Here is a 241,622-nt window from a genome sequence, read left to right as displayed (position 1 = left end):
CCAAAGAGGTAGGCCAGAGCCGGGGGTCCTGCCCCCCGCGTCACCACGTGGAGCCACCAGGACCCGCCTCCGCACCGTGCAAAGCTGTGGGAGCCCTGGCATTGCCAGGCGGAGCCGCAGGACCCACCTCCGTGCTGCGCACACAGCATCAAATCCTCACCCACCCTTGTGCGCCCACTGTGCAGACAGCCTCCTGGTGATGGACTGTTATGGCGTGAGGGCGTGAAGGCATGACGACCACTAGGCTTTTATTAGTATAGATACATAAAGCATTCGTTGCATCTCATATATCCTATTCCTCTAGAGATCCTTTCACTTGGCTCTCAAAGGGAACACCTAGAACTTTATTCTCTAATTTGGAGAACTGAGGTGTCTCCTTGGGTATTTCTGCTGCACATGAAAGAAAAAGCTATTTCACTTAAGCCAACAACATAACTAGGGACTATATTTAAAAGGAAACTTTTTTTAACAGAGAAAAATGTTACTTAATAACATTATATAGGGTACTTATTTTGTACTTGAGATAGAATTAAAATATAACATCCTATACTAATAAAAGACAAACATGCAAATTGACCATACTTTCACTATGCCTTAAGCCACGCCCACCAGCCAATCAGAGTGACTATACGCAAATTAGCCCAACCAAGATGGGGGCCGGCAGCCACTGAGCTGGAGCGAGCAGAAGGCTTGCTTGCTCCAGTGATGGAGGAAGCCAAGGTTCCCCGCCTGCCTCAGCCCGGCTCTGAGCTCCACTGAAAGCAACAAAGTTTCAATTATAGAAGCTAAACAAACCCCAGATACCTGCTTTCAACCAGCCGTGGCCATGGAGCTGGAGCGAGCAGTAGTGGGTTGCCCCTGGCAATGGAGGAAGCCAAGCTTTCCACAGGCCTCTGCTAAAGGCAACAAAGTTTCAATTATAGAAGGTAAATAAGTCCCAGAATTAAAAAAAAAGAAAAAAGAAAAAAAGGAGAGGCTGGGAGCTTACGTCGCCAGGGTGCTTGGCCAGGCAAGCCCCTCACCCAGACTGGCCAGACACCCCAGTGGGGACCCCCCACCCTAATGGGGGTGTGGCCAGCCTGAAAATAGCCATCAGCCCCTCACCCAGGCTGGCCAAAAATCCATGGGGTGAGGGTCCCCACTGGGTTGGACATCCTCCGAGGGGTCCCACACTGCAAGAGGGCATAGGCCGGGCTGAGGGACCCCTTGAGTGCACAAATGTTTGTGCACTGGGCCTCTAGTTATGTATATTTAAGGTATGCAATGTATTGATTTGATAAATTTATATACTGCAATATGATTACCACCATAGTGTTAGCTAACAACTCCCTCCCTCACAGTTATAATTTCTTCATCCTGATGAAGACATTTGAAATGTAGTCTTTTAGCAACTTTCTTTTTTTTAATTAATTAAATCTTTATTGTTCAGATTATTACATGTGTTCCTCTTTTTTCCTCCCATAACTCCCCTCCACCCAGTTCCCACCCCACCCTCCTCCCTCACTGCTCATCCACTGTCCTCATCCATAGGTGCACGATTTTTGTCCAGTCTCTTCCCGCATCCCTCTCTCCACTTTCCCATACAAGAATAGCCAGTCCATTCCCTTTCTATGCCCCTGATTCTATTATAATTACCAGTTCATTCTGTTCATCAGATTATTCACTTGATTTTCATATTCTCTTGTTGATAGATGTGTATTTGTTGTTCATAATTTGTATCTTTACCTTTTTCTTCTTCTTCCTCTTCTTAAAGGATACCTTTCAGCATTTCATATAATACTGGTTTGGTGGTGATGAACTCCTTTAGCTTTTCCTTATCTGTGAAGCTCTTTATCTGACCTTCAATTCTGAATGATAGCTTTGCTGGATAAAGTAATCTTGGTTGTAGGTTCTTGACATTCATCACTTTGAATATTTTTTGCCATTCCCTTCTGGCCTGCAAAGTTTCTGTTGAGAAATCAGCTGACAGTCATATGGGAACTCCATGGTAGGTAACTGACTTTCTTTCTCTTGCTACTTTTAAGATTCTCTCTTTGTCTTTTGCTCTTGGCATTTTAATGATGATGTGTCTTGGTGTGGTCCTCTTTGGATTCCTTTTGTTTGGGGTTCTCTGTGCTTCCTGGACTTGTAAGTCTATTTCTTTCACCAGGTAGGGGAAGTTTTCTGTCACTATTTCTTCAAATAGGTTTTCAATATCTTGCTCTCTCTCTTCTTCTGGCACCCCTATAATTCTGATGTTGGTACGCTTGAAGCTGTCCCAGAGGCTCCTTACACTATCTTCATACTTTTGGATTCTTTTTTCACTTTTCTTTTCTGGTTGGGTGTTTTTTGCTTCTTCGTATTTCAAATCATTGACTTGATTCTTTCAATCCTCTAGTCTGCTGTTGGGTGTCTGAATAATATTCTTTATTTCAGTCAGTTTATGCTTAATTTCTAGTTGGTCCTTTATCACAACCTCAAGGGTCCCATTAGATTTCTTGTAGATCTCATTAAGTTTATCGTCAGTTTCTAGAAAATTCTTGAAAAACCTTAAAAGTGTGGTTTTGAACTCTATATCCAGTAGTTTGCTTTCCTCCATTTCTGTCATTTGTGTCCTTTTTCTTTGTCTCCCCATTTTTTATGCTTCCCTGTGTTGATAAAGTGGTTTTCTGTGCTGAGTGTCCTCTAGGGCCCAGTGGTTCAGCCTCCCCATTTACCTGAGGAGGGCACTCTTGGTGCACCCCCTTGTGGGCTTTGTGCACAGTCTTGTTGTAGTTAAGCCTTGATTGTTGTAGGTATCACTGGGAGGAATTGACCTCCAGGCCAATTGGCTGTGAGAATCAGCTGTGTCTACAGTCGGAGAACTTCTGTGCTGGAGACACCCCTCTGGGGCAAGACTTGCCTCAATGGGGCTTTGGTGCTCACTGAGTCTGCCCCCTGAGTGTGTCCTTTATGGTTCCACGGAGCTGCAAACTGGATGGTCCCACTCTGACCACTGGGTTTCCTGGCTCCTGGATCTCTAGGGAGGTGCTAATGTAGCCTTTGCCTGAGGCTATCCAGCAAAAGTCTCCCTGCAGGGCTTGTGCGGGGCGGGTCCCACGGGATCAACGGGGTGGGGCTAGCAAGTTATGGCTGCTCTCAGTCTTGCCCTCAGAGGCTCTGCTTCTCAGTGTCCTGGCAATTGCTGCAAGCCCCTCGGAGAGAAAGCTGCTCTCGAGTTCCAACTGATGCCAGACAGTCCCGCTTCTCCCGTATGAGTCTGGGTCCCCAGAGACTCGCCCAGAACTGGAGCTCAGAGCCTGAGACTCCCTCCCGATTGAAAACAACACCGCGCCCTCAGCCACCAGCCCGCTCCGCATGCACCTCCACACCTTAGTATTTTACTTCCGTACTGTGCCTCCTCTGAGTCTCGGCATGCTTTTCTGTTTCATTCTAGTTGTAGAATTTCCACTCAGCCAGCCTTTCTGTGGTTCTGGATGATGTCTGTTCCATCTTTTAGTTGTATTTTTGAAGTGGTTGTTCGAGGCAGCAAACTCCGGTGTTTACCTATGCTGCCATCTTGGTTTTCCCCCTTTAGCAACTTTCAAGTATATTATCCATTTGACCCTTGAACCACATGGATTTGAATTGTGCAGGTTCACTTATGCATGGATTTTTTTCAATATTATAAATGTATTTTCTCTTCCTTATTATTTTCTTAATATTTTTCTACCTTAATCTATTATAAAAATACAGTATATAATACATATTATATACAAAATATGTGTTAGTTGATTATTTATGTTATTGGTAAGGCTTCTGGTCAACAGTAGGCTAGTAGTAGTTAAGTTTTAGGGGAGTTAAGTTATATGTGGACTTTCAACTGCATGGTGGGTCAGTGCCCCAAGCCCTGCATTATTCAAGAGTCAACTGTACAATAATGTTAACTATAATCACTGTTAGGGTTTGGCCAGTGACTGGGCTATGAAAGAACTCACAACTAAAAGAAGAGATGCAGAGAGGAAGTTTATTTTATTTACCAAAGGAGGAAAGGGCTGGTGTATTACTAGTCAATACAGAGCAGGGAAGAAAGAGTGGCTTCTGTTTTTAAAGAGCAAGCAATTGCAGATGCTAAGGAAGGAAGGGAGGAGGATTGTGTTGAAAATGAGCAGATATCAGGGGGTTGTCTTGAAAAGTTACAGTTTGTTTGCTTTCCAGGATACAGTCCAGCAGATGTCCTAAGGAGGTGTCTTATCAGTATTTTCCCAAGCCTGTAAAACATGCTTAGAGCAAAAGTTATAGAGTTCAAAGGAGGCTTGTTTGAAAGGGAGGGAGTAGGGAATTTTCTATTAACTAGAGACTCCTTGGTGTGAATTATCCTTGAGGTAAAAAAACATCAGGAAGGAGGGGATACAAGAATGCAACCTTGAGAGTAGTTTATCTTGTCCCTCAGTTTGAACAGTAGAGCCAACAATCTCAGGGTTTATTTACCAGGTGCTTCTCATAAATTGTGAAAGAAAAAGAGAGGCCTTTTTATGTCCATACAATTACCATGCTGTGCATTAGATACTCAGAACTTATTTATCTTCCAACTGCAGGTTTGTACCCTTTGACCAACATCTTTGCAATTTCCCCACCTGCCAGGGTACATATTTTTTGGTAAGCCACTTCCTTTGCTCAAAAAATTATTATCAAGACTCAATTTCCAGTTTAGTGTAGTTATTACTATTATTTTGTTACCTATTACACCTGTAATAGATGTGGACAAGGCTGACCAATAGTAGTCAAGCCCTGCAAGCCCATGGTGAACATGTTACTAAATCTATTTTCTTCCTTTCTGCTCTCTGTACAGGATCAGTAAATCTCTGGATTTCTAATGGGCTACTCTTTATAGGATAAATTACTGACTCCAAACCACTTCCTAGATCAGCAGTTCTCAACCTGTGGGTTGCAACCCCTTTGGGAGTTGAACAACCCTTTCACAGGGGTCGCCTAAGACCATCGGAAAACACATATATAATTACATATTGTTTTTGTGATTAATCACTATGCTTTAATTATGTTCAATTTGTAACAATGAAATTGGGGGTCACCACAACATGAGGAACTGTATTAAAGGGTTGCGGCATTAGGAAGGTTGAGAACCACTGTCCTAGATCCTTTGTGACCTTTGGTTAACTCACTTGATCCCTGCTCATTGGCTGAAGCTTGGGAAGGAAAGAAAAATTATGAATAGGTAATAACAGCAAAGAGTGAAAACATGGGTTCTGGCTACTTTTTTTCATCTCATTGATCTTTCCTCAGTAGCAACATTATGTTCAACTGACCCGATGGTCCATTATCATTCCTCCTCTAATAGAAATCATTTGCTCAATTTTTATTCTAGACCACTTCTGACTCTTTTCTCTAGTCTTCACTTAATCACTGAGCACAACAGGTACAAAAGGCTGAAAGACAAGCTTTCCTATATTCAAAGTCATTTTCTTAGGGTTGGCATTAGTGTTAACTCTTTTTTAAAATCATTTTTAATCTTTCAATTATAGTTGACATACAATATATATTAGTTTCAAGTGTACACTTCAGTGATTAGACATTATAAAACATATTAAGTGATCATCCCCAAAAAATCTCATACCCATCTGACACTATACATTGTTATTAAAGTATTATTTACTATATTCCTTATGCTGTACTTTACACTGCTGTGACTATACTATAACTACTAATTTGTACTTCTAAATCCCTTCACCTTTTTTACCCATACCTCCAAACCCTTCCCATCTGGCAACCGTCAAAATGCTCTCCGTATCTATGAGTCTGTTTCTGTTCTGCTTATTCATCTATTTTGACTTTTAGATTAAATTTTTGATAGATATGTATTTATTGCCATTTTATTGTTCATATTTTTATCTTTTTTCCCCTTCTTCTTAAAGAAGACCCTTTAACATTTCATAAAATACTAGTGTGGTGGTGATAAACACTTTTAGCTTTTTCTTGCCTGGGAAGCTCTTTTCCTGACTGTCAATTCTAAATTAAAGCTTTGCTGGGTTGGAGCAGGGGGTCCCTCAGGGGTGAGGACGACGGAGCCCCAACGTGCTAGGGCGTCTGCATGCACGACTCTGGAGACCAGGTTTCAGTAACGCAGATCTGTTTTATTGTGGAACTACAGGGGTATATATAGCATGAGGGGACCAATCAGAGAGAGACACGTTGCTACAGGTGACCAATGGCTGAAAGGCTGGGGTACTGTGCACGTGGCTCTAGGAGTTCGTTAAGGTGGGTGTTCTACTTCCTTGTGTGCTGAGGAAGCATGTCATGGTGGAGTATGCTACACCATTGCATCAGCCACAGCGCTGAGACATACTTCCCGAGCTCTACATACATCTCCCCCTTCCTTTCTAATTAGCGCCAAAGCAAAGGAGTTGTCACTACTCAGAAGGAGATAGAAGGGTGGCCTTATAGACGGGTAAAAGGAGTAGCAGAGGCATGTGCCACTGGAAACTGGGTACTGTCTACACCAACTGGCATGAGAACGCCAGGGTGAGGTATCACAGTCCATAGTTCTTATCTGTGTGCCCCCGTGCTATTAGCTGTGATGATAGCACACATTAATAAGAATAACGTTCCTGCCGACGGGTTCCCCTCTGGCGCCATGCACGCGGCTTGGTCTTGTAGAACCTTGATGTCACCCCAGGTGATGGGGTGGGCTCGTCGCTGTCTAGGTTGTCTCCGCCGTCGGGGCTGGTTCTCTTCTATGGTCAGGTCTTCCATTTCCTCCACGGGGGGCGATGGTGGCGATCTACAGCTCATCGCTGGTGGTATAGGGTTTGACGTCACGAGCAGGGATCCACGCGGGACTTTTGTCGCCTTCTGGAAAAATACAAGCAAACCCTCTCCTCTGGGTTAAGAGCGGGTTGGGACCTTTCCAGGCTCCGGTGAGTGGGTCTCTCCACCGGACCAAAGGAAGAGGTGTTGGTATGTCCCGGAGTCCTCCCCAATGTTTACACATAGGGGTTAATCCATGCTCATCAAAATGAAAATAATTGAGGGTAGTTAAGGCTTGGGTTAGCAGTGTATGAGGATTTCTCCCTATCACTCCCCCTTTTTCTTTAATCAGTTGGGCCTTGAGTTCCCTGTGTTTTCTTTCTTTTTTTTTTTTTTTAATTTTAGGTTTGTTTTTTTTTAATATATTTTATTGATTTTTTACAGAGAGGAAGGGAGAGAGATAGAGAGTTAGAAACATCGATGAGAGAGAAACATCGATCAGCTGCCTCCTGCACATCTCCTACTGGGGATATGCCCGCAACCCAGGTACATGCCCTTGACCAGAATCGAACCTGGGACCTTTCAGTCCGCAGGCCGACGCTCTATCCACTGAGCCAAACCGGTTTCAGCTCCCTGTGTAGTCTTTCAATAATTGCCTGTCCCTGGGGATTATAGGGGATGCCCATGGTATGCTTGATGTCGTGTGATTTTAAGAAGTCTTGAAATAGAGTGCTGGTGTAGCATGGTCCATTGTCAGTTTTTACCTCCCACGGGAATCCAAGGATGAGAAAGGCAGCCTTGAAGGTGGCAATGCTATGTTTGGCTTTTTCCCCCATTTGGGCCTGGGCGAACGTAGCTCCTGAGCAAGTATCTATGACTGTGTGGACATATTTCAATTTGCCAAATGCTGGGACATGCGTGACATCCGCTTGCCATATGGCATTGGGCTGTAGTCCTCAGGGATTGGCCCCTCTGGGTTGTAAAGGCCCGAGGGGTAGTAGAGGGCTACAAGGATTGGCAAGCACGTATGAGGTGCTTGCACTGAGCTAGGGGCAGGTGGGGGAAGAGCTTATGGAGAGAGGAGGCTGACATATGAAATTTGGTGTGTAGGAGTCTGGCCTCTTCTATGGGTTGTAGGGTAAGAACTAGCTTGCCCGCTTCTGCGTTGCCTAGGGAAAGTGGGCCTGGTAGGCCAGTATGAGACCGTAAGTGTTGGATATACCAGGGCTGTTTACGGTTCTCTAGGATGTCCTTTAGGAGTTGGAGGCTCTGATCTAGTGGGGTATCTTTAACTCTTAAGGTGGAATACCCTATATTTTTTGCCGTATGCACCGCGTAAGCACTATCTGAGAATAAATTGACTGGACTATTTTGACAGTAGAGAAGGGCGTATATTATAGCTCTGAGTTCTCCTACTTGTGCTGAGCCTTGATAAGTATATCTTAGATAAGTGGGGTTGGTGGAAGTTTTAGGGGACTTTATTATTGCTGCACAGTAATGCTTCCCCGCGTCAGTGAAGACGCAGGGTGCCCCAGGGATAGATTTACTAGAGGGGCGTACCAGACCTAGTGTCTCTAACGGTACCTTTTGGAGGGTTTGGAGGAGCCTATGATTGGGTAGGTGATTATCTACCTGCCCTGGGTAGTTTAGGAGAAGTAACTGCGTTTCTAGATCTGTGATTAATAGATGAGAGATTTGTTCCTGCGTATAAGGAAGTATGGGAGTGTCAGGTTCTTTTCCATATAGGGTAAGCAAAGCCTGCCTGAGCTTCCATCCTATGAAGGCATAGGCCACTTTTGGGGGCGTTACTTTAGCAAGCTGGCTGTAGGCCAAGTGTACCCAATAAAGAGGACCCTCCTGAAATAGTACTCCTGTAGGAGTCCCAATGGTGGCCAGTACTATCGCTTGGATTGCCTGGGTCAAGTCTATTCTGTGTAGCTCTAGCTCCCTTAGAGCCTGGTTGACAGCTTTTAAGACCTCTTTGGCCTTGAGGGTTAGAGAGTGGGTACTAAGGGGGTCTGTGCCTCCTTCAAGCAATTGGAAGAGGGGGCCTAGGGCCCCGGTGGAGATTGATAAGCTATTCCTAACCCAATTAATCTGGTCACATAGTTCCTGTAGCGCATGTAGGGAGATGGTATCAGGAATTGCAAGCTGAGGAGCTATGGGTACTATTTGTTTATGTATTTTATATCCTAAAAAGGAGTATGGAGGAATGGTCTGGACCTTTTCGGGAGCTATTTGGAGGTTAAGAGCTCGTAGGTTGCTAATAAGTGTTTGGTAGCATGCCTCTAGCCATATAGGGTCCCTATGGGCAATAAGGATATCATCCATGTAATGAGTGATAAAGCATTGTTTGGCTAGAGGTTTGGTTGTCACTCCAACGTAAGCCTGGCACATGGTAGGGCTGTTCTTCATGCCCTGGGGGAGTACCTTCCATTGGTATCTATCTGCCGGTAGTTGATGGTCGGTAGAGGGCACTGAAAAGGCAAAGTAGGTCCTGTCCTCAGGGTGCAATGGGATAGAGAAAATAATATCTATGATTTTTATATGTGCTCCCCTTGCGATAGCCAAGGGGTGAGGCAGTCCCGGTTGTAGAGGGCCTAGTTTTTTCATGTGTCTATTTACAGCTCTGAGGTCCTGTAGGAATCTCCATTTTACTTTATCCTTCTTTTGTATGACAAAGATTGGTGTATTGTGAGGGCTGAGAGAGGGTTCAACATGTCCAGCAACTAGTTGTTCCTGTACTAATTGCTTAAGGGCAAGTAATTTCTCTTGTGGTAAAGGCCACTGTTCTACCCATATGGGGTCAGTGGTGTCCCATGATAACTTTCTCAGCTGTGGTGCTGGTGGGTGAACAGTGGCCCCTAGGATTTGGGGGGCGGTGCAGTGTATATGATTGCATTGACCGCCTCAAGGATGTCTCAGCCCCACAAAGTGTGGGGGATGTCAGTCATGAAGAGTGGGAAGAAAGTCCCGGTATTCCCGTCTGAGTCTGCCCAGGAGAGTCCCCTGGCAGCTTGGGCAGCCCTCTTGTAGCCGCTGACTCCCTGAACTAGCGGACCGGAAGTGGTCGGCCATTTGGAACTCCACTTCTCCTCTTGAATAACCAACACATCTGCCCCAGTATCTGCTAGCCCTTCTATTCTCTCTCCCTCGACCGTTAAAGTAAGGAACACCTTGCTCTGTGTAAGATGTAGTGTCCAATATACCTCTTGGGTCAGCTGCTCTCTTACTGGCGGGGCTGAGAGCTGCCCCTCTTCTCGTTTAAAGGGGGCAGTGGATTGCCATCTTTATCCTTATTGGATCTGCAGTCCCTGCGCCAGTGTAGTCCCTTTCTACAGCGGGGGCGAATGGAGGGGGGGTGGGGGGTTCCCTTCCCCTCCCTGTTTTCTCTTCCTGTTAGGGCAATCCTTCGCAAAATGGCCGATCCCTTTACACTCATAGCATGCTCCTTTCTGTCCTCCTGATTGTCCTCCTAGATTGATATGAGCGGCCAGTGCTGCCGCAAGGGTGGCGGCCAACTTACTGCCTACATCTCGACAGGTAAGCACCCAGTCATCTATACTGCCTGCTTTAACCGGAGCGATTGCCTGGCGGCACTCAGTGTTAGCCCCCTCCCAGACGAGCTCTCTGGTAAGGGCTTCCGCTGCCTGGGCGTGAGTAACCTAACGGTCCACAGCTTCCCTGACTCTATGTAAAAATTCTGAAAACCCTTCATTGGAACCCTGTATGAGCTTGGAGGGATTATCGTTCGTGTCCCCAAAAAGGGGGGCCGGAGCAGTCTGCTATGGGGGACCTGCGCTTGGCTTCCTGCCCTGCGCTGTTTCGGCCGAGGTAGCAGCTTCCCCCATTTTCGTTTTGTTTTCTTCCACTTCCTTCTGAGCTCTGTTGGTGGTAGATACTTCCCAAGGGTCTGCCTCTGGGGGACCCTCAGATGCTGAGGGAGTGGTGATAGTGACCGGGGGATTGTAAGGTGGCAAGGGAAGCTTTGGGGGGGGCTCGTCCTTCACTGTGGCTGAAAAGGCTGTGGGTACTGGGAGTGGCGGTCCAGGCGGAGCGCCGGACAGGCAAGCCAGGACAGCCAAGATGGCCAGCGTCAGAGAAGGGGGCAACGATCCCCCCTCGTGGACCTCAGCGGATCGAATCCTTTTCAAGACCTTCTCCCACGTGGAGGGGTCCCAAATAGGGGCCTCAATTAACCACGGATTGGACTGTAATAGATATTCCCAATGAGTTTGGAGTTCCTTTTCAGAGACCTTAACTCGCCTGCTCTGCAGGAAGGCATGGAGCGTGCGCGCTTGTGGCGCTCTCACCGAAGGGGATAGGTTTCCCATTTTACTGTAGAGGTTGCTCACCCGTCCAGCCGTTCCGGGGACCTCATGTTGGGCGCCAGATGAAGCAGGGGGTCCCTCGGGGGTGAGGACGATGGAGCCCCAACGCGCTAGGGTATCTGCATGCACAACTCCGGAGACCAGGTTCAGTGACGCAGATCTGTTTTATTGTGGAACTACAGGGGTATGTATATACAGCATGAGGGGACCAATCAGAGGGAGACACGTTGCTACAGGCGACCAATGGCTGAAAGGCTGGGGTACTGTGCACGTGGCTTTAGGAGTTCGTTCAGGCGGGCGTTGCTACTTCCTGGTGTGCCGAGGAAGCACGTCATGGTGGAGTGTGCTCACACCATTGCATCAGCCACAGCGCTGAGACATACTTCCCGAGCTCTACATACACTGGGTAATCTTGCTTGTAGGTCCTTGCTTTTAATCACTTTGAATATTTCCTGGTCTGCAAAGTTTCTGTTAAGAAATCAGGTGACAGTACTATGGGAAGTCCCTTGTAGGTAACTAACTGCTTATCATTTTTCTTTTTTTAAAAAAAATATATTTTATTGACTTTTTTCAGAGAGGAAGGGAGAAGGACAGAGAGTTAGAAACATCGATGAGAGAGAAGCATCGATCAGCTGCCTCCTGCACACTCCCCACTGGGGATGTACCCACAACCAAGGTACATGCCCTTGACCAGAATCAAACCAGAATCAAACCTTGAGTCCACAGGCCAACGCTCTATCCACTGAGCCAAACCAGTCAGGGCCTTTTTTTAAACTTTTTTTTTTTAAATCTTTATTGTTCAGATTATTACAGTTGTTCCTCTTTTTCCCCCCCATGCTCCCCTCCACCAGGTTCTCACCCCACCCTCTGCCCTTCCTCCCCCCCAGCCCCCCGCCCAACGCCACTGTCCTCATCCATAGGTGTACGATCTTTGTCCAGTCTCTTCCCGCACCCCCCACACTACCACCCCCCCAAGAATTGTCAGTCCACTCCCTTTCTATGCCCCTGATTAGATTCTATTCACCAGTTTATTCTGTTCATCAGATTTTTTATTCACTTGATTTTTAGATTCACTTGTTGATAGATAGTACTTGTTGTTCATAATTTTTATCTTTACGTTTTTCTTCTTCTTCCTCTTCTTAAAGAATACCTTTCAGCATTTCATATAATACTGGTTTGGTGGTGATGGACTCATTTAGCTTTTTCTTATCTGTGAAGCTCATTATCTGACCTTCAATTCTGAATGATAGCTTTGCTAGGTAGAGTAATCTTGGTTGTAGGTTCTTGCTTTTCATCACTTGGAATATTTCTTGCCACTCCCTTCTGGCCTGCATCATTTTTTGTTGAGAAATCAGCTGACAGTCATATGAGTACTCCCTTGTAGGTAACTAACTGTTTTTCTCTTGCTGCTTTTAATATTCTCTTTGTCTTTTGCCCTTGGCATTTTAATTATGATGTGTCTTGGTGTGGTCCTCTTTGGATTCTTCTTGTTTGGGGTTCTCTGCACTTCCTGGACGTGTAAGTCTATTTCTTTCACCAGGTAGGGGAAGTTTTCTGTCATTATTGCTTCAAATAGGTTTTCAATATCTTGCTCTCTCTCTTCTTCCGCCACCCCTATAACTCAGATGTTGGTTCGCTTGAAGTTGTCCCAGAGGCTCCTTACACTATCTTTATATTTTTGGATTCTTTTTGCTTTTCCAGTTGGGTATTTTTTGCTTCTTTATATTTCAAATATTTGATTTGATTATTGGAATCCTCTAGTCTGCTGTTGGATCTCTGAATAATATTCTTTATTTCAGTCAGTGTATGCTTAATTTCTGGTTGGTACTTTTTCATATCCTCTAGGGTCTCACTAGATTTATTGAGGGTCTCACTAAATTTATCGGCGGTTTCTAGAAAATTCTTGAAAAACCTTATAACCGTGGTTTTGAACTCTATATCCAGTAGTTTGCTTTCCTCCATTTCTGTCATTTGTGACCTGTTTCTTTGTCTCTGCATTTTTTATGCTTCCCTGTGTTGATAGGGTGGCTCTCTGTGCTAGGTGTCCTATAGGGCCCAGTAGCCCAGCCTCCCCAATTACCTGAGGTGGACACTCTTGGTGCACCCCTTTGTGGGCTTTGTGCACAGTCTTGTTGCAGTTAAGCCTTGACTGTTGTTGGGTCACTGTGAGGAATTGACCTCCAGGTCAATCGGTTGTGAGAATCAGCTGTGTCTATTGTGGGAGAACTTCTGTGCTGAAGATACCCTTATGGGGCAAGACTTGCTTCAGTGGGGCTTTGGTGCTCACTGAGTCTGCCCCCTGAGTGTGTCCCTTATGGATCTGAGGAGTTGTAATCTGGATGGTCCCACTCTGGCCACTGGGTACACTGGCACTTGTATCTCTAAGGAGGTGCTAATTTAGCCTCTGCCTGAGGCTACCCAGCAGGAGCTACGGAGGGAACCTGCAGATTCCTCTTCTTTGTTTGGGATTTGGAGGTGCCCAGATGAGGCCCAGCTGTGAAGCAATGCAAGCTTCTGTGAGGCCTTGGGCCTTCTTTTGGATGTTCTAGGTCTCTCTGACCCAGCTGCAGTTTGTTAGGTAATTTTAGATTGCAAAGGGCCAGGCAATTCATATGCAAAAGCCTCTGCACACAGCTTGGGTGGGGCGGGGTCTCAGGGAATCAACAGGGTGGAGCAAACAGCTATGGCTGATCCTCAGCCCTGCCCTTAGAGGTCCCAGGTCTCAGTGTCCGTTGGTAATTGCTGCAATCACCTCTGAGAGAAAGCCACCCTCGAGTTCCGCCAACTGCCAGACAGTCCAGTTTCTCCCTGTATGAGTCTGGGTCCCCAGAGATTTGCCTGGAACTGGAGTTCAGGGCAGTTGGGAGCTTGTGTCTCCTTCCTGATTGAAAAAGACAACCGCCTTCTTAGTTGCCAGCCCTTTCCACGTGCGCCTCCATACCTCTGCACTTTACTTCTGCACCTCCTCTGAGTCTCAGTGTGCTTTTCTCTTTCCTTCTAGTTGTAGAATTTCCACTCAGCCAGCCTTCCTGTGGTTCTGGATGATGTCCGTTTTGTCTTTTAGTTGTATTTTGAAGTGGTTGTGCAAGGCAGCAATTTCAGGTGTTTACCTATGCCACCATCTTGGTTTCTCCACTAACTGATTTTTTTTTAAATTAAATCTTTATTGTTCAGATTATTACATTTGTTCCTCTTTTTTCCCCCCATAACTCCCCTCCTCCCAGTTCCTGCCCCACCCTCCGCCCTCACTCCCCACCCACTGTCCTCATCCATAGGTGCACGATTTTTGTCCAGTCTCTTTCCGCATCTCCCACACCCCTTTCCCCCCCAAGAATAGTCAGTCCATTCCCTTTCTATGTCCCTAATTCTATTATGATCACCAGATTATTTATTCACTTGATTCTTAGATTCACTTGTTGATAGATGCATGTTTGTTCTTCATAATTTGTATCTTTACCTTTTTCTTCTTCTTCCTCTTCTTAAAGGATACCTTTCAGCATTTCATATAATACTGGTTTGGTGGTGATGAACTCCTTTAGCTTTTCCTTACCTGTGAAGCTCTTTATCTGACCTTCAGTTCTGAATGATAGCTTTGCTGGATAAAGTAATCTTGGTTGTAGGTTCTTGCTATTCATCACTTTGAATATTTATTTTTTTAATATATTTTTTATTGATTAAGATATTACATATGTGTCCTTGTCCCCACGTTACCCTCTACCCCCCACCCCCCGCTCATGCCCTCACCCCCCTCCTCCCCGTTGTCCGTGTCCATTGGTTAGGCCTATATGCTTGCATATAAGTCCTTTGGTTGATCTTTCCCCCTTACCCCCACCCTCCCCTACCTTCCCTCCAAGGCCCGACAGTCCAATCAATGCCTCTCCGTCTCTGGATCAGTCCTTGTTCATCAGTTTATGTTGTTCATTATATTCCACAAATGAGTGAGATCCTGTGGTATTTATCCGCTCTCCAGTTCCATCCATGCTGTGGCAAATGGTAAGAGTTCCTTTTTCTTCTTCCTCTTCTTAAAGAATACCTTTCAGCATTTCATATAATGCTGGTTTGGTGGTGATGAACTCCTTTAGCTTTTTCTTATCCGTGAAGCTCTTTATCTGACCTTCTATTCTGAATGATAGCTTTGCTGGATAAAGTAATCTTGGTTGCAGGTTCTTGCTATTCATCACTTTGAATATTTCTTGCCAGTCTCTTCTGGCCTGCATGGTTTCTGTTGAGAAATCAGCTGACAGTCGTATGGGTACTCCCTTGTAGGTAACTGACTGTCTTTCTCTTGCTGCTTTTAAGATTCTCTCTTTATCTTTTGCTCTTGGCATTTTAATTATGATGTGTCTTGGTGTGGTCCTCTTTGGATTCCTTTTGTTTGGGGTTCTCTGCGCTTCCTGGACTTGTAAGTCCATTTCTTTCATCAGGTAGGGGAAGTTTTCTGTCATTATTTCTTCAAAAAGGTTTTCAATATCTTGCCCTCTCTCTCCTTCTGGTACCCCTATAATTCTGATGTTGGTACGCTTGAAGTTGTCCCAGAGGTTCCTTACACTATCTTCATATTTTTGGAATCTCTTTTCTTTTTTCTTTTTCGGTTGGGTATTTTTTGTTTCTTTGTATTTCAAATCTTTGACTTGATTCTTGGGATCCTCTTGTCTGCTGTTGGATCTCTGTAAATTATTCTTTATTTCAGTCAGTGTATGCTTAATTTCTAGTTGGTCCTTTTTCATGTCCTCCATGGTCTCACTATACTTATTGAGGGATTCATTAAATTTATCGGCAGTTTCCATAAAATTCTTGAAAAACCTTATAAATGTGGCCTTAAACTCTATATCCAGTCGTTTGCTTTCCTCCATTTCTGCCATTTATGACCTGTTTCTTTGTCTCCGCATTTTGGCTGCTTCCCTGTGTTGATAGAGTGGCCCTGCACTGCAGGTGTCCTGTAGGGCCCAGTGGCTTAGCCTCCCCAGTTACCTGAGGTGGACACTCTTGGTGCACTCTTGGTGCCTTGGTTGTTGTAGGATCACTGGGAAGAATTGACCTCCAGGCCAATTGGCTGTGAGAATCAGCTGTGTCTGAAGTGGGAGAACTTCTGTGCTGAAGACACCCTTCTGGGGCAAGACTTGCTTCAGTGGGGCTTTGGTGCTCACTGAATCTGCTCCCTGAGTGTGTCCCTTATGGATCTGAGGAGTTGCAATCTGGATGGTCCCCCTCTGACCACTGGGTACAGTGGCTCCTGGATCTAAGGAGGTGCTAATTCAGCCTCTGCCTGAGGCCACACAGCAGGAGCCACGAAGAGGCTCAGCTATGAAGCAATGCAAGCTGCTGCGGGGCCTTGGGCCTTCTCTTGGAAGTTCCTGGTCTGCCTGGCTCGGCTGCAGTTAGGTACATTCACATGCAAAAGCCTCTGCTGCAGCCTGGGTGGGGCGGTGTCTCAGGGAATCAAAGGGAATCAAAGCAGCTATGGCTGAATCTCTGCCCAGAGTCGCGAGTCTCAGTGTCCCGGTAACGGCTGCAAGCACCTCTGAGGGAAAGCCGCCCTCAAGTTCGCCCGCTGCCCGACAGACCAGCTTCTCCCCGTATGAGTCCTGGGTCCCCAGAGACTTGCCAGAACCGGAGTTCAGAGCAGTCGGGAGCTTGTGATTCAAAAAGACAGCCGCGTCCTCAGGTGCCACCCCCTTTCCGCAGGCGCGCGAGCCGCCGTACCTCTGCACTTCACCTCCGCAGCTCCTCTGGCTCTCAGCGTGCTTTTCTTTCCTTCTAGTTGTAGAATTTACACTCAGCCAGCCTTCTTGTTGTTCTGGATGATGTCTGCTCTGTCCTTTGCGGTATTTTTCAATTGTTGTGGGAGGCGGCAATTTCCCGGTGTTTATCTATGCCGCCATCTTAGTTTCTCTCATTCAATGTCGTCCATCCCTAGAGGCTGTGGTTCCGGGTCACTTTGAATATTTCTTGCCATTCCCTTCTGGCCTGCAAAGTTTCTGTTGAGAAATCAGCTGACAGTCATATGGGTATTCCCTTGTAGGTAACTGAGTTTCTTTCTCTTGCTGCTTTTAAGATTCTCTCTTTGTCAACGAGGAGGAAGGAGAGAAAATGGCGTCCACGGATTCCAGTACCTACAGCCAAGCTGCAGCCCAGCAGGGTTACAGTGCTTACACCGCCCAGCCCACTCAAGGATATGCACAGACCACTCAGGCATATGGGCAGCAAAGTTATGAAACCTATGGACAGCCCACTGATGTCAGCTATACCCAGGCTCAGACCACTGCTACCTATGGGCAGACAGCCTATGTGACTTCTTATGGACAGCCTCCCACAGGTTATACTACTCCAGCTGCCCCCCAGGCCTACAGTCAGCCTGTCCAGGGGTATGGCACTGGTGCTTATGACACCACCACTGCTACGGTCACCACCACCCAGGCCTCCTATGCCTCTCAGTCTGCGTATGTCACGCAGCCTGCTTACCCGGCCTATGGGCAACAGCCAGCAACCACTGCACCTGCAAGACCACAGGATGGTAACAAACCCGCTGAGACCAGTCAACCTCAATCCAGCACAGGGGGTTACAACCAGCCCAGCCTGGGATATGGACAGAGAAACTACAGTTATCTCCAGGTACCTGGGAGCTACCCCATGCAGCCAGTCACGGCACCGCCATCCTATCCTCCTACCAGCTATTCCTCTACACAGCCGACTAGTTATGATCAGAGCAGTTACTCTCAGCAGAACACCTATGGGTAGCCGAGCAGCTATGGACAGCAGAGTAGCTATGGTCAACAAAGCAGCTATGGGCAGCAGCCGCCCACTAGTTACCCCTCCCCCCCAAACTGGATCCTACAGCCAGGCTCCAAGTCAATATAGCCAACAGAGCAGCAGCTATGGGCAGCAGAATGTGACTCTTTCCTCAGGTTCATTCCGACAGGACCACCCCAGTAGCATGGGTGTTTATGGGCAGGAGTCTGGAGGATTTTCCGGACCAGGAGAGAACCCGAGCATGAGTGGCCCTGATAACCGGGGCAGGGGAAGAGGGGGATTTGATCGTGGAGGCATGAGCAGAGGTGGGCGGGGAGGAGGACGCGGTGGAATGGGCAGCGCTGGAGAGCGAGGTGGCTTCAATAAGCCTGGTGGAGCCATGGATGAAGGACCGGATCTTGATCTAGGCCCACCTGTTGATCCAGATGAAGACTCTGACAATAGTGCCATTTATGTGCAAGGTTTAAATGACAATGTGACTCTAGATGACCTGGCAGACTTCTTCAAGCAGTGTGGAGTTGTTAAGATTAACAAGAGAACGGGCCAGCCCATGATCCACATCTACTTGGACAAGGAAACAGGGAAGCCCAAAGGCAATGCTACAGTGTCCTATGAAGACCCGCCGACAGCCAAGGCGGCAGTGGACTGGTTTGATGGGAAAGATTTTCAAGGAAGCAAGCTGAAAGTGTCCCTTGCTCGGAAGAAGCCGCCAATGAACAGCAATGGGGGGGGGGGGCATGCCGCCCGAAGAGGGCAGGGGGATGCCGCCGCCGCTCCGAGGAGGTCCGGGAGGCCCAGGAGGCCCCGGGGGACCCATGGGTCGCATGGGAGGCCAAGGAGGAGACAGAGGAGGCTTTCCCCCAAGAGGGCCCCGGGGCTCCCGAGGAAACCCATCCGGAGGAGGAAACGTCCAGCACCGAGCTGGAGACTGGCAGTGCCCCAATCCGGGGTGTGGAAACCAGAATTTCGCCTGGAGAACAGAATGCAACCAGTGTAAGGCCCCGAAGCCTGAAGGCTTCCTCCCGCCACCCTTTCCACCCCCAGGCGGCGACCGTGGCAGAGGTGGACCTGGTGGCATGCGGGGAGGAAGAGGTGGCCTCATGGACCGCGGTGGTCCTGGTGGCATGTTCAGAGGTGGCCGTGGTGGAGACAGAGGTGGCTTCCGTGGCAGCCGGGGCATGGACCGTGGTGGCTTCGGTGGAGGAAGACGAGGGGGCCCTGGGGGTCCTCCTGGACCTTTGATGGAGCAGATGGGAGGAAGAAGAGGCGGGCGTGGAGGACCTGGAAAGATGGATAAAGGTGAACACCATCAGGAACGCAGAGACCGGCCCTACTAGATGCAGAGACCCTGCAAGCTGCGTTGACTACCAGATTTATTTTTTAAACCAGAAAATGTTTTAAATTTATAATTCCATATTTATAATGTTGGCCACAACATTATGATTATTCCTTGTCTGTACTTTAGTATTTTTTACCATTTGTGAAGAAACATTAAAACAAGTTCAATGGTAAATAACAAAAAACAAAAAAAAAAACAAAAAAAAAAAGATTCTCTCTTTGTCTTTTGCTCTTGGCATTTTAATTATGATGTGTCTTGGTGTGGTCCTCTTTGGATTCCTTTTGTTTGGGGTTCTCTACGTTTCCTGGACCTGTAAGTCTATTTCTTTCACCAGGTGGGGGAAGTTTTCTGTCATTATTTCTTCAAATAGGTTTTCAATATCTTGCTCTCTCTCATCTTCAGGCACCCCTATAATTCTGATGTTGGTACGCTTGAAGCTGTCCCAGAGGCTCCTTACACTATCTTCGTATTTTCGGATTCTTTTTTCATTTTGCTTTTCTGGTTGGGTGTTTTTTGCTTCTTCGCATTTCAAATCTTTGCCTTGATTCTTGCGGTCCTCTGGTCTGCTGTTGGGAGTCTGTATAATATTAGTTATTTCAGTCCGTGTATGCTTAATTTCTAGTTGGTTCTTTATCATAACATCGAGGGTCTCATTAGATTTCTTGAGGATCTCACTACATTTATCGGCGGCTTCTAGACAGTTCTTAAGAGACCTTAAAAGTGTGGTTCTGAACTCAATATCCTCCATTGACAGTTTTGTCCTGTTTCTTTGTCTCCGCATTTTTTATGCTTTCTTGGTGCACCCCCTAGTGGTCTTTGTGCGCAGTCTTGTTGTAGTTAAGCCTTGATTGTTGTCATCAATACCGGGGGTGATTTGACCTCCAGGCTAACTGGCTGAGAGTCAGCTGTGTCTGCAGTGGGAGAGCTTCTGTGCTGGATCTCTAGGGCGGTGCTAATCTAGCATTTGCCTGAGGCTATCCGGCAAATGGCTCTGCGCAGGGCTTGGGTGGGGCGGGTCCCCGGGGATCTACAGGGCGGGCCAGAGTGAGCAGTTATGGCTGCTCTCAGTTCCGTCCCTAGGGACTCTGCCTCACAGAGTCCCAGCAACTGCTGCAAACCTTGGAGAGAAAGCTGCCTTCGAGTTCCGACCAAAGTCAGACAGTCCCGCTTCTCCCGTTTGAGTCTGGGTCCCTAGAGACTCGCCCAGATCTGGAGCTCAGAGTCTGAAACTCCCTCCCGATTGAAAACAACAACCACGCCCTCCGCTGCCAGCCCGCTCCGCACGCACTCCGCACCTGAGTATTTCACTTCAGCACTGCGCCTCCTCTGAGTCTGGGTATGATATTCTCTTTCCTCCTAGTTGTAGAATTTCCACTCGGCCAGCCTTCCTGTGGTTCTGGATGATGTCCGTTCCGTCTTTTAGTTGTTTTTTGAAGTGGTTGTTCGAGGCAGCAATCTCCGGCGTTAACCTATGCCGCCATCTTGGTTTTCTCCCCTTAGAATTTTTGCAGGCCACTGAGATTTCCATCTCCACTAACTGATTTTCTATTGATGCTTTTAAAATTCCCTCTTTGTCTTTAATTTTTGGCACTTTAATTATGATTTGTCTTGGTGTGCGCCTCTTTGGGTTCCTCTTGTTTAGAACTCTATGCATTCTGGACTTGTATATTTATTTCTTCCACCAGGAAAAGGAAGTTTTCTGTCATTATTTCTTCAGATAAGTTTTGAATATCTTGCTCCCTCTCTTCTCCTTCTGGCACCCCCATGATGCAAATATGTGTATCCTTGAAGTTGTCCCAGAGGCTCCTTATACTATCTTCATATTTTTTTATTCTTTGTTTTCTTTCTTGCTCTTCTGATTGGGTGTTTTTTGGTTCCTTACATTCTAAATTCTTGATTTGATTATCAGCATCCTCTACTCTACTATTTATTCCCTGTGCACTATTCTTTATTTCAGTTAGTGTATGTTTCATTTCTGACTGGTCCTTTTTAATGTTGTTGATGTTCTCACTAAGTTCCTTGAAGTTCTCAGTAACTTCCTTGAGCATCCTTATAACCGTTGTTTTGAACTCTATACCTGGTAGTTTTCTTTTTCATTTAATTCTTTTTCTGGAGATTTCTCCTGTTCTTTCATTTGTGAAATGTTTCTTTGTCTCCACATTTTGGCTGTTCCTATGTATTAAGTAGATTTGTTATGTCTCCAGACTTGGTAGGGTGGCCTTGTGTAATAGGTGCCCTATAGGTTCACTGGCTCAGTCTCCCCAATCACCTGAGATGGGCACTCCAGGTGCACCCTTATATGAGCAGTGTGCACTGTCCTACTGGTCTTGAGCCTTGATTGATATTGGTGTCACTGAGAGAGATTGACCTCCAGGTCAAAGGTTTCAGGGATCAGCTGTGACTACATCAAAAGAACTGTGATGGAGAAGCCAACCCTATGGAGCAGGACTTGCTTCAGTGGGGCTTTGGTGCTCACTGAGTTTGCCCCTTGAGTGTGTCACTTGTGAAGGGTGGAGGGTAGAAATTCGATGTGGTTGAAGCTGACTACCAGGTGCACTCACTCTGGGGCCTCCTGGGAGGTGCAACAATAGTCACTGCCTGTGCCCTGCCCAGAGCCACCTAGCATGAGCTACAAAGCAATCTGAAGATGGCTGCTACTTGTCTTGGGCTTAGAGGTTCCCAGGACAGGCCAACCTGTGAACCAAGGTGGGCTGCTGCTATTGTCATGCCTAGCTAGTCCCACTTATTGAGAGGTATGGGGAATGTTCAGGCCAACTGCTGCTTGTTTGAGATATTTTAGGAAGCATGAGGCAAGAGAGGCCAGTTATATGGAAAAGCCACTGGAAATGGCTTGAGTGAACCTACGAGTAGGGAGGGGCGGGGTCTCAGGGAATCACCTGGGCAAAGGGAAAAGTGTGAGCCAGGTGGTTGGAGACTCAGATATGGCTCCTGCCTGCTGATCCATGGTGGGGAGGACTCAGCAAAGGAATAATGGCCTCTGTCAGCATTTCTGTCTGGGAGAAAGCCATTCCTCCAACTCTCACCCTGATACCAGATAAGTTAATTCATCCCCAAATGTCCCTGGTTCCTTTCAAGCTACTGCCCCAATACTGGAGCTCAGAGGGAGTGAGTCTGAGTAAGTCTTGTGTGGGCCCTTTAAGAAGAATTGCTTGGGGCTTCAGCAGCCTCCATGTCACTGAGCCACAATCCCCACTGGTTTCTACAGCCCAAAGTTATGGGGAGTTCTCTTCCTGGCACTGGAACACTGGACTGGGGAGCCTGGTGTGGGACTGGGACCCCTTGCTCCTCAGGGAAACTTCCACAGCCAAGATATCCCTCCTGGTTTTAAACTGTCACACATGGGTGTGTGACCAGCCAGTTCCACAATTCTGCAGAGCCTACTCCCCTCCTACCAGTCTCAGTGGCTTCATTTTTAATTCCCTAGTTGCAGGATTTCTGCTCAGCTAGATTTCAGGTGGTTCTGAATGGTGGTTGTTCTGTAGTTTAGTTGAAATATTGACGTGGTTGTGAAAGGAGGCTAGAACCGCCAGAAACTTTCTCTTTAAAAACACACACCAAAAATGTCCCCTTTGCTCCTGACTGGGTGGCTCAGTTGATTGGAGCACCATCCCATACACCAAAAGGTTGTAAGATTGATCCCCATTGCACATTCATTCCCCGGTTGGGGCACATACAGGAGGCAACCGATCAATGTTTCTATCTTGCATTGATGTTTTCCCCACCACCTTTCTTTCTCTCTCAAATCAATATGTATATGTTCAGAAGGAGATAAAAAAACAAAACAAAACCCAATTCCTCCTTTGCCCAGTCATTCGAGGCAAGTCATGAGCCTCTTCAGCAGTGAACACTTGAACAATTGATCTAACAAACACTTCCCAGTTAGAGAGCGAAAGAGTGTGCACTGTTATAGAAAATGGTTTGGAAACCATGTTAAATTAAGAATGCTTAGTTTGCAGGAAATAAGTTGTGAAAATTTACCATGCAGCAGGAGATTGCATGTATTTTCTGCTGCTCCAGAGAACCTCCTTGAACCAAGAGGTTGTCTTGGGCATGAGACATAAGGGAAACTAGGTAGGGAAGAGATCTGTGGAGAAGTGGTAGAACCAAGGAATGGAAAAAATCACATAGCTAGAGTGGCTCCTGCAAGAACTTCATGCTATCTCAAAACCTAGTGTCAGATAATGTGGTAAATTCAGCACCAGGTGAACAGTCACTGAAACCAGGTGCTCCAATGCAGTAGGTTGAACAACAGCAAGGGATTCTAGGCAACAGTTCCTAGGTCTTTCTTCAAAGGACCATAACACTAATGGCAGGGAGTATGGGGGCGAGAGACAACAGGACAAAGTACCTCATAATCACCTGAGTTCTGAAAAAGCTGTCTTTGAATAAAGCTGGGTAACTGCAAAGAAATTAAGGGAAGAGACCCGTGGTTTAAAGCCAGCCCAATGCACTTGGCCAGTGGAATGAGAAGAGAGGATAGGTAGGATAAAGCACAAGGAGCACTATAGTTTAAGGTCACTTTATGGGGCCCAGGATGCACAAGACCATGGTGTGCTGGATGTGCATGTGGGCCTAGTGAATGAAACGCCATTGTAGCATTAGGGAAGATTAGGGAAGCTGGGGTAGAGAGAGCAAAGCAGGACCTACTGGGAGCCCTTTCAGTAGGCTTAAGATGACTTAAATATCATAAAAGCTTATTCAGAGACCAGTCTGTCAGGCTCTGAAAAGGGGATCTTTCAATGTTAGTATTTTAAATATTTGCTCTTTAAGGCCCATCCAACTTGAATGCATTGATCCTACAGGGTCTGATAAAACACAAGGCCTGGGAACTACATTTCAAGTCCTCACTATATACGCATAACTGTCTGACATTCTTCTTGTTTGGAAATGGAGTATTTCAGAAACAAGTTTACTTGGTAATCCTGTTAGAATGTTGTCAGGCCAGTGTGACTTCCAATCCAGTATCTCACATATTTCCAAACCCCCTTGTGGGTGTAGCCCCATTTTGTCCTCTAGACCCAATCTGTGCAATAGAAGAGGTTTATAGTCTAGCAGTGCTAACTCAGGCTTGTCTGGTGTCCGAATTCTGATGAGTGTCTTCCTATTTCTGAGGCACTCAAGGATCCACTAGGGTTAACTGGGGATTTGTCTTGCTTCTCATACATGGATCTCTGTTCCCTAAGCCTTGGGCTTTTGCTTGAAAATTCCTTACTCAGGTGCTAGGCCCTGACATCTGCTGACTCCTTCCCTGATGGCAGCTCCTATTTGTCCATACTGCTGAGTGCCCTTGTCTCAGGTAATCCTGGTATGCTTACCTGCAGCCTATGCCTTGATACGTTTCTGCTATGCTGCTGGACTAGTGTCAACTGTCTCTGGGGTGACCCATTTGCCAGATCTGAATATGTTCTGAAAGTAGAGCTATGAGATGTGAAAGAAAGAGATGAGAAGAAAAAAAATCGAAGGGTTTTGGCCTGAGAAACTGGAAGGAAGAAATTGCCATCAACTGCAATGGGCAAGGTTGTAAGAGGAACACATAGGGTTGGGGAAAGATTAGGGGTTCAGTTTTGGATATGCTAAGTCAGAGATGTTTATTAACCATCTAAGTATGGAGGCTGATTATTATTGGACACTTCTGGAATATGGAAGAGAGGTGTGGACTGGATGTTATTATTTTGGATGTTGTTGGGACACAGACAGTAGTAAAGCCATTAAATTAGATGAAGTCACCAAAGGGTTGATGAAAAGAGAAAAAAGAAAAAGTTCATGGACTGAACCAAGAGACTCCTACATTGAAATCTGAAACAAGAGGAAGAACCAGCAGAAAAGACTGCTTATTGGAAAACTGCTTGCTTTTTTTTTTTTTTTAATATATTTTATTAATTTTTTACAAAGAGGAAGAAAGAGGAATAGAGAGTTAGAAACATTAATGGGAGAGAAACATCAATCAGCTGCCTCCTGCACACCTCCCACTGGGGATGTGCCTGCAACCAAGGTACATGCCCTTGACCGGAATCGAACCCGGGACCTTTCAGTCCACAGGCCGATGCTCTATCCACTGAGTCAAACCAGTCAGGGCAAAACTGCTTGCTTTCTTCAGCAAATAATTAGCAGCCATGACCACAGCCACATGCTAGGATCTAACTGGAGTTTTTCCACATTAAGTTTCTTTAGTGTGCCTTTCTGTATATGCAGAGGATGCTACACACTCACTATTAGCAATGACTTTTTTGAAGTTTTTACTGCAGGCTTGGGTTTGCTTCAAATCTCCCTCATTTTCTCCTAGTTTTGTACATTTGCAGAGGCAGAGCAGATTGACCGGTGAGCAGTGAAGATCATATGCACACATTGCCCTGAGTGTGCTACTGTAGGTAGCTGGTTATTAATAAGGAAAAGAGCCTGGCTGGTATGACTTAGTGGTTGAGTATTGACCCCCAATAGGGGGCATGCAGGAGGCAGCTGATCGATGATTCTCTCATCATTGATATTTCTCTCTCTCTCTCTCTCTCTCTCTCTCTCTCTCTCTCTCTCTCTCTCTTCCTCTCTGAAATCAATAAAATATGTATATTTTAAAAAAGAAAAGAGAGCCGAAACCGGTTTGGCTCAGTGGATAGAGCGTCGGCCTGCGGACTGAAAGGTCCCAGGTTCGATTCCGGTCAAGGGCATGTACCTGGGTTGCGGGCATATCCCCAGTAGGAGATGTGCAGGAGGCAGCTGATCAATGTTTCTCTCTCATCGATGTTTCTAACTCTCTGTCTCTCTCCCTTCCTCTCTGTAAAAAATCAATAAAATATATTTTTTAAAAAAAAGAAAAAAAAGATAAAAGAAAAGAGAGCAAAGGGAAATCAGACATTGTTGAGCATATTCATTTGGGAAGCAGAGGCCTGTTTGCTTCACCAGGAAGCTATAGCTTCACACTCTCCTCAGGAAACCACCAGTCTGTTCTCTCCATTAAGGTCACTGAGGGAAGGGATAGAACAAAGGGGAGGTAAGCACATGTGTAATGAAGTCAAAATGGCATAGAGGAGGTGCTGGACTATAGAGGCCTGTCAGTCAAACCTGGGAAAAAGAAAATTGGCTAGAGTGGTGGAGTCAATGCAAGCCCAGGAAAGCTAAATGGTTATTTCCAAAAACTTTCTGGCTCCTCCTAAGCCTCAGAATACATAATTCCATAATTCCAGGTGAACAAAGAATCTCTCTCTCTCTTTCTCTCTCTGACCTGCACTCACCTAGTTTGTTCACGTTCTCTCCCACTGGGGAGCACGCGACAGGTCTAGTGGCCATGTCAGACTGCATGGGCTTCCAAGGACTATGGAGCAGAAACTCTGGGCACTGGCCTTTGCCTTGGCTTTGTTTGGAAACACAGTTGTATTTTTCCATGGTGGGACAGAGGGAGATGGGACATTGGAAGCCAGGAGGTGAACTCTTGATATTACATCACAAATAAACCATGCCAGCATACCACAATCTCCCATGTGTAGTTCCCTGGAATTCTTTCCTCAGGTTCCTGTGGAAGAGTCTGTTTTCCAACCTCAGCAAATGCAAAGTTGAAGAAAAACCTTCTCTCTGCAAATACACTAACCAATCATACCTGTGGGTGGGAGTTTGGCTTTTTATTCATTCTTCATCTGGTAAGTGGTGATTGTTTGGGAATTATTTTCTCTATGTTTTGTTAAGGAAAAGCCAGAAGATTTTGTTTAGCTGGCTTTTATACCAAAGTGTAATGTCCTAAATAAAATATAAAATATTTAAAGTATAAAAGCCCACAAAATTTCTAAGCAATCCCATTTAAAAACTTTACTAAGGGAAATGTATTAGTTTTCTAAGACTGTCATTACGAAGTACCATCAATTTGGTGGCTCAAAACAACACAATTTATTCTCTCACAGAGCTGCAGGCTAGAAGTTGAAAACCAAGGTGTTGGTAGGGCTGTACTCTCCTGAGAGCTCTAGAGGAGGATCCCTTCTCATCTCTTCAGTTCCTAGAGGTTCTCAGAAAGCCCTGGCATTCCTTGGCTTGTTGCTGTATCACTCCAACCTCTGCCTCTGTCTTCACATGATCTTCTCCCCTGTGTGTCTGTGCCCAAATTTTCCTTTTCTTATAAGAACATGATTGTATAAGGGTCCACCCTAACCCACTATGACCTTGATTATATCAGCAAAAACCCTATTTCCAAATAAGGTCACATTTCCAGGTTCTGAGAGGACATGATTTGGGGGAGAGGCGGCATTATCCAACTCAATGCAGTAACTAACTTCTTTGCTTTATGGAGCAGTGAATAGGGTGGCCCCAACCAGGGTACAATCATCTAAGGCAGTGGTTCTCAACCTTGGCTGCACATTAGAATCACATGGGAATCTTTTTAAAATCCTGATTTCTGGGCCTCATCCTCCAGAAATTCTGTTTCTTTGTTACTAATGTTGTGGCCCACCCCATAACAAAGAAACAGAATTTCTGGAGGATGAGGCCCAGAAATCAGGATTTTAAAAAGATTCCCACATGATTCTAATGTGCAGCCAAGGTTGAGAACCACTGATCTAAGGTATTAGATGATTCCCATAAAAATGAACATACCCACCAACTGCAAAACAAATAAGTTAACAAACACTTCAAGGCAGAAAAGGACTTAACCTAAGTGAGTTCACATCACACTTCACTGTATTTCTGGATTATCTTCAGAAACGACAGCACTCTAACACTGTGTTCCACTGTGTCCCATGAGATTTTTCAGTTCGCCATATATTTGCTCTTTTATCAGTCATCCCTGATGGTGTAGTAGGGACAAAAATGAATTAGCTAGTTGTCTGATCCTTCTCTTCCTTTATCTACATCTCAGAGAATTCCAGATTGCTTGCTTCAAGGACTTTAAATTGGTCTCAGAGCTTTCAGATCTAATCAGATTGGATTGAGATTTGGCAGTGAGCCTGAAGGACTTTTTTAGAACAAAGGTCATTACCAGACCAAACTGGGTCCAATTACTCAGTAGTTGCCAGCCAAATGACAATTCCAAGATTTCATGAGAAGGAATATACATTATTGTCAGCTGTCGGGCAAGGAAATGGGGGTGAGGAGGTTGAGAAAGCTACTTTCCCAAAATATGTGTCTCTGAACAAAGGACTGGATTTGTGTTTATTTAGGGAAATCATGCATAAACAACAAGGTGAGCTTTATCATTGAATGTATAGGTAGCGGCATTTCTGTGCCTTCAGTTAGAAAACATGGCTTGCATGTTAAAAAATGGTGGAAAATCTCTGCCTCTGGGAGATTTTTGTATTAAAATGAAGTTACAGTGGGAAAGGTTCATGGGGAGGTCACTAAAGGGTTCTCCAGGCCACTTTGGTCAGCCTCAGGCAGTTTGAGCCAGTTTAGCCCCTGGTCTTGTAAATCATCCTGGGCTTGTCCTTGAAAAGACAGTCTGGCCATTGTCAATGTCAGGGATGGTGTACATATAAAAGGTTTAACCAATTAAGTCTCAGCCCTCTGTTAAAATCAGCAAATTATAGGTTGTGGTTACACAAATCTCATAACATCTAGGGTGATCTAAGTGTTTACAGGTTAAGCTAAACAAAGTTATGAATTCAAAATAAAAGTCTCTGCTAGGCTACCTGCTAAGCTGTATATTTGGTAGGTTACACGGTTGACCTCCTAAACATGCAGCCCGCTAAGGAATGCAAACTGGAGCCCTCTGTTTAGACACAGGCCAACGTTTGTGGGAAGACAGCAGCAAAGTGGACACCTCATCCTTACTCTGAGTGCCTCTCTTCCTTGCATTATGGAGCAGTGGAGAGGGTGGCCCCAACCAGGATCAAGCACATAGGTGACAAGTAGAGAAAGCAGGCAACTTCCGGATTCCTTACACCTTGTGGTTCCATTCCATATTCTACTTACCAAATGGCTGGAGGTCCTCATCCTTTTTGGCTGTCAATGTTTAGAGGTGGCTATTTTAAAATGTGTCATTTAAACCAGGAATCTCAGGTATTTACTTCAAAGCATAGCATTGATTTGAATATAGTCACTTCAGCTGTATATAAGCTAAAATGATAAAACAGCTTTTTTGTTCTTTTCTAGTCAGCAATCAACTTTTCCTTTAATGTCAGAGTACTTATGTTGTATCACTGACCTCCTTGGAGTAGATGTTATGCTAAACAACTTATGCTAACCCAGTTTATTTCGACTAAAAGTAGATCTTTGCTTATCATGTCTGTCCTTTCTTCCCTAGAAAACCACCCACTTTAAGGAGTTGAGGCTCTCAGCATAGGATTGCGTGCTACGCTGATACCTAAATAAAGTTGGTTATAAAAGTCACAGAAAATTTACATCTTTTTCTGCAACACCAAAACTCTGTCAAGGAAAATACCAATCTGGCAAGGAATAAATTAGCAACCCACTAACTTTCCCCTTTCCCCTGCAGTGCTAACTTTAACACTGGCTGAAATTCTCAACTACTGTAACTATAAATAGTAAGCTACTAACAACAGGGGAAAAGGAAACAATAATAAACAAAATCTTAAAAACCCTCCCTTTCTTACTGAAGTTCTTTTCCATAAATTGATTCCCAAAGGTTCCCTCCTTTTGCTGAAAAATGGTATTGTTAAACTTGTCAGGAAAATGCAAGTCACTGACCTATTTCTACCTCAAGGGCATTGCTTAACCAGTAAGTTGACAAAGATTTGCGACTATAAGAGATAATAATTGTAAATCTATGCCAAGTGATTTATAGCCCATTGACTCATGGGAATAAAATGATTTACACCTTTAAAAAAAAGGGAGATGACAGATTTCCTTTTGGTTCAATTACACAACTTTTATAAATGTTTCCTTGCCTCAAGGTGAGGTGACAAAGACACCCACTCAAGTCCTAGGAAGGCAAATTCTAGAACTTTTATAAACAACACTCAACCCTTTCATTCTTGTGTTTAAGACTTAAAATGTATGTAATATATTCATGTGGCAAATATTAGTTACTCTCTAGTCACATTTAATCTGGATATTAATCCATGGGCTAGAGTCAGAGAAATGAGATGGACTAAAATGTCTCTATGGATTGGTTTCTAAGCTCAGGATCAGAGCTTCCATGCAGTAGAGATCAGATGGGCCTGCTCCACTCACTTATCTCAAAAGCACATCAAATGCAAGGTATCTACAACCAAAACCATATATGCCTTCTCCATCCTCGTCCTGTCCAGGGTTCCTCACTCACCAAGTGGCATTAGTTGTGAAAGCCAAAAATCTAGGTGTCTTCTTTGATTCATCCATTTCCTCACTTACCCATTTCCTCATTCCAACCCATCATTAAACTGTCAATTTTATCTACTTTATCCTTCTAGAGATAGCCACTGCTTCTACTGAGGTTTAACCCTGTTATTAGCCTGTAGAGTTCATTCTTCACCCTAATTCAAATTATCCATTTCCCACTAAACTCTGAAAATATTATGAAATAGCTCACAAACACCAAAGGAAAATATGTACCCTATAAAGCATAATAAAATGAATATTCACCCATCACCCAAGTTAAGAAAACATAATATTTTTTCATGCAAATATAACTCCCCTGCTTAAAATCCACATAATTCAGTCATACAGGTCTTTCGATTCTTAGGTTCTGGCTGCTGTTTCTTACCTCAGGTTCTTTGCTGTCACTCCTGTTAGAATATGCTCTCCTGCCTTCATTGACCCTTTAACTTCTCTCATGCAACTCTCCTCAGAGTACCCAGGATTTCCCTTCACAAGTATTGACATTTGGAATAACATATTTATGACTATGATATGTCTAAAAGTTCCATATGGGCACAAACCTTATCTTTTTGGCTAATCATTGCAGCAACTATATCCACTATACCCTGACACTAGTAAATGTTTGCTAGATGATGAAAGGAAGGTGACTTCCTGAGTTATAGATGGAGGGCTGGGGAAGGAAAATACCTTAACATTCCCTATGAAGTGCAGTCACTGCATATGAAAATAATCCTACCTTTAATGAATTCTAGCCTAGAAGTTGTTTGTTTCATGTAAGGACTGCCTAATTTAATTGCTTCAGCCTTAAAAATGCTTCATAAACTATCAACCTTCAACCAGTGGGCCTATTCATATTAATTGCCATTCACTTAGCTAAAACCCATATTTAACTGCCCCAAGGATTAGGATTAGAATATTAAAAGTTAACATCTTTACTTTGACCTTGCTCAACCAAGAATTTGTCCTAGGAATCAAAAATGAAGAGCTCAATAAATTATCCATTTTAACTAAAAACAGGTTTGCATTAAGTAAATACATCTGAGATAAATGTTCTATAGTTGTACATGTGAATATAAAACATTATATTCACAAGTACCCTTTGCCTAACCATTATATTTACATCCACACTAATAAAAGACAAACATGCAAATTGACCGTACCTTTGCTACGCCCTAAGCCACGCCTGCCAGCCAATCAGAGCAACTATATGCAAATTAACCCAACCAAGATGGCGGCCGGCAGCCACGGGGCTGGAGCAGACAGGAGGCTTGGTTGCCCCAATGATGGAGGAAGCCAAGCTGCCACGGCCAGCTCTGAGCTCCACTCAAAGCAACAAAGTTTCAATTATAGAAGATAAATAAACCCCAGATACCTGCTTTCAGCTGGCTGAGGCCACAGAGCTGGAGTGAGCAGGAGGGTGGGTTGCCCCTGGCGATGGAAGAAGCCAAGCTTTCCGGCCGGCTGCTGCCTCTTCTCAAGGCAACAAAGTTTCAATTATAGAAGGTAAATAAACCCCAGATACCTGCTTCCAGTCACCATGGCCACAGAGCTGGAGCGAATAAAAAAACAAACAAAAAAAGGAAAGGCTGGGAGCTTCGGTCACCAGGGGGCTTGGTCAGTCTGAAAACAGCCATCAGCCCCTCACCCAGGCTGGCCAGGCACCCCAGTGGGGACCCCCACCCTGAAGGGGGTGTGCGCAGCCTGAAAACGGCCCTCAGCCCCTCACCCAGGCTGGCCAGGCACCCCAGCAGGGACCCCTACCCTGAAGGGGCTATGGCCAGCCTGAAAACAGCCATCAGTCTCTCACCCAGGCTGGCCAAACCCCCATGGGGTGAGGGTCCCCACTGGGGGGCCTTGACCAGCCTGCAAACACCCATCAGCCCCTCACCCAGGCTGGCCAGGCACCCCAGCGGGACCCCCACCCTGATCCAGGATACCCTTCAGGGAAAACCAGTCAGCCCCCACCCATGCACCAGGCCTCTATTCTATATAATAAAAGGGTAATATGCAAATTGACCCTAACAGCAGAACAACTGGGAATGACTGGTCACTATGACACACACTGACCACCAAGGGGCAGATGCTCAATGCAGGAGCTGCCCCCTGGTGGTCAGTGCACTCCCACAGGGAGAGCTCTGCTCAGCCACAAACCAGGCTGCTGGCTGCCAGTACAGCGGTGGTGGTGGGAGCCTTTCCCGCCTCCTCAGCAGCACTAAGAATGTTTGACTGCAGCGTAGGTCTGCTCCCTGCTGGCAATGGACATCCCCCGAGGGCTGCCGGGCTGCCAGAGGGATGTCTAACTGCCAGCTTGGGCCCAATCCCCAGGGGTCCCAGACTGCAAGAGGGCATAGGCCGGGCTGAAGGATCCCCCACCCCCACCCCACCCCGAGTACACAAATTTTTGTGCACTGGGCTTTTAGTCTTAAATAAGTATTTTAAGAACCAAAATATGAAGTGTTTATTATCACAAATTAACTAGAAATAAATTTTTCTTTAAAATTCAGGAAAAACTATTCTTAATGTATAAAATGAAGCCATTTCTATCTATAGGCAGTGCTATATTTATTAAGATCACAGCTTTGAGTGGGATTAAATTCAGGTTCTGCAGTTTCTGGCAATGACTCCTGGAAAACACTCTTTATTAGTTTCCTCATCTATGGAGGTACAGAAGGTACAGGAGAAAACCTATGTAATGACCTAACATTTGCTAAACTTGGTCATTGCTTGACTACTAACAAAGCTTGCCAGAGATGTTTTCCTTCAGGGCTAGAAGGTAAAGATAAGAAAACCACCCCAGACCAAAGGACTCTTTGACAGCATGAACTTTTAAAATTATACCCTCACTAAAGGACCGGTGCATGAAATTTGTGCGGGGGGCGGGGGGGTGTCCCTCAGCCCAACCTGCACCCTCTCCAATCTGGGACGGCAGTCAGACATCTCTCACAATCCAGGACTGCTGGCTCCCAACCACTCGCCTGCCTGCCTGCCTGGTTGCCCCTAACTGCCCTCCCCTGCAGGCTTGGTTACCCCCAACTGCCTTCCCCTGCAGGCCTGGTCTCCCCCAATTGCCCTCACCTGCCGGCCTGGTCGCCCCCAACTGCTCTCCCCTTCAGGCCTGGTCCCTCCCAACTGCCCTCCCCTGCTGGCCTGATCTCCCACAACTGCCCTCCCATGCCGGCCATCTTGGGGGGGGGGTGTGACAGTCAATTTGCATATTACCTCTTTATTATATAGGATTAGAATACTAAAATCTCTGACCAAGGTGGAGCTTACATACCGTCTTCTACACAGGCAATATATGTATAGCCATGTCTACTTCTGCTCATGTTCACCCAAAATATACCTTAAAATGTGAAGATGTAAGCAACTATCCCTGTAATACCATGTGGGTTTTTGTTCTGGGGAGGCACTGCTCAGGGAATAATCCTCAGTGCACTCCTTGTTCGCTGGCTTGCAATAAAGTTCCTACTAACACAATCAACTTGGAGTGTTCTTTTGGTGAACACCTACCAAGCGGCCTGACCTGTTTCAGTAACAAGAGGAACACTGCCTAATCAACAAGATTATCTGAAGGTCAAATAAAAGAACATATGTGGAAGCACCTGTCCCAGTCTGCAGTTAATAAAAGTTAAAAATATATCAAATTTTACAGCACTGCAGGATTTACAGGTTACAAAATGCTATAGATATACATTATACATAAAGTAAAACACAAATCTCAGCCTGCCTACTCTTTTGTTTATATTAAATCAAATTATCATAAAATACTTAACTAAATCCTATGATGAATCTGCATCTACTGTAGCAATTAAAATGGTTTCAAAGGGAAAGAATGGATTGTTGACAAGAACTGCACTGTTAAATGTATCAGACTCATGCATGTTAACTACCTCAGTATTGTTTTTTTTAAGCCTCTGAAAGTTTTTCTCACATTATTTTTGGTTTCTGAAATAAAGCACATCTTCTACACAGGCAATATATGTATAGCCATGTTCTTCCTCTTCTTTCCTTTTTTAAGCTCTAACCCTTTCTGCCCACAAGCAGGAAGCATACAACCTACTCTGGGCTATGTGCTCAGATCTCTTGCAGTAAGGATTTCAGGAGACTGTAATCCTTTCCTCATTCTCCTGAGGGGAAGATATAGCCTAAAATTCATCCTAAACACTGCTTCTTTTGGAGCTGATGTATCTGGCCTCTTTCTTACTCATGCATAAACATAACTTTAATATATTTCCTTTCAGATAAAATGGAAAAAGATGTGAAGAAAACTCTTGCCAGTCATTTCTGTAGACTTCAGCCCAATTATTTTGCCCATTTTCCAACATAATACACAGGCTTGGGCAAAAGTAGTTTATAGTTGTGAGTACACAAAACACAGAATTTACTTTTGTATTATTAATGAATTATTCTATTATTTTCCATAGGAGAACTGTAAAACTACTTTTGCCCCACCCTGTATTTTCTTGACCGATAATGGGAAAAGACTTAAGATTTATAAAATTTAAGAAAAAAGGAATCAATTTGGAACTTTATCAAAAAGTTATTAAAACGTTTTTTTGACAGTGGAATGTATATTATATGGTTTGCCATTATTTTCTCTCTAGGAAGAAAGGTAAAATGAGGTACACAGTATATAAGTTATTATAAGCTCAGGAGATTTTTTTTAAACACTTAAGAGACATGAGTTAGAAAAAGTACAATCAAACCAACTGTAAAAGTCAATTGTTTTTATTTTTTATAAAAGGCCTTATTTGTTAGAATATACACTAAAGTATTATAAGTGAAATGGTTTGTGTGGAAAATACTTTAAAAGATTCTAGCTTTAAAAAGTTGTGTGTGTGTGTTGTAGTGGTGGGGAAAATAGGGTAAATAGATAATATAACAGACCAGAGTATTCTAATACTGGCTGTTGATATATATAATAAACAAAATAATGGAATTTCATGTCTCTATATAAGTGGCACCTGGTGTAATACAATATACAAATTTTTTTGCAAGGAAAATATCTTCTGCAGAAAGAGTCTGGCAGTGTGTACACTGAGCAGGCAGTCTGCTCAAGGTTTTATGCCTGATGAACATCATCTGTTCCTCACTCTTGATTGGTCAGAACTAGGCTCACATTCTTGCACAATTGGCTAATTTAAAGGAAAAAGGGAGGAGTTGACCTTTGCTGTTTCAAAATGGGGAGCTGCCAAACTCCCCTCTTTGACAGAAAAGATTTATTCTTACAATTCCCCCCTTTTCTTATTTAACTCTTCTTCAAACTCGGCTAACACTTGCTGACTTTAATGTTTTGCAGTGTCAGGAGAAGGAGATTATTTTGCTGTTTGGTCAATGCGGTTTCAATTAACCTCTGGATATTACCTCTCATACATGGGATGATATAACATCCCATGACTGTGACTCCTAACACAATTATCAAAGAAGTGAATATGGATACCATCATTCCCTCCCACTTTCTGAACCATTGCTCTAGTAAATCGGAGAAAGGATCCTCAATTCCAGAATTCTCAGCTCACTCATCAGCTAAAGTTGTTCATCCCTGTAGGGCCTTAGTAATGGTTCCGTCTGGACCTGTGCTGTCAGGGTTGAATGTACAACACTGCCCCCCAACATTACACAAACTCCTTTTTCTGACAGAATCATATCTGAGGTCATCCTGCTGGTGGCATCTAGTTGTTCAGCTATAACTTTAACTACATCTCGAGTATAGTTAACAATCCTTTGCTGGTTAGAGTAAATGTAATTAATCCATTCCACATTCTTGTTTACTGTGGACCAGTCCTGTCCTGATTCAAACCCTACCGCAATATGATTTTTAGCTTTAAACTCATTTTGGAACCCTAATGGAATCTATGTAAATATGGAGATCAAAGGAGACCCCTGGACTCTCTCTCTCTTCTTCCTAGTCTATTGAAAAAACTTTACAATATGCCAAAGTGAAAGGGATAGCCAATTGTATCAGATCACAAGTTCCACTCCAAGTGCTGGGAAAGGTCACAAGTAATGGTCCCCCATACCACCACCAGATATCAACACAGGGTATCGCAGTGCAGAATGATTGGCTTCTGAGGATACTAGGCCATTATACATCTGGATAAGTTTCCCATAAACTCCAAGTACTGTTCTCCCACCTTGAGAGGCAGGAGGTATAGTTTATGTCACAGGACAGGGGCCAGATCGTTTTGGGTGTGGGGGCGGGGGGGGGGTCTTTGCTCTTTACCTCTGTTGGATGGGAGGAACAGGGAGAGAGTCTTACAGGAAGTGTTTCCCCCAGGTGATTTTCTCCTGATACAGGGCAAGCATACATTCCATCCTGTTACTGTCTCAGATCTATCCACTTGGGCCTCTAGCCTTCCTGCCGCGCAAGCGTATTGCGCGTAAACAGTCACTTTTATTTAGGGAGTGTACAGAATATTTAATGCACTCCACCCAGGCATTCATTTCCTTATGTCCTACTTCTATTTGCATGGTGGTGGCATTGGCCTAGGAATCTTGTCCTGTGACATCTACTCCTAAATCTAGTCCTAGCCAATCTTTTGGTCTAAAGGCTGAAATATCCAAGTCATTCAAGTTATCTACAATCAATAACTTAACTGGGTAAGCATGATCCGGATTGTACACATTTCCCCAGCCCACATTGTAAGCCCTGCAATTTGCCAGAGCCTAAAGCAAATAGACAGCTTAACAGTTTCTTTAGCATTAATTTCAAGGGGCTATGTCCTGGTATGGCCGTCCACGTTGAGGTGTTTCCACCCGGAGAAGCTGGTGGTCCGCCCTTAACCCATGTGTGATGGGTCCAACCTCATTCTGCAGTCCGAACAGCAGTCTCAGTGGTAAGCAAGATGAGGTAGGGTCCTTCCCAGGGTGGTTCCAACTTGTTTCCCTTCCAATTCTTGATTAAAATAAACGTAGTCTCCTGCTCCATGATGATGAGCTGGTAACTCAAGAGGAGGGCCTTGGGTCAGGATGCCTTCTTAACCAACAGAGTCTGGCAGCACGTACCAATATACAGATTTTTTTAAAGGTGTTTAGGCTATCCATTGCTAATCATAGCTATGACTTATGAATCTAGCATGGAAATGTTAGAGGGGTATAAGGATCTTTTGGTATGACAGGATCTCTTGCAACTCAGAGAAAGGTAGAGGGGAAGGCGATAGAGTGGTAGCATTATTCTATGTTAGAAATAATATATTATGAAAACAGGAGATGACTTTTTAATCAAAGACTCTTCCTATGCCAGACTTGAAGTCACCACATATTCCCCTCATACTCCATTTCTGTGGTATGGCACATCACCAGAAACTCTTGATGGAATTAAATCCTCAATATTCAAAATGCTCATATCCTTGTAGTTCCAATCCTTAAAAAGAAAATATTCTTTATGCTGAATGCATTTTTATGCACTCTAGAAAAATCGACATATTTCAGTAAGATTTAAGTAGAAGTACAAGTGAATTAAACCATTCAGATAAAAATGCAACTAAAGCTGCATTCGCTGCTTTGATGACTCAGGAACATTTATATATGATTTAGTGTAATACTCCATCCACATAAAAAAGGCATTCTATTTCTTTATTTTTTTATTTGACAAGCAGCAATATCATGTTTGTCATTTTAATGTAGATACAATTATTAGGTTATCTGTCATATTACGATATTTAAGTTTTTTATTTTATGTCCTTTAAGATACATTTAAAAAAAAAACACACATCAACTGCAAACGTGAAGGGGAGAAAAAGCATGGTACCCAACCAAATTTCCACATTTCAGCAATACTTCACTCATTCTTTAATAAAGGTTTAAGAAATGTCATCATGACATGAGCTTGAAATATCTCTAGGCATTTTCTCTGACGCTCATGACGTGGCACTGGTGATGTTGTAAACAGCAGAAAAACAGGGGCTGCCAAATGACCAATTATGGAGGCATAAGCCTGCTCTTTTCCCCACAGGAACACACCAAATGGTGATGGCAATGATCTTCTCACACTCACACAGAGGAGAGCAACATCATGCTACGTAACTGTATTCATCTGCTGAAGCCTGGCTGCGTTCAATGTACTGTTTGTCTATCAGCACTTCAATACACTTCTTAATCATGCTGATACTAGGGTTAAACCTAGCTCTTGACTGGCTAATCACCTGTAAGAGAGACATGGGTGTCAAACTACTGCCAATTAATCAGTCATAAATAATTACTTTTAACCAATCAGCTATAAAAGTTTCTCAATTTTATTGAGGTTCCATCAAGGATATCTAAGCCATATAGAAAAATATACTTAAAATAATTATGAAATTATATTAAACAGAATAAAATCATCTTAAATGGATACACATGATATATCAAGTAAGCGAGTGCCATAACAATATTAAAAATTTTAAACTTAGAGAGCAGTGCATAAGGAGACGGAGAATTAGATCAATTCTGACATGTCCAAAAATAATAATTTATGCAAAGTAAGGAAAAAGCCTAATGTTTATGTTGTGAAGAAATTAAAATGCAAAACATATAGATAGCAAATTCTAATATTCATACATAAATAAATTAAACTATCAACTAATTAATCTATCTAAATACCCATACCCTTAAGCTTCCCTTATTCAACTTTCAGCTCTTAGCTGAAGTAACACTTCAAGATTTTTATGTACATTCTCACAGTATTGTATAACTTTTTTCAGTGCATGTTACTGTAATTTTATATTGCATACTAGAGGCCCAGTGCATGGATTCGTGCACTGGTGGGGTCCCTCAGCCTGGCCTGTGCCCTCTCGCAATCCAGGACCCCTTGGGGGATGTCGGACTGCCAGTTTCTGCCTGATCTCCGCACGCCAGGCCGAGGGACCCCACTGGTGCACAAATCTGTGCACTAGGCCTCTAGTATGCATATAAGATCTTTGGTTAATCTCTTCCCACCCTCTCCTCTCCCCACTTTCCTCTGACATTCATCAGTCTGTTCCATGTTTCCATGCCTGTGCGTTGAGCGTCTGCCCCCTGGTGGTCAGTGCACGACATAGCTACCAGTTGAGTGGTCGGGTGGTTGCTTAGGCTTTTATATATATAGATTATTTCAATAATGTATTTCTTCCCTATTATACTGTGAACTACAAAAGGGCAGGAACCACATTTTGCTTTGCTCTGCATTAAACTCCCAACAGCAAACACAGTGCTATTGCATCATAGACACTCAATATACTTATGTAATGAGTCTTTGATGTGGTCAACTTCCTCCAATAACTGGAGAAAAGACTCAATAAACTAGTGAAGTTTATACCTCTGAACTCAAGCCAAAGCAAATTTGAACTTAATTCTGAAATTAAAAGTGGGTACTGTCCCCATTATGTAATGAAGCATATCTTTATGCTATTTGCGAATCACTGGATTTCTGTAATCATCTTTACAAAGAAACATTATTCATCTGTACACTGGTAATACTCTCTACCCCAAGAAGTTCTGAAGACTTTTCCCTCTTTTACCTCTTGAATAAGGGCATTATGCCGAAGTACTTTTCGTGCTTTCATGATACGAACTATAGCAGCTTGGAGATACATTTTCCGGTCCTCATCTACAGCACTTCTAGTTTGTTCCATTTCCTGTTTACAGGTGGGAAAAAGTAAATGAGACAGTAAATCATAATTGTTCTGAATTCATTTTATCAGTGAATTTAAATAAATTTCTAATCAATACCGAGCATTGGGTAGAGGAGGGTAACAGTGGTCGGCAAACTGTGGCTCGTGAGTCACATGCGGCTCTTTGGCCCCTTGAGTGTGGCTCTTCCACAAAATACCGACTTCTACGCATGGGCCAGAAGTTTCAATTGCACTGTACGTGCGCGCCCGCACATGGTATTTTGTGGAAGAGCCACACTCAAAGGGCCAAAGGGCCGCATGTGGCTTGCGAGCTGCAGTTTGCCGACCACTGGTATAGGAGAATAAATAATGATGAACAGAGACTTGACTTAGAACTTAAATGACACAGAACAGTAATTTTCAAGAATGCTGTCCTTTCAGTGAGTACAGACACTATACCACAACGCTTTTAGATGCTTCAGGAAATGGCTCCAAGTGCACACTGGATTGGGCTTCAAGGGGAAGAACTGTGGAGGGTTCTATTTGGCTCAAGCAGAGAAGCCAGAAAGGATGGGCTAAAAAGGGCATAAATCATACAGCTCAAGGTAACAGTAGAAGCAAGGCATAGAAGTAGGCAATGCCACATTAATAGGGATCTCATAACGGCTTTTAACAGATAAAAATATAATCCATATCTTAAAAATTATTATTCATTAGTCTGAAGGAAAATAGAACATTGAACATTTTAGGGTTCAAATTTAATAGCAATTCATTAACATTTGTTTCCCCATGGGGAAGTTCCTGAAGTGGGCCTGACATCATATATACCTTCACATCCTGCCCCAAGCCCAGCGATATAGGTAGCAATTAGGAAGCATAAGTGATGTGAACAGGCCATCCCAGAAATAAGCAATAATCACTGTTGAGTTAAAGAAATCAACAGTACACATGCAAACTGGCTTATCTGGTAGTCTGGACTCCACTCCACACCTCATAGATCACAATTTGAGTTCTGACAAGATTCCCAGGTGGTTCATTTACACATGAAACTTTGAGAAGCATTTTTAACAATTTTCCTTTGAAAGAAATTAGTTGTAAAACTTTCCCTTATTTTACAAATGAAAAATCTAAGAGATTATATTACTATTCAAGATAGGAATTTTTAGAAAGATGCAAAGCAGAGCAATACATTTAGTTTAAGAGCAATGCCGCACCCTTTTCCTTAGGTACCCATTGTACCACTGTTTTTAAAATCTAAACTACTAGCAGAGATTTTGTTTATAAGGTTAGTAAATGCAAAGAATATGCCAGAAAAGATATATCATATTATTAATTTTGATGTGCAGAGTTTTGCATCATTTCTCATTGTTACTCTACTTGCAAAGTACAATGCTTTAATATTTCCAAAAGAAATGACATAGATAAGCTCTTACCTGTGGTGTGTCTTTCTGCATTGATGTAGTAATTTTAAATTTTGTTCTTTTACTGCTGAAGTTCATATTTAATGAAAATGAAGATTCTGCATCAATATCTTCCTACAATTACAAATAATTCACTTATATTTATAAAACATAAAACCATTACATAAGAGTTGCTGCAAACAATATGCTATGAAATAACCAAGAAAAAACATCCTAAATTCTCATAATCTTTTACATTATAAAGATTATTTGAGAGAAAAATGATTGTCTTCTTTCAAACAAAGAAGTAAAAAACAATTCTTTTCTAATTTTACACTTGATAGAATTTTAATCAATTTAGATTAAATAAGTAAGCAAATTTCTGGCCTATTACATATATTACCTTTGGATAAGACAAAAGCGTCAAGCTCACAGGCTTAAACAGAACTTGACATTTTAATTTTTATGAAACGTCAACTCATAATTTTCCCATCAATCCATTTTGAAAAACTGAACAACCAAATGTTTTTTTAAGTGCTGCAATAACAAAACCAATTATAAGTTACCTGACTATAAAAGCAAGCTGTTTCCAGTGGCACACAAGTATCATTTCTCCATGACCCTGGTGTGATTCTGCCAAGAGTCTGCTTTTCAATTCATGTTTTATTCACTCTGCCAGAAGCAAGTGGCCTTTCCTCAAGTGAAAGTTTTTAAGGCAACTTTTAGAATCACAACTTTTCTATCAGGCTTAAGAAAGCCACTCATATCATATACTGAAATTTCTCTATCAGCAGGATCAAGAAGCACTTAAGTAGGCCCTGGCCGGTGTGGGTCAGTGGTTAGAGCTTTGACCTTCACACTGAAGGGTGAAGGGTTCAATTCCTGTCAAAGGCATGTGCTTGGGGTGCAGGTTCTATCCCTGGTCGGGGTACATGTGGAGGCAACCAAGTGATGTTGATGTCTCTTTCTCTCTCTCCTCCTGCCTTCCTTCCTTCCACTCTCTCTGAAAATCAATGGAGAAGATATCCTTGGATGTGGACAAACAACAACAAAAAAAGAAGCACTTGGTATGGTAGATAGACTCAGTTTCAATAATAAATTAAGAAATTCTAAGAAACCAGCAGATTCATAATTAAAATTTAATGTGCAATCTATATTTATTTTGTATATTTTTGGGCAGTGAAAATAACACATTTAAAAATATATATATAACTTCTAACTTCAGCAATTAAGCTTAAAATTTTTTAACTTAAAATAAGTTCATTGTTTTAAGTCATAATTAATTTCTGTATTTAAAATCTTAATATTAAGAATTTTAACATTTAAAGATTCTGAAGTAAAAAAATTTAATCACTTCTCAAAATTAAGAAAAGCCTTTGAAAGATTTGAATTTCAGAATATATGTAATTTAGAACTGTTCAACTATAGGATATAAAATGTTATCATAATCTTAGAGATGTCGGCAAAATGAATTAATGACAGAAGTAAGTTGTAGGCTATTAACTTTACCAAAATAAAAATGAAATACCATCTATAAGAATTTTTTTCTTATAGGTACAATAATTTGAAGTAGGAGATTTAACCCACATCAGTTGCTTTTTAAAAACCATTTAATTATCCAAGATATCTATAATAATAAAAGGGCAATATGCTAATTAGACTAGATGTCCTCCCGGACATCACTCCGGACATCCTTCCAGACGAAGCTGGGGCCAGAGTGAAGCCTGGGTCCTGGGTGCTTGCCAGTGGCCGGAGGGAAGCAACCTGGGTCCTGGGTTCCTGCTGGCAGCCAGCTGGAGTGAAGCCGGCGCTGGCCGCTGGGGGAAGGAAGGCCTACTCTTGCATGAATTTTCGTGTATCGGGCCTCTAGTATTATAATAACAAAAACTTACTACTGTAAAGAAAAGTTATAAAGAAAGAGGAATATACTATTGGCTTGCTAGTCTCATGATAAGTATTTTAAAAATATGGAGGTTATTTGAGTTCTGAAATTAAAGGATATGAAAGTGAGTGTGTTTGGGTTCTAGTTACACATGTTAAATATCATACAAATGACATCAATAGGCTGTTATTTCCTACTATAGAACCATACAGTTAAACATTAACCAAAAATACATGGGGGAAAAAATCTTGGAAAGTTTTAAGATAAGCTACAGTTTTCAAACTCAATCAAAAATTCTCAATGGCAATTTTTTTCCAATTTTTTAGTACACTGTCATAGTATAGGACAATGAAAATCAAACTGTAAAGGGCACATAGGCACCAATTTACATAGCCTTCTCTGTGACTCCTCAAATTCACAGTTGTAAGGAACCGGCAGTAATGTAGCTGATTCAAGTGCTTTCCAAAGTACCAAGGGCATTAACAATTATAACCTACTTTCAATACTGTGAACATCCCATGAAAATGCTTTAATGTTTACAACGCTTAAATTCCTTGACCTTTAAATTCCCATACCTTTTCTGAATCATGGTTAATCATTTTCACATCAAGTAATGATTTGATTGTTTTTGTCAGTTCCTTTTCATTCATCTGTGTGCTGTCTTGAAGCTCTTTATAGCTGACAGTTTCACTGTTGTTGAAGGCTAGAAGAACTGCCATTTGGTATGTTGTAACCATGGCTACATATGGTTTGCCCAAATAGTTCATTTTAACTTCACCTACAATTAAAACAAAATTGTGACAATAAACTGGTCATTCAAAGAAACATTTTGAAATTACTTGAATAATAACTGTTTATTTTGGATATTATTCTCCTTTATTAATTGTAAAGCCATTCTTGCTGGCAATGTAATTATTTTGTTTGTTTGAGGGACTGGGGGTAGGGCTCTTAGTTTTGAGTATAAATCATGGTTAAGCTATCATAACTTTACCAGCAGGGTTTAAACAATGTCTTTAGTCAATGGAAGGCTAACTAAAACTTAGGAAAAAAACAGTAAGAGGAGGTGGGGATAGGAAAAAAACCCCAAAACAAAACAGACAAAGAGGAGAGAATGTCGGCTTGCTATTAGCAATGGCTTCATGTGCTGTCTCCATCTGCTCTATTCCAGGGAAGGGTCAAGCCTACAGGGAGGTCTATGAGCACATAGGAAATGCTTATCCTACAGCTCTGATTAAACTATAACTTCTGCCAACATTTTTAAAATTACATCTTTCTTCCCAGCAATTTTCTAGGGGAAAACAAGAATGGGAGAGATAGACAGATCCTAATTTTATTTAAAAAGTTGATAGAATAACAGTGTGCTAGACTGTACCTTACCCCCTAAGAGCTATTAAATATACAGCAAGTTTAGTTGTACTGCAGTTCTGCAATATCCCAGGGAGAGAGAACACTGAAAAGCTTGCAACAAACTGTATGACCAACATGTATGCACTCTGTAAAATTCAGTAACAGTCAAAAAAGCTAAGGTAAGTCAAAGAACTACTTCCTAAATCATAAAGTTGTGGTACAGTGATTGCATGTTCTCTCTCTCTCTCTCTCTCTCTCTCTCTGTCTCTCTCTCACACACACACACACACACACACACACACACACACACACACACACACACACACCCCTTGCATTATTTGACTGTCAATGGATTATAAACTAACCCAGCATGAAAACTGGTTTCAGAACCCTATATTTTAACTCAAGGAAGCTGTATTTCACATAACTGAACCCTAGAAGCTGCATTCCCCATATTAGTAATTCTGATCAAGATTTTGTGATTTTTGGAGAGAACCAAGATGGCGGCATAGGTTAACGCCGGAGATTGCTGCCTTGAACAACCAAATCAAAACACACCTAAAAGACGGAACGGACATCATCCAGAACCACAGGAAGGCTGGCTGAGTGGAAATTCTACAACTAGGAGGAAAGAGAATATCATACCCAGACTCAGGAGGCACAGTGCTGAAGTGAAATACTCAGGTACCTAGTGCGCGCGGAGCGGGCTGGCGGCAGAGGGCATGGTTGGTGCTTTCAATCGGGAGGGAGTCTCGGATTCTGAGCTCCAGATCCGGGCGAGTCTCTGGGGACCCAGACTCAAACGGGAGAAGTGGGACTGTCTGGCTTCAGTTGGAACTTGAAGGTAGCTTTCTCTCCGAGGTTTGCAGAGGTTGCTGGGACTCTGTGAGGCAGAGTCCCTAGGGACTGAACTGAGAGCTGCCATAACTGCTTGCTCCGGCCCACCCTGTTGATCCCGAGCCGGAGCGACCCACCCGCCCCGCCCAAGCCCTGCACAGAGCCATTTGCCAGACAGCTTCAGGCAAAGGCTAGATTAGCACCTCCCTAGAGGACAGAAGTTTTCCCACTGCACACACAGCTGATTCTCACAGCCAGCTGGCCTGGAGGTCAAATCCCCCTAGTATTAACTACAACAATCAAGGCTTAACTACAGGAGGACTGCACACAAAGACCACTAGGGGGTGCACCAAGAAAGCATAAAAAATGCGGAGACAAAGAAACAGGACAAAACTGTCACTGGAGGATATTCAGTTCAGAACCACACTTTTAAGGTCTCTCAAGAACTGTCTAGAAGCCGCTGATAAACTTAATGAGATCCTCAACAAATCTAATGAGACCCTCGATGTTATGATAAAGAACCAACTAGAAATTAAACATACACGGACTGAAATAACGAATACTATACAGACTCCCAACAGCAGACCAGAGGACCGCAAGAATCAAGGCAAAGATTTGAAATGCGAAGAAGCTAAAAACACCCAACCGGAAAAGCAAAATGAAAAAAGAATCCGAAAATACGAAGATAGTGTAAGGAGCCTCTGGGACAGCTTCAAGCGTACCAACATCAGAATTATAGGGGTGCCAGAAGATGAGAGAGAGCAAGATGTTGAAAACCTATTGGAAGAAATAATGACAGAAAACTTCCCCTACCTGGTGAAAGAAATAGACTTACAAGTCCAGGAAGCATGGAGAACCCCAAACAAAAGGAATCCAAAGAGGACCACACCAAGACACATCATAATTAAAATGCCAAGAGCAAAAGACAAAGAGAGACTCTTAAGAGCAGCAAGAGAAAGAAACTCAGTTACCTACAAGGGAGTACCCATACGACTGTCAGCTGATTTCTCAACACAAACTTTGCAGGCCAGAAGGGAATGGCAAGAAATATTCAAAGTGATGAATACCAAGAACCTACAACCAAGATTACTTTATCCAGCAAAGCTATCATTCAGAACTGAAGGTCAGATAAAGAGCTTCACAGATAAGGAAAAGCTAAAGGAGTTCATCACCACCAAACCAGGATTATATGAAATGCTGAAAGGTATCCTTTAAGAAGAGGAGGAAGAAGAAAAAGGTAAAGATACAAATTATGAACAACAAACATGCATCTATCAACAAGTGAATCTAAGAATCAAGTGAATAAATAATCTGGTGATCATAATAGAATCAGGGACATAGAAAGGGAATGGACTGACTATTCTTGTGGGGGAAAGGGGTGTGGGAGATGCGGGAAGAGATTGGACAAAAATCGTGCACCTATGGATGAGGATAGTGGGTGGGGAGTGAGGGTGGATGGTGGGGCGGGAACTGGGAGGAGAGGAGTTATGGGGTAAAAAAAGAGGAACAAATGTAAGAATATGAACAATAAAGATTTAATTAAGAAAAAAAAAAGATTTTGTGATTCTTTATTCACTATTTAATTAAAGATTTTAAAGAATATAATTTTATTCTCCAATTTATTATCAGAACACACATGCCTATTTTAACTTTTATTATACCTTGACTTATTTAAAAAACAAACAAACTGATATTCAGAAATATTCTTCAAAATGATTTGGGAGGAAAAAAAAAATCCCTAATCTCTGAATTTTCATGAAAGAAAGTTTAATATATTAATTAGAATATTCTATTCACACAGAGAGTTTAAGAAATTATCACCAGGTGTGTACTACTAACAATTAGTATAAAGAGTACATTAAGGGCCCTAACCGGCTTGGCTTAGTGGATAGAACGTCGGCCTGTGGACTCAAGGGTCCCGGGTTCGATTCCCGTCAAGGGCATGTACCTTGGTTGCGGGCACATCCCCAGTAGGGGGTGTCCAAGAGGCAGCTGATTGATGTTTCTAACTCTCTATCCCTCTCCCTTCCTCTCTGTAAAAAAGTCAATAAAATATATTAAAAATTAAAAATTAAAAAAAAAAGAGTATATTAAGGGCTTTCATCTCAACATTTAAGTTTGGAAAATGTGGCAAGGAGCAAAACATCACATAAACTACATTCTATCATTTGCGTGATGACTGCTTAGTCATATACCAGAAACCAATATAAAACAACTAGAGGCCTGGTACATGATTTTGTGCACAGGTGGGGTCCGGCCAGCCCGCCTCGATCTGGGTCAATTGGGCCAGGCTGGCTGGGGGGAGGGGCCGCAGGCAGGAGGCCAGTTGGCCCGGCCCCCTGGTCGAACTCCTGGTCGAGAGGACAATTTTCATATTAGCTTTTTATTATATAGGATGCAACAAGCACTTCAATGACTAAATGAGACCATCAGCCAACATGTCCTTGATGTTGTAATATGCTGCCATGGGCTTGGAAACAGAACGAAGTCTTCTGTGACATAAACAGTCTTTTAGTATCACTAGAAACAAAACAGCATGAGGAGACAGTGCAAATAAGGAGTCAAAGTGTCACTTATTATCAAGTACAGTCTGCAACTTAAAAAGGGTTCAACTAGTAAGCTTTGTATTATACTTTTTTCTTGCTATTTTTTTTCTCTCAATAAATTATCAAGATCAGGGGAACATGGACCTCTTCCCATTTTTCTAGCATCATGCTCTTACTGGTCAGCTCATGGCTGAAAAGACTGGGACCTAAATATTGCCCTTCAAATTACCTGCTAAATGAAAAGGGGAATATATCTTTACAATGGAACTATCTGTTGGTCACCACCTTAACCAAGTGAGCAACTTTAGTGTCGCTAATAGTGGGACAATCTGATATTACATGTCCTCTGTTGTAATATTAAGATCAGAAAATCCTTAGTATTCTTGCCAACAATATTTAATCTGAATATAATGAAACTTTTAGACCTAATTTCCACTTCACAGAAAATATAGGGAGTCAGAAAACAAATAAAATACATCACAATTAAGTAATGTGACAAATCCAGAATGCGGGTCTTAAAAAAAATATGTCCAGAGGGTTAGAGTGGTGGTGGGGGTAAGATGATGGAGAAAGTGTTAGATAAGAAAAGGGTATCAAGGACTGGGCTGTTCTAAATGTTATTACTAAATGTTTTTCTTGCTGAATGTTAAAATATAAACAGGACAAGCTTCACAGGATCTCAATGGTATAAATGTAACTGAAAGGTTTAAAGAGAATAAAACTATATGAGGGGTCTGTTCTATATGAGACTCCCACTTACTGCTGACCACTGGAAAAGCTGCCTGGCCTGTCTCGACAGCAAAGCATAGTAACCACCAAAACATGTTTTGTTCAGCACTTCAGAAGGTGGTGGAGAAAGTGTTAGATAAGAAAAGGGTATCAAGGTCTGGGCAGTTCTAAATGTTATTACTAAATGTCAGCCCCGTTAGATGTGTAAATTAGTGTTTCTATTCCCATTTTGGGTACAGGGTTGTCAGAAATGTAGTTTCAGTTCTAGTGTACACTCGCTTCTGGTTGGTTGGACAGGAACGATCTTTGGGATGCCTGATTCAGGGCCCAACTTACATCTAACAATGGAGGGTTGAGGAATGCCTGAGGGGCATATCCAAGACATCCTCGGTGACAATCTCTGGTCTGGTTGCCTGGCAAGCAGGAAATGGATTTTATTCTTTATGTATATATTTGCATTTGCCTTATTTGTCTGATATGTAAATGTGCCAGTATTTTTATGGTAGTCACCCTGGAATTCTGTTACTGGCCTTCTTGGCAAGCTGGCAGTCAGTTATACTGTTACTGGTCAGTGCCAGGTTGTTTGAAAATACCTCTTAAGAAAAATGGGGCCAAAACCGGTTTGGCTCAGTGGATAGAGCGTCGGCCTGCGGACTGAAAGGTCCCAGGTTCGATTCCGGTCAAGGGCATGTACCTGGGTTGCGGGCACATCCCCAGTAGGAGATGTGCAGGAGGCAGCTGATCGATGTTTCTCTCTCATCGATGTTTCTAACTCTCTATCTCTCTCCTTTCCTCTCTGTAAAAAATCAATAAAATATATTTAAAAAAAAAACAAAAAAAAAAAAAAGAAAAATGGGAAATATATTTAAAAGAACCCAAGGACTGGAAACTGAGCCATCAGGCAAGATATTGCCAGTTCTCGAGGGCCTCTCAGAGAAGACCTCCTTGATTGCTTGCCCCCAGGTGTCCTCAAACTAGGAGAACCCTGCCTCCCTCTCAGGGAGGCCTGTTTCTTTTAGGCTCCCTTTTGCTCTCCCTCCCTGCTATCAGCCTCCCAATTCTTTTGGTCTCCCTAATCTGTTAGGAACGCCATTGAAAACGTTTCCAGAACATGAAATTAATACTCTCACCCTGTATCCCTAAGTCCACTACCTGTCAAGGTATTAGTTTTCACCCAGAGGCTAAACTGTGCCCCCTCAGACAGGTTCTGGACAGGGAAGAGGGGATGAATGGTCACTGTACATGTTCCTTTCTCAACATCAGATCTGAATATTGGAAGGGAAATACTAAAGGACTTCAAGCTGATCCAGAGAGGTTTATTAGCTTGATTAGTGGTATATTCATGACCTATAATTCCACTTGGGGAGATATTTAATCCCTCCTAACCATCTTCCTCACTATTAAGGAAAAAAATGACTGTACTGTTAAAAGCCAAGGAAGAGGCTGATAAACATACTTCTCAGTCTAATAATCAAATCTGGCAGCCAGCAGATGAGTTAATTCCCAATACTAATCTTCAGTGCGACCCCAATGACAGAATAAACTGGGCTCACCTTGAGTATTACAGGAACCTATTGCTGAAGGGTATGAAGGACACTGGTTGCTGTCATGCAAATTGGGGCAAAGTTAGAAACATCCAACAAAAGCTAAGAGATAATTCTTAGAAAATTTTAAAAAATGCTTAAGGTAATAATACACCACCCAGGAAGTGAAGCTATCCTGAATACCCACCTCCTATCTCAGAGTGCTCCGATACCTATAGAAAGTTATAAAAGATAGCGGTGGGATCTACCATTCCCACCTCCCAATTAATAGAAGCAGCCTTTAGGATTTTCAACAACAGAGATGTGACAGGAAAAAAAAAAGGAAGAAGGAAAGATGAAAAAAAAACAAGCTGCTTTTCTGGCTGTCACCCTCTAGGCTTTGGGTAATCAGGGGACAAAAGGCAGAAGACCACCTTGTGTGAGTAACCCCAGGCCCCACCGTGGGACCAACCAAAGTTGTCCAGCAAAGCTAGAGTCTAACCAATGTGTATATTGCAAACAAAAGGGTCACTTGAAGAAATAATGCCCTAATCGTCCTCAGAGAAGAAAAGGAAGCTCCTAATTCTTTGCAGTTACCCCAGATGAAGACTGACTCGGGGTCAGGGGGCTCCCCTTTAGGCCCCAAAGGATAACATTCCAATCTCCCATGAGGATACCTGGGTTACTTTGTTCTTACTAGCCAGGAAGGCCCCCTCTCCAAGAGGGAATGTAATATTAAAGGGGTGTTGAGAAACCCAGACACAAAGAAATTCTTTGAGACTCTGACATGTGAAATAGGGTCCCATTCTTTTCTCTATGTACGTGAGTGTCCAGTTCCCCTCTAAGGAAGGAACCTACTAAGTAAATTGGGGGCTACCATACACTTAACCAAGATGAAGTTAAAGCACCTGATTCCAAATGATAGCGGAAAAGGTTTCATGGTCCTACTCCATTGGGTCTAAAAAGGCCAAAGACCTATACCCACAGAGATTCTTGACCAGGTTAATCCAGCTATTCAGGCACAAGGAGAATTTGAAGGGCAAAGAATGCCCTACCTTTTAAAGTAGTAATCAAACAGTAGACCACTGGCCCTGCGTTAAACAATAACCCTTGAAACCTGAGGCAAAAATAGGAATTGCCCCTATCCTAAAAGTATTTCTAGAATAGGGATTCATTCAGCCTTGTCAGTCACCCTGTAACACCCCCATCCTTCCCCTTAAGAAATGGAACCCAGGAGAATATAGATTTGTATAAGGATTAAGGGCCATGAATGAAGTATATACACCCTACCACTGTTCCTAACCCCTCTACCCTGTTGGCCAATCCCCCAGGACCTAGCAAACACTATACAGTTCTAGATTTAAAGGATGCTTTCTTTTGCATTCTCTTGGACCATGACTCCCAGAAGATTTTTTGCATTTGAATGATAAGATCCTGACACCCATCCAAGTCCCAGCATTGCTGGACTGTGTTACCACCAGGTTTCAAAAACTCCCCAGCCCTCTTTGGAGAGGCTCTTGTAAAAGATTAAAAATATGACTCTACCACAATATGTAGATGACATTTTAACTACCACAGCTTTGATAAAGAAACTGCAGAGAGAAACACTATTCAGCAGAAAAAGGACACAAAGTATGCCAAAAAAAGGTCCAGATACCTAAATTAGAAGTACCTGGATTTTCTTAATTCCCAAGGACAGAGAAACTTACTGCAGAGTGAAAGGCAGTAAGCCAGAGAGTAAAAGGCAGTAATAGCCAGTCTAGCTCCACCATGGAACTAGAGGCAATTGAGATGTTTTCTTGGAATGACAGGATTCTGTAGGCTCTGGATCCCTTGTTCCTCAAGACTACCTTGGAAAATAGTAAAAGAACCCTTGGGGGAGAAACCAAGATGCGGCATAGGTAAACACCTGAAATTGCTGCCTCGCATAACCACTGCAAAAATACAACTAAAAGACAAAATAGATATCATCCAGAACCACAGGAAGGCTGGCTGAGTGGAAATTCTACAACTAGAAGGAAAGAGAAAAGCACACTGAGATTCAGAGGAGGTGCAGAAGTGCAGAGGTATGGAGGTGCACATGGAAAGGGCTGGCAACTGAGGACGCGGTTGTCTTTTTCAATCGGGAGGGAGACACACGCTCCCGCTCTGAACCCTAGTTCCGGGCCAGTCTCTGGGGACCCAGACTCATACGGGGAGAAACTGGATTGTCTGGCATAGGGCAGAACTCGAGGGCGGCTTTCTCTCAGAGGGGCTTGCAGCGATTACCAGGACACTGATACGTGGGGCCTCTTAGGGTAGGACTGAGGATCAGCCATAGCTGTTTGCTCCGCTCTGTTGATTCCGAGACCCCGCCCCACCCAAGCTGTGTGCAGAGGTTTTTGCAAATGAATGACCTGGCCCTATGCAATGTAAAATTCCCTAACAAATTGCAGCTGGGTCAGAGAGACCCAGAACTTCCAAAAGAAGGCCCAAGGCCCCACAGCAGCTTGCACTGCTTCACAGCTGGGCCTCATCTGGGCACCTCCAAATCCCAAATAAAGAAGAGGAATCTGCAGATCCCTCAGTAGCTCCTGCTGGGTAGCCTCAGGCAGAGGCTGAATTAGCACCTCCTTAGAGATCCAAGAGCCAGTGTACACAGTGGTCAGAGTGGGACCATCCAGATTACAACTCCTCAGATCCATAAGGGACACACTCAGGGGGAAGACTCAGTGAGCACCAAAGCCCCACTGAAGCAAGTCTTGCCCCATAAGGGTGTCTCCAGCACAGAAGTTATCCCACCATAGACACAGCTGATTCTCACAGCCAATTGGCCTGGAGGTCAATTCCTTCCAGTGATACCAACTACAATCAAGGCTTAACTACAACAAGACTGTGCACAAAGCCCACAAAGGGGTGCACCAAGAGTGTCCACCTCAGGTAATTGGGGAGGCTGGGCTACTGGGCCCTATAGGACACCTAGCACAGAAAGCCACCCTATCAACACAGGGAAGCAGACAAAATGTGGAGAAAAAGAAACAGGTCACAAATGACAGAAATGGAGCAAAGCAAACTACTGGATATAGAGTTTAAAACCGCACTTTTAAGGTTTTTCAAGAATTTTCTAGAAACCGCCAATAAATTTAGTGGGACCCTCAATAAATCTAGTGAGACCTTAGAGGATATGAAAAAGGGACCAACTAGAAATTAAGCATACACTGACTGAAATAAAGAATATTATTCAGAGATCCAACAGCAGACTAGAGGATCGCAAGAATCAAGTCAAAGATTTGAAATATGAAGAAGTAAAAACACCCAACCGGAAAAGCAAAAAGAAAAAAGAATCCAAAAATATGAAGATAGTATAAGGAGCCTCTGGGACAACTTCAAGTGAACCAACATCTGAATTATAGGGGTGCCAGAAGAAGAGAGAGAGCAAGATATTGAAAACCTATTTGAAGAAATAATGGCAGAAAACTTCCTCTACCTGGTGAAATAGACTTACAAGTCCAGGAAGCGCAGAGAACCCCAACCAAAAGGAATCCAAAGAGGACCACATCAAGACACATCATAATTAAAATGCCAAGAGCAAAAGACAAAGAGAGAATCTTAAAAGCATCAAGACAAAAACAGTTACCTACAAGGGAGACCCATAAGATTGTCAGCTGATTTCTCAACAGAAACTATGCAGGCCAGAAGGGAATGGCAAGAAATATTCAAAGTGATGAATAGCAAGAACCTACAACCAAGATTACCCAGCAAAGCTATCATTCAGAATTGAAGGTCAGATAAAGAGCTCCATAGATAAGAAAAAGCTAAATGAGTCCATCACCACCAAACCAGTATTATATGAAATGCTGAAAGGTATTCTTTAAGAAGAGGAGGAAGAAGAAAAAGGTAAAGATAAAAATTATGAACAACAAGTACATATCTATCAACAAGTGAATCTAAAAATCAAGTGAATAAAAAATCTGATGAACAGAATAAACTGGTGAATATAATAGAATCAGGGGCATAGAAAGGGAGTGGACTGACAATTCTCGGGGGGAAAGGGGTGTGGGGGGTGGAGGAAGAGACTGGACAAAAATCGTACACCTATGGATGAGGTCAGTGGGGGGGTGGGGTAAGGGCAGAGGGTGGTGTGGGAACCGGGTGGAGTGGAGCTATGGGGGAAAAAATGAGGAACTGTAATAATCTGATCAATAAAGATTTAATTTAAAGAAAGAAAAAAAGAAAAGAACCCCTGGGAAGGAAGCACTATATGGACAGTTAGTTCAGGTAATAGTTATCCCAGGCATGAGAAGAATCATTAATAGTGTTATGGCTAGCTGTGTACAATGCATATATTAGACCTGTGGTACCACTTTAAGGCAGTCCAGGCCTGAGGAATGTTACCTGGAAAAGACTGGAAGGTGGGCATTACAGTAATGTTCCTTGGTCCTGGAAGATTCAAGTACTTATTAGTGTTAGTAAACACCTTTCATGGATAGGTAGATCATTCCCATGATAAAGTGAAAGGAGCAATGAAGTTGTAAAGGTCTGCTTAAGGAAATAATACCTACGTTAGGACTCCCCTGGATCTTTCAGAGTGACAATGGGCTGGCTTTTACAGTGGCTGTAGCATTGGTCTCTCCATCTTAGGTGGAGCTTACATTCTTCATGGAGACCACAGTCCTCAGTTAAAACAGAATAATGCAATCAACTGCTCAAAAAGACCCTAGCCAAAATGTACCAAGAAACCCATAAGACCTGGCTTAATTACCGACTGTCCTAACCCAGACCAGAGCAGCACCTAAAGGAATACTTAAGTTGACTACTTCTGAACTTATGTATGGTAGGCCTTAATAGGCTCCTCTAAAACTTTAGGGTGCCAAGACCCACTTATAAAATAGGCCATTAAACATATAATCCACTTAGGAAAGGTAACTTAAAACTTAAATAAATATGCTAACCCAGTGGTCGGCAAACTGTGGCTCGCGAGCCACATGCGGCTCTTTGGCCCCTTGAGTGTGGCCATGAAATTTCAATTGTACTGTATGTGCGCGCCCGCATGTGGTATTTTGTGGAAGAGCCACACTCAAGGGGCCGCAGTTTGCCAACCACCGTGCTAACCTGATTTTACCCACACAAACAGATACTAAGGCACACCTATATGATCCAGGGAACCAGGTATATTTAACATGTTAAGCGCCAAGCCTGTTTTGTCTTCCTTTCCATTTAGTCCGCGATATCCGATTTCACCAATATGCTGGTGGCCGGAGACTGAGGAGGTCCAAATGGGAAAGTATAGTGTCAGTCACTGGCGCTTAACGTGTTAAAAACATGGAAATCAAGATTCCTGCAAGATCAACTGAACCCAATATGGACAGGTCCTCATTTTGTGTTACTAACAACTCATTTTTGCTGGATAGATCACTCTGGACTGAAGCAAGCTCTACCACCCAGTGAGAACAAGGATCCAGATCCACAGTACTCTTATGAACCTGCCTGACCTTCAAGCTGCTCTTCAAAAGAAGTGATGATTATTATGCACTCTTGTTCTTAGGAATCCCAGGACCTAGGGGACTCCATGACTGTCATAAGTCAGGCAGCCAGAGAATTTGTCCATGTTCAGCAGGAAGTAGTTACACAAGTATGACCTTCATGCCTATTCCTGCAAGAATGAGGAGTGAAAAATCTCAAGGGAATTGTTAAAACAGGAAAAGGGTCTCAAGGTCTAGGTAGTTCTAAATGTTCTTACTAAATGTTATCCTTACTAAATGTTAGAATGTAGCACAGTATTTTGTAAACCAGTTGTAAACAGGATGAGCTTGAGGGGAACACAACTGGATGACAGTAGCCAACTGCAAACAAGAAATTAACATGTAATTGATCAAATAGTGTATATAAGCAATGACTGAACCTTCCTTCCAAGACGCAGAGCTTTGAATATGAATCCCATTCTCCACTACTTGCTGCAAATAAATCAAACTACCTTGCAACAAAAACATCTCATTCTTGAATAGAGCATCCAAGTGAGAAATACCTTGAGTTTAGTAACAAAAGAGGGAAGACAGAAAAACCAAATGAATTAGTGATTTTTTTATCACATGAACTAGTGGCCCGGTGCACGAAATTGATGCACATTAAAAGGGAATTAGAGAAAATATTTTAATATTGCTATTTGTCCTTTCTTTATAATAGAAGTGTCAGAGATGAAAGAAAATTAATAAAATGTATATAAAAATCTCCCTCCTGTCAGAGTCTGGGGCACCCCATGGGACCCAGAGTCAAGTCCCTGCCCACCCGCGTGCATCTCAAAATCGTGCAAGACCCAGACCCGGCTGGACCCACCCCCATTGGGCGAGATCCAGACCCGGCCGGCCCCACCCCCATCAAGCCCTTCTGGGCGGGGGGACGCAGCCTCAGGTGCCTCGGCCCAGTGCCGGATGGGGAGGGCGCAGCCTCAGGCCCCCCCAGCCTGGCGCTGGGGAGTGCGGCCTGAGGTCCCCTGGCCCGGTGTCAGGGTATGGGGCGTGGCCTGAGATCCCCCGTCAAGCCCTGCTGGGCTGAGGACATGACCTCAGGACCCCTGGCTCGATGGCGGGGTGGGGGTGGGGCCTGAGGTTCCCCACACTGGGCTGGCGCCATGCAGCTTCAGGTCCCTGCTGATTGCTCGTTATGGCTCATTATGGGAACCCCGCCTCCACTGTGGGCACAGCCATCTTGTGACGTGAGGGTCAATTTGCATATTACATCTTTATTATATAGGACTAGAGGCCCGGTGCACAAAAATTTGTGCACTCGGGGGGGGGGGGTCCCTCAGCCCGGCCTGTGCCCTCTCGCAGTCTGGAACCCCTCGGGAGATAAGGACCTGCTGCTTAGGCCTGGTATGGGTGGCAGAGGGCAGGCCCAATCCCTAGGTGCAGCCCCTGGTCAGGCTCAGAGCAGGGCCAATTGGGGAGTTGGGGCGCCGCCCCCTGTCATGCAAAGAGCAGGGCGGATCGGGAGGTTGCGATGCCACCCTCAGTCATGCTCAGCGTAGGGCCAATTGGGGGGTTGGGGCACAGCCCCTGTCACACTCAAGGCAGGGTCAATGGGGAGGTTGTGGCGGCACCCCGTCACGCACAGAGCCGGCCAATCAGGGGGTTGGGGAGCTCCCCCGTCACGTACAGAAGAGGGCCCATAAGGGGGTTGGGGAGCTCCCCCGTCACATACAGAGCAGGGCCGATCAGGGGGTTGAGGAGCTCCCCCCTGTCACTCACAGAGTAGGGCCGATAGGGGAGTTGGGGCACCGCCCTGTCACACACGGAGCAGGGCGGATCAGGGGGTGGGACGCCGCACCCTGTCACACTCAGGGCAGGGCCGATGGGGAGGTTATGGCTCTACCCTGTCACACACAGAGCAGGTCCCGTGGGGGGTGGTTGGGCCGTTGCCCTCTATCACCCACAGAGCAGGGCCGATCAGGGGGTTGGGGTGCCGCCACTGTCACACTCAGGGCAGGGCTGATGGGGAGGTTATGGCTCTACCCTGTCACACACAGAGCAGGGCCCATGGGGGGGAGGTGGGGGGTTGGGGCGCCGCACCCTGTCACACACAGAGCAGGGTGGATCAGGGGGTTGGGGAGCCGCACCCTGTCACACACAGAGCCGGAGGGCAATCAAGGGGTTGGGGAGCTCCCCCCTATCAGGCACAGAGCAGGGCAGATCAGGGGGTTGGGGCGCCTTCCCCTGTCATGAACAGAGCAGGGCCGATAGGGAGGTTGTGGCCCCGCCCCCTGTCACACAGAGCCACAGGGTGATCAGGGGGTTTGGGCGCTGCCCCGTCATGCTGATCCCAGTGCTGGGAGGCATATTACCCTTTTACTATATAGGATAGAGGCCTGGAGCACGGGTGGGGGCCGGCTGGTTTGCCCTGAGAGGTGTCCTGGATTAGGGTGGGGGTCCCCACTGGGGTGCCTGGCCAGCCTGAATGCAGGGATGATGGGTGTTTGCAGCTGGTCACACACCCTTCAGGATAGGGGTCTCCACTGAGGTGCCTAGCCAATCTGGGTGAGGGGCTGAGGGCTGTTTTCAGGCTGGCGGGTGACTGAAGCTCCCAACCGCTCTGTTTTTCTTTTTCTTTTTAATTCTGGGCCAGCTTTAGCTCTGAGGCTTGTCTCCAGCTCTTAGGCCTCCGCTGCTGAAAGCACATTTCTGGTTTGTTTGGGTTCTATAATCGAAACACTGTTTCAACTCCTGCTCTGAGATCCTGGCTGGCTGAAAGCAGGTTTCTGGGGTTTTGTTTAGCTTCTATATTTGTAACAATGTTTCAAACTGCAAGCTCAGAGGCCGGCAAGGCAGGCGGGGAACAATGGAGTCCTCCGTCACTGACACTGAAGCAAGCAAGGCTCATGTTCGCTTTAAGCTGCCTGGCTGCCGGCCGCCATCTTGGCTGGCAGTTAATTTGCATATCGCCCTGATTAGCCAATGGGAAGGGTAGCCGAGGTACAGCTAATTACCATGTTTCTCTTTTATTAGATAGGACTAGAGGCCCGGTGCACAAAAATTTGTGCACTGGCGGGGGGGCGGTGGTTTCCTCTCACAGCCTGGGACCCCTTGGGAGATAACAACCTGCTGGCTTAGGCCCACTCCCGGGTGGCAGAGGGCAGGCCCAATCCCTAGGTGCCTGCCCCGCAGTTCCTGGTTGGGCTCAGAGCAGGGCCGATTGGGGAGTTAGGGCGCTGCCCCCTGTCATGCAGAGCAGGGCGGATCAGGAGGTTGCGATGCCACCCTCAGTCATGCTAGAGCCGATGGGGAGGTTGGGGCGCTGTCCCTTGTCACGAACAGAGCAGAGCGGATAGGGAGGTTGTGGCCCCGCCCCCTGTCACACACAGAGCCACAGGGCAATCAGGGGATTTGGGCGCTGCCCCCTGTCACGCTGCTCCAGGGGCCAGGAGGCCTCGTGGCTCTGCCGATCCCAGTGCTAGGAGGCCTCGCTGCTCTGCTGATCCCAGTGCTTGGAGGCCTCGCGGCTCCGCTTGACACAGGGGCAATGAGGCTTTGCTGCTCCACTGATTCCGGTGCTAGGAGGCCTAGCGGCTCCGCTGATCCTGGATTCGGGAGGCCTTGTGGCTCCGCTGATCCCAGGCCGGGAGGCCTTGCTGCTCCGCTTGACACAGGGGCAGTGAGGCCTCACTGCTCAGCTGATCCCAGTGCTAAGAGGCCTCACTGCTACGCTGATCCCGGATTTGGGAGGCCTTGTGGCTCTGTTGATCCCAGGCCGGGAGGCCTCACGGCTCCGCTGATCCCGGTGCTGGGAGGCCTCGCGGCTCCGCTGATCCCGGTGCTGGGAGGCCTCGCCGCTCCGCTTGACACAGGGGCAGTGAGGCCTCGTTGCTCCACTGATCCCGGTGCTGGGAGGCATATGACTATTTTACTATATAGGATAGAGGCCTGGTGCACAGGTGGGGGCTGGCTGGTTTGCCCTAAAGGGTGTCCCGGATCAGATTGGGGGTCCCGCTTGGGTGCCTGGCCAGCCTGGGTGAGGGGATGATGGCTGTTTGCAGCTGGTCACACCCCCTTCAGGGTGGGGGTCCCCACTGGGGTGCCTGGCCAGTCTGGGTGAGGGGCTGAGGGCCGTTTTCAGGCTGGCGGGTGACTGAAGCTCCCAGCCTCTCCTTTTTTCCTTTTTTTTCATTCTGGGATTTATTTACCTTCTATGGCTGTCACTGGAGCTGAGAGCCGGCTTTAGCTCAGACCTCAGCTGCTGAAAGCAGGTTTCTGGACTTTGTTTACCTTCTGTATTTGAAACTTTGTTGCAACTCCAGCTCTGAGATCCAGGCTGACTGAAAGCAAGTTTCTGGGGTTTTGTTTAGCTTCTGTATTTGTAACAATGTTTCTTAGAGAGCAGCTCAGAGCCCACCAGCGGCAGGCAGGGAACGTTGGCTTCCTCCGTCACTGGAGCAAGCAAGCCTCCTGTTCGCGTCAGTTGCCTGGCTGCCGGCTGTCATCCTGGTTGGCAGTTAATTTGCATAACTCCCTGATTAGCCAATGGGAAGGGTAGCGAAGTTACAGCTAATTACCATGTTTCTCCTTTATTAGATAGGAGGATAAGCACTTCCTATAGCCATTTTATCTTTTGTTTTCTGGTAGCTCTGGGCCTCCATTGGTTCTTTTCCTTTGTGTTTCTGTCTGTTGTTTTTGTTTGGTGGTATTCCATACTTCTTTCCTCTGTTTCCTCTTTTTGTAAGCTATGTGTCCTGGTTTGGGAATTTGTGTGTGTGGCTACCATTAGGTTTAAAAAAGATAGACTTGCATATATACCATAGTTTTTCTTTTTCTTTTGAGTGCATCTGATCTTCATTCTCTTTTGCCAACACAGACCTTTAGCCCCTCCAATTTATTGTTGCAAATTATCCCTGCTTATGCTGTAAGTTTTTTGATGATCTTACTCATAGTGTTGTGACCTTATGTTCTTTGTTTCTGGTAGAATAACTCCCTTGTGTATTTCCTGCAATGGAGGTTTCCTGGTGATAAACTCTCTCAGCTCCTGTATGTCTGGGAACGTTTTTATTTCTCCTTCATATTTAGTGAATAATTTTGCTGGATATAGTATTCGTGGCTGGTAATGTCTCTCTTTCAGATGTATGAATATTTGGTTCCACTCTCTTCTGGCTTGTAGAGGTCCTGCTGAGAAGTTGGATGAAATTCTGATGGGTTTTCCTCTGTAGGTCACTTCCTTCTTTTCCCTGGCTGCTTTGAGAATTTTTTCTTTGCCATTAATTTTTGACAGCTTTAATACCAAGTGCCTTGGAGAGGGCCTCTTTGGATTGAGGTAAGTAGATGTTGTGTATCATTCTTTCCATACGTTTGGGAAGTTCTCATCCACTATTTGTTCGAATAGACTCTCCATTCCATGCTCCCTCTCCTTCTCTTCCGCAATATCTATAATTCAAATATTGCTTTTTCTGATGGAGTCAGGTAGTTCTTTTAGAGCTCTTTTATTATTTTTCTTTATACTCAGGTCTCTCTCTTCTTCCTTCTGCATCATTTCTAGATTCCTATCTTTGATATCACTCATTCTTTCCTTTATCTGGTTGTCTCTATTTTCTATGCTCAATAGTTCACTCTTAAATACAGAGAGAGAGAGAGAGAGAGAGAGAGAGAGAGAGAGAGAGAGAGAATGAATCATCAATCAGCTGCCTCCTGTACCACCCACACTGAGGACTGAGCACATGTGCTTCATCTGGGAATCGAACTGTGACCTCCTGGTTCATAGGTCAATACTCAACCACTGAAACACACACGTCAGGCCAGTAGTTCACTCTTAATATCCTTAATTTCACATTTCATTTCTAGGATTTCTGATTTGTTCTTTTTTAAAGTTTCAATTTCTTCTGAAAAGTACTCATTTGGTACATTTGTTTTCTGAGTGCATTGTATTGCCTATCTGTATTTTCTCACACCTCTTTGAGTATTTTCAGATATGCAATCTTGAAATGTCATTTATGTCACGTATTTCCATGTGTTCCAGCTTGCCTTCTGGTGATATTTCATTTTCATTCTGGTCATCCTCATTACTGTGCTTATCCATGTTATTTGCTGTCCTCCTTTGTCTGTGCATTTATCTCTTAAGAGGTCTTTCTACTATTTTCCAGTAGATGGCACTGATTCGCAAGATTTTTTTTACCTCTGTAATCTCCCTGTTTTGAACCTCCCTGGCTTCCATAAGAGTACAGTAGCGCTTCTTGGGGGTGGAGTTTGTTTTGCTCCCCACCATAATGGCAATTTTTTTTAAATTAAATCTTTATTGTTCCGATTATTACAGTTGTTCCTCTTCCCCCCCCCCCCATAGCTCCCCTCCACCTGGTCCCCCCTCCCCCCCGCCGCCACTGTCCTCATCCATAGGTGTACGATTTTTGTCCAGTCTCTTCCCGCACCCCCCACACCCCTTTCCCCCCGAGAATTGTCAGTCCACTCCCTTTCTATGCCCTGATTCTATTATATTCACCAGTTTATTCTGTTCATCAGATTGTTTATTCACTTGATTTTTAGATTCACTTGTTGATAGATGTGTATTTGTTGTTCATAATTTGTATCTTTACCTTTTTCTTCTTCTTCCTCTTCTTAAAGGATACCTTTCGGCATTTTGTATAATACTGGTTTGGTAGTGATAAATACCTTTAGCTTTTTCTTATCTGTGAAGCTCTTTATCTGACCTTCAATTCTGAATGATAGCTTTGCTGGGTAAAGCAATCTTGGTTGTAGGTTCTTGGTGTTCATCACCATAATGGCAATTTTTGACCTCCAAGGGGTTCCACCCTAAGGTGCCTCTTGGGCAGAGGTCCTCAAACTACGGCCCCCGGGCCACATGCAAATACAAATATTGTATTTGTTCCCATTTTGTTTTTTTACTTCAAAATAAGATATGTGAGGTTGCTTTGGTGGTATAGTGGTGAGCATAGCTGCCTTCCAAAATAAGATATGTGTAGTGTGCATAGGAATTTGTTCATAGTTTTTTTTAAACTATAGTCCGGCCCTCCAACAGTCTGAGGGACAGTGAACTGGCCCCCTGTTTAAAAAGTTTGAGAACCCCTGCTCTTGGGGATCAGTCAAAGGGAAATACAGACATTCCTTGGGTTACGACGTACATCATTTCGTGGTTACGTCGCCATTTCCCATTTATAAAAAAAAAAAAGTTCTGTCATTTCGGTGTATGTACATGTGCTTTATGTTTTTTATTATTTATTTACAAGTAAAGATCAGGAATTGTTATCTTTCTTTTAAATTTTTTTTACTGTTTCACTTCATTACTGCTGTGTATGTACTCGTGAGTAACATAGGTCCTTATGTAGGTGGGTTCCAACTTACGGCGAAAATCGCATTAGGCTGCGCTGTAGAAACGGATCTCTGACGTAACCCGAGGACCTACTGTAGTGGTTCTACTGCAACAGCTCTTGATTTACAGATATGCTCAGGAACCCAACTCAAATGACAATGGGTGGTGAGTTTTGGGAGTCCTAGCGGCCAAAGGGCTCTGTGGTTCCATTTCTTTGTCTGAAATACCACGCCAGGCCTGACAGTGGAAAGCTGCAGCACAGAACACCGTGCTTTGTCAGGCATCTTGACTCAGACACTGTCTGCTCTCTCACCACTCACCTTGCTAGACTGTCCCTCTCCCCCTCCCCTAGAGCTCTCTGTTCCTCCATGCTGAAGGAGGTGCCTGCTACCACTGGCTTTTTACCCCCTCCCAGCTGCACCAGTTGCCAGTTCCCAGCTGCAGAGCTGCATCTGCACTTTCCTTCTCATCCCCTCATTTATTCCTGGTTGTCCTCCTTTAGGTATTTCAATGCATAGGTCTCTCAGGCATGCGGCTGTGTTGAGCAGGATTACTTTGTTGAGTTCTAATTGGTTAACTTGTTGAAATTTCAGAGGGAGAGGATAAGGATCTGTCTCACACTGCCATTCCTCTGATTTCACTATGTGCATATTTTTAAAACATGAAATAGCTGATTTTTTAGTCATGGGCATGAACCTCTTTTCCCTTAGATTGTCAAATGAAAAATAATGACAATAGCCAACACAATAGCCATCCAGAGCGAATGAATCAAAATTACACCTATTTTTTTTTTTTTGCCTGACTGGCTAAAACTGTATTTTTGGTGTACTGCAGAATTTTAAATTAACTTATGTGTGCCATAAGACAAACAAGACTGAAAATCACTGTTGTAAATTGCTTTTTTTAAAATTATTGGTATTAGAGAGAGAGAAGAAGGGAGAAACACTGATTTGTTGTTCCACCTATCCAAGCACTCATTGGTTGATTCCTGAATGTGCCCTGACCAGGGATCAAACCCACAACCTTGGTGTATCAGAACAATGCTCCAACCAACTGAGCTATTCGGCCTGGGCAATAGATTGCTTAATTTTTAAAATTTTTTACCTCTGTTGGTAATACACTCAATACTCCTCTATGCCTCAATTTTGGCTAAGTCATATTCATTGTTGAAAACCAAGTTTAGATCTTATCTACCCAGTAGGTGTTTGCTATCATCATTCTGTGCGATATGTAATACCCTGGGCCTGTCTCTCCATTACAACATTCAAAACATTGTACTATAGTTACTTACTTGATAATCGTTGTCAGTCCAAATTCTAAACACAAAAAACTATGTACATGGGTTTTTCTTTCTTTTTGTATACAACAAGTTGCCTAACACCAAAACAGTGCACTTCTCATTAAAATTACTTTACGAGACAGTTTGCTATTGCTAAGGTAAGGAGAATAATCAAGAGTTTAAATTCCCCAAGATAGATATGAAGGAGAATTAAAAATAAATTAAATTTAAATACATTAAGATATATTTGCTTTTTAAATTATCTAAACCACCATTTTTCCCTTAAAACCAATTATAGTTACTAAATGAGAATAGAAAATATTCACAACAGATGTAAAATTAAAGGCTAATGACTGTTACCACTTATTTAAAATATCAATAAATATCTCTATTTCACAAACTATTGAAAAATTAAAATGCCCTAGTTGTTTCATAAAGATAAACTTGATAAATATGTATTACCATGTATTATTATAACCTACTATTACTAACATAAAAAGATATCATATACTAAATGTCAATTAGTCAAATAAATGGCACTTAAGAGAAATTACTTACATGTAATTATTCTTAGGTGAATGAACAGAAAGACTTTCCTAATAAAGGTTATGGTGACTGGTCAGATTTTCTTCTACCATTTCTAAGAGATACTTTCTTGTACAGTGTCTTCTTCTTTTTTTTTCTTGTACCATTTCTAAGACATATTAACATACACACCCTTTCCTTCTTATACAAAGGAAAAGCTGATATACTGCATTTTTCAAAGCATAAGCAAATGTCAGTGTTTGCTTAGGCTAACATCTTCAGGTAACTTAGAGCAATTGCACACAGTGTACAATCATTCAGATATTACCCTTACTTAAAATAATAAATCATTATTAATTATAACTGTTAATAAATAACAAGAATAAAAAAATGAACAGTGATCCCCCTGCCCCCAATGTTCCAGAAAGCAGCAAAGGAAACGATTAGATTCTGATTAAACCATTCTAAAACTGGAAACTACTGGAAAATAACCTGGACTTTCTGGGAAAAGCATTTACTATTGAAATTCACTAATAGTACCACAAATAAAAATCAAATGGTTGCATTTCCTTATGATGCTATAAAAATTAATATGATATTTAATATAATGGTTAATATAATATGTGTTTGTGTCTGGCATATTTAGGGAGAATAGGTTTTTCTGAAGTATCTGGTTCATCAAATCTGGGTTTCTAAATAAAATGCTAATGTCTATAAAAAGTGGTTCATTACAGAAATGTAGTAAACCATAATAAAATTCAGAAATTTAAAAAATAAACAGTATTATTACAAGTAGCATAACTATAAAATACTATTAAAAAGTGCTGCACCAGCCCGGTTGGTGTGGCTTGGTGTTGAGCGTTGTCCTATGAACCAGGAGGTTGGAGTTCCATTCACAGTCAGGGCACATGCCCAGGTTATGGGCTCAATCCCCAATGTGGGGTGTGCAGGAGGCAGCCGATCAATGATTCGCTTTCATCATTAATGTTTCTATCTTTCCCTCTCCCTTCCTCTCTGAAATCAATTAAAAAAAAAAAAGTGCTGCACTTGAATTTCATTATTAGTTGCTTTAATGATAACCAGAAAGGAAGGTAGAGAAGAAAAGGTTAAAAACCATTATTAGGAGGGAAAAACAGCAATCGACAATTACGCTATAGAAAATCTCTTTCTAAATTATTACCATAATCAGAGCAGATAAATTTCATTAAATTAGATAAAAATTAAGTTCATTTTACCTGTGCAGAGGTAATGTAACCATGTAAGTTTCCTTCCACTGAAATGCTGGCTGTAAAATAATTCAAACTGTAAAAAATTAAAAAAGTCAAATTATTTTCTGCTACTGTAACAACTTACCTGGCTATTACTACATTAAAAAAAGTTTTTAAAAAGTTTGTGTTATAAAAAGACATTATACCCCATCAGGTATATCTACTTGTTTTACACATCAGAAAAACACATCTGTGCAAGTCTCTAAACAACATATGAAAATTACTCCAGCTCTTTTCTCTTACAACCTTGTCCAGGATACTTTCTACTAAAATGCAGCCCTGCAAATTTGACTTTTTCTATAAAATCAGAAATAACATAGTGATTCAATATCATTTTTTAAAGTTATCAATTCAGACTTTATAAATATTAATTACAAACCAAAAACACCATCATAAATTTCAATATGAAAATACAAGTCATACTTTTATTTCTCATCTATTTGTCAATGTATATACCTTTGCTGAAGGAGAGGTTACCTATAAAGTGACATCCAATATTTAACTTCCACATCCAGTTGAACACTAATACAAGCAAAACTTCAGAGTACTTGTCTTTGTATTTTCTCTTGTTCATATTACTATAAAAAATTAACTTTAATATTCTATTATTGTAACTTTTAAAAAATTCATTTGTTGGACTGAATGTGCAATAGTGGGACACCAGTCCAAAAAACACAGATCATATCTTTATTTATTTATTATTATTTTATATTCTTTAGAGAGGAAGAGAGGGAGAGAATGAGGGAAAGAGAGAGAAAAACATCAATTTGTTGTTCCATTTATTTATGCATTCATCTGACCAGGGAATGAATCTGCCATCTTGGCATATCAGGTCAACACTCTAACCAACTGAGCTACCCAGCCAGGACACAGGTATTATCTTTTAATGAGATATTACATAATATAGTGAGAAAATAAAACTGAAACATTAAAACTGAATACACAAATGTCACAATTCAGAATTGTGGACAGACTTTTACTAAGATTTTTTTATAGATTTTAACAGAGAGAGGGAGCAGGAGAGAGAGAAACATCAATTGGCTGCCTCTTGCACACCCCCTACCGGGGATCAAGCCCACAACTCGGGGATGTGCCCTGACTGAGAATCAAATCAGTAACCTTTCAGTGCTCTGGACAACACCCAACCAACTGAGCCACACTGGCCAGAGTGTGGACAGACATTTTAGAATGATGTGTCATTGTGTCATATGTAATATTAGAGGCCTGGTGCACAAATTCGTGCACAGGTGGGGTCCAGTTGGCCCACCCCAATAGGGGCCAACTGAGGCTGCACCAGCCAGGGGGAGGGAACGCAGGAGGTTGGCCAGCGGCCCTGCCCCTTGGTCAAACTCCCAGTCGAGGAGACAATTTGCATATTAGCCTTTTATTATCTAGGATATCTAAAGCTTTTATTTGTATATCAAACTTTACCATTTGTACTTTCAAAACGAAGTTTAAATAAAGCAGTTAATAACATCTGACTGTCAGCTACACTATGCCCACTCATTACAACAAAACTGATCACTCTCAGCCAAGGAAATTAATAAATTCTTTCAGCAGTTTATTCCAACTTGGCTTACTCCTAGGAAACTCAAACTTGTTAAGCATGTTTTCCCTTCAAGAGTGCATCATTCTCCTCTATAAGCAAATTCATCAAACACTTTGTATGATAAACAGGAAATGACTAGCACTGGAATACTTAAGATTTTCTTCCTGGTTCTAATGTAGATAAAGAGAAAATAAAAATATGTCACAAAAGGATCCCAGAAGTATGCTTTAACTAATTAATAATCTCCAAGGGTGTTGATAAAATTTAATTACTGTTATACAGCTTATAATTTAACTAGAGGCTTGGGGCACAAAATTCATACACAGGTAAGGTCCCTAGGCCTGGCCGCGATCAGAGCCAATCTGCAGGGTGACTGGCGGGGCAACCCCCGCTGGCACCCGCCTTGGCTGGCCTGGTGCTGCCCACTTGCTGGCCCTGCTCCCCGCCGCCACTGCAGGTCGGGGCCTGTGGGCTGGGGGAAGCTCCTGCGTTGAGTGTCTGCCCTCTGGTGGTCAGTGCGCATCATAGCGACCGGTCATCCTGACATCTGGTTGATTTGCATATTAGAGTTATATAGGATTATTAAACATTTATTTTTTTTTTATTTTTTTTTAAATGTATTTTATTGATTTTTTACAGAGAGGAAGGGAGAGGGACAGAGAGTCAGAAACATCGATGAGAGAGAAACATCAACCAGCCGCCTCCTGCACACCTCCTACCGGGGATGTGCCCGCAACCAAGGTACATGCCTTTGACCGGAATCGAACCTGGGACCCTTCAGTCCGCAGGCCAACGCTCCATCCACTGAGCCAAACTGGTCTGGCAGGATTATTAAACATTTATAATGAATTAGTGGACAAAAGCAAATGAAAACATTTCTGAAACTGAGAAAAGTTTAAAATCCCCTTACAAATTATTTAACTGCAAACTAGCTTTATATATTCAAAGTGTATATATTCAAAGCTCTGAAGACACGTTTTACCTCTTTTTACTTTTACCTATTTTTACTCCTAGCAACTGGTACTACCAGTAAAATTTTATTGATGATATCGTTATGCCCAAAAAAACCCATTTCTTTATACTTAAATATCTGAATAGCTAATCATAACAAAAAGATTCAGCTCTAAATGAGAATATTATGAATTTATTTGGTATTAAAAGACAAATGGCAGCTGACGGGATGGCAGGCTGCAAGATAGTGTGTGAGAGAGCAAAAGGAGAGTGCGTGGATGTGCAGGGAGTGTCTGTATTTGTGAGTGATGAACAGTTATATTCCATACAACTTTTGGGGACTGGCGGATCAGGATCCCTGGCCGGGCAGCATCTACTACTACTGAAATCTCTCCTGGAGCAGCCAGCTCTGCTGCACAGATAGCGCCATCTTGAAGGGGAGAGCAGCTGTGATTGGAAGCCCAGCCTTAGCTTCAACCAGGGAGACCTCAGATACATCCTGGGACCTACAGCCACAATGCCCAGGGACCAGCTGCCTTAGCTGATAAGTGACAAACACTGAGACTCTGGCCTCTCCGGCCATGGGCACCTAAAGTTTATCCAGAGGAGACAAGGTGGCGGCTGAATACACAGTCGGGTCCTGCGCCTTCTCACAGAGCAGATTATTTTTGTTGCTACTTCATAACTGTAATTTTGCTATTGTTATGAATTGTAATGTAAATATCTGATATGCAGGATGTATTTTCATTGTGCACGACCCACAGGTTGAGAACCGCTGAGATAGAAGGAACAGCTGAATTGAATAACACCCACTTGGAATTGGCGAATTAAACACAGCTGGTGAGGCAATCTGTGGATGAAAAGATCAGAGATCGCCTGGAGAGAGGTGAGATGTGGGATCCAGGCTGGAGGGAGAAATATGCACAGCAGGGACTAGTCTCAGAGGGAGACTGCGCCCCAACAAATCCGCAGCCCTTAGGGTCAGTGTAGCCCTCGAATGTGGAAAGGGGTCCACAGGGCTGCTGGCAGAGGGGATCTCTAGATCTAAGCCCACAGCTGTGGGAGACTGTGCCCAGAAAGGCAGCCTGAAGTTCTATACCGGCTGCGCAGTGCTGGGGGGAGAAAAACGCGAGGCGGTGTAGTTGCTTTGTCTTTTTTACTTCCTTGCTTGCTAAGCCCAGTAGATATGATCTTCTGATTAAAAACACTCACTGAGACTGCAGGGGAAGGTTGTTTTTGAGGAAACTGGGGATCAGAATAAGGAGAGATGAGCAGGAAAGCACCTCTGGATCAGTCCGTCCCTTCAACCCAGTATTAATTGCAACAGGAAAAGAAGAGTCTAACTCAGCCGTGGGCAAACTACGGCCCGTTTGAAATGAATAAAACTAAAAAAAAAAAAGACCGTACCCTTTTATGTAATGACGTTTACTTTGAATTTATATTAGTTCACACAAACACTCCATCCATGCTTTTGTTCCGGTACTCCGGTCCAGTTTAAGAACCCATTGTGGCCCTCGAGTCAAAAAGTTTGCCCACCCCACTCTAACTCTAACCACTGGGTCAAGGAGCCATTTGGTCCTGGAAACTAATCCAGAAACACCGCCACTCAGGGGATGTGTCAGAAATTGACTCTTGTGTAAATACAACTGAAGGCAGGCAGAGAAACAAAGTGAGCAGAGAGATCCTGCTTGCCTGAACACAAGGTTGTGGCTTATGACACAGAGGAGCGGTGGACTGCAGGGAACTTCAACGCTGTGCTGACTAAATGACAGGAAACAGACGTGCCAGGCAGAACAGTAGAGAGGGGTCTTAAAACAGCTTCCATGGGTCATTGAAGCTCGCTGAAGTGAACGAACTTCATTACTTTACTTTTTTATTTTTTATCTTTTACTTAATTTAACTACAATTTTTTTTCTTTCTTCTCACTTTTACTTTTTGTATTGTTATATTCTTATTTTATTATTACTATTATTTAACCTTTTTAAAGTTTCATTTCATTTATTTTATATTTGGATTAGTGTTCTACATTTTTTTAAAAATATATATTTTTATTGATTTCAGAGAGGAAGGGAGACGGAGAAAGAAATAGAAACATCAACGATGAAAGAGAATCATTGATCGACTGCCTCCTGCATGTCCCCCAGTGGGGATCGAGCCCACAACCCGGGCATGTGCCCTTGACCAGAATCAAAGCTGGGAGCCTTCAGTCCCAGGATGACACTCTACCCACTGAGTCACACCAGCTAGGACAGTGTTCTACATTCTTTTTTTTCTTTTCTTCTGGCATTATTTTACTCTATCTCAATTTTTCTTTTATGCCTACACTCTCTTCCTCACTTTTCCCTTTTTGCCCTGTTTCTCTTACCCTGTTCCTGCTTTAGTTTTTCTCTAGCCTTTCTTTTGACTTCCTGTTAAAAATTGATCTTACTCATATATCTAATTTCCTCTCCCCTGCTCCACGTCCATGCACACTTCTCTCTTCTCTTTCTTTACTAGCCAAATTTTTTTCTTACTTTTTTTTTCCTTTTTCTTATTTTGTCTTGTCGTTGTTGTTTGTTTGATTGCTTGTTAGTTTCTTTTTTTTCTTTTTATTTTCTTGCTCCTGTTTTTCCTCTCCTCGCTTGTTCTCTTCTTCTACTAATATCTTAATTAGTTTCAATCACCAACTCAGGCCTATTTACTCTCTATTCTTCTTTTCCAAAAATAGAATACACAGATAGATAAAATAAAGAAAGGGAAATTTTTCTTTTATATACATTTTTAAAAATATATATACATTTTAATATATATATTTTTCTGTTTTAAAAAAATATTTTATTACTTTTCTTCTTATACACTCATTCTCTTTCTACCTCCTCTATACTGAATCGTGGCCATTTCCCCATTCATTCAATTCCTTGACCTTATTTTCTGGAAATAAGCTCTGCCTCTTCAGATTCATCTGGGTATTTGTTATTTGGGTGTTTGTTGTTTGCATTCTACTCTGAGTGTTTGTTGTTTGCATTTTTTGAATTAGTTGTTGGTTTTTTTGGAGTTTTCTCCCCATTGACATATATATTTCCCCCTTCTTCTTTCTTCTCTTTCTTTTCTCTCTTACATTTTTTCCTTTTCTCAATATCATTTTTGCACTCTTTTCTCTCCCCTAAAACTCTTTTTCTGGTGGTCACCTTTATTTGGGGTTATTGGTATCATGAATACATTTGTGTTTGGTGCCCCGTGTATTGTGTTTTCCCATGACAGACTTGAGAGGGAAGTTCATAGCTCTGCAGGCCTACCTCAAAAAACAAGGAAAAAAATGGTAATAAATTATCTAACCCTATAACTCAAAGAGTTAAAAAGAGAGCAACAGGAAAAGCCCAGCATAAGTAGAAGGAAGGAAATAATAAAGATCAGAGCAGAAATAAACGACATAGAGACCAAAAAAAAATACAAAAGATCAACAAAACCAAGAGCTGGTTCTTTGAAAAGATAAACAAGATTGATGAACCTCTAGTCAGGTTCACCAAGAACCAAAGAGAGAAGACCCAAATAAACAAAATCAGAAAGATGTGAAGTAACAACCGATCCCACAGAAATACAAACGACTATGAAAAAATACTATGGACAATTCTTATTCCAACAAAATGGACAAAATAGACAAAATGGGCATATTTCTAGAAAAATACAAGCTTCCAAAACTCGACCAGGATAAAAAAAAAAACCTGAATAGGCCGATAACCACCAAAGAAATTAAAGGAGTAATCATAAATCTTCCAGATGGCTTTACAGGGGAGTTCTACCAAGCATTCAAAGAAGAACTAAAACCTATCCTCCTCAGACTATTCCAAAAAATTCAAGAGGAACGCATACTTCCAAGCTCTTTCTATGAAGCCAGCATTACCCTAATTCCAAAACCAGATAGAGACACCACAAAAAAAGAGATCTACAGGCCAATATCCTTGATGAACATAGATGGTAAAATGCTCAACAAGATTCTAGCAAGTTGGATCCAGCATTACATTAGAAAGATCATACACCATGACCACGTGGGATTTATTCCCACGGCTGACGGGAGACAGAACCAAGATGGCGGCATAGGTTAACGCCGGGATTGCTGCCTTGAACAACCAAATCAAAACACACCTAAAAGATGGAATGGACATCATCCAGAACCACAGGAAGGCTGGCTGAGTGGAAATTCTACAACTAGGAGGAAAGAGAATATCATACCCAGACTCAGAGGAGGCGCAGTGCTGAAGTGAAATGCTCAGGTGCGGAGTGCGCATGGAGCGGGCTGGCAGCGGAGGGTGCGGTTGGTGCTTTCAATCGGGAGGGAGTCTCGGATTCTGAGCTCCAGATCCGGGCGAGTCTCTGGGGACCCAGACTCAAACGGGAGAAGTGGGACTGTCTGGCTTCAGTTGGAACTTGAAGGCAGCTTTCTCTCCGAGGTTTGCAGAGGTTGCTGGGACTCTGTGAGGCAGAGTCCCTAGGGACTGAACTGAGAGCTGCCATAACTGCTTGCTCCGGCCCACCCTGTTGATCCCGAGCCGGAGCGACCCACCCGCCCCGCCCAAGCCCTGCGCAGAGCCATTTGCCAGACAGCTTCAGGCAAAGGCTAGATTAGCACCTCCCTAGAGGACAGAAGTTTTCCCACTGCACACACAGCTGATTCTCACAGCCAGCTGGCCTGGAGGTCAAATCCCCCTAGTATTAACTACAACAATCAAGGCTTAACTACAGGAGGACTGCACACAAAGACCACTAGGGGGTGCACCAAGAAAGCATAAAAAATGCGGAGACAAAGAAACAGGACAAAACTGTCACTGGAGGATATTCAGTTCAGAACCACACTTTTAAGGTCTCTCAAGAACTGTCTAGAAGCCGCTGATAAACTTAATGAGATCCTCAACAAATCTAATGAGACCCTCGATGTTATGATAAAGAACCAACTAGAAATTAAACATACACGGACTGAAATAACGAATACTATACAGACTCCCAACAGCAGACCAGAGGAGCGCAAGAATCAAGGCAAAGATTTGAAATGCGAAGAAGCTAAAAACACCCAACCGGAAAAGCAAAATGAAAAAAGAATCCGAAAATACGAAGATAGTGTAAGGAGCCTCTGGGACAGCTTCAAGCGTACCAACATCAGAATTATAGGGGTGCCAGAAGATGAGAGAGAGCAAGATGTTGAAAACCTATTGGAAGAAATAATGACAGAAAACTTCCCCTACCTGGTGAAAGAAATAGACTTACAAGTCCAGGAAGCATGGAGAACCCCAAACAAAAGGAATCCAAAGAGGACCACACCAAGACACATCATAATTAAAATGCCAAGAGCAAAAGACAAAGAGAGACTCTTAAGAGCAGCAAGAGAAAGAAACTCAGTTACCTACAAGGGAGTACCCATACGACTGTCAGCTGATTTCTCAACAGAAACTTTGCAGGCCAGAAGGGAATGGCAAGAAATATTCAAAGTGATGAACACCAAGAACCTACAACCAAGATTACTTTATCCAGCAAAGCTATCATTCAGAACTGAAGGTCAGATAAAGAGCTTCACAGATAAGGAAAAGCTAAAGGAGTTCTTCACCACCAAACCAGTATTATATGAAATGCTGAAAGGTATCCTTTAAGAAGAGGAGGAAGAAGAAAAAGGTAAAGATACAAATTATGAACAACAAACATGCATCTATCAACAAGTGAATCTAAGAATCAAGTGAATAAATAATCTGGTGATCGGGAGAAGGGAAAATGGCGGCCGTATAAACGGACGTGTCCTGTGCCTTGTCCTGGAGCAGATAAGGTGAGCTGCTGAAACGGGTAACATACAGCCCGAATAGGCACAGGATTTTCAGCTGAGAGACTGTCTGCAGCTAGGAAAGACCGAGAATCCCCAGGAAAAAAAGGATGGTTGGAGACTGCGGCTGAAACCTCTCATGGTGCGCCAGCTAAGCAGCGCAGACTGCGCCATCTTGGGTGGTTGTTGCCGGCATCCAGAGACCAGCTACTAACCTGGAAACAAGGGATCGCAAGCAGCGTGACTGCGTGAACTCAGACGAGCACTGCTTCTTCTCACGGAAAGCAGAGAGAGAACTACATAACCAAACACCTTGAGAAGAGAAATCATGGTGAAACAAAGAAACAACCCAAATATGAAAGAAAAACAGGCATCATCAGAAAAGGAAGTAAACAAAATGGAGGCAATGGAGGCAAGCAACCTGTCAGAGAATGAATTCAGAGAAATGGCCATAAGGTGGATGAAAAGAATGGAAGACCAATTCAACAATATGTGTAGGAACCAAGAGGAAATGAAGAAGAACCATGAGGAAATGAAGAGAAACCAAGAAGAAATGAAAAATGACATCACTGCCATAAAGAACTCAATAGAAAGCATCAACAGTAGACTAGAAGAAGCAGAGGACCGCATCAGCGAGCTAGAAGACAAGGTAGAAAAAAATACCCAAACAGAACAGCTTCTAGAAAAAAAAATTAAAAAGCAGGAGGAGAGCCTAAGAGAACTCTGGGACAATGCTAAACGAAACAACATTCGAATAATAGGGGTGCCAGAAGGAGAGGAAACTGAGCAAGGAATAGAAAACCTGTTTGAAAAAATAGTAACAGAAAATTTCCCTGATATAGGGAGGAAAAAACTCACACAAATCCAAGAAGCTCACAGAGTCCCAAACAAAATGAACCCGAAAAGACCGACACCAAGGCACATAATAATTAAATTGGCAAACACCAACGACAAAGCAAGAATCTTAAAAGCAGCCAGAGAGAGACAGAAAGTTACCTACAAAGGATCCCCCATCAGACTAGCGACCGGTTTCTCAACAGAAACACATCAGGCAAGAAGGGAATGGAATGAAATATACAAAGTCATGCAAAGGAAGGGTCTGAATCCAAGAATAATGTACCCAGCAAGGCTATCAATCAAAATTGAGGGTCAAATCAGGAGCTTCACAGACAAAAACGGTCTACAGGAGTTTATTACAACCAAACCAGCAATGCAAGAAATGCTAAAGGGTCTGCTGTAAATAGAAAAAACAGGAAACAAAGAAGGAACGCAGTGGTAAAGAACAAAAATGGCGACTAACAAGTTTCTATCAATAATAACTTTAAATGTAAATGGATTAAATTCCCCAGTCAAAAGGCATAGGGTAAATGAGTGGATAAGAAAACATGACCCATATATCTGCTGTCTACAGGAAACCCACCTCAGAAAAAAAGACGCACACAGACTGATGGTGAAGGGATGGAAAAAGGTTTTTCAGGCCAATGGAAGTGAAAAAAAAGCCGGGGTAGCAATACTTATATCTGACAAATTAGATCTCAAAGTGAAGGACATAAAAAGAGATCAAGAAGGCCACTTCATAATACTAAAGGGAGCAGTCCAACAAGAAGAAATAACTCTGGTAAATATATATGCACCCAATATAGGAGCACCCAAATATGTAAGAAATCTTCTGGAGGAGATCAAGAGAGAGATTGACAGCAATACAATCATAGTAGAGGACCTTAACACCCCATTATCTCCACTGGACAAATCCTCCAAACAGAAACTCAGCAAAGAAACATCAATCCTAAATGACTCACTAGATCAGATGGAATTAATTGACATCTTCAGAACATTTCAGCCCAAAGCCACAGAATATACATTCTTCTCAGGTACACATTTGTCATCTTCAAAGATAGACCATATATTGGGTCACAGACAAAGTCTCTTCAAATTCAAGAAAATTGAAATCATATCAAGCATCTTCTCAGACCACAAAGGCATAAAACTGGAAATCAACTACAACAAAAACAATCCAAAAAAATCAAACACATGGAGACTAAATAGCATGCTATTAAACAATAACTGGGTTACCAGTGAGATCAAAGATGAAATAAAAAGCATCATGGCAACAAATGACAATGAAAACACAACAATCCAAAACCTATGGGACACAGCAAAAGCAGTCTTGAGAGGGAAGTTCATAGCTCTACAAGCCTACTGCAAGACACAAGAAACAATGAGAATAAATGACCTAACTCTACAACTCGAAGAGTTAGAAAGAGAGCAACAAAAAAAGCCCACTGTAAGCAGAAGGAAGGAAATAACAAAGATCAGAGCGGAGATAAACGACATAGAGACCAAAAAAACAGTACAAAAGATCAACAAAACCAAGAGCTGGTTCTTTGAAAGGAGAAACAAGATTGATACACCTCTAGCCAGGCTCACCAAGAAACAAAGAGAGAGGACCCAAATAAACAAAATCAGAAATGAAAGAGGAGAAATAACAACAGACCCCCATAGAAATACAAAGGATTGTTAGAAAATACTATGAACAACTCTACTCCAACACACTAGACAACCTGGAGGAAATGGACATATTCCTAGAAAAATACAACCTTCCAAAACTTAACCAGGAAGAATCTAAAAACCTCAATAGGCCAATAACTATGGAGGAAATCGAAGCAGTAATCAAAAAGCTTCCAGCAAACAAAAGCCCGGGGCCAGATGGCTTCACAGGGGAGTTTTACCAAACATTCAAGGAAGACCTAAAACCTATCCTCCTCAGACTATGTCAAAAGATCCAAGAGGAAGGAACACTTCCCAGCTCATTCTATGAAGCCAACATCACCCTAATCCCAAAACCAGATAAAGACAATACAATGAAAGAGAATTATAGGCCAATATCCCTCATGAACATAGATGCCAAAATCCTCAACAAAATCTTAGCAAATCGGATCCAGCAGTACATCAAAAAGATCATACACCATGACCAAGTAGGATTTATCCCAGGGATGCAAGGATGGTACAATATCCGCAAATCAATAAACGTGATACATCACATAAACAAATTGAGAGAAAAAAACCACATAGTCATATCAATTGATGCGGAAAAAGCATTTGACAAAATCCAACACCCTTTCTTGATAAAAACTCTCAGCAAGATAGGAATTGAGGGATCATACCTCAACATAATAAAAGCTATATATGACAGACCCACAGCCAACATCATAATCAATGGGCAAAAACTAAAACCATTCCTCCTAAAAACAGGAACAAGACAGGGATGCCCCCTCTCACCACTCCTGTTCAACATAGTACTGGAAGTACTAGCCGTTGCGATCAGACACGAAGAAGAAATAAAAGGCATCCAGATTGGAAAAGAAGAAGTAAAACTGTCCTTATTTGCAGATGACATGATACTGTACATACAGAACTCTAAAGACTCCATCAAAAAATTATTAGACTTAAGAAATGAATTCGGCAATGTAGCAGGATACAAAATTAATGCTAAGAAATCCATGGCATTTCTTTACACAAATAGTGAACTTACAGAAAGTGAAACTACAGAAGCAATCCCATTTACCATTGCACCAAAAAAATTAAAATACCTAGGAATAAACTTAACTAAGGAGGTAAAAGACTTATATGCTGAAAACTGCAGGACACTGAAAAAAGAGATAGAGGAAGACATAAACAGATGGAAGAATATACCGTGTTCATGGATTGGTAGAATCAACATCATCAAAATGTCCATACTACCCAAAGCAATTTATAGATTCAATGCAATCCCCATTAAATTACCAATGGCATATTTCACAAATCTAGAACGAACGTTCCAAAAATTCATCTGGAATAAAAAAAGACCCCGAATAGCTGCAGCAATCCTGAGAAAGAACAAAGTAGGTGGGATCTCAATACCAGATATCAAACTGTATTACAAAGCCACTGTTCTTAAAACAGCTTGGTACTGGCACAAGAACAGACATATAGATCAATGGAATAGAATAGAGACCCCAGAAATCGACCCAAACCACTATGCCCAATTAATATTCGACAAAGGAGGCAAGAGCATACAATGGAGTCAAGACAGTCTTTTCAATAAATGGTGTTGGGAAAATTGGACAGATACATGCAAAAGGATGAAACTAGATCACCAACTCACACCATACACAAAAATAAACTCAAAATGGATAAAAGACTTAAACGTAAGATGGGAAACCATAAAAATACTAGAGGAATCCACAGGCAGCGAAATCGCAAACATATGCCGAAGAAATTTCTTCTCTGATAATGCTCCTAGGGCAATGGAAACTAAAGAGAAAATAAACAAATGGGACTACATCAAAATAAAAAGCTTTTGCACAGCAAAGGAAACCATCAACAAAACAACAAGAAGACCCACTACATGGGAGAACATATTTGCCAATGATACCACCGATAAGGGTTTAATTTCCAACATTTACAGGGATCTCATGAAACTTAACAAAAGGAAGATAAACAATCCAATAAAAAAATGGGCAACGGACCTAGATAGACACTTTTCGAAAGAGGACATACAGAAGGCCAAAAGACATATGAAAATCTGCTCAAAGTCACTAATTATACGAGAGATGCAAATCAAAACGACAATGCGTTATCATCTCACACCTGTCAGAATGGCTATCATCAACAAATCAACAAACAACAAGTGTTGGAGAGGATGTGGAGAAAAAGGAACCCTTCTGCACTGCTGGTGGGAATGCAGACTGGTGCAGCCACTATGGAGAACAGTATGGAGCTACCTCAGAAGACTAAAAATGGAACTCCCATTTGACCCAGTGATCCCACTACTAGGAATATATCCCAAGAAACCAGAAACGCCAATCAGAAAGGATATATGCGCCCCTATGTTCATAGCAGCACAATTCACCATAGCTAAGATTTGGAAACAGCCTAAGTGCCCATCAGCAGATGAGTGGATTAGAAAACTGTGGTACATATACACAATGGAATACTATGCTGTGGTAAAAAAAAGGGAACTCTTGCCTTTTGCAACAGCATGGATGGAACTGGAGAGCATTATGCTAAGTGAAATAAGCCAGTCAGAGAAAGATAAATACCACATGATCTCACTCATTTGTGGATTATAGAGAACAACATAGACTGATGAAAAGGGACAGACCCAAAGACTGAGAAACAGTGATCAGGCTATCAATCCCCAGAAGGAAAGTAGGGGAGGGCGGGGGTAAGGGGAAGAGATCAACCGAAGGACTTGTATACATGGATATAAGCCAAACCAATGGATATGGACAACAGGGGGATGGGAGTATGAGTGTGTGTGTGGGGGGGAGGTTGGGGGTTAATGGGGGGGATGAGGACACATTTGTAATACCTTAACTAATAACAATAAAATAAATAAATAAATAAAATAAAAACCAAAAAAAAAAAAAATAATCTGGTGATCATAATAGAATCAGGGACATAGAAAGGGAATGGACTGACTATTCTTGGGGGGGCGGAAAGGGGTGTGGGAGATGCGGGAAGAGACTGGACAAAAATCGTGCACCTATGGATGAGGACAGTGGGTGGGGAGTGAGGGCGGAGGGTGGGGCGGGAACTGGGAGGAGGGGAGTTATGGGGGGAAAAAAGAGGAACAAATGTAATAATCTGAACAATAAAGATTTAATTAAGAAGAAAAAAAAAAGAAAAAAAAAGAATTGGCCCCCCAACCTCAATGGGGGCGGGGCCCACCAACCAATCACCCACAGCCCCTCCCCCCAGCTGGCCGGCCCTGATGGACTCTCTCACCCTAGGCCTGCTCCGCCCCTGATCACATCCACCACCCCAATAGGGGGCAGGGCCAGCCAGCCAACCTCCTGCAGCCTCTTCCCCCAGCAGGCCCCAACCCCTATGAGTCCCTACCACCCTGATTGGCCCGTAGGCCCTCCACCAAGCTGGCCCCGACCCTGATTGCCCCCCAACCCCAATATGGGGAGGGCCTGCCAAACTTCTGCAGCCCTTCCCTCCGGCAGCGCTGCCCCTTATCACATCCCCCACCCCAATAGGGCTAGGGCTGGCCAGCCAACCTTCTGCAGCCCCTCCCCCCGGCAGACCTCCACAACCCTGATCGGCCCGCAGCCCCTCCCCCTGGCTGACCCAGCCCCTGATTGCCTTCCCCACCCCAACAGGGCTGGCTGGCTAATCACCCATGGCCCCTCCCCCAGGCTGCTGGCCCCTGATTAGCACCCCCTCCCCATTTGGGGGCAGTCCACCACCCACAGCCCCTCCCCATGGCCAGCCCTGCCACCAAATCACCCACGGCCCTGCCCCCCAGCCGACCTGGCCCTGATTGGGCCCCAATCGGGGCCGGCCAGCCAATGTCCCGTCATCTCCTCCTCCCAACAGACCCAGCCCCGATCCACCCCGATTGAGGCCAGGCTGGCGGGACCCCACCCATGCACAAATTCATGCACTGGGCCTCTAGTCTTTTATAAACCTAATGGTAACCACACACACAAATTCCCAAATCAGGACAAATAGCTTAAAAAAAAGAGGAAACAGGGAAGAAGTATGGAATACCACCAAACAAAAACAACAGACAGAAACACAAAGGGAAAGAACCAATGGAGACCCAGAGCTACCAGAAAACAAAAGATAAAATGGCTATAGGAAATGCTCATACATCAATAATTATCATAAATGTAAATGGTCAAGTTCACCAATAAAGAGGCACTGAATAGCAGAGTGGATCGAAGAAACAAAACCCAACAATATGTTGCCTACAAGAGATACAACTAGGCTGCAAAGACAAAGGTAGATTCAAAGTAGTAAGTGGAAAATGATTCTCCAAGCAAATAACATCCACAGAAAAGCAGGTGTAGGCATACTTTTATCTGAAAAAATATATTTGAAGATAACAAAGATAAGAAGAAACAAAGATGGACACTTTATAATGATAAAGGGAACACTACATCAAGAAAATATAACACTTATTAATATATATGCACAAAATCAGGGAGCACTCAGATATATAAAACTACTATTCACAGAACTAAAGAGAAAAACAGATCCAAACACAATCATAGTTGGAGACCTTAATACTCCACTGACAGTTCTAGACAGATGAACCAAACTGCAAATCAATAAATATCAGCCTTAAATGAAACACTAGACCAAATGGATATAATTGACATTTGCAGAACCTTTTATCCCAGAACATCAGATTACACATTCTTTTCCAGTGCACATGGAACATTCTCAAGGATAGACCATATGTTGGGTCACCAAACTAACAAATTCAGAAAGACTGAATTATACCAAGCATATTCTCCAGCCACGATGCCTTGAAATTAGAAATCAATTGCAAAAAGATAGTAAAGAAACTCACAAACACTTGGAGATCAAACAATATACTACTAAAAAATCTCTGTGTCAAAGAGGAAATAAAAGATGAGATCAAAAGATATATAGAGACAAATGAGAATCACAATACAACAGATCAAAACTTCTGGGATGCAGCAGAAGCAGTAATAAGAAGGAAGCTTATATCATTACAGGCCTAACTCAAGAAACAAAAGAAATCCCAAGTAAAAAATCTAACATCACATTTTAAAGAACTAGGAAAAAAAGAACAAAAGCAACCCAAAGTCAATAGAAGAAAGACAATAATAAAAATTAGAGCAGAATTGAATGAAATAGAGAAAAAAAGACTACACAAAAATTTGATACAACGAACACCTAGTTCTTTGAAAAGAATGAAAAACTACTGGCCTCACTCACAAAGGAAAAAAAAAGGAAAAGACCCATATAAACAAAATCAGAAATGAGAGAGGAGAAATTACCAGACACCACAGATATGCAAAGGATCATACTAGAACAGTGATGGTGAACCTTTTGAGCTCGGTGTGTCAGCATTTTGAAAAACCCTAACTTAACTCTGGTGCCGTGTCACATATAGAAATTTTTTGATATCTGCAACCATAGTAAAACAAAGACTTATGTTTTTTATATTTATTTTATATATTTATATGCCATTTAACAAAGAAAAATCAACCAAAAAAATGAGTTCGCGTGTCACCTCTGACATGCGTGTCATAGGTTCGCCATCACTGTACTAGAATATTATGAAACACTGTATGCCTCCAAATTCAATAATCTAGAAGAAATGTATAAGTTTCTAGAAATATATAACCATTCCGGACTAAATCACGAAGAACTGAAAAATCTAAATGGACCAATCAGTATTGAGGAAATTGAAATAACCATCAAAAACCTCCCCAAAAATAAAAGTCAAGGACCAGATGGCTTTACCAGTAAATTCTACCAAATGTTCAAAGAACACTTAAAACCTCTCCTTCTTGAACTCTTCCAAAAATTGATCAAGAGGCAATACTTCCTAACATATTCTATGAGAGCAATATAATCCTGATATCAAAACCTAGCAAAGATAATGCAAATAAAGAAAACTACAGTCCAATATCTCTGATAAATACAGATGCAAAACTCCTAAACAAAATACTAGCAAATCAAATATAATCCTATCTAATAAAAAGGGGATATGCTAATTGACCCTCAGACCATCACAAAGATGGTGGTGCCCACAGCCAATAAGGAGGGAATATGCTAATTGACAGTCCCATCCTCAAAGATGGCAGTGCTCAGTCCTCTCAGCTCTGCCAGGGTGGCAGGCGCATGGCAAGGCCTGCCCCCATGTGCCTGCCTCCGGAGACCCCTCAGCCCGCCAGCACCGGCCCGAGGCACAGGCAAGCCTTGGATGGCGGCTGCCCAGCCTCCCAGGGCCACCCGAGGCTCAGGTAACCAGGGCCAGCCAAGGCTTGCACTGCCAGCAGTGGCAGCAGCAGAGGTGTGATGGGGCATCACCTTCCCCTGATCGTCGGGTCGCCTCCCGCCCCTGAGGGCTTCTGGACTGGGGGGGTGGGGGGGGGGCTGGGCTGAGGGACTCCCCCTCCAGTGCATGAATTTTCATGCACCGAGCCTCTAGTAGTACATAAAAAATAATACATCATGACCAAGTGGGGCTCATTCCAAGGGCACAGGATGGTTCAACATATGCAAATCAATCAATGTAATATACCACATCAACAAAAGAAAGGATAAAAATCATATGATCTTATCAACTGATGCAGGAAAAGCATTTGATAAAATATAACTCCATTTATGATTAAAACACTCAATAAAAAAGGAATAGAAAGAATGTACCTCAACAGAATAAAGGTCATATATGATAAACCCTTAGCTAATATCATAGTTACTGGTGAAAAACTGAAAGCTTTGCTTCTTAAGATCAGGAACAAGACAAGGATGTTCACTCTCACCACTCTTATTCAACACAGTGCTGGCAGTCCTAGCTAGAGCAACAAGGCAAGAGAAAGAAAGAAATGGCATCCAAACAGGGAAGAAAGATGTAAAACTATCAGTTTTTGTGGGTGACATGATTCAGTATATAGAAAACTCTAAAGATCCCACCAAAAAACTATTAGAAACAATAAGCAAATACAGTCACGTTGCAGGATACAAATTCAATATGCAAAAATCCATTGTCTTCCTGTACACTAAACATAAAACTTCAGAAAAAGTGAAGAAAAAAAAAACACACAAAAAAAATTCCTTTTGCAATTGCGACCAAAAGAATAAAATACCAGCAATAAACTTAACAAAGAATGTGAAAGACCTATATACTGAAAATTACAAAGCATTATTTAAAGAGATTGAAAAAGACACAATAAAATGAAAAAATATCCCGTGTTCATGGATTGGAAGAATCAACATAGTTAAAATGGCCATATTACCCAAAGCAACATACAGATTTAATGCAATCCCCATCAAGATCCCCAATATAATTTTTCAAAGAAACAGAACAAGAAGTCAGATCTGTATGAAACCACAAAAGACCCTGAATAGCCAAAGCAATCCTGAGAAAAAAGAATGAAGCTGGAGGTATCATGCTACCTGACTTCAAATTATACTACAGAGCTACGATAATCAAAACAGCATGGTATTGGCAGAGAAAGAGACACACAGATCAATGGAACAGAGTAGAGAGCCCAGCTATTTTGACAAAAGAACCAGAAACACACAATGGAGTAAAGACAGTCTCTTCAATAAATGGTGCCAGAAAAAATGAAAAGCCACATGCAAATGAATGAAGCTGGATTACAGTTTGTCCCTTGTACAAACATTAATTCAAAATGGATCAAAGACTTAAATATAAGACCCAAAACAATAAGTTATATAAAAGAAAATATAGGTAACAAACTTATGGACCTTGTTCATAGAGAATATTTTATGAACCTGACCCCAAAGGAAAGGGAGTAAAGGCAAAAATAAATGAATGGGACTATATCAAACTAAAAAGCTCTACACAGCAAAACAAAGAGGCAGCCAACCAGATGGGAGATAATATTTGCAAACAGTAGCCCCAAGAAAGGTTTAATTCCCAAAATATATAAAGAACTCATAAAACTCAACCCCAAACAAACAACCCAATCAGAGTGGGCAGAGGACCTGAAAATACACCTTTCCCAAGAAGACACAGGAACAGCCAATAGATAAATGAAAAGATGTTCAATCTCACTGGCAATTAGGGAAATGCAAATCAAAACTATGAGACAGACACCACCTCACACCTGTTAGAGTGGCCATTATCAACAATACAAGCAATAACAAGTGTTTGAGAGGTTGTGGAAAAAAGGGAACCCTCATCCACTGCTGGTGGGAATGTAGACTGGTACAAAACTACTATGGGAAACAGTCTGGCGATTCCTCAAAGAATTAAGAGTAGAGCCCTGGCCGGTTTGGCTCAGTGGATAGTCGGCCTATGGACTGAAGGGTCTCAGGTTCGATTACGGTCGGGGGCACATGCCCGGGTTGTGGGCTCAGTCCCCAGTAGGGGGGCGTGCAGGAGGCAGCCAATCGGTGATTCTCTCTCATCATTGATGTTTCTATCTCTCTCTCCCTCTCCATTCCTCTCTGAAATAAATAAAAATATATATTAAAAAAAAAATTAAGAGTAGAGCTACCATATGACCCAGAAATCCTTCTCCTGAGTATATACCTGAAAACCTCAAAATCATGTGTTCACAAAGATATATGCACCCCTATGCTCATTGCAGCATTATTCACGGTGGCCAAGACATGGAAACAACCATATTGTCCTGCGACAGAGGACTGGATAAAGAAGATGTAGTACAAATATACAATGGAATTCTATTAAGCCATAAGAAAAGATGAAATAGTGCCATTTGCAATAATGTGGATGGGCCTTGAGAACATTATGCTAAGTGAAATAAGTCAGTCAAAAAAGGCTACGAACTGCCCTAACTGGTTTGGCTCAGTGGATAGAGCGTCGGCCTGCGGACTGAAGGGTCCCAGGTCCGATTGCGGTCAAGGGCATGTACTTGGTTGCAGGCACATCCCCAGTAGGAGGTGTGCAGGAGGCAGCTGATCGATGTTTCTCTCTCATTGATGTTTCTAACTCTCTATCCCTCTCCCTTCCTCTCTGTAAAAAAATCAATAAAATATGTTTCAAAAAAAAAGGCTACAAACCGTATGATTTCATTCATATGTAGGATATAAAACTGAAACTCATGAACAAAAACAGCAATGTGGTGGTTGCCAGAGGGAAGGGATTGTGGGTAGAAGAGAGTCCTAATATATGGTGACAGGAGAAGATCTGACCATGGGCACCAGGTGCAATATACACATCTTGTAACATAGAAACTCACACCTGAAACCTGTAGGTTCATGTTGACCAATGTCACCCCAATAAATTTAGTTAGAAAAAAATTTTTCCCAGATATAAAAATAACTACTACAAGGGATAAATGAAGTATAAAAATGGCTCTAAATTCAAATAAAAATTAGAAAATGAGTGTTTTAAGTATTAAATTCTATACTTTCTTCTAATATCAAAAGTTTTTGTAATTTAAAACTGCTTAAGAGCTGATAATAGGTTTAACTATGAGTAAGAGTCATGTTTTGACAAAGAACTCTATGACAACCTTAGCATTTGAGTTTTAATATTAGTAACTATAATAATTTACATTCTTCCTACAAAGTACATAACTATGATTTCTGAACATATTTTTATATCACAAGCAAATAAGAGTTTGGAAAATATTTAAAGTGATATAACATGGAGACAATTATTAAAATTCCTTAGGTCTTCTAATATATATCCTGCAAACTTACCATCTGTACACTTTTTTCCAATTCCTGGGGAATCGCAAATGTAGATGAAGGAGCCTGAGTAAGAGGCCATGCGCCAGCCTAGAAGAAAATAAGTAAAATAAAAAAGTTAAATAGATAAGCATCTAACTTGTTAATAAATATTTATAAAATGATTTAACCTAAGCCCCTCTTTTTTCCTTTCTCAAAATGTTGATAAAACCCATTAGCATTACTATCTTGGCATATTTCATTCCAAATCAATATAACATATAACGTTAGAAGATACAATCCATTGATTAAAGAAAATGCAATGAGGCCTCATTTGTTAATTGTTTGGATCAGGCTATTTGAAAACAGTAGTAAATGCCTACAATAAAACACATATTCATACCTGTAGAACATATATTTGAAAACTAATTCCCAAATCTATTACTGTGTCTTGATTTTTGATAAAATTGTTGAACTTATTGTTGAGATCAGCACTGACACTCATATCTGTATACATCCGATGTAGCTTGCTGGTAAACTCATAACCACATGCTTGCTGTAAAAACAGTTTAAAAAAAATGATTTAAAAAGAATAATAATAAACCATATTAATTAATGAGAACATGTTACTATTGCTAGTTCTATGGTCAAGGGTCTGCATATTATATTCAAGTCTACTCTTCAGGAAAATTATCAACAACTGAATATTTTAGCATAAATATGTCTGAGCTACTACTTACTTCATCAAGGTGTAAGCTAAAATTATGCAAAAATAAACTAAAATTCAACTGCACTACAAAACTTGTACTTAAATATTTCAGGTGCATTCATTTATAAATAATACAAATCTTTTGTTAAGTTAATACTGTTTATCTTGTGGATAAGTCTATATCAATATACAGAGTGTCCCAAAAAATGTATACACACTTTAATAGCTGACAGCTGTTAAATGAAAATCTACAATAATAAAAGACAAAGATGCTCATTGACTGTACCTTTGCTACACCCCAAGCCACGCCCACCAGCCAATCATAGTGACTATATGCAAATTAACCCAACCAACATGGTGGCCAGCAGCCACAGAGCTGGAGCAAGCAGGAGGCTTGGTTGCCCAGGCGATGGAGGAAGCCAAGCTTCCCACCTGCCCTGAGCCGGCTGTGGCCTCCGCTCATGGCAACAAAGTTTCAATTATAGAAGATAAATAAATCCCAGATACGTGCTTCCAGCAAACCTCCACTGGGAGCTTGGGTGGCTGGGGGACATGGCCAGCCTGAAAACGGCCCTCAGCCCCTCACCCAGACTGGTCAGGCACCCTAGCAGAACCCCCAACCCTGAAGGGGCTGTGGCCAGCCTGCAAATGGCCCTCAGCCCCTCATCCAGAATGGCTAGGCACCCCAGTGGGGACCCCCACATTGAAGGGGCTGTGGCCAGCCTGCAAACAGCCATCAGCCCCTCACCCAGGCTGGCCAGGCACTCCTATATAATAAAAGGGTAATATGCAAATTGACCCTAACAGCAGAATGACTGGGAATCACTAGTCCCTATGACACACACTGACCACCAGGGGGCAGATGCTCAATGCAGGAGCTGCCCCTTGGTGGTCAGTGTGCTCCCACAGGGGGAGCTCTGCTCAGCAACAAGCCAGGCTGCTGGCTGCCAGTCAGCGGTGGTGGTGGGAGCCTCTCCTGCCTCCTCAGCAGCGCTAAGGATGTCCGACTGCAGCTTAGGCCTGCTCCCCGCTGGCAAGTGGACATCCCCTGAGGGCTCCAGGGTTGCCAGAGGGATGTCTGACTGCCAGCTTAGGCCCAACCCCTGGGGAGTGGGCCTAAGCCAGCAGGTGGTCATCCCCTGAGGGGTCCCAGACTGCGAGAGGGCACAGGCCGGGCTGAGGGCCCCCGCCCCGAGTGCACAAATTTTTGTGCACTGGACCTCTAGTAAAGTATATTTTCATAAACACTGCCTTTATAATTATATTCTAAGTGTGTATACATTTTTAGGGGATACCTTGTATATAGAGAGATCTGTCCTTTAATACAGTATTTGCATATCCCATCATATAGAGATATACCATTATACATTTAACCAGTCACTGGCTGATTATTTCCTGTTGTTATATCTAATTGCTACAATGAACATCTTTTTGTGCTAGCAGAATAATTTCTATGACATTCTCAGATCAAAGGCTCACATTACCTTTAATTTGTTGATCATGGCTTCTTCAGAATCCATAGACATAGATAACCCGTGAATTAAACGTTTCGCCAGCATTCTTGCGTAGAACTATATTAAGAAATATTTCTAAAGGTTAATTCCTTTCTGATGACTTAAATTTCAAAAATAAATAAAATCTGACTAAACCAAATAAAACTTCTCTATTCACAACTTACCTTTTGAAAAACATCCTTATCATCGATATATTTGAAAACAGTAATGAAGCTGGTAAGTTTGTCTTCCACTTCATTCTCAGTCATCCCCTTTGCTGATTTCTTTAGTAAGTTGTCACAGTACTTAGCAAGCTCAAATAGAAATTGACAGTATATCTTATAAAGGGCCCTTCTATACATACATATGCCTCAAAAAAGGCAAAGGACAATAGTACAAAATATCAATGGATAAGGTCTCTGCCATCCTAAAGCTTATGTTTTTAAAATTATGAACATGCACTAAAGAATTTAAACTATGTCATAAGGCAAATTTTTAAAAAAACTATAAATAATTCAAAAATCTAATCAACACAGTGAACAATAAAACACTGACATAAACAACAGAAGTTTCAAAAGAACACCTAGGTGCGTTTTGAGTAGTTCTATAATTTTTGACATTAAACAATTACTTTTTTTATTCTTACCACAACTTTATAATTAAGTTTTCTTTAATTATCATCAAATTTCCTTTCAATTTCAGATAAAATAAAATCTCTACGAGAAGTAATGCAAATTATTTCACAGAAGACATACTTTAAAACCCAAACTGTACTGCTTGGGTTTTAGAAGCCTTACAAAAATTGGAACGACAGAGAAGATTAGCATGGACTCTGCATAAAGATGCACACAAATTAGTGAAGCATTTCATATTAAAAAAACAAACAAAAAACACCAAACTTTATTAAATAAAGTATTTTTTTTCCTTCAGTTATTTCTCAAGAAAAGGCTATAGTACATAGGTCCAACTGTATTCCTTAAATAAATGCCAAATTATATATGATGTAGATAATGTTTACTTTTAATAATTTAGTTTCATGGACCTTTTTCTGAAACATGCTACAAATACAAATTAATTTAACATTCTTCTCAGTTTTCATTTTCTAATATTGATGTCCATAAGATTTTTTTTAAGCAATCATCAAACTTACCAATTCAGGAGCTTTGCAAACAGACTTGGGTTCTCTGTAATTTACAACTGACGTAAGAGCCTAAATAGAAAACAAGCCAGTAATTAACTAGTAATAGGGTATAATCTGCACACCCATAAATTATTACCCCACACAAAACACAGCATTTTGGTCATAAACTGTTAATTTTGTTTTCATTTTGAACACAGGGTAAACTCCTCTAACTGTATGCCTCATGGTAGTTATAGACCAATTATATCTCCCATTCCTACTGAAAGCTATTCTTTATAACTCATTACTGATATCTGAACACAGATAAAATAAGACTACATTTTTTTAAAAAATCTTAAAATAACCATATCAGCAATTTTCCTTTAAAGTATACCAAAATTCAAAAATTTGTAAAATATACTTATTTCTTTGAAATATTATTTATTCAAATAAAAATCAGCACTAAAACACTAAAATTATACATGTTTTTTCAGAACATGTTATGTTTACTAACAATTCCCCTTAGAATCATTGTTCTCATAATCATGAGAAATTCAATCTCCATATAATTTGAACATTCAATTTAACCATTTGTTGTTAATTTGAAAGTTATGTTATTATTTTGATTTTCACATTTAAATTAATTAATCTCCATATCAAGATTAGAAAGCTTGTAATTAGAAGCCTCAATCCTGAAACCGCCCTAAAGAATGAATATAGAAATAGAATTCCAATTAACTGTTAAAAAACACGAGTCCACTTACACCCAGATTTTTTATACAAATACTGTAAATGTATTTTCTCTTCCATAAGATTTTCTTAATAACATTTCTTTATTCTCTAACTTACTTTATTGTGATAATGTAGTTATACTAAATATACAAAATATGCATTAATTGACTATTTATGCTATCAGTAAGGCTTCTGGTAATATCAGTAGGCCATTAGTAGTGAAGTTTTGGGGAAGTCAAAAGTTGTATGTGGATTTTCAACTAAAGGGGAGGGGTATCAGGGCCCTATCTTCTGAATTATCCCAGGGTCAACTGTATTTATACAGACATTCCCTGACTTAATATGATTTTTACGATTTTTTTTACTTTAATATGTGAGAAAGCGATATGTATTCAATAAACTGTATTTTGAATTTTGATCTTTTCCAAGATTGGTGATATGTGGTACAATATTCTCTCTTAATGCTGGGGAGTGGCAGTGAGCCACAGTTTCCAGTTAGGTGTGCCATCACAAGGATAAATAATGATACTCTACTATGTATTTAATGTGTTACATGACTTTGCCCAACTATAACTAATGAGAGTGTCCTGAGAACGTTTAAGGTAGGTTCAGCTAAGGTAAGATGTTCAGTAGGTTAGGTGTATTAAATGAATTTTGATTTAAAATATTTCTAACTTATGATGGGTTTACCAGGACATAACACCAACATAAGTTGAGAAGTATCTGTAGATATAGTTATTATTAAAGTTACCTTATCCAATGCACTCATGAAGTGCTGATCACCATTCAAAACTGTGTTGATAAGCTGAACAAATTTACCATGTACTTCCAAAACTGACTCCACAAATAGTGTTGGCATCTAGAAATATAAAATACAAAGTTCAAAATACATTTTAAGAAGTTCAAAGATATAATTAGAGTTATTAAATAGTCATTTAATTAAGAGTAAAGTTTTTCCCAAGAAAATTCATGTTATGCAAGCACACACTTTCTCAAAAAAGTATTTTTAGCTAAAACTGTCTTGCCTAGTCAGTGTGGTTCAGTGGTTGAGTACTAACCTATGGACCAGAAGGTCACGGTTCGATTCCTGGTCACGACACATGCCTGGGCTGCAGGCTCAATCCCCAGTGTGGGGCGTGTAGTAGGCAGCTGATGAGTCTCTCTCATCATTAATGTTTCTCTCTCCCTCCCTTGTTCCTTCCTCTCTAAAATAAATTTTAAAAAAATATTTTTTGGAAACTGTCTTAAAAATCTAAAACTTTAATGTTGAAATTAATTAGCTGTCACTCAACACCAGCAATGCAGGACTATAATTCCTCTGCCAGAAGAACTCACTGAAAACACACTTCTCTCCGATGTTGGAATACTGTTTCTTAAGGGTAACAAGATACAGTCTCTGAACCACTAAGCCTATCACTTTCAAAGAGGATTATATAAACAAAAACTGCCTTCAAAGCCACTGAAGGCTGAAAGAGAGAGCAGAGCTCAAAAGCAAGTATCTGTGAAAATTGAGACCCCTGGAGTTGGGCAATCCCCCACATCTCAGCATGAAGACATACTTAGCTTTCACTCTTTTTATTTTTCCTTTTGTTAATCCTTACCCTAGGATATTTTTCCATTGATTTTTAGAGAGAGTGGAAGGGAGAGGTAGAGACACAGAGAGAGAAACATCGAAGTGAGAGAGACACATTGATTGGTTGCCTCCTACTCGTGCCCTGCCTAGGGTGGTGATCGAGCCTGCAACCAGGATACGTGCCCTTGACTAGAATCGAACCCATAACCCTTCAGTCCCTGGGTCAATGCTCTAACCACTAAGCAACTGGTTAGAGTGTGAGATTTCACTCTTAATGGGGATAATTATATAGTACTTAAGACTTAACTAAGTCAGCTAAATTATGTGTCTATTACAAATTCATTCTCTTTTATTTCTATCTCCCAGTCCTTGACAGTAAACTCTATGCCTCTATGCCTAATATTATTTATGTCTAATATTATATTATGTCTAATATTATTTAATACCCTGAATCTGTAAAACTAATAAAATTAATAAACCCAATAAAAAAAACACAGATTAACAAACATAAAAATATAACAACTAATAGTTTATTTTTATTTTTTAAAATATATTTTTATTGATTTCAGAGAGGAAGGGAGTGAGAGAGAGAGCTAGAAACATCAATGATGAGAGAAAATCATTGATCAGCTGCCTCCTGCATGCCCCCTACTGGGGATCGAGCCCGCAACCTGGGCATGTGCCCTTGACCGGAATCAAACCTGGGACCCCTCAGTCCGCAGGCCAATGCTCTATCCACTGAGTCAAACCAGATAGGGCAATTAATAGTTTTTTTAAAAAATAGAAAACTTATGTATTATTGTGGTAGGACATAAAATCTAAGATTTGCCAAAGACAAATAAATCTACAACTAAAGTGATGAGCATCTGAATAATGTTGTCTATTATAGATTACTGCATTATAGATGACAAGTAAATAGCTCTACTTAGGAAAAAGAATATTTCATGTCATATCTATCTAATCATCAAACATCACTAGTAAAAACAAGATGGTCCAACAAGATTTGATGATAGGAATACAATGATAGGAAAGATGCCTTTTTGTAAATAGTCATTTGATTGTCAGAGAACTCTTAAGAAAAGTGGGTATTAGGGACATGATGGTCACCGTTGGGTAGGAAGCATATATTTAGGGAAGATCATTTTAATCTAAATTTGCTTCCTGGGCTACCAAACTCAGAGTATATATAAAGAAAGCAAATTGTGAGTTCTCCATATTACCATTGATTAATTCCATTACCACTACAACTATTAGTGCCAGTTATATAGAAATACAATTATTTAAGATTGCTAAGTGAACATATCAGTATAACTAAGAAAAAGCTTATCTCATTCAATGATTTTCTAATAATTGGATTACTCCAAAATGTGTCCAATAAACTTTACGCTTGAAACATTTTAATAAAGATGTTTAATCTATTGGCATGGTAAAACTTTTCTTTCATTGTTTAAGACAGTAAAGTAAAAACAAAAAACCTAAATGCGTGATAATCTGATTAAGAGAAAATTTTCCATTTCCTTATATAACTCACATTTTCCTGAGTAAGATTACTGGTCGCTCTAAGGCCCTCATCATGGACATGATTTTGCAGCTCCTGTATCATATGAGGTAAACCAGTGGACACAGCACGGAGTAAGACATACATATTTGCCATGTCTGAGGGGGGAAAAATTTGTATTAGATTTCCACATATTTTTTAAATATTAGGTAATATATGGCCCAAAATGCAGAATTATAAAAAGAGTATGCAGAGAAAGTCCCCCACTCCTGTCTCCCAACCACCCAGTCCTCCTTCCCATGGGAAAACAATATTGTGTTCTTTCAAAGCTCTTGCATGCACATTCAGGCAAATACATATATTCTTCCCTCTGCCCCCTTTTATAAAAGAGTGTAGTGTATTTTGTGTATTATTTGCAATTGCAGAACACATTTTCACTCAGAGATCTTTTTTGTATCAGTACACTGAGCATTTCTTCATATTTTACAACTGTACAGCACTCCATTATATATCAAATTACTTAACAATTGATGGAAATTTGGTTGTTTCCAATCTCTTCATACTACAATGTTACAAATAATAGTCCTGTATATGGACAATAACATCTATGGTATAAATCCCTAGAAGTGGTATTGCTGTGTCAAAGCTTTATCTTCTAGAAGGATCCTTCTAAACAGAGCTCCCAACAGCAGGAAGCTCCCTTGCCAACAATGTATTATCAAGCATTTTGATCTTTGCCAATGAGAGGTGAAAAATAATGTCTCAGTGTAAAGGCTTTATTTTAAACTTTTTTATTGAAGTATGTAATATACATACAGAAAAGCGTATAAACCAAAAGTGCGTATCTCAATAAATTATCACAAGTGAACACAAACACACCCCTTCAAGTAATCACTACCCAGGGTAAAAAACAGACATTACCTACACCTAGAAGTCCCCTTCACACCTCTTCCCAATCATTACTCTTCTTGCTCTTCTGCAAAGGTAATCACTATCATAAGTACTAAACCAAAGATTACTTTTGCCTGTTTTGAACTATCTATAAAAATGGAATCAATACAATTCTTTCATGTTCACTTCTTTTGTTCAACATGTTTATATGTATATTGTTTTATGTAAATGTAATTTGTTCATTTTCACTCTTCTGTTATATCCCATTGTATGAATATACTGTACTTCATCCATTCTATTATTATTGGACATTTGAGTTGTTCCATTTGGCTATTACAAAAAATACTCCTATGAACATTTTTGTATATATGTGCATACTCTTTTGCTGGGGAATTATATGTATAGGAAAGGGATAGCTTTCATATATTCAACTTTAGCAGTTAATGCCAGTTTCAAAGTGGTTGCATCAATTTATATTATCAGCCCAGTGTATAACAAGTTCCCACTATTCCACATGCTTCCCAACACTTATTACTATTTTAGATTTTTAGAAAGAGAGGAAGGGATAGGGAAAGAGAGAAACATCGATGTTAGAGTGAACACCAACTGCCTGCTCCTGCACAGCCCCTACTGGAGATCAAGCCCAAAACCCCTGCATGTGCCCTGACTGGGAATCCAACTGACAACCTTTCAGTGCATAGGATGATGCCCAACAAACTGAGCCACACGGACCAGGGTCCAACACTTATTATTTTTAATTTTTAAATTTTCTATCAAAATGTAAGTATTGATAGCTTAGTGTGGTTTTAATTTGCATTCTCCTATTTTAATGAAATTAAGTGCCTTTTTATGTTTATTGGCCATTTGGATATCCTCTACTCTCCTGTGCCTGTTCAAATTTGTTGGCCATTTTATATTTGGACATAAACCTTTTGTAGTTTCAAATAAGAAGATGTAGTACATATATACAATGGAATTATATTTATTATATAATTTATATTATATATATTTACCCTATGACTATCTTTTGATGATCCAGAGTTCTTAATTTTAAGGCAGTCCACTCGATCAATCTTTCCTTGTGGTTAGTGCTTTTTGTATTTTACTTAAAATATCTTTCCCTATTTCAAGGTCATGAAGTTATTCTCCTATGTTATCTTCTAAAATTATTACTGTTTTACATTTAGATCAAAAGCCTACAATGACCCTGGCCAGTGTGGATCAGTGGTTAAAGTGTCGGCCTGCACTCCGGAGTTTCAAGGGTTCCATTCCAGGTCAAGAGCATGTACCTGGGCTCCAGGTTCAATTCCTGACTCGTGTGGGAGGCAACCAATCAATGTGTCTCTCTTACATATTGATGTTTCTCTCTCTCTTTCTCCACTTCCCTCCTTCCTTCTACTCTTTCTAGTTATCAATGGAAAAAATATCCTCACTCCTTGGGTGAGGATTAAAAAAAGCTTACAATAACTTGATTTTGTACATGGTGTCTGGGGTAAAGATCAAATTTCACATTTTTCTAAATGAATATCCAGTGGACTCAGCATTATGGGTTGAAAAGACTATCATCTTTCACCCAATAGTCTGCAGTGCCCCTTTTGTCTTAAATCAAGTATTTTCATTTTTAATTATTTATTTAATAGAAACCACAAGAGAAAGTTCATTTAGAAAGTTAGAGAGGTAGAAGTGAGATGTAGAAGAAATGGGCTTACAAAACAAGTTACAGAAGCAAAAAAGGGCCCTTGGAGCTTAAGGAGAAAGAGAGGTGAGGAAAACGCGCCTGGGGAAAAGGTGCTGGCATGCTCCATAGAGAGAACTGCTATATTTTTATTTTGTCTACCACCTATTTTGAGTGAGATTGTGCACCTCTATATATTTGAAATTCATTTATAATTCCCTTTTATATTCTTTGCCTTTATCCTACTGTTATTAAAATTCTTAATGTATTAAGGAAATTAGCCCTTATGAAACATAAAAATGTGCAAACCTATTTTCTCAGGTTTTTCTTTTAGTTTAGAATGCCCTTTGTGAATATACTTTTCCAAAATAGTCCTTTAAAATAAATTATTAATAAGGCATATCAAATATTTTAGAGATTATAACTATAATATACTTGAAATCTAAGTTAACTTGACTATGTAAAAAGTGGTTTATAATTCTATTTTAACTTACATTTATATTTCGTGTCACTTACCATTTTTTTTCTCTTGTCGAATGATATTATGACATTCGGCATGTAAGAACTGTAAGTGGTCTGCTACCATTCGTTGCTGACATTCATGAATCACTTTAGTATATGAACTTGGGTGCAAGTATTTTCGACATCGAATTTCTTCATCTTTTAATCTACCTAGAACCTTTAGAAATATATTGTTATAGTCATAAACTACCAGGAGAAAAAAACTGTAATATCAGTAAGTAGCTTAGGTAGCCTAATTTAATGGCTCAGCTAAACATGGTCAAGTAACGAATAAGGATTACATAACCAATTTAAACCCACATGCCATAAATCATTTCAAATTTTATTTAAGCTACTAGCTGTCACCTGTATTTCACCACAGTCTTATGAAAAAGAACTAACGTTATGTAGTCTACATTTTGTCTTCATTTACTGATCCCGATCATCCTATTATATTGACAACCTAACATGCAACAGGAAAAGTGAGTAAAGATTATTAAAAACCCAAACAGGTGGCCACTTTATAAATATCTAATTATTAATCTAAAAATAAGTCACATTAACTGGATCAAGTAGATTAATTATTTTATGTTGGTTCCTCATAAATGGTATGAATATCATAGTTAACTATCACAGTAAAGATTTCATTAAAATTTTTGAAAGTCAAAATATATTTAGGCATAGTTAGATATGTCAATCAAGACTTTTATTAAAGTTTTTCCTATATAAAAAGCACTGAGCTACAAACAATACACTGGTTAACATTAACAAGAACTAATGAAGATAACAGCCAGAGAATTGGGCTAATTTCGACCTCAAAACAAAACTACATTTGCAATAAAAATCATGCCAGCACAGCATATGCATACGCAAATGTTTAAATTTGAAAATATTCTGGCCCTGACTGGCACTGTTCAATGGTTAGAGCATTGATGGTGAACCTATGACACGCGTGTCAGAGGTGACATGCGAACTCATTTTTTTTAGTTGATTTTTCTTTGTTAAATGGCATTTAAATATATAAAATAAATATCAAAAATATAAGTCTTTGTTTTACTATGGTTGCAAATATCAAAAAATTTCTGTATGTGACACGGCACAAGAGTTAAGTTAGGGTTTTTCAAAATGCTGACACGCCGAGCTCAAAAGGTTCGCCATCACTGGGTTAGAGTGTCAGCCCATGCACTGAAGGATCTTGGGTTTGATTCTCAGTCATGGACATATTACCTGGGTTGCAGGTTCTACCCCTATGTGGGAGACAACCAACTGATGTATCTTTCTCACATTGATGTTTCCCTCTCTTTCGCTCTCTCTCTCCATCTCTCCCTCTCTTATACTCTCTCTAAAAATCAATGGAAAATGCCGAAACCGGTTTGGCTCAGTGGATAGAGCGTCGGCCTGTGGATTGAAGGGTCCCAGGTTCGATTCCGGTCAAGAGCATGTACCTGGATTGCGGGCACATCCCCAGTAGGAGATGTGCAGGAGGCAGCTGATCGATGTTTCTCTCTCATCGATGTTTCTAACTCTCTATCTCTCTCCCTTCCTCTCTGTAAAAAAGCAATAATAAAAAATATATATATATATATTAAAAAAAATAAAAATAAATAAAAATCAATGGAAAAAATATCTTCAGGTGAGGATTAACAAAACAGAAAAAAGTAAAGTATTCTGTAATGTAAAGCTATGGAACTAGAGTTTCTGAACTGGTCCCAGGGAACTATGTGCATTTAAGCCTTTGGGAAGTACTGCTTGAGTTTACCTGGGCATAAGAAGGTGATGTTGAGAGAAAAAATTATGCTGAGAGGGGAAATAACACATTCCTGGATACCTCTCAGATATCTTTGATGAAAGTGAGGCTCAAGACTGAGAGACACAGTGCTATCTTTCCTACTGTGCTACCATGTTGTGTGGAGCCAGGAGTTCAGGGCAAAGTTGTAGAAACCAAAGGTGGGGTCTAGAGTATTTCATCAAGTAAGAAAGTCATTTTGGTCATCGTGTTTTTCTTTTAAAATAAAAATAGTTCTGCCCAACCGGCGTGGCTCAGTGGTTGAGCATCAACCTATGATTCCCATTCAGGGTATATGCCCAGGTTGCCAGCTTGATCCCCAGTAGGGGGTATGCAGGAGGCAGCTGATCAATGATTCTCTGATCATTGATGTTTCTATCTCTCTCTCCTTCTCCCTTCCTCTCTAATAAAAGTATATTTTAAAAAACTAAAAAATAAGCTCTTACACAGAGGGAAGATGGCCATGTGAAGACAGGCAAACACACCCAATAAGTTCAATTAAAATAAAAATTTCTTAAAAGTATTATGTGTAGTAGTCATTTATACTATACTATAAGTGACTTTGATATGTTTATGGTCTAACTAAATGCAACAGTAATTAGAGTGTGGGTCTGAGGGAGGTGAGGAAGGAGGAGAAAAAGAAAAACCATGATAACTGGGTGGGGCTAGGGCTGAGGTGCATATCAAGAGAAAACAGACAAGGTTGGAGTGTCTGGATTCAGGGCTTCAATAGCTATAAAACCACTACAGCTGGGGGGAAAGGCCAAAATTAAAAGGAAAGACACAGAAAGGGAAGTAGGAAGGCTACATTATTTAGTCTGTTAAGTGAATTACTCTTATAAATGCTATTTTCCCAACACAGTTTCCAATGGCCTTCCTTTTAACAGTTTGAGATATAATTTACATATCATATGATTCATCCATGCAAGGGTGAATTCAATAGTTTTCGTTATATTACATTATTAGTGTTTTTATAATTGTGATAAAATGTATATAACATAAAATTTGCCATTTTAACCATTTTTAAATATATAATTCAGTGGCATTAATTATATTCACAATGTACAATTTCCAAAACTCTTTCATCACACCAAACAAACTCTATAAACATTAAGCAATAACTCCCTAGCCTCATCTTCTAAAAACTTCTAATCTACTTTCTGTCTCTAAGAATTTGCCTAGTCTAGATATTTCATCTAAGTGGAACCATACAATATTTTTGCCAATTGCCTCTTTTTTGAGAGCCAGATATAATGAGGTGTATGCACCACTTAAACCTGTGAGCACTTTTCAAGATTGGATCTAGATCCTTAAACAAGAGTCTCAGATGCAAAGAAGGCTAAGAGCTGAGGACCACTGTGTAACCTGCATGTAACAGATGGAGGAAAATGTCCCAGATGACTACTTAAGGTTCCGGATGACTTAATCAAGGTCCCAGAACTAATGAGTGACAAAAGCAGGAAGAGACTAAACAGCTCAGACTTCTAGCCCTGGGCTTTGTGAAATACATAACAGCTTATCAGTAAGTAATGATATTTCTTGACCTATGTTCTATACTATAACCTATGTACATACTATAGCTATTCTACTTATATTTATCTTTCTTGCTTAAACTAACAAAAAATCATCCTATAATGAAATGCTTGAAATCCAACACTGCAGATGAAAAAAAACCCTCATTAAAATTTCTAAATATATCTTGTGTGATGAATGAATTTATACTATGACTAATTCTTTTACTGAGAAAATACACATAGAATTTTAAATATGGTCATCAGTGTGTGTTGGTTTAATGATTAAAATTTCTTGTGGAGTGTGGCTCAGTGGTTGAGTGTCAACCCATGAACCAAGAGGTCATGGTTTGATTCCCGGTTAGGGCACATACCAGGGTGTGGGCTCGATTCCCAATGGGGGACATGCAAGAGGCAGCTGATAGTGATTCTCTCTCATCAATGATAATTCTATCTCTCTCTTCCTCTCCCTTCCTTTCTGAAATCAATTTAAAAAATAAATATTTCTTGTGGAAAAATTAAATTTTTTTTCATTAAAAACTTAACAGAAGAGTGATCGATCTATCCAAGTATCTACAGAATTCTATTTTTCCTTCTATTTTAAATGAAGAAGATAAAAACCTAAATACTTAGTGTCTATACTATTCCCTAAACATATCCACTAAGCATAAAATATAGATTTTGCCAAGAACGTAAATACATGTTAATTTTAAAGACAAGTAAATCAAGCAATCAGGATTTAGCAAAAAGTATCAATCATGACAAAAATCAGAATAGCACTTTTCCTCAGGGAATACACTACAGCAAGAAAAATGACTTATCATAGGTATTGTACATTGACTATAACTCAGAGCAAAGGCCAAACAGAAACTTTTTAACCCAAAAAATATATTAACAAAAAAACTGTTACATAAAACCATGCCTGATATATAAGAAATGATGTTTTTAACATACATTTCTTTCTTACCTTTTCCATATATTGTGAGCAGTTTGATTCTTGTAATAAATTTGAAGCTTCTTGTTTGTAATACTCTCCTGTTTCAGTCAGAAAGGGAGACTCAAAGATTTCCTGATAAAACTAAATAAATCAATTAAAATCATATTGAAAAAACGAAAACAAGCAATTTAAGAAATTAAAGGTCTGATTACTCAAGTTTTTAAAGGAGACTTTTTACCTTTAAGGGGAATTTTTTCTTATACTGTTCAACATGAACAAAGGAGTTAATAACCCCATGGATTACTTTCTGGTTTGGGTCTTCTCCACCACGGTCACTAAAAGAAGGTGTATAACACAAAATATTATGAGAACACAAATTATCTATGGAAATACCAAAGTATGACAAAACATGACTGCTTATTCTATTAGTTGAATCAAATTGTAAAGCATTTTAATGGTCAATGTATGCATAATTCTTAAAATTTTAATTTTTTCATTTAACAGCTGAATTAATATTTGATATTTAGTGAACATATTAGATGTCATTTCAATAAATAAAAGCCTTGTTTGTAAAATTAAGCATATTCTGTTGATACTAAAATTATACTCTAATTTTAGAGTAGACATGAGCCCATCAATTCAAGACTTTAATATTGGTGGTCAAGAAATTTGAACGTCACTCGCCATAAACACAATTATAAGATTTGGTCTGAGAAATTAAGTCTTTGAACCATCCGTATGCCTATAGTAATTTGATAGTGCATCCCTCAGAGGTACACTCTATAGAATATATTACTCACTAACTGAAATGGCTAGTAACTATTTTCTCTCTGAGAGATCTGCAAGAGTTGCTGAGTTGATTCCCATTCAAGCACAAAGGAATTTATCTATTTAGAAGTTCAATGAGATATTTAGTAGTTCTATATTCCTTTACATTTGCATAGAGATCTAAAATCATCTCAATTACTCCTCTGACATTTGATGGGTTCCTACTTAAGGAAGTATTGCGATGGAAGTCTTAATCATGATTTTAAAAATGTAGGTGAATATTAGCCTTTCTAATACTGAAATAGGGAAATGAAATAGGAAAAATGTTTACCTAAAGCCACAGTAAAATAGTCTGGCCCTAAGAGAGGAGTTTCTAATTCTAGTACTAATGCTCAGTTTAAGTCAAAGGTTTACCTTTCTCCTGGCAATCTTCCACCTTGCTTTAAAATTTTTTTTTTTATTAATAATTAGTTTACAAAGAGAGCTGCAGAAAATATATTACTATAATTCCCTAGTAAACGCTTTTTGTTCTTTGAACTAGTATATAAAGATTTTCTAACATTTAAGAAAAGTATTAAGGCAATTACCTTTATATATTAGTGTCCCTCCCTGCCTCTGCATCCCTCTAATCCTCTTTTACCCTTCCTTTAATTATCTGGATATTCTGGGGAAAGTTTTTGTACATGAATTAATGGCTACAGTAATTCTGTCAGTCATAGAATCTTAGATACAAAGTCTACATTTTTATATTACTAATAAGAACAATAAGGTGATACAATGAGCTTATTTCCTCTGCTCACCTTCGTTAGTTCCCTCTTAAGGCCAAATGAAAAACCTGGTGAAATATGATCTAACGAACCTATCTCACTATTTAGAACACATCACTTTTATTTTCCTTTTAACTTTGCCTAGGACCAAAATGAAAATCAGCCAAGAATGAGAAATATCTGAATATTTGGAAAATCAGGTTACCTAAAATTCTTTTCATGACCAAATCCTATTGTCCCTGTTCAGCACCAGGAAAACTTCCACTGCTGCTATTCTCAGCACTCTTGACATTTGATTCTGATCCCAAAAGGCCCAGATAAGCTGGATTCAGATAAGGTAATGCCTAGAAAAAACATTGATATTCCTAGTGCTTAATAACTAAGTTGTCCTCCCTATAAGAATAATATCTGAACTCAATCATTATAAATAGTGTATACTTCATTTCTATTAGGCTGACAGATAATGAAAACAAACAGTGAAATCATGGTGACTAAATTGGTCATCTAAATAAAATCTGGTCTCATCTAAGAACAGTGGTCCCAAGAGATGAGCCTTGAAAAAAGAAAATGAAGAATTTTCTTCCCCTTTATTGATTAAGATAATACAAATGTGCCCTTATCTCCCCAATGTCCTCTCATCCCCAAACCTTAACCCTGGCTAGATAGCTCAGTTAAGAGCATCATCCGGATACACGAAGGTTGTGAGTTCAATCCCCGGTCAGGGGACATACAAGAATCAACCAATGAATGCAAAGATAAGTGAATAACAAATTGCTGTTTCTCTCTCTGAAATCAATTTTTTTAAAAAAAGAATTTTTAGAAATAAAACGTATTATTTGATCTTAAAAGGACTACTAGGTGTACCAGTTAATAATGCGGACTTTATAATCAAATAGGATAATTTCAAGAGAAACATCAAAAGTACTTTATTCAAAGTAATGTCCATCGCTAGCTACACATTTCCCCCATCTTTCAGGTAATTGTGGATACCGTCCCAAAAGAACTTTGCCTCAAACCATTCAGAGACTAATTTTCCACTTCTTCATACATTTTGAAGTGCTGCTCAGAAAGTGCGTGTGCCATAGATCGGAACAAGTGGTAATCTGAAGGAGCAAGGTCTGGTGAATACAGCAGGTGGGTTAATACTTCACAGGCAAGATCTTTTAATGTGTCTTTAACTGGTTTTGAAGTGTGTGATAGTGCACTATCATGAAGCAACTTTGCCGTTCTTCTGGCCCATTCTGGTCATTTTACGATCAAAGTGTGGTTCAAATTGACCTGGACAGTCTTTATCTTTTAATTTCACATTGAAATCATCACTTTTAAAGTGTTTAAACTAGTGTTCACAAGTATCTTGAGATGGAGCATGTTCACCATAAGCTTCCCGAAGTATACGATAACTTTCAGCAGCACTTTTCTTCAAAATAAAAAATTAAAACTTCCCACAAATGCTCTTTTTTTTTGCATGAAATTCAACACTTTTAAGCGTAAAAATATCTATGATGTTAACACCTTCAGAAAATTTGACATGAAATTTTGAAGCTTGTTGTCAATACAACAAAATAGCATACATATCAAATCGCATATATATCAACATATGTGTAACTCCATCTATTGAAAAAAATCCACATTATCGACCAGTACACCTAGTATGTGGAAAATGCCCACAATAATCATAATGAAATTCCCAAGAGAATAAAACAACCCATCTGGGATAATGGGGACTAGTAGCAAAGTTTAGACCTTAAGATCAGAATTTTGGAATCAGACTTCCTGGGTTTGAGTTCTGGCTGTAATAATATATACACTTTGGGCAGATACTTAAACTCTTAGTACTCAGATTTCCTGTTTGCAAAGTGTGGATAATATAATTCCCTACTTCATGAGGATGTGGTAAAGACTAAGTATAAGCCAAGAAAGCACATAGCAAAGTACCTGGTACATGAGTAAACAATCAATAAACATTAGTGAGTGCTGTAAATACTGACAAGAGCAAACTAAAAGCATTTTCAATATATTATAGAAGATAATAAAGCTAAGAGTTCAATAAAGCACTGATTGTGATTTTTAAAATGTTTTTATTGATTTTAGAGAGAGAGGGGAAGGAAGAGGAAAGAAGAGGAAGAGAAACATCGGCTGCCTCCTGCACACCCCCTACTGAGAATTGAGCTCACAACCTGGGCATGTGCCATGACCAGGAATCAAACTGGTGGCCTCTCAGAGCATGGAATGACACCTAACCAACTGAACCACACTGGCCAGGGATGATTGTCATTTTTAAATCTTTTTTTTCTTTCTTTCTTTGTTTATTCTTTTTTTCTAAATCAAGGCTTTTAAAACCAACTAATTGAGCATTTAACTCAAGATAGCTGGCCAGATTTGTGAGTGCCATTAAAAGTTACTAGTAAACTGGAATTCTCAAAAGTCTCAATATCAATATGTGACAAGGGGCAAATTAATCTTTTAGTAAAACCTTCATTTACACCATGTTTAAAATGAGAATAGAGTTCCAGCAAACTAAGTGCAGCCTCCTGCTCCCACCTATATCAGAGAAATGACAGGAGTTGCACTTTTAAATATTCCATTGTGGCCAGTAGTCCTTGGACCTGTAGAAAGTGAAAAAAGATAGCAAGAAGACTGGGTAGCATAGAAAAATAAAACTACAGAACCAAATGCAAAAGACAAAGAATTTCTATAAGGAGAGAGAAAGTGAAGGAAGACAGGCAAAAAGTGGCATACACTGAGTGCTGGATGCAGCACAGAGGCAGACAAAACCAACAAGGTCATCGGGAGAACAAACCAGTCTCTGGAGCCAGGCAACAAGAGCAACTCTGTGTCTGTCCCACTGGAGCAGTAAATGTCCTGCCTGAGGAGGTGAGCAAGGGAAGCCTCTATACCCAGATGACTGCTGCAGCACTCACCTGAGAACACCACCTAGGTTCTCCCCACTGCCACCTCAAAAAGGCACTAGAAAATCAAGGACACATTTTACCCTCAGATTAACAAGATCTATACTAATAAAAGGGTAATATGCTAATTAGACCAGACATATCCCGGTCATCCTTCTGGATGTCCTTCCAGACAAAGCCACGGTGGCAGGGGCCGAGGCAGAGGCGGTTAGGGGTGGCCAGGCGAGCAGGGGGGCAGTTAGGGGGCGACCAGGCCAGCAGGGGGGCAGTTAGGAGGCGACCAGGCCAGCAGGGGGGCAGTTAGGGGGTGACCAGGCCAGCAGAGCTGAAGTTAGGGGGCAACCAGGCCAGCAGAGTGGCAGTTAAGAAGCGACCAGGCCAGCAGGGGGGCAGTTAGGAGGCAACCAGGCCAGCAGGGGACCAGTTAGGGGGTGATCAGACTGGCAAGCAGAGGCAGTTAGGGGATGATCAGGCCGGCAGAGCAGCAGTTAAGGGGTAACCAGGCTGGCAGAGCATCAGTTAGGAGGCAACCAGGCCGGCAGGGGACCAGTTAGAAGGTGATCAGACTGGCAAGCAGAGGCAGTTAGGGGCGATCAGGCAGGCAGGCAGGTGAGCAGTTAGGAGCCAGAGGTCCCGAATTCAAGAGGGATGTTCTGGATTGGAGAGAGTACAGGCCTGGCTGAGGGACAACCCCCACTTGCACGAATTTCATGCACCAGGCCTCTAGTTTAAAAATATCAAGCATTGGTGAGTGGTAGAGGAAACAGATCTTCTCAGACTCTACTTTTGGAAAAACAGGTACTTTACAGGGCAAACTGGGAAAAGTCTAAATGCACAAACTCTATGATTTTAGACAAATAATTGTATATGTGCACAATAGAAACAAGAGTTGCATTAGTGAAAAAACTGGAAACAACCAAATATATATAACTAGGAGCATTTAATAACATGAGGTAGAACCATACCAAATAGTATATAGTAGTTTAAAAAGAATTATGTACAATAGACACGCTCCCAGGACCAAACTGGATTTACAACTAAAATACAAAAAAGCCATCCTAAATAATCAACTGAAGACTACCTAGAGATAACCCTGATAACCAAGGATGGAAAGTGGAGACCACATACAGACTGGTTGGAAGGGCAGAGGTGCAAAAGGGCTGGCCGAGCTCCCACAGACAGCAGCTGAAGTTCCAGAGAGATATCTCAGTTGTTGGGGATGACCACTAAGAACTCTGGGATCTAAACCCCAAGCTGGACCCCCAGCAGAGAGCATCAGAAGTGTCCACATAACATATGGTTGTGAAAGGCAGCAGGGCTACTGTCTGCCAGGGAAAGATGGCTGAAAATGCATGCACCCTCATAAAGGGCCAATGCACAAAATTTCATGTGTAGCCACTCACCTTGTGAGAAAGGGCAGAGTGGACTGGAGCTGTGTGAGCAGATGCCAGGGTTAGGGGCTCTGAGGTTAGTCCTTGCAGAACTGTCACAACATTTTCCATTGCTTAGTCAGTCGTTCCCTCACACTGCAGAAGACATCTTTCTCTCTCAGGCAGACCTTTGCTATTTAGGCCTGGAAGGGGGGGCAATTGACCCACACTATTGGAAAACTCCTGGCCTACCATCTGGGGTTTCTGTGGGCCTTTAAGAGACTGAGAATAACAATTAACTTTCAGGCAGAAGCAATTGCCCCACCCAGTTGAGAAATCACTCCCCCCACCTGTGGACAATTGCCCGAGGCTACTCAAGACTGAATCCGATCAATCTACAGACAGAGGTGAGTCTCTGGAGGCTTTGTATCTTTGTCTAATATAATTAGTCAGAAACAACATTTGACACTGTCCTGCACTAGACTGGGAGACATAGCAGATCTACCTAACACATAGGTACAAACCCAAACAGGTAGCCAAAATGGGGAGAGAGAAAAAATCCCCAAACAAAAGAAGAAGAGAATTTTCCAGAAACAGAGATAAATGAAATGGAGATAAGAAATTTATCAGATATAGAGTTCAGAATAAGAATGGCAAAGAGGCTCAACAATATGAGAAAAGATATAGTAACTATGAACAATGACATAGTACTAATAAAGAACACATTGGAAGTAATACAAAGCTGATGCAGGAAAGCCAAGGACTGGATCAGTGAATTAGAACAGTGGTCGGCAAACTGCGGCTCAAGAGCCACATGTGGCTCTTTGGCCCCTTGAGTGCGGCCACGAAGTTTCAATCACACTGTACGTGCATGCCCGCATGTGGTGTTTTGTGGAAGAGCCACACTCAAGGGGCCACAGTTTGCCGACCACTGAATTAGAAGATAGGACAGAAAACAATCACTCAAAAAGAAAAAGAAATTAAAAAACAGGAGGACAGCTTAAGGGAGCTGTGGGACATCATGAAACATAACAATAGTCGAATAGGTGTGCCAAAAGGAGAAGAACATGAGTAAGGGATAGAAAACATGTTTACAGAAACAATGGCAGAAAATTTCCCTAACCTGGTGAAGGAAAAAGTCACACGAGTCCAGGAAGCACAGAGAGTCCCAAGCATGAAGAACCCAAGTAGGTCCACACCCAGACACATCAAAATTAAAATGCCCCAAATTAAAGACAGAGAGAATCTTAGAGGCAGCAAGAGAAAAGCAATTTGTTACCTACAAAGGAGCTCCCATAAGGCTGTAGGCTGATTTCTCATCAGAAACTCTACAGGCCAGAAGGCAATGGCATGAAGTACTCAAGGTAATGGAAAGCAAGGATCTAAAACCAAGATTACAATATCCAGCAAGACTATCATTCAAAATAGATGGTCAAATAAAAAGCTTCCCAGACAAAAAAAGGCTAAAGGATTTTATTACCACCAAACCAGCACTACAATAAATGCTAAAGGGACTGCTGTAATGAGAAGAAATATAGAAAGAAACATAGGCATACAGAATAAAAATGGCAATAAGTAAGAATCTATCAATAATAACCTTTAATGGAAATGCATTAAATCCTCCAATCAAAGACATAAGGTAGCTAAATGGATACAAAAACATACTCAACTATATGCTGTCTACAAGAGACTCACCTGAAAACAAAAGATTCACACAGGATGAGAGTGAAGGGATGGAAAAAAAATTTCCATGCAAATGGAAATGAAAAACAAAGCTGGGGTAGCGATACCCATATCTGACAAAATAGATTTCAACATAAAGGCCAAAACAAGAGACCACAAAGGTCACTACATAATTCTAAAGAGATCCATCCAACAAGAGGATATAACACTGGTAAACATATATACACCCAATACAGGAACACCTAAATATATATAAAAAAAACTTCTAGAGAACAACAATACAGTCATACTAGGGGACTTTAACACCCCAGTAACTTCAATGGATAGATTTTCCAGGGGTTCGAGCCACATTTAGGGCACATAAAAGAATCAACCAATGCATGCATAAATAAGTGGAAAAACAAATCTCTTTCTCTCTCTCCTTTCTCCCTCCTTCCCTCCCTTCCTCTCTCTCCACCTTCTTCTCTCTAAAATCAATTTAAAAATGTTTTCAATCTCAATAAGCTAAAAAATATTAGTATTTACCATTAGTGGCTACTATAATTAGAAAAAAACAGTCATTATTTTTAAAAAATCTACACTTTTGCCAGAGGAAACCAACCTGAGTCTGAGTAAGCTCTGGACTGCAATTTGCAATAAATATAGAGGACAATAAAACATATTTAAAATTGTACCTCATGTGTGCAATCAGTAAAACCCAGACCATGGGAAAATCTAAAGATCCAATGGCCAGGTTTCATCAACAAATAAATTACGAGGGAAAAAAATGGAGAGGGAAACTTTGATTAAAAGATTTAAAAGACGTACATGTAAAGTTTTGTGTGTTTTTTTAATTCTCACCCAAGGTTATGGTGTTATTGATTAATTTTTATAGAGAGGAAGGGAGAGAGAGAAACAGGGAAGGAAAAACCATTGATGTGAGAGAGAAATATTGATCGGCTGCCTCCCAACAGGGGATTAAACCCACAACCTAGGTATGTACCCTGACTGGGAATTGAACCCACAACATTTTGATGTATGGGATGAAGTTCCAACCAACTGAGCCACCTGGCCAGGGATAAGTTATTTTAGAATGGACAAGACTAAACTATAGAGTCTATAAATGCACACAACAGTGATAAAACCATACAGAAATAGAGGAAAGTGATTACCCTAAAAGTCAGAATATTGGCAATTTTTGGAGAGAGGGTATGGGACACATGTGTTTTAGGAGTGGCTGGCATAATTCTATTTCTTGATTTGGGTGCTAGTAACAACAGTATTCACGTTATAATAAATTCATTAAGCTATACAACTTGTTGTAAGGTTTTCTATATCTGTATTTTATTTTACACTAGTAAAGTTAAATAACATACACCAAAAAAATCCCCAAACGTCCAACGGAAAATTTGTACAACAATATTAATATGTGACAGAATAAGGAAAGAGAGAACAAGATGGATAGTTATATATAAAATGAGAAAAATAATTAACCATGACCAAAATAATCATAATATTTATTCAACTAGCAACAGAGGCTCAAATGTATAAAACAAAAACTAAGAATTACTTAAAGAAAATCAAAAAATCTAAATATAAGCTAGAAAAGCTAGGAGATTTCAAAAAATAACTATCAGAAGCTGAGAAATACAAAAAAATAAAGACTATTAAGTTAGATTTTATTATTACCTAAGATTATATTTTCCCCAATGAAATCTAATGTCTTAATAATTAATAAATAGTAATAAATATATAAACATGTCAGAGAAAACAGAATACATCTATGAATATTGTGTCAAGAGTCTGCAATCAGTCCTGGGAAAGTAAAATTGCATAACCCTTAAGGGTATAAAAAACCTATTCCTACCAAAAAACCTGTCAAATATATTGCAGATTTGAAGAATAGTTATGTTAACTGTATCCATTAGCAACTGTCAAAACGTTGAGTTGACAAGCTTTTTAACATTGTCATTTAGTAACCTGATTTACAATGGGGACAAAATCCTTTTGGCATCAAATGAAAAATAGCTAGCAGCCATATCACAGAAGTGTGTAATGATATTCCCTGAGGAACAAATTATCCCTCTATAGTATTTTGCTTCTTACTCCTAATTGCTCTCTTTTTTTAAAAAATGTTGTGCCCTGGCGGTTTGGAAGTGGTTAGACTGTGGGCCCGTGGACCTTAGGGTGGTGGGTCAAGGAGACGACATACCTTGGTTGCAGGCTGGATCTCTAGCCCCAGTCGGGGCACCTGCAGGAGGCAACCAATCAATATACCTCTCACATCGATGTTTCTCTCTCTCTCTCCCCATCTCCTCCCTTTCCCCCACCCCCACGCTCTCTAAAAAAAAAGAAAGAAAGAAAAGAAAAAAAATCAATGGAAAAAATATCCTGGGTAAGGATTAAAAAAAAAACAAAACTTCATTACTTAGAGTGGGAAATACTGGCAGAGTTATTCAACTATTGTTTCTTATTGCTATTCTTTTTTCTTTATTTAATTTTTGTTTGACTTTTACAGAGAGCAAGGAAGGGAGAGAGAGAAACAGTGATTTGTTGTTCTACTTTATTTATGCATTCATTGGTTGATTCTTGTATGTCCCCTGACTGGGGATCAAAACTGCATGCAACCTTAATTATTGGGACGATGCTCTAACTAACTGAGCTATCCAGCTAAAGCCCTTATTGTTATTCTTAAATGTTTTTTTGTTTTTTAAAATATATTTTATTGATTTTTTACAGAGAGGAAGGGAGAGGGATAGAGAGTTAGAAACATTGGATGAGAGAAACAACAATACAGTCATACTAGGGGACTTTAACACCCCAGTAACTTCAATGGATAGATTTTCCAGGGGTTCGAGCCACATTCAGGGCACATAAAAGAATCAACCAATGCATGCATAAATAAGTGGAAAAACAAATCTCTTTCTCTCTCTCCTTTCTCCCTCCTTCCCTCCCTTCCTCTCTCTCCACCTTCTTCTCTCTAAAATCAATTTAAAAATGTTTTCAATTGATAAGCTGACTCCTGCACACCCCCTACTGGGGATGTGCCTGCAACCAAGGTACATGCCCTTGACTGGAATCGATCCTGGGACCCTTCAGTCCGCAGGCCGACGTTCTATCCACTGAGCCAAACCGGCCAGGGCTCTTAAATGTTTTTAAAAATTATTAATGGAGTTCTAACAGCCCTACAATGTACTAATTGCTAATTTCTTTATTTCCTTTAACTGAAATTATCACATAGGAAATATTTTTTAAATATCAGGATTTCTAGTCATTGTAAGAGAAAGATACAGAATCACCTTCAAAATGCTGTCTCAACCTCCACACTATATAATCATACCTTAAGTCTGAGAATAAATATGCCAGCAAAAAAGAGTAACTTGGTTAAAAATTTTAAAGTTTTTCCCTCCCCGAAGATTCTGCACCCATTCCAGCCCAATCAAAAAACATTCTTGTCTCCCAGAACAAGGAATGAAAAGAAAAATAAGAGCCAAATAATGAAAGATATAATGGGGAAGGTCAACTAAGACAAAGTTGGTTCTTTGCAAAAATCCACCAAAATACATAAACCTCTAAAAAAAAAAGTGATCTAGAAAAGAAAGATGAAAATAAGCCATATTAAGAATAAAGACATTATTCCAGATGGGGGTTAAAAAAACACACAATACATTAAGTAATCAATCTTAACATTATGAGTAAAAAGACATGTTGATAAGCTTTAGTCCTTGATATATGAGAAGGGCACATAATCTGTGGTATTCTTCCCAAAAATCCAGTATCTATGTCTAATCATAAGAAAATATCAGACAAACCAAAATTGAGAGACATTATAAAAAATACCTGGCCACTACTCTTCAAAAAGTGTCAAGGTCAGCGCTCTCCCTCAGGGAGCATGCCCATGTCATTCCCTTCCCCCTTTCCTTCTCCCACTGGTACATGTCCCCTAACCTCTAAGGGATCCCATGAGACATACAACCAGGGGAACAATGGGCAGCAGCAATTTGTTCCAGGATAACCCCCTAAACCTGTCCCCAAGGCCCTTTTACTTGTGAGCCAAACCATCCCAGCCTAGGCTCTCCTGTTGATTCTTCTATGCCCTTTCTTATTTCAATGCCCTAAGTGTGTTTTTGCTGCAATCAACAAATTCTTACTTTCTTTTCTCCAAAAAAAAGAAGTGTCAAGGTCATAAAACCAAGGAAAGACTAAAAAAGAAAAAGGCTATCTTCAAACTGGTCATAAGCACAGATATGCAAAATGGGCTGGTCCCACATCCACATATGGTAGTTGAGAATATGGTGGTTGAGAATCCAGAGGGTATCTCAGCTGCAGAGGTCCCTCCTGGAGAGCCAGCCCCACACCAAGCTCTCCAGCCCAGAGTGACAGTGTCAGGAGCCCCCACAATATCAGGCTAAGAAAATCAGCAGGGATTCCGTTCATCCAGGTGAGATGGAAGGCTACTAGAAAACCAGGCATCCTCTTAAAGAGCTCACACGAAGACTCACTCCCTCACAGGCACTTAACCCGGGGCTGTGGCAAAAGGAGGATGGGGCTCAGGAGGTGCCAGATAAAGAGGAAGACTAAATTGTGTGGCTTCAGGGTGATAGCTATAGGGACAAACATGTCATTTCTGTATTGAGCCCTCCTGCCACATGGCCAAATCAGAATCCATATTAGTCTGATGAACACCATTCGGACCATCTGGTGATTCTGAGACCAGCCTCATCTAACTCACAACCTGAGGCTACTAGGTGTACCAGTTAATAATGCGGATTTCTTTCACTAGATGGAGTTACACATATGTGGATAATATGCAATTTGATATGTATGCTATTTTGTTGTACTGGCAGCAAGCTTCAAAACTTCATATGTCAAATTTGCTGAAGGTATTAACATCATAGATATTTTTATGCTTAAAAATGTCGAATTTCGTGCCAAAAATAGAGCATTTGTGGGAATTTTTAATTCATTACTTTATTTTGAAGAAAAAGTTATCGTATACTTCAGGAAGCTTATGGTGAACATGCTCCATCTCAAGATACTTGTGAACGCTGGTTTAAATGCTTTAAAAGTGATGAATTTGATGTGAAAGACAGAATGTCCAGGTCAACCAAAAAAATTTGAAGACCAACAATTACAAGCATGATTGGATAAAGATGCGTATCAAACTCAAAAACAACTTGCAGAAAGATTAAACGTTGCTCAGCAAACAACTTCCAATTGTTTACAAGCAATGGGAAAGATTTTAAAGGAAGGAAAATGGGTACCACATCCACTGAAGGAAAGACAAATGGAAAACCGAAAAGTCATCAGTAAAATATTGCTTCAACAGCAAAAACGAGTCTTTTTTGCATCGAATTGTGACTGGCGATGAAAAGTGGATTTATTTTGAGAATCCGAAATGCACAAAATCATGGGTTGATCCAGGTCAACCATTAACATCGACTGCAAGGCCAAATCACTTTGGAAAGAAGACAATGCTCTGTGTTTGGTGGGACCAGGAAGGTGTGTTGTATTATGAGCTTCTAAAACCAGGTGAAACCGTTAATACTGATCTCTACCAACAACAAATAATCAATTTGAACCACACTTTGATTGTGAAACAACCAGAATGGGCCAGAAGACACGGCAAAGTAATTTTGCTTCATGATAATGCACCATCACACACTTCAAAACCAGTTAAAGACACATTAAAAGATATTGCCTGGGAAGTATTAACCCGCCCACCATCTTCACCAGACCTTGTCAAATTACCACTTGTTCCAATCTATGGCACACGCACTTTCTGAGCAGCACTTCAAAACATACGAAGAAGTGGAAAATCGGGTCCCTGAATGGTTTGCCTCAAAACAAGAAAAGTTCTATTGGGACGGTATCCACAAATTACCTGAAATATGGGGGAAATGTGTATGTAGCTAGTGATGGACATTAGTTTGAATAAAGCATTTTTTATCTTTCTCTTGAAATTATCATGTTTTCTTTGATAACAAAATCCACCATTATTAACCGGTACACCTAGTAGACAACCTGCAGGCAGTGGCAGGCCTCGGGTGTCCTTTACTGAATAGTCCCAAGCCCAGTACAAGTGGCACCCGGCCTTGGTTTTGTAGCACAGGCAGCTATCAACCACAGATAACTTTATAGCTTCTACCAGGTAGTGCAGGGGCAATCATAGGCAGTGGCTGACCTTGGCCTGCACCAGAGAAGCCAGAACCAACACATCAAGTGGTTGACTTCATACCACAACAGAGCACCATCTGAATAACTCCACAAGCAACACACCCAAAGAAGGGTCTTGAAAGGCACCAGAGCCTGCTGGAACAAATCCCACTCTATCGAGTAATCCCCTTAATAACAGCTCCTAGGTCAGTGATGGCAAACCTTTTGAGCTCGGCATGTCAGCATTTTGAAAAACCCTAACTTAACTCTGGTGCCGTGTCACATATAGAAATTTTTTGATATTTGCAACCATAGTAAAACAAAGATTTATATTTTTGGTATTTATTTTATATATTTAAATGCCATTTAACAAAGTAAAATCAAATGAGTTCGCATGTCACCTCTGACACGCGTGTCATAGGTTCGCCATCACTGTCCTAGGTTGTGGTCATGCACTGCCAGTACTCACAGCCAGTCAGTCAGCCTGAGGGTAAATCCCACTCACTGACATGCTGATAAGGCTCCACTACAATAGGAAGGCACACACAACCCACATAAGGGACACTCATAAAGCACCAGGTGGACTGTGCCACTGGGCCCCTCAGGACACCTACTAAATAAGGCCACTACCAAGACCAGGAAATATAGCAGATCTACTTAATTACAAAACAAACACAGAGAGGCAGCCAAAATGAAAAGACAAAAAAACGTCCTAAATGAAAGAATAGAAGAAAACTCCAGAAACAAAAAAATGAAACAGAGGCAAGCAATCTAACAGATAAGAGTTCAAAACTGTGGTTATAAAGGATGCTCAGGGAACTTGGTGTTAAATTTAACAAACAGGTAATAAGCATAAAAAGACATGGAAACTTAAAGAACACAATTACTGAAATGAATATATTAGAAGGTATCAACAGCAGATTAGATGAAGCGAAGGACTGAATCCATATTTGGAAGACGAGGTAGCAGAAAACATCCAATCAGAAGAGCAAAAAGAAAAAGTATCCAAATAAATGAGAATAGTTTAAGGGACTTCTGGGACAACATCCAGCATAAGAATATCCACATCAGAGGGGTACCAGAGGTGAAGAGAAAGCAAGGGGCTGAAAAATATGTGAGCCCTGGCTGGAGTGGCTCAGTGGTTAAAGTGTTAGCCCATATACCAAAGAGTCATGGGTTTGATTTCCAGTCAAGGGTATGTACCTAGGTTGCAGGTTCCATTCCCCGGAGGCAACCATTTGATGTGTTTCTCTCATGTCAATGTTTCTGTTTCCCTCTCTCTCTCTTTCTCTCTCTCTCTCTCTTGCCGCACTCCCTCCATACCTTCTTTCTACTCTCTCTAAAAATTAATTTGGGGGCAGGGGGCAGGGAGAAAAATATTTGAATAAATAATGACCAAAAACTTTCCTAACCTGATGAAGGAAATAGATATGCAAATCCAGAAAGCACAGAGAGTCCCAAACAAGATGAACCCAAAGAGGCCCACACCAAGACACATCACAATTAAAATGCCAAAACTTAAAGACAGAGAGAATTTTCAAAGCAGCAAGAGAAAAGCAGTTACTTGTCTACAAGGGAGCTACCATAAGATTGTCTGTCAGTTGATTTCTAAACAGAAACTTTTCACGCCAGAAGGAACTGGCAGGAAATATTCAAAGTAATGAAAGGAAAGGAACTACAACCAAGACTATTCTACCCAGCAACACTATAATTTAAAATGAAAGGGGAGACAAAGAACTTCCCAGAAGAAAAAAAAAAAGCTAAAGATGTTTATCACTACCAACCAGTATTACAGGAAATGTTAAGGATGTCTTTAAGAAATAGGGGGGTGGGGGAGAGGAGAATAAACACATAAATATCGATAATAAACTGGCAATAACTATGTACCTCCAACCAAAGACACAAGTGGCTGAATGGTTAAGAAAACAAGATGCTTACATATGCTATCTATAAGAGATTCAACTTCAGATCTAAAGACATACACAGACAAAGTAAATGGATGGAAAAGATATTTCATGCAAATGGAAGCAAAAAGGATGGGGTAGCAATACTTACATCAGACAAAACAGACTTTAAAACAATGGCTATAACAAGAGTTAAAAAAAGGACAGTTCATAATGGATATTATGGAACTTACTAGAGGCCCGGTGCACAAAAATTTGTGCACTCAGGGTGGAGGGGGGTCCCTCAGCCCGGCCTGTGCCCTCTTGCAGTCTGGGACCCCTCAGGAGATAACGACCTGCTGACTTAGGCCTGCTCCCGGGTGGCAGAGGGCAGGCCCAATCCCTAGGTGCAGGCCCTGGTCAGGCTCAGAGCAGGGCTGATTGGGGATCTGGGGCGCCGCCACGTCATGCAGAGAGCAGAGCAGATCGGGAAGTTGCGATGCCACCCTCAGTCATGTTCAGGATAGGGCCTATTGGGGGGTTGGGGAACCGCCCCCTGTCACACTCAAGGCAGGGCCCATCAGGGGGTTGGGGAGCTCCCCCCTGTGATGCACAGAGCAGGGCGGATCAGGGGGTTGGGGCGTCGCCACTGTCTCACTCAGGGCAGGGCCAATGGGGAGGTTATGGCTCTATCCCATCACACACAGAGCAGAGCCCGTGGAGGGGGGGTTGGGGCACCGCCCTCTATCACCCACAGAGCAGGGCCGATCAGGGGTCTGGGGCACCACCACTCTCACTCTCAGGGGAGGGCCGATGGGGAGGTTATGGCTCTACCCCATCACACACAGAGCAGGGCCCGTGGGGGGGGGGGGTGTTGGGGCGCCTCACCCTGTCACACACAGAGCAGGGCCGATCAGGGGGTTTGGGCGCTGCCCCCTGTCACACTGATCCCGGTGCCGGGAGGCCTCGCGGCTTCGCTGATCCTGGTGCTGGGAGGCATATTACCCTTTTACTATATAGGATAGAGGCTTGGTGCATGGGTGGGGGCTGGCTGTTTTGCGCTGAAGGGTGTCCTGGATCAGGGTGGGGGTCCCCACTGGGGTGCCTGGCCAGCCAGGGTGAGGGGATGATGGCTGTTTGCAGCTGGTCACACACCCTTCAGGGTAGGGGTCCCCACTGGGGTGCCTGGCCTGTCTGGGTGAGGGGCTCAGGGCCGTTTTCAGGCTGGCGGGTGACTGAAGCTCCCAACTGCTCCTTTTTTTCTTTTTTTTTATTCTGGGCCAGCTTTAGCTCTGAGGCTTGTCTCCAGCTCTTAGGCCTCTGCTGCTGAAACCAGGTATCTGGTTTGTTTGGGTTCTATAATCGAAACACTGTTTCAACTCCAGCTCTGAGATCCCGGTGGGCTGAAAGTAGGTTTCTGGGGTTTTGTTTAGCTTTTGTAACAATATTTCAAACTGCAAGCTCAGAGGCCGGCAAGGCAGGTGGGGAATGTTGGTTTCCTCCATCACTGAAGCAAGCAAGCCTCATGTTCCCTTCAAGCTGCCTGGCTGCCAGCCGCCATCTTGGCTGGCAGTTAATTTGCATATCGCCCTGATTAGTCAATGGGAAGGGTAGCGGACGTATGCTAATTACCATGTTTCTCTTTTATTAGATAGGATAAACATTTATGTACCCAACACAGGAGCACCTAAATATATAAAGCAAATATTGAAGTACATAAAGGGAGGGATTGACAGTACTACAGTCATAATAGGGGACTTTAACACCCTATTGTCATGACTGGATAGAATTTTCAGACATGAAATCAACAAGGAAAGAGTGCCCTTAAATGACACACTAGACAAGATTAATTTAATTGATATTTTTAAAGTACTTCATGCCAAAGCAGCACAAGATATAGCCATTGTTTTAAAGTCTATTTTTTAAAATTTTTAATGATTTTTTTTGTTATAGCCATTGTTTTAAAGTCTATTTTTTAAAATTTAAAAAAAAAATTTAATTGTATTTATTGATTTTTAGAGAGAGAGAGAGGAAGGTGGAGAAAAAGTGATTTGTTATTCCACTTATTTATGCATGCATTGGTTGATTCTTTAAGTGCCCTGACGGGGATCAAACCCAGAACCTTGGTGTATCGAGACAATGCTCTAACCAACTGAGCTACCTGGCCAGGGTAGAATATACATTCTTTTCAAGTACACATGGAATCAGATTATTTACAATAGCCAAGATATGGAAGCAACCTAACTGCCCATCAATGGATGACTGAATAAGAAGTTGTGGTAGGCCCTGACCAGTTTGGCTCAGTGGGTAGAGCATCAGCCTGCGAACTGAAGGGTCCCAGGTTCTATTCCGGTCAAGGGCATGTACCTTGGTTGCGGGCACATCCTGAGTAGGGGGTGTGCGGGAGGTAGCTGATCGATGTTTCTCTCTCATCGATGTTTCTAACTCTCTATCCCTCTCCCTTCCTCTCTGTAAAAAATCAAAATATTTTTTTTTTAAGAAGAAGTTGTGGTAGGAAATATTACTTGGCCATAAAAAAAGGAAATCTTAACATTTGAAACAATATGGATGGACCTAGAGGGTATTTATACTAAGTGAGATAAGTCAGACAAAAAAAGAAAAATACCATGTGATTCCACATATATGTGGAATTTAAAGAACAAAATAAACTAACAGAACAGAAACAGAATCATAGACACAGAGAACAAACTGATCATTGCCAGATGGAAGGGGGTTAGGGCGTAAGTGAAAAAGGGCAGGGATTCAGAGACTTGACTTGAGGTGGTGAACCTATATAATTTTGTTAACCTGTGTCACCCCAATAATAAATTCAATAAAAAGGAAAAACAGGGGAGGAAGGTATTAAGTACTACAAATTGACAATTACAAAGCAGTCATAGGTATGTAAAGTACAGTTAAAGGAAAACAGTCAATAATATTGTAATAACTATGTATGATGCCAGGTAGGTATTAGACTTATCAGAGGATCACTTTGTAAAGTATATGAAATGTCTAACTACTATGCTATATACCTAAACTAATCCTATATAATAAAAGCCTAATATGCAAATCCGACAGCGGAATGACCGGTCATTATGACACACACTGACCACCAGGGACAGACGCTCAACCCAGGAGCTGTCCCCTGGTGGTCAGTGCACTCCCATGGGGGGAGTGCCACTCAACCAGAAGCCCTGAGCCAGGCTCACAGCTGGCGAGTGCAGCAGCGGTGGCGAGAACCTCTCCCATCTCCACAGCAGTACTAAGGATGTCAGACTGATGGCCTACCATCAGTCAGACATCCCCCGAGGGCTCCTGAACTACTAGAGGGTGCAGGCTGGGCTGAGATACGCCCCCCACAAGTGCATGATTTTCATGCACTACGCCTCTAGTATAAAATAATATTGAATATCAACTATAACTTAAAAAAAGAAGAAAAAAATAAATTCTCACAGAGTAGAAGAGATAAGACACACATGACAGTTAAATGCAATGTAGTGACTTGGATTGATTCCTGGGACAAAATAATTACATCAGAGAAAAATCTGGGAAAATGCAAGTCTGTCATTTAGTTCATTGTATTACACTAATGTTCACAAACATACCTTGGGTTATAAGATGGTGATAGTAGAGAAGCTGAGTGAAGGAGTGCAGAGACTAGTTTTGCAATTCTTCTATAAATCTAAAGTTACTTCAAATAGAAAATGACTTTCCAACAATTTTGAAAAAATAATTCACAACAGATTTAAGAAGAAATATAAATTTGACTAGTCTTAACACTACTGAAAAACCTGCAGCAGTGTTAAAGATACTAATTCTTTTTTTTAACCTTCTTACAAAGAAACCCTAGGTCCAGATGGTTTGGAAGGGAATTTTACTAAACATAAAAAAATTGATCATGCCGAAACCGGTTTGGCTCAGTGGATAGAGCGTCGGCCTGCGGACTGAAGGGTCCCGGGTTCGGTTCCGGTCAGGGGCATGTGCCTTGGTTGCGGGCGCATCCCCAGTGGGGAGTGTGCAGGAGGCAGCTGGTCGATGTTTCTCTCTCATCGATGTTTCTGACTCTGTCTCTCTCCTTTCCTCTCTGTAAAAACTCAATAAAATATATTTTTTTAAAAAAACTGATCATTCAAATTTCATACAAAGTCTTTTATTTAAAAGAAAAAGAAAAAAACAGGCCCTACTACAGCCTATAACAGTGGTCAGCAAACTGGCCCCTTGAGTGTGGCTCTTCCACAAAATACCACATGTGGGCACGCACGTACAGTGTGATTGAAACTTCATGGCCCATGCCATGGGGCCAAAGAGCCACATGTGGCTCGCGAGCCGTGGTTTGCCGACCACTGGCCTATAATTATAAGCCTGATACCAAACCCAAAGACATTATGAAGAAGAATATTACAGGCTCTCCTATTCATAAATAGAGGTGCATAACTGTAAATAAAACCAGAAGCCTGGTGCATGAATTCGTGCACGGGTGGGATCTCTCTGGGTGGCCTGCAGGGAATGGGCCAAAACCCACAGTCCAACACCGCCTGCAGCTACTACCTGCCACTCCCACTCATCCCTGCCCCACTGTGCCTGCTGCAGGCTTGTGCCCAATCAATCCCGATCAGGAGAGGCTCGCACTGCCACAGCAGTGCTCTCCAGCCATAAGCCCTGCGTCTGGCACCTTCCCAAGGGGAGTGGCCTGCGGGATCGGGCTGAAACTGGTTCTCCAACATCCCTCAAAGCTTCCTGGATTGTGAGAGGGCACAGGCCAGGCTGAGGGACACCACCGGTGCACAATCGGGCCGGGGAGGGACTGCGGGAGGGCTCCAGGGCATGTCCAGCCCATCTCGCTCAATCCTGATCGGCCGGACCCCAGCAGCAGGCTAACCTACTGGTCGGAGTATCTGCCCCCTGGTGGTCAGTGCACGTCATAATGAGCGGTTGAGCAGCCTTAGCATATCATTAGCATATTATGCTTTGATTGGTTGTTCGGTTGTTCTACCGTTGGTCTATTTGCATATTACCCTTTTATTATATACGATATTTGCAAATAAAATGCAACAGTGGGTAAAAATTATAATAGACAAACACCAACCTGGCTAAGAGAAGAAGCCTGATACTAAGGAGAAGAAACCTGATACTAAGCTGAAGAAGAAGACTGATGCTGGCAGCAAGGTTAAGGCGCCTAAGAAGGGGAAGCCCCACTGCCGCTGAAACCTCATCCTCATCAGAGGAATTGGCAGATATTCCCGGTTGGCTATGTATCCCCGAAAGGCCATGTATAAGAGGAAGTATTCGGCAGCTAAATCCAGGACTGAAAAAAAAAGAAGAAAGTTCTTGCTACTGTCACAAAACCAGTTGGTGGCGACAAGAAGAGTGGTACACGAGTAGTTACACTATGGAAAATTCCTAAATATAATCCTACTGAAGATGTGTCTCGAAAGCTGTTGAGCCATGGCAAGAAACCCTTCAGTCAGCATGTGAGGAAATTGCGGGCCAGCATCACTCCTGGGATGACTGTGATCATCCTCACCAGGCACCACAGAGGCAAGAGGGTAGTTTTCCTGAAGCAGCTTAGCAGTGGCTTGCTACCTGTGACTGGACCTCTGTCCCTTAATTGAGTTCCTCTGTGTAAAACACATCAGAAATTTGTCATCGCCACCTCCACCAAAATTGATATCAGTGATGTGAAAATCCCCAAACATCTCACTGATGCTTAATTCAAGAAGAAGCTGTGCAAGCCCAGACACCAGGAGGGCGAGATCTTCGACACAGAGAAAGAGAAATATGAGGTGACAGAACAGCACAAGGTTAACCAGAAGGCTGTGGACTCATAAATTCTGCCAAAAATAAAAGCTGTTCCTCAGCTCCAGGGCTACCACCACTCTCTGTTTTCTCTCACCAATGGGCTTTATCCTCACAAACTGGTGTTCTGAATTTCTTATAAGAACCCGCGTAAATAAATTAAAAAATAGAAACCAAACTGGGTTTTATCTCAGGTATGTAAAGATAATCTAATATTACAATATCTGCAAACATAATTGACCATATTGACTAAGAGGGGAAAAAACAATCACTCAATAGCAATATAAGTCATTTTCTAAATATTCAACACCAGAACCAAGATGGCAGCATAGGTAAGCACCTGTACTTGCTGCCTCTCACAACCACATCAAAACTCCAACTAAAATACAAAACAAATTTCATACAGAACCACAGGAAAGCTGGTTGAGTGGGAGTTATACAACTAGAAGGAAAGAAAAAAGTGCACTGAAACTGGTAGGAGGTGTGGAGGTACAGAAGTACAGAGGTACAGAGTCGCGCGCATGACAGGCTGGCAACTGGATGCACTGTGGAGGGAGATACAAGCTCCCAATTGCTCTGAACTCCAGTTCCAGGCGAGACTCTGGGGACCCAGATTCATATGGGGAGAAAGTGGACTGTCTGGCATCTGGCCGGAATGCAAGGGAAGCTTTCTCTCAGAGGTGTTGCCAGTGATCATCGTTCCTGCACGTTCCTGCACAGGGCTGCGGGACACAGAGACCCTGGGACCTCTCCAGGGAAGGGCTGACTAGCAACCATTGCTGTTTGTTCTGCCCTGGTGATTCACTGAGACCCCGCACCACCCAATTTACAACCCCACCCAAGCTGTGCACAGAGGACTTTGCATATGAATGGCCTGGCCTTTTGCAACCAAAAACCTAACAAACTGTACCTGGGTCAGAGGACTACAAAGCTTCCAAAAGGCCTAAGACCTGGCAATAGCAGCCTATATTGCTTCACAGCCGGGCCTCATCTGGGCACTTCCAAACTCCAAACAAAGAGGAGAAATCTGCAGATCTCTCTGTAGCTCCTGCTGGGTGGTCTCAGGCAGTGGCTGGCTTTGCACATCCTTGGGGATCCAAGAGACAGTGTACCCAGTGGTCAGTGTGAGATGATGTAAATTACAACTCCTCACATCCATAAGAGAAACACTCAAGGGGAATACTCAGTGAGCACCAAAGCCCCACTAAAGCAAGTCCCGCCCCATAAGGGTATCTCTAGCACAGCAGTTCTCCCATTGTAGTCACAGGTGGTCCTCACAGCCAATTGGCCTAGAGGTCAATTCCTCCCAGTGATACCAACAGCAATCAAAGCTTAACTACAACAAGACTGTGCACACAGCACACAAAGGGGTGCACCAAGAGTGTCCATCTCAGGTAATTGGGGAGGCTGAGCCACTGGGCCCTATAGGACACCTAGCACACAAGGCCACTCTATCAACAAAGGAAAGCAACCAAAATGCAGAGACAAAGAAACAGGTCACAAATGACAGAAACGGAGGAAAGCAAACTACTGGATATAGAGTTCAAAACCATGGTTATAAGGTTACTCAAGAATCTTCTAGAAATCTCTGAGAAATATAATGAGACCCTCAAGGATATGAAAAAGGACCAACTAGAAATTAAGCATACACTGACTGAAATAAAGAATTATATACAACAGCAGACTAGAGAATCCCAAGAATCAAGTCAAAGATTTGAAATACACAGAAGCAAAAAACACCCACCCAGAAAAGCAAAAAGAAAAAAGAATCCAAAAATATGAAGATAGTGTAAGGAGCCTCTGGGACAACTTCAACATCTGAATTATGAGGGTGCCAGAAGAAGAAGAGAGAGCAAGATACTGAAAACCTATTTGAAGAAATAATGACAGAAAACTTCCCCCACCTGGTGAAAAAAATAGACTTACAAGTCCAGGAAGTGCAGAGAACACCAAACAAAAGGAATCCAAAGAGGACCACACCAAGACATATCATAATTAAAATGCCAAGAGCAAAAGACAAAGAGAGAATCTTAAAAGCAGCAAGAGAAAAACAGTTACCTACAAGGGAGTACCCATACGACTGTCAGCTGATTTCTCAACAGAAACTATGGAAGCCAGAAGGGTGTGGCAAGAAATATTCAAAGTGATGAATAGCATTACCTACAACCAAGATTATTCTACCAAGCAAAGCTATCATTCAGAATTGAAGATCAGATAAAGAGTTTCACAGACAAGAAAAAGCTAAAGGAGTTCATCACAACCAAACCAGTATTATATGAAATGCTGAAGGGTATCCTTTAAGAAGAGGAGGAAGAAGAAAAAGGTAAAGATAAAAATTATGAACAACAAAGTGACAATAAATACATATCTATCAATAAGTGAATCTAAAAATCAAGTGAATAAAAAATCTGATGAACAGAATAAACTGGTGAATACAACAGAATCAGGGGCATAGAAAGGGAGTGGACTGACAATTCTTCTCGGGGGAAAGGGGTGCGGGGGTTGCAAGAAGAGAGTGGACAAAAATCTTACACCTATGGATGAGGACAGTGGGGGGGGTGGTTAAGGGCGTGGGGTGGGAACCAGGGTGAGGGGAGCTATGGGGAGAAAAAAGAGGAACTGTAATAATCTGAACAATGAAGATTTATTAAAAGATATAAAATAAAAATTCAACACCAATTCCAATTAATTTCATCATTCTGATAAAGAATATCTATTTAAAAACTAGCAAAATCATCATCTTAAATGGAAAAATGTTATACATGTAAACTTTAAAATCAAAAATGACCATGCTCTTTGTCTCAGGAGTACTCCTGTGCCTTTTCCTTTCTCCTCTTCTCCCTCTAAGAAATGTTGCCTTTGGCTTTCTCTCTCCTAAGAACCACGGGCTTTTCTTTTGCCTCTGTACCTTGTTTCCTGAGCCTATGCAACCCAGCTGGCTCACTTCAACTATCTCTTTAATGTTCTAAATAAACTTTCTCTTATAATTTGAACAAAAGAAAAATAAAATAAAATCAGAATGAGACAAAGATTCTCATTATCCAACACTTCTCTTCAATATTGCTTTGGGGTCTTAGAAAATGAGATGTGTGTACAGATGTCCACGTGCACACACACAGATTATTCAAGCTTACACAGAAAGCACAAAAATGTGCATAAATTATTAGAAATTATAGAATATCACAAGGTGGCTGAATACCAGATTTATACATGAGTCAGTTGTAGTTCTAAAACTAGCAGAAAACAAATAAAAGAGATAAAACTTTTGGAATAACATCAAAGAATACCAAGTATCTCTAAACAAATCTAACAAAAGCCTTCAGGACCTTTATAGATAAAGTTATAAAAACTTTCTGAGAAATTAAAGAAGGCACAATAAACAGATAGATATACGAGGTTCCTGGATAGAAAGATTTAATACTGTGAAGATATAAATTCTCTCCAAACTAACTTAAAGATTCAATTCCATTTCAAACCCACAGGAAAAAAAATTTTTTTAAGGTAATTTACAATCACCTCTAAAAAGGTGACTATATATGTAAAAAGTGCAAAAGAACACTCAGAACACTTTTGGCTTATGGAGGGCAATCTTGTCTTACCAGATAGCAAGGCTTATTACTAGTAAGGTACTACAGCAGTGATGGCGAACCTTTTGAGCTCGGCGTGTCAGCATTTTGAAAAACCCTAACTTAACTCTGGTGCCGTGTCACATATAGAAATTTTTTGATATTTACAACCATAGTAAAACAAAGACTTATATTTATTTTATATATTTAAATGCCATTTAACAGAGAAAAATCAACCAAAACAATGAGTTCGGGTGTCACCTCTGATACGCGTGTCATATGTTTGCCATCACTGTACTAGAGGCTCAACACATGAAATTTGTGGGTGGGTACAGTCCCTAGGCCTGGCCTGCGATCAGGGCCATCTTCCCTGGCTGCCTGCAGCTGGCCCTGCTCCCCACCGCCACCCATCCCCGTTTCCCAATTCGCATTCAGGTGACTGCAGCCTGCCAGCCGGGGAAAGGAACTGAGAGGTTAGCCATTCCACCCATTCACTGGCCCCGAACCCCAGTTCCCTGTCCACCATCGGGCGATTGGAGCCTGACGGGCAGGGAAAGGGAGTGAGAGGTCAGCCATTCCCACCCGCTTGCCAGCCCCAACCCCACCATGGGTTGCCTTCTGTGCATGAGGCGACTGGTGGAGCAGGGGCCTTGGCCTGGTGCCACCTACGTTCCCTACCACCCATTCCCGGTTCCCCATTAGCCACTGGGCAATTGGAGCCTGCCGGCTGGGGAAAAGACCAAGAGGTAGTCAGTGCACTTCATAGTGACTGGTCGAGCGGTCGTTCTGGTCATTCCGCCATTAGGGTAAATTTTCATATTACCCTTTCATTATATAGGACTAGAGGCCCGGTGCACAAAAATCTGTGCACTCGGGGGGGTCCCTCAGCCAGGCCTGTACCCTCTCTCAGTCTGGGACCCCTCTGGGACCACCTGCTGGCTTAGGCCCGCTCACCGGGAGATTGGGCCTAAGGTGGCAGTCAGACATCCCTCTGGCAGCCCAGGAGCCCTCGGGGGATATCCAGTTGCCAGGCCTAAGCTGCAGTCGGACAACCTTAGCGCTGCTGAGGAGGCGGGAGAGGCTTCCACCACCACCGCTATACTGGCAGCCGTCAGCCTGGCTTGTGGCTGAGCAGAGCTCCCCCTGTGGGAGTGCACTGACCACCAGGGGGCAGCTCCTGCATTGAGCATCTGCCCCCTGGTGGTCAGTGTGTGTCATAGTGACCAATGATTCCCAGTTGCTCTGCTGTTAGGGTCAATTTGCATATTACTTTTTTATTATATAGGATAGAGGCCTGGTGCATGGGTGGGGGCCAGCTGGTTTGCCCTGAAGGGTGCCCCGGATCAGGGTAGGGGACCTGCTGGGGTGCCTCGCCAGCCTGGGTAAGGGGCTGAGGACCGTTTTCAGCCTGGCCACACCCCCTTCAGGGTGGGGGTCCCCTCTGGAGTGCCTGGCCAACCTGGGTGAGGGGCTGAGGTCCATTTTCAGGCTGGCCATACCCCCTTCAGGGAGGAGGGTCCTGGTGGGGTGCCTGGCTAGTCTGGGTGAGGGGCTGATGGCTGTTTGCAGTCTGGCCAAGCCCCCCAGCAGGGACCCTTACCCCATGAAGGTGTGGCCATCCTGGGTGAGGGGCTGATGGCTGTTTGCAGGCTGGCCAAGCCCCCAGCAAGGACCCTCACCCCATGAAGGTTTGGGCATCCTGGGTGAGGGGCTGATGGCTGTTTGCAGGCTGGCCACAGCCCCCAGCCACCCAAGCTTCCAGTGGAGGATGGCTGGAAGCAGGTATCTGGGATTTATTTATCTTCTAGAATTGAAACTTTGTTGCCTTGAGCGGAGGCCACAGCCGGCCAGGGCAGGCAGGAAGCTTGGCTTCCTCCATCACCGGGACAACCAAGCTTCCTGCTTGCTCCAGCTCCGTGGCTGCCGGCCGCCATCTTGGTTGGGGTAATTTGCATAGTCACTCTAATTGGCTGGTGGGCATGGTTTGGGGCATGGCAGAGGTGCAGTCAATTTGCATGTTTCTCTTTTATTAGATTAGATAGAGGCCTGCTTCATGGGTGGGGGCCGGTCAGCCTGTCCTGATTGGGGCCCTGGATCAGGGTGGGGGTCCCTGCTGGGGGGCAGGGCCAGCTGGGGTGAGGGGCCACGGGCGGTTTGCCAGCTGGCCACGTCCCATCATTGGGATGGGGGTCCCCGCTGGGGGCAGGGCCAGCCGGGATGAGGTGCAGTTTGCCGGCCAACCCCACCCCCGATCGTGGTGGGGGTCCCCGCTGGGGGGCGGGACAGGTTGGGGTGAGGAGCCGCGATCGTTCTGGTCTCTGGTCATTCTGGTCGTTCCACTGTTTTGGTCACAGGGCTTTTATTATATAGGATAATAATAAACATAGTGATGATTGATAAACTAACAAACTGAACAGAAAAGAGCCTGAAATGGAGCCATACTTCTAGGGAACTTTGGTATCTGTATGATATTAGATAAGCGGAGAAAGTAAAGAATTTAAAATATGGCTCTGGGAAGTTACAAATATTTTTTTCATTTGTCATTTAACTCTTGCCATTGTTTATGATGTTCACATGCAAACAAAAAGAGTATGCTTAAGTCATGAGTGTCTTGCTACTGAGTTATAGTTTAAGAATAAAAACTTTAACAAGTATTTTTATGCTCTATCATCTTCCTAAAGGAACATAGAGATCACCCCCCAAAGGATGAAAGCCACTATACTTAAATAAACAAATATTAAAGTACAACCAAACTATTATCAGTAGTTATAAGGAGAGAAAAGGAAGTCTAGGTAAAAGAATATTGAAACAGCCACATTTTATGAGTTGTTTAAACTTTTAAAAATCATTTTTATACTTTGAAATAATTACAGACTCACAGTAAAATTGCAAAAATATAGAGCAACCCTGTGTATGCTTCACGCAGTTTCTTCAATAGTAACATTTTAAAAATACATTTATTTATTTCAGAGAGAAAGGAAGAGGGAGAGAGAGAAAGAAACATCAATGATGAGAGAATCGTTGATCAGCTGCCTCCTGCATGCCCCACACTGGGGATGAAGCCTGCAATACGGGCATGTGCCCTGACCAGCAATCATGCCGTGGCCTTCTGGTTCATAGGTTGATGCTCAACCACTGAGACATGTAGGCCGCGCTCCAATGCAATGGTAACATTTTACATAAGTGTGGTACAATATAAGACCAAGACCAAAAAGAAAGAAAGAAAAAAAAACCCCAAGAAATGAACATTGGTACAATATATAGCCTTATTCAGATTTTTCCAGTTTTTTGGTTTGTTTGGTTTTTTTTGTTAATCCTCAACACAGAATATTTTTTCCACTTATTTTTAGAGAGTGGAAGGGAGGAATGGATAGAGGAAAGAAAGGAAGGGAAGAGGGAGGTAGAGAAAGAAACATCAATGGGAGAGAGACACATTGATTGGTTGCCTCCCCCACGCACCCTGACCGGGCAGGTATGAACCTGCAACCCAGGTGCATGCCCTTAACCGGGAGTGGAACTCTCAACCCGTTGGTGGATGGGCCAACGCTTTAACCATTTCACAACATCAGTCAGGGCTCACCAATTTTTATATACAATCACTTGTGTTCATTTGAGTATGCGTAGTTCTATGCAATTTTATCACAGGTCTAGATTCATGTCAACACCACCAAGATATAACACTGTTTTACCACCATAAAGGAACTACCACTTTGTCGTCTCACATCAACCACTGAACTGTAACTTTTAAGAATAAGTATGTTTTAGTCCTCACTTGAGGATATGTTTTTATTGATTTTTAGAGAGAAAGGGGGACAGAGAGAGGAAAAGAGGGGGAGAGGTAGAGAGAGAAAGAGAAACCCACATGCATACCAACCATAACCTAGGGATGTACCCTGACTGGGAATTGAATCCACAACCTTTTGGTATATGGGATGACACTCCAACCAACCGAGCCACCTTGCAAGGACAAGAATATATTTTTAAGTCTTCTTAATATTTATGTAATCAAAAAATCTAAATGTAAAACAGGAAACACTCCAATAAAAGCTTGATAGAATAAGTGCAGGGAAAATCGCTTAGCAAGTGTAGAACAGTACTTCATAATTGGTGATCTGGACTACAGGCATAAATATAATCTAGGAGCTATGTGAATATAGAGGTTCCCCTAGTAACCTAGACATCTAGGCTTTCAAAAAGATCCCCAAATGTATGTATGTATGTATGTATGCATGTATGTGTAAGAGTGTACATAATATCTCTATAGACATAAAATCTACATATATATGTATCTGTAAGAGTGTACGTAATAGCTATATACATAAAAGCCTAAGCAACTGTTACAACAGAATGACCAGAAAGACTGGTCACTATGTCACACACTGACCACCAGGGGGCAGATGCTCGATGCAGGAGCTGTCTCCATCCCGGAGGCCCCCATCACCAATGGGGTCTGCCGGCCAACCTACCTCCCAGTGTTTCCCAAGGCCGGCAGATCGCCAGATTGGGGCCAGGCCCCCAGGCTGGCACGGGGAACTGTGGGTGGGTGATGGCAGACACAGCCCCTTTCCCAGGGGGGCCGGCAGCCAACCTCTTGGGGTCCTCCCCATGTCCCACCCCCCAGCCAGCAGGCCCCAATCGCCTGATCAGGGCCTGCCAGCCAAACTCCCATTCCCTCCCTCCCGATCAGCAGGTCCTGACCACCTGATCAGGGCTGGGCCCTAGGCTGGAACAGGGAACTGGGGGTGGGTGGTGACAGACACGGGTGGCAAGAGAAGGAGGAGGGGGGAGGCGGGTAGGTGGGAAACTGCATGGTGGCAGTGCGTGGGCAATAAGGGAAGGAGGAGGCAGGGAGGCAAAGAACCATGCGGTGGCAGCGCAAAGGCGGCAAGGGAAGGAGGAAGTGCGGAGGCAGGGAACTGCGAGGTGATAGCACGTGGGCGGTGAGGGAAGGAGGAGGCAGGGAGGCAAGAGGTGGGGAACCTGATCGGCCCTGTTCGCCGGCCAGGCTTAGGGACCCCGCCCAAGCACGAATTTCGTACACCAGGCCTCTAGTATATGTATACAGATATGTGTATGTACATACATGTATGTGCAAACATACAATCTTAACACATTGTATGCGGGAAACGTGTTTACACGTTTTACGTATTTATACGTTCTACCAGTGTAGTAGAGCGCGGGACACGTACTAATACGTTTTTTATAGACTAGTGGTAGAATGCGGGTAACGTATAAATACGTAAACTGAAGTTATCATAATTTTACTGAACGTTGCCATTTGCGCAAAAAATTAGCAAAAATGGCCCGCGCCACCTGTTAGCGCGCGATAAAAACTACCCGCAAACAATGTGTTAAATGCATAGAAAATTTGTTGGAATAAACACTTAAAATCTTTAATAGTGATTTCCTTTGAACAACAGACGTGAAGGTACTGGGAGAAAAGTAAAAGACCTTTTAGTTATTTTTTTTTAAAACTTCTGTATATTTTTACTTTTCTGCAACCAGCATATATGATTTATAGAAATATAATGCTTTGAAATATTCCCCATGCAAGCTTGAGTAACAGCGGCCAGATCTGAAGGAGGAGGCACCACTAGTGCATAGTAATGTTATTTAGACACTTATAGAAAATATTTAGGAACTCAGGAATGAGTATGGGTAAATGAATTATAAATAAGTTAACAGGAAATAAAATTTGCAATAAATTCCCTCTGATAGATAGGGAAAGACTTTATTCTCTAAGTCTGGTGGAGCTTTTTCCACAAAGAAGTTATAGGTACAATTAAAAAAACAATCCTTGTTAGAAGCAACGGCATGAGATAAACTTAAGCAAACTATTTTTAATAATCCTATATAAAAAAGAGCTAATATGAAAATGGTAGTCACACCCTCGCGCCGTTGTGCCGGGGCCGGGGGACCTGAGGCTGGGCTGGGGGACCTGAGGCCATGCCTTCCGCCCCGGCACTGGGGGACCTGTGGCCAGGCCAGGGTACCTGAGGCTGCAGCCCCCGCCCCAACACCAGGCCAGGGGACCTGAGGCTGCGCCTCCTACCCAGCGGAGCGTGACAGGAGACCTGAGGCTGCACCACCTGCCTGGCGGGGCATGACAGGGGTGGGGCTGGCCAGGTCTGGGTATCACGTGATTTCAAGGTGCACTGGGTCCCGCGGTGCGTCCCAGACTCTGACAGGAGGGAGATTTTCATATATATTTTACTAATTTCCTTGCATCTCTGACACTTCTATTATAGAGAAAGGGCAAATAGCAATAATAAAATACTAGTGGACCGGTGCACGAAATTTGTGCACAGTGTGGGGGGGGGGGGCCGCGTCCCTCAGGCTGAAATAATAGCACTATCAACAGCTAGATCTGATTTACCTTAAACTAGTGGCCCGGTGCACAAAATTCATGCACATTAAAAGGGGATTAATTAGAGGAAATATTTTAATATTGCTATTTGTGAGGATTATATGGGATAATGCATGTAAAGCTCTTAGAAAAGTGCTCAAAACATAGTTCCCTGGTGTAATTTTTATTATTATTAAGCCTTAAGTTTCCTTAGCTGTAAAATGTGTAATAATGTCAATCTACTAGACTACACTAACAGAATGAGAAATAAATAGAGTATTAGTAAAGCATGTCAAACAATACTTTAATGGAAGCCAATTATAACAACACAACTAAGACAGCTTGGTCTGACATCTCTTACCATATTATCTCCGTCTTTTCCAGAATTAATCCTATCTAATAAAAGAGAAACATGGTAATTAGCGTACAACCGCTACCCTTCCCATTGGATAATCAGGGTGATATGCAAATTAACTGCCAGCCAAGATGGCGGCCGGCAGCCAGGCAGCTGGAAGCGAACATGAGGCTTGCTTGCTTCAGTGACGGAGGACTCCAACGTTCCCCGCCTGCCGCTGCCGGCCTCTGAGCTGCAACTGTAAGCAACTATGTTACAAATAGAGAAGCTAAACAAAACCCCAGAAACCTGCTTTAGTCGCCGGGCTTCAGACAGGAGGATCGCAACATTGTTTCAAATACAGAAGGTAAACAAAGGCCAGAAACCTGCTTTCAGCAGCGGAGGCCTAAGAGCTGGAGCCTCAGAGCTAAAGCTGGCCCAGAATAAAAAAAGAAAAAAAGAAAAAAAGGAGCGGTTGGGAGCTTCCATCACCTGACAGCCTGAAAACAGCCCTCAGCCCCTCACCCAGACTGGCCAGGCACCCCAGTGGGGACCCCCACCCTGAAGGGTGTGTGACCAGCTGCAAACAGCCATCATCCCCTCACCCAGACTGGCCAGGCACCCCAGTGGGGACCCCCACCCTGATCCAGGACACCCTTCAGGGCAAACAAGCCAGCCCCTACCCGTGCACCAGGCCTCTATCCTCTATAGTAAAAGGGTAATATGCCTCCCAGCACCGGGATCAGCGGAGCCGCGAGGCCTCCCAGCACCGGGATCAGTGTGACAGGGGGCAGTGCCCAAACCCCCTGATTGCCCTGCAGCTCTGTGTGTGACAGGGGGCGGGGCCACAACCTCCCTATCGGCCCTGCTCTGTGCCTGATAGGGGGAAGCTCCCCAACCCCCTGATTGCCCTGCAGCTCTGTGTGTGACAGGCTGCGGTGCCCCAACCCCCTGATCGGCCCCTGCTCTGTGTGTGACAGGGTGCAGCGCCCCAACCCCCTGATCGGCCCTGCTCTGTGTGCGACAGGATGTGGCGCCCCAACCCACCCCCCCCCACGGGCCCTGCTCTGTGTGTGACGGGGTAGAGCCATAACCTCCCCATCGGCCCTGCCCTGAGTGTGACAGGGTGCGGCACCCCAACCCCCTGATCCGCCCTGCTCTGTGTGTCACAGGGGGCGGTGCCCCAACTCCCTATTGGCCCTACTCTGTGAGTGACAGGGGGGAGCTCCCCAACCCCCTGATGGGCTCTGCTCTGTGCGTGACAGGGGGCAGTGCCCCAACCCCCTGATTGGCCCTGCTCTGTGCGTGACAGGGGGTGGCGCCACAACCTCCCCATCGACCCTGCCTTGAGTGTGACGGAGGCGGTGCCCCAACCCCCCAATCAGCCCTACCCTGAGTGTGACTGAGGGTGGCATCGCAACCTCCCGATCCGCTCTGCTCTGTGCATGACAGGGGCGGCGCCCCAACTCCCCAATCGGCCCTGCTCTGAGCCCGACCAGGGGCTGCACCTAGGGATTGGGCCTGCCCTCTGCCACCCGGGAGCAGGCCTAAGCCAGCAGGTCGTTATCTCCCGAGGGGTCCCAGACTGCGAAAGGGCACAGGCCGGGCTGAGGGACCGCCCTCCCCCCCGAGTGCACATATTTTTGTGCACCGGGCCTCTAGTGTAGTATATAGTTCTATTACTTTTCTTACACATTTTTTTCTTAATTCAGACAGGTCAGGAGAGAGATAGAAACATCTATATATATAAAAAACCAGTGTCTGTGATGATCGTGATGACCAAACAACCAGTCACCATGAGGTGCATTGAGCACCTTTCGGTCCCACTCCCCAGCCTGCAAGCAGGGTAGGGTGAGACTAGGGACTGGCAAGCGGGCAGAACAGCTGACCTATTGGTCCTTTCCCCTGGCCCGCAGGCTCCAATGGATCAGTGATGCTGAACGGGGGAATTGGGGAGGGTTGCGGGAGGACCGAGCTGGCTGTCAGGTCATTGGGATCTCCAGTTCATTCTCGGCTGCTCAGGGATTCAGGTCTGTGGGAAAGCAGGCACTGGTGAATTCACCTCTATGTGTGTGCGCCGAGCCGGCCACTGATGGAACACGCTGCCCGCTTGGAGCCACTTGGAGCTGCTCACGCCGGAGTGAGTGGGTTACGGGCACACCCCACAGCTTCTGTCAGCGCTTCAAGCCCCAGCAGCAGTGGTGACGGCGGCAGCGGCAGCCCCGAGTGAGCAGCGCATTCCATCAGCGGCCAGCCTGGTGCACACGCATTGGAGGTGAAGTCGCCTGTGCCTGCTTTCCCTTAGGCCTGAGCTCCCGAGCAGCCGGAGATGAGCTGGTGATCCCAACGGCCTGACAGCCTGGTAGCAGATGCGGCGTTTGGCCTGGGGACTGGCGTACGGGCAGAAGATGGCCCTGATTGCAAGAGGCTAGGTACTAGGGACCCTACCCGCACGATTTTGTGTGCTGTGCCTCTAGTCAATGATAAGAATCATCAATGGGCTGCCAGCTGCATGTTCCCTGCTGGGGATTGAGCCAGCAACCCAGACATGTACCCTGACCAGCAATCAACCTATGACCTCCTGGTTAATAGGTCAATACTCAACCATTGACTCACACCGGCCGAGCTAGATTTTCTTTAATTTTTCATCAAATTAATTTCTAAATGAAAAAAATGGCAGAATAAGTGGATGATGCACAGACAAGCTCCCAGAAACAACTGAAATTACTATTAAAATACAGAAAAACTTCCTGAATAATCAACGGCAGACTTGCTGGAGAGAGCACTGATACCCAAGGAATGAAAGTGGAGACCGCATAGAGACTGGTAGGAGGGGTAGAGTTACAAAAGGGCTGGCTGGGCAACCACAGACAACAACTGAAGTTCCAAAGAGATATCTTAGCTGTGGTGGGTTGCCATTGAGAACTCTGTGATCTAATCCCCACGCTGGGCCCCCCAGCAAAGCACACCAGAACTGAGGGTACCCACATAACAGCTGGCTGTGAAAAGCAGCAGGGTTTTTGTCTGCCAGGGAGAGACAGCTGGAAATTAAGGCAACCTCATAAAGGTCCAAAGCACAAAATTCCTTGTGGATCCACCTACCTTGTGCTCCGGCAGAGGGAGGACTGAGTGGACTAGAGTTATGTGAGCAGAAGACAGGATTGGGGACTTTGGGGTTAGAGCTCAAAAGGCAGACACCCCCAGTTTCCTGTGCTGAGCCATTCCCTCATGCCAGCAGTAGAGATTGAGAGGCATAGAAGATCTACCTAATATATAGTCACTAACCCAAACAGTCAGCCAAAATAAGGAGACAAAGAAACAACCCCCAACTGAAAGAGCATTCTCCAGAAGAAGAGATAAATGAAACAAACATAAGAAATTTATCTGAAACAGAGTTTAGAGTAATGATGGTAAAGATGCATAACAGCATGAGAAAAGATATAGTAATTAAGAAAACAGAAATAAAGAATGACATAGCACAAATAAAGATCACATTGGAAGGAATACACAGCAGATTAGGGAAAGTTGAGGAACAAATCACTGGATTAGAAGACAGGGTTGAGAAAAAAACATTCATTCAGAGAAACAACGACAACAAAAAAGATTAAAAAACAGGACAGCTTAAGGGAGCTGTGGGGCAATGTGAAACGTAACAATATTAGAATAGCAGGTGTGCCAGAAGAGGCAGAAAGGGAGAAAGGGATAGAGAATGTGTTTGAATAAATAATGGCAGAAAACGTCCCTAACCTAGTAAAAGAAAAAGTCACACAAGTTTATGAGGCACAGAGAACCCCAAGCAAGAAGAACCCAAATAGGACCACACCCAGAGACATCTTAATTAAAATGCCAAAAATTAAAGACAAAGAGAGAATCTTAAAAGCAGCAAGAGAAAAGCAAACTGTTACCTACAAAGGAGCTCCCATAGGCTGTAAGGCTGATTTCTCATCACAGACTCTATAGGCCAGAAGGGAATGGCATGAAATACTCAAGGTAATGGAAAGCAAGGATCTAAAACAAAGATTACTATATCCAGCAAGGCTATCATTCAAAACAGACATCCAAATAAAGAGCTTCTGGGACCAAAAAAGGCTGAAGGATTTTTATCACCACCAAACCAGCACTACAAGAAATGCTAAAGGGACTGCTGTAATGTGAAGAAGAAACAGAGAGAAACCTAGGCATATAGAAGTAAAATGGCAATAAATAAGTACCTATAATAATAACCGTAACTATAAATGGATTAAACACTACAATGAAAAGGCATAAGGTAGGTGAATAAATACAAACCATGACCCAACTATATGCTGTATACAAGAGACTCTCCTCAGAACAAAAGACACATACAGGATGAGAGTAAAAGGATGGGAAATAATTTGCCATGTAAATGGAAAAGAAAAAAAAAAAGCTAGAGTAGCAATTCTAATATCTGACAAAATAGACTTCAAAATGAAGGCCATCAGAAGAGGTACAAAGGTCACTAATACTAAAGGGATCGATCCAAAAAGAGGATATAACCTTTGTAAATATATATGCATCCAATATACAAGCAACTAAATATATTAAAAAAAACTTCTAGAGGAATTTAATGGAGAGATCAACAGCAATACAGTCATAATAGGTGACTTTAACACACTGCTAACTTCACTGGATGGATCTTCCACACAAAAATTTAGTAAGGAAAGTACATCCAAAATTCTGCTTTGAGATATAGTTCCAGAGACTTTAACAAAAGAATAGTTCACTCTATTTGTATTGTAATTCCAGTACTAAACTGACAGTTCTGTTAAGACACACACATTTCATGAATACTTGTAGTATTCCTTACTGTCAGCTATGATAGAAACACAAATGTTGTCCACTTAGATTGACACCAGCTGCAAATTTTCATTTGTACCACTGACTAAATGGGTGAAGTAAAATATGTAAACATACAAAAAAAATGAACAAGGAAACAGTGACTCTAAAGGACACACTGAATCAGATGGATTTAATTGACATTTATAGAACATTTCACCCCAAAGCTGCAGAATATAAATTCTTCTCTAGTACACATGGATCATACACAAAGATAGAACACATGTTAGGACACAAAACAAGTCTCTACAAGTTCAAGAAAACTGAAATCATATCAAGCATCTTCTCAGATCACAGTGAAATGAAATTAGAAATCAACTACAATAAAAATACCCAAAAACATTCAAACACATGGAGGCTAAATAGCATGTTATTAAACAATGAATGGGTTAGCAATGAGAACAAGAAAGAAAGAAAAAACGTCCTGGGAACAAATGAAAATAAACACACAACAACCAAAATCTCTGGAAAACAGTAAAAGCAGTCCTGAGAGGGAAGTTTATAGTGCTACAGGCATACCTCAAAAAACAAGAAAAATCAACAATAAACTATTAGACCCTACAACTTAAAAAGAACTAGAAAGAGAACAAAAAGAAAAGCCCAGAGTAAGTAGAAGGAAGGAAGTAATAAAGATTAGAGCAGAAATAAATAACACAGACACTAAAAAAAAACACAACAATACAAAAACTCAATGAAACCAAGGTCTGGTTCTTTGAAAGGATAAACAAAATTGATGAACTATTGGCCAGACTGATGAAGAAACAAAGACAGAGGACCCAAAAAAATGGCACCACAGAAATACAAAAGATTGTACAAAAATATTATGAACAACTACACGCCAATAAGTTGGACAATGTGGATGAAATGGACAAATTTCTAAGAAAATAAAATCTCCGCAAACTGAATCAGAAAGAATCAGAAAACCTGAATAGGCCAATAACAACTGATGAAATAGGAGCAGTAGTCAAAAAACTCCCAGCAAACAAAAGCCCTGGTCGGAAGGGCTTCACAGAGGAGTTTTACCAAACATTTAAAGAACTAACACCTATACTCCTCAAACTATTTCAAAAAAATCCAAGAGGAAGGAATACTTCCAAACTCTTTTTATGAGGCCAGCATTATCCTAATTCCACTATAAAGAAAGAGAATTATAGGCCAATATCCCTGATGAATATAGATAAAATCTTCAACAAAATATCAGCAAATCAGATCCAGCAATACATCAAAAAGATCATACACCATGACCAAGTGGGATTTATTCAGGGATGCAAAGCTGTTACAATATTCGCATATCAATACACGTGATACATCACATAAACAAATTGAAAGAAAAAAAATCACAGGATCATATCAATAGATGCAGAAAAAGCATTCAACAAAATCCAACAGCCATTTTTAAAAATATATATTTTATTGATTTTTCACAGAGAGAAAGAGAGAGGGATAGAGAGTTAGAAACATCGATAAAGAGAAACATCAATCAGCTGCCTCCTGTACACCCCACACTGGGAATGTGCCCGCAACGAGGTACATGCCCTTGACTGGAATAAAACCTGGGACCCTTCAATCCTCAGGCCGACGCTCTATCCATTGAGCCAAATCAGTTAGGGCCCAACAGCCATTTTTGATAAAAACTCTCAGCAAAGTGGGAATAGAGGGAGCATTATCTCGACATGATAAAGATTATAAATGACAAATCTACAGCAAACATCATATTCAACAGGCAAAAACTACAACCATTTCCCCTAAGAAAAGGAACAAGACAAGACGGATGTCTGCTTTCACCACTCTTATTCAACATAATAATGGAAGTCCTAGCCACAGCGATCAGACAAGAAGAAATAAAAGGCATCCAAATTGGAAGGAGGAAGTAAAACTCTCATTATTCGCAGATGGCATGATACTGTACACAGAAAACGCTAGAGAACCCACCAAAACACTACTAGATTTAATAAATGAATTTGGCAATGTAGCAGGATACAAAATGAACACACAAAAACCGATGGCATTTTTTATGCACCAATAATGAATTCTCAGAAAGAGAAACTAAACAAACAATCCCATTTACCATTGCAACAAAAAAATTAAGATACTTAGGAATAAACTAAACCAAGGAGGCAAAAGACTTGTACTCAGAAAACTGCAGGATGTTGAAAAAAGAGATGGAGGAAGATATAAACAAGTGAAAGAATATACCGTGTTCATGGATTGGTAGAATCAACATCAGTAAAATGTCCACAGTACCCAAGGCAATCTACGGATTCAATGCAATCCCTATTAAGATACCAAGAGCATATTTCACAGATCTAGAACAAATATTCCAAAGTTTATATGGAATCAAAGAAAGACCCTGAATAGCTGTAGCAATATTGAGAAAGAAAAACAAAGTTGGAGGAATCATAATACCACATTTCAAGTTATACTACAAAGCCACCATAATCAAAACATCCTGGTACTGGCACAAGAACAGGCATATAGATCAATGGAAAAAAACAGAGAATCCAGAAATAAACCCAAGCCATTACACTCAATAAATGGTGCTGGGAAAATTGGACAGATACATGCAAAAAAATCAAACTAGACCACCAACTTACACCATACACAAAAATAAACTCAAAATGGATAAAGGACTTAAACATAAGATGGGAAACCATAAAAATCTTAGAGCAATCCACAGGCAGCAAAATCTCAGACATATGCCAAAGCAATATCTTCAACAAAATCTCCTAGGGCAATGGAAACTAAAGAGAAAATAAACAAACGGGACTACATCAAAATAAAAAGCTTCTGCACAACAAAAGAATCCATCAACAAAACAACAAGAAAGCCAACTGCATGGGAGAACATATTTGCCAATGTTATCACCAATAAGGGTTTAATCTCCAACATTTACAGGGAACTCATACAACCTAACAAAAGGAAGATAAACAACCCAATCAAAAAATGATCTAAATAGATACTTCTTGAAAGACAACATACAGAAGACCAAGAGACATATGAAAACACGCTCAAAGTCACTAATCATCTGAAAGATGCAAATCAAAACGACAATGAGGTATCATCTCACACCTGTCAGAATGGCTATCATCAGCAAAGCAACAAATGACAAGTGCTGGAGAGGATGTGGAGAAAAATGAACCCTCCTGCACTGTTAGTGGGAATGTAGACTGGTGCAGCCACTGTGGAGAACAGTATGGAGTTTCCTCAAAAAATTAAAAATAAACTCCCATTTGACCCAGTAATCCCACTTCTAGGACTATATCCCAAGAAATCAGAAACACCAATCAGAAAGGATATATGCACCACTATGTTCATAGCAACACAATTTACAATAGCTAAGATTTGGAAACAGCCTAAGTGCCCATCAGCAGATGAGTGGATTTAAAAAATGTGGTACATCTATACAGTGGAATACTATGCTGCTGTAAAAAACAAAGAACTCACCATTTGCAATAGCATGGATGAACCTGGAGAGCATTATGCTAAGCGAAATAAGCCAGTCAGAGAAAGTTAAGTATCACATGATCTCACTCATTTGTGGAATATAATGAACAACATAAACTGATGAGCAAAAACAGAGACAGAGAAGCACTGATCAGACCATCAAACCTCAGAGGGATCGTAGGGGAGGGTGGGGGTAAGGGGGAGAGAGCAACAAAAGGACTTGTATGCATGCATATAAGCATAACCAATGGACACAAACACCAGGGGGGTGAGGGTATGAGCAGGGGAGTGGGGGCACAAGGAGATGGTAAGGACACATTTTTAATGCCTTAATAAATAAAGGGGGGGGGGGAGGAAACTAAGGAGAAAATAAACAAATGGAACTACATCAAAATAAAAAGCTTCTGCATAGCAAAAGAAACCATCCACAAAACAAAAAGGGAACCCTCTGCATGGGAGGACATATTTGGCAATGATACATCTGATAAAGGTTAATATGCAAAATATATAAGGAACTCATGCAACTTAACAAAAGGAAGACAAACAATCTAATTTAAAAATGGGAACCCGAAATACTAATCAGAAAGAATGTATGCACCCTATGTTCATAGCAGCACAATTTACAATAGCTAAGATCTTTGAGACAACATGGAGGGACCTGGAGATACCATGCTAGGTGATATAAGTCAGTCAGAGAAAGACAAATATCACATGATCTCACTCTTATGTGGAATCTAAGTAGCAAAATAAACTGATGAATGGAGTGGATCCAGAGACATGGAAGCATGAAACAGAGTGTGGAATCGGGGGAGGGTGGGTGGGTGGGAAGTAATCAACCAAGAATCTTGCATGCATATAGGCATGGACCATGCCACAGACAATGGGGTGGTGAGGGCCTGGTGCGGGGGCGGAGGCAGGCTGGAGGGGTGAATGCGGAGAATAAGGCAACATATGTAATACTTTCAACAATAAAGAATTATTTTTAAAAAAGCTTTGGACATACCTGGGGGTTAATGAAAAAAAATTAACTTCTAACAGGCTATCAATCACAACTATGAAAAATTTACTAGAGTGAAATACTATTATATTAAAAGAGACATTTCATAAAAGTACATTTAGAAAATAACAATCTTTTCATTATACTTTTTATGTAAAATAGCTGAATTCCAAGTCCAGAAAAGCATTAGTTATTTCTTAGCAAAAGAAATATTAGAACCTACAAATCTTGTTGGGAGTGTTCTTTTAATCATAGTTTAGCAGTGAAAAGAGAAGTAAAGATGTTGTTCCACTCCATTGCTTCACTGCTGCCTTTTTTCTGATTCTCGCTGTGTTCAGAAACAATGGAATCACTAAAAGGTTAAGTAACAATTTTTGAAAACCAGTTTACTAATTGCTGCCATTTACTTAGTATTTGTTATTAACATTAAATTTTAAAATATTGTCTTATTCTTTTTGTGGCTTGCTTTTTATTAATCCCTTATTTCTTACTAGGAGCCTCTCACATGAAAAACTCTACATTTGGTTCCTCTTAAAGAAAGCAGATTCACTAGAAAACAATATAAACAACAAAAAAATAGGAACAGACTCACAGACACAGAGAGCAGACTGATGGTTGCCAGAAGGGGAGGGGTTTGGGGGATGGATAAAAAAGATGAAGGGATTAACAAGTACAGACTGGCTGTTAAAAAATAGTCACAGGCATGTAAAGTACAGCATAGGGAATCCTATATAATAAAAGTAACATGCTAATGTCCAATCGTCCGTTCAACCACTCAAAGCGTAATACGCTGATATGCTAAGGCTGCTCAGCCGCTCGCTATGACGTGCACTGACTAACAGGGGGCAGTCGACCAGTAGCTATAACATGCACTGACCATCAAGGAGCAGTCAACCGGTCGACCAGTGGCTCTGACATGCACTGACCACCAGGGGGGAGACACTCTGACCGGTAGGTTAGATTGCTGCTGTGGTCTGGCTGATTGGGACCGAGCAAAACAGGCCGGACATGCCCTGGAGCCTTCCCACAGTCCCTCCCTGGCTGGCCAAACTCCCATGTCCCTCTCTAGCCCTGATCGTGCACCGTTGGGGTGCCTTGGCCTGTCCTGTGCCCTCTCGCAATCTGGGACCTCTCAGGGGATGTCGGAGAGCCAGTTTTGGCCTGATCACGCAGGCAAGGCCGAGGGATCCCACTGGTGCATGAATTCGTGCACCAGGCCTCTAGTCCTATATAATAAAAGCCTAATAGGCAAACTGACCGAACGGCGGAATGACTGGTTGCTATGACACACACTGACCACCAGGGGGCAGACGCTCTACACAGGAACTGCCCCCAGCCTGCAGGCCCCAAGCCAGCCAAGAGGGGACTGGCGGCAGCCAGAGAGCAGGCAGGCAAGAGGGACCAGCTGGAGAGCGGGCGGGGCCAGCTGGAGAGCAGGCAGGGACGGCTGGCGAGAGGGCCGGCGCTGCCCCCCAGTCACCCCCCCAGTCGCCTCCCACAGAGGGAGGTGACTGGTGGTGGTGGGGGAAGGGGGCAGGTGCCAGCAGGGGTACTCCGATCACTGGTGGCCCCACAGATTGGCCCTGATCGCCAGCCAGGCCTAGGGACCCTACTCATGCATGACTTTTGTGCAACGGGCTTCTAGTATAGTCAATAATATTGTAATAACTATGAATGGTGCCAGGTGAGTACTGGAAATATCAGGGGAACTCTGTAAAAAATATATGATTGCCTAACCATTATGCATAAACCTGAAACTAATACAAAATAATAGACTATAAACTGTAATTTAATTAAAAAAATTTAAAAATTAAATTTTTAAAAAAAGAGAGAAACAAAAAAGAAAGAAGATTCCAATAGAGTGGTCATTATCACACTGCAATTCACTGGTCCAAGTAATTCCTATAAACATTAGTTCCAGTAACCTGAAATGTATTATATACACATCTGCATAACTGACTTTTAGTGCTTTTGCTTCTCCAAAGTGGATTTAGTTTTTCTGATTTTCCAAAGATTAGTAAGAATATTTTAAGCCAGAGCTGACCCAAGGATATGCAATTCTGAACTCCATAGAAAAACTATGTCCCAAACTCAATTCACATAGCAATTAGGTAAAGAGTCAATCACTCTGGGCCATGAGAAGAATGGGAAGCTATTTTTCCCATAAATCTGCCAGATAGTAACAGGCAAGTTACAGGTTTAACACTGAGGCTAAGAGATAAGCAACTAACTAGAATAATCTGCTTTCTTGAATAGGTTATCCTCATCAGGCTTTAAACTGAAATAATACATTCAAACAACTCAGCACTCCCTGTAAAGCCCAGGAGGTTTCAGAATTGAAAAGCAGTAAGAGATTTACTTCCCTCAGGGGCTTATTTATTTTACTAAGCATGTTTACGCTATAAGTAAAGACCAAAGACTTGCCCCCAAAATTAACAACAATTGTAAGCATTGGCATTAAGATGGAAAATGAGGCTCATTACAATAAAATGAGACCTATGTCTTTTCAAGAGCCAAGCAACTATTAAAAAATATCAAACAGCAAATTAGAACTGACTCAAGAAGGTAAATGTCAGAACTCACTTTTTGATTTCTCGGAGCAGCATTCGGATAAGGATGGTCTGAAGCGGTTCAACCATTAATTTCCTCCACATATCCAATGCTAGCTGCCAGAAAAAATAAAAACCATCAAAGGCTGAATTACTTAGTATTTCTCTGTAACATTTGTGTAAGACTTATAAAAAATATCTAGCAAAAGAAGTATTTATAATTAATATTTCAAAATTCAAATGAAAATTTAATAAGCATAAGGAAAATTAATGTCTAATTTTAAATGACATATCAGACTTGTACAAAGAACAGAATAAAGGTTTTTTTTGATTAGCTGAAAATTTTACAGAAATAATTGATGTTTATAAAAGCTTATTTGATTGTTAAATGCTCAGTATTATAGAGGGGCTATAGATGCCAAGATTGTAACAACCAAAGGAGTTACACTGAATAAAATAATGTAATTTCCCATACAAACATAAAAGGATAAGTCAACTTAAAGGATAATAAAATAAAATAAACCTGTATTTACCACCCAGGTTATGAAATACGACTTCACCATTACCATTGCCCTAAATGTACTCCTACTTCCCCCTCAGACGTTTTTCCTATCCTGAATCTTGTGTTAAATCATTCCCTTGATTACAATTGGACCAAATGTGTAAGTAGCCCTATATAGTATTTTTGAAGTTGACCATTTCTGACCTTGCTAACGAAATCACACTGTATACTTTCTATGTATGGTTTTTAAAATTTTTAAGTATTACTGAAATCCATCTAAATTGAAAGATACAGCTATATAGTTCAATCATTGACATTGCTACATAGTATCCTATTGCATAAATACACCATGGTTTATTTTTCCTTTTTATTGCTCATGACATATGTTTGTGATTCCAGTTTTGCTATTTGAGAAAAATGCTGCTATTCTTGTATACTAGTGGCACGGTGCATGAAACTCATGCACATTAAAAGGGGATTAATAAGAGGAAATATTTTAATATTATTTGCCCTTTCTCTATAATAGAAGTGTCAGAGATGAAAGAAAATTAGTAAAGTGTATATAAAAATCTTCCTCCTGTCAAGAGTCTGGGACACACCATGGGACCCAGAATCAAGTCCCCGCCCACCCACATGTGCCTCAAAATCGCACGAGACCCAGCCCCGGCCGCCCCCCCCTAAACTGAGCTAGACCCAGACCCAGCCAGTTCCACCCTTATCCAGCCCCGCTGGGCGGGGAGCGCAGCCTCAGGTCCCCTGGCCTGGTGCGAGGGGGGGGGAACATGGCCTGAGGTCCCCCGGCCTGGCACCAGGGCTGGGGGCACGGCCTGAGGTCCCCGTCAACCCCTGCCAGGTGGGGGACACAGCCTGAAGTCCCCTGTCAAGCTCCATGGGGTTGGGGGTGCAGCCTCAGGTCCCTGCAGATTGCTCATCAAGGCTCGTTACAGGAACTCGGCCTCCGTTGTGGATGCAGCCATCTTGTTACGAAAACCCCGCCTCCTCTGTGGGTGAAGCCATCTTGTGTTACGGAAACCCCCACCTCCACTGTGGGCGCCACCATCTTTGTGGCAGAGTGATGGTAAATTTGCATATTCCCTCTTTATTATATAGGATATTTTCTGGTGAACATAAGCAAAAAGTTCTCGGATATACACCTATGATTGGAGATGCTGCACTATAGGGTTAGGGACATATACAGCTTTACTCAGTCAAGCCAAATGGTTTTCCAATACTCACACTAGAGGCCTGATGCACAAAATTCATGCAAGAGTAGGCCTTCCTTCCCCTGGCTGCTGGCACCTGCTTCCCTCTGGCACCTGGAGCTCGGGCTTCCCTCTGGCACCCAGGACCTGGGCTTCCCTCCAGCTGCCAGCAGGCACCCGGGACCCAGGCTTCCCTCATAGCACCGGCTTCATCGAAAAGGTCATCCGGAAGGACATCCAATATAATTAGCATATTTTGCTTTTATTATTGTAGACTAGCGGCCTGGTGCATGAAATTTGTGCACAGGCGGGGGGTCCCCTGAGCCCAGCCTACACCCTCTCCAATCTGGGACCCCTCGGGGGATGTCCGACTGCCAGTTTAGGGCCAATCCCAGGGATCGGGCGTAAACTGGCAGTCGGACACCCCTCTCACAATCTGGGATTGTGATGGCTCCTAACTGCTCACCTACCTGCCTGCCTGATCACCCTTAACTGTCCCCCCTGCCAGCCTGATCACTCCTAACCACCTCTGCCTGCCTGCCTGATCACCCTTAGCTGCCTCTCTGCCAGCCTGATCACCCCTAACTGCCTCTGCCTGCCGGCCTGATAGCCCCTAACTTCCCCCTCTGCAGGCCTGGTCACCCCCAACTGCCTCCCCCCGACAGCCTGGTTGCCCCTTACTGTCCCCATCTGCCAGCCTGGTCACCCCTAACCACCTCTGCCTTCCTGCCTGATCGCCCCTTACTGGCCCCCTTGCCGGCCTGGTTGCCCCCAACTTCGCCCCTCTGCCAGCCTGGTTGCCCCTTACTGATGCCCCCGCTGGCCTGGTCTCCCCCAACTGGCCCCCTGCTGGCGTGGTCACCCCATGCAGCCTGCTGTTCAGTTGTTTGGTTGTCCCTCACTAACCCCTGGGCCAGCCCAGTCGCCCCACGCAGCCTACTGTTCAGTCATTTGGTCGTTCCTCACTAACACCCCTGCCAGCCTGTTGCCCATTATCTCATTAATGTTTATCTCATTTTTAATGAAACCTAGGAGTTCTTTATATATTATAGAAGTTAATCCCTTGACAGTTTTACATATTGTAGTTTGTCATAGTTTGTGACTTGACTTTTTAATTTCTTTAGTTTTTTAGTAAAAACCCTATATAATAAGGAGCTAATATGCAAATGGCCATCACACCCTCACACCATAATGGCTCAGACACTCAACACTAGGGAGAGAGGAATGGGGACCAGTCAGGCACAAATGAGCTCCAGAGAGAGGAATGGGGACCAGCCAGGCTGCGGCCTGGGAGAGGGACAAGCCACCCGTCCAGTGGTCCCGGGTGTCAGCAGCTGTACCTGAGCCTGCGGCCCAGGAGAGGGACAAACTGCCCGCCCCGTGGTCCTGGGCGCCAGCACCTGCACCTGCGGGCCAGGAGAAGGACAAGCCGCCCGCCCCACAGTCCTGGGCATCTGCAGCTGCGGCCCAGGTGAAACTGCCCACCCATGGTCCCCTGAGGCTGCAGCTGGCCCGGGAAAAGCCAGTCCGGGTCCTGGGTGCCTGCCGCCCGCCAGAAGGAGGGAAGCTGGGTCCCGGGTGCCTGCAACCAGCCAGAGGACAGAATCCTGGGTCCCGGGTGCGGGGTTAGGCAGAGGCAGTTAGGGGCAATCAGGCCAGCAGAGAAGTAGTTAGGGGCAGTCAGGCAGGCAGAGGTGGTTAGGAGCAAACAGGCAGGCAGGCAGGCAGGCGAGCGGTTAGGAGCCAGTGGTCACGGATTGCAAGAGGCAGTCGGACATTCCCCAAGAGGTCCCGGATTGAAGAGGGTGCAGGCCCGGCTGAGGGACCCACCCCCATGCACAAATTTCGTGCACCGGGCCTCTAGTATATTATAATGTACTCAAAGTTATCAATCTTTTCCTTTATCATTTGTATTTTTTGTGTCTTTTAAGGACTCCTTCCCTACCCTAAAGTCACAAAGGTATGGTCTTAAGATCATAAGGTCTTCTATATTGTCTCCCAAAAGTTTTCAAGTTTTCCCTTTCACATTTAAGCCTTTAAACTCCAGATAATTTTTCCATACATAGTAAAAATTATTCCAGAATCAAAAACTAATTGCTCGTTTCTAACTGAACTGCACCCACAGAGATAAGTCTGTTTTTTGCCTCTTTATTCTGTTTCTCTGGAATAACTCTACTCAGATCCATTGGTAATTCCATTTCAAATAAATAAAAGCATCTGTCTTCTTACAAGGAACATCCTTTAAGTTTTGCCTTCTTTTTTTTTTCCTTTTTAAATAGCATGAACAAGTAAAAATAGAAGATAATACATAAGAAAATGAGATTTTTATAGCAAATGTTTTAAAGCAAACATTGTACTAGAGCATTTCTTTCACAATCAGCATAAGCATTATACCATTCTCCACACTTAAGTCTAAGCTGTGGTGGGAGGGCAAATTGGTAAAGCCCTTTGAAAGGAAAATTGGCAGAGCAAGCTTTAACCCAGAAAATCAAGTTCCAGGTACCCACTCTATGAAATTTTCTGCTTCTATATAAAGAGATACATACATAACTGTAATTCCATGAGTGTAACTATTTTGTCACTTTGTTCACTACTGTATTCCTAAAATACAGAACAGTGCCTGTCACACAGAGGGATTCAAAAAATATTTAATAAATAAACAACGATGTTTGCTATAGTATTGTTTGTAATAACAAAAAACTGAAATGATAAATTATTTAATAATTAATAAATTATTATTTGCCTAATGTAGAATATTAAGCTCTCACACAAAAATTAATTTATGTGAAAAGAACTCCTAGACATCTTAACAAAAAAGTTGGAGGACTTTAGATATGGTATGACATTGTTTAAAAAATAAAATAAAAACTATTATGCATGTATGCATGAAATTTATATGCAAATACACAGGTAAAATTCAGAAAAGATATAAATCAAATTGTGTATAGTGATTTCTTCTTGGAAAAGGAGCAGGCTTGATGGTGTTAATAAGGAATAATCATTAAGTAAAATATTCACTTATAAAACTACTAATTAAAGCAACCATTGTTAAGATTTTGGTATTTCTCACTGATGTGCTTCACAATATCCTTTTTCCCCCTTCAGTTTTATTCCTATTAAATACACCATGTTACCCTTATTAAAGGTCCTATGAACAATTTTCTACTATTATTTTATTCATTTGCCTAACTTTATAACAAAATCATATTGGATATATTCTTCCACATTGGAAATTTACACTGTCTATCCATTAGTTACCCTTATTAGCATGAGTGCAAGGAATACTTTCAAACTAATTTCCAACAAATTTCTTAAAAGGATGATTCTAATTTAAATCTCTAATAATGCTACATCTTATGTTTACTTCCTTCATTAACACTCATCACAATTTAACATTAATTTCTTTACTTCTTTGGCATCTGCTTCCCATGAGGACAGGGACCTTCTGTCTGTTCACCTCTGCATCTACAATGTCTGGCTACTGAACAAATACGTATTACTTGGAAAAGCAAACATTATACTAGAGTGTTTCTTTCACAATCAGCACATGCATTATATAATTCTCCACATTTAAATTTGAGTAAACTACTTGAGCTGCATATATAACTGTTTTACTTCGAATTTAATTACTTTTAAAATTTAAAATAAATTTGTTATATGCATAAATTTGTATTTATTCTCCTTTAGGATCCCTTTTAAATCCACGTCCTTTGTACTTTTTACTACAGGAATCTCAACATTTTCGAAACACTTTTCATGAACTTTGTCACATAATGGAACTATAAACCTATCATCAATGTAATTATTAAAATATTTATCATGTCTTTTCTGTTCTTCTCATCTATTTGAAGTTTCTTAGAAAATCATTACAGTATTTTATTTACTTAAAATTTAGGATGTTTTAAATTTTGACCTAGTTAACTCAGTGTCCTTTAAAAAAGGACAGTGAACCAAATGTTTTTAAATAAATAAAAACATTCTTATGCTTGACAATAATTTAAAGAATTTCCTACCTCTCCTATTTCCATAAGAGGTTCATTCATATCTACACCACCATAGCCATACTGAAGGTCAGCTTCTGTCAATTTATTTTTTTTAATAAACTGGGTGTTGAGATACCTGAAAAACAAATGTAATATCATTGAAAAGTATGTCAAATAGGTAGGAAAACAAATAATTTGCAACTTTGGAACAATAATTTTAGGGTTATAAATCAACTACAGAATAGTTGAGTAATATACCCAAAAGAAATTAAATAAAAATTAAAAATTATTACCCAACTTTCTATGTAAGGACTTAAGAGACAAAGGATAAGACCTTTAGAGCAGAATAAAAAAAAAGACACCTATAATCACAGTTTCAATTTAAAAATTCAAGGGGCCCTTGCCAGGTGACTCAGTTGGTTGGAGCATCATCCTGTACACCAAAAGGTTATAGTTTCAATTTCTGGTCAGGGCCTATACCTAGTTATAGGTTCAATCCCTGATCGGGGAACATATGGGAGGCATCGATGTTTCTTCCTCTCTCACATCTCTAAAATCAATAAACAAAGGAAAGAAGGAAAGGAGAGGAGGGAGGGAGGGAGGGAGGGAGGGAGGGAGGGAGGAAGGAAGGAAGGAAGGAAGGAAGGAAGGAAGGAAGGAAGGAAGGAAGGAAGGAAGGAAGGAAGGAAGGAAGAAAGGAAGGAAGGAAGGAAGGAAGAAAGGAAAATCAAGTGTTTATAAAAACTCCAAAAGCCTTATAGCCAAATAGGTCTATCCAACAGACAACCCTTCAACAATCTCATTAGATCATTTCCAGATTCTTCTCAGTAAGTCAAGATAAGATTTCAAAAAGAAGGCCATCACAAGAGACAACAAAGGTCTCTAATAATACTAAAGGCATAGATGCAACACGAGAATATAACTCTGATAAACATATATGCACCCAATATAGGAGCGCATATATATATATACACATATACATATATATACATATATATCTATCATTGTAATATATATATATATGTGTGTATACACATACACACACACACACACACACACACACATATATAACACTTCTATAGGACTTGAAGGGAGAGATCAACAATAATACAGTCATTGTAGGGGACTTTAACACCCCGCTGACCTCACTAGATAGATCTTCCAGACAAAAATTTAATAAGAAAACAGTGAATCTAAATGACACGCTGTACCAGATGGATTTAACTGACATTTAGAGAATATTTTATGCCAAGCTGCATAATATACATTCTTCTCAAGTGTACATGGATCATTCACAAAGATAGAACACATGTTAGAACACAAAACAAGTCTCTACATGTTCAGGAAGATTGAAATATCAAGCATCTTCTCAGATCACAGTGGAATGAAATTAGAAATCAACTACAGTATAAACACCAAAAAACATTTAAACACATGGAGGCTAACTAACATGTTAATAAACAATGAATGAGTTACCAAAGAGATCAAGAATACATCACATAAACAAATTGAAAGACAAAAATCACAGGATCATATCAAAAGACGCAGAAAGAGCATTCTACAAAATTAAATGGCCATTTTTGATAAAAACTCTCAGCAAAATGGGAACAGAGGGAGCATATCGGTATATAATACAGGCCATATATAGTAAAACGTACAGCCAACATCTTACTCAATAGCAAAAACTAAAACCATTTCCCCTAAGAACAGGAACAAGACAGGGATGTCTGCTTTCACCACCCTTATTCAACATAGAACTGGAAGTCCTAGCCACAGCATTCAGACAAGAAGAAATAAAAAGCATCCAAATTGGAAAGGAGCAAGTAAAACTCTCATTATTCTCAGACGACCTGATATTGTACACAGAAAACCCTAAAGACTCCACCACAAAAACTACTAGAGTTAATAAAAGAATTTGGAAATGTAGCAGGATACAAAAATCAATACCCAAATATCGATGACTTCCTCCCGCCCCTCCCCCCATGGCTTTTTTTTACACCAATAATGAATTCTCAGAAAAGGAAACTAAACAAACAATCCCATTTACCACTGCAACAAAGAAATGAAGATACTTAGGGATAGACTTAACCTAAGAGGCAAAAGACTTGTATTCGAAAAACTACAGGACGTTGAAAAAAGAGATGGAGGAAGATATAAACAAGTGGAAGAATATGCCATGGATTGGTAGAATCAACATCAGTAAAATGTCCACAGTACCCAAGGCAATATACAGATCTAATGTAATCCCTATTAAACAGCATATTTCACAGACCTAGAACAAATACTCCAAAAATTTATATGGAACCAAAGAAGATCCCAAATATCCACAGCAATCTTGAAAAATAAGAAAAAAGTTGGAAGAATCACAATACCAGATATCAAATTATAGCACCATAATCAAAACAGCCTGATACTGGCACAAGAACAGGCATATATATCTATGGAATAGAACAGAGAAGACAGAAATCAACTCAAGCCATTACATTCAATTAATATTTGACAAAGGAGGCAAGAACATACAATGGACTCAAGACAGTCTATTAAATGGTGTTGGGAAAACTGGACAGATATATGCAAAAAAATAAAACTAGACAACCAACTTACACCAAACACAAGAATAAACTCAAAATGGATAAAAGACTTAAATTCTAAGTCGGGAAACCATAAAAATCCTAGAAGAAACTATAGGCAGCAAAATCTCAGACATCTCTCGTAGCAATATGTTTATGGATACATCTCCTAGGGCAAAGGAAACTAAGGAGAAAACAAACAAAAGAGACTACATCAAACTAAAAAGCTTCTGCACAGCAAAAGAAACCATCAAGAGAATGAAAAGGGAGGCCCACTGTATGGGAGAACATATTTGGCAATGATACATCTGATGAAGGGTTAATATCCAAAATATATAAGAAACTCATGCAACTTTTTTCTAAATATATTTTTATTTATTTCAGAGACGGAGAGAGAGGCAGAAACATCAATGATGAGAGAGAACCATTGATTGGCTGCCTCCTTCACTTCTCCTACTGGGGATTGAGCTGGCCACCTGGGCATGTACCCCTGATCACAACTGAACCCAGAACCCCTTAGTCCACAGACCCATGCTCTATCCACTGACTCAAACCAGCTAGGGTAGGAACTCATACAACTGAACAAAAGGAAGCAATCCAATTAAAAAATGGACAAAGGACGAACTAAATAGGCACTTCTCCAAAGTGGACATACAGATGGCCAAGAGACAGATGAAAAAATGCTCCAAGTCACTGATCATCAGAGAGATGCAAATTAAAACAACAATGGGGTATCACCTCACACGTGTCAGAATGGCTACCATCAACAAATCAACAAATGACAATGTTGGAGAGGATGTGGAAAAAAGGGAACCCTATTATATTGCTGGTGGGAATGCAGACTGGTGACGCCACTGTGGAAAACAGCTTGGAGTTTTCTCAAAAAATAAAAAATGCAACTATGTTTTGACCCAGCAATCCCACTTCTAGGAATGTATCCTACAGATCCCGAAATACCAATTCAAAAGAATATGTTCACCTCTATGTTCACAGCAGCGTTATTTACAACTAGAGGCCCGGTGCACGAAATTCGTGCATTAGTAGGGTCCTTAGGCCTGGCCAACCATCAGGGCTGGTCAGGGCCTTCCTTCCCCCGGCTGCCAGCTGGGGCCTTCCTTCATTCCGTACCACCCCCTGGTGGTCAGCACACGTCACAGGAAGCAGTCGAACTCCCAGTTGGTCAAACTCCCGAGGGGATAATTGCATATTAGCCTTTTATTATATAGGATAGCCAAAATCTGGAAAGAGCCCAAGTGCACATCAGTAGATGAGTATATAAAAAAGCTATGGTGCCTGGCCAGCATGGCTGGGTGGTTGAGCATCGACCTATGAACCAGGAGGCCATGGTTCAATTCTCAGTCAGGGCACATGCCTGGGTTACTCGATCCCAGTAGGGGGCATGCAGGAGGCAGCTGATCAATGATTCTCTCTCATCATTGATGTTTCTATCTTTCCCTCTCCCCTCCTTGCTGAAATCAACATACATACATACATACATATATATATATATATATATATTTTTTTTTTTTTTTTTTTTTTTTTTAAAGCTGTGGTATGCCCTGGCCAATGAGGCTCAGTTAAATAGAGCATCATCCTGTATACCACAAAGTGGCGAGTTTGATTCCTAGTCAGGGCACATACCCAGGTTGCAGGTTTGATCCTCAATCAGGGTACATATAGGTGGTGTCTGATCATTATTTTCTTTCTCTCTCTCTCTTTTTCACTCCGTCCCTCCGTCCCTCCCTCCCTCCAAGAGCAATAAAAATACATAAATAAGTAAACAAATAAATAAGTAGTTGTGGTACATTTACACAAATGAATACTACTACGTCACCATTTAAAAAAAGGAAATCTTTCTTACCTTTTGTAACAGCATGAATGGACCTGGAGAGTATTATGCTAAGTGAAATAAGCCAGTCAGAGAAAGACAAATACCATATGATCTCAATAATATGTGGAATTTAATGAACAAAGTAGAAGCAGAGACAAGGATACATGGAATAGTCTGACAGCTGTCAGAGGGGACAGGGGAGGTGCGTACTGGATGAAAGACGGTGAAGGGAATAGCCAAAAAGCATTATGTGCATAACCTATAGACACAGACAACAGTGGTAAGAGCCAGAGGGAAGGGGAGTGAGAATTGTGGAGGTAGGCAAAGGGAGGGAAAATGGTGTATCTGTCAACAATAAAAATAAAGTTAAAAAATATCTTTAAAAACTCTTCAATTATAAATGCAAGCAATACTGTTGAGACTGTCAGAGTTTAAAAGAATACTTACCTATACAAGCAGTCCATATAGTCTGCACCCTTGCTATATTCCTCCCAATACCTATGATACATAACAAGTACTTGTTCTTCAGACTCCAGAACTCTCTACATAAAGAAGAAAAATTTTTCACTTGGAAAGCACTTACCATTTTCATTTGTAAGCTATAAAATTTGTCAAAAGTAAATATTTTAAAATAACGGGCATAGTTTAAGCATTATAAATTACATTTATAAGTTCCATTCTGATTTAACTACCTTTAGTATCAATGAAACAACTAGAAAAACATGTGAGTCTTAGATATGAAAGTGAAGCTTCATACTGGAGAGTAACTGTTTCATTCTCTAAGATCAAAGGACAAGATGTAATGATTTGATATTTTCTTTGAACTAGAATATATTAAGATCAGTTCATATAGAATATAATTCTATTGTCATGTCTCTATGTGTTTCCTCAAATCCGTAACATGTGACCAACCTGCTAGTATATAAGTAAATCAGACTGATATAATTATATCACTTCAAATTATTCACTTTTGTGAATAAGACTATTTATGAAAACTGACACTTTTCCACATTCCCCAAGAAAGTTTTTTTTTATTTCATTTACTTCAGAGAAACATATTATTTTTTGAAAAAATGAAAATCAAACTTAAATCTGAGGTCCAATATTTTAAAGTTATTTTTAAAGAAAATCTAGTCTAGCAATAAAAATACATTGGACTGCTTGGCCAGTGTTGCTCAATGGTTGTGCACTGACCTATGAAGTCATGATTTAATTCCTGGCCAGGGCACATGCCCAGGGTGCAGGTGGAGGCATTCGGGATGCAGCCGAACAATGATTCCCTCTCATTATTAATGTTTTTCTCTCTCTCCCTCCCTCTACCTTCCTCTCTGAAATCAGTAAAAACATACTTTAAAAAAAAGTACATTGGACTGATATTCAGGGGGTCTTAGGTTCTTCTTTTATAGTTCTTTCATTAACTGTCCATATGACCTTAACAAATCATGACCTCAACTTTCATTTAATTATCTAATGAAATGACTTTATACTTGAAATTTTAACACAAGGCTCAGAACAATAGAAATAACCTATAAATTGTACTCTTTTGCTTACCATATTGGTTAATAAATTAAAAATAGCAACTATTAATCATCCTGGTGACTAGGTATTGCTGGTTTGATAATGCTATTACTGGTTTGATGGAATATAAATCCAAGAACAATCTGTTACTAATATGTCTAAACACTAAAAAATTTTCATGACTCACGACTTAGTAATTCAAGGTCTAGAATTTATCCCACAAGAAATTTAGTTACACAAAAATTATTTAGCCACAACAACGTTCACAGAAGTATTGTGGATAACAACAAATTATATAATCTACTTATATAAAAACCATGGGTGTTCATCACGACCTGAACCACCGCAACCAAGCGGAAGGAAGTCAGTCCTGCAGGGGTTGTCTTGGCAACGGCTGCACCCTCCCCTGAGCTGTTTCCTGGAGCTGTTTCCAGTGAGGGTGGGGTTTGAGGCAGGAACCCACCATCGGAGTGTGGACCCACTGAATCCAGGGTCACTTTGCTAAGGGCTGCACTCTCCCTAGCTGTTTCCCATGTGGCCTGAGGGAAGAACCCACCCTCAGAGCACCAGGAGCGCCCAGCAGCAGTCAGTCCTGGGTTGCTGAGGTGGAGGCCACGGTGTGGTAGAACTCTGGGTCTGGCCCAACAGGGGGCGTGGCCGACCTTCAAACCAGACCCTGACAGTAGAAAGGAGGGAGCCGCATTCTTCACAGAATCTGCTGTTGGATAGCTTGCTGTCAGTGGCCTTCCAGCCAGGAACCCCATTCTCCTGCACCCCAGACCCTGACAGGAGGGAGGAGGGAGCTCCTTTCCTCACAGAATCGACAGGTGGCCAGTTTGCTAATTAATTCCCTTTTTTAAAAAAATATATTTTATTGATTTTTTACAGAGAGGAAGGGAGAGGGATAGAGAGAAACATCGATGAGAGAGAAACATCGATCAGCCGCCTCCTACACACTCCCCACTGGGGATGTGCCCGCAACCAAGGTACATGCCCTTGACCAGAATCAAACCTAGGACCCTTGAGTCCGCAGGCTGATGCTCTATCCACTAAGCCAAACTGGTTAGGGCAATTAATTCCCTTTTAATGTGCATGGATTTCGTGCACCAGGCTACTAGTTGGAAATAATCTATATGGCCAGCAATATGGAAATACTGAAACAAATCATAGTATCTCCATACCATGAAAAATTTTATCATCATTGCCAGGATTACAAAGTCTATTTAATGACAAATAAAGAGGAACTTACAATATTAAAAACAAAAAGCAGATTATAAAATGTATAACATGACTCCACTTTCTAATAAAAAACAGAAGTCTACACAAAGCAAAAATATGCATTACAGTAATTATTAAATCAAATTACATGTATATTAGTATGTACCAAAAGAGGATATATTTTAATAAAGATATATGGAAACTATTAACAATGATTAATTCTGGAGGTATGTTATGGTGGTATTTACTTTCTTCTTTTTTTAAAAAAAAATATATTTCTTTATTGATTTCAGAGAGGAAGGGAGAAGAAGAGAAAGATAGAAACATCAATGATGAGAGAGAATCATTGATCGGCTGCCTCCTGCACGCTCCCTACTGGGAATCGAGCCTGCAACCCAGGCATGTGCCCTTGGCCGGAATCGAACCTGGGACCCATTGGTCCACAAGCTGACGCTTTATCCACTGAGCCAAGCCGGCTAGGGTTTTACTTTCTTCTTGATTGCTTATCTGTATGTCCTAAATTATTTGTAATGGTAAGACTTTATTAATTTAAAAAGTTCCCTCCCCCGAATCAAATCAAATTTTTTTCTCAGAGGTGAAACTGATTTTGTTGGCTATATTAACAATTTACTTTATCATCTACACATTTGCCAACTTCTTTTTTTGTCACTGGATCTGAGAACATATAGTGTATAATTAATATAAGTATTATAAACTTTCATAAAACTACTTCAAAATACAATTTTTAATCACACAACTATACCAATGTTCACGTCTTAGTTTTAATACCATACCACTATTATGCATGACATTATCATTAAGAAGCTGGATAAAAAGTATATGAGAATAAGCTCTATTATTTTTGCAACTTTTCCATAAATTTAAAATTACTTCGTAGTTTGCCCTGGCTGGTTTGGCTCAGAGGATAAAGCATTGGCCTAAGGACTGACGGGTCCCAGGTTCGATTCCGATCAAGGGCACATGCCAGGGTTGTGGGCTCGATCCCCAGTGGGGGGGCATGCAGGAAGCAGCCGATCGATGATTCTCTCTCATCATTGATGTTTCTGTCTCTCCCTCTCCCTTCCTGTCTGAAATCAATAAAAATATATTTAAAAAAATAATAATAAAATTACTTCATAGTTTAAAGAAAATCACTTACAACCTATGCTAAAATATAAAATTACAAAATTTATAACTGCCTTAAACAGTTCTTAATTATGCTCACCCTAACAGAACTTTAATTTTAAAACTAACTTAACATAGGAAACATTTTAAGACTGATTTGAAGTACTTGTTATCAACATCGCTTTTATGAACTAGTAGATGTACATATTAAGAAAACTGTTATCTGTCATATACAAAAGAAAATAGAGCATTTCCTCTGAATGTTTTAAAGGAAACTATCATATGATCAACTGGACTCTACTTATGAGTTATGTACACTTTAAAAACGATCTGCTCCAAGCCTTGTGCAGGGTTAGACTTTAGACTGTGTTATTTTATCTCCATTTTATAAAGAAACTTAAAGTAGGTTATGTGAGTTGCCCATGGTCACACAGCTACTAAAAGGTAAGAGTCAAGTAGCTAGCTCAGGTAATAAATGACCTCACTCAGCTCCTGACAAGATCAGTAGGTAAGTCAGATACTGCAAATTCATTTTTGCACAGACCAAGTCTGTGATGTTACCCTTATATACATGACATACTAACCAAATAAATTGGTCAAAAAAAAATTCTATGATGCTTTTAAATTGACCATTTCCCTTTTTAATTTTAGGTTTTTGTAAGATTTTAAACAGGATATGAAGCGGCAGCTAACAAGTTGACAGATAATAATAAAGACAGATTTACCAAGAGGTGGGAAGCAACAGTAAGAGAAAATTTGGTTCTATCCAGAGAACATAGGAGCACATTTTAAAGGTGAACAAACTCTGCTCTTTCACTTACTACTTACATGATCTTGAGCAACTACACTAATTTCCCGTGTGGGAAAAGCACAGTTCTTGACAAATAGATCTTAAATATATATAATTAGAAAAATGCTATTTAGGAAACAAAACAAATAAACCTTAATTTGATCTTAGTTCTGCACTGCAAAACAGTGAACTAAGCAAGTAACTATGCAGCTACAAACATATTTATATCATGTATGTATCATTCCTTACCTTGTGCAAATGCCGTACGTGATTTTCCAAAAAAATCTTAGTTTCTGTATAAAGTCTTTCTCCAAGGGGTTCAGGATAGGCCACACATAAAGCATAGATATCTCTAGTTAAACTGTTAAGGTTTTCACATTCATTGGAAATATTCTTTACAACAAATGAGCTTTAACTCAAGCTTCACATTAAAAAATGAAAAATCATTTCATTTTTGTGGTTTAAGGTTATATAGACATAGATATAGAATAAAGGTATAATACATAACCATGCTTACTTTAAAAGCATTAGCAGATATGTTCACTTACTCATTCAATAAATATTTATGGAGGATTATTTGATGGTATTGTAAAGAAAACTGTTCCTCTCAGAGACATTAAAATTCAGAGGGGGATTCTGGGAAGTCAAGTTACCCAGACACCTACAAAATACGGTTTATGTAAAAAAGGACATAAACATAATACCAACAAAGGGCTACAGAATATCATAAGAGACAGATATGGACTCTAAGCAATTCTGAAAAACAAGTTACAAAAATTACTCACTTGACATATTTTCCCACATCACAGTACTCATCAGAATATTCTTCAACCTATCCACTGTCCTTTAACATTTAATCTATTAGAAGAATTATAGTATGAACAGTAATATCAATTTAAGTTTTTGAACACACTAAGTACCTTGCTATTTATCACAGGTGGTATGCTGTAGAGGTTTTTATCAGGAGTCAGAGAAAATGGTATCTGCTTGAGGCATTTACTAGCCAGTGATCTTGATCAAGTCTCTTAACCTCTCTAGGCTATTTCCTCATCTCTAAGATAAAGATAACATCCTGACATCTCTATAGGATCCTTGTAAGACCCAAGTAAGCTCATGTATGTTAAAGCACCAAATGTGGAAAAAACACACATGAAGCAATCTGAGACCAGCCTAATTAGAGATGCAGATAATATCTGAAAATAAGGTTATTTGGGATGGAGTCAAATATTTCTATTAAACATAGAATCAGGAAATATGACAAAATAAAAATATGTACTTTAAAAATATATCAGAGATAGAATGTAGGTTCTTCCCATCTATAATCCCCGTAACATTTTATATATTCTTCTTCTAGAAAACTTATTTTTATACAATAAAATTTATACCTTTGTTATCCACACTAGCCTATTCTTAATCATCTCTATATTCCCAGAACCCGGGCATAGTTCGTGGCATGTAATAGGCACTTAGTCAACTCTTGGTGATGCAAAGAAAATAGGGATCAAGTCGCACATGGTCAGCCATTAACTAGTCTCATTACTCTGGAAAGAGCAAGCAGCCCTCCTCACATGAGCCCTCTTCACATGGAAGTCTAGTAGATATCAGTCAGACTTTCCCATGGTCCTTCTAAATCCTTTTATTTTTAATATTAGTAACAAATAAGCTATCTTTATGTGTATATGTATACATTTCTTCAATATATTATTCTATTAAATAAAAAATAAAATTTTTCTTTTTTAAATGTTTTATTGATTTCAGAGACGGAGGAAGAGACATTGATTTGTTGTTCCATTTATTTATGCATTCATTAGTTGATGCTTATTGTGCCCTGACCAGTGATCGAACCTGCAACCTTGGCATATCAGGAGAATGCTCTAAGCCAGTGGTCATCAACCTTTTGGACCTCACGGACCACCAGTGGTCCACGGACCACCTGTTGGCAACTGCTGCTCTAAGCAACTGACCTTCCTGGCTAGGGCTAAAATTTTCTTTATATTAAAAGCAAACATAGTGAAGCAAGAATATCCATATAATGTAGTATCACTATGCCAGATTTTTTAATGGACTCACCTTCTTTATAAACTTTTTAAATTAATATTTCACTCACCACAGTTTGGGGTCTCAGTTAACCACTTTATAATTTCATTCAACTGCCTAAAAGATATTCCTAAATATGTTCTTTTTCTCTAACTTATTCAAATATCCAATCACCATGGAAATGTGTAGGCCTTAGGAAGAACACCCAAGAAGAGCATTTTTCAAGACACTTTGAGGCAGCCAATCCACACTGATGTTTCTCTCTCATGGATGTTTCTCCCTCCCTCTCCCTTCCTCTTTTTCTAAAAAAGAAAAAAAAAAATCAATAAAAGCATATTTTAAAAGACAAAAAATGGGAAATATCTGGAGGTCAGATTTTAACACTCTCTTCCCCAAAGTCATCTTTTCCTTAAATCTCTTCAGAAATATAAAAATTCCTGTTTATGAAATTTTCACTTAAAAATTCTCATTCAGAAACAAAACTGTTCCAGAGCAAAAGCTCTGAACTGTTACAACCAAGATAGTGTTGGCCAGGAGCAAAATTATTTATTTTAATTCATTTTCTCCATTAAAAGGTGCTTCCTATACTTGGCTTAATTTTGAGTTTTAACTCTATTAATTCTACTGTGCAGTGAGTCACAATGAGTTTTGAAATGGTGATAAAAGTAAAAATTATCTTAAAATTGAAAATGGTAAGACAATGAACAAAAAAGAATTTATTTATAATAAAAGAGATGTTTATTGACATTTCTGAAGAATAAAAATGCCACATGTAAAAATGAATATGTAAAATCATGAATTAGAATCAACATCAGATATTGGTCTGATTTAATTTAGAAGCATGAATAAAAGTGTTGCTGGTGCACCAACCAGAGATGACTACGGAGAAAACCTTTCCTAACTTCGATTGGCAGTCAAGCTTCCTTAATGCCTACTGCAAGAGTACAGAAGACTTTGGCATTTTTACCCCAGCATTCTATCATACAATATCAGCAAATCATCTTACCCATCTTGGGCCACAATATTCTTAACTGCAAAACTGAACTAATAACGCATATTTTATAAGATCATTTGTAAAAAGTACACACAAATGTTGAAAAAAATGACAAATGTATATAGTACGATTCTATTTATATAAAGTTCAAAAACAGAATTAACCAATATTGTTTAAGGTTGTGTATATAAGTAGTTATACTGTTTTTAGAAAAACAGGAAACATTAGATGCAAAAGTTGGATACTAGTACCTCCAAGAGAAAGGAAGGGCTCATGAACTGAGAGGGACATGTGGTGATGTGGGGTTGATGGATGCTGGCAGTGTTCTAGTTCTTAACCAACCTGTGTGGTGATTATACAGATGTTATAATTATTTATTGAACTCTATATGTATATCTTACAAACTTTGCCACATATGTATTATATTTCACACTCCCCCAAGTACTAATACATATGGTAGTACACAATATTCAAGGAGCATTTTTCACTTTCAAAATATAGTAAGGTTTTATGGCCTTTAAAATTCTACCTAAGATATCTGAAGATCAGAAGTCAACCATATATTTTTGGGCAAAATAACAGGGAAGTGGAGGGAATTCTACTTTGGGCAATTAGTAACACAGCCCTTTATTTTCTTAATTACAAATTAAAGTGAGAGATTACACTTTTAAATTTACTATTTTTGCAGATTTTTTTATTTTAAGGGGAAGAGAAGATCTATGATCAGGTCATGAATAACTAGACCATCTTAGATGTATCAAACAATAAACATCTTAGAAATAATAACTGACTAAAAGAGTACTTTCCAGGTAAGTCAGCTATTTCAAAGCCCTTTACAAACCAACTAATTAAATTGTATATTTTGTACAATAATAAAGAACACATCTATTCTTTTCTATCTTTTACTCATTTTCCCTTTTCTTGTAATCACCAATTTCTTCTCTTCTCTCTCTGCTCATTATTTTAGTTAAAATAGCCTTAAAAGTACCCATCCTGCCCTAACAGGTTTGGCTCCGTGGATAGAGCGTCGGCCTGCAATCTGAAAGGTCCCAGGTTCGATTCCAGTCAAGGGCATGTATCTTGGTTGGCGGGCACATCCCCAGTTGGGGGTGTGCAGAAGGCAGCTGATTGATGTTTCTCTTTCATCAATGTTTCTAACTCTCTATCCCTCTCCCTTCCTCTCTGTAAAAAATCAATAAAATATTTAAAAAAAAAAAAAAAAAGTACCCATCCTTTCGCCCCAGAAGATGGCAGCACAGAGTCTGAAAAAACTCTGAACCTCCACACACATTCTGAATACATCTCACCTTGTTTTTTTTCGGAAAGAATCTCTAATCCTACAATGTCCATCCAGTCCTCAAGTCCTCCTTCAGGGACCTAGGATACTGCCAAACTATTTGGACCCAAGATCCAGGCCTCTACCCTGACCCCTTTTTCACCCTGAGATGTGACACATGTGGTATTTCCTGTGGTAAAAGACTGAGGTGGCTCAGGAGTCTGACAGTATACATGTTTCAATGTCCCCATGCTCACCCCACCATGGACCCTGGCAGACACTAGGCAGTGTTGCTAAGATGGCTGCCCACAACTCTGTCCGTTACCTATGGCAAAGGATTCCCAGAGATCCCTTAACCTCCCAAATAGCAAGAAGCTAAAATATTTTAATATTTGGGGCTTTTTCTTGGTGCCAGAGTTTACACCCGAGGTTTGCAGTGTTTTTCTTATATACGTGATATTTTTTAAATTACATTATGCAAATAAATATACTTATTATATAAGTAATCATATACTATACACATAATATACATATATATGTGTGTGTGTGTGTGTGTATATATATATATATATACATATATATATATATATATACATTTTTTTTTTTTTTTAAAGATTGCCATCATGTAGAAATGCAGGACACCAGGTTTTAGATTGGGAAACCTCATATTTGTTTCTTCATATGCAACTCCTAATTCAGATATAGACAATGCAATAAAAAAACATGTTTCTGTATCAGTCATTGAACTTGCCATTCACTCCCTCCCCTCAGATATCTATAGGACTTGCTCCCTCACTTTGTTCCAGTCTCTAGTCCATTATCATCCTCCTCAAAGAGGCCTTCCTTGACATCCCTTCCAAAAGAGCCACTCACATAGGTACTTCAACCATTCTCCACACCCCTGTTGTGTTGTTGAGTCGGCTTTGACTCCTACCACCCCATGAATGAGTGATATCCCCCACCCAGCTCCTGTAGACTCATGCCTGTGGCTTCTTTTATGGCGTCACCCCATCTCACATTTGGTCTTTCCCTTTTCCTGCTGGCTTTCACTTTTCCCAACATTATTAGCTTTCCCAAAGAACCCTGACTTTTCATGAAATGCCTGAAGTAGGACATTTTCATTTTTGTCATTTTTACCTCCAGAGATATTTCAGGCTTAATTTGCTCTAGGACCCTCTTATCTTTCTTCTAATTCAGGGTATCCATATAGCTATCCTCCAACACCATATTTCATGTGAATCCATTTTTTTCCCATCAGCCTTCTTCATTGCCCAGCTTTTGCATCAGTACACAGTAATTGGAAATACGAGGGTGGATGATCTTAGCCTTGTCTCTAATGACACATTTTTGCTCTTGGTGATCTTTCCTAATTCTTTCATTGCTGCCCTTCTGAGTCTCAGCCTTCTCTTCATTTCTTGGCTGCAGTCTCCATTGGAATTGATGGCCCTTATCCTGCTTTACTTTCTCCACAGTATTTATCACTCCCTGTTATTAGAAGCACTGACATTAGTTTTTTAATGTTTATTGTTTCTTTCCCTTAGTAGAATGAACAGGAAGTAGTTTATTTTATTCACAAATGGATTCCCTAAAGTAATACCTGAATGAAAGGTTATCAAAGATTAATGACTGCCACATATAGGTGATGAACTTGGAAATGTATACAATAATACAAAAACACTGGAATGTTCTTCCATTTATATAGGTTTCAACCTGTTCTCACTTTTGAATAAGTGCATCAATTTTAGAACATTTATCATGTTCATTGACATATATCAATACAATATCCTTATCAATAGAAGACCATGTATCAATGCCGCTGAAAGGATACGAGAAGCGATCATTCCATGTTGCTCTTTCGACGTATTCCAACATGACAACAGCTTTGATTGTCGTTAAAAGTTTGTTCCATGTTTCATCAAAATCTACAACTCTTGGTTTCAAAGACATTGTGCAAGTTTAGTGTTGAAATCTGTTAATTATAAACAATAGTAATGCTAGCATGAGTTCTACAAGATCAGTTATTTACTTTTAAAGCATTGCATAATTAAATAGCACGATAGATTAAAGGGGTGAGAACAGAAACTGGCACATACGAAGATCTCAATAAACATTGGCTACTACCTTCTTATGACTATCCAGACAAGGAATTCCACAGAATATTTGCATTCTTTACAATGGAAAAGCTTTTAGTACAAATTATTTATAATCAGGATTTAGAAGCATCATTTAATGTGTTAAGGCAAAGAAGCTGTAACCCAGTTAGCCAAAGGCCATATGCCACCACGAGAAATATGCAAGAGACGCTTAATAAAAAGGTTTTGGCCCCAAATCCTTAAGCTGAAAAAATGAGGTGGTATGCAGGGGGCCAGGAGAACACATAAGAAAATGGAAGGAATTATCTTCTCGGAGCATCAGTTTAGGTAAAATATTAGGAAGGAAATGAAAATGTCTAGTAAAACAAACAAAGATGAATTCTAGAGTAGAATGCACAATTTACATGAGCCATTAAGGTAAAGATTTCAAAGGAAGAGCAGGGTTGCTCCTTCTCAGATTCTCAGGATATTCCAGCCCCACTACTCCAATGAACAGCACAACTCTAGCTTGGAACCCTTGGCTCAGGTGAACTTGACCAGCCTAATAGTGAACTAAAAGACTCCTTTTGCCTAGCAGACAAACTGTATTCTATGAGTTAGCTGGTTTCTGAAACAAAAAGGTCCCAAGGTTACAGGAACTTGCTTCAAAAGCTAGATTCAAATCCTTCTCACTATCACACCAGAGAACAGAATTAAAAGAGAAACCTTTTAAAGTTAAATTTAAGTGCACAAGAGAATAATTTCTGGTACTAAGGAAAACTTACTTAGTTTTCCCTTAATACTGGGGATTTTGAAACACCAAGTTAGTCTGTAGCCAGGTCAAACAAGGAAGACAACATCTGTTCTCTGGTTTCCCACTGTGGCAAAAAGAGGATAGGAAAATAATGGGGTTTGCAAGGGGGCATAAAGAGAAAAAGGAGACAAGAAAGTCAAATAGCTAAAGGTGGTCCTAGGACCTTCTTATGTTTCTGTCCTGTGAAGAAAAGAACTCAAAAGAAGTCCAAGAAATAGACTTCAAGAAAGAGAAAGAAAAGGAATCAGAGAAAAGCCAAACAAAAACCCCAAAAAGGGTGTGTCACAATTGATCAATGCTTTCCTCAACATACCAGAGACTTCACCTCCTGGCCTTAAATTTCCTGTACTAACTAGAATAAATCAGTCATCATTTAACTCTGTGTGTGTGTGCTGGGGGTTGTAGAGAAGACAGGAACCCTGGAGAGAAGAGAAAACCTAAAGCTCTAGCTTTACATCAGGGAATTAACCATAATTCCTTCTCATCCTTATTTACCACATCCTATTCAACTGTGCTCCTGAATATTTCTTAACTCCATTCCTCACTATGTAACTCTACATATGCTCTGGGATCAAGCTCTTAGCAGCTCTAGTTTGTATGAATCTTCTACACTAATAAAAGACAAAGATGCTAACTGACTGTATCTTCGCTATGCCCAAGCCACGCCCACCAGTCAATCAGAGCGACTATATGCAAATTAACCCAACCAAGATGGCGGCTGGCAGCCACGGAGCTGGAGCAAGCAGGAGGCTTGGTTGCCCTGGCAATGGAGGAAGCCAAGCTTCCTGCCTGCTCTGGCCAGCTGTGGCCTCCACAGAGGCAAAAAGTTTCAATTATAGAAGACAAATAAATCCCAGATACCTCCTTCCAGCCAGCCTCCACCGGGAGCTTGGGTGTCTGGGGGCTGTGGCCAGCCTGCAAACAGCCATCAGCCCCTCACCCAGGATGGCCACACCCTCATGGGGTGAGGGTCCCTGCTGGGGGGCTTGGCCAGCCTGAAAACAGCCATCAGCCCCTCACCCAGGCTGGCCAGGCACCCCAGCGAGACCCCCCCACCCTGATCTGGGACACCTTTCAGGGCAAACCAGCCGGTCCCCACCCATGCACCAGGCCTCTATCCTATGTAATAAAAGGGTTATATGCAAATTGACCCTAACAGCAGAGGGACTGGGAATCACTGGTCACTATGACACACACTGACCACCAGGAGGCAGACGCTCAATGCAGGAGCTGCCCCCTGGTAGTCAGTTTGCTCCCATAGGGGAAGCTCTGCTCAGACACAAGCCAGGCTGATGGCTGCCAGTACAGCGGTGGTGGTGGGAGCCTCTCCTGCCTCCTCAGCAGTGCTAAAGATGTCCGAAAGCAGCTAGGCCTGCTCGCCGCTGGCAAGTGGACATCCCCTGAGAGCTGCCGGGGTGCCAGAGGAATGTCTGACTGCAAGCTTGGGCCCAAACCCCCAGGGAGCGGGCCTAAGCCAGCAGGTGGTCATTCCCCGAGGAGTCCCCGACTGCGAAAGGGCACAGGCCGGGCTGAGGGACCCTCCCAAGTGCACAAATTTTTGTGCACCAGGCCTCTAGTTCATTCATAAAAGAAATAATAACTGTTAATATTTATATAGTGCTTACTATGAGCCAAGCACTATTCTAAGTGCTTTATATAAACTCATTTAATCTGATTAGGTAGATCCTACTCTTTACATTTCCTAGATAAGACGACTAAGTCATGCCGAAACCGGTTTGGCTCAGTGGATAGAGCATCAGCCTGCGGACTCAAGGGTCCCGGGTTCGATTCCAGTCAAGGGCATGTACCTGGGTTGCGGGCACATCCCCAGTGGGAGGTGTGCAGGAGGCAGCTGATCGATGTTTCTCTCTCATCGATGTTTCTAACTATCTCTCTCCCTTCCTCTCGGAAAAAAATCAATAAAGTATATTTTTTTAAAAAAAGGAGACTAAGTCAGAGTGGTTAAGAAACATGCTCAAGGTCACAAAGCTACTTAATGGTGGCATCAAGATTCAGACCTGTGCTGGAGCCCAAGCTCTCAAACTGCTATATGCAACTATACAGCCTTACTAACATTTTTAGGGAATACTTAAATATTTGCCAGGCACTATTCTAGGTTCTGAGGATATAGTAGTCAATAAACAAAGTTTTTTACCTTCAAAAAGATTAAAATATCAGATCAGGCACTTAAAGACAAAAATAACCTACCTAAACCAAAAAGTTGAGCATGTTACCTTTTTTTTAATACTTTCCACTATGTACAGCATTCAGTTTAATATCAACATGGCACACCAAACTTCCATGATTTGAACTTAGACTTAAGCACTTCTCCAGCTTCTTCTTATGGGACACTTCTCAACAACATAGTCCAGTAATTTGTGCTTAGATGTCAGTGAACTGATTCACACACCCTGCCTTTACCTGTTTTCTACACCTAAAATTATTTTATTTCCTACCTCCACCTTCCACCCATTCAACTAACTCTTACTGACATTAAAGCCTTGGTCCAGTGTATCTGCTTTGAAACCTAAACTGAGTCCACTCAATCTAGGTAAGGTACCGTATTTTACACATTACATGAGAACTCTATGCTTACCTCTACTGTAATTATCTAAATGTTTCTTAAGGGTAGGGACTATTTTATAACTGTATACCAAAAAGTTGGCAATGTCCCCTTCACATTACTTTTCTCACCTTATGAATATGAGATATTATACACACTGCTTAAAATTACTTTAATGGTTGCAGAGATTGTCTTTTAGCCTTATGAAGTTTTGACAGAATCATTATCACAGACTTCTCTACAGAGACCAACAGATTTATGGTAGAATGGATACAAGTGTAGTGATAATCCATTCTTAAATGAATGAAACATATGAAAGCCAAGATGAGAGAAGCATAAGCCTAGTGAAGCACATTAAAAACTAACAAACCACCCCAGACGGTTTGGCTCAGTGGATAGAGCGTCGCCTGCAGATTGAAGGGTCCTGGTTCAATTCCAGTCAAGTTGCAGGCTCATCCCCAGTAGGGGGCATGCAAGAGGCAGCTGATCAATGATTCTCTCTCATCATTGATGTTTCTATCTCTCCCTTCCACTCTGAAATCAATAAAAATATATTTTAAAAAATTAAAAAAATAATAATAAACCAGTGACAAAAAGTATGCTGAAATTGCCTGCTTGCCCAATAAGAAAACACAAATAATGAAAAAATGTAAGTTCATTTTATTTAAATTGTTTAAGTGATAACTTATTCATGGAGAATTTATGTAAGGATGTGCAAGGGAAAAGCTAAAAAAAGGACCATGACACTGCACTATTCTTCTCTGCCTCTTAAGCTATCAGACAACTCATCTACACTAATAAAAGAGAAAGATGCAAATTGACCATACCTTCACAACACCCACCAGCAATATGGCGGGTTAATTTGCATACGCAGGCACTGAGTGGCCGGGGTGGGGCAGGACACCCCAGCCACTCCGGGCCTCTGGGCAGTGTGGGAAGACAAAAAGGTGGCTCCGTGCCTGAACGAAGGCAGGAAGGCGGCTCTGGGCCGGAGCAAAGGCAGTGCTGGCAGCCAGGGGAAGGAAGGCCCATTCTTGCACGAATCTTCATGCATCGGGCCTCATATATATATATATATGTTTGTTCATTCCTGTACCTAACTAGGGACATCATGTTCCTATTCCTGATGTCTTGCCAGGACCACTTCCATCCATTTTTAGTTAAATTATGCCCCATTGAGTATCTGGCAAAGTTCAAATCTCGCATTACCACAATCTCCTCTAGCTTTCTTCTGAGTCTTCCACTAGTGCAATGTTGGGATTTTTAACTCTTTGACACATAGGTACTCTGCCTAGGGATCATGAATGTTATGGGTCCTAAAAATAAATCACAGGCTCTAAATATTTTTAAAAGGCGAAATAAAAATTCATGTTTAATTACATTTTCAGATAACATGCCAATATTAACTATAATATTTTAAACTTTTTCCTTTATTGGAAAACAATTTGTAGATTAGATTTTCTCACTAGAGCGCCATTTCTAAACAGTCAATAGTAGTAAATTAAATAATTACAAAAGTGATTTATATAAAGAGTTACCATGTGACCCAATAATTCAGCTCCTAGGTATATACTCAAGAGAAAACATGTCCACACAAAAACTTATACACAAATATTCAAAGCAGCATTACTCGTAAAGGCCAGAAAGTAGAAATAACTCAAATGTCTATCAATTGATAAATGGATAAATAAAATGTAGTATAGCCCTAACTGGTTTGGCTCAGTGGATAGAGCATCGGCCTGCAGACTGAAGGGTCCCAGGTTCGATTCTGGTCATGGGCATGTACCTTAGTTGCGGCCACATCCCCAGTAGGGGGTGTGCAGGAGGCAGCTGATCGATGTTTCTCATTGATGTTTCTAACTCTCTATCCCACTCTCTTCCTCTCTGTAAAAAATCGATAAAATATATATATTTAAAATAAAAAAAATAAATAAAATGTAGTATACCCATACAAATGATTACTATTCCACAATACAAGGTCACATCTACGACATGGATGAACCTCAAAAACATTATACTTGGAGAATGAAGTTGGTCACAAAAGAACACATACTGTTTGATTAAATTTATATGAAATATGCAGAATAGATCAATCTGTAGAGATAGAAAGGGTTTTAGTGGTTGCCAAGAGCTAGGAGACTTGGAAGACATAGAAAGTAACTGCTAAATTAGGTGATAAAAATATTCTAAAATTGATTGTCATGATGGTTGCACAATTCTGTAAATGTACTAAAAACTACTGAACTTGTACACTTCAAATGGGTACACCTGATGGTATGTGAAGTAGATCTCAATAAAGATGGGTACACATAAAAAGTGAAATCAAAATTCTATCAAAAACTTTAGTGCAATTTAATGAGGGAGAGAAGAATAGGTACATTTACATAATTGCAAATTCTGAAATTTCAGTGTCCCTTTGACTCCTATGATCTAGTCACCAGCTCCCCCCAGAGGTAATATAGATGTCTCTGGGTATAATTTACACATATATGATTTGTTATTCCCCCCTTTTATACAAATCACATACACATGATATTTTTCATCTGTTTTACATAAATGGTATTATACTACTCAATAGTATAGTCACTTAACAGTACCCTGGTTGAAGTATTCCATATTAATACATAGGATTTCTTTAATCTTAGTAGTATTTCATTTGCCTGTATCTGGATCCATTCTACTATGTTTAACATGACAAACGATGACATCCCCACAATTAAAATTTCTCATTTAATATCAGTAATTTTGAGTTAAGTGGTTTTTAAAAATGGATTAGTAAGCTTTTTTACAAGGTTTTCTTGTAAAGATTTTGACAATTAAAGTTACATTTGCTATACATATTTGCTGCTGAGAGGAAAATGCATTGTTAACTACCATTTATTAAATGCCTTCTGTATACCTTTCATTACATATATATGTATATATACACAACATATGTCCGTGTGTGTGTGTGTGTGTGTGTGTGTGTATATGTATATAAGTATTACTAATGCTCAACCTGCAAGTCAGCAAAATCCAGTCTGTAGGAAACTCCTGGATTATCAAATTCCTTCAATAAACTATGCACACACATAAGAGACAGAGAGAGGAGAAAAGTAGAGAGGAGAGACATATGAAAGGGGAACTGTCCTAAAATAGACTAAAAGGGACATGAATGAACCACACTGTGATTGATCTTATTTGGATCTAGATTTAACACTTTTATTTTTAAAATATATTTTTATTGATTTCAGAGAGGAAGGGAGAGCAAGAGAGAGATAGAAACATCAATGATAAGAGACAATCATCGATCGGCTGCCTCCTACACAGCCGCACCTGGGATAGAGCCCACAACCCAGGTATGTGCCTGATTGGGAGTTGAACTGTGTGTGACCTCCTGGTTCATAGACCAAAACTCAACCACTTAGCCATGTTGGCTGGGCAGATTTAACACTTTTAAAATGCTGGAAGGATTAAAACAAATAAAAAAATACTGGTGGGATATTTGACTTTAAAGAATTTGTAGAGGAGAGGAAACCAAGATGGCGGCACAGGTTAAAGCCAAAGTTTGCTGCCTCAAACAACCACTTCAAAAATACAACTAAAAGATGGAACGGACATCATCCAGAACCACAGGAAGGCTGGATGAGTGGAAGTTCTACAACTAGGAGGAAAGAGAATAGCACACCGAGACTCAGCGGAGGCGCAGTGCTGAAGTCAAATACTAAGGTACGGAGTGCATGCGGAGCGGGCTGGCGGCTGAGGGCGTGGTTGTCTGTTTCAATCGGGAGGGAGTCTCAGATTCTGAGCTCCAGATCTGGGCGAGTCTCTAGGGACCCAGACTCAAACGGGAGAAGCGGGACTGTCTGGCTTCAGTCGGAACTCAAAGGCAGCTTTCTCTCCGAGGTTTGCAGCGGTTGCTGGGACTCTGAGAGGCAGAGCCCCTGGGGATGTGACTGACAGCAGCCATAACTGCTCGCTCCGCTTGCCCTATTGATCCCCTGGGACCCGCCCGGCCCAAGTCCTGCACAGAGGCATTTGCAGGATAGCCTCAGGCAAAGGCTAGATTAGTACCGCCCTAGAGATCCAGCAACGAAGTTCTCCTACTGCAGACACAGCTGATTCTCATAGCCAGTTGGCCTGGAGGTCAAATCACCCCCAGTATTACCGACAACAATCAAGGCTTAACTACAACAAGACTGCGCACAAAGACCACAAGAGGGTGCACTAAGAAAGCATAAAAAATGCGGAGACAAAGAAACATGACAGAAATGGAGGATATAGAGCTAAAAACCGCACTTTTAAGGTCTTTCAATAATTTTCTAGAAACTCCCGATAAACTTAATGAGATCTACAAGAAATCTAATGAGACCCTCGATGTTGTGATAAAGAACCAACTAGAAATTAAGCATACACTGACTGAAATAAAGAATATTATACAGACACCCAACAAACGACCAGGAGTGCAAGAACCAAGTCAAAGATTTCAAATGCGAAGAAGCAAAAAACACCCAACCAGAAGCAAAAAACACCCACCCAAAAGCAAAATGAAAAAAGAATCCGAAAATACAAAGATAGTGTAAGGAGCCTCTGGGACAGCTTCAAGCATACCAACATCCGAATTATAGGGGTGCCAGAAGAAGAGAGAGAGCAAGGTATTGAAAACCTATTTGAAGAAATAATGACGGAAAACTTCCCCCACCTGGTGAAAGAAACAGACTTGCAGGTCCAGGAAGCACAGAGAACCCCAAACAAAAGGAATCCAAAGAGGACCACACCAAGACACATCATAATTAAAATGCCAAGAGCAAAAGACAAAGAGAGTATCTTAAAAGGAGCAAGAGAAAAACAGTCAGTTACCTAGAAGGGAGTACCCATACAACTGTCAGCTGATTTCTCAACAGAAACTATGCAGGCCAGAAGGGAGTGGCAAGAAATATTCAAAGTGATGAATACCAAGAACCTACAACCAAGATTACTTTATCCAGCAAAGCTATCATTCAGAATTGAAGGCCAGATAAAGAGCTTCACAGATAAGGAAAAGCTAAAGGAGTTCATCACCACCAAACCAGTATTATATGGAATGCTGAAAGGTAATCTTTAAGAAGAGGAAGAAGAAGAAAAAGGTAAAGATACAAATTATGAACAACAAATACATGTCTATCAACAAGTGAATCTGAAAATCAAGTGAATAATCTGATGAACAGAATGAACTGGTGATTATAATAGAATCAGGGGCATAGAAAGGGAGTGGACTGGCTATTTTGCGGGGGGAAAGGGGTGAGGGGGATGCGGGAATAGACTGGACAAAAATCGTGCACCTAAGGATGAGGACAGTGGGTGGGGAGTGAGGGAGGAGGGTGGGGTGGGAACTGGGTGGAGAGGAGTTATGGGGGGAAAAAAGAGGAACAAATGTAATAATCTGAACAATAAAGGTTTAATTAATAAAAAATTAAAAAAATTAAAAAAAGAATTTGTATAATAATAATTCCAAAATGAGTCCTTTTTCTTGTTAATTTTAGAGAGTGAGATGAACGGAGAGAGAGAAAAATCAATTTGTTGTTCCACTTATTTATGCATTCATTGGTTGATTCTTCTATGTGCCCTACAGGGAATTGAACCCAAACTCTTGGTGTATCCGGATGACACTCTAACCAATTGAGCTACCCGATCAGGGCACAATGAGTCTTTTTTAAAATGACAGTCCTGCCCAGCCCAGTGTGAATCAGTGGATAAGTGTCAACACATGAACCAGGGTGTCACCGGTTCAATTCCTGGTTGGAGCATATGCCCAGGATGCAGGCTCAGACCCCAGTGAGGCCACACAGGGGGCAACCAATCGATGATTCTCTCTCATGGATATTTCTGTCTCTCTATCCCTTCCTTTCTAAAAAATCAATAAAAACACATTTTTTAAAAATGAAATGCTATCTGAGATTTGCTTTAAAATTAAATAGTTTGCTTATGAATAGATAATTATTGAGGATAAGTGACAAGTACATAAGGATTTATTATACTACCCATTCTTTGTATATGTCTGCAATATTCCAAAGTAAAAAGGTAAAAAAAATCATCATCAAATTTCATAAATATGGAGGGAAGTACATAAAAGAAATTAAGAAAACTATAAAAAAGAGAGTATTAATCTAAGAGGTCTAAGATCTAATCAGTATACATCTTAAAAAATTAGAGACAATATTATTAAATATATATATTAAATATGTACTTCCAGGCCTATGAGAATTTCTATAGAAATTTATTTGAGTCAAACAGAGGATATGCCTGGAAGCAAGACCTCAACAGACTGAGAAAAATGCTTCAGAGAATAACATTTTGCAGTTCCTTTTATGCATCTGAGATTAGGAAGGGAACATAAGCAAGATTACAGGAAGGTGGGAGAAAGCAAGGCAGGTATCAGATTACACTTTAAGATTGTGTGTTCTTTAACATGTACAAAGTGCCAAGTATAAAAAGTCATGGAAATGGAAAGTACAGCATAGGGAATATAATTAATAATCCTATCTAATAAAAGAGAAACATGATAATTAGCGTACAACCGCTACCCTTCCCATTGGCTAATCAGGGTGATAAGCAAATTAACTGCCAGCCAAGATGGCGGCCGGCAGCCAGGCAGCTGGAAGCGAACATGAGGCTTGCTTCCTTCAGAAACGGAGGACTCCAACATTCCCCGCCTGCCGCTGCTGGCCTCTGAGCTGCAAAGCTAAGCAACTATGTTACAAATATAGAAGCTAAACAAAACCCCAGAAACCTGCTTTAGTTGCAGGGCTTCAGCCAGCAGGATCGCAACACTGTTTCAAATACAGAAGGTAAACAAAGGCCAGAAACCTGCTTTCAGCAGCGGAGGCCTAAGAGCTGGAGCCTCAGAGATAAAGCTGGCCCAGAATAAAAAAAAGAAAAAAGAAAAAAAGGAGCGGTTGGGAGCTTCAGTCACCCGCCAGCCTGAAAACAGCCCTCAGCCCCTCACCCAGATTGGCCAGGCACCCCAGTGAAGACCCCCACCCTGAAGGGTGTGTGACCAGCTGCAAACAGCCATCATCCCCGCATCCAGGCTGGCCAGGCACCCCAGTGGGGACCCCCACCCTGATCCAGGACACCCTTCAGGGCAAACCAGCCAGCCCCCACCAGTGCACCAGGCCTCTATATAGTAAAAGGGTAATATGCCTCCCAGCACCGGGATCAGCATGACAGGGAGCAGCGCCCAAACCCCGATCGCCCAGCGGCTCTGTGTGTGACAGGGGGCGGGGCCACAACCTCCCTATCGGCCCTGCTCTGTTCGTGACAGGGGAAGGCGCCCCAATACCCTGATCAGCCCTGCTCTGTGCCTGATGGCGGGAGCTCCCCAACCCCCTAATCAGCCCTGCTCTGTGCGTGACAGGGGGGAGCTCCCCAACCCCCTGATGGGCTCTGCTCTGTGACAGGGGGGAGCTCCCCAACCCCCTGATCGACCCTGCTCTGTGCGTGACAGGGTACGGAGCCCTAACCCCCCTAATGGGCCCTGCTCTGTGAGTGACAGGGGGCAGCGCCCCAACTCCGACTGGCCCTGCTCTGTGTGTGACAGGGGGTGGCGCCGCAACCTGCCCATCGACCCTGCCTTGAGTGTGACAGGGGGCGGTGCCCCAACCCCCCAATCAGCCCTACCCTGAGCATGACTGAGGGTGGCATGGCAACCTCCCAATCCGCCCTGCTCTGTGCATGACAGGGGCGGCGCCCCAACTCCCCAATCAGCCCTGCTCTGAGCCTGACCAGGGCCTGCACCTAGGGATTGGGTCTGCCCTCTGCCACCCGGGAGCAGGCCTAAGCCAGCAGGTCGTTATCTCCTGAGGGGTCCCAGACTGCGAGAGGGCACAGGCCAGGCTGAGGGACCCCCCCTTCCCGCCAAGTGTACAAATTTTTGTGCACCGGGCCTCTAGTACTGTAATAAAAATAATACTGTAATAACTATGTATTGTGTCAGATGGGTGCTAGACTTATAAATGTCTAATCACAATGTTGTACACCTGAAACTAATATAACATTGTATGTCAACTGTAATTGACATTTTTTAATTATTAAAAAAATTAAGTGTTGCCCTGACTGGTTTAGCTCAGTGGATAGAGCACTGGCTTGTGGACTGAAGGGTCCCGGGTTCGATTCCAGTCAAGGGCATGTACCTTGGTTGCGGGCACATCCCCAGTGGGGAGTGTGCAGGAGGCAGCTGATCAATGTTTCTCTCTCATCGATGTTTCTAACTCCCTATCCCTCTCCCTTCCTCTCTGTAAAAAATCAATAAAATATAAAAAAAAAAATTAAGTGTTCTTTTGAGGGTGGACATGCTTTAGAACAGGGGTGAGGAACCTTTTTTCTACCAAGGGCCATTTGGATATTTGTATCATTCAAAGGCCATACAAAATTACCAACTTAAAAATTAGCCTGCTATATTTGGTCAACCATTTAATTAACTCACCCTAATGCCTTGACAGGGATAAACCAAATTATTTTGATGACCTTACACTGCCTGCTGACCAACATTCCCCACCTTCACCCTGCCTGCGTTATAAGAAAGAGTATGTTAAACATGTGTGAATCTAAATGCACAGAAACAATGGTTAGGGCTTGCTTAAGGTAAAGATAAAGCTTTTTACTAAAGAAATAATATTCCTGGGGCATGTATACCCATCATGACCTCCAGTTAGGAATTTGTGATCAGATTACCCTGTGAGATTACTTCCCACAGAACTCCTTTTTCATCCACATATCCCAGAACTGAAGAACTTGACTTTGCCAATTAAAAAGGACCTACTCAGCCCTGGTTAGGGTGCCTCAGTTGGTTGAGCGTCTCCTGTACATCAGAAGGTCACGGGTTTGATTCTAAATCAGGCTCCACTTGCAGGCTCAATCCCTAGTAGGGGGCATGCAGGAGGTAGTCAACTGGTGTTTCTCTCTCTCCCTCTCCTTTCCTCTCTCTCTAAGAGAAAAAAAATAAATAAATAAAGACATGTTCTTTAAAAAGGCCTATTTGAGGTGGGGAGAGAAAATGGCAGCTGAATAGACAGGTCTTTCTTGCACCTCCTCCCAGGGCCAGACTGGAAATAAAACTAAATTGGGGAGCATTCACCTGAAATTACTTACTGAGGTCCAGTTGAGGAGATTTATATCAAGGAAGGACAGAAAATACCTGGAGACTGGTAGGAAGGGAGAGGTCATGAGAGGGGCTGACAAGCTTTCACAGGGCAGCAGGTCGAGAGTAAGGAGGGATTGCTCCGCTATTGAGAGGGTTATTTCTGAGAAGATGGAGGCCCAGAAACCAGGCTGGGCTTAGTAGACCAGAGCTCATTTGAGAGAAAGCCTTCATGGTTTTTTTGTTTGTGTTTTCTTTTTCTTAAACCCTGATGAGCACAGCAGGAGTTTCATTAACAGCTACTCATCCTAGCCTTTGCTTGAGGGATAGTGGTGCAGACTCAAGGTGCTGGGGTGGGAAGCATTAGGGGGAGATATGGAAAAGAGGCAGCTGGGAGCCCTGCATTCAGTCACATACACCCAAAACCAAAACGGCCATTTTTCTTGAGAGATGCTAGCTCCTTCCAGAAGTCACAGCTCAGAGGGAAAAAAACCACCCTAGGTGATACAGCCCACCACAACCTCAGAAGCCCTGACTGCCACACCCTGCATCACCACTTCTGCAGAGGAGATGGCAACAGAGGCCAAGTCTACAGGTTTGAAGAGTCTAAGGAAGCATCAGTAACTGGACTTGGGTTGGGGCCATCCACCCCTTTTTGGGAACCTGATTGGTGCTTCCCCCTCACAGGAGAACTGATAAGAACTCCAGGTTTCCAGCTGATTCCATTGGACTGCTGACAGGGATCTCCACTAGCCAAGGGCAGAGTAATAATACTCTGAGACACTCTGAAAGGAGTAGCTCTAGGACAGGGAAATACACACACCAGTTTCCCTGAAATCTGAGCAGTACCTCCCTCACACAGGAGACCCAGAAGTCTGTACTCCCAATTCCCCCTAAAGCCCTTTCTGAAACAGACTTGTGAGTGATTAGTATTGACAGCTGGCTAGCAGACAAAGGCAGAAGGCAGAGCCTGGAGAACCTAGGGAAGTTTGCTGACCCAGCCCTGTGTCCCATGCTGCTAACAAACCTGCTTTAAGGGCAGCTTGGCCCCTCCCGTGTGCAGTCAAGTTGTGGACACAGACAAAAACTGTGGATTGCTTGGAGCTTTACAAAGGTTGCTGAAAGCCAAAGAAGGACAGTTTCTGACAGTGGTTAAAACCTAAGTACCTTGCAGGAAGCCCAGAACTGGCAAACAGAACAGCCACCCACAGTCATCAGAAGAGGAGTAGGCACTAAACTCTACTGAGACAAACGTCACGTTCACTATTTTTCTGCCCCTTTTCTTTCCTTTTTTGTCTTTTATCTTCTGCGTCTAATTATTTATTATTTTAGTCTCTATTGTTTCTTTCATATATCTAATTTTTCTCTTCCCTTTTCCTACTCAATTTTTTTACTTTTCCTCCTGCTTTCTCATGTTTTTTTTCATTTTCTTATTTTGTGTCAATCTTATTTCTCCTCTGTATTCCTTTTTAAAACTTTTTCTTCCTTATTTCTTTTATAGTCTTCCTTCCTCTATTCTTTAGTCTTATTTATTTTTTTATATTTTTTTTAATGATTTTTTACAGAGAGGAAGGGAGAGGGATAGAGAGTTAGAAACAACGATCAGCTGCCTCCTGCACACCTCCCACTGGGGATGTGCCCGCAACCAATGTACATGCCCTTGACCAGAATCGAACCTGGGACCCTTCAGTCCACAGGCCGACGCTCTATCCACTGAGCCAAACTGGCTAGGGCTAGTCTTATTTACTTTATTACACCTCTGCCCTTTCATAATCCTTTTTCTTCCGTTTCTTTTTTCTCATTTTCTTTTTTTTCTATAATTCTTGCTCTCTCTTCTCTTTCCTAATTATTATTTTGTAGTTGCTTTTGATGCTGTTGTAGGGGTTATGTGAACATTTCTATTTTGTTTCGTGTTTTGTTTTGTTGTATTTAGTTTTGTTCTGCAAGCATCTCCACAAGAGCTTGCACTAAGTGGTAAGAGGTGAGCCTCACAGTCAGCCAAGCTGAGAACAGATTTCATCAAAAAATGGGACAACAACATCATGACCCAGTTACAACCTGAGAACCCAAATAACTCAAACAAGGGTCATTCCTAGAGCACCAAGTTCATTAGATCTAAGAGACTGCACCACTTGGTACAACAGAACATAAGACCACTGTATGAAGACTGAGGGGTATTAACAGCTGATCTAATACATAGAAACAAATATGAAGGGACAGCGAAAATGAGGAGACACAGAAACAACCCCCAAATGAAAGAAAAGGAGAAATCACCAGAAAAGGAACTAAATGAAATGGAAGCAAGCATTTTGTCAGATAAAGAATTCAAAGTAATGGTTATAAGGGTACTCAAACAACTTAATGAAAAATAAAAGCAATTTAATGAGAATATTAGGCAACTTAATGAGAACTATATCAGCATAAAAAAAGGGGGGGGGAGGTAGAAACCATGAATAAGAATCAAGCAGAAATGAAGAATGATATAGCTAAAATAAAAATACCCTGGAAGGAATCAATAGTAGGCTAGAAGAAGCAGAAAACTGAATCAGCAAATAGAAAACAGGTAGAAAAATAAACCCATTCAGAACAGCACCTGGAAAAACAATTAAAAAGCAGGAGGGGAGTTTAAGAGATCTTTGAGAAACCATGGAAGGCAACAACATCTGAATAATAGGGGTTCCAGAAGAAGAAAAATCTGAGCAAAGAATAGAGAACCTGTTTGAAAAAATAACAACAAAAAACTTTCCTAAACATGTGAAGGAAAAAGTCACTCAAATTCAGGAAACACAGAGTCCCAATCAAAATGAATTCAAAAAGACCCACACCAAAACACATTATAATTTAAATGATAAACAGAAGAGACAAAGAAAGAATCTTAAAGGCTAGAAGAGAGAAACAGAAACTTACCTACAAGGGAACTCACATTTGACTGTCAGCTTATTTATCAATAGAAACACTTCAGGCCAGAAAGGACTGGCATGAAGTATACAAGGTAATGAAAACGAAGGGATTGAATCCAAGACCACTCTATCCAGCAGTGAAATAAGAAGCTATGGAGAAAAAAAAAAGGGCTAAAAGAGATTATCACCACCAAACCAGCACTGTAAGAAATGCTAAAGGGACTGTTGTAAGAAGAAGAAACGGAGAGAGAAGGCGGGGAATACAGGCACAAAGAATAAAAATGGCAACATATAAGTATCTATTAAAAACTAGAGGCCTGGTGCATGTATTCGTGCACATTGAAAGGAAATTAGAAGGTGGCCGGCAGGGCAGGACTGGGCAAGACAGGCTGGATACACCCTTGAGCCAACCTCCTGTGGTTCCTCCCTGGCCGGCCCCACCTAGGGTGGCACCGGAGCTTGAAAGGCATCTGCGGAGTGAGCGGGTTCCCTCCAGGAGGTGGGGTCCCTTAGCCTGGCCTGCGGGGATCAGGCCAAAACCGCAGTCCGACATCCCCTGAGGGGTCCCAAAGTGCAAGAGGCAATCTGCAAAGTTGCTGTCGCTTGGCAGCTCCTGCGCTGAGCATCTGCCCCTGGTGATCAGTGCATATCATACCTACAAGCCGGTCGGCTAGTCAGCCAGGCTTAACCTTTTATATATATAGACTAGAGGTCCGGTGCACAGTCAGCTGGTCAACCAGGCGCTTAGCCTTTTATATATATATAGACTAGAGGCACTGGAGGGGGCGTCCCACAGCCCAGCCTGCCCCCTATCACATACTGGAAGCCCTCAGCGATGTCCTACTGACGGCTTAAGCCCGCTCCCTGCTCCCCTTGGGAGCGGGCCTAAGCCGCAGTCTGGCCTTCCTTTGTGGGAGGTGACCAGGCTGATCAGGGGAAGGCACCAGCCCCATCACCCGCTGTTGCAGCCACTGCCAGTAACCGCAGCCACGCAGGTGTTTTCATCAACACGGACTCCAGTCCCTTCATCATGAAAAAATGACAACTTTCTTTAGGCATTTTCAAAGATGTGTCCTTCATAGGATATGACATTTCTTTATTATATTTTTTTATCCTCACCTGAGGATATGTTTCCATTGATTTTTAGAGAATGTGGAAGAGAAAGGGAAAGACAGAGAGAAACATCAAAGTGAGAGGAACACTTTGATTGGTTGCCTCCTGCATGAGCCCTGACCTGGGCCCGGGCCAGGGAGAAGCCTGCAACTTAGGTACATGCCCTTGGTCAGAACTGAACCCAGACCCTGTGGTCCACAAGCCGAGGCATTATCCACTGTGCAAAACCAGCTAGGGCAGGATATGACATTTCTTAGCTCTCCAGCAGTGGACCTTCTTTTTTTTCTCTAGGAGTGAGGTGGAAAAACCCAAGATCAGCTTATTGGATTCTTATTACCCAAGTTACTAAGAATATTACCAGTGGCATACAGGGAGCTTAGCCAATCAGCAGTCAGAAAAGGTGTTTCCTCAGTAGTTCACACCAATTGCCAGCTCGGCCCCTGCCCAGGCCTATCGCCTCTGGCTGAGTCATTAGACCTGGGCAGGGGACCCCCAGTTCCCACAATCGCCCACTCTGTCCCTCCCCAGGCCTAACTCCTCAAGGCATTAGGCCTGGGCAGGGGATCCCTCAGCTCTGATTGCAGGCTCCAATTGCTGCTGGGTGCCTATGTATGCAAATTAACTGCCATCTTTGTTTGGTTAATTTGCATACTCATCCAATTGGCTGGTGGACGTAGCGAAGGTATGGTCAATTTGCATGTTTGTCTATTATTAGGTAAGACTAGAGGCCTGGCCTGCACCCTCTCACAATTGTCAGACTGCTGGTTTCGGTCTGATCCCCACACACCTGGCCAAGGGACCCCACCAGTACACAAATCCGTGCATCGGCCTCTAGTATGCATATAAGATCTTTGGTTATTCTCTTCCTGCCCTCCCCTCTCCCCCTTTCACTCTGAGATTCATCAGCCTGTTCCATGTTTCCATGTCTGGTTTCCGCTCCTATGTTGAGCATCTGCCCCCTGGTGGTCTGTGCGCATCATAGCTACCAGCTGGTCAGCCAGCCAGTCGGCTGGTTGCTTAGGCTTTTATATATGTAGATAGTCTTAATTGTAAATGGCTTAAAAGCTACCACCAAAACATATAGGATAGCTAAATGGATAAGAAAACATAACCCACATACTAGTATATATGCTGTCTACAAGAGATCCAGCTCAAAACAGAACATTCACAGACTGAAAGTAAAGGGATAGAAAAAAATATTTCATGCAAATGGAAATGGAATAAAAAAAAAAAAACCTGGGGTAGGAATACTCATACCTGAAAAACAGACAGCCATAACAAGAGACAATGAAGGTTACTTCATAATACTAAAGGGACCGATACAACAAGAAGATATAAACCTGGTAAACATATATGTACCCAATACAGGAGCAACCAAATATATAAAGAGGCTTCAGGAGGATTTTAAGGGAGAGATCAACTGCAATACAGTCATAGTAGGGGATTTTAACACCCCACTGACATCAATGGATAGAATTTCTAGACAAAAAAAAATCAACAAGGCAACAAGACCCTAAATGACACACTAGATAAAATGGATTTAATTGACATTTACAGACACATTTCACAACAAAGCTGGAGAATATCAATTTTTCTCAAGAACACATGGGACAGTATCAAAGACAGACCACACATAAGTCTAAGTCTCTACAAATTCAAGAAGACCGAAATCACATCAAGCATCTTCTCAGATCACAATGATGTGAAATTAGAAATAACTACAATAAAAATACTTCAAAATATTCGAACACGTGGAAGTCAAATAGCATGTTATTAAACAATGAATAGGTTACAATGAGATTAAAGAAGAAATAAAAAACTTCCTGGAAACAAATGGAAATGAATACACAACAACCCAAAATCTTTGGAACACAGTGAAAGCAGTCCCGAGACAGAGGTTCATACCACAACAAGCCTTCCTCAAGAAAAAGCTCAATTTAACAATCTAATCCTATAACTAAAACAATTAGAAACAGGACAAGAAAAGCCCAGAGTAAGAAAAAGAAGAGAAATAATAAAGATCAGAGTGGAAATAAATGACACAGAAACTAAAAAATATGTATACGATCAATGAAACCAAGAGCTGGTTCTTTGAAAAGATAAACAAAACTAATGAATCTTTAGCCAGACTCATCAAGAAAACAGAGAGAGGACCCAATTAAATAAAAATGAGCATGACTGGTTTGGCTCAGTGGATAAAGCATTGGCCAGTGGACTGAAGGGTCCCAGGTTCGATTCCGGCCAAGGGCACATGCCTGGGTTGCGGGCTCGATTCTCAGTAGGGAGTGTGCAGAATATGGCTGATTGGTGATTCTCTCTCATCACTGGTGTTTCTTTCTCTCTATCTCTCTCCCTTGCTCTCTGAAATCAACAGAAATATTTTTTTAAAAAAGAAAAGTTCTTTAGAACAGCGGTCGCCAACCTTTTGAGCCTCACGGACCACCAGTTGGTGACTGCTGATTTTGAATAGGTAAGATCTGGAAACAGCCCAAGTGCCCATCAGTAGATGAATGGGTTAAAAAACTATAGTACAGAGAGGAATCAAGATGGCAGCATAAGTAATCACCTATACTTGCTGCCTCTCACAACCACATCAAAATTACAACTAAACGGCAGAACAACTACCACCCAGAACCACGGGAAAGCTGGCTGAGTGGAAATTCCACAACTAGAGAGGTGAAGAAAGCTCACTGAGACCAGTAAGAGGTGCGGAGGTGTGGAAAGTGCTGGCACCTGGATGTGCTGTTCTTTAAACCTGGAAGGAGATACAAGCTCCTGCTTGCTCTGAACTCCAGTTCCGGGCGAGACTCTGGGGGACCCAGACACATACGGGGGAAAAACTGGATTGTCTGGCATTGGGACAGGAATGCGAGGGTGGCTTACTCTTGGAGGTGCTCACAGCGACCACTGTTCCTGCACAGGTGCGCGGGACACAGAGAACCAGGGCAGCCACTGCTGTTTGCTCCACCCTGGTGATTCCGAGAGACACCGCCCACCCAATTTACAACCCCACCCAAGCTGTGCACATTGGCTTTTGCATATGAATGGCCTGTCCTTTCCCCTAAAACAAACTGCAGCTGGGTCAGAGAGCCCCAGAGATTCCAAAAGAAGGCCCACTACCTGGCAGCAGCAGAGGCCTTGCTTCACAGCTAGGCCTCGTCTGGGCACTTCCAAACCCCATACAAAGAGAAGGAATCTGCAGATGTCTCTATAGCTCTTGCTGGGCAGCCCCAGGCAGTAGCTAACCTTGCACTTCCTTGGAGATCCAACAGCCAGTGTACCCAGTGGTCAAGGTGAGATCATAACAGATTACAACTCTGCATATCCATAAGAGACACACTCAAGGGGCAGACTCAGTGAGCACCAAAGCCCCATCGAAGCAAGTCCTGCCCCATAAGGCTGTCTCCTGCACAACAGATCTTCCAGTGTAGACACAGCTGCTCATCACAGCCAACTGGACTGGAGGTCAATTCCTCCCAGTGATACCAACAGCAATCAAGGCTTAACTACAAGATTGTGCAAACAGCCCACAAATGGGTGCACCAAGAGCGTCCACCTTAGGTGACTGGGGAGGCTGAGCCACTGGGCCCTACAGGACATCAACCACACAAGGCCACTCTATCAATTCAAAGAGACTTAACAGCTACCCAGTACATAGAAACAAAAACAGGGAAGCAGCCAAAATGCGGAGACAAAGAAACAAGTCACAAATGAAAGAAATGGAGGAAAGCAAACTACTGGATATAGAGTTCAAAACCACGGTTATAAGGTTACTCAAGAATCTTCTAGAAATCTCCGAGAAATGTAGTGAGACCCTCAAAAACATGAAAAAGGACCAATCAGAAATTAAGCATACACTGACAGAAATAAAGAATAATATACAGAAATCCAACAGCAGATGAGAGGATCCCAAGAATCAAGTCAAAGATTTGAAATACGAAGAAGCAAAAAACACTCACCCAGAAGAGCAAAAAGAATCCAAAAATATCAAGACAGTGTAAGAAGCCTCTGGGACAACTTCAAGTGTACCAACATCTGAATTATGGGGGTGCCAGGAGAAGAGAGAGAGCAAGATATTGAAAACCTATTTGAAGAAATTATGACAAAAACTTCCCCTACCTGGTGAAAGAAATAGACTTACAAGTCCAGGAAGCGCAGAGAACCCCAAACAAGAGGAATCCAAAGAGGACCACATCAAGACACATCAAAAGACAAAGAGAGAATCTTAAAAGCAGCAAGAGAAAAACAGTTACCTACAAGGGAGTACCCATACGGCTGTCAGCTGATTTCTCAACAGAAACTATGCAGGCCAGAAGGGAGTGGCAAGAAATATTCCAAGTGATGAATAGCAAGAACCTACAACCAAGATTACTCTACGAAGCAAAGCTATCATTCAGAATTGAAGGTCAGATAAAGAGCTTCACAGACAAGTAAAAACTAAAGGAGTTCATCACCACCAAACCAGTATTATATGAAATGCTGATGGATATTCTCTAAGAAGAGGAAGAAAAAAGGTAAAGATAAAAATTATGAACAACAAAGTGGCAACAAATACATATCTATCAACAAGTGAATCTAAAAATCAAGTGAATAAAAAATCTGAAAAACAGAATAAACTGGTGAATATAATAGAATCAGGGGCATAGAAAGGGAGTGGACTGACAATTCTCAGGGGGAAGGGAGCATGGGGAGTATGGGAAGAGATTAGACAAAAATCTTACACCTATGGATGAGGACAATGGGGATCGGGGGTAAGTACATGTGGTGGGGTGGGAACCGGGTGGAGGGGAGCAGTGGGGGGAAAAAAGAGGAACAACTGTAATAATCTGAAAAATAAAGATTTAAAAAAAAAACAACTATAGTACACTTACAAATGGAATACTTAAGCAGCTGTGAAAAAGAAGGAACACCCAGCCAGTGTTGCTCAGTGGTTGAGCATTAACTCTTTACCAGGAGGTCATGGTTTGATGCCCGGTCAAAGCTCACTCGCTACAGGGATGCAGTAGATCAATGATTATCCCTCATAATTGATGTTTCTATTTTCTATCTCTCCCTCCCTCTCCCTTCCTCTTTGAAATCAAATAAAAACATATTTTTTGTTAAAAAAAAAAAGAAGAAAAAAAAGAAGGATCTTACCATTTGATACAGCATGGAGGGACCTGGAAAGTATTATGCCGAGTGAAATAAGCCAGTCAGAGAAAGACAAGTACCACATGATCTTACTTATATGTGGAATCTAACAAACAAAATAAACTGATAAACAAAAATGATCCAGACATTCAAGCATGCAACAGATTGACATATTTCAGAGGGAAGGCAGGGAGGTGAGAAGAGGTTACCCAATTAACTTATGCACATATATGCATAGCCCATGGGCAGACAATAGTGCAGGCAAGGCCTGGGGATGGGATGAGCACAGGGTGGAGTGGGTCTCACCCAAGGATATTTTTCCATTGATTTTTAAGGAGAGTAGAAGAGACGGAAAGACAAAGAGAACCATTAATGTGAGAGAAGCATATCGATTGGTTGCCTCCTGCACGAGCCCCAACCAGGGCCCAGGCTGGGGAGGATCCCGCAACCAAGGTACATGCCCTTAACTGGAATCGAACCCAGGACCCTTTGATCCACAGTCTGATGCTCTATCCACTGAGCCAAACCGGCTAGGGCTATGTAATACTTTTAATAATAAAAAATTTTTAAATAAGGCGGGAAAAGCCTATTCAATACCCAAAAGTTATTATTTTTAAAATAAATAACAAGGCACTTCTCTTTGACATATTAAAACACTCGGGATACAAATTTCCAAAAGTTTCCAGAAAAGAAAAACAGGTTACAACAGACTAGAAATTATCAAGTATTTTGATTTCGCAATAGCAACACTGGAAGCTGGAAGGTAATATAAAGCAATTCCTTTAAAATTCTCAGGGATGCCCTGACCAGTTTGGCTCAGTGGATAGAGCGTCGGCCTGGGGACTGAAGGGTCCCGGGTTCGATTCTGGTTGGGGGCATTTGCCTTGGTTGCGGGCACAACCCCAGAGGAGGGTGTGCGGGAGGCAGCTGATCGATGTTTCAAACTCTCTATCCCTCTCCCTTCCCCTTTGTAAGAAATCAATAAAATATATTTTTAAGCCAAAACCAGTTTGGCTCAGTGGATGGAGCGTCAGCCTGCGGACTGAAAGGTCCCAGGTTCGATTCCGGTCAAGGGCATGTACCTGGGTTGCGGGCACATCCCCAGTAGGAGATGTGCAGGAGGCAGCTAATCGATGTTTCTCTCTCATCGATGTTTCTGACTCTCTCTCTCTCTCCCTTCCTCTCTGTAAAAAATCAATAAAATATATTTTAAAAAATATATATTTTTTTAAATAAATAAATAAAATTCTCAGGGAAAATAACTAATCACCTAGAATTCTCTACCAAGAGTGATAGCAAATAATTTTCCAATGCAGCCTTTTTTACTCTCCAGAAAATAAAACAGAATATATTCCTCTATCATATGGGAATGGAACAAACCAAGAAAGATTTGGAACCCCAGAAACAGAGAGAGCCACAGGAATTTTTCCAGAACAGCAGCTATGCAGATTTTTAAGACAACCTGTCCAGATAAACACAGAACAAAGGACTCACAGGAAGGTTATCTCCAAGTAAAGGAAGGGGGAGAAGGGAACTAACAGACTGTTTCAGAGGTCAAAAAACTTTTCCTATAAATTTAGTAAGTTCTTTATAAAAATATATTTTTATTGATTTCAGAGAGAAAGGGAGAAGGAGAGTGAGATAGAAACATCAATGAGAGAGAATCATTGATCAGCTGCCTCCTCTTCGCCTCCTACTGGGGATCAAGCCTGCAACCTGGGGATGTGCCCTGATGGGGAATCAAACTATGACTTCCTGGTTCGAGGCTCAACCACTGACCCACGCCAGCTGGGCTAGATAGTAAGTTTTTAAAAACAATTTTAATAATTTACTGGGGGAAGGGGAGCACTGGTTAACAAAATCATGTAGGTTTTAGGTGTACTATTCTATAATACATCATCTGTATATTGTATTGTGTGTTCACTACCCCAAGTCAAGTTTCCTTCTATCACCATTTATCCCCCCATATCCTCTCCTACTTCCCCCTAGATCAGCCTTGGGCAAACTACGGCCCGCCGGATCCAGCCTGTTTGAAATGAATAAAACTAAAAAAAAAAAAAGACCATACCCTTTTATGTAATGATGTTTACTTTGAATTTATATTAGTTCACACAAACACTCCATCCATGCTTTTGTTCCGGCCCTCCCTCCGGTCCAGTTTAAGAACCCATTGTGGCCCTCGAGTCAAAAAGTTTCCCCACCCCTGCCCTAGATAGTAAATATTTTAAGCTTTGAAAGCCATTCAGTCTCAGTTATAACTACCTAATTCTGCCACTGTAGCACCAAAGCAGCCAAAGACAATAAGCATGGTTGTATTCCAATGAAACTTTATTTACAAAGAGGATTTGGCCCCATGGGCCATAATTTGTCTGAACTCTTCGCACCTCACCTCGCCACTACTTGGTACGTTTGGCCAATGAAAGTAGTAGCTCTGGTGAAAAATTTGGGGATAATTTAGGTAGATTACATTACAGTCTAAACAAAGAATTAAGCAAAGATTTTCTAGCTAAAGCATAAAAAGCCTGACCCATAAAATAAAATGATAAAAAAATTGGACTTCATCAAAATTAAAAACTCTGATCTTGGAATAATACTGAGAAGAAATAATAAATATATAGTAAAAGTACTGGGTTATCACAAAGCTAACTAGTATGAAGACTAAAAGGCAAAAGTAGTAAAACTATAGCTATAATAATTTGTTAAAGGATACATAAAATGTGACATCAAAAGCATAACACATAGGGAGGGAAGGTTAAAATGTAGAGCATTAGAATGCATTGAGTCTTAAATTGTTATCAACTTAAAATAGACTGTTATAAATACAAGTTGTTATATGTAAGCCTTAAGGCAGTGATGGCGAACCTATGACATGCGTGTCAGAGGTGACATGCGAACTCATTTTTTGGGTTGATTTTTCTTTGTTAAATGGCATTTAAATATATAAAATAAATACCAAAAATATAAATCTTTGCTTTACTATGGTTGCAAATATCAAAAAATTTCTATATGTGACACGGCACCAGAGTTAAGTTAGGGTTTTTCAAAATGCTGACACGCCAAGCTCAAAAGGTTCGCCATCACTGCCTTAAGGTAACCACAAAGCAAAAACATGCAATACACAAGAGATAAAGAGAAAGTACTCTAAGCATACCACTAAAGAAAATCACCAAAACACAAAGGAAAAGAATAAGAAACAAACAAGAACTATAAAACAGCCAGAAAACAATAAACAAAATTGCAGTAACTACATACCTATCAATAATTCTTTCAATGTAAATGAACTAAATTCTCCAATCAAAAGATATAGCATGGACCCAGCTGACGTGGCTCAATGGTTGAGCATCCATCCATGAACCTAGAGGTCACTGATTCAATATCCAGTTAGTGCACATCCCTGGTGGGGGGCATGCAGAAAGCAGTCAATCGATATTTCTCTCTCCCTTTCTCTCTCTAAAAATCAATAAAAACGTATCTTAAAAAAGATATAGAATGGCTGAATGGATTAAACAAACCAACAAGATTCATCTATACACGGCCTACGAGAGACTCAGTTCAAAACTAAAGACACATACAGACTGAAAGTGAAGGGAAGAAAAAGATATTCCATACAAATAGAAACCAAAAGAAAATTGTGGCAGCGATACCTGTACCAGAAAAAAAGTAAACTTAAAACAAAGACTGTAATAAGAGACAAAGAAAGGAACTTGATGATAAAAGGGTCAATCCAGAGGGGAGAACCAAGATGGCGGCATAGGTTAACGCCGGAGTTTGCTGCTTTGAACAACTACTTCAAAAGTGAAACTAAAAGACGGAAGGGACATCACCCAGAACCACAGGAACGCTGGCTGAGTGGAAGTCCTACAACTAGGAGGAAAGAGAAACGCATACGGACACTCAGAGGAGGCGCAGTGCTAAAGTCAAATTCTGAGGTGCGGAGTGTGCGGTTGGCGTTTTCAATCGGGAGGGAGTCGCAGACTCTGAGCTCCAGATACAGGCGAGTCTTTAGGGACCCAGACTCAAACGGGAGAAGCGGGACTGTCTGGCTTCGGTCAGAGCGAGTGCAGCTTTCTCTCCAAGGTTTGCAGCGGGTGCTGGGACTCAGAGAGGCAGAGCCCCTGGGGACAGGACTGAGAGCCACCATAACTGCTCTCTCCGGCCCAACCTGTTGATCCTGTGCGACCCGCCCCGCCCAAGCCCTGCACACAGGCATTTGCCGGATAGCCTCAGGCAAAGGCTAGATTAGCACCTCCCTAGAGGACAGAAGTTCTCTCACTGCTGACACAGCTGATTCTCATAGCCACTTGGCCTGGAGGTCAAACCCTCCCTGGTATTAGCTACAACAATCAAGGTTTAACTATAAGACTGCGCACAAAGACCACTAGGGGGTGCACCAAGGAAGCATAACAAAATGCGGAGACAAAGAAACAGGACAAAATTGTCAATGGAAGATATAGAGTTCAGAACCACACTTTTAAGGTCTCTCAAGAACTGTTTGGAAGCCGCCGATAAACTTAATGAGATCTACAAGAAAACTAATGAGACCCTCGATGTTATATTGGGGAACCAACTAGAAATTAAGCATACACAGACTGAAATAACGAATATTATACAGACTCCCGACAGCAGACCAGAGGAGCGCAAGAATCAAGTCAATGATTTGAAATGCGAGGAAGCAAAAAACACCCAACCGGAAAAGCAAAATGAAAAAAGAATCCAAAAATGCGAGGATAGTGTAAGGAGCCTCTGGGACAGCTTCAAGCGTACCAACATCAGAATTATAGGGGTGCCAGAAGATGAGAGAGCGCAAGATATTGAAAACCTATTTGAAGAAATAATGACAGAAAACTTCCCCTACCTGGTGAAAGAAATGGACTTACAGGTCCAAGAAGCGCGGAGAACCCCAAACAAAAGGAATCCAAAGAGGACCACACCAAGACACATCATAATTAAAATGCCAAGAGCAAAAGATAAAGAGAGAATCTTAAAAACAGCAAGAGAAAGAAACTCAGTTACCTACAAGGGAATACCCATACGACTGTCAGCTGATTTCTCAACAGAAACTTTGCAGGCCAGAAGGGAGTGGCAAGAAATATTCAAAGTGATGAATACCAAGAACCTACAACCAAGATTACTTTATCCAGCAAAGCTATCATTCAGAATTGAAGGTCAGAGAAAGAGCTTCACAGATAAGGAAAAGCTAAAGGAGTTCATCACCACCAAACCAGTATTATATGAAATGCTGAAAGGTATCCTTTAAGAAGAGGAAGAGGAAGAAAAAGGTAAAGATACAAATTATGAACAACAAATATGCATCTATCAACAAGTGAATCTAAGAATCAAGTGAATAAATAGTCTGATGAACAGAATGAACTGGTGATTATAATAGAATCAGGGACATAGAAAGGGAATGGACTGACTATTCTTGGGGGGGAAAGGGGTGTGGGAGATGCGGGAAGAGACTGGACAAAAATTGTGCACCTATGGATGAGGACAGTGGGTGGGGAGTGAGGGCGGAGGGTGGGGCGGGAACTGGGAGGAGGGGAGTTATGGGGGGAAAAAAGAGGAACAAATGTAATAATCTGAACAATAAAGATTTAATTAAAAAAAAAAAGAAAAAAGAAAAAAAAAAGGGTCAATCCAAGAAGAGAATATCATATTTGTAATTATTTATTCATCCAGCATAGAAATGTCTAAATATATAAAACCAATTATTAACAGATCTAAAGGAAGAAATAAACAGCAATACAATAATAGGAAGGGACTCTAATACACCCTATGCATCAATGGATAGATCATCCAGACAGAAAATCATAAGGAAGCATCAGCCTTAAACAACAGGTTAGATCAGATAAACTTAACAGATATACATGGAAAATTCCACCCAAAAGCAACAAAATACATATTCTTCTCAAATGCACACAGAGCATTCTCCAGGATAGAATATATATTAGGCCACAAAACAAGTCTTAATAAAACTTGAGAAAATTGAAATCATATCAAGCATCTTCTCTAACCATTAGTACAAACGAGAAATGGATTACAAGAAGAAAACTCAGTCACAAATACAGGGTCAGCAAAAGCAGGTTTACAGTTTTGAGCATGTGAAACCAAGTTTATTCTTTTGCATTAATAAAGCTATTGTAGCCCTGGCCAGTGTGGCTCAGTGGATGAGCATCAACCCATGAACCAAGAGATGACGGATTTGATTCCAGGTCAGGGCACATGCCTGGGTTGCAGGCTCGATCCCCAGCAGGGGGGCGTGCAGGAGGCGGCCGATCAATGTTTCTATCTCTCTCTCCTTCTCCCTTCCTCTTTCTCTAAAATCAATAAAAGCATATTTTAAAAATAAAATAAAGCTATTGTAATAATCACAACCTGCATTTCTTTTTCCATAGGAACAACTGTAAACCTACTTTTTCACACCCACGTAAGTGGAAGTTAAACATTAAGCTACTAAGCCACCAATGGGTTAAAAAAGGAATGAAAAAATTTTCAACTACCTTGTGACAAATGAAAATAGAAATCCAACATACCAAAACTTATGGGTTGCAGCAAGATCAGTGCTAAGAGGGAAGAAATGTCCACACCAAGAAACAAAAAATTTCAAATAAACAACCTAACTTCAAACCTCAAAGAACTATAAATCCAAAGTTAATACAAAAAATGAAATAACAAAGACCAGAGTAGAAATAAATGAAATAGACTTAAAAGACAATAGAGAAAAAGAAATCAAGATGGCGGCATAGGTAAACACCTGAAATTGCTGCCTCACACAACCACTTCAAAACTACAATTAAAGACAAAACAGACATCACCCAGAACCACAGGAAGGCTGGCTGGTTGAGTGGAAATTCTACAACTAGAAGGAAAAAGAAAAGCACACTGAGACTCAGGAGGTGCGGAAGTAAAGAGCAGAGGTACGGAGGTGCGCGGAAAGGGCTGGAAACTGAGGACGCTGGTGTCTTTTTAATCGGGAGGGAGTCTCAAGCTCCCGACGGCCCTGGTTCCAGTTCCGGGCGAGTCTCTGGGGACCCAGACTCATACGGGGAGAAACTGGACTGTCTGGCAGCGGGCGGAACTCAAGGGCAGCTTTCTCAGAGGTGTTTGCAGGGATTACAGAGGGACACTGAGACCCGGGGGCCTCTTAGGGCAGGACTGAGGACCAGCCATAGCTGTTTGCTCTGCCCTGTTGATTCCGAGACCCCACCCCACCCAAGCTGTGTGCACAGGCTTTTGCGTATGAATGACGTGGCCTTTTGCAATCTAAAATTACCTAACAAGCGGCAGCTGGGTCAGAGAGAACCAGAACATCCAAAAGAAGGCTCAAGGCCCACAGCAGCTTGCATTCTTCACAGCTGGGCCTCATCTGAGCACCTCCAAATCCCAAACAAAGAAGAGGAATCTGCAGATCTCTCTGTAGCTCCTGCTGGGTAGCCTCAGGAAGAGGCTAAATTAGCACTTCCTTAGAGATCCAAGAGCCCGTGTACCTAGTGGTCAGAGTGGGACCATCCAGATTACAACTCCTCAGATCCATAAGGGACACACTCAGGGGGCAGACTCAGTGAGCACCAAAGCCCCACCAAAGCAAGTCTTGCCCCAGAAGGGTGTCTTTAGCACAGAAGTTCTCCCACTGTAGACACAGCTGACTCTCACAGCCAATTGGCCTGGAGGTCAATTCCTCCCAGTGATAACCACAAAAATCAAGGCTTAACTACAAGAAGACTACAACAAGACTGTGCACCAAGAGTGTCCACCTCAGGTAATTGGGAGGCTGAGCCACTGGGCCCTATAGGACACCTAGCACACAAAGCCACTCTATCAACACAGGGAAGCAGCCAAAATGCAGAGACAAAAAAAACAAGTCACAAATGAAAGAAATGCAGGAAAGCAAACTACTGGATATAGAGTTCAAAACCACGGTTATAAGGTTACTCAAGAATCTTCTAGAATCCGCCGATAAATTTAGTGAGACCCTCGGGGATATGAAAAAGGACCAACTAGAAATTAAGCATACACTGACTGAAATAAAGAATATTATTCAGAGATCCAACAGCAGACAAGAGGATCGCAAGAATCAAGTCAAAGATTTGAAATATGAAGAAGCAAAAAATACCCGACCGGAAAAGCAAAAAGAAAAAAAAATCCAAAAATATCAAGACAGTGTAAGGAGCCTCTGGGACAAGTTCAAGCATACCAACATCTGAATTATAGGGGTGCCAGAAGAAGAGAGAGAGCAAGATATTGAAAACCTATTTGAAGAAATTATGACAAAAACTTCCCCTACCTGGTGAAAGAAATAGACTTACAAGTCCAGGAAGCGCAGAGAACCCCAAACAAGAGGAATCCAAAGAGGACCACACCAAGACACATCATAATTAAAATGCCAAGGGCAAAAGACAAAAGGAGAATCTTAAAAGGAGCAAGAGAAAAAAAGTCAGTTACCTACAAGGGAGTACGCATAGGACTGTCAGCTGATTTCTCAACAGAAACTTTGCAGGCCATAAGGGAGTGGCAAGAAATATTCCAAGTGATGAATAGCAAGAACCTACAACCAAGATTACTTTATCCAGCAAAGCTATCATTCAGAATTGAAGGTCAGATAAAGAGCTTCACTGATAAGAAAAAGCTAAAGTAGTTCATCACAACCAAACCAGTATTATATGAAACGCTGAAAGGTATCCTTTAAGAAGAGGAAGAAGAAGAAAAAGGTAAAGATACAAATTATGAACAACAAAGTGACAACAAATACATATCTATCAACAAGTGAATCTAAAAATCAAGTGAATAAAAAATCTGATGAACAGAGTGAACTGGTGAATATAATAGAATCAGGGGCATAGAAAGGGAGTGGACTGACAATTCTCAAGGGGGGAAAGGGGTGTGGGGGGTGGGGGAAGAGACTGGACAAAAATTGTACACCTATGGATGAGGACAGTGGGGGCGGGTAAGGGCAGAGGGTGGGGTGGGAACCGGGTGGAGGGTAGTTATGGTGGGAAAAAAAGAGGAACAACTGTAATAATCTGAACAATAAAGATTTATTTTTAAAAAAAATACAATAGAAAAGATCAGTGAAACTAAGAGCTGGCTTTTTGAAAAAAATAAAATTGACAAACCTTTTGTTAGACTTACCATGAACAAAAAAGCAAGAACTCAAACAATAAAATCAGAAATGAAGGAGACATTATAACTGATAGCACAGAAATACAAAGGATCATAGAAGGCTACCATGAATAATTATATGCAACAATTTTAACAACCTAGAAGAAATGAATAAATTCTTAGAAACAACCAACCAAGACTGACTCATAGAAATAAAACAAAACCACAAAACAGAAAATATGAACTGACTGATTGCTAAAGAGATTACATCAAAAATCTCCCAACAAATAAGTTCAGGACCAGATGGCTTCACTGGTGAATTCTGCCAACCATTCAAATAAGAATTAATACCAATCCTCGTCAAACTCTTCCAGAAAACAGAAGAGGCAGGAATACTTCCATATTCCTTTTATAACGCCAGCACTACCCTGATGCCAAAACCATGGAAGCATGCCACAAGAACAGACAATGATAGGCCAATATCCCCAATGAGGACAGACCCAAAAATCTTCAACAAAATATTAGCAAACCAGATACAATACATTAAAAGGATCATAAACCATCATCAAGTGGGATTTATTCTAGGGGTATAATGGTTCAACATGCACAATCAATCAATGTAATATACCATTAACAAAAGGAAGGATAACAATCAAATGATCATCTCAATAGATGCAGAACAAGCATGACAAACTCAATTTTCTTTTACTGTAAAAATGCTGAACAAAGTGGATATAGAGGGAACATACTCTACATAATAAGGCCATATGTGATAAATCAAATTAATATCCTATACTCTTGTCACTATTATTCAACATAATATTGGAAATCCTAGCCAGAGCAATTAGACAAGAAAAATCCTGTCTAATAAAAGGGTAATATGCAAATTAACCATCACTCCATCACAAAGACGGTGGCGCCCATAGCCACAAGATGGCGGCGCCCAGTCCTTCAGCCCCACCGGAGTCCCCCAGTCCTGGGGGGGCAGCCGCTGAGAGCGGGCAGCATGAGCAGCCTGATGGAATGCTTGCTTCGTCGCCGTGGCGACAAGGCAAGCATTCCACCCTGGCTGCAGAGGGCCTCTTCGAAGCAGGCACGGAACAGCGCAGGGGGCGGTGAGGGGGACGGAATGGGGGGGGAGGGGAGATGCCTGCGTCGTCGCCCTAGAGATGAGGCAAGCATTCCGCGCCTGGCCGCAGATGGGCCTCTGGCCAGGATGAGGCACGGAACGCTTGCATTGTAGCCCCGGCGACGAGGCAAGCATTCTGCGCCCAGCTATGGATGGGCCTCTGGGCCATGGAGAGCCTCTGGGCAGCAGGTGCGGAGCAGCCAGACCCTGTAGAGAGCTCCTGGCGCACAGATTCATGCACAGGGCTACTAGTAAATAAATAAAGGGCATCAAAATCAGAAGAGAGAAAAGTAAAATTGTCACTTTATAGATGACATATTACATACCAAAAAAATCCTAAAAACTTGACCAAAAAATTGTTAGAATCAAAGTAAAGTTGCACAATACAAAATCAATATGCAAAAAATAGTCATGTTTTTATACATTAATAATGAACTATCAGAAAGAGAAATTAAGAAAACAATCCCATTTACAATTGCATCAAAAAAAATTTTTTAACTTAGGAATAGCCCTAGCTGGTTTTGCTCAGTGGGTAGAGCGTCAGCCTGCAGGCAGAAGGGTCCCGGGTTCAATTCCAGTCCAGGGCACATGCCCAGATTGCAGGCTCGATTCCCACTGGGGGTGAGCAGGAGACAGCCAATCAATGATTCTCATTATTGATGTTTCTATCTCTCTCTCTCTTCTTTCCTCTCTGAAATCAATAAAAGTGTATTTAAAAAACAAACAAAACAAAAAACCTAGCAATAAATTTAAGCAAGAAAGTGAGAGATCAGCACATAAAATTATAAAACACTAATAAAAAATTGAAGACACAAATGGAAAGATATGCCATGTTCATGCATTAAAATTATTATTTTTAAATGTCCATACTAGCCAAAGCAATCTAAAGATTCAATACACTCCCTATCAAAACTCCAAAGGCATTTTTCACAAATAGAAAAATACAATGCTAAAATAGAAAATAAAACAAAAAGACCAAACTCACAGATAAAGATTGGTGGGTTGGCAAAATAAGTGAAGGATGATAAAAAGTATAAACTTCCAGTTATAAAATAAGTCATAGGGATGTAATGTACAGTATGGTAACTATAATCAATGGTACTATATTGCACATCTGGAAGTTGTTAAGAAAATAAATTTTAAGTTTTTCATTATAAGAAAAAATGTATAACTATATATGGTGATGGGTATTAAGTAGACATATTGTGGTGATCATCTGGCAATATACACAAACACGAATCCAGTGCATGGATTCATGGCAATATGCACGAATCCATGCCCCAGGCCTCTAGTATCAATGAAACATAAGCCACAGGCTGGGAGAAAAGTTACTCAAAATATATAAAAAACTCTCAAAGCTCAATAATAAGAAAACACACAACCAAACTAACAAATGGCCAAAAGACAAGAGTTCAGATATACTGATGAAAAATTAAGCACATAAAAGATGCCCAATATCATTAGTCATTAGGGAAATGCATATTAAAACCTCAACAAAATACCACTACACAGTTGTTAGAAAGGCTCAAAAAAAATAACAGTATCAAATGCTGATGAGGACATGAACAGCTGAAACTCTCCTTTGCTGCAGGTAGAAATTTAAAATAACCACCTAGGCAGTTTCTATTACAGTTAAACATACACTTTCCATGTGACCCAGCAATCCCATTTGTGTATTTATACATGAAAAATAACATATACTTACAAAAAAACCTAAACACAAATCTTTAGAGCACCTTTACTCATAGCTGCCAAAAAGTGGAAATAATCCAAATGTCCATCAACTAGTGACTAGAAAATCAAAATGTAGTGTATTCACACAATGGTATACTATTATTCAGCAATAAAATGGAACAAATTACCGATGCATAGACAACAATAGATGAGTCTCAAAATCATTATGCTAAGTGAAAGAAAACATACTCATTAGGCTACATGTTGTATTATTCAACTTATCTGACTTTGTAAAAGGCAAAAATATAGGAATATACATCAGATCATTGGTTGTCAGAGGCTCAGAATGGTCTACAAGCCATCAGAGACTTTTGACAAGCCCTGGCCAGGTAGCTCAGTTGGAGGGTCATTCTTTATATCTAAAGGTCGCAGGTTCAATCCCAGTCTGGGTGCATATAGGAGGTAACCGCTTGATGTTTCTTTCTCACAATGATGTTTCTCTCTCAATCTTCCTCTCCCTTCCTCTTTCCCTAAAATCAATTTTTAAAAAACATATCCTCAGTTGAAGATTTTTTAAAAAACTTTTTTGTCAAAATTCAAAGAACTGTATCTTTTTTAGGGTGAATTTCACTCTATGTGATACCTCAACAAACGTAACCCCTCAAAATGCAATATGTCCATCCTTTTCCAGTATGCCACATATCAGTAATGACATTGTCATCCACCTCACTCAAGCTAGAAATTTAATTTTATAATTATTCTGGATTTCCTACTCTCCTCTACAAATTAATCCAATTAATCAATTTCTGCCAACTCTATGTTCAAACCATTTCTTCTTTTTTTAACCTCACCTAAGGATATGTTTATTGATTTTTAGAGAGAGGAAAGGAGACATATTGACGTGAGAAACATTAATTGGTTGGCTCTCATAGGCACCCCAACCAGGTACCAAATTCACAACCTAGGTATATGCCCTGACTGGGAATCCAACCTATAGCCTTTCAGTGTATGGGACAACGCTCCAACCAACCAAACTACACGGGCCAGGGCCTAACCCAGCCATGGGCAAACTACAGCCCGTTTGAAATGAATAAAACTAAAAAAAAAAAAAGACCATACCCTTTTATGTAATGATGTTTACTTTGAATTTATATTAGTTCACACAAACACTCCATCCATGCTTTTGTTCCGGCCCTCCGGTCCAGTTTAAGAACCCATTGTGGCCCTCGAGTCAAAAAGTTTGCAAACCCCTGGCCTAACCATTTCTTGAACATATCCATTTCTTCCCATTCCCACTGACATCACCCTAATCCAAACCACCACCTCGGACCCAACTACCACCCAGTAACCTCCTAAATGATCTGCCTGTATCCTTTTTTGCCCCCTTGGTACATTCCATATCCTATGGCCAATGTAAGTTTTCCAAATACAAATCTAATTATATCATGACCTTAAAATTCTTCAAACACTTTAACTTACAATCTAGTATGTATCGAATATTTTGTTTAATAAAAAAATAAAACTTGCCCAGCCAGTGTGGCTGTGTGGTTGAACATCGAATTATGAACCACGAGGTCAAGGTTCAATTCCTTGTCAGGGCGCATGCCAAGTTTGCGAGCTCGATCACCAGTCAGTGGCATGTAGAAAGCAGCCAATTGATGATTCTCTCTCATCACTGATGTTTCTACCTATCTCTCCCTCTCCCTTACTCTCTGAAATCAATAAAAACATATTTTAAAATACAAATAAAACTCGTCTCGGCTAGCATGACTCAGTGGTTAGAGCGTCAGCCTGCACATCGAAGGGTCTCGGGTTCGATTCCCAGTCAAGGGCACATACTTGGGCTGCAGATTCGATCCCTAGTCCCACTCGACGTGCATGTGGAGGCAACTAATTGATGTGTTCCTCTCATATTAATGTGTCCCCCCCCTTTCCCCCTCCCTCTTACTCTCTCTAAAAATCAATGGAAAAAATATCCTTGGTTAAGGATTAACAAAATAATCCTATCTAATAAAGAGAAATATGCTAACTGACCCTCACCCCATTGCAAAGATGGTGACGCCCACAGACAATGAGGAGGGAATATGCTAATTGACCGTCCCACCCTCAAAGATGGAGGGAATATGCTAATTGACCATCCCACCCTCAAAGATGGCAGCACCCACAGCCAGTAAGGAGGGAATATGCTAATTGCTGCCCCGCCCTCAAAGATGGCAACACTCACTGCCAATAAGGAGGGAATATGCTAATTGACTGCCCTGCCTTCAAAGATGGCAGCACCCAGTCCCCTCAGCGCCCCCAGGGCGGCAGACACGCGGCTGCCTCCAGAGTCCCCAGTCCCCTCAGCCCCCCAGCCGCCTAAGGCCGGCCTGAGGCACAGGCAAGCCTCAGATGGTGGCTGCCCAGCCACCTAGGGCTGCCTGAGGCTCAGGTAACCAGGGCTGGCCAAGGCTTGAGCTACCAGCAGTGGCAGCAGCAGAGGTGTGATGGGGCATCGCCTTCTCCTGATTGCCGGGTTGCCTCCTGTCCCTGAGGGCTCTCAGACTGAGAGAGGGGGCAGGCCGGGCTGAGGGACGCCCCCCTCCAGTGCATGAATTTTCATGCACCAGGCCTCTAATCTCTATAATAAAGAGCCAGGGTGTAACAACTGTTACCACCAAAGCTCGACTAGACTGGAAGTCAGTGCTGGGTTGCCGTGGCTACAGGTCAGCCAAGCCAGGCGGGACTCAGTCCAGGTCCGGGCAGGAGCCAGTCCCAGGCAGGAGTCAGTCCCGGGTCCCAGCTGCGCTGGGTGGGAACCAGTCCCGGGCGGGAGCCAGTCTCAGTCCTGGGCAGGAGTCAGTCCCCGGGCAGGAGTCAGTCCCAGGCGGGAATCAGTCCTAGTCCCAGCTGCGCCAGGTGGGAGTTAGTCCGGGCAGCAGTCCGGGGGGAGTCTGTCCCGGTCCCAGCCGTGCCAGGCGAGAGTCAGTCCCAGGTGGGAGCCAGTCCCAGGCGGGAGTCAGTCCCGGATCATGTAAGTGGAAACTGTAAGAAATAGAAACAAGGCAGACCTCTCCCTCCACATGGGGAGATACTGGCAGAAGAATAGCAGGGAGCCAGAATTCCCACCATCTCATAACAATAATGAATACCCATCCCCTCCCCCGACACACACACCTACAAACCTTGGGCCAACTGGGGAACCTGGATTTCTACTCTCTTCTTGAAATAATGAGGTGGCATTTCACCCTTCCCTTACCAGAACTGTATCAAAGCAAACCCAGATGAAACAGGGTTGAAAAAGATCCAGAGTTTCATAATGCTCAAAATTTCTAGGTTTCAATTATCAAATTATTCATACAAAGAAGCAGAAAGATCTAAAACTGAATAAAAAAGATAACAGATACTAACACTGAGATAGTAGAGATGACAGATTTATTTGATAATAAGTTTAAAGCATCCATCAAAACAATCTTTACATGAGTGATTCTGAACATCCTTAAATGGGAAAAAAAGAAAGTTATGGCAAGTAAACAGAAAGTCTCAGCAAAGAAAATGAAGCTATAAAGAAGCAAATGAAAATTATAGTACAGAAGAATATAATAACTCAATGAATAGGCTCAAAGCAGAATGGATGGAACAGAGGAAACACTCAGGGAACTAGAAATTATAATGATATTATAAATATCCAATATATTAAAATATATTTTAATATATTTTATATAATATATTAAAATATCCAATGAGAATAGGGAGAACATGGGCTTGAAAACAACAACAGAAAAAGATCAGAACCACAGAAACCAGTGGAGTCATAACAACAACAAAAATAAATAAATAAAACTGTAACATTTGGAGTCCAGGAAGAAATTAAAGGAGATGGAGCTGAAAGAGTACTTGAAGAAATAATGGGTGAAAATTCTTCCAATTGGTCAAAAGACAGAAATCCTCAATTTTAAGGTGACCAAATACAAAAATGAGAGAAACCCAAAGATATCAACACCCACATCATAGTCAAACTTCTGAAAAATAAAAACAAAGAAAAAAATCTTGAAAGTTCTGAATGACAAATAACACTTTATCTATAAGGAAAAAGTAATTCTCATGACAATAGGTTTTCCATTAGAAACCATAAAATCTAAAAATAAAAGAACTGTCAACGGAGTCCTATTTCTAATGAAAATATCCTTCATCAATATAGGGAAAATCAAGGCACCTCAGGAAAGAGAAAACACAAATGTAAACAAGAATTGATAAAGAATAATATACAAATCTCAAAAAATAGATGAAATATATTCAATATCATCTATCCAGGTAAACTCAAATTTATTCCTCCGTTACTTACTAGGATAGCTAAAATTAAATAGGTTTATAATATTAATTAGTGGCAAGTATCTGCAGGATCTGGAACTCTCATTCACTGCAGGTGGTTGTATAACTTAGAAAAAAGGATGCTGAACTGTATCTACTAAAACTAAACATATGCCTACAGCATGATTGATTAAATTTACTGCTTTTATATATCCAAAAGGCATGAGCATATAGGTCCTCAAAATCATATGTGAAAGGATGTTTAGCGTACCTTTATTCATAATATTTTTAAATTAGTAACAACTTACAAATCTGCCTACAGGAAAATGGAAGACTGGTAGTAAATTCAAATAATAGAATACTACACACCTACAATAAAGGAATAAAATCCTGATATGAAGAATAATAAGGGTTAATTTCATAGATTTTATGTTGAGCAAAAGAAGTGAGACACAAATGAGAATACATCATATAAATCCACTGATATGAATTTCATGAACTGATGGTACTATCAATGATTATAAAGAACAGAAAATTAAGAAATTCTGAGGGTAGTAGTCAGAAAGGGGGATGAAAGAAACTTCTAAAATCTTGAAAAAGATTCTACATTTTATATTGGGTGTTACATATGTAAACAAGTTTGATCTCTATATTTACGTTTCATGCACAGGTGGAGTTAAATATAAGTGTTTTCTAGCACTGAATGTTGCTTATTATTTGAGCTTGTGTTCCTCAACTTTCAGAGTCCATGCTAATCTCCATTATGTCATATTACCATCTGAAGATAAATAGTGCCATCAAGATCTAATTCTACAGCTCAGTAACCCTGAAAAATGAAAGAGAATTTATCCTGATTAAGAACTCTGAAGAAATCATACAAACAATTCAATATAATTCACCAAATATTCTGCAAAAAAATCATCTCAAATGGAGTACCATTTATGATTCAATAATTGGAATTTAAGAGGAATTAAAAGAGTAGGTCTTTGTTATTCTCATAGTTTGTGGACTCAGTAGTAATACTGATAAACTATTGAAAAAGTAGGTGTTTACTTTTTCTACAAATATTTAAATTGTTTGGGTAATATCAAAAGACTGTAAATTTTTAGCCTAAACATACTTTAATATATTTTTATTGTTAATTTTAGAGAGGAAGGGAGAGGGAGAGAAAGACAGAAACATCAATGATGAGAGAGAATCACTGACTGACTTTCTCCTGCATACCCCACACTGGGGATCTAGCCTGCAACTTGGGCATGTGCCCTAACAGGGAATCGAACCGTGACTTCCTGGTTCATAGGTTGATGCTCAACCACTGAGAAACACCAGCCAGGCAGCCTAAACATACTTTAAAAAGTGACTGTCATATATTGGGAAATAAGACATTAAAGTAATATGTAATCCTATATAATAAAAGGCTAATATGCAAATCGACCAATCAGGCAGCAAAACGATTGGTCACTATGACACACAGTGACCACCAGGGGGTAGATGCTCAACACAGGAGCTGCCCCTGGTGGTCAGTGCACTCCCACAGGGGGAACGTCACTCAGCCAGAAGCCCTGAGGGAGAGGGAAAGGGAGAGGGAGAGGGAGAGGGAGAGGGAGAGGGAGAGGGAAAGTCAGCAAGTGCAGCAGTGGTGGCAGGAGCCTCTCCCGCGGGGAGCGGGCCTAAGCCATCAGTTGGACATCCACCGAGGGCTCCTGGACTGCTAGAGGGCACAGACTGGGTTGAGGACCCCCGCCCCGAGTGCACAAATTTCGTGCACCGGGCCCTAGCTGGTTTGGCTCAGTGGATAGAGCGTCAGCCTGCGGACTGAAGGGTCCCAGGTTCGATTCCAGTCAAGGGCACATGCCTGGGTTGCAGGCTCGCCCCCATGGGGGGCATGCAGGAGGCAGCCGATCAATGACTCTTTCTCATCATTGATGTTTCTATCTCTCCCTCTCCCTTCCTCTCTGAAATCAATAAAAAATATATTAAAAAAAAAAAAAAAAGGAGAATGTGCTCATGTATTACTTATAAAAAAAAAAAAAATTTCGTGCACCGGGCCTCTAGTAATAATAATAGCTCAGCCTTACCATGCCCATAAAAGGCAATAAATACTAATAATTTGACATCAACAGTTTTAAAATCAGTTAGCAGTTCTAAGAGAAGAGCTAGGTAACCTAATGTAAAGATGAGAATAAAGAAGCAATTAAGAAAATCAAGGCAGCCGATTGATGATTGTCTCTCATCACTGATGTTTCTATCTCTCTCTCCTCTCCTTTCCTCTCTGAAATCAATAAAAATATATTTAAATATATATGTGGCCATTCAAAAAATTACCAATAAAATGTAATACCGGAGCCTAAATTTCAGGTAAGATAATATACTATACTTAGTTTTTTAATGAACAGGTTTAGAACAAGTTATATTCTAAGTACAGAAAATAAGGAAAATACTTAAGACCCTTGGAGGAATGATTGATTCCAGGGTTGCAGCAGAGAAAATGCAAAAGTTTTGAGAACAAGATATCTGCAGTTTCAAAGAATCTCCCCAAGATAGTATTTATAAAGAGAAAGATAGTAACTTTACAAGTAGGGAAATTTAACAGACACAACCTTAACCAAATGAGAGCTAACATCATCTCTAAACTGGTTTACTGACATCTTGTATCCTGTGATAATGATGCACTGATCAGGACACAACATCACTTCTGTAGCATTTTCCCAAAAATGTATACCCTCAACCTAATAATGAGAAAATATCAGACAAACTCAAATTGAGAGATATTCTGAAAAATAACCAATTACACTCATTACAAGTGTGAAGGTCATGAATGGTAAGAAAAGAGTGTCACGATCAGAAGAGACTAGGGAGACACAACTAAATGCCAGGTCTGACCTTAGATCGAATCCTGAAACAGAAAAAGGACATTAGTGGAAAAACTGGTGAGATTCAAATAAGGTCTGTAATTTAGTTAATAGTATTGTACCAATGTTAATTTCCTGGTTTTGATCATTGTGTTCTGGTTATATAAATTAACATTAGGGAAAGCTGGGTGAAGGGTATACCTGAGCTCTCTATACCATTTTTTGCAACTTCTCTGTAAGTCCAAAATTATTTCCAAAAAAAAGTATTAATGTTTTTAAGTATCCAGTACTTTTTCTCCTTCAACTGAATTAAAACAAAGTTGAGAAATCCAAGAATTATTTATACAGAGTAAACCCAACATTTCATTATTTGAAAAGCAACCTACATTAAAACAAGATTTAAGTCACTGAGTTAATAGATACTATTTCCTATATTCCAGACCTCTAAAATGATAAACTATCAACTTGATTGATGAAAAATTCTGAGACACACAGAGACTATAATCTAATGATTAAATAGCAACAGTAACATCATTTATAATGTTAAAGTATATAAATGAAAATCCTTTGGATAACTAAATCTTCAAATAGGACATTAACCCTATACATTTACAGAGTTTAAATAAGCTTAACAAACTCCTCACATATTTCACACAGTGGTCTTATATGTAATAATTAATGTCTAATGCTTCAGAAAGTACTATTAAATCTTTCCTATCAAAGTTCTCCAACGTAGAAACCTGCTGCTTACTTTAATCTCAGGCAAAAAAGAATTAAAGAGAGGTAACAATAAAATTAACCACAAAACTCAAACTAACAGTTCTTAAACCAAGAACAATCTCAGAAAATAAATAGGTATGTCAATTTATATAGAAAGCATCTGGCTAAATACAGCTAACTGAAAATCAAAATGTCATCCAATATAGAAAGCATTATAAATTCAATAGAAAACCCAATATGAGTCCAGATTTTTAATTCTTCGAAGTAATAATGCTTAAAGCAACTTACAGAAAATATTCCATCTCCCCTTCTCCAGATGACTCAATTAACAGGGTTCAACTACACCCCAAATATTCTTGCAGATGCTAACATCACGCTCTTAACACTACACATTTCAAAACTTTTAAGAATAAAAAAAAAAACTGTTGAGTATGTAGGCTTCTCATTTTGCTGTTACCCAAACTGGTATTAAGAATATGGATTAAGTGCTCGCTTCGGCAGCACATATACTAAAAAAGAATATGGATTAAAAACTTAGTCTGTACTTAAAAAAAAAAAACACTTTTAAGAATCAAAAGAACTGCATGGGTCCAGTATCTCCAATAGGCCTTTACAATTCAAAGTAGTAACATATGATGAATCTATATATTGAAGATAGTAACACAAAGATTATGCCAACATCTGCAATGTAATAAAACCATGACTGTTACGATTCAAACCCAGGCAAGGAGCCAGATCACTATGAACAGATACTGTGATTAACTTATTACTGAGAGAGAATTTAGTCATATATCTCAAAGATCAATAACCTATTATAAATCTCATGGTAACATTCCAAATTTCTGCTTGTTTTTCCAAGATTTAACATTAGCCAGTAAAAAGTCTTCAAAATATTAAGATTCAAGGCCTGATCCTGTCATCAATTTACTTTGATAATACATACATGAAAAGTGCTTTCAATAATACTGAAATACTTTTCCAGCATATAAAGAGGACAGGCAGCTCTGTGGTATGGCTCAGTGGCTGAGCGTCAACCCATAAACCAGGAGGTCATGGTTTGATTTCCCATCAGGACAGTACTGGGTTGTGGGCTCCATCCCCAGTAGGGGGTGTGCTGGAGACAGCAGATCAATGATTCCTTCTCATCATTGATGTTTCTATTTTCCTCTCCCTCCCCCTTCCTCTCTCTGAAATCAATTTAAAAAAAAAAATTTTTTTAAGAAAACAGGCAGATAAGAAAGGGGCACAAAAGAAACAATGCAAACTTTTATAAAACATGTCACAAAAAGCTCTTTAAACAACTCCACACTGTAGGTCCAAAACTCAGAGGGCAAGGACCAACTTGGAAAATGTTGCCATGCCGCATGACTTTCTCCTCTGCTTTCTACATGTTTCCTTAGGTGGTCCCATCCTGTTTCATAACTTTAATACTATTTAATACTCTAAAAAAATGCAAGGTGTCAAAGCAGGTGAAGTATGCTACCAATTTTGCAAAGTAGGGAGAATATGTACATATTTGCTTATATGTGCATAAAATACATCTTTGGAAGCACATGTAAGAAAACATTTATATTGTTTGGCTCCAAGCAAAACTGGTAATGGAAGACAAAAAAAATAGAGATTTTCATTCTATACTCCATTAAACATTTTTTTCCATTAAACATTTTAAATTTTGACTCATGTAGTTTTTATTCAAAGCATAAATAACCCAACAGATAAATGCTGATGACTCCCCATCTCTTTCTCTCCTCATCAAAATTTAAGTCCCATGAAGACAGAGATTTTTATCTACTTTCTCACTACTATATCCCCACTGCTTGGTCCATAGCTGGTGCTTGGAAAATATTTGTTGAATAAACAACTCCTTAACCTCTCCATTAAATTCCAGATTTGTCTATCTAAACACCTGCTTCTAATCTCTACTTGAACATATAATAGTTTCTATTTAGCATGTCCAATCCTAGCTTATCCCCATATAACCTGCTTCCCTCACCTCTTCCCCATCTCTATACATGGCATTGCCACCCTCCAGTTAAAGCCCAAAACCCAGAAAGCACCACTCCCAACCAAATGCACTTCCATCCAAACCACAAATTCAATACCTTTAACTCCAAAATGTACCTCAAAACCTCTTTTACTTGTCTCTAACACTACTCTACTCAGTCTGCCACAGTCTTTTCACTGTTTTCCTGCTTCCTTTTTCCTCTCATCCCATCTCCTCCAGTCAGATTGTAAATCAAGCCCTATCACTCCCAGCTTTGCAAAAATTCCAATAGTTTTTCAATGTCCTTTAAACATAAAAGCCAAAGGCCTTTGGGCAATAAGACCCCACACGATCTGACCCTAGGCTTTCACCTTACTTCTTACCTTTCACACAAGCCTTACCTGAGCTTCTTTCAGGTTGCTTAACCCAAGCTTGATACTACATCTGGGCATTTCCATTTGTTGTTCCCTCAGACAGGAACACTTCAGTCATATTTCCAAAGGCTAAATCCCTCTCACTTTTCTGGTATCGGGCCAAATGCCATCTCAGATAGGGCTTTCCTGACCACAGCATCGGAAGTAGTCTCCCAGTCACTACCACAACTCCCTATTTTATTTCCTTTATAACACATGATTTTCTGAAATTATTCCTGTCTCATTCATTGGCTACCTCTCCCATCCCACCACCAAAACTGAAACTCCAGGAGAGCAGAAATTTCAGAGTCTTATGCTTGGCAAAAGAACCAGGAGCTTAATAAATATTTAACTGATAAATAAGGCAAAATTGATTTTAGAGAAGATCCACAACATTTAATTTAGTGATAGGCTGGTGAGCATAAAAGACATGGGTAAACTAACTTCACACTTATAAAACGGAAAATCACAGGGTAGAGAGGATAAAGATTCTACAGCTAATGTTAACAGTTTATATCTTATTATCTTCAAATTTTAAACTTCCAAAGTACGGTCCTTCAATGGTAATAGTAATGCGTGGGGGAAAGGAGAAGATTTAACAATAATCAGTGTGCAATTCACAGATGTTTTGTTTACATGCACGTACAGTATTTGTGGAGTGTAGGGAAGGTCCAAACCTCCTGGTAAGTGCTCTGCTGAGAGCCTGAGGAGCTTATTTCACCAGACCCTAATTGTTAAGACAGGCTAGCATGTACGTAGGCTACTCCTCCCCATAGCTATCAATCCTCGTTGTCTGCGGAAACAAAAGTGAAAATACTCGTGGTAAGGATGCCAGAGGCTGACGCCGTCCCCCACCCCCAAACACAGAGTTGTGTATCCCTGTGAGCATGCAAATAAGCACATGAGTACACGCACTCTCACCTTCCTTCCTTCCGAGGAAAATGGGGCCAAGGGAGGGGCGGCCAAGGCCAGGTTGTGGAGGCCAGGGACCCAGTCCAGGGGGTGGCCGGAATAGGGGACAGCACTCGGGGAAGCCGGAAACACTTACAAGACACCATCTTCCCAGGCCACCCGCTTCCCGCCCCCTTCCCTTCCCTCCCCTCCCCCCTTCTTGCCCCCAACTCCTTTCCTCCGCCCCATCCCCGCCACCCATAAGCCAGGAAGGGAAGTTTCCCGGCGTCTGCAGCCGGCTTCCGGACCCTCAGCGGGGTTACCTTCTGCAGAAGCGGGACAAGAGGCAGGGGCAAGGGGAAGGGAGGCAGCCCGAAGGAATGAAGGACGAAGCCCCGGCGAGGAGAGTGGGCGGCGGCGGCGGCGGCGGCTGTCACTCGCGTTCCCCAGCTCACAGAGCTGCCATTACTGTGCGAGGCCGCCTCCCCGGCCGGCCGCCGCCACCCGCCCCGGAGACGTAGGGGGTGCGCTGCGAAACCTGGGAACCCGCGCGCCCCACGCTCACCTGTCACCGCGCGGAGAGACAGAGAAGCCCGGGCCGGACAGGGGCGGAAGGGAGGGGTGACGGGGAGAAGGAAGAGCTGGTTAGGGATCCGTGAAACGACTGTCCTCCCGAGGGCCCGGCTTTTCCCATACACACCCTCTGCTCGCCCTCTTCCGCTGCCGCCAAATCCCCCCTCGGAGCGCAATGGTAGAGTCCGCGTTACGGCAAGCACAGGGAGCCCGCTTTAGTGCAATCGCGAAAGGCCTGGCAGTCCCAATCTGAAGGGACTGAGACGTTCCGTTCACTGAGCTCAAGAGACTCAGAACCCACCGAGTTTGGGTCTGACATGTTAATAATATGTTGGAAAGGTGTTTTCAATACAAGTGTTTTCTTTTGAGTTGTTTCAGACCTGTGTAAATATTCTCGGACACCCCCATTTTCTTGCTACACGTTTCCACGGGCTTTTCACTTGATTTCAGCCAAAAGGCTGGAGAAGTGCTCTCCTGGGCTCTTCAAATAATCAGGAATACATTAGCAAAACTGCTTTTCTCTCTGACATACTCCTTTTCTAGTGGATTTTCATCTACAGACAAATTCTGAGTCTTGACCTCTCCATCATTACCATCCTATCAGTGTAAAGGACTTTCCTCCCTCACAATTTTTTTAATTCATTGATTTTAGAGGCAGAAGAAAGGAGGGAAGGAGAGAGAAACATTGACTTGTTGTTCGACCCACTCATGCATTCCTTAGGCGATTAGGTATGTGCCCTGATGCTGGTCAAACCACAGCCTCTGTGTATTGGGAAGAGGCTGTAACCAACTGAGCTACCTGGCCAGGCCTCCCTCACAACTTTATTTTACTTTAATATATTTTTATTTATTTCAGAGAGGAAGGGAGAGGGAGAGAGAAATAGAAACATCAATGATGAGAGAGAATTATTGATCGCTGCCTTCTGCACACCCCACACCAGTGATCGAGCGTGCAACCTGGGGAATTGAACCATGCCCTCCTGGTTCATAGATCAACACTCAACCACTGAGCCACACCGGCAGGGCTCCCTCACAATTTTAAAGGGTAATACTGACAACACACTGATCACCTCCTATATAGAGGACCACAATGGAACAAAAGTCTGGTGTTATTCTTTATTTGCTTTTCATATCCACAAGATCTCAGTGGTCAGTCTTGTCAGAGCCTTGGTTAGTTCTTCATTTGCATGTTTTGAGCAAACCTTTTCTTTCCAACCCTTTCTTCAAACAATTTGTACCAATCCTTCAAGGCCCATTTAAAATCCTGTCTCTTGACCCGATAAACCCCACTGGTCTTTCTCCGTATCTGCTTCTCCTGGCACTTGAAATCTGTATCCTTTGCTTTAATAAAATTATTGTATACTGAAGTCAATTCAACTGTTTGTTTCTGTTGTAGGCAGCTGGAACAGCACTGAGTGTTACACCCATGGGATCAGACTGGACCTGGGTTCAGCAATTTTGGTAACCTTGGTTAGAGAAGAATTCAGAGCCAAGACTCCAACTGTAAAAGAACATCCTATATAATAAAAGCCTAATATGCAAATCGACCAAACAGCGGAACAACCAGTCGCTATGACGCGCACTGACCACCAGAAGGCAGACACTCAATGCAGGGCTCATGGCTGGAGAGCGCAGGGGCAGAGTCGGGAGCTGCCGGGAGCCGGTCCATCCTTGCTGTTTCAAGGGACCTGGCATATATGGCATACTGTTCTTAATATGTTTGCTCACCTTCTTGGCACTATGTGTTTTAACCAAGGTCTCTGAGAAAGGTTGTTTCCCCAGGTAGGGATTTCCCATGAAGTTAGGGAGGGAATAAAACCTCTTAACTAAGTGCCAGGCTGGTAATTAATCACTTTAACTACGAACAATCATGCTTAAGCTACATAATCTTTACTCCCTGGAATGGAGATAAGAAACGCCCTAACCTTTGGAATAGAGATTGATAGGATTGGAGTCAACTGGTATAAATACAGATGTAACAAGACAACAGAAAACAGAACCTACACACAGAACTTAGAATACAGAACCAAGAGAGACAGAACCTAGGCACAGAACCTACACAGAACGTTCTCTAGAGACAGAAGAACTTCGCTGGAGAGAACATGGCAAAAGATCCTGGACAGAAACTGGCCTCAGAACCTAGAGACAGAACCTAGCGAGAGAACATGGCAAAAGATCCTGGACTGAACCTGACTACAGAAATTGGCAAGAGAACCTGACTAGAACCTGGTGACTGAACCCAGCTGGAGAACCTGGACAGAACCTGGCTGGAGAACCTAGCGAGGGAACATGGCTACAGAACCTGGCTGGAGAACCTGGAGAACCTAGCAAGAGAACATGGACACAGAACCTGGCTGGAGATCCTAAGCAGAACTTCGCTGGAGATCCAGACCAGAACTTGGCTGGAGATCCTGGCTAGAGATCCTGGCTAGGCTGCTGATCAACTGAACGCTGTCTCTGTGTCATTCCTTCTTCGCCGACTCCATCCACACCTTTGGGGACCCCTGGACCTGCTGGGGTTGGACCCCGGCAGGGAGCCTCTCCCGCCTCCGCAGCAGCACTAAAGAGCAGCAAGCTGAGCAGTAAGGAGCAGTGAGCAGGCAGGCAGTAAGGAGCAAGGGGTCCCAGCCTGCAAGAGGGTGCAGGCCAGGCTGAGGGATGCTCCCCCTACCCCCAGTGCATGAATTTCATGCACTAGGCCTCTATTTATAAAAGCACAGAGGTGGAAAAGGTAATTCGTAGAAGAGATGGGCTGAGAAAACAAGTTTTAGAGGCAAAGGAAGGGCCCTTGGAGCTTGGGAGTGAGTAACAAGCCTGGAGGAAGGGGCGGGGGGAGGGGGGGTGGCGGGAAAGGCACAGGCATGCTTCTGAGAGGGAGAGCTGACTGGGTCCTCCATCCTAAGTGTTTTGAGGACGGAGATCTTAGGGGAGGGCTCAGGGGAAGATCTTAATAGAATATTCAGCAGCTTTCCAGGTGTATTCTTCCAGGGTCTAGGTCTCCACTGATTGATTGGTGGGCTCCAAGGCAGGGAGTCATTATTCAATGCAACTGGTCCTGAGGTCAGCCATGGGGTCACTAGTCTTGTTTTGCTGCTTTTGTGGATCTAAAGCTGAAATACAACTGAGGCCTAGATGTTATCTCTAGGGAGAAAAGGTCAAGGGGTCCAACTGCATGACCATGAATATGCTAGGACAGGGGTCCTCAAACTTTTTAAACAGGGGGCCAGTTCACTGTCCCTCAGACCGTTGGAGGGCCGGACTATAGTTTTTAAAAAAACTATGAACAAATTCCTATGCACACTGCACATATCTTATTTTGAAGTAAAAAAACAAAATGGGAACAAATACAATATTTGTATTTGCATGTGGCCCGCGGGCCGTAGTTTGAGGACCCCTGTGCCAGGGGAAGAAAGGTCACCCTGGGGGTGAGGTCCTAAATTACAATTGTTTGTTGGTAGGCACCTGGGGCTTTCTATCCTGGTGACCTTCTGTACCTGGCCCATCGTCCTTGCTCTGTTCATCTAACTGCCTACCACATTTCCATTACATGACCTTTTTCTCACATGTTCTCCTTCTATTAATTCTTCAGTTAAAGGGTGGTTCCCAGGCCTCTGGAAATCTGCAAGCCTTATGGGGTCCAGAGGCTAAAAATAATATTCATAATAATACGTGTCTTTTGTCTTATTTGGGGGGGGGGTCACATTTGTACTGATGATGTACAAAACAATAGTAATATTGCTGACATTGCATTATCAGGAATCAAGAGTGTGACACAAAACTGTCCTATTGGTCATTGTGATAACCAGGTTATTACTTAACAGGAAAGGAGGAAAGAGAAAACTAGAGATAGGCATGCCATTTATACAACTTTGCCAAAGACAGTTTTAAAAAATTAACTTAGGTATATCCTTGATGAGGTAGTAAAAAGTATTAATTTTATAGGTGTCAACCCTGTGTACACATCTTTCTAATAGTCTGTGAGAAGTAATGGGAAATACATATGCTAAGATGACAGGAAGAAAGACACCTGTGTGACTGAGTTGTAAGCTGAACTATCTGCTTTTTTCATGGAACATCATTTTTCCTTGAAAGAACAATTGACAAACTAATGTTACTTTGACTTAGGAATTAAGCAACATTTCTCCAAAATGAGCCTAACACTTCAAGAACACCTGACAGTATTTGTTACCAGTGATATAATTTAGCGTTCAAGTGAAATTTGAAAATTTGCAAAAGTTGTGCTCACCACCATGAATTTGACAGCTTAAAGACTTTTCTAAGGAAACTGCAGTGGAATTAATGAATATGGCATTTTGATATTTTATGAGGTATGTCAACATATGGGTCATCTACATGACACAATGAACCAACATTTTCCAAATGACCAATGCAGGATATTACAAAATCATGTATGGATAAAAGATTCACCCAACTTGCAAGATAGACCAATGGGTTTATAGGTATGTGTACACATACATGTGTATTTGTGTGTGCGCACATTGTTAGACATGAGCAGAGCAAGGACAATGGGCCAGGTAAAGACACTCAGCAAGGCAGAAAGCTCCCGATGCCCAGCTGGCAAATCTGGGAAAACAAGAACCTCACCCCCAGAGTAACCTAACCTCCCCAGCATATCACTGGTCATGCGGTTTGGACCCTGGATCTTTCAAATCGCTGGTCAGACAGTTTTAACCCCCTGACCTTTTCTTCCCTAAAGATCTAGGCCTCAGTTTATCTCAGCTCCAGGCCCAGAAAAGCAGCAAAACCAGACAAGAGATGCAGTGGCTGCCTAAGGAGCAGCTACATTGACTAATAAGCCCCTGCTCTGACACCCACCAATCAGTGGAGACCATGACCCTGAAAGAGCACACCTGGAAAGGTGATGAGTATTCTACTGAGCCACTCTCCTGAGACCTTCCCTAAGATTTTCACCTGCAAGAGAAATATAAATATACTCAGGACAAAGGACCCAGTGCCACTCTCCTCCAAGGAGCACGCCCCTGCCATTTTCTTTTCTCTTTATTTCCCCCACAAGCACATATCCTATAACCTCTAAGGGACTCCATGAGACTTGCAGCTAGAGGAGCAATGGGCAATGGCAGCTCATTCATGGCTAACCCCCTGAACCTGTCTCCTAGGCCCCCTTTTCTCGGTGTAGCCCTTCCCTTTGGATATCCCAGGCCCTGTCCCATTTTCCCTAAATAAATTCTATTTTTTGAAAATCACTGACTGAGATGGCTATTTAGCCTGCCAGTGTAGCATCACCAACTTTAATCTTTCACACATAAAAAGCAGAATACAAAGGTTCTTTGATGTGGTTTTAGATTCCTCATTACAATTAACCTGTAAGAAATTACCACTTGTCAAGTTTTCTGTAGTGTCAGAAAGGAATATTCACATTTATCCAAAAAGACTATCGAATTATCTTCCTAAGAACTCCTATTTTCTTCATATATTTCAACTGTAGAGAACCTAGCTGTCTTCTATTAAGCCAGATATGAAAGAGATATACAAAATGGAAAACAATGTCATTCTTCTCACTAAAATTTTTATTTTGGAAAATACAGTTACTGTTCATAGAAACATTCAATTTATGTTAACATGTGCTTAGGTTTATTATTTTTAAATAAATAATTTTTAAATTTCTTTTTAATTCTAAATTGGTAACTATTGATAGATATAACCCACATAAACACAAGCACTTAGAGTACCTTAATAATTTTCAAGAGTATAAAATGTTCCAGAGACCAAAAAGTCTGAGAACCATTGCTGTGACTCATAAACCGCCTCTGCTCTCACCACTTCCTTTTAAACTCTAGCTAGAGCCCTGGTCGGGTAGCTCAATTGGTTAGAGAATCCTCCAATACATCAGGGTTGCTGGTTCCATCCCATCACACAAGAAGGGTACACACAAGAAGCAACCCATAATAAATCCATGGATGGGTGGAACAACACATCAATGTTTCTCTCTCTCTCTCAAATCAATAAATACAATTTTAAAAATAAATAAACTCTAGCGAGAGATATGAACTAGCATAAAGAGTGTGAAACATGAATCCCTACAACATCCCTCTATTTCTAAATTTCAGAGATCTCTCTCATCCTCTCATAGCTTATTCAACCAAGACGATAGGAAAATTACATTTCAAAAAAAGTGCCCTGGCCGGTTTGGCTCAGTGCATAGAGCTTCGGCCTGCGGATCAAAGGGTCCCAGGTTTGATTCCAGTCAAGGACACATGCCTGGGTCACAGGCTCGATCCCCACTAGGGGGCGTGCAGGAGGCGGCCAATCCATGATTCTCTCTCATTGATGATGTTTCTCTCTCCCTCCCTCTCCCTTCCTCTCTGAAATCAATAAAAATATATTTAAAAAAAAGAAAGTTACAGCATCCAAGCCCCTAATATTAAATTGAGTTTAATTTTTCCTTCTGGAGAAATAAAAAAGGTATCCTTTAGCCAACCTTTCAAGCCACCACTTCAAACAATGGGTGGTCTTCACCTCCAAATTAAACCTCAAATCCTAGTTCATCTATAAATTCTTTCCTTGTTTTACTTTTTAACAAAGACTAGATATGTTGAGGCTTTTTATTTTTTCTGCGTGTTATATTCTTTTTTATTTTAATATATTTTTATTGATTTCAAAGAGGAAGGGAGAGGGAGAGATAGAAACATCAATGATGAGAGCGAATCCTTGATCAGCTGCCTCCTGCATGCCCCTTACTAGGGATCAAGCCCGCAACCTGGGCATGTGCCCTTGACCAGAATCGAACCCGGACTCTTCAGTCCACAGGCTGACGCTCTATCCACTGAGCCAAACCGGCTAGGGCATGCTTGAGCTTTGTATAATGTTTATTGAATTCCTTTGTTGTTGTTGTTAATCATCACCTGAGGATATTTTTTCCACTGATTTTTTAAATGTATTTTTATTGATTTCAGAGAAGGGGGAGGGAGAGAGAGATAGAAACAACAATGATGAGAGAGAATCACTGATCTAGTGCCTCTTACACATCTCTCACTGGGATTGAGCCTGTAACCTGGGCATGTGCCCCGATCGGGAATCAAACCCATGACCTTCTGGTTCATAGGTCATCACTCAACCACTTAGCTGTTAGGGCCAGGCCCTTCCACTGATTGTTTTTTTAAAATAATTCTTTACTGTTGAAAGTATTACTATGTCCCCTTATTTACCCCATTAACCCCCTCTAGCACGCCTTCTTCCCCCCAGGCCTTCAGCACCCTATTGCCTGTGTCCACCATCCATTGATTTTTACACAGAGTAGAAGGGAGAGGGACAGACAGACAGAAATATTGATTTGAGAGACACATGGATTGGTTGCCTCCCACAGGCACCTGGACCAGGGTGGGGGATCAAGCCTATAAAGGAGGTATGAGGTATGTGCCCTTGACTGGAATTGAACCCAGGACCCTTCAGTCCGTGGGCCAAAGTTCCAACCACTGAGTAAACTGGCTAGGGCAAATTCCTTTATTTTTTTAATTTCAATAGTAATAAAAGTTTTTTTTGTGAAAAACTGCCAATATTACAGAAATAGGCAGCCATGTTAAGGTTGATAAATATTCCTTAAGATAGCCTATATAATAAAAGACTAATATGCAAATAGACCGAACAACCGGTTGCATGACATGCGCTAACCACCAGGGGGCACGTGCGAAACATGGCGGGCATCAGCAGCAGGTGGCAGAGTGCAGAACATGGTGGATGTCGGCCACGCGGGATGGTGGAGCAGGTGAGCAGGGGGGCAAGACCAAGGCGGGGTGCCGGTCGCTGTCATCGGGGTAAGCCTCTGGTGGTTACTGAAAATTCTTTGCTTCTGCGCAGCACAGTCCTGCCCACCACTTGCACCTACTGCTGGCACTGGCTCCACTCACACCCGCAGATGGGGCCGGAGTCGCTGCTTGCACCCACTGCTGGTGCCTGGCTCTGGTCCCAATTGCTCAGCGCCATCAGCAGGTGCTAGCGGGGCTGGTGCCATCAGCGTATGGGAGCTGCAGTGGCGGGAGCGGGGCTGCTGGCAGACAGGAAAGTGGGGCTGGGCAGGGATGCTGAGGATGGGCCGAGACCCACCCCTGTGTCCACCGCAGCATCGCTGCCCACAGTTCCTTTCAAGGTGCACACATTCTTGCACTGGGCCCCTAGTTTACTATGAATATGATTAAATATACAAGTTAGATCCTATTGTAGATATGCTGTTTTTAAAATAGATATGCTATTTTTTAGCCAGTTCTTGATCTTTATCAGCACAATTAAATAACTCTTAGGCAAATAATTTATATATTAATGTTTAAGAAGGAAAATTAATGAAAACTATTTTAAGTAGAATATCTCTAAACACCATTACATAAATCAGTAAGCAAAGTATGTCCATTTCTACTCATTTTCTACTTGTGAGTGTATATAGTTTTCTCTTTCAAAATTTTCCAAGTTCATTTTATAATCTACCTGAACCTACTATTTGAGGAGCCCAAGCAGAATAATTTTATGTCTTCATACACTTTCTTTAAAGACATGAAACCCAAAGAGCCCTACTTTTTCTGGAACACTTATGATTTTAAATAATTTATCACATTTTTATATTCTATACAGTAAATCAGAATCATCATTTCTTTTTTTCTTTATTGATATCCTGGTTATTATTCCATTGATTTCTTTTTTTTTACTTTTTTTTTATTTAATTAAATCTTTATTGTTCAGATTATTACATTTGTTCCTCTTTTTTCCCCCCCATAACTCCCCTCCTCCCAGTTCCCACCCCACCCTCTGCCCTCACTCCCCACCCACTGTCCTCATCCATAGGTGCACAATTTTTGTCCAGTCTCTTCCCGCATCTCCCACACCCCTTTCCCCCCCAAGAATGGTCAGTCCATTCCCTTTCTATGTCCCTGATTCTATTATAATCACCAGTTCATTCTGTTCATCAGACTATTTATTCACTTGATTCTTAGATTCACTTGTTGATAGATGCATATTTGTTGTTCATAATTTGTATCTTTACCTTTTTCTTCCTCTTCCTCTTCTTAAAGGATACCTTTCAGCATTTCATATAATACTGGTTTGGTGGTGATGAACTCCTTTAGCTTTTTCTTATCTGTGAAGCTCTTTCTCTGACCTTCAATTCTGAATGATAGCTTTGCTGGATAAAGTAATCTTGGTTATAGGTTCTTGGTATTCATCACTTTGAATATTTCTTGCCACTCCCTTCTGGCCTGCAAAGTTTCTGTTGAGAAATCAGCTGACAGTCGTATGGGTATTCCCTTGTAGGTAACTGAGTTTCTTTCTCTTGCTGTTTTTAAGATTCTCTCTTTATCTTTTGCTCTTGGCATTTTAATTATGATGTGTCTTGGTGTGGTCCTCTTTGGATTCCTTTTGTTTGGGGTTCTCCTCGCTTCTTGGACCTGTAAGTCCATTTCTTTCACCAGGTGGGGGAAGTTTTCTGTCATTATTTTTTCAAATAGGTTTTCAATATCTTGCGCTCTCTCATCTTCTGGCACCCCTATAATTCTGATGTTGGTACGCTTGAAGCTGTCCCAGAGGCTCCTTACACTATCCTCGCATTTTTGGATTCTTTTTTCATTTTGCTTTTCCGGTTGGGTGTTTTTTGCTTCCTCGCATTTCAAATCATTGACTTGATTCTTGCGCTCCTCTGGTCTGCTGTCGGGAGTCTGTATAATATTCGTTATTTCAGTCCGTGTATGCTTAATTTCTAGTTGGTTCCCCAATATAACATCGAGGGTCTCATTAGTTTTCTTGTAGATCTCATTAAGTTTATCGGCGGCTTCTAAACAGTTCTTGAGAGACCTTAAAAGTGTGGTTCTGAACTCTATATCTTCCATTGACAATTTTGTCCTGTTTCTTTGTCTCCACATTTTGTTATGCTTCCTTGGTGCACCCCCTAGTGGTCTTTGTGCGCAGTCTTATAGTTAAATCTTGATTGTTGTAGCTAATTCCAGGGAGGGTTTGACCTCCAGGCCAAGTGGCTATGAGAATCAGCTGTGTCAGCAGTGAGAGAACTTCTGTCCTCTAGGGAGGTGCTAATCTGGCGTTTGCCTGAGGCTATCCGGCAAATGCCTGTGTGCAGGGCTTGGGCGGGGCGGGTGGGTCGCTCTGGCTCGGGATCAACAGGGTGGGCCGGAGAGAGCAGTTATGGCGGCTCTCAGTCCTGTCCCCAGGGGCTCTGCCTCTCTGAGTCCCAGCACCCGCTGCAAACCTCGGAGAGAAAGCTGCACTCGCTCTGACCGAAGCCAGACAGTCCCGCTTCTCCCGTTTGAGTCTGGGTCCCTAAAGACTCACCCGGATCTGGAGCTCAGAGTCTGCGACTCCCTCCGGATTGAAAACGCCAACCGCGCCCTCCGCCGCCAGCCCGCTCCGTGCACTCCGCACCTCAGAATTTGACTTCAGCACTGCGCCTCCTCTGAGTGTCTGTATGCGTTTCTCTTTCCTCCTAGTTGTAGGACTTCCACTCAGCCAGCGTTCCTGTGGTTCTGGGTGATGTCCGTTCCGTTTTTTAGTTTCACTTTTGAAGTAGTTGTTCAAGGCAGCAAACTCCGGCGTTAACCTATGCCGCCGTCTTGGTTCTCCCTGATTTCTTTTTTTTAATTCAATCTTTATTGTTCAGATTATTACAGTTGTTCCTCCCCCCCCCCCGCCCCCTGCCCCCCCTTCACCCACCCCCGCACTTGGAACTCTAAGGAGGTGCTAATTTAGCCTCTGCCTGAGGCTACCCAGCAGGAGATATGGAGAGATATGCAGATTCCTCTTCTTTGTTTGGGATTTGGAGATGCCCAGATGAAGCCCAGCTGTGAAGCAATGCAAGCTGGTGTGGGGCCTTGGGCCTTCTTTTGGATGTTCTGGGCCTCTCTGATCCAGCTGCAGTTTGTTAGGTAATTTTAGATTGCAAAGGGCCAAGTCATTCATATGCAAAAGCCTCTGGGCACAGCTTGGGTGGGGTGGGGTCTCAGGGAATCAACAGGGCAGAGCAAACAGCGATAGCTGCTCCTCAGCTCTGCCCTAAGAGGCCCCGGGTCTCAGTGTCTCTCAGAGGTAATTGCTGCAAGCACCTCTGAGAGAAAGCCACCCTGGAGTTCCAACCAATACCAGACAGTCCAGTTTCTCCCCATATTAGTCTGGGTCCCCAGAGACTCACCCGGAACTGGAGTTCAGAGCTGGAGCGTGTGTCTTTCTCCTGATTGAAAAAGACAACTGCGTCCTCAGTTGCCAGCTCTTTCCGCGCATGCCTCCGTACCTCTGCTCTTTACTTCCGCACCTCCTCTGAGTCTCAGTGTGCTTTTCTCTTTCCTTCTAGTTGTAGAATTTCCACTCAGCCAGCCTTCCTGTGGTTCTGGATGATGTCTGTTTTCTCTTTTAGTTGTATTTTTGAAGTGGTTGTGCGAGGCAGCAATTTCAGGTGTTTACCTATGCTGCCATCTTGGTTTCTCTCTCCAGAATCATCATTTCTTAAATTTTTACTGGGACTTTGCATTTCCTGGTTATGCCATTTAATAAACATTGTTCCACCTTTTGTTCCTAGTGAACTAAAAAAAAGAGAGAGAGAGATTGAAGAACAGTTTTCATCTTTGAGGTGGCAGTTTCATGCTTATAAAAGTGAAAGGCTCCTCTTTGGAAGAATAACTGACTGTAGGATTGCAGCAGGAATACACATGATGATCCTAGAGCATGTTGCAATGTAAGAAAGTAAGGAAATGTTCAAAAATAAAAACATCTAAGGGCACAGGAATCAACCGAAAGAACTCCCAATGGCCAACACTAGAAAATTTGAGCAAGAAAATAATGTAGTTGAGGATTATAACCCCAAAAATAAAATAAATATTCATGGACACTCACTAATATAGATGATTGAATAAACTAATAAATGGGGGAGAACAGTCATATGCAGGAGAATTCCAAATAAATTATGTAGATACTTCACCCCAAAGGAGGAGGGTGGCATAACTCTTCCCTCAAGTGCAGACCAGGAAGAGTGACTTCCTTCCAAAGAATATAATATGAAGAGGGAATTTTTAAAAAATAATTTATTGAGTTTTAGAAAGAGAGCAAGGGAGAGGGGAGAGAGAGAGAGAGAGAGAGAGAGAGAGAGAGAGAGAGAGAGAGGTCAATGTGGCAGTATAATATCGATTGGCTGCCTCCTGTACTTTCCACACTGAGGATTGAGCCTGCAACCCTGGCATGTGACCTGACCTAGCAACCTTTTGGTGCATGGAATGATGCCCAACCAACTGAGCCACACTGGACAAGGTGGGAATTTTGTGTTATTGATTTGGGAGAGGAGAGAGAGAGAGAGAGAGAGAGAGAGAGGGAGGGACATCGACTTGCTGTTCCACTTATTTATGCATTCATTGGTTGCTTCTTGTAGGTGTCCTGATGCGAGGTCAAACCCAAAATGTGGGCATACTGGGATGATGCTCTAACAAACTGAGCTATGTGGCTAGGGCAAAGGGGAATTTTAAAAGGGTAACTTCACAATAACTCAATATAATAAAGTCCATATATGACAAACACACAGCGAACATCATATACAACCGGCAAACACTAAAACCATTTACCCTAAGAACAGGAACAAGACAGGGATGTCGACTTTCACCACCTTATTAAACATAGTGCTGGAAGTCCTAGCCACAGCGATCAAACAAGAAGAAGAAATAAATGGCATCTAAATTGGAGAGGAGGAAGTAAAACTTTCACTTATCACAGGTGACATGATATGGTACATAGAAAACCCTAAAGACCACCAAAAAACTACTAGATTTAATAAATAAATTTAGCAATGTAGCAGGATACAAAATCAACACCCAAAAATCATTAATTTTTTTTATAATCAATAATGAATTCTCAGAAAGAGAAACTAAACAATCCCATTTACCTTTGCAACAAAAAATTTGAGATACTTAGGAATAAACTTAACAAAGGAGGCAAAAGACCTGTATTTGGAAAACTACAGGATGTTGAAAAAAGATATAAACAAGTGGAAAAATATACCGTGCTCATGGATTGGTTGAATCAAAATCATTAAAATGTCCATACTACCCAAGGCAATCTATAGATTCATTTCAATTCCTATTAAAATACCAACAACATATTTCACAGATCTAGAACAAATACACCAAAATTTATATGGACTCAAAAAAGACCCCAAATAGCTGTAGCAATCTTGAAAAAGAAAAATAAAGTTGGAGGAATCATAATACCAGATTTCAAGTTATACTACAAAGCCACTGTAATCAAAACAGCCTAGTACTAGCACAAGATCAGGAATACAGATCAAAGGAACAGAACAGAGATCCCAGAAATTGACCCAAGTCATTACACTCAATTAATATTTGACAATGGAGTCAAGACAATCCCTTCAATAAATGGTGTTGGGAAATTTAGACAGATACATGCAAAAAAATGAAACTAGACCACCAACTTATATCATACACAAGAATAAACTAAAAAATGGGTAAAAGACTTAAATGTAAGTCTTGGAACCATAAAAATCCTAGAAGAAACCATAGGCAGCAAAATCTTAGACATCTCTTGTAGCAATATGTTTATGGATACATCTCCTAAGGCAAAGGAAACTAAGGAGAAAATAAACAAATGAAACTACATCAAAACAAAATGCTTCTGCACATCAAAAGAAACCATCAACAAAACAAAAAGGGAACCCAATGTATAGGAGAACATATTTGGCAATGATACATCTGATGAAGGGTTAATGTCTAAAATATATAAGGAACTCATACAATTTAACAAAAGGAAGACAAACAATCCAATTAACAAATGGGCAACGGACCTAAATAGACACTTCTCCAAAGAGGACATATAGATGGCCAAGAGACATATGAAAAAATGCTCAGTCACTGATCATCAGAGAGATACAAATTAAAATGACAATGAGGTATCACCTCAAACCTGGCAAAATGGCTACCATCAACAAATCAACAAATGGCAAGTGTTGGAGAGGATGTGGAATAAAGGGAAGCCTAGTACACTGCTAATGGCAAGGCAGACTGCTGCAGCCATTATGGAAAATAGTATGGAGTTTCCTCAAAAAATTAAATATGGAACTTCCATTTGACCCAGTGATCCCACTTCTAGGAATATATCCTAAGAAAACCAAAACACCAATCAGAAAGAATAAATGTACCCCTCTGTTCATAGCAGCACAATTTACAATAGCTAAGATCTGGAAACAGCCCAAGTGCCCATCAGTAGATGAGTGGATAAAAAAGCTGCGGCACATTTATACCATGGAATACTATGCAGCAGTAAAAAAGCATGGAGGGACCTGGAGGGAATCATGCTAAGTGAAAGAAGTCAGTCAGAGAAAGACAAGTATCACATGATCTCACTCATATGTGGAATCTAATTAACAAAATAAACTGATGAATGGAGTGGATCCAGAGACATGGAAGCATGGAACAGAGTGTGGAATCTCATAAAGAAGGTGGGAGAGGATGGGTGGGTGGGAAGTAAACAACCAAGAATCTTGCATGCATATATGCATGGCCCACAGACAATGGAGCGGTGAGGGCCTGGGGGTAGGGAACAGGAGTGAACTGGAGGGGGTTAATGGGGGTAAAAAGGGGAAATATGTAATACTTTCAACAATAAAGAATTATTTAAAAAATTAATAATAAATAAATAAATAAAAGGGTAACTTTACCATGCCGAAACCTGACAAATACTACCTCAGCTAGATGATTATGATCAGCATTAACAATGATAACTCATTGTTGATAATCAGGTCCCTTGATGTGATGCGATGAGAATGGCACTTTACCTCTGTGATCTTCCTACTTCAAACCCATATATTCTAATTTAATAATGAGAAAAACATCATACAAATTCCAATAGAAGGGCATTGTACAAAATACCTGACCAGTACTTCTCAAACTATCAAGGTTATAAAAAAACATGTCTGAGAAATGGTCACAAGAAGAGACATGAGTAGTGAATGTAATGTGATATACTGGATAGGATCCTAGAACAGAAAAAGGACATTAGGTAAAACAAAACAAAACACAAGGAAATCTGAACCTTTAGATTTTAATTAACAATATCAAAATAGATTCATTAATTGTAACAAATTTCCATATTAATGTGAGATGTTAATATGGAAAACAGGGGGGTACAGTGAAAGAAGGTATATGGGAACTCCTTATTAACTGTTCAATTTCTGTGTAAATCCTAAGCTATTCTAAAAAATAGTCAGTAATTTTTTTTTAATCACCCAACTGTACACTTAAAGAAAAACAAAAGTACAAAGTCTCTAATCAGAAAAGCAAGGAGCCCCTAAGATTTTCTGTATGGGAAGGTGGAACCAAATGAACAGTCTTTACTCTCCTAGAAAATTCTGGTTCAAAACTATTTAAAAAGAAAACGGCCTTCATTCCCTTCCAGACCTCTGCTCCTTCCTCCCCTTCCCCATCCCCTCTTTTCCTCTCCTCTCCGCATTTCTTTGCCCTTCCCCCTTCCTCTCCCTCCTCTTCCACTTCTCCCCTCCTTCCCACACCCTTTTTCTGCCCTGGGCTGCACTTTCGGTTCCTTCCCAGGTCCAGATCCTCCTCCTTTTCCTTCCTGCTTTTCCTGCCTTGCTCCTGCCTCTCTCTGGGGACTGAGTTGGGACACCTAGTCCTCAGAGCTCGACTGTGACGCTGCTCTGGAAAGGGCCCACCAAGATCAGCGCTCACATATTCAAATCCCACGGGCCCAGACATCCAGATCACCAGCCTGGACAGGACGCCCATTTTTGAGGAGCTCCGTGGGGAAGTGAGATGTGCAGCTTCCATCAGGGTCAGCTGCTCACAGTGGGTGGACAGTGAAGGTGACCCCTGCACTGTGCCCTCGCAGATGGAACTGGGGAGGCCTTCTCTCTGAACTGTCAGCGCAGGGACAACGAGCTCGTCACTCACGTTTTCCCGAGCATCCGAACATTCTGGCAAGCCTTGCCCAGAAGAAGACAAGCCGTCAAGAAGCCAGATTGCCATGGAAACGGCTGGTTAAAATCCCCTGCAGCTTACTAATTATAGAGTTTCAGCCAAGCGAACAGCTGCTTTTGAGGGCCATGGAGCAGAGGCTAAGAGGAAGCCAGTGCCAAGACAGCTGGCGCAGCCAGCAGGCCTCCGCACCACCGCTGTCCGTCCGCCCCACGCAGAGCACCCCCGGCCCGTGAGGCGACGCAGTGTGCTCCAGGGGACAGTGGGCACACGCTTAGAACAGCTCCACTGGGGGCCAAGGTGGAGCCAGCACGACGTGTGAGCAGAGCTGGCCGGAGCCGCCCCTGGTGCCAAGGCTGAGCAGACTGTCTCCCCGTCCTCCCTCCCCCCACACCCCCTATCCTGAGAAAACCTTTCCCCGCTCACCTGCTTGGCTGTGGCCTGTTTCCCACAGGATCTCCTCCACAGAGGTCAGCCTAGTGAGAAGGTGGGCACAGCGGGCATGCAGCCACGCGGGTGCCCGCTCCTCGGAAGCGCCCCACATATGTGTTCTCTCAGGACACTGTCCTTTTCTTTTTTCTTTTTCTTTTTTTTAAATATATTTTATTGATTTTTTACAGAGAGGAAGGGAGAGGGATAGAGAGTTAGAAACATCCATGAGAGAGAAACATCGATCAGCTGCTTCCTGCACATCTCCTACTGGGGATGTGCCCGCAACCCAGGTACATGCCCTTGACCGGAATCGAACCCGGGACCCTTCAGTCCGCAGGCCGACGCTCTATCCACTGAGCCAAACCGGTTTCGGCATGTCCTTTTCTTTTTTCACTGTGGCTGTCACTTCAGGTCAGGAATAGAACTGTAACTTTCTGAGCAGAAACCCAGATGCTGAAAATGTGACTTGTTGAGCCCAGAGCCCAGGAGGCTGATGGCGCTGGACTGTGCGGGTAGAGAGGCAGTAACCAGGGTGTCCAGAGAGAAACAGCAGGCAATCCCAGAGAGAGATTTTCTAAACAGGCCTTGCCGCATCCTGAAAACTGCCGAGGTCATCAAAGCCAGGGTCCTCTGAGAAACTGTCATAGCCCAAAGGAGCCTGAGCAGACTTGAGGAAGAAACAATGTGGAATCCAGAGTGGCAAATGGGTCAGGAAGAGAACATCAGAAAAAAGTTAAGGAAATGGGAATGAAGTGTGGACTTGGGCAATAAAAAAGAAAAGAAAATATATTCTCTTTTACATAAAAAAAATATCTATGAATCCTTTAGGTTTCTTTGCAGTCACATTCAGACAGGTAATTTAATAAGATTAAGGCTGTATTGAGAGCTGATCTTAAAGAAATACCAATACTTATATCATTTGAGAGTTCATTTAGAAGGTGATTTCTCAGAACTGGGACTAGAGAGTGAATCTGAGTAAAGGAATGCAGTAAATAATACGTGACAAGGAAAGAAGGAGAGAAGATATTTTAACTGTTACGTCATATTAAAAGTATGTGTGTCACTGGGGTTAGAACATGAATCATGATCCACCCAGGTAAATGTGATGATAGAGATGAAGAACTTGTAACTTAATAAAAATAAGTAATGTAGGTCATCCCATTTAAGAAGAAAGAGACAAAGAAAGCAGAGCAAATCAAATGTAACAAGTCTGGAAGGAAGCTAATTTAGAACAAGGATAAATGGGCTAAAAAACATAGTCTCTGGGCAAAGGAAGGTAGTTGACCAAAAGTGCCAAATGGGTTTTAAGTGTTTAAGTATGCTCAACATCAATGTTGGAAATAGGAATATACAAGATTATGCAAATAAATTTCTAAAATAGCATATTTACATATGCAAGGTTAAGAGATTAATTGGGTATCAATGCCTTATGGTTTACTCAGATATCTGTGGGAGAGCAAATAAGACTAATAATATAGTAAGAATTGTACAATGGTTTAATTCTTAATAAAATAAATTTTTTTTGTTCATCAGATTATTTATTCACTTGATTCTTAGATTCACTTGTTGATAGATGAGTATTTGTTGTTCATAATTTGTATCTTTACCTTTTTCTTCTTCTTCCTCTTCTTAAAGGATACCTTTCAGCATTTCATATAATACTGGTTTGGTGGTGATGAACTCCTTTAGCTTTTTCTTATCTGTGAAGCTCTTTCTCTGACCTTCAATTCTGAATGATAGCTTTGCTGGATAAAGTAATCTTGGTTGTAGGTTCTTGGTATTCATCACTTTGAATATTTCTTGCCACTCCCTTCTGGCCTGCATAGTTTCTGTTGAGAAATCAGCTGACAGTTGTATGGTACTCCCTTGTAGGTAACTGACTTTCTTTCTCTTGCTGCTTTTAAGATTCTCTCTTTGTCTTTTGCTCTTGGCATTTTAATTATGATGTGTCTTGGTGTGGTCCTCTTTGGATTCCTTTTGTTTGGGGTTCTCTGTGCTTCCTGGACTTGTAAGTCTATTTTTTTCACCAGAAAGGGGAAGTTTTCTGTCACTATTTCTTCAAATAGGTTTTCAATATCTTGCTCTCTCTCATCTTCTGGCACCCCTATAATTCTGATGTTGGTACACTTGAAGCTGTCCCAGAGGCTCCTTACACTATCTTCGTATTTTCGGATTCTTTTTTCATTTTGCTTTTCCGGTTGGGTGTTTTTTGCTTCTTTGTGTTTCAAATCTTTGACTTGATTCTTGTGATCCTCTGGTCTGCTGTTGGGAGTCTGTATAATATTCTTTATTTCAGTCAGTGTATGCTTAATTTCTAGTTGGTTCTTTATCACAACATCGAGGGTCTCATTAGATTTCTTGAGGATCTCACTATATTTATCGGTGGTCTCACCCGTCTTTTCGAGGGCCTTACTAAATTTATCGGCGGCTTCTAGACAGTTCTTGAGAGACCTTAAAAGCGTGGTTTTGAACTCTATATCCTCCATTTCTGTCATTTGTGTCCTGCTTCTTTGTCTCCGCATTTTTTATGCTTTCTTGGTGCACCCCCTTGTGGTCTTTGTCCACAGTCTTGTTGTAGTTAAGCCTTGATTGTTGTAGGTAGTACTGGGGGGATTTGATATCCAGGCCAACTGGCTGTGTGTCAATAATATAAATTTTCATGTTTCACACCAAACTGAAAAAATTGTTACCAACCTCTTGCTTCCAAAAAGGTGTCTTTTGCTAGTGAGGGGAGTCAGGGGGAACACAGAAGAAAAACCAAAGTGAAGCATTCACAATATGTAGTCTTAGAAATCAGCATATGTGTAAATTTGGTGGGTCTTTAACCTTCCCTATTTGTAATAAGTTACTCACCCATAGCCTAGATCCGTGGTTGGCAAACTGCGGCTTGCAAGCCACATGCGGCTCTTTGGCCCCTTGAGTGTGGCTCTTCCTAAGCCTTAGGAGTACCCTAATTAAGTTAATAACAATGTACCTACCTATATATAGTTTAAGTTTAAAAAATTTGGCTCTCAAAAGAAATTTCAATAGTTTTACTGTTGATATTTGGCTCTGTTGACTAATGAGTTTGCCTATCACTGGCCTAGATCCTTATCACTTTCCCATATAACTGTTGTGGAAGATAGAAAAAACTGGAGGCATGATCCCATGCACTGGTTTACACTTTGTTTTCTGTATTTACTTATTTATTTATTTATTATTTTTAAAAAATATATTTTATTGATTTTTTACAGAGAGGAAGAGAGAGGGATAGAGAGTCAGAAACATCGATGATAGAGAAACATTGATCAGCTGCCTCCTGCACACCTTGTACTGGGGATATGCCCGCAACCAAGGTACATGCCCTTGACCGGAATTGGACCTGGGACCCTTTAGTCCACAGGCTAACACTCTATCCACCGAGCCAAACCGGTCAGGGCTTTACTTTTATTTTAAATGACCATACAGTAAAATTGTGGCCACTACGATTAGGATTAGGATTAGGATTAGGATTAGGATTAGGATTAAGAAGAGTTCCAGCACACAACAGTCTTTCCTATTGTTCATATCACTTTGTTTTCTTTCCATGTCATCATGGGCTCTCATCCATGTTCATTCTCATTTAAGTTTTTCACCCTTTTTCCTGGCCATTTCTAACCAATCAACCCTACTAAAGATTGGTAGAAAGGGAAATGACTATATCTGTGAGTGGGTACCTGGTAGTAAGAAGGAGGAAGAAAAACAGAAGAGGGCTCCAGGACAGTGGGAAAGCAGGAAACATATTCATAACACAGGGTTTCCAATCTTTCATCTGGAAAAATTTCATAACCTTCAAGGAAGTCTCAGGTCCCTCTATGAAAGTAAGGATTTAGAGAACTTAAACTCAGGTAAGAGACATAGTGCCTGGAAATTGAGACATTTCAAAAGGAATACTATAAAATGATTATTTCTATACTTTTAACGGTTAATAAATAATTCAATTCTAATTCAGATGCTATCTTATGTAGATTCTCTTTTGAAAAATATAAGGCAAAAATTATTCAAAAATTTTAAGGAAGCAAAATGGAAAATTAAAATTTATGTCTATTAGCCTAATGGTTTTTATTAAATAAGACAACAATTTTTACCTTTAGTGGAAGAACAATTACATCAAGCTTGCAGAAGAATAATAGTATATAAGAATCTAAAGTTTATTTCCAGATTCCACATGTACAATTCTATTTATAGGCTTTACCTATCTGTGCTGGTAAAGAATACTATAAAATAAAAAGGTGAAAACTGATATTTAAAAGAAAAATAACTTAAGCTACAGCACTTGATCTTAGAATAGGTATTTTTCAGACATTTTTGGAATATATTAGAAATATGTATACATGATGAACAATAACTTATATGTATTAAGAAGAGATATAGAGCCGTAGCTGGGTAGCTCAATTGGTTAGAGCATTGTCCTGATATGCTAAGGTTGTGGGTTCAATCGCCAGTCAGGCACATACAAGAATCAATTAATGAATGCTGCCGAAACCGGTTTGGCTCAGTGGATAGAGGGTCGGCCTGTGGACTCAAAGGTCCCAGGTTCGATTCCGGTCAAGGGCATGTACCTGGGTTGTGGGCACATCCCCAGTGGGAGATGTGCAGGAGGCAGCTGATCGATGTTTCTCTCTCATCGATGTTTCTAACTCTCTATCTCTCTCACTTCCTCTCTGTAAAAAATCAATAAAAATATATTTTAAAAAAATTAATGAATGCATAAATAAGTGAAACAACAAATCAATGTATCTCTCTCCCTCTCAAATCAATAAAATAAAATTTTTTTAATATATTATATTGATTTTTTACAAAGAGGAAGGGAGAGGGATAGAGAGTTAGAAACATCGAATAAGGCATATTAGAGAGAACCAAGATGGGGGCATAGGTTAACGCCGGAGTTTGCTGCTTTGAACAACTACTTCAAAAGTGAAACCAAAAAACGGAAGGGACATCACCCAGAACCACAGGAACGCTGGCTGAGTGGAAGTCCTACAACTAGGAGGAAAGAGAAACGCATACGGACACTCAGAGGAGGCGCAGTGCTGAAGTCAAATTCTGAGGTGCGGAGTGCGCGGAGCGGGCTGGCGGCGAAGGGCGCGGTTGGCGTTTTCAATCCGGAGGGAATCGCAGACTCTGAGCTCCAGATACAGGCGAGTCTTTAGGGACCCAGACTCAAACAGGAGAAGCGGGACTGTCTGGCTTCGGTCAGAGCGAGTGCAGCTTTCTCTCTGAGCTTTGCAGCGGGTGCTGGGACTCAGAGAGGCAGAGCCCCTGGGGACAGGACTGAGAGCCGCCATAACTGCTCTCTCCGGCCCACCCTGTTGATCCCGAGCCAGAGCGACCCACCCGCCCCGCCCAAGCCCTGCACACAGGCATTTGCTGGATAGCCTCAGGCAAAGGCTAGATTAGCACCTCCCTAGAGGACAGAAGTTCTCTCACTGCTGACACAGCTGATTCTCATAGCCACTTGGCCTGGAGGTCAAACCCTCCCTGGAATTAGCTACAACAATCAAGATTTAACTATAAGACTGCGCACAAAGACCACTAGGGGGTGCACCAAGGAAGCATAACAAAATGTGGAGACAAAGAAACAGGACAAAATTGTCAATGGAAGATATAGAGTTCAGAACCACACTTTTAAGGTCTCTCAAGAACTGTTTGGAAGCCGCCGATAAACTTAATGAGATCTACAAGAAAACTAATGAGACCCTCGATCTTATATTGGGGAACCAACTAGAAATTAAGCATACACGGACTGAAATAACGAATATTATACAGACTCCCGACAGCAGACCAGAGGAGCGCAAGAATCAAGTCAATGATTTGAAATGCGAGGAAGCAAAAAAACACCCAACCGGAAAAGCAAAATGAAAAAAGAATCCAAAAATGCGAGGATAGTGTAAGGAGCCTCTGGGACAGCTTCAAGCGTACCAACATCAGAATTATAGGGGTGCCAGAAGATGAGAGAGAGCAAGATATTGAAAACCTATTTGAAGAAATAATGACAGAAAACTTCCCCCACCTGGTGAAAGAAATGGACTTACAGGTCCAAGAAGCGAGGAGAACCCCAAACAAAAGGAATCCAAAGAGGACCACACCAAGACACATCATAATTAAAATGCCAAGAGCAAAAGATAAAGAGAGAATCTTAAAAACAGCAAGAGAAAGAAACTCAGTTACCTACAAGGGAATACCCATACGACTGTCAGCTGATTTCTCAACAGAAACTTTGCAGGCCAGAAGGGAGTGGCAAGAAATATTCAAAGTGATGAATACCAAGAACCTACAACCAAGATTACTTTATCCAGCAAAGCTATCATTCAGAATTGAAGGTCAGAGAAAGAGCTTCACAGATAAGGAAAAGCTAAAGGAGTTCATCACCACCAAACCAGGATTATATGAAATGCTGAAAGGTATCCTTTAAGAAGAGGAAGAGGAAGAAAAAGGTAAAGATACAAATTATGAACAACAAATATGCATCTATCAACAAGTGAATCTAAGAATCAAGTGAATCAATAATCTGATGAACAGAAGGAACTGTTGATTATAATAGAATCAGGGACATAGAAAGGGAATGGACTGACTATTCCTGGGGGGGAAAGGGGTGTGGGAGATCCGGGAAGAGACTGGACAAAAATCGTGCACCTATGGATGAGGACAGTGGGTGGGGAGTGAGGGTGGAGGGTGGGGCGGGAACTGGGAGAAGGGGAGTTATGGGGGGAAAAAAAAGAGGAACAAATGTAATAATCTGAACAATAAAGATTTAATTAAAAAAAAAAAGAGAGAGTTAGAAACATCGATAAGAAAGACACATTGATCAGCTGCCTCCTGCACACCTCCCACTGGGGATGTGCCCACAGTCAAGGTACACACCCTTGACTGGAATTGAACCTGGGACCCTTCAGTCCTCAGGCCGACACTCTATCCACTTAGCCAAACTGGTTAGGGCAATAAAATAAAATTTTTAAAAAGACATACAAACAAAAATCTATTATTTTGTGATCCCCAAATCCATTAACTTCTTTAGCATGTCTTACAAGGTTTTAAAAAAAGTAAACATACTTATACATTCAAACAATTTCCTTTGTTAAAAAACTAGAGGCCTGGTGCATGAATTTGTGCACAAGTGGGGACCCTCAGCCTGGCCTGCAGGATCAGGCCAAAACCAGTTCTCCAACATCCCCTGAGGGGTCCCAGATTGCGAGAGGATGCAGGCCAGGCTGAGGGACCCCACCAGTGCACGATTCGGGCGAGGGAGGGATGCAGGAGGTTGACCAGCCAGGGAGGGACTGAAGGAGGTCTCCAGGGTGTGTTTGCCTGTCTCGCTCAGTCCTGATTGGCCAGACCCCAGGAGCAAGCTAACCTGCCGGTCACAGGGTCTGCCCCCTGGTGGTCAGTGCACACCATAGTGAGAGGTTGAGAAGTCTTAGAATATCATTAGCATATTACCCTTTGATTGGTTGAATGGCCGACCGGATGACAAGACACTTAGCATATTAGGCTTTTATTATGTAGGATAATAATACTACTTGAACTTGAAATTTGTCCAGAATAGTCAAGTTTGCTCAAAGACATGTTTACTTCTGAGATAATTAATTTGTTTGAAAATAAGGTGAGAAAACTGCAATTTATAGCTATGTTTTATAGTTTTGAACATTCTCTCCTTTAATGGACTAATACTTTCCAATATTATCTTCAGTATTCACAAAATCATTCTGTTACACCAAACTTTCTACTGTCTCTAGACAAATCAGGTGTCTTAATAACTCTTTGCCTTCATGTACACTGTTCCTCTATTAGAAATATCTTTATTCTTCTCTATGAGTAAAAGTCCTACTCATTCTACAGACTCTATTCTCCCAATCACTACCACCAAGCCGAGCTAGTACTGATACTCATACTCTGTATGAGCAACTTTCTTTTCATACTGTAACTTACCTATTGACCTGTAACTTACCTTAACAAATGTAAACTGTGAAGGGTTTGAGAATTGACACTACTTTCAAGCAGACAAGTTGCCACACTTTCATAAATACTGGTAGAAAACATGAAACTTCCAGGTTGGAGACAAAAGACTTTGCACAACAGGAAGCACCAGCTTCATGCTCACACTGGTTTCTCTTGCCACAGCCCCCAAGTGTCACAGGGGTGAAATGGAACAGCCAAGGTGATTGTTGAGCATGCTATGGGTTTGTGTTGCAGCTGAAGAACCCTGAGTTCAGGAACCTCAACTCTAATAATCAGCTGCCTTCCAATTAGTTCCTTGTTATATAATATTCTTTTTCTTAAATCTTTATTGTTCAGATTATTACAGTTGTTCCTCTTTTTTCCTCCCATAGCTCCCCTCCACCCGGTTCCCACACCACTCTCTGCCTTTACCCCTCTACACTGTCCTCATCCATAGGTGGGCGATTTTTGTCCAGTCTCTTCCCGCACCCCCCATACCCCTTTCCCCCGAGAATTGTCAGTCCACTCCCTTTCTATGCCCCTGATTCTATTATATTCACCAGTTTATTCTGTTCCTCAGATTTTTTATTCACTTGATTTTTAGATTCACTTGTTGATAGATATGTATTTGTTGTCACTTTGTTGTTCATAATTTGTATCTTTACCTTTTTCTTCTTCTTCCTCTTCTTAAAGGATACCTTTCAGCATTTCATATAATACTGGTTTGGTTGTGATGAACTCCTTTAGCTTTTTCTTATCAGTGAAGCTCTTTCTCTGACCTTCAATTCTGAATGATAGCTTTGCTGGATAAAGTAATCTTGGTTGTAGGTTCTTGCTATTCACCACTTAGAATATTTCTTGCCACTCCCTTCTGGCCTGCATAGTTTCTGTTGAGAAATCAGCTGACAGTTGTATGGGTACTCCCTTGTAAGTAACTAACTGTTTTTCTCTTGTTGCTTTTAAGATTCTTTGTCTTTTGCTCTTGGCATTTTTTAAAAAATATATTTTATTGATTTTTTTACAGAGAGGAAGGGAGAGGGACAGAGAGTTAGAAACATTGATGAGAGAGAAACATCAATCAGTTGCCTCCTGCACACCTCCTACTGGAAATGTGCCAGCAACCAAGGTACATGCCCTTGACCGGAACCGAACCCGGGACCCTTCAGTCCACAGGCCGACGCTCTATCCACTGAGCCAAACCAGTTTGGCTGCTCTTGGCATTTTAAATATGATGTGTCTTGGTGTGGTCCTCTTTGGATTTCTTTTGTTTGGGGTTCTCTGCACTTCCTAGACTTGTAAGTCTATTTCATTCACCAGGTAGGGGAAGTTTTCTGTCATTATTTCTTCAAATAGGTTTTCAATATCTTGCTCTCTCTCTTTTTCTGGCACCCCCATAATTCGGATATTGATACACTTGAAGTTGTCCCAGAGGCTCCTTACACTATCTTCATATTTTTGTATTCATTTTTCTTTTTTCGTTTCCTGTTGGGTGTTTTTTACTTCTTCATACTTCAAATCTTTGACTTGATTCTTGCGATCCTTTAGTCTGCTGTTGGATCTCTGTATATTGTTCTTTATTTCAGTCAGTGTATTCTTAATTTTTAGTTGGTCCTTTTTCATATTCTTGAGGGTCTCACTAGACTTATTGAGGGTCTTACTAAATTTTCGGCGGTTTCTAGAAAATTCTTGAAAAACCTTATAACTATGGTTTTGAACTCTATATCCAGTAGTTTGCTTTCCTGCATTTCTGTCATTTGTGACCTGTTTCTTTGTCTCCACATTTTTTATGCTTCCCTGTGCTGATAGGGTGGCTTTGTGTGCTAGGTGTCCTATAGGACCCAGTGGCTCAGCCACCCCAATTACCTGAGGTGGACACTCTTGATGCACCCCTTGTGGGCTGTGTGCACAGTCTTGTTGTAGTTAAGTCTTGATTGTTGTTGGTATCACTGGTAGGAATTGATCTCCAGGCCAATTGGCTGTGAGAATCAGCTGTGTCTACAGTGGGAGAACTTCTATGCTGGAGACACCCTTCTGGAGCAAGACTTGCTTCAGTGGGGCTTTGGTGCTCACTGAGTCTGCCCCCTGAGTGTGTCCCTTATGGATCTGAGGAGTTGTAATCTGGATGGTCCCACTCTGACCACTGGGTACTCTGGAACTTGGATCTCTAAGGAGGTGCTAATTTAGCCTCTGCCTGAGGCTACCCAGCAAGAGCTATGGAGAGATATGCAGATTCCTCTTCTTTGTTTGGGATTTGGAGATGCCCAGATGCGGCCCAGCTGTGAAGCAATGCAAGATGCTGTGGGGCCTTGGGCCTTCTTTTGGATGTTCTGGGCCTCTCTGATCCAGCTGCAGTTTGTTAGGTAATTTTAGATTGCAAAGGGCCAAGTAATTCATATGCAAAAGCCTCTGGGCACAGCTTGGGTGGGGTGGGGTCTCAGGGAATCAACAGGGCAGAGCAAATAGCGATAGCTGCTCCTCAGCCCTGCCCTAAGAGGCCCCGGGTCTCAGTGTCTCTCAGAGGTAATTGCTGCAAGCACTTCTGAGAGAAAGCTGCCCTCGAGTTCCAACCGATGCCAGACAGTCCAGTTTCTCCCCATATGAGTCTGGATTCCCAGAGACTCACCCAGAACTGGAGTTCAGAGCTGTCGGGAGCTTGTGTCTTCCTCCTGATTGAAAAAGACAACCGCGTCCTCAGTTTCCAGCCCTTTCCGCATGCACCTCCGTACCTCTGCACTTTACTTCCGCACGTCCTCTGAGTCTCAGTGTGCTTTTCTCTTTCCTTCTAGTTGTAGAATTTCCACTCAGCCAGCCTTCCTGTGGTTCTGGATGATGTCTGTTTTGTCTTTTAGTTGTATTTTTGAAGTGGTTGTGTGAGACAGCAAATTCAGGTATTTACCTATGTCACCATCTTGGTTTCTCCTTACATAATATTCTTGAAAAAATATTCTGTAACAAAAGTAATCAGTGCCTGTCTGAAAAATTTGCAGAAATCTGAGAGACTCATAGGGAATTATTTGCTGACACTAAGACTGAAAAACTATTGAGCAACTACTGTGTACAAAACACTAGAGAATATGAGAAGGCTGAAATATTTTTAATTGGACATTCAAAGAATACTAATTGCATGAACGAATGATTTGAATAGATAAGAAATTACTGGGCCAGGTGGGTTTGTGTATATCCATGATAGACATGTTTGTCTCTCTAGTTTCATTTTCTTACTGAGCAGCTGATGTTCATAATGTTGGATGTAAGCTTTGGAATCAATTATTAAATGGATTTTCTGATTGGAAATGTTTTTCATTTGAATCTGACCAGTTTTTCTTCAGGATTTTCTAATCCCTAGATCAGTGATTGTGAACCTATGACACGCGTGTCTGAGGTGACACATGAACTCATTTTGGGTGACACACATCAACAGAGACAAAAAAATTGCATAATTCAAATATTTTGTCTCTTGCATCGGCCAGAGTTGGGCATCACTCGAGTAATATTATTACTCACGTTACTCATGATCAATAATGCAATTCTAAAACCATATGTAAACATGTACATCGGTGTTGTGTAGCAAAGATACATAGTGAAAACATCCAAGATACATTGTTCCAATATTGACATTAATATAAAAAGGTTAAGAATTGCACTCTAAAGAGATTAATCTTTACTCATTACATTTTATTTTTATTCGAGTGACAAAATGCCCAATTCTGGAAACAGCCTCGTTATTGTCAACATGTGCCTTGGGTAAGCTTCCCGTGCATTCGTGTGCATTCGGCAAATGGATGCACTTGATCGCCATGTTCGTAGGAGACATGAGTGGGAGGGTTAGAAGAAAAAGATATACAGTGCAACAGTGCTCGATGAGACATTCTGCGTGTCGGATAATTGATTACAGCACCATATATTTGTTGGTTATACATACTATATTTGAATTGTTTTGCACCAGAGTCAGTGCAACAACACTGCAAAAGTTAATAGGTAAGAAACCTATCAACCTTTTTTTTTTTATATTTTATTGATTTTTCACAGAGAGGAAGGGAGAGAGATAGAAAGTTAGAAACATCGATGAGAGAGAAACATCGATCAGTTGCCTCCCACACATCTCCCACTGGGGATGTGCCCACAACCCAGGTACATGCCCTTGACCGGAATCGCACCTGGGACCTTTCAGTCCGCAGGCCGACGCTCTATCCACTGAACCAAACCGGTTTCGGCAGTATCAACCTTTTATAAAAAAAAACAGATGCCGTGATTTATATTTATTTATTTTTGCAGCCTTGTGATGGAGAATCAAAAAAATAACAAAGCAAGATTGAATGATAAAGGAAGTGGAAGTAGCAGTAGCCGACCCTTTCAAGACATATGGACCGAGATGTACGGGATTGTCACCAGAAACAACAGATCCTTGTGCATACTGTGTAATGAAATGGTAGTAAGCAGAACGTGGAATATATAGAGACATTTTGAAACTAAACATTGTCAGCTCTTGAAAAAAAGTATCGATGAAAGGAAGAAATACATTTCTAGGCAGCAACACCTCTATAAAAGTCAATCAAATTCCATCTTTAAGTTTGTAAGATGCTCTACAAATTTAACATCAGCAAGTTACTGTATTGCTCACTCCATAGCTCAGCATGGAAAAGCCCTCAGTGACGGAGAATTTATTAAGGAAACATTTCTAAGATGTGCACCAGCTCTATTTCACGATATGAAAAATAAAGATGAGTAGGGTAAGTAGGCTGGCAGGCAGAGTGGTTAGGGGAGATCGCACAGGCAGGCAGGTAAGCGGTTAGGAGCCAGTGGTCCTGGATTGTGAGAGGGATGTCCGACTGATACTAGATCAGGCCTAAACCGGCAGTCGGACATCCCCCGAGGGGTCCCAGATTGGAGAGGGTGCAGGTTGGGCTGAGGGACATCACCCTGCCCGCCCCCCCCCCCCGCATGAATTTCGTGCACCGGGCCACTAGTATATACATATCTTGTCTCTGCTTCTGGTTCCTGACACACAGTTTCTTAGACTCTTGAAATTTCCTGAGTGATAGGAGCATCTTTTGGTCTAATAAGGTATCTCTTAGTGACCTCTTGTATAGCTTCATGATGAGGGCTGGTCACCAAAGCATGATTAGAAGCTTGGAACTTTTAGCTTCCAGGGAGGTAAGGGGTTAGAGTTTGTCTACATGATACAGCCTCCATAACAATCTGTAAACTATGAGAGCTTCCAGGTAGGTGAACATATCCATGTGCTGGGAAAATGGCACATCACAACTCTAAGGGACAAAAGCTCCTACACTTGGGACCCTTCCAGACTTATATATCTCTTCTTCTGTATCCTTTATAATAAACTAATAAACATAAGTAAAACAAAACATTGCATAAGTGAATGGTTCCAAATTTTGCATGTTAACAATTCAGATTCAGAAGTCTCCAAGTGAAGCTATACACAGCCAGTCTTAGAAACCAATACTAAATTAGAAGTTGTCATGCCTGTGTATGGAATGGTTGGGTTTCTCAATCATAGTGTTCTAGTCTCTATTACAAAAATGTTACATTTTATTTTAGGAAAAGAGTAACCACATGATGGCACTATAACCTACAAAAAAAGAGGTGGTCAATTTATGAAGATTGTGGAGGGAGAGGGAGACCACATCCTAACCTAATTAGTTCAGGGAAGGCATGCATGGTGGTTTTGCAAACTCAAAGACCTAAAGCAGTGATGGCGAACCTTTTGAGCTCGGCGTGTCAAAATTTTGAAAAACCCTAACTTAACTCTGGTGCCGTGTCACAGATAGAAATATTGATAGTTTTTTTTTTTTATATTTGCAACCATAGTAAAAACAAGATTTATATTTTTGATATTTATTTTATATATTTAAATGCCATTTAACAAAGAAAAATCAACCAAAAAATATGTATAAAATGAACAAAAACAGAAAAACAATGTATATTAGGAAAAATTAATAATAAAAACAATGATAATCAAATGGTACAAAAACTAGAAATTAGTGACTTTTTTGGTGCTGAAGTTTGTCTGCTAATTTTTCGATTGCAGGTTCATACTTGGTGCACTTCAAGGCCAAGCAGGCACCACTAACTTCATCTGTTAGCCGGTTTCTTTTGTTCATTTTAATATTATTTAATGCTGAGAACAAAGTCTCACAAAAATATGTTGATGAAAAAATTGTTAGCAAAGCCATCGCTAGATTTTTTATGTCGCTAAAAGTGTCAGGTACTCTGTTCCAAGCACTCAAAATGTCTTGTTCGTAGTTGCACTCTTCTTCATTATTCAAACGATTTCGTTCCATATTTTCAAGTTTCGACCTTAAGTCGACAAACACATGAGTCCAAATGCTACCTTGAAAATCTGCAAGTTGCATCTCTAAATCATCAATTTGCATCCATTGGAAATCCTTTCATTCCAAAGTACTGTAAACAACTACATCCGGATACTTAATTATTTTAATGGTCTGTTCTAGGCTTCTAAATGGGTCGAATCTTTCGCTGAGCTGTTCAAATAATGAGTTTACTATATTCTGGTACATAAGTATGGACTCCATTACACTCGTTGTAGTGGCCTTCTCAAAATACTTTTTTATCCA

General features: G+C 41.5%; 1 protein-coding gene, 1 non-coding gene and 2 pseudogenes across 7 annotated transcripts; 3 read left to right on the top strand and 1 right to left on the bottom strand.

Annotated features, from left to right (window-relative positions):
- Window positions 1-17,129: 17,129 nt before the first annotated feature.
- Window positions 17,130-19,314, top strand: LOC118676458 (annotated as a pseudogene).
- An 18,623-nt stretch (window positions 19,315-37,937) lies between these two features.
- On the bottom strand, window positions 37,938-210,809 carry CUL2 (cullin 2). 6 transcript variants are annotated; one of them, XM_036350390.1, is made up of 22 exons: window positions 210,436-210,603; window positions 209,868-210,014; window positions 165,200-165,340; window positions 159,314-159,416; window positions 154,861-154,955; window positions 150,043-150,148; window positions 144,360-144,442; window positions 101,163-101,259; window positions 100,955-101,065; window positions 96,706-96,868; window positions 93,657-93,781; window positions 91,304-91,411; window positions 89,851-89,910; window positions 88,886-89,014; window positions 88,692-88,778; window positions 86,902-87,054; window positions 86,532-86,609; window positions 66,046-66,112; window positions 43,823-44,025; window positions 41,399-41,500; window positions 39,873-39,989; window positions 37,958-38,540 (listed from the first exon to the last, which is right to left on the bottom strand). In XM_036350390.1, exons 3-22 carry the CDS (start codon window positions 165,316-165,318, stop codon window positions 38,409-38,411), a joined length of 2,238 nt encoding a protein of 745 aa, XP_036206283.1. In that variant the 5' UTR covers window positions 165,319-165,340; window positions 209,868-210,014; window positions 210,436-210,603; the 3' UTR covers window positions 37,958-38,408. The 6 variants fall into 6 exon arrangements, with proteins under 6 accessions (XP_036206310.1, XP_036206283.1, XP_036206292.1 ...); XM_036350399.1 differs by lacking the exons at window positions 209,868-210,014; window positions 210,436-210,603 and adding an exon at window positions 210,678-210,809; XM_036350371.1 differs by lacking the exon at window positions 209,868-210,014.
- On the top strand, window positions 89,474-89,576 carry LOC118661506. The gene has a single exon (XR_004969355.1). It is a non-coding gene; the product is annotated as a U6 spliceosomal RNA (small nuclear RNA).
- Window positions 119,396-122,375, top strand: LOC118671624 (annotated as a pseudogene).
- Window positions 210,810-241,622: the final 30,813 nt, after the last annotated feature.

Source organism: Myotis myotis, unplaced genomic scaffold, assembly GCF_014108235.1.
Source record: "Myotis myotis isolate mMyoMyo1 unplaced genomic scaffold, mMyoMyo1.p scaffold_m19_p_1, whole genome shotgun sequence".
NCBI classification, from domain to species: domain Eukaryota; kingdom Metazoa; phylum Chordata; class Mammalia; order Chiroptera; family Vespertilionidae; genus Myotis; species Myotis myotis.
Note: the sequence above shows the minus strand (reverse complement) of the source record. Positions and strands in the feature narration are given on the sequence as shown.

Excerpts from the sequence above, each read along its gene's own strand:
- CUL2 (XM_036350399.1), bottom strand. The coding sequence starts at position 165,318 with ATGTCTTTGAAACCAAGAGTTGTAGATTTTGATGAAACATGGAACAAA. Across the intron at positions 150,149-154,860 it reads TATATGGACTGCTTGTATAG|GTATCTCAACACCCAGTTTA; the intron begins GTAAGTATTCTT and ends TTTGTTTTTCAG. Across the intron at positions 96,869-100,954 it reads GCTCACAATATATGGAAAAG|GTTCTAGGTAGATTAAAAGA; the intron begins GTAAGAAAGAAA and ends ATATTTCTAAAG.